General features: G+C 36.3%; 1 protein-coding gene across 1 annotated transcript; it reads right to left on the reverse strand.

Annotated features, from left to right (window-relative positions):
- Positions 1 to 10802: 10802 nt before the first annotated feature.
- HDX (highly divergent homeobox) lies at positions 10803 to 205987 on the reverse strand. The gene is made up of 11 exons (XM_043569679.1): positions 205862 to 205987; positions 173497 to 173643; positions 165531 to 166643; positions 140661 to 140714; positions 85756 to 85902; positions 59024 to 59231; positions 43292 to 43368; positions 39625 to 39708; positions 19727 to 19849; positions 14968 to 15132; positions 10803 to 11880 (listed from the first exon to the last, which is right to left on the reverse strand). The coding sequence occupies exons 2-10, from the start codon at positions 173641 to 173643 to the stop codon at positions 15007 to 15009; spliced, it is 2079 nt and encodes a 692-aa protein (XP_043425614.1). The 5' UTR covers positions 205862 to 205987; the 3' UTR covers positions 10803 to 11880; positions 14968 to 15006.
- Between the last annotated feature and the right edge of the window lie 70024 nt (positions 205988 to 276011).

Consider the following 276011-nt stretch of genomic DNA (forward strand, 5'->3'; position numbering starts at 1 on the left):
AGGTCACAGAAGTTTCTTCCTGCTTTCTCCTCTAGGGTTTTGATGGATTCCTGTCCCACATTCAGGTTCTTCATCCATTTTGAGTTTATTTTTTGGAATGGTGTAAGAAAGTAGCCTAGTTTCAATCTTCTGCATGTTGCTGTCCAGGTCTCCCAACACCATTTGTTAAAGAGACTGTCTTTTTTCCATTGGATATTCTTACCTGCTTTGTCAAAGATAAGTTGGCCATACTTTTGTGGGTCTAATTCTGGAGTTACTATTCTATTCCATTGGTCTCTGTGTCTGTTTTTGTGCCAATACCATGCTGTCGTGATGATTACTGCTTTGAAGTAGAGGCTAAAGTCTGGGATTGTGATGCCTCCCTCTTTGGTCTTCTTCTTCAAAATTACTTTGGCTATTCGGGTCTTTTCTGGTTCCATACAAATTTTAGGATTTCTTGTTCTAGCTTCAAGAAGAGTGCTGGTGCAATTTTGGTTGGGATTTCATTGAATGTGTAGATAGCTTTGGGAAGTATTGACATTTTAACAGTATTTATTCTTCCAATCCATGAGCACGGAATATTTTTTCCATTTCTTTAGATCTTCTTCAATATCCTTCATAAGCTTTCTATAGTTTTCAGCATGCAGATCTTTTACATCTTTGGTCAGGTTTATTCCTAGGTATTTTATGCTTCTTGGTGCAATTGTGAATGGGATCATTTTCTTTGTCTTTCTGTTGCTTCATTATTAGTGTATGAGAATACAACTGATTTTTGTACATTGATTTTTTATCCTACGACGTTGCTGAATTCATGTATTAGTTCTAGCAGACTTTTGGTGGAGTCTCTCGGGGTTTCCATGTATAATATCATGTCATCTGCAAAAAGTGAAAGCTTGACTTCATCTTTGCCAATTTTGATGCCTTTAATTTCCTTATGTTGTCTGATTGCTGATGCTAGCACTTCCAACACTATGCTTAAACAACAGCGGTGAGAGTCGAAATCCCTTTCGTGTTCCTCATCTCAGAGGGAAAGCTCCCAGTTTTTCCCCACTGAGGATGATACTAGTTGTGGGCCTTTCATATATTGCTTTCATGATGTTTAAGTATGTTCCTTCTATCCCGCCTTTTTGAGGGTTTTTATTAAGAAGGAATGCTGAATTTTGTCAAATGCTGTTTCTGCATCGATTGACAGGATCATATGGTTCTTTTCTTTTCTTTTATTAATGTGATGTATCACATTGATTGATTTGTGAATGTTGAACCAGACTTACAGCCCCAGAATGAATTCCACTTGATCATGGTGAATAATTCTTTTTCTTTGCTGTTGAATTTGATTTGCTAGTATCTTGTTGAGAATTTTTGCATCAATATTCATCAGGGATACTGGCCTGTAGTTCTCTCTTTTTGGCTGGGTCTCTGTCTGCTTTGGGAATCAAAGTAATGCTGGGTTCATACAATGAGTCTAGAAGTTTTCCTTCCCTTTCTATTTTTTGGAACAGCTTGAGAAGTTTAGGTATTATCTTTGCTTTAAATGTCTGGTAGAATTCCCCTGGGAAGCCATCTTGTCCTGGACTCTTATTTGTTGGGAGATTTTTGATAACTGGTTCAATTTCTTTGCTGGTTATGGGTCTGTTCAAATTTATATTTCTTTCTGTTTTAGTTTTGGAAATTTGTGGGTGCTTAGAAATTTATACATTTCTTCCAGGTTGTCCACTTTGTTGGCATATAATTTTTCATAGTATTCCCTGATAACTGCTTGTATTTCTGAGGTTTGGTTGTAATAATTCCATTTTCATTCATGATTTTATATATTTTGGTCCTGTCTCCTCTTTTTGAGAAGCTTGGCTATAGGTTTATCAATTTTGTTTATTTTTTCAAAAAAAAAAACAACTCTTGGTTTCATTGATCTGCTCTACAGTTTTTTTTTAGATTCTATATTGTTTATTTATGCTCTGATCTTTATTATTTCTCTTCTTCTGCTGGGTTTGGGGTGTTTTTGATGTTCTGCTTCTAGTTCCTTTAGCTGTGCTGTTAGATTTTGTATTTGGTATTTTTCTTGTTTCTTGACATAGGCCTGGATTGCAATGTATTTTCCTCTCAGGACTGCCTTTGCTGCGTCCCAAAGCGTTTGGATTGTTGTATTTTCATTTTCATATGTTTCCATATATTTCTTAATTTCTTCTCTAATTGCCTGGTTGACCCATTCATTCTTTAGTAGGGTGTTGTTTAACCTCCATGCTTTTGGAGGTTTTCCAGACTTTTTCCTCTGGTTGATCTCAAGCCTCATAGCATTGTGTTCTGAAAGTCAACATGGTATGATCTTAATTCTTTTATACTTACTCAAGGCTGTTTTGTGACCCAGTATGTGATCTATCTTGGAGAATGTTCCATGTGCAGTCAAGAAGAAAGTATATTCTGTTGCTTTGGGATGCAGAGTTCTAAATATATCTGTCAAGTCCATCTGATCCAATGTATCATTCAGGGCCCTTGTTTCTTTATTGATCCTATGTCTAGATTATCTATCCATTGTTGTAAATGGGGCATTAAAGTCCCCTGCAATTACCACATTCTTATCAATAAGGTTGCTTATGTTTGTGATTGTTTTATATATTTGGGGTTCCTGTATTCAGCTCATAGACATTTATAATTGTTAGCTCTTCCTGATGGATAAACCCTGTAATTATTGTATAATGCTGTTTTTCACCTGTTGTTACAGCCTGTAATTTAAAGTCTAGTTTGTCTGATATAAGTATGGCTATTCCAGCTTTCTTTTGACTTCCATTAGCATGATAGATAGTTCTCCATTCCCTCAGTTTCAATCTGAAGGTGTCCTCAGGTCTAAAATGAGTCTCTTGTAGACAGCAAATAGACAGGTCTTGGTTTTTTTGTTTTGTTTTGTTTTGTTTTTTTGTTTTATCTATTCTGATACCCTATGTCTTTTGGTTGGAGCATTTAGTCCATTTACATTCAGTGTTATTATAGAAAGATATGGGTTTAGAGTCATTGTGATGTCTGTAGATTTCATGCTTGTAGTGATATCTCTGGTACTTTGTGGTCCTTGCAACATTTCACTCACAGAATCCCCCTTAGGATCTGTTGTAGGGCTGGTTTAGTGGTGATTAATTCTTTCAGTTTTTGTTTTTTTGGGAAGATCTTTATCTCTCCTTCTATTCTGAATGACAGACTTGCTGGATAAAGGATTCTCAGCTGCATATTTTTTCTGTTCATCACATTGAAGATTTCCTGCCATTCCTTTCTGGCCTGCCAAGTTTCAGTAGTTAGGTCTGCCACTAATCTTATCGGTCTCCCTTGATAGTTTAGGACCTGTTTATCCCGAGCTGCTTTCAAAATTTTCTCTATATCCTTGTATTTTGCCAGGTTCACTATGATATGTCGTGCAGAAGATCTATTCAAGTTACATCTGAAGTGCATTCTCTGTGTCTCTTGGATTTCAATGCCTTTTTCCTTCCCCAGATCAGGGACATTCTTAGCTATGATTTGTTCAAGTACACCTTTAGCCCCTTTCTCTCTCTCTTCCTCTTTTGGAATTATGATACAGATATTGTTCTGTTTCATTGCATCACTTAGTTACCTAATTCTCCCCTCATACTCCTGGATTTTTTTTCTGTCTTTTTCTCAGCTCCTCTTTTTCCATAATTTTATCTTCTAATTCACCTATTCTCTCCTATGCCTCTTCAATCCTAGCTGTGGTCACCTCCATTTTATTTTGCACCTCATTTATAGCATTTTTTAGCTCCTCCTGACTATTTCTCAGTCCCTGATCTCTGTAGCAATAGATTCTCTGCTGTCCTCTATACTCTTTTTCAAGCCTAGCGATTAATTTTATGACTATTATTCTAAATGACTATGACTATAGTCATTTTTTTGACTATTAATTTTTGAGTCATTAATTTTATGACTATTATTCTAAATTATGACTATAATTCTGTTATATTACTTAAATCGTTTTTGATGAATTCATTAGTTGTTGCTACTTCCTGGAGTTTCTTTTGAGAATTCTTCTGTTTTGTCATTTTGGGTATTACCTGGGGTGGCTCCAAACTGCAGGGCACTTCCCCTGTGCTGTCCGGAGTAACTTGTGTTGGTGGGCGGGCCGTAGTCAGACCCAATGTCTGCCCCCAGCCCACCGCTGGGGCCACAGTCAGACTGGTGTGTACCATATCTTCCCCTCTCCTGGTGGCAGGACTCACTCTGGAGTGGTGTGGCCCCTGTCTGGGCTACTTGCACACTGCCAGGCTTGTGGTGCTGCTTTGATGGGATCTGGCTTATTAGCCAGGGTGGATCTGCAAAGTACACAGGGGCGGGAGGGGCTGGCTTAGCTTGCTTTGCAGTTGGTGGTCCCCTGTGGGAGAAGCCCTGCAGCAGTGGGAGGGAGGCAGACCCGTCGGAGGGATGGATCCACAGAAGCACAGTGTTGTGTGTTTGAGTACTGCATGCAAGCTCGGCGACAGGAACTGTTCCCTTTGGAATTTGGGCTGGGGGATGGGAAAGGGAGATGGCACTTGCCAGCACCTTTGTTCCCCTGCGAGCTGAGCTCTGTCTCTCAGGGCTCAACAACTCTCCCTCCCAATGTCCTCTTGCCCTCTCTGCTCTCCAAGAGCAGAGCTGTTGACTTTTAAACTTCTAGATATTAAGTCCCACTGGCTGCCAGAACTCATGCAGTTCAGTCCCTCTGCTTTTGCAAGCCAGACTCAGGGGCTCTGCCTTGCTGAGCGGGCTGCCCGTCCACCCTCCCAGCTCCCTCCCACCAGTCCGGGTGGTGCACACTGCCTCTCTGCCCTTCATACCCTCTTCCGTGGGCCTATTGTCTACACTTGGCTGTGGAGAGTCCGTTGGGCTAGTCTTCTGTCAGTTTCCTAAGTTATTTAGGCAGATATGGGTGGAATCAAAGAGATCAGAAGGAAATGGTGCACCCAGTGTCCTGCTATGCCGCCATCTTCCAGATATCAAATAACTCTTTAAGGAAATACTTTTTCCTTTTCCACAATGAGTTTGGTTCACACAAGATTATAAAACTATACACACACACGCACACACACACACACACAGATAATGGGTCAATAAAAGTGGATATGTTATAGGACATCAATATTTTATTCAATGCAAGATAATATATCTGATTTGTCCCAGTTCCAGTGGCAGCTCTTTGATGTGAGGAAGTGCAATGAGTTTTCTAAGGCAGTAAGAAGACCATTGAGAGCATACCAATAAAATTATGCTCTCCTTTAAATGTGACAAGCCTGCTAATAAGATACTAAATATACTTCAAATTATTTTGAGCTGTGTTTTTATTTCCTTATATGTTTCTTAAAGCCATTTCTGCCTGGGCAAAATTGGTAGGTGGAAATTGTCTTTGGTTTCCTTCAATCTCTTTTTCTGTAAGTAATAATATAGCATTGGCTAACATTTACCAAGAACTTACCATCTGCTTGGCACTGTGCTAAGTACTTTATCATAGGTTGTCATATTCCTCACAATAACACTATGAAATAGGCCCTACCATTATTTATATATATATATATATTTTTTAATTTTTATGATTTATTTATTTTTTATGGTTTTTTTAAAATTTATTGTCAAGTTAGTTAACATACAGTGTAGTTTTGGCTTCAGGAGTAGACTCCTGTGATTCATCACTTACATACAATACCCACTGCTCATCCCAACAAGTGCCTTCCTCAATGCCCATCACACATTTTCCTCACCTCCCCACTCCCACACCCCTATCAACCCTTAGTTTGTTCTCTGTATTGCAGAGTCTCTTATGGTTTGCTTCCCTCTCTGTATCTTATTTTTCCTTCATATTTTGGAAAGAAACTGAAACACAGAGAGTTCAAATAACTTGTCTAAGACCATATACCTGACAACTATTAAAGCACATTTGACCCCATGGCTTTACTACTAGAATATTCTATCCTAACTCCTGCCCTATAGTACTATACACACATTTAACCTTCTAGATTTTAGAATCTTACATTCCTTCTCCCCTTCCCCTGAGCTATTTAGTGCTTTCCATTGTTATTTCTCCCTCAAGATTTCTGGAGGATCTATATTTATCCCTCTTCAGTTTTAATTACTCACCTTCCCAACTATCCTTCTATAAGTGTCCTGCTTTTCACTCAGTGTTGTAAAATAATGCAGCTGATTAAGCAAATGCCACGATGGTATGAATAACTCACAGAATAATTTATCTTTGTCAGGAATTATTGCACTATATACAAAATTATCCCCAATAAATTATTATTAATAAACTTCCAACAGAGTCACATGGGGTGAATAGAAATGGACAGGAAAGCCTTTCCAACATCCATTATTTTATACCATTTAAGCAACATATAAAGTTGACTATATCTAACCACATCTTCCACCTAATCTTCTGTTACAAGTGACAGACTGCAAGACAAGATTAGGAATACAGGTTCATGGTGGCTCTGTAGCAGTTCCCCCCCCCTTTGTATAAAGTAATAAATCTGAATGGAGGTCAAACCTGTGACTTGAATCTCACAACCGTGCCTTATCCAATTGTAACTAATAAACAATTTTGATACCAGTTCCAATGTTATTGAAATAATGCATTGAATGATGTTCTAACAGCTTGAAATAATGAAGAAGACTAAAGATCTCTTAACTAGGGAATTACCCAGGGACTGGAAAATGTTAGTTTTATATGGCTAAGATCACAAAGGAGGTCACTTGATTATAATGGCATTATGTATTAAAATTGAAATATAAATATTGTTTCACAGCAAAATCCAGGATTCACAAAATTTCCAAAACTTCTCAAACTGTTTTAAACAGAACACTATGATTAAAAAAAAAACAGTGTTTATTATTTTTGGCGCAATTTTAAATAGGATTGTTTTCTGGGGCTCCTGGGTGGCTCAGTCAGTTAAGCGCCTGACTTCGGCTCAGGTCATGATCTCGCAGCCTGTGTGTTGGAGCCCCACGTCAGGCCCTGTGTTGACATCTGGGAGCCTGGAGCCTGCTTCAGATTCTGTGTCTCCTTCTCTCTCTGCCCCTCCCCTGCTCATGCTCTGTCTCTGTTGCTCTCAAAAATGAATAAATGTTAAAAAAATAAATGGGATTGTTTTCCTAATCTCTCTTTCTGCTACTTCATTCTTAGTGTATAGAAATGCAGCAGATTTCCGAATATTGATTTTACTGAATCATTTCAGTGACTTTGATGAATTTACTGTGACTTTACTGAATTCATTTATCAATTCTAGTAAGTTTTATTGGTGGAATCTTTAGGGTTTTATATACATAGTATTATGTCATCTACAAATAGTGAAAGTTTTAATACTTTCTTATTGATCTGGATACCATCATTATTTTTGTTCTCTAATTGCTGTGGCTAAGACATCCAGTACTATGTTGAATAAAAGTGGTGAGAATAGACATCCTTGTCTTGTTCCTGATCGTAGAGGAAACCTCTTACTTTTTCAACAGTGAATCTGATGATGTCTGTGGGTTTTTCATATGTGGCCTTTATTATGTTATGTTTCCTCTAAACCTACTTTCTAGGGTTTTTATCATGAATGGATGTTGTACTTTGTCAAATGCTCTTTATGCATCTATTGAATTGATCTATGACTTTTATTCTTTCCCTTGTTGATGCGATGTATCATATTGATAGATTTGGAAATTCTTTGCATCCCAGGAATAAATCCCATTGATCATGATGAATGATTTCTTTAATGTATTGTTGGGTGAAGTTTGTTAATATTTTATTGAGAACTTTTGCATCTGTGTTCATCAGAGGCATTAGCTTATAGTTCTCTTTTTATTGTAGTATCTTTATTTGGTTTTGGTATCAGAGTAATGCTGGCCTCACACAATGAATTTGAATTATTTCTTTCCTTGTTTTGGGGATAGTTTGAGAAGAATAAATATTAACTCTTCTTTAAATGTTTGGTAGAATTCACCTGCGTATCCACCTGGTCCTATACTTGTTTGTTGGTACTTTTTTAATTACTGATTCAATTTCGTTGCCAGTAATTGGTCCGTTTAAATTTTCTTTTTCTTTCTGATTCACTTTTGCAAAGTTGTATGTTTCTAAGAATTTATCCATTTTCTTCTAGGTTGTTCAATTTTTTGGCATATAATTTTTCATAATGTTCTCTTAGAATCTTTGCACTTCTGTGGTGTTGGTTGTTATCCTTCCTCTTCTATTCCTGATTTTATTTAACTCCTCTCTCTCTCTAGTCTGGCTAAAGCTTTATCACTTTTATTGATCTTTTCAAAGAGCCAGCTCCTGGTTTCATTGATCTTTTCTGTTGACTTTTAGTCTCTATTTCATTTTATTATTTATTATTTCCTTCATTCTACTAGATTTGGGCTTTGCTCTTCTTTTTCTAACTCCTTTAGATGTAAGTTTGGGTTGTTCATTTGAGATTTTTTTGCCTCTTGATGTAAGCTTGTATTGCTAAAATCTTTCATCTTAAAATAGATTTTTCTGCCTCCTAGATATTTTGGACTACTGTGTTTTCATTTTAATTTATATTTATGTATTTTTAAATTTCTTCTTTGATTTCTTGATCAACCCATTTATTGTTTGTGTTTATTGCAGCATTATTTACAATAGCTAAGATATGGAAGCAACCCAAGTGTCTACTCATAGATGAATGGATAACGAATAGGTCATATATATATATATATATATATATATAATATGTGTATATATATAATATAAGAATGGGATCTATAATATATTTTATATATATAATTATAATATTGCTCAACCATAAAAAAGAATGAGAACTTGCCATTTGCAACAACATGGATGGACCTAGAGGGTATAATGCTACGTGAAATGTCAGTCAAATAAAGAAAAATAACATTTAATTTCACTCCATAGATGAATGAAGAATAGGTCATATATATATATATATATGTGCACACACACACACACACACACACATATATTACTCAGCCATAAAGAAGAATGAGAACTTGTCATTTGCAACAACATGGATGGATCTAGAGTGTATAATGAATGCTAAGTGAAATGTCAGAGAGAGAAAAATAGCATTTGACTTCACTCATATGTGGAATTTAAGAAACTAAACAAATAAAGAAGAGACAAAAAAAGAGACTCTTAAATGTAGAGAACAAACTGGTGGAATCCAGAGAATAGGTTAGTGGCGAGATAGATGAAATCGGTGAAGGGAATTAAGAGTATACTTTTTATGATGAGCACTGAGTAATGTTCAGAATTGTTAAATATTTATATTGTACACCTGAAATTTATATAACACTATATGCTAATTATACTTGAATTAAAAAATAACAATAAAAACCTTCTTTACAGAAACATTGGAATTGAATTCCAACTTACTTCAAAAATTATTACTCAAGAACATATTTGTTTATGAAATATGAGATCTTTCATACGTAATAATGATTTTTGTTTTATTTTTAAACTTTAGAATAGTTTATACTATAGGTGACAAAAATATTACTTTGTGGAAGTATTGAGAAGTATCTTGCAACTTGCAGCCAAAGTATAACAACTTTATTATTGTGAGGGTAAATAGATAATCTCATTTGTTTTAAATCTATGGTAAGAAGTATAGAGTTTATGTAAAGGAAATACTTATTAATTCTATAGAACAGATATATTTTCATCAGTAGAATTTTTTCTTTTTTCTCATATCAATTTTTAAAAATTCACCATTTAAGTCCAAATGTAATTGAGAGTAAAATACCTTGGTGACAAATGGTTACATGGAAATGTTCTCATACCATTAAGAAAAAAAGTAAGACATATATGCCTATTCAGTATAATCTTAATTTTGATGAATATATGTAATACGCAGAAGAAATGACTGGAATGAAATATACTAAGATTTTAATAATAATTATTATTGGAATTTTGGGACTGCATATGGTTCCATTTTCATTTATGCTATCTACATTTTCTAGAAAGCCTAAAGTGAACATATGTTACTTTTATAATATAATATACACAAGAAATGTAAAAAACTAGTCTCAAAGATTGTGAATAGCATTATTCAATCTTATGGGCATACTCATCCATTGACCATTGACTTGTCTCTTAAACAAATTTATAATAATTCCCATTCATTTTTATAAAATCAAAGGTTTTCACTACCTAAACTCAAAGTTTTTGCAGCTCTCAGAAAGACTTGGGTCATTTGAAATTCATGTTTCTATGTAATTTTTCTCCTTGCAACATTCGTGATAATTTGTCAACTGGGAAAGAAAGCTACTGTTGTGCTATTTGAAACATACCCCCCCCCCCCGCTTTCTCCCATTAGTTAGGTAACATAAAGAGTTTTAATTGGTGTAAGACGTTGACAAAAAAAGGTGTGGGCATATTTCACCCAAATTAGACGCATGCTCTACTGGTGTCAAGAGAGACAGAGTTAGGCACAATACTGCCACATTAAAAAAAATGCTATAAAATTAGCATTCTTTGTTTATACTGTGGTAATTTACTTATTGTTTTTACAATTTAAATATCCTATCATGGACAAACCTGTTGTCTGTTACAAAATACTCACTCTATTACATTGATAGTGGAGTAATTCTTTTTTAAGTAAACTCAATTAAAGATGACATTCTTGCCAGCTTGGAAGACAACAGAATTTCTACGTAAGCATTCCATGTTCTCCCTTCTCTGACCCACAATACCTTATCATTCTCTGTATTCTGGGGGCCTTTTTGTTTTTACAAGAACCTTATTTTGGGGAGGACAAAAATTATCTTTAAAAGGGGAACAATGCTTAAAACACAAAGACTTGGAAAAGTAAACATTAAAAGAAAGAAATAGATGTCTATTAGTTAGAAATCATTTATTGCTTCTATAAAACTTTAAATAAAAACCCTACAAAAGATCACATTACAGTGATGTGGTTTCAAGGTGGTAGTATATTTCAGAGGTAGTATCAGTAAAATGGGATGCAAGATCGCTTAAAGGAACTACTTAACAAGTTAATACAAAATAAAATTCCAATGCAGACCAATATATACTAAGTATAAACTTTAATGGAAAAATCATATTTATTTTCAAGAAAATATTTTATTATCTTTTCCCTCTTAGCAAATCTGCTCTTAAATAATGGTTTGGTTTTGGCAATGGCATGATGACTGCAGTCTCACAAATTAGTAGGCTTCTCCCTCATATTATCGCAGAGCATAGCTTGATATTATGAGTATGATAGTGTTGTCTGCCAAGGATAATGCCAACTTCAAAGATAAACCCATGTACTCATCTTTTAAATATTATAGTACTGATAGCTCCCTTAAAAGGCTAATAAGTCAGAATTTGGCATTTTTAGGACCTGAATGAAAATCTAATATATATTTTTAAAATAGATAATATTCCTGGTACACCATCACTACAATGTGAAGGAAACATTTTCAGAATTTCTCTTAAAAATGACCATAAGTTATCAGGCTAAGATGAGGAAACTATTCCTAGGAAATGAGTGGAATTTCCCCTCTTCCCCCAAAACAGAAGGCAACAAAGTCTAACTTAGAGTCTAAAATTCTTTTAAATTCACTACTTGTGTTTTCTCCTACAAACTTAAAGATGGTGGACTATGAAAGTGCCTTAAAATACATGCTGCTGCCTTTGGAAAAATGGCCTCTTCAACATTTTTGAAGTTTTGGTAGTATACAGAGCACAGGATGTGAGTGGTTTGCAGCATTTTTTTCTCCAACAATGATAATTTTTTTTATTATTATTACAATGGTAGCATAGAAGTCTCAATGTTGATACTTGATCTTACAACAAAACATCCCCATTTTTCATGAAAAGATCAATTTTGTTTGAGGTTGTCCTTGCATATGCTAATTTTTCCATTCTCCAGCATCACTGCAGTTCTCGTTTTCTTGTGACTAACGTTAGCTTGGCTGAAATGAGGAAGGTACCTTCAAGTTATTTTTTAATACATATTTAAGGTAAGTGCCCTTATATATACTTTGTTGCTTAGAAACTGGTTGGTTATCCTAAGCTGAAAGCAGACATCAAAGTGTAGCTGAAGGAAAAACAAGTTTTTTCACCTTGGTATCCGTCTTTGTGAGAGATACTCCAGATAGTATGGTCTGCTTTAATGTGTCAAAGCCCAAAAGAAAGAAACACTAGCTGTTTTTCTCCCCCCAGTCATGAAAATATCACAAAAGCAGTCAAACTGATATGTTTTCTGCTTTAAGATGTCTCAAAAATTCCATCTATATGTGTTAAAGATATATTTTCTTCATAATAGATTTTTAGTACTTGACCTTGGTATCTTTTAAAAAATCTGTAGTGCTTAATTTCATACTGTCAATTATGATTTTTTCTAGATACAGCTATTTCTTTTGGTTCCTGCTACAGAACAACTATATTTTGTTTTTAAAATGTTTAATTTTTTAAATGTTCATATATTTTTGAGAGAGCACAAACAGGGGAGGGGCAGAGAGAGAGAGGGACAGAGGATCTGAAGCAGGCTCTGCACTGCCAGCCCAATGTGGGGCTTGAACTCACAAACTGAGATCATGACCTGAGCACAAGTCAGATGCTCAACCGATTGAGCTACCAAGCTGCCCATAAAATGTTTAATTTTATGAGAGTAAAATAAATAATTATAGTGCTGAAACACAAACGCCAAAACAAAAGGATTCTTAAGTGTACTGCTTCTATTTTAATGGAATTTTAAATAGGGACAAAGGAATCATTTATGTTTGTTCTCAAAATTGTAGATAAGATGTTTTTTCTAGGAATTACACCTAACAGAACCTTTAAATCTATTAAAATTTCTACTTAAATAATTTTTATTAATATTCCTGAAAAAGTGAAAAGACATAATTTGTTTTGAAGTTTGTAGCTTGCAGAGTAGAAATCCAATGTCCCTATAGCAAAAGTTCAATAAGATTTTTTTTACTTGGTGACTAATCGCTGGGGTGTGACAAATGCAAACCATAAAGTTGAAAGATGTAGGAGAGAATGAGCTATCCTTACTTAGTGACAAGAAACAAATAAAAAAGAGTTTAAACTGAAGCAGAAGAAATTAGAGTTTAAAGATAAACTCAATGACTAGGAAGGAGCTCCTAGGAGAGACTTGAAAGCCTGGAATTTGTTCATTTTACCTTAAGAATGTTGTATATAGTAGGGACTCTTTATATCATGGAGGAATTGATGTAACTGCTAAATTTAATCCTAATGTCTGAGGTTCTTTTCAGCATTCTTTTTTGAATGGAATTTTACTTGTCATCCAGAAGTACTAAGCATTATTTACAAAGAACCATATGGCTTCCAGCTAAAATATTTCTAACAAAAGAACCATAGAAGTAACATGGCAACAATAATAAATTACTGACAAAATGAAGGATTATCAATGAACTTTACCTATTTGTGTATGTGGGGAGGGAGCATTTCAAGGTCAAAGACAGTCATGACTTCTTTTCTGTATTCATAAATTAGTATTTGTGAATTTCAATATAAAAATTTGTTTTACTTACAAATTACAAAAATATATGACACAGAAACGTGATGACCAAAGCAGCCATGTAGCTACCTCATTAATCTTTTAGAAATAGACAGTAATTTAACCATGCAACACAAATCCACACAGCCAACTCACAAATACATGATGCTGTGTGGCTCAGGGAGAAACTGGTATTTTCCTTTCTATGTGTCTTGGTAATGCCTTCTGGTACCCCAGAAGGAATGGTCTGCAAATAATCATCTACAGTGTGTAGCAATCTGGTACAACTGTGTAGCATGTCCATTTAAGAGTGTATTCATAGAATGGTATCCAGAAGGGACACATGGATGACCAAGTCAGTTAAGCGTCCAACTCTTGATTTTGGTTCAGGTCATGATCTCAACAGTTGTGAAATCAAGTCCCTTGTCTGGGCTTTGTGGCTGGCCTGGAGCCTGCTTAGGATTCTCTCTCTCTCTCTGTCTGCCACTCACTCCCTTCAAAAGAATAGTATCCAGGAAATTAGAACTGTGATTCATAACCATAGTGTGTATAACTTTTTTGGATATTATCCTTGGCTGATGGCTCTGTAGAAGCTTCACATGAGAATGAGGTAAATTTTGTGGCAAAGCTGAATGACCAGATTAAAAAAGAAATCTCAGTGCCTTACCTTAACTTCCTGTTTCATAAAATGTAACTGAAAAAATATTATAAAGATAGTGATAAATGTGTAATATTTGTGCAACATTTCAACTAACTCAGTTACACAAATTTATTAGTGGAATGTGAATCTTATCAATACTTGCCATTTGCAACAATGAAGAATTCCCATTAAGACTAATTTTTTACAACATTTTGTTTCTGTACACTTAATAATTTATTCGACTTCATGTTGGTGAATTACTTTTCCATAGTGCTTTCCCCCTTCTCCCCAAATGTTTTGGTTAGGAAATGGAGGAATGCCATAAATTTACAATTATATACCAGTTAATCACTTCAATTTTCAATCATTAACTGAAGTCAAATTCTCATAGGAGTTGGAAAATAAATCCCAGGACTCATCCAGGTAAAATCATTTTTAAAGTTTTTGTTTTTTCTTTCAAATTTGAGTCCACTTTCCTGAGTAAAAGTGTATGTGGATATAAGAAAAGGTGAGAGAAGAAAGATGTAATGGCTACAAAACAAAACTAACCAAGCGTTAGTAACTTGATAAGCAATGTTGAAATAACTTTATTTTTGTGTCTCTGGTCAAAACTGTTACTAAAACTAAGATTCTTCTAAAAACCAAACAAATATTTCAGAAATTAGGCATTATGCATTTCATAGCTAAATTCCTAAAATTTAAATACAATTTTCACCAGAGTTTTACCAATTTGGAAAAAAATTCTCAAACACTGCTTTTAAATTTCACATACATTTTTTACACTGTAGCCATTATATCTTGTCCATTCTTCACAGGGCATGTCAGTTTCAACAATATGTTTTTCCAACTGAAGAATTTTGAGGCAACAGAATGCAGTTATCTTGAAATGCACACCTCTTAGCCAAAATACTGTGTCATATATGCCCCCTCAAATTACAAACTGTCTGAGGCATTTTTCTCTGATAAAGAAGACACACTGAATGAGGTATCATCAGGCTCCGGCGAGGCATGGTTGAAATCCATCTCTTCTAATTCAGGAGGTAAATCTGACAGCAGTGCCTGAGTCAGAAAAATCAATTTTTAAAAATTAGTATGAGGACAAGTTTCCCTCCCCCCCGCCAATTTTATGTTAATAGTTTTGGTTCTCTCTTGTTGATTTACCTTCATGAACTTAAAGAATGGAGCATTTCTCTTCAGGACCTTATACAATACTTTATGTAAAAGAAAAACTTCATACAATATATTAAGAAAGTAACAAAATACTAGATCCTGAGAATGTAAATTATGTAGAGTGAAACCCTAGGCAAAAGGGAAATCAAGAGGGAAATGAACAACTATTCTGAACAAAATTCTCTGAAATATTTGAGATAAGTGATTTTCATACTAGTTTTTTTTAAAATATGAAATGTATTGTCAAATTGGTTTCCATACAACACCCAGTGCTCATCCCAACAGGTGCCCTCCTCAATGCCCATCACCCACCCTCCCCTCCCTCCAACCCCCCATCAACCCTCAGTTTATTCTCAGTTTTTAAGAGTCTCTTATGGTTTGCCTCCCTCCCTCTCTAACTTTTTTCCCCTTCCCCTCCCCCATGGTCTTCTGTTAAGTTTCTCAGGATCCACATGAGAGTTAAAACATATGGTATCTGTCTTTCTCTGTATGGCTTATTTCACTTAGCATAACACTCTCCAGTTCCATCCACATTGCTACAAAAGGCCATATTTCATTCTTTCTCATTGCCAAGTAGTATACTAGTCTTAAATGCCCACTGATCAGTGCTAAAGGGCTTTAAAATTATATTCCTTATTAAAATATTCCTGCCTAATTATGTTGTCCTTTAGAGAAAAACTCATTTCAAAAGAGTATTTTGTACTTCAGTGGGAGAAAGAACTTATCAATTAGGAATAAAGCTCAGTTATTCTACTTACTTTTTTACATTTATTTTGAGAGAGAGACAGAGAGAATGAGCAGGGGAGGGGCAGAGAGAAAGGAAAAGGGAGAATCCCAAGCAGACTCTGTAGTTTCAGTGCGGAGCCTGGCTCGAACTCACGAACCATGAGATCATGATCTGAGCCAAAACCAAGAGTTGGGTGCTTAACTCACTGATCCACCCAGGCACCCCTCAGTTATTTTACTTTAGACTAAACATTAACAACTTGAAAATTCCAAGTATTTTTTTTCTTTTCTTAGGCTATGCCCATAGATGGCCAAGCATTCACTAGGGCACAGCTGAGCAATTCACAGCTGTGAAATTATGTATCTAAAGGTCTGCTCATTTCTCTATAAGTAATTAGGATAAGCCAAGAGCCATGAACTAAGCTTTGTCATGGTATAATTGTTTCATCTGGAGTTACAGAACATGCATCCATACTAGAGAAATAAATGATTAATAAAGATTTATGTGGTTGATAGTGCTAATGCCCACTTGATCATAAAAAAAAAAACTGTGAACTAAATGATTGATTTGAAGCTCCCAATACTAAAAATAATGTAGCATATATGGTCAATTTGAGATATAATTACTTGTAGTGTGGGATTTGGATGCAGTAGTAAACAAAGACCAGGGAAATGGGAACATATGCAAATTTGCGACTACTGAATTAAGGAATAGAAAGATAGGGAATGTTGGAGAAGTTATTAAATCCACTGTTGAAATAAGACATATTCTATTCTCTTTATTAAAATAAGTGACATCTATACATTTTGTCTAATAGCAGAGAGACAAGATTAAAAACTTCCTCCTTTTTGTCAATCTACATGAGAAAAGACCAACTCCTATCTGATAGAAAAGTTATTTATTTTATACTATTAAATAGCTCATGAACTTCTTGCTGAAATTTGGAGTATTTACAAAGCAGTCGTCTAATGGTACTATACACTTTCTAAGGTATTAGATTTTAGTAAAAGGACACAGAGACATTGTCTTCTAGAATAGATATTTATCACTATCCCAGTCAAGGTGAAACAAAGCCTTTGCTAACATTAGCTGATCATAGTTTATTAGAAATGCATCACTGGACTTAATTCACTTTGCAACTGTGAAGAAGCCATGTTAAAAAGGGCAAAGTGCTCGAACTAACATTCATTGAACATGTGCTTAGAATATTAAAAAGTTAAGTGAATGAGCAGACTTAATGACATTCTAAATTCTGGTGGGGAGACCTTCAAATCAAAAGAGATTTTTTTTGTGTGATTGCATTCATGTAGCTGACTGAGTATACATAAAGCAGCATAAGACACTTCTAAAGCATGAAGTCCACTTCAAAATTCTTTTTAATATCTTATTGGATTGCAACATTGGCACACTGAACAAATCTATGGATTATGACAATTGCTAGACTTGCCTTTTTTATAGATCCTAAAGTAAATACAATTAAGTTTTTTAACTCTAGGTCCTTCATCTGTCTGTCCTCAGAATCTGACCTAGTGCCACTATTCCCAAAAGATTAAGTTAATTCCCAAATATAGTATCTGTTTTTATAACACGTATTCTAAGCCCTAGGGGTATGAATGCCAATTTTCATAACATTAATAATGCATATTTTCCTTGCAAAGTGGAGAAATTGGAAGTTCAAGGGAAGAAATTGACCTGGCTGGGATCACACAGTTAATCATCATGGGAAGAAAGACTAACTCATGTAGTATAGTGCTGGCAACATTATTTTTAATTAAAAATGGCTGTTAATTAACAAACCATTTGGGTAATCTAGTATTTCAATCAGACAGTGTCATATATTTTTAGAACCCAGTTCCAGTGGGGAAACGTATTCTATGGACCACTTATCTCAGCTTACCAAAAGCAAAACTAATGAAAAAAAAAACAGATTTTAAAAAATGAGAAACAAATGACACAATGGCTTTCTTTTGTTAAGTAGATTATACATTAATTTCTTCCATAAGTAAACCTCTAAGTATCTCAAAACATAAAGATTAGTAACTTAAAAGATCACCATAATAACTTTCATAAACTACTATTGGTGTCTTCTATATTATGAGATTGATTATACCTAATCTCAACTATACAAATTTGTAGTTTCTATTTGGGTGCTGATTATATATGATATAACTTCCAGTACAGGTTTTGTGTGACTTTCTCCTTTTTGATGGCCAATGTTTTGTCATAGTTTTTTTTCATTAGTCTTTTATCAGAGGAAAAGTATAAGAGAAGGAGAAAAGTAAAATACACAATATTTACTTTTCTTATTCGTGAGTATTCTTGGGGAAAGAACCAAGACAAGGATGAGGTTATAATTAGAAAACAAAATGCATTCTGTGCACCATTCCGAGATATCAAGACACCTAGAAGCTAGTTAGCTGGCCTTGTAACTCTGAATTCAAAACCATGCCATAACTTTTGGGACGAGGACCACACTCCAAATTATTTCTCTGATTGAACCTATTTTTTTTACAGTTATTTAAAATTTACAGTACCCTTGGGACCATGATTAAGACTGCCACCTTATTCATTTAAAATCCATAGTTTATATTCCTAAAAAACAGACACACTTTTAATATGCCATAGAATATGATAACTCACATAAAACAATATAAAACAATAACATGCTTACATAAAGATGGTAAAGGTAACCGAAGACTGCTGTCTTGGAATGTCTGTGTGTGTGAGGCATGGGGAGAGCAAAATGTACATATTGGCTTGAATTTCATGAATAAATTCTTCTCTTTAAAAAGAAAAACAGTGGGATGTTAAGACTCTATTATTTTTCCCTGGAGATATCTGAGATGAACTACACATGTCAGTCTTGCTTGTATATAAGGGATGAATTTGTACAGTACTATTGAGATTACTTACTAAATAAAAGCCTACAAGACTGCTTCCAAATCAATGGTTACTTGTGTGACACACTATTCACTGAATGTCTCTGACAAGAAATCAACACCATAGCATACAACTCAGAAGCAAATTTGGTATCATTTAGTATTGAATAGAACATTTAATAACATTCCATAATTTTTAGCAACCTTAATACATTTTATACAAATTTACCATGAAAAATAATGGGACAGAAAGTGTAATTTAGGAGGAATTTGTAAATAAAAATCCATAGTGACAAACAAAAGACATTACATTTCACCTTTGGGGTAAAGGAATCAAACATTCTAGTTAAACTGGGAAAAGTAAATGATGCATTGTGGTCACAAAGAATTTCACAAAGTAATTTCATATTTTTTAGTGATAAGCAACGTATCATGAAATAAAAGATATTCAAACATTTGTGAAATCTAGTGAGGTCTGGAGGGTAACTGAAATCCAGAAGAGAGGCAAATACCCTACCTCTTTTATTCAAGAAAGTTTCCAAAATATGTGCCTCTCCAGTTAGGGTAGCCTGGTCTCTACAAACACTCTGAGAGTTTCTTTAAAACATATTTTTAAAAATTATTTCCCCCTACTTAAATCTAGCCTTAAATTAACAATTATTTTGATTTCTTACTAAAGTATCACACACATATCTGAATATCTATACTTAAAAATATTGTGCTAAATAATAAAAAAAGATTATAAAGTAACAAATCCTTTCTTGATGCCAAGCAGAAATGAAGTAGAAAAATAAAAAAAAAATATTAAGAACTCAAGTGTGACATGTCATTTTTCAACATGATACGTTACAGCTTACTATTCTCTTCTGGCACCTACCTGCTGTTGTTCCTTATCATCAGCTTTCATAGCTATTATCAAGCTTCTAACAAATGTCTGAAGTTTAAAGTATTTTTGCTTTTGAATCTCTAGCTCATTTTCAATGAATCTGACTTCTTCATTCTGAGCGAGAAAACATCAGATAATATCATTACCTTATGAAAACCTAGGATTATATATGTTTGATGCACAGTAAAATTCCAAAAAGCAATCAAATTAGAAGGACAGTAAAGAAAATAACATTTTAGTATAAAGAATATAAAGCACAGAAGGAAATTATCATGTTACTCAAAGACTAACTTTTAAACAAATCAACAAAAGAAAACAATTTGCAAGGTCAAAAATACAATAAAAAATTCCAGTAGAAGAAATCTCAAGAAACAATTTCCTTTTGGAAAGAATACTCCTGTATTAAACCTAATTAGCTTTTTTGTTAGGATTAAGAACAGGCAAAGTCCAATTACCCCAACTAAAGAGCCATAACAGATGTAGTAATACTGAATGTGCCATTCACAAAGCCAAATATTGAGAACTAAAAAGACTATTTTGTACCAAGGGGGGAATAAAATTATTACAGTCTTAAGTAGTTTGTTGAGCTCCCTGACTTTATATAGGAGTCTGTTATTCAGATAATATCTCCAATGTACCACTGTGTACCACTGATTTGACACACAGTCCCTCTTTACTATTTTGTTAGTTTCCTAAGAAAACAATAGACTAGGATTTGAGAGGATTTTAGTGCCAGTTCTACTGATCACTGTGTAAACTTGAGCAGACCAATTAAACTCTCTGTGATTCTATTTGCTCATCAGTGAAATGTATATAATACTAGTAATCTTTGGCAATTCTAGGTTTGAGGGTTGTAAAGCTCAAATAAACTAATGGTCACAAAAGTGTTCTGAATAGATTTATAATTAAAACTACAATAATCAAGAAGTTATGTTATTGCCAAAAGGGTGGACATATCTATCAAGAGAAAACAGTGTAGAAAAATACACACACACACACACACACACACACATATTTTCTTAAAAGGTGCTAAGGTAATTCAATGAACAAAGAAAGTTCAATCTTCCAACAAATACAACAAATAGTGTTTGAACCATTGTAAATCCATATAAAAAAGACTATCAATTCTTACCTTACATCATATACAAAATTCAACAAGAAATGCACAAACCCTAAAACTATAAAACTAGAGAAAAACAGGAGAAAATTTTTGTGTCCTTGGTTTAGGCTGTTTCTCAACGGCACAAAAAGACCTCATCAAAATTAAAGCAAACAAACAAAAACTCTTTGCTCTTCATTTTTAAAAAAATGTTTATTCATTTTTGAGAGAGAGAGAAAGAGAGCAAGCATGGGAGGGACAGAGAGAGGGAGACACAGAGTCTGAAGCAGGCTGTCAGCACAGAGCCCTACATGGGGCTCGAACACACGGACCGCAAAATCATGAACCAAGCCGAAGTTTGACGCTTACCAACTGAGCCACCCGGGTGCTTCACCTTTGCTCTTCAAAATACATTGTTAAGAAAATTAAAATATGAGCTACATATTGGGAATCACAATTTACATATTGTAAATCACACACCTGATAAAAGACTTGTATTCAGAATACATCAAGAATGCTTACAATACAATTATAGGACCATCAACAGAATAAACAGCAGGAAAGATATTTGAACACACACCTCATCAAAATGTGAATGACCATTAAACATGAAAAATGATTGATATAATTTGTCATTAAGGGAATCAAATTAAAACTGCAATGCATACTACAATATCTAAAGTTAACCACCTCACACTGGTCAGAGTGGCTAAAAGGAACAAATCAGGAAACTACAGATGCTGGTGAGGATGTGGAGAAACCGGAACCCTCTTGCACTGTTAGGGGTAATGCAAACTGGTGCAGCCGCTTTGGAAAACAGTGTGGAGGTTCCTCAAAAAATTAAAAATAGAGCTACCCTATGACCCAGCAATAGCACTACTAGGAATTTACCCAAGCGATACAGGAGTGCTGATGTATAGGGGCACATGTACCCCAATGTTTACAGCAGCGCTTTCAACAACAAATTATGGAAAGAGCCTAAATGTCAATCAACTGATGGATAGATAAAGAAGATGTGGTTTATATATTCAATAGAATACTACTTGGCAATGAGAAAGAATGAAATTATTCCATTTGCAGCAATGTGGATGGGACTGGAAGGTATTATGCTGAGTGAAATAAGTCAGTCAGATAAGGACAGATATCATATATTTTCACTCATATGTGGATCTTCAGAAACTGAAGAGAAGACCATGGGGGAAAGGAAGGGGGAAAATAGATACAAACAGAGAGGGAGGGAGGCAAACCACAAGAGACTATTAAATACAGAGAACAAACTAAGGATGGATGGGGGAGCAGGGGAGAGGGAAAATGGGTGATGTGCATTGAGGAGGACACTTGTTGAGATGAGCACTGGGTGTTGTATGTAAGCCAATTTGACAATAAATTATATTCATAAAAAATAAAGTTAAAAAGACTGACAATAGCTAGTGCTCGTGAGAATGTGGAACAATATGTCTCATACATTGTTGGTGGGTTTATAAAACAATACAGACATTTTGGAAAATGTTTTGAGAGTTTCTTATAAAATTACACATTATCTTTCTTTATTACCGTCTGATGTAGCAATTTACTCTTAAGTATTAACCCAAGGTAAATGAATACATGTGTCCACAAGAAGATGAATAGTCATAGCAGCTTTATTCATAATAGCCCAAAACTAATAACAACACAAGTGTTCATCAGCAGATAAATAAACATATTGTGGTTGTGGTTACACAACTGCGCCCACTTGTCAAAACTCATCTAACTGTGTAAAGAGGTGAACTTTATTGTATAGAAATTATATATCAAAAACTTTATTAAAAGTATTAGCTATTCCTCTTGCCAAAAAAAAAAAAAGCTATGAGTGTTTTCTGTAGCTGGAGAACTGGTCCCAAAGAGCACAGCAGGACCATTAACAGTATATGTTCAAAAAGCTGCATAAAAGACATTAAAATTAGTTAACTCTATGGTCATTCTTTTGTTTCAATTGAGAAAATACAGTTATATTAATCGCGTTCAAAACTATGAGCTGCATCAATTATTTTATCAGCAGAGTTTAGAACTTACTGTACCTAATAAAACTACCTCCCTTTCAGATAATTTAATATCAAATGCATCATCTGCAAATGATTATTGAAGCTAAAGTCCCTATTCAAAGGCACCCTACAGCAATCTGAGTTACAAGTAAGCATTCTAATAAAATTCAATAGGCATCTTCTATATTATATTTGACTAATTCTAAACTTATTTTTTTTAGTATTTATTCAAGATCAGTAGTATTACTAAAGTGCTGACCAAGAAGTCTTCATATATAGGAAATGTAGTGTCTCCTTTGTTTTTTAAATTATTTTTAATTTACCTTTAAATTTAAATTTACTTATTTAAATTCAAGTTAGTTACCACACAGTATAGTATTGGTTTCAGGAGTAGAACCCAGTGATTCATCACTTACGTATAAACCCCAGTGCTCATTCCAAGTGCCCTCCTTAATGCCCATCACTCATTTAACCCAATCCCCCACTCACCTCCACTCTAACAACCCCCAGTTTGTTCTCTGTATTTAAAAGTCTCTTATGGTTTCCATCCCTCTCTGCTTTTATCTTATTTTTCCTTCCATTCCACTATCTTCATCTGTTGTATTCCTTAAATTCCGCATATGAGTGAAATCATAATTGTCTTTCTCTGCCTGACCTATTTCGCTTAGCATAATACACTCTAGTTCCATTCGAGTTGTTGCAAATGGCAAGATTTCATTCTTTTTGATCACCGAGTAGTATGTGTGTGTGTGTGTACATATATATATACATATATATATATATATATATATATATATATATAGTGTCCTTTGAATAAATACCCAGTAGTGCAATTGCTGGGTCGTAGGGTAGTTCTATTTTTAATTTTTTGAAGAGCCTCCATACAGTTTTCTAGAGTACCAATTTGCATTCCCAATAGCAATGCAAAAATGTTCCCCTTTCTCCACATCCTTATCAACATCTGTCATTTCCTGAGTTGTTAATTTCAGCCATTCTGACAGGTGTGAGGTGGCATCTCATTGTGGTTTGATTTGTATTTCCCTGATGATGAGTGATGTTGAGAATTTTTTTCATGTGTCTGTTAGCCATCTGGATGCTTGCTTTAGAAAAGTGCCTATTCATGTCTTCTGCCCATTTATTCACTGGATGATTGGTTTGGGGGATGTTGAGTTTGATAAATTCTTTATAGATTTTGGCTACAAACCCTTTATCCAATAAATCATTTGCAAATATGTTCTCCCATTCCATCGGTTGCCTTTTAGTTTTGTTGATTGTTTCCTTTGCTGTACAGAAGCTTTTTTATCTTGATGAGGTCCCAATAGTTCATTTTTGCTTTTGTTTACCTTTCCTCCAGAGACACGTTTAGTAGGAAGCTGCTGAGGTCGAGTTCAAAGAGAGTGTTGCCTCCTTTCTCCTCTAGGATTTTGATGGTTTTCTGTCTCACATTTAGTTCTTCCATCTATTTTTAATTAATTTTTGCATATGGTGTAAGAAAGTGGTCTAGTTTCATTCCTCTGCATGCCACTGTCCAGTTTTCCTGGCACAATTTGCTGAAGATACTGTCTTTTTTTCCACTGGATACTCTTTCCTGCTTTGTCAAAGATTAGTTAGCCATACAATTGTGGGTCCATTTCTGGGCTCTCTATTGTGTCCATTGATCTATATATCTGTTTTTGTGCCAGTACCATACTGTCTTGATGATTATAGCTTTGTAATGCAGCTTGAAGTCTGGAATTGTGATGCCTTCAGCTTTGGTTTCCTTTTTCCACATTACTTTGGCTATTCTGGGTCTTTTGTGGTTACATACAAATTTTAGGATTGTTTGTTCTAGCTCTGTGAAGAATGTTGGTATTATTTTAAAAGCGATTGCATTCAATGTGTAGATTGCCTTGGGTAGTATAGATATTTTAATAATACTTGTTCTTCCAGCAAAGACTACAAAGGATCAGAGAACATCACTAGAAACAACAAATCTACAGATAACACAATGGAAGTAAATTCATATCATTCAATAATCACTCTGAATGTAAATGGACTAAATACTCCAAACACAAGACATAGGGTATCAGAATAGATTAAAAAACAAGATCCATGTATATGTTGCCTACAAGAGACACATTTTAGGTCTAAGGACACTTGAAGATTGAAAATGAGGGGATTAAGAAAATCTGTCATGCTAATGGAGGTCAAAAGAAAGCCAGAGTAGCCATAGTTATATAAAAAACTAAATTTTAAAACAAAGATTGTAATAAGAGTTGAAAAAGGGCATTATATCACAATTAAGGAGTCTATCCACCAAGAAGATCTAACAATTGTAAATATTTATGTCCCCATCTTGGTGATTCCAAATATATAAATCAATTAATGACAAATATAAAGAAATCCATAGATAATAATACCATAATAGGAGACTTTAATACCACACTACAACAATGGCCAGATTATTTAAGCAGAAAATAAAAAAAAGAAACAATATCTTTGAATGAAACAAGATGGACTTAACAGATACATTCAGATAATTCATCCTAAAGCAGCAGAATACACATTCTTCTTGAGTGCACATGGAATATTCTCCAGAATAGATCACATACTGAGTCACAAATCAGCCCTAAACAGGTGTAGTGTCTCCTTTGAATGCATAGTCCTAATGAGCTGCATTCACAGTCCATTAAAAAACATTTTTAAAACATTAATTTACATTTGCAGAAATCAGAAGTCATCTTTGGTATGCAGATCTCTAATTTCTCATGCAAATATTTCTTCTATTCAGTATTTATACAATTTTTGAAAAACAAAAACAGCTTTAAGATAATTTCATTTTACAAACATTTTCTTCTTGGAGCTGCTTTTTGCAGGCCTATGAAACACTTTTTTGATTACAGACAGGAATGTATGTGTACTTTAGAGAATTTCCTAAGTACATGGAGTGTTTGTGAGAGGAACTAGTAAGAAACTATCAGTCACCGAATTGCACAAAAGAAGATCTACCTCAATTTTCTTGTTAACATCTTCCCTACATTTCCAGTAAGCTTTGTCCATTCTTCTCCAAGATGAATGTAGGGAGCACTCAAGCCTTCATGTACACTGGAGATCTGATATCTCAGCAGGCTATCAATGGCTGCCAAAATTGAGGTATTATTTTATGATATATCTACTCATGATTCAGGGACTGAGCTCACCAAGTTGTCTCTTAAGTATTTTAGATTAGTCAGAACTTCTAGTGATGCGGGTTTCTAGCAATATGTATCAATCAAAAAACTCACTATGTACAAACTGAGTATTTCATAGTAATAATTATCAAATGCACATTAAGAAACCATTCTTTCATTTTGTTATACTGAATCTGAAGAATAATGAAAGACTGTTTATTCCAGTGTCGGAAAAAATTATAATGATCCAGCTTCTAATATTAATTGATTGTATATAAATGAGCACTTGCACACCACTATTAAAACTTTTTCCAAGGATTAGTAAACTAACTTATTCACTCAGGAACTATATAATGGATACCTATGTGCTGGAAACTAGGTAACACATAGATGAATAAGATACATCTCTCCTTTCAAGAGCCTTATGATGAATATAATTAAGAAACCAACGAAGTGATTTTGATTCCAAAACAAAGAACAACAGTATGGGTATGCAAAAAGAGAACAAAAATGTTCTCTGCAAAAAGATTGAATTTCAAAACTGATGAGCTGTTTTAAATTGACATCCTGAAGTCAGCAATGAGAACAGCTAAATGAGGTTTTATTTACCTTTACTTTATATTTCATATCATTTTCTGGTAGAAAATAGTTTTCAATTTGACTAATCTACAAATCAATAAGGAAAAGACTTTAACACATTAGAAAACCAGGCACTACTTGGCAATGAGAAAGAATGAAATATGGCCTTTTGTAGCAAAAGGCTCCATCCATCTCCAGTGGATGGAACTGGAGAGCGTTATGCTAAGAGAAAGACAGATACCATATGTTTTCACTCTTATGTGGATCCTGAGAAATTTAACAGAAGTCCATGGGGGAGGGGAAAGGAAAAAAAGAGAGGAAGGGAGGCAAACCGTAAGAGACTCTTAAAAACTGAGAATAAACTGAGGGTTGATGGGGGGGTGGGAGGGAGGAGAGGGTGGGTGAGGAGGGCACCTGTCGGGATGAGCACTGGGTGTTGTATGGAAACCAATTTGGCAATAAATTTCATATTAAAAAAAAGAAAATCAGGCAAAATATGTGAAGAGTTACTTTACAAAGAGATTATACAAAAGGTCAATATTATAATAAAATGTTTAGTTTTATTAATTACAGGTAAATGAAAAGTTAAAACCACAATACAATAATATTTCACATAAACCAGAGGGGCTAAAATGCAAAATTCAGACAGTGCAAAGTATTAATGAGAGTAGTGGAATTCCCATTCACTGATGCTGGAAGCATAAAATTTGGATAATATTCACACATATATATATGTTAGATAATATTACTTTATTCTACAAAATTATTATTGAAGTAAAATTGACATACAATAGTGTATTAGTTTCAGGTATGCAAAATATTGATTTGAAAATGCTCATGACAATAAGTGTGGTCTCAGTCTGTCACATACAATGTTATTACATTATTGAATATATTCCCTATGCTGTACTTTTCTACACTGAAACTTGTTTTATTTATTTATTTATTTATTTATTTATTTATTTATTTATAAAAATAAATCCCTCCCTCTCTAACCTCTTTTTTTTTCTTCCACTACCCCATGGTCTTCTGTTAAGTTTCTCAGGATCCACATAAGAGTGAAAACATATGGTATCTGTCTTTCTCTGTATGACTTATTTCACTTAGCAGAACACTCTCCAGTTCCATCCACATTGCTACAAAAGGCCATATTTCATTCTTGCCACATTGCCACATATTCAATTCTGTATATAACCCCCAATTTCTTTATCCATTCATCAGTTGATGGACATTTAGGCTCTTTCCATAATTTAGCTATTGTTGAAAGTGCTACTATAAACATTGGGGTACATGTGCCCCTATGCATCAGCACTCCTGTATCTTTTGGGTAAATTCCTAGCAGTGCTATTGCTGGGTCATAGGGTAGATCTGTTTTTAATTTTTTGAGGAATCTCCACACTGTTTTACAGAGCAGCTGCACAGTTTGCATTCCCCCCAAAAGTGCAAGAGGGTTCCCGTTTCTCCACATCCTCACATCCTCATCCATAGTCTCCTGATTTGTTCATTTTACCCACTCTGACTGGCGTGAGGTGGTATTGAGTGTGGTTTTCATTTGTATTTCCCTGAGGAGTGGCAACGTTAAGCATCTTTTCATGTGCCTGTTGGCCATCCGGATGTCTTCTCTAGAGAAGTGTCTATTCATGTTTTCTGCTCTTTCTTTACTGGATTATTTGTTTTTCGGGTGTGGAGTTTGGTGAGCACTTTATAGATTTTGGATAGTAGCCCTTTGTCAGATATGTCATTTGAAAATATCTTTTCCCATTCCGTTGGTTGCCTTTTAGTTTTGTTGATTGTTCTCTTTGCAGTGCAGAAGCTTTATAACTTCATGAGGTCCCAATATTTCACTTTTGCTTTTAATTCCCTTGCCTTTTGGGATGTGTCAAGTAAGAAATTGCTGCGGCTGAGGTCACAGAGGTTCTTTCCTGCTTTCCCCTCTAGGGTTTTGATGGTTTCTTGTCTCACATTTAGGTCCTTCATCCATTTTGAGTTTGTTTTTGTGAATGGTGTAAGAAAGTGGTCTAGTTTCATCCTTCTGCATGTTGCTGCCCAGTTTTCCCAGCACCATTTTTTAAAGAGACTGTCTTTTTTTTCTATTGGATATTCTTTCCTGCTTTGTCAAAGATTAGTTGGCCATACTTTTGTGGGTCTAGTTCTGGGGTTTCTATTCTATTCCATTGGTCTATGTGTCTGTTTTTGTACCAATACCATGCTGTCTTGATGATTACAGCTTTGTAGTAGAGGCTAAAGTCTAGGATTGTGGTGCCTCCTGATTTAGTCTTCTCCTTCAATATTACTTTGACTATTTGGGGTCTTTTGTGGTTCCATACAAATTTTAGGATTGCTTGTTCTCACTTTGAGAAGAATGCTGGTGCAATTTTGATTGGTATTGCACTGAATGTGTAGATGGCTTTGGGTAGTATTGATATTTTAATAACATTTATTCTTCCAATCCATGAGCACGAAATGTTTTTCCATTTATTTATATCTTCTTCAATTTCCTTCATAAGCTTTCTATAGTTTTCAGCATACAGATCTTTGACTTCGTTGGTTAGGTTTATGTCTAGGTGTTTTATGATTCTTGATGCAGTTGTGAATGGGATCAGTTTCATTATTTGTGTTTCTGTTGCTTCATTATTTGTGTATAAGAATACAACTGATATGTGTACATTAATTTTGTATCCTGAAACTTTATTGAATATGTGTGTCAGTTCTATCAGACTTTTGGTGGAGTCTTCTGGGTTTTCCATGTTAATATCATGTCATCCGCAAAAAGTGAAAGCTTGACTTCATCTTTGCCAATTTTGATGCCTTTGGTTTCCTTTTATGGTCTGATTTCTGATGCCAGAACTTCCAACTCTGTGTTAAACAGTAGCGGTGAGAGTGGACATCCCTGTCGTGTTCCTGATCACAGGGGGAAAGCTCTCAGTTTTTCCCCATTGAGGATGATATTAGCTGTGGGCTTTTCATAAATGGCTTTTATGATCTTTAACTATGTTTTTCTATCCTGACTTTTTCGAGGGTTTTTATTAAGAAAGGATGCTGAATTTTGTCAAATGGTTTTTCTTCACCAATTGACAGGATCATATGGTTCTTTTGTTTTATTAATGTGATGTATCACATTGATTGAGTTGCACATGTTGAACCAGCCATGCAGCCCAGGAATGAATCCCACTTGATCGTGGTGAATAATTCTTTTTATACGCTGTTTAATTCAATTTGCTAGTATCTTATTGAGAATTTTTGCATCCATATTCATCAGGGATATTGGCCTGTATTTCTCCTTTTTTCCTGGGCCTCTGTCTGGTTTAGGAATCAAAGTAATGCTGGCTTCATAGAAATAGTCTGGAAGTTTTGCTTCCATTTCTATTTTTTGGAACAGCTTGAGAAGAATAGGTATTATCTCTGCTTTAAATGTCTGGTAGAATTTCCCTAGGAAGCCATGTGGTCCTGGACTCTTATTTCTTGGGAGATTTTCTATAATTCATTTAATTTTTTCGGTGTTTATGCATCTGTTCAAGTTTTCTATTTCTTCCTGTTTGAGTTTTGGAAGTGTGTGGGTGCTTAGAAATTTGTCCATTTCTTCCAGGTTGTCCTCTTTGTTGGTATATAATTTTTCATAGTATTCCCTGATAATTGCTTGTATTTCTGAGGGATTGGTTGTAATAATTCCATTTTCATTCATAATTTTATCTATTTGGGTCATCTCCCTTTTCTTTTTGAGAAGCCTGGCTAGAGGTTTATCAATTTCATTTCTTTTTTCAAAAAAACACTTCTTTGTTTCATTGATCTGCTCTACAGTTTTTTTCAAGATTCTTTATTGTTTATTTCTGCTCTGATCTTTATTATTTCTCTACTTCTGCTATGTTTGGGGTGTCTTTGCCGTTCTGCTTCTATTTCCTTTAGGTGTACTGTTAGATTTTGTATTTGGGATTTTTCTTGTTTCTTGAGATAGGCCTGGATTGCAATGTATTTTCCTCTCAGGACTGCCTTCGCTGCATCCCAAAGTGTTTTGATTGTTGTCTTTTCATTTTCATTTGTTTCCACATATTTTTAAATTTCTTTTCTAATTGCCTGGTTGACCCATTCATTCTTTAGTAGGGTGTTCTTTAACCTCCATGATTTTGGAGGTTTTCCAGACTTTTTCCTGTGGTTGATTTCAAGCTTCATAGCATTGTGTTCTGAAAGTGTGCATGGTATGATCTCAATTCTTGTATTCTTATGAAGGGCTGTCTTGTGACCCAGTATGTGATCTATCTTGGAGAATGTTCCATGTGCACACGAGAAGAAAGTATATTCTGTTGCTTTGGGATGCAGAGTTCTAAATATATCTGTCAAGTCCATCTGATCCAATGTCTCATTCAGGGCCCTTGTTTCTTTATTGACCGTGTGTCCTGATGATCTATCCATTTCTGTAAGTGGGGTGTTAAAGTCCCCTGCAATTACCACCTTCTTATCAATAAGGTTGCTTATGTTTGTGATTAATTGTTTTATATATTTAGGGGCTCCTGTATTCGGCGCATAGACATTTATAATTGTTAGCTCTTCCTAATGGGTAGACCCTGTAATTATTATATAATGTCCTTCTTCATCTCTTGTTAAAGCCTTTAATTTAAAGTCTAGTTTGTCTGATAAGGTCAAGTTTGTCTTATATAACTCCAGCTTTCTTTGGACTTCCAGTAGCATGGTAGATAGTTCTCCATCCCCTCACTTTCAATCTGAAGGTGTCCTCAGGTCTAAAATGAGTCTCTTATAGACAGCAAATAGATGGGTCTTGGTTTTTTTAATCTATTCTGATACCCTGTGTCTTTTGGTTGGCGCATTTAGTCCATTTACATTCAGTGTTTTTATACAAAGACATGGGTTTAGAGTCATTGTGATGTCTGTAGGTTTCATGCTTGTAGTGGTGTCTCTGGTACTTTGTGGTCCTTGCATCATTTCACTCACAAAGTCCCCCTTAGGATCTCTTGTATTGCTGGTTTAGTGTTGATGAATTCCTTCATTTTTTGTTTGTTTAAGAAGACCTTTATTTCTCCTTCTACTCTGAATGACAGACTTGCTGGATACAGGATTCTCGGATGCATATTTTTTTTTGTTCATCACGTTGAAGATTTCCTGCCATTCCTTTCTGGCCTGCCAAGTTTCAGTAGAGAGATCCATCACTAGTCTTATAGGTCTCCCTTTATATGTTAGAGTGCATTCATCCCTAGTTGCTTTCAGAATTTTCTCTTTATCCTTGTATTTTACCAGTTTCACTATGACATGTCGTGCAGAAGATCAATTCATGTCACGTCTGAAGGGAGTTCTCTGTGCCTCTTGGATTTCAATGCCTTTTTCATTTCCCATATCAGGGAAGTTCTCAACAATAATTTGTTCAATACACCTTCAGCCCCTTTCTTTCTCTCTTCCTCTTCTGGAATCCCTATTATTTGGATATTTTTGCATTTCATTGCATCACTTAGTTCTCTATTTTTCCCCTCATACCCCTGGATTTTTTTCATCTTTTTCTCAGCTTCCTCTTTTTCCATAATTTTATCTTCTAATTCACCTATTCTCTCCTCTGCCTCTTCAATCCGAGCTGTGGTCACCTCCATTTTATTTTGCACCTCACCTATAGCATTTTTTAGCTCCCTCTGACTATTTCTTAGTCCCTTGATCTCTGTAGAAATAGATTCTCTGCTGTCCTCTATACTTTTCTCAAGCCCAGCGATTAATTTTATGACTATTATATTAAATTCTTGTTCTGTTACATTGCTTAGATCATTTTTGATCAATTCATTAGCTGTCGTTACTCTCTGGAGTTTCTTTTGAGGAGAATTCTTCCATTTAGTCATGTTGGGTAGTCCCTGGAGTGGGGCGGAACTTCAGGGCACTTCCCTTGTGCTGAATGGAGTAACTTGTATTGGTGGGCAGGGCTGCAGTCAGACCGGATGTCTGCCCCCAGCCCACCTCTGGGGCCGCAGTCAGACTGGTGTGTACCATATCATCCCCTCCCCCAGGGGCAGGACTCACCGTGGAGTGGTGTGACCCCTGTCTGGGCTACTTGCACACTGCCAGGCTTGTGGTCCTGCTTCTATGGGATCTGGCGTATTAGCCGGGGTGGATGCGCAAGGTACACAGCGGAGGGAGGGCAGACTTAGTTCGCTTTGTGGTCACTGACCTGCGGGAGGGGTACTGCAGCACCAGATGGGGAGCAGGCAGACCCCTTGGAGGGATGGATCCACAGAAGCAAAGCATTGGGTGTTTGTGCTGTGCAAGCAAGTTCGGTGACAGAAACCGGTTCCCTTTGGGATTTCGGCTGGGGGATGGGAGAGAAAGATGGTGCTGGCCAGAGCCTTTGTTCCCCGCCGAGCTGAACTCTGTCTTCTGGGGCTCAACACCTCTCCCTCCTGATGTTCTCTCGCCCTCCTGCTCTCCAAGCAGAGCTGTTGACTTTTAACATTCTAGATGTTAAGTCCCACTTGCTCTCATAACTCAGGCAGTCTGGCCCCTCTGCTTTTGCAAGCCAGACTCGGGGGCTCTGCCTTGCTCAGTGGGCTGCCTCTCCACTGCCCTGGCTCCCTCCCACTAGTCTGGGTAGTGAGCACCACCTCTTCGTCTTCCTACCCTCTTCCTTGGGCCTCTCGTCTACACTTGGCTCTGGAGAGTCCATTCTGCTGGTCTTCTGGTGGTTTTCTGGGTTATTTAGGCAGATGTGGGTGGAATATAATTGATCAGCAGGACGAGATGAGCCCAGCGTCCTCCTAAGCCGCCATCTTCTCCAGCTATCTCCCTATTTTTGTTTATTTTTGAAAGAGACATAGACAGTCCAAGTGGGGGAACGGAAGGTAGAGAGGGAGAGAGAGAATCCCAAGCAGGCTCCTTGTTGCCAGCACAGACCCTGACCTGGGACTCAAACTCACGAAAGTGTGAGATCATGACCTGAGCCAAAACTAAGTGTCAGAGGCTTAACCGACTCAGCCACTCAGGCATCCCAACTTAATTATTTGATAACTGGAAGTTTGCACCTCTTAATTCCCTTCATCTATTTTGCTCATTCCCCCACCCACCTCCCCTCTGGCAACCACCACTTTGTTCTATGTATTTAAGTGTCTGTTTATTTTGTGTGTTCATTTGTTTCCTTAAATTCCATGTATAAGTGAAATCATATCATATTCACCTTTCACTGTTGAATTTATTTCACTTAGTGTGATACCCTTTATGTACATCCATGTGGTCACAAGTGGCAAAAACTCATTCTTCTTCTATGGCAAAGTAACACATGCACACACACACACACACACACACACCTCTACTTCTTTACCCATTCATGCATCCCTGGACAGTTCTAGAGACTGTATATTTCTAGGAATTTATTCATTTCTCTAGGTTGTCCGATTTAATGTCATATGATATTTCATAATATTTTCTTATATTTCTTTGTATTCTATGGTGTTGGTTGTTATTTCTCTCCCTTCATTTGATGAGTCATCTCTCTTTTTTCTTGATGAGTCTAGATAGAGATTTATCAATTCTGTTTAACTTTTCAAAGAACCAGCAATGGGTATCATTGATATTCTCTATTGTGTTTGTAGTGTCTATTTTACTTATTCCTGTGCTAACATTTATTATTTCCTTCCTTCTACTAGCTGTGGAATTTATTTTTTCTTCTTATGGTTGCTTTAGGTGTGAGGCTTGGTTGCCTATTTGAGATTGTTCTTGTTTCTTGAGGTAGGCCTGTATTGCTATATGAAGTTCACTCTTAGAGCTGCTTTTGTTGCATCCTAAAGATTTTGGATTGCTGTGTTTTCATTTTCATTTGTCTCCATGTATTTTTTAATTGCCTTCGATTTCTTCATTGACCCACTGGAGTTTAGTAGCTTGTTGGTTACCCCGACTGTGTTTGTTTTTTTCAGTTTTTTTCCCTGTAATTGATTTCTAGTTTCATACTGTTGTGGTTAATGTTGTGCTTGATATTATTTTAAGCTTTTCATATTTATTGAGACTTGTTTTGTGGCCTAATATATGATTGGTCCTGGAGAATGTGCCATGTGCACTTGAAAAGACTGTGTGCTCTTCTGATTTTTGATAGAATGTTCTGGAAATAACAATTAGGTCCATCTGGAGTAATGTGCCATTCAAAGCCATAGTTTCCTTGTTGATTTTCTGTCTGGATGATCTATCCATTGATGTAAGTGGGGTCTTAAAGTTCCCTGCTATTGTTGCATCACTGTAAATTTCTCCCCTTATGTCTCTTAATATTTGCTTTATATATTTTGGTGCCTCTATATTGGGTGCATAAATATATACAATCATTCTATTCTCTTCTTGGACTCTCTCCTTTATCATCATGTGGTGTCCTTCTTTGGCTCTTATCAGAGTTTGCTTTAAAGCCTATTTTGTCTGATATAAGTATTACTACCCAGCTTTCTTTTGGCTTCCATTGGCATGGTAAATATTCTTCCATCCCTTCACTTTCAATCTGCATGTGTCTTAGTTTTGAAGTGTCTTATAGGTAGCATATAGATGGGTCTGCATTTTTATGCATTCAGTCACCCTGTGTTTTGATTGGAGCATTTGGCCCATTTACCTTTAAAATAGTTATTAATGGGTATGTACTTACTGCCTTTTTAAAAATTGTTTTCTGGTTGTTCTTATAGTTATTCTCTGTTCTTTTCTTTTCTTGTTTACTTCCCTTGTGTTTTGATGGCTTACTTTAGTGTTATGTTTAGTTTCTGTTCTCTTTATTGTTTTGTATATCTATAGTAATTTATTGATTTGTGGGTACCATTGCATTCATATGTTACATTTTATGTGAATAGCAGTCTACATTAAGTTGATGGTCACTTTAGTTTCAATACATTCTAAAAGCACTACCTTGTTACTCCCGCCTCCATTTTGTGTACATAATGTTATATTTTACATCTTCCTATTTTGTGTATCCCTTTTATAGCCACATTTGATTTTACTACTTTTATGTTTTAACCTCCTTACTGGCTTTATGAAATTTATAAGTGACTAATAGACTAACTTTCACTCTATGTTTGCTTTAACCTGGAAATTATTTCCTTGCTTAATTTCCTCTCTTCAAGTCATTGCCTTTTCTTTCTGCTCAAAAAAAGTCCCTTTATCATTACTTGTGAAGTTGGTTTACTGGCGATGAATTCCTTTAACATTCTTCTTTGTGGGGGGTGGTGTCTGGGAAACTCTTCCTCTTCCCTTCAATTCTGAATGATAACCTTCCTGGGTAGGGTATTCTTTGTTGTAGTTTTTTTTCTCCCTTTTATCTCCTTGAATATATCATGCCAATCCTTTCTGACCTGCAATGTTTCTGCTGAAAAATTACCTGATAGCCCTTTGGGGTTTCCCTTGTTTGTAACTATTTTCTTTTGCTGTTTTTAAATTCTTTCTTCAATATTACATTTTGACAGTTTAATTATTATGTGTCTTGGTGTGGACCTCCTTGGGTTCATCTTGTTAGGGGCTCTACTTACTTCTTGGACCTGGATCTCTGTTTCCTTCCCCAAGTTAGAGAAGTGTCCTGCTATTGTTTTTTGTTTTTTTTTTCAAATAATTTTCATTTCCCTTTCTCTCTCTCTTCTCCTTCTGGGAATTCTATAATGTGAATGTTATGCTTGATGGTGTTGCATAGTTTCTTAACTTATTCCCTTTTTATTATTCTTTTTCTTTTTGCTATTCAGATTAGTCACTTTCCATTACCCTGTCTTCCAGATCACTGATCCATTTTTCTGCATTCTTTAATCTGCTATTGATTCCCTCTACTGTATTTTTCATGTCAGTCATTGAATTCTTCAGCTATGATTCATTCTTGTTTATATTCTCTAATTCTCTGTGGACATTCTCACTGGGTTTATCCACTTTTTTTTCTCATGTCTTTTCAGTATCTTTATGACCATTACTTTGAACTCTTTATCAGGCATATTTCTTATCTTTGCTTCATTTAGCTCTTTACTGTGATTGTCTTGTTCTTTCATTTGGGACATATTCCTCTGACTCCTCATTTCATCCAACTCTGTGTGTGTGTTTCTATGTATTAGGTAGAGCAGCTATATCTTCTGGTCATTCAAGTAGTGGCCTCGTGTATAAGAGGTCCTGTGGTGCCCTATAATTCAATTCTCCCATGTCACCAGAACCAGGTGCCCCAGGGGTATCCCCTGTGTGGGTTGCAGGCACTTCCTGTTGTGGCTGAGCATAGTTGCCTTCATCCCAGATAGCTTCTATGGCCCACTTTGCCTTCTGTGAGCACACCTTTGAGTGTCCTGGTTGAGGCCAAGTAGTACTGGTTGGTGGGCGAGGCCATTACTCATTCTAACAGTGTGCTATTAACCTCTCTGCCAAGACTGCACATACACGGAAGTTCAGGGCTCAGTCCCTTCCTTATACATGCAGCTAAGGGGTCTGGCTACAGTAATTGTGGGTGCCTGGTGTGTTGGTTTGTTACCCCCTCCATATGAGTGGAGTCACTTTGTTTTGGTGCTGGTCTGTGCCAAAGCTGTAAACCAGGTGTAGTTGGTCAGGAACAGCTTTAGAAGCTGTGCCTATCATGGCAGGTGTTTTGGGTGTGGTTGGTCCTCAGAGGAATTACTTGGTGAAGCAGTTGTTGTTGGCAAGGAAGATGGAGAGTGTTAGAAATGGCTCTTATAGGCCTCTGGCTGTTTACTCTGGGAAAAGCCAAGAAATTTTTGACATTGTTGAACTTTCATTCTTGAAGAAATATGAAGATCCCTTTCCTTCCAGTACATGTTCTAAGATTAAACAATAAATGCCTTTCATGTATACTTCAGGCACTTTTAAAACTGCTGTTTTCTGTGCTGTGTCTTGGACCCATTTACTTAGTATACTGTCTCTTTAAGGATAATACTCGGTTTCCTATCAACCTTCAGCTTTCATAGCATTAAGCTTACTGATTTTTAAAGTTCCCAGAGTTAATGCCTGCTGGTTTCCAAAGCCAAACATTATGGGGACTTTTCTTCCCTGTGGTGTCCCCAGTGCCAGCAGTGCCCATTGAGGAGTCTGAGTCACTTCTCCATGACTGTGATGTCCCTCTTGTTTGTATTTACTCACACAGGGAGTTGGTTCCCAACTGCATCTCTGCCCCTTACCCTTTATATGTGGCTTCTTAAGACTAGCTGTGCAACATCTCTTCTGGTAGTGTTTAGTAACAGTTGAATAGATGTATAATATTGCCTAGGTATTTCTGTGGGAATAGGTGAGCTCAGGATTCTTCTAGTCTTCCATCTTCTTTCCTTTCCTAATTTACCCTTGCTTTTGAATTAAGGTAAGAAATCACAAATGAAGTGAAGTATTTCAATAATGGTTATGAAAAGGGGCACCTAGGTGGCTCAGTTGGTTAACCATCCAACGTCAACTCAGGTCATGATTGCATGGTTTGTGAGTTTGAGCCCTGTAGCAGGCTCTGTGCTGACAGCTCAGAGCCTGGAGCCTGCTTCAGGTTCTGTGTCTCCCTTTCTCTCTGCCCTCCCCCACTAGCACTCTGCCTCTCTCTCTCTCTCTCTCTCTCAAAAATAAACCTTAAAAATAAAAAAAAATGATTATGGAAAGATATATTTTCTATATAGGTGTTAATTTTTTAGAGTTAAAGGAAAGACATTTATGTAGGATAGTAATGTGTTGTCAAAGACATTCTTAACAAGATAGTTAAGGACTCCTATTCCCACAGCATTTACCGCAATGGAAAACATTGAGTCATTAAATGTCCTATAGAGTGCAATAAAAATGTAATTAGCATTTCTGGGTAGAACATTCTGCCCTACCCTTGTTTTAGCTCAAAACCTTCTCAAGCGGCACTCCAGAAGGGAAAGGTTCTGGAGAGTATCCTGTTTTGAGTCCAACTCCATTTGACCTGTTTGAGAGTACTAAGTGGAGATTACTTAGCAGCCATGCAATCTGGTCCTCTTTGTAATTTTCATACCTTGTGCCACATGGTACAGAGCTCTTTAAAACTAACTGGGCATTTAGAAATACTTTATTACTATGGAGGAAAGATAAGAATGATCTCTTGTAGTTCAGAAATACAATTTTATAATTTTATTAGTTGGAAATACAGCTTAAATACTGGATTATAGTGTGCATTTTGACCACTTAACAAATAAATTTCAAAAGATAATTGTCTCCTATGTTTATAATGTTCAATATTATAAAGTCTGACATGTTATAAACATTTAGGAAATAATCTGTTGAAGTACATAATTTCAATTATAGTAAAACCAAAAAGACTCTGAGAAAATGAAAAGTATTCTTTTCTGATTATTTTTTTTCTATTAACAGTTTAGGATGATTAATCTCTGCTTTGTCACTTATGATATTTCAAGAAACGAACTTTTGTATATGGATAGAAAGATTGGCCAAAATTTGGAAAGCCACAAAGTTACCTAGTAAGATACAGTATTGATTAACAAAGTGGTAATAATTATATATCTATGCAGAAAACATATTGACATATAGACAGATATCTCATGTCAAAATTTAATAAAATAAAATTATGTATGGCACACTCACAACATAAGCCTTACAGTTTAGGTACAAGTGGTTTTAAGAAAGTGTCATCTCTATTTATATTCATTTGGTATTTGTTCTGCAAATTGTTTTTAAACTTCTCAAACAAGTTTCCTAGAAATGGTCTTCAAAAGTTGAATTCCAAGATAAAATTAGCAAATGCCACTGGAAAAAAACCTCCCCTTTGCCACCATTTAAAAATAAACATTACCTTTTAATCCACTGTCATAAATTAACCAACTAACATAAATTAACCTACACTGTGCACAGCCTCACCTTGGTATACACTATCAACACCTACTCCCACTCAGCAAGCTCTTTGCTTAAAACCACAACCACTAAACTAGCCAGCATTAAAATGGCCAACATCTTGACTGATATCTAAGTGCCTGAGAAAGTCAATGTGGAGCCCCAGTTTAACTTATCAAATGAAAGTAAAAGTGAACTAAACTAGTACATAAGTACTGTAAAAGTCTGCTTCAATTAGTACCTTCTCTTAATGAATTAAGAATTTGAAATTACTTTCACCTTATAATCCAAGAGAGAATTCACTTGTTCAACTTCACAATTACTTATCATGTCACTTTCTTCATCATCAATAATTTCTATTTTCTGTAACAGAAGTAGAGAAGTTTCAATAAATATATATCTGATTATCATCACTACACTCAACAATGTATAGAACATATACATTCAATGTTTACTTTTTATGATGAGATCATCTAGTCTAGATTATCCACAATAAACTGATAACTGACTGGCTCTTCAGTGTTATAACCAGTGTGTGTTTGAGCCACCTTCCACTACCTTTAATTGATGACTGCTTAGTAAATAGAAAATTATTGGGATGCTTGGGTGGCTCAGTTGGTTAAGTGTCTGATTTTGGCTCAGGTCATGATCTCAAGGTTGGTGGGTTCAAGCCCCACGACATGCTCTGTGCTGACAGCTTAAAGCCAGGAGCCTGCTTTGGATTCTATACCCCTGTCTCTCTGCTCCTTCCCCACTCACGCTCTGCCTCTCTCTCCCCCAAAAATAAACATTAATTTTTTTAAGTAAATAGAAAATTATTGTAATACTATTTAAAATAGCAAAACCTCAGGGCCCCTGGGTCGCTCAGTGGGTTAAGTGTCCAACTCAATTTTAGCTCAGGTCATGATCTCACCAGTTCATGAGATCAAACCCTGCCTAAGGCTCTGTACTGGCAGTCCAGAGCCTGCTTGGAATTCTCTCTCTCCCTCTCTCTCTGCCCTTCCCCACCCCTTCAAACTTGCACTCTCTCTCTCTCAAATAAGAAGCTTAAAAAGAAACTTTAAACTTTTCACAATATAAAAGGAAAAAAAAATAAGCACTTGAATTCTGCTTAAACAGAGCCCTACAGTGACAGGAAGTTCACTTCCCATAAGAGTAGTCTAATGCTAACCATACCTACTTTGTTGCAAGGGCTTTTTTTTTAAATTACCATGTGCTTCTTCACAACTAACTTCTAATGTAAAATATCAACATGTGACATGCATTCCAAAGTCAAATACAGTTTTAAAATATTTATTTATTTATTTTTTATTAAAAACTTTTAATGTTTTTATTCTTGAGAGAGAGAGACAGAGCATGAGTGAGGGAGGGGCAGAGAGAGAGTGGGACACAGAATCTGAAGCAGGCTCCAGGCTCTGAGCTGTCAGCACAGAGCCTGACTCAGCGCTCAAAGTCACAAGCGGTGAGATCATGACCTGAGCCGAAGTCGGACGCTCAACCGACTGAGCCACCCAGGCACCCCTAAAAAATTAATTTATTAAATGCACTCCATTAGCTAGACAATTATGATGTGATAATAAAAATAACCTGGCGGTTTTCTTCCTTCACTGGAAAGTAAGGAGAGAGAGAGAGGGAGAGAGAGAGAGAGAGAGAGAGGTTAAACTTCCATTATCTTTAGAATTAAGGTTCAACATAGTCTGTCCAGTATTTTGCACATAGTAGGTACTAATTAAATATCTATTCAAAAGAGTGAACAGCTAACTGCTGATGTGAGTAATGACCAATAAGCTCCAACCATGAGAACAAGGAAAGTTCTCTAATCATGGAACATTATTTTTTTAAATCAAAACCAAAAGACAAGATCAGCTCTAAATTTTTAAGCACCAGGTGTTGTATGGAAGTGTTGATTCACTATAGTGTACACCTGAAACGAATATTTCAGTGTGTGTTAACTAATTGGAAGTTGAATAACAATTTTTAAAAAGTGGAGAACATACCCTGAATGACCATCCTTAATACTTTGCCTATAAGGATATGTAACCATAGCAGGGTTTGTGACCTACTAGTCAGGAGGACAGTTGCAATGAAAACTGCTTTCTGCTGCTGATTAGAGATGACTCTATTTTGTTTTTAATTAAAATAATTATAAACTTGGTGTTTAATCATATCAGTTTTCATCAGACCTTATTTTACACTTTCCAAATTTTTTTTTTTAGATTCTGTATTTGTATTGGTTTGGGGGAAAAGAAGATAAGTAATCCAGGGAAGAAGGCACCAAGAATCACTGGATATATATGTGCATATAAATAAGTCTTATATGTCTTTGTGCTTTGTCAAAATTTATCTCTAAAAATCAATTGTTTTTCAAAAATTAGGTCCCTAAGTGACTTTGGTCATCCCATGCTATTACTTCATTTATTATTTCCAAATGTCTGCTGAGGGGAGATCCAATGCAGAGAAATTCAGACTAAAAATGAACATGTGTTTAGGGAAAAAGGTTTTAATTTGTAAATAATTGTATATAGCTTATACAGTACAACTCAAATATAGAGCAGAGGATATTATTACTTCATGGAATGTATGTTAACATGATTAATATTGTGGAAATAATTATTACTAGCTAAAGAAAACATGGCTTTGCATCAAAATCAAAGCTTGTTTTCCTATAGTCTATTGAGTTGTGTTACTAGGGTCAAACATCAACTTAAATCAGGACTGAGATCAATAAAATGTAATCCTAAACTATATTCTGCACGTGGAAAACACTGTTATATATTGTTGAATTTAACAAAAAAGAGCAAAATTGTATTTTATGTGTCAACTTTTATTAAGGAGATATAGAAGAATCAGAGTGTCATAAATAATTTTTGCAATGGAAGCCTGGGTAAATCATGAAGCTACACCCATTTTGTAACACAAAAATCCATTATAGGGACCATTTTTTTAAAGATTTCAATCAAGCAAAAATTACTAATTCAAAAGAAAAAAACAAAAGCAAAATGGCATTTGCTTTTGGCTTTGACTTTAATATTATCTTGATTTCTGTATTACTTGATGGAGTCAAAATATAAACAGATGCTGCTAAAACAGCTGTTTGGAGAACATTTCTATATATCAATAATGTTTACATTTTCACAAAGCCCAGTTTAATCTGCATACAGTCTGTCTCTGCCTGTTACCCAGTCTTTTAATATCGTCCTTCTCTCATTAGAGCAATTTTTAAGAAGACTAAAAGAGTCTAATACAACTAGAAAGAAGGTAAGTTTCCAAACATAGTAGAGATAGGTGTGGTCTGAACAGACAACTCTGAATCAGGAATCCTTGGATACAAGACCCAGAACTAACAAGGGCTTCCTTCATGGTTTCAGGCTAACTTCAATTTTATTTCTTCCACCTGTTAAATGAGAAGAAATCTGCTTTTTGCTGAATGTGTTAAAGAAAAGTAACATGTATAAAATGTCTATGTGTAGTAAGCATCAGATTTTTATATGTGCAAATATCTTCTTTTTTTTTTAAATTAATGCTTATTTATTTTTGAAGGAGAGACAGAGCACGAGTGTGGGAAATTCAGAGAGAGAGGGAGACACAGAATCTGAAGCAAGCTCCAGGCTCAGAACCATCTGCACAGAGCCCAAAGTGGGGCTTGAACTCACCAACTATGAGATCATGACCTGAGTCAAAGTTGGATGCTTAACCGAGCCACCCAGGCGCCCTACAAATCTCTTCAATCAAAAAATTTGAGGCACAAATGACAGTGCTTTAAGTTTCATTTCTTAAATTCTCAAAGATATATAAATTCATTGGTGACAGCTCTGTTTTGGCTTGTGAAGTGGAGCAAGATTTTATTCTGCTAACACCAGTATCATTACCAAAGGGAAACATATCCTTGAAATCCATCATGTGGGAAAGAATCCATCATGAGGAAAGAATTTGAAAATGTACATACCACATTATCTGCGGATACTGCATGGTGGTCCTCCTCCTTATGAACCCTTGCCTCATTTGGAACTTCATTGGACTCTTCTATAGAAAAAAAAAGGCCACAGTTTCATTTTCATTCCTCAAAATTTTATTGAGAATACCTTTCTCAACATCACTTAAATATTTTTTCTTATTTTAAAAAGGCACAAATGATATATTCACATCATATATGCTGTGATGAGCAACTGTACCTCTAACAATGCATTCTAGGAAACAAGTGTGGATAGATGGCCACTACAGTGTTGTTTATAATTGAAAAATAAATGGAAATAACCTATATGCTTAACAATGAAGGACTCAATAAATCACTTAGGACCTCTTCCTACAATAAATACTATAAAAATGAAGAAGAAGAAGAATTGATAATAAAGAAAATATTCACAAAAAATTGGAAAGTAAATTAAATGAAGGTGACAAAACCTACTATGTAGATACAGTGTGATCTCAATTTTGTAAAAGTAAAAGAAGTGTACCTTTTCATAGAGGAAAAAGAAACAAAAAGAATGATGTTATTTAATACCAAAACACTGGCATTGTTATTTCTGGACGGAATTACAGGAAACTTCTATTTTTCTTCATTTTGTTTAGTTTTACTTATTTTTTTAATGTTTCTTTATTTTTGAGGAAGAGGGAGACAGATAGAGCACAAGCTGAGGAAGGGCAGAGAAAGAGGGAGACACAGAATCTGAAGCAGGCTCTGGGCTCTGAGTCAGCACAGAGCACAATGTGGGGCTTGAACCCATGACCCATGAGATCGTGACCTGAGCCAAAGTTGGATGCTTAACTGACCCAGGCGCCCTTTAATATTTGTTAATTCTTATTTCAATTAGTTTAATCATATTTAAATATTTTTACAATGAATTTGTATTACTTATAATAAGTGAAAGATGATAATTTTTGAATACATGATATAAAACTATAAATACAGAATTTTCTAATTTTGTGAAAAGGCATGTGACGTGAACACACACACACACACACACACACACACACCTGCATATATGCAAAGAAAACACTGGCAAAAATACCCACACACTCCTATTTTAAGAATAGTTATTACTGAAAGGTAGGACTATTCTAATTTTTCATTGTATTTTTTTTATTTTCTATAATAAACATGTATCTCTCATATGATAAAAAATCAATATTCTAAAAATATGAAAAAATAAACAAAGGAAAATAAATTCAGAAAAATAAGTCTATTAAAAAGTCTTCTGTGCTGAGCTAGGGAAAGTGGCTGGTTCACAGCATAGGTGTCTACAAAATATTGTCCTGTCTTAGATTATCCCCACCTCTACTCCTTAGTAAAACAAGACAGTAATATTTCTCCATTTTCTATTTGCACAGTCATGGCATGTAGATTATTTAGATAAACACTAGTGGAAGCTCTCAGCCTTTTGGGAACTGATGCTTTATTTCACCATAGAAAACAGAACAAAAATATTTATCAGTCCTCCCAGAATTTTTCCAGATCCATTCCTTCCCATGGAAAGACGTATAGGAGTGCCCTGTCTGAGCATGGAGGATAAACAGAAAAAAAACATGGCTAATTGGGGAACTCCTATGAGTATATACATCATTAGAGTTTAAGATATACAGAAAAATTTCACCAGAATTTTAATGCAAATTCCACCATAAATTCAATTTGTTTATGTCTTTAGTTATTTTCAAGTTTTTATTTAAGTTCCAGTCAGTAAACAGTGTAATATTACTTTCAGGTGTACAATATAGTAATTCAACACTTCTATACAACACTCAGTGCTTACCACCACAGGTGTACTCCTTAATCCCCATCACCTATTTCACCCATCCCCTACCCACCTCCCTACTGGTAACCATTAGTTTGTTCTCTATAGTTACTTAGTTTGCCTCATTCTCCCATTGTTCATTTGTTTGTTTCATAAATTCCATGTATGATTGATCAGATAGCATTTGTCTTTCCCTGACTTATTTCACTTAGCATGATAATCTCTACCTCCATCCATATCATTGCAAATGGCAACATTTCACTCTATTTTACGGCTCAATAATTATATATATATATATATATATATATAGCCCTTGGGCTACTTCCATAGTTTAGCTATTGTAAATTAGTGCTGCAATAATCATAAGGGTGCATATATCCTATCAAATTAGTGTTTTTGTATTCTTTGGGTAAATACCTAGTAGTGCTATTATTGGATTGTAGGTTAGTTCCGTTTTTAATTTTTTGAGAAACCTCCATACAGTTTTCCACAGTTTGCATTGCCACCTATGGTGCATGATGGCTCATTTTTCTTTACATCCTCCCTAGCACTTGTTTCTTGTGTTTTTGATTTCAGCCATTCTGACAGGTGTGAGGTGATATCTCATTGTAGTTTTGACCTGAATTTCCCTGATGATAAGTGATGCTGAGCATCTTTTCATGTGTCTCTTGGCCATCTGTATGTCTTCTTTGGAAAAATGTCTATTCATGTCTTCTGCCCATTTATGAATTGGATCATTCATTTGGGGGTATTGAGTTTGTTAAGTTCTTTATATATTGGATACTAACCCTTTATTGGATATGTCATTTGCAAATATCTTCTGCCATTCCATAGGTTACCTTTTAGTTTTGTTGTTTCCTTCACTGTGAAGAGGCTTTTTATTATGATGAAGTCCCAATAGTGTATTTTTGGTTTTGTTTCCTTTGCCTCAGGAGACATATCTAGAAAGAAGTTGCTACAACCAATGTCAAAGAAGTTACTTCCTGTGTTAACTTCTAGGATTTTTATGGTTTTGGGTCTCACATGTAGATCTTTAATCCAGTTTGAAATTACTTTTGTGTATGGTGTAAGAAAGTGGTTGAGTTTCTTTTGCATGTAGCTTTCCAGTTTACCAACACCATTTGTTGTGATTGCTTTAAATGTGTAGATTGCTTTGGGTAGTATAGGCATTTTAATAATATTTGTTCTTCCAATCCATGAGCATGTGATGATTTTCCATTTGCTTGTGTCATCTTCAATTTCTTTCTTCCATGGTTTATAGTTTTCAGAGTAAAGATCTTTTACCTCTTTGGTTAGGTTTATTCCTAGGTATATTATGGGTTTTGGTACAATTACAAATGGGATTAATTCCTTGATTTCTCTTTTGCTGCTTCTTTATTGGTGTATAGAAATGCAACAAATTTTTGTGTGCTGATTTTGTGTACTGCAACTTTGCCAAATTTGTGTATCAGTTCTAGCAGTTTTTTAATGGGGCCTTTTGGGTTTTCTATAGAGAGTATCATGTCATTTGCAAATGGTGAAAGTTTGACTTCTTCCTTGACAATTTGGATTCCTTTTATTTCTTTTTGTTTTCTGATTGCTGTGGCTAGGACTTCCAGTATTGTGTGTTAAATTACAATGGTGAGAGTGGACATCCTGTCTTTTTCCTGACCACAGAGGAAAAGATCTCAGTTGTTCCTCACTGAGGATGATGTTAGTTGTGTCCTTTTCATATATGGCATTTATTATGTTGAAGTATGCTTCCTTTATATCTACTTTGTTGATTGTTTTTATCATGAATGGATGGTGCATTTTGTCAAATGCTTTTTCTGCATCTATTGAACACCAAAAATTAAATTTAGTTTTTTTAAGTTTATTTATTTATTTTTAGAGAGAGAGCATGAGCAGGGGAGAGGCAGAGAGAGAGAGAGAGAGAGAGAGAGAGAGTTCCAAGCACACTGCTATCAGTGTGGAGCCCAATGCAGGGCTTAATCCCATGAACTGTGAGATTATGACCTGAAGCAAAACCAGTAGTTGGATGCTTGAGGTTATGATTTCATGGTTCATGAGTTTAAGCCCCACATCAGGCTCTGTGCTGACATTGTGGAGCCTGCTTGGGATTCCCTCTCTCTCTCTCTCTCTCTCTGTTCCTCCCCCACTTATGTGTGCTTGCTCTCCCACTCTCTCTTTTTCTGAAAATAAATAAATAATAAACTAAAAAAAGTCAGATGCTTAACAGACTGAGCCACCCATGTGCCCCTCAATTTCATTTTTTAGTAAAAGAATGATGCTTATATGGAGGAGACTTTATTCATTACTTAGATATTTCATGTCATATGTAATTAGCCACTAAATGAAATGAAGTGGGGGAGTTGTCATCAGGTTTAGCTGCAGAGCTGATATTAGTACTAATGCTGCCAGAATAGAAGTTACAGCAATCATCAGTAAGATCATTATTGGTATCATTCCTTATAGGCTTGCCTTATATTTCGGTTCTTAATTGCTCATAACTTTATACACAGCTTTGCTTTACTGGCAACATATTCATACAAGGTTTGATTATTTTATAAGATGTAAATAAAAACTATTTGGAGGATTTCTAAAATAAAAAGGTATGAAGTGATGCAGCTAATTAAGGCATGTTTTCTATTTTAGAGATAGCTTCCACATTATTGAAAGTTTGAAAGTTAAATACACTTGATGTGACTGCTTATTCCTCAGGAAAAGCAGCTCTGCAAATTGGAAAATAAATAAATAAGCAAAGTTATTAACCAGTGAAAATTCTAGAGGGCATTCTATATATTAGGGATACACTCACACTATGTAATTATGCAGAATTATATTTTATATGCATATACATATAATAGATATAGCTAAGAAGATTTGTTAAAATATTTAACATTATAGATGTTAACCTTTGTCATACTTTAAACAATTTGATTATCAGGATAGTATAAATCTTTAAAATTGCTCAACCATACATATATTTTAGTAGACACAGAACTTTAAGGAGCTGAGTCATCTATTACTTTTTCTAGAGTTTGCAGGTAGCTTTACCACATCTCTTTTCTCTTAACTTCCACACAGGGAAAGAAAAAAAAATGGGAGAGGTGAGGGTGGGAGATAAAAGGTGGAAGCTAGAGGTAAGTCAAAAGCTCTATATCAGGGAAATACCTATTCTCTCAGAAAATAAAAAAAAAATGGAACTGAAACTGCTAAAAGGTCAGCAAGCACTTTTTGGTGATTTTGGCTAAACCTGCCTTTTATTGTGCTTGAAAAATGTAATGATTCTTTTAGCTTGTAGAGTGTTTTCTAGGAAAATTTAACATAATTTTTAATTGATTTTTAACACATAAAATGTAAGCCCTGCTTTTTTTTATATTTCTTTTTTTTATGAAATTTATTGACAAATTGGTTTCCATACAACACCCAGTGCTCATCACAAAAGGTGCCCTCCTCAATACCCATCACCCACCCTCTCCTCCCTCCCACCCCCCATCAACCCTCAGTTTGTTCTCAGTTTTTAACAGTCTCTGATGCTTTGGCTCTCTCCCATTCTAACGTCTTTTTTTTTTCCTTCCCCTCCCCCATGGGTTCCTGTTAAATTTCTCAGGATCCACATAAGAGTGAAACCATATGGTATCTGTCTTTCTCTGGATGGCTTATTTCACTTAGCATCACACTCTCCAGTTCCATCCATGTTGCTACAAAAGGCCATATTTCGTTTTTTCTCATTGCCACGTAATATTCCATTGTGTATATAAACCACAATTTCTTTATCCATTCATCAGTTGATGGACATTTAGGCTCTTTCCATAATTTGGCTATTGTTGAGAGTGCTGCTATGAACATTGGGGTACAAGTGGCCCTATGCATCAGTACTCCTGTATCCCTTGGGTAAATTCCTAGCAGTGCTATTGCTGGGTCATAGGGTAGGTCTATTTTTAATTTTCTGAGGAACCTCCACACTGCTTTCCAGAGCGGCTGCACCAATTTGCATTCCCACCAACAGTGCAAGAGGGTTCCCGTTTCTCCACATCCTCTCCAGCATCTATAGTCTCCTGATTTGTTCATTTTGGCCATTCTGACTGGCGTGAGGTGATACCTGAGTGTGGTTTTGATTTGTATTTCCCTGATGAGGAGCGACGCTGAACATCTTTTCATGTGCCTGTTGGCCATCCGGATGTCTTCTTTAGAGAAGTGTCTATTCATGTTTTCTGCCCATTTCTTCACTGGGTTATTTGTTTTTCGGGTGTGGAGTTTGGTGAGCTCTTTATAGATTTTGGATACTAGCCCTTTGTCCGATATGTCATTTGCGAATATCTTTTCCCATTCCGTTGGTTGCCTTTTAGTTTTGTTGGTTGTTTCCTTTGCTGTGCAGAAGCTTTTGATCTTCATAAGGTCCCAGTAATTCACTTTTGCTTTTAATTCCCTTGCCTTTGGGGATGTGTTGAGTAAGAGATTGCTACGGCTGAGGTCACAGAGGTCTTTTCCTGCTTTCTCCTCTAAGGTTTTGATGGTTTCCTGTCTCACATTTAGGTCCTTTATCCATTTTGAGTTTATTTTTGTGAATGGTGTGAGAAAGTGGTCTACTTTCAACCTTCTGCATGTTGCTGTCCAGTTCTCCCAGCACCATTTGTTAAAGAGGCTGTCTTTTTTCCATTGGATGTTCTTTCCTGCTTTGTCAAAGATGAGTTGGCCATACGTTTGTGGGTCTAGTTCTGGGGTTTCTATTCTATTCCATTGGTCTGTGTGTCTGTGTTTGTGCCAATACCATGCTGTCTTGATGATGACAGCTTTGTAGTAGAGGCTAAAGTCTGGGATTGTGATGCCTCCTGCTTTGGTCTTCTTCTTCAAAATTCCTTTGGCTATTCGGGGCCTTTTGTGGTTCCATATGAATTTTAGGATGGCTTGTTCTAGTTTCGAGAAGAATGCTGGTGCAATTTTGATTGGGATTGCATTGAATGTGTAGATAGCTTTGGCTAGTATTGACATTTTGACAATATTTATTTTTCCAATCCATGAGCAGGGAATGTCTTTCCATTTCTTTAAATCTTCTTCAATTTCCTTCAGAAGCTTTCTATAGTTTTCAGCATACAGATCCTTTACATCTTTGGTTAGATTTATTCCTAGGTATTTTATGCTTCTTGGTGAATGGGATCAGTTTCTTTATTTGTCTTTCTGTTGCTTCATTGTTAGTGTATAAGAATGCAACTGATTTCTGTACATTGATTTTGTATCCTGCAACTTTGCTGAATTCATGTATCAGTTCTAGCAGACTTTTGGTGGAGTCTGTCGGATCTTCCATGTATAATATCATGTCATCTGCAAAAAGCGAAAGCTTGACTTCCTCTTTGCCAATTTTGATGCCTTTGATTTCCTTTTGTTGTCTGATTGCTGATGCTAGAACTTCCAGCACTATGTTAAACAGCAGCGGTGAGAGTGGGCATCCTTGTCGTGTTCCTGATCTCAGGGAAAAAGCTTTCAGTTTTTCCCCGTTGAGGATGATGTTAGCTGTGGGCTTTTCATAAATGGCTTTTATGATCTTTAAGTATGTTCCTTCTATCCCGACTTTCTCAAGGGTTTTTATTAAGAAAGGGTGCTGGATTTTGTCGAAGGCCTTTTCTGCATCGATTGACAGGATCATATGGTTCTTCTCTTTTTTTTTTTTGTTAATGTGATGTATCACGTTGATTGATTTGTGAATGTTGAACCAGCCCTGCATCCCAGGAATGAATCCCACTTGAGCATGGTGAATAATTCTTTTTATATCCCATTGAATTCGATTTGCGAGTATCTTATTGAGAATTTTTTCATCCATATTCATCAGGGATATTGGCCTGTAGTTCTCTTTTTTTACTGGGTCTCTGTCTGGTTTAGGAATCAAAGTAATACTGGCTTCATAGAATGAGTCTGGGAGTTTTCCTTCCCTTTCTATTTCTTGGAATAGCTTGAGAAGGATAGGTATTAACTGTGCTTTAAACGTCTGGTAGAACTCCCCTGGGAAGCCATCTGGTCCTGGACTCTTCTTTGTTGGGAGATTTTTGATAACCGATTCAATTTCTTCGCTGGTTATGGGTCTGTTCAAGCTTTCTGCTTCCTCCTGATTGAGTTTTGGAAGAGTGTGGGTGTTCAGGAATTTGTCCATTTCTTCCAGGTTGTCCAATTTGTTGGCATATAATTTTTCATAGTATTCCCTGATAATTGTTTGTATCTCTGAGGGATTGGTTGTCATAATTCCATTTTCATTCATGATTTTATATATTTGGGTCATCTCCCTTTTCTTTTTGAGAAGCCTGGCTAGAGGTTTGTCAATTTTGTTTATTTTTTCAAAAAACCAACTCTTGGTTTCGTTGATCTGCTCTACAGTTTTTTTAGATTCTATATTGTTTATTTCTGCTCTGATCTTTATTATTTCTCTTCTTCTGCTGGGTTTAGGCTGCCTTTGCTGTTCTGCTTCGAGTTCCTTTAGGTGTGCTGTTAGATTTTGTATTTGGGATTTTTCTTGTTTCTTGAGATAGACCTGGATTGCAATGTATTTTCCTCTCAGGACTGCCTTTGCTGCGTCCCAAAGCGTTTGGATTGTTGTATTTTCATTTTCGTTTGTTTCCATATATTTTTTAATTTCTTCTCTAATTGCCTGGTTGACCCACTCATTCGTTAGTAGGGTGTTCTTTAACCTCCATGCTTTTGGAGGTTTTCCAGACTTTTTTCTGTGGTTGATTTCAAGCTTCATAGCATTGTGGTCTGATAGTAAGCATGGTATAATTTCAATTCTTGCAAACTTATGAAGGGCTGTTTTGTGACCCAGTATATGATCTATCTTGGAGAATGTTCCATGTGCACTCGAGAAGAAAGTCTATTCTGTTGCTTTGGGATGCAGAGTTCTAAATATATCTGTCAAGTCCATCTGATCCAATGTGTCATTCAGGGCCCTTTTTCTTTATTGACCGTGTGTCCTGATGATCTATCCATTTCTGTAAGTGGTGTGTTAAAGTCCCCTGCAATTACCACATTCTTATCAATAAGGTTGCTTATGTTTACGAGTAATTGTTTTATATATTTGGGGGCTCCGGTATTCGGTGCATAGACATTTATAATTGTTAGCTCTTCCTGATGGATAGACCCTGTAACTATTATATAATGTCCTTCTTCATCTCTTGTTAAAGCCTTTAATTTAAAGTCTAGTTTGTCTGATATAAGTATGGCTACTCCAGCTTTCTTTTGGCTTCCAGTCGCATGATAAATAGTTCTCCATCCCCTCACTCTCAATCTGAAGGTGTCCTCAGGTCTAAAATGAGTCTCTTGTAGACAGCAAATAGATGGGTCTTGTTTTTTTATCCATTCTCATACCCTATGTCTTTTGGTTGGCACATTTAATCCATTTACATTCAGTGTTATTATAGAAAGATACGGGTTTAGAGTCATTGTGATGTCTGTATGTTTTTTGCTTGTAGTGATGTCTCTGGGACTTTGTCTCACAGGGTCCCCCTTAGGATCTCTTGTAGGGCTGGTTTAGTGGTGACAAATTCCTTCAGTTTTTGTTTGTTTGGGAAGACCTTTATCTCTCCTTCTATTCTAAATGACAGACTTGCTGGATAAAGGATTCTTGGCTGCATATTTTTTCTGTCTAGCACCCTGAAAATCTCGTGCCAATTCTTTCTGGCCTGCCAAGTTTCAAAAGAGAGATCAGTCACGAGTCTTATAGGTCTCCCTTTATATGTGAGGGCACGTTTACCCCTTGCTGCTTTCAGAATTTTCTCTTTATCCTTGTATTTTGCCAGTTTCACTATGATATGTCATGCAGAAGATCGATTCAAGTTACGTCTGAAGGGAGTTCTCTGTGCCTCTTGGATTTCAATGCCTTTTTCCTTCCCCAGTTCAGGGAAGTTCTCAGCTATTATTTCTTCAAGTACCCCTTCAGCACCTTTCCCTCTGTCTTCCTCCTCTGGGATACCAATTATGCGTATATCATTTCTTTTTAGTGTATCACTTAGTTCTCTAATTTTCCCCTCATACTCCTGGATTTTTTTATCTCGCTTTTTCTCAGCTTCCTCTTTTTCCATAACTTTATCTTCTAGTTCACCTATTCTCTCCTCTGCCTCTTCAAGCGGAGACGTGGTGGTTTCCATTTTGTTATGCATTTCGTTTAAAGCGTTTTTCAGCTCCTCGTGACTGTTCCTTAGTCCCTTGATCTCTGTAGCAAGAGATTCTCTGCTGTCCTGTATACTGTTTTCAAGCCCAGCGATTAATTTTATGACTATTATTCTAAATTCACTTTCTGTTATGTTATTTAAATCCTTTTTGATCAGCTCATTAGCTGTTGTTATTTCCTGGAGATTCTTCTGAGGGGAATTCTTCCGCTTGGTCATTTTGGATAGTCCCTGGCATGGTGAGGACCTGCAGGGCACTCCCCTGTGCTATGGTGTATAACTGGAGTTGGTGGGCAGGGCTGCAGTCACACCTGATGTCTGCCCCCAGCCCACTGCTGGGGCCACAGTCAGACTGGTGTGTGCCTTCTCTTCCCCTCTCCTAGGGGTGGGATTCACTGTGGGGTGGTGTGGCTCGTCTGGGCTACTTGCTCCCTGCCAGGCTTGTGATGCTGGGGATCTGGCGTATTAGCTGGGGTGGGTAGGCAAGGTGCTCGGGGGCAGGAGGGGCAGGCTTAGATCGCTTCTCCTTAGGTGATCCACTTCAGGAGGGGCCCTGTGGCAGCGGGAGGGAGTCAGATCCGCTGCCGGAGGTTTGGCTCCGCAGAAGCGCAGAGTTGGGTGTTTGTGAGGAGCGAGCAATTTCCCTGGCAGGAACCGGTTCCCTTTGGGATTTCGGCTGGGGGATGGGTGTGGGAGATGGCGCTGGCGAGCGCCTTTGTTCCCCACCAAACTGAGCTCTGTTGTCAGGGGGCTCAGCAGCTCTCCCTCCCTTTGTCCTCCAGCCTTCCCCCTTTCTGAGCAGAGCTGTTAACTTATGACCTCCCAGACGCTAAGTCGCGCTTGTTGTGGGAACACAGTCCGTCAGGCCCCTCCGCTTTTGCCAGCCAGACTCGGGGGCTCTGCTTGGCCGGCGAGCCGCCCCTCCGCCCCGGCTCCCTCCCGCCAGTCCGTGGAGCGCGCACCGCCTCGCCGCCCTTCCTACCCTCTTCTGTGGGCCTTTCGTCTGCGTTTGGCTCCGGCGACTCCGTTCTGCTAATCCTCTGGTGGTTTTCTGGGTTATTAAGGCAGGTGTAGATGGAATCTAAGTGATCAGCAGGATGTGCGGTGAGCCCAGCGTCCTCCTAAGCCGCCATCTTGCCCACACCCCTGTAAGCCCTGCTTTAAAGACATTTTTCTTTTTCTTAGACATTTGGAAGACAGAACTCATTGGAAATAGTGAGCAAAAAGGCTCTCTTAGTATTTTAAGACTATTTTCTGCTTTTCTGCTCCAATTTCTGATGAGAATGAAAAGGTTACTATGCATCTGTAAAAAGTAAGCCTCTGAAGGGACTCTAGGTAATATCACTTCCCATCAAGTGTTTTTTGATTCATGCATTAAATTCTTTCTCTCTTCTTTTTCATTAGGCCTTAATTACTATGTCACCTGTCTAGAGAACACACTATTAAATGACAAAGGATGTCAGTGTAGGAGCAGTGGACCATTAGAAACCTTAAAATTAAATCATTTTTCCCATATTAACTACTTATTTTTTTAAAAATTCCCTTTTCGGTGGGGAAGTGGAAGTAGTGGATTGAAACTCCCTTTCAGGGGCTTAGGTAATTTGCTTTTATTAGAATATTTCCCGGGGCGCCTGGTTGGCAGACTTGGTTAAGCATTCGATTTAGGCTCAGCTCATGATCTCATGGTTCCTGAGTTTGAGCCTGGCATTGGGCTCTCTGCTGGCAGCACAGAAGCAGCTTAGGATACCGTTTCCTTCTCTCTCTGCCCTTCCCCTATTTGCATTTTCTCTCTCTCTCTCTCTGTCTCTCTTTCTGTCTCTCTCTCAACAAAAAACATTAAAAAAAAAGAATATTTCCTCATAGTTCTCCCACCCACCCATAGAAACACACAAATCCCCATTATCTTTCAAATAGCTGCCTGTCATCATTCTCTACCCATGGGGGAGGGGAAGGAAAAACAAAACAGGTTAGAGTGGGAGAGAGCCAAAGCATAAGAGACTCTTAAAAACTGAGAACAAACTGAGGGCTGATGGGGGTGGGAGGGCAGGGAGGGTGGGTGATGGGTATTGAGGAGGGCACCTTTTGGGGTGAGCACTGGGTGTTGTATGGAAACCAATGTGACAATAAATTTCATATATTAAAATAAATAAATAAATATCTATTCCTAAATCACTGAAATCATTCAAGTATTACCAGGCACATACAATTTAGTAAAGACTAATAGTCTTTGGTAGCAGACTAATAGAAGTTGGTCCATTTTTGGTTTAATGGACCAACTAGATTATAAATAAGGGACTTGGAAAAGATGCAACATCTTCTCCTTTTTCTTGCTTCACAGTTTTCTGTACACTAAATCCTGTTATCATCTTCATCAAAGCCAACAGTAAATGTTGGTAAAGACACAGAGAGAGAGAAAAGGGGAGGGGAGAGAGAGAGAGAGAGAGAGAGCAGTTGAATATTCACACATCTTTTCAAAGACTTCGTATTAAAATACATGGCCCTGGCAATACCAAGAGCTTTAATACCCCTTTCATTATTCAACCTAATGCAATCTGTTTGCCTACCCCTCGCAACACACATTGCTTTTGAAAGAAGCCCTTAAGCACCCAATTCAATGGTTTCTCATTGTTTCTAAAGTTTATTTTAATATTTCTGCTTTATTAAGGTGTAATTGGTGTACATAAAATGCACATAAAAAATATAAACAATTTGGTGAGTTTGAACATATCAGTACTCATGTTACCATCACCACAATCCAGGTAATGAACATATATATCACCTTCAAAAGTTTTCTTGTGTCCCTCTTTTTTTTGGTAAGAACAACTTAATGATTTACCCTGTTAAGTTTTCTTTTTTTAAGTCTATAGCCCCTTATTGCTAACTATATGCAATATGTTTTTCAACAGTTATACTCCAGTTGTATAACTGTAACTTTATATTCATTGAACAACAACTCCTCATATTCCTCTCCCCATCCTCTGGTACTACCATTATATTGTCCACTTATATACCTTTGACCATTTTAAATGCCTCATATGAGAGGACTTTCTACTCACCTTCCAAAAGATGATTGATATAATGACACTTCTTTCTTCTGAAATCTCTCTCTTTCGTTGGTTTTAATAATATCATAATATCCTGTTTCTCCTATATCTGAATGTTCTTTCATTGCTTCCCTTTCTCCCCTAGCTCCCAAATCTGGATATTTCTTAACATACAGCCCTTGTCTATCTTCCTTTCTTGTCTTCCATTTTCTCACTTAACTAAATCTTCTATTTCTATGGCTAGACTTTTGTTCAGCCTCAATGTGAGTAGCTCCTATATTTCTTTTCATATCTTAACTCTTTTTCTGAGTTTCAGACCCACATTATCCATTGGTCTGCTGGACAGCTCCACATTGATATCCTGACATCATCTAAAACTCAACACATGGAAAACTGTTTCTATCTTTCCACATTTTACTATCCATTTAATTCAGTACCAATAAAAAAGCTTAAATGATATTTGGCAAGAAGGATTGGGGAAAGGTATGATTAAGCAATTCTAAAATTAATCTAGAATAATCTGTGCTGCAAGAACTAAGAAGAGTAATCAGAGTCCTACCAGATATTTAGATATTTTATAAAGCCAAAATCATAAACAATCAGATCAATGTAACAAAGTAGAAAATCCAAAATATATATAGATACATATATGTGTGTATGTGTGTGTGTGTGTGTGTGTGCATGTGTATGTATAAAGCTTGATAAAAAGCTACAAGTAAACTCACTAGTAAAATGCTGGAAACTCACTAGTAAAATGGGCAACTGGTTAACCATTTGGAAAAATAAAATTAGGTATTTTCCTCACAAATATTAAGTAAAAATAAATTCTATGCAGAATAAATATCAAGTTGTAAAAATGAAACCATAAGATATAAGATGATATATAGGGTTATGTTTACATAATTGTGGTACAATGAAGAACTTTGTAATCTTAATACCAAAGTCAGAAATCATAAAGAAAAGGACTGATATATTCGGCAACATAAATATTACAAGCAAAAGTTCTGGCATGAGAAAGTCCATAATCAAATTTAAAAGGCAAAAATTAAACTGGAAACTGTATTGTTAATATTCTGATCCAGTAAAATAGAAACAAACAAAATGGGCCATTGCAAGATTCTCTCTCCCTTTGTTTCTCTCAGATGCAAAAATACTATATATTGTATGATTGCTTTTATGTGAGATACTCAGAAAAGACAAGTTCATATTATCAGAAAGCAGATCTGTGGTTGCCTGGGTTTGGAAGTGGGAATGAGGATTGATTACAAGTGGGCTCAAAGAAATTTTTTGAAGTGGTGAAAATATTCTAAAGTTGGATTTTAGTGATGGTGATAGTTGCATACTCTATATAATTTCCTAAAACTCATTGAATTCTACATCTACAATCAATGAATTTTATGATATGTAAATTAAACCTCAATATAAGTGTTCATTGAAAAAGTACATCCAATTATTTGAATTCTCATTAGGGAAAAACTAAGAAATGTTATAGAAATGACCCAGGCTAATTCCTTTATTTTACAGATGTGTAACTAAAGCCCCATGAATTAAATGTTTTACCTGAAGTCACATAATCAGCTAGTGGAAGATCCAGGACTTATACTGAGGTTGCCTGACTACTACCCTGGTGCATATCATATTATACCATATCCTTTTTTATAATAATACATTTATAACATTCAAAGCTAAATTGGTTAGAGTTTCAATAAAATAAAAACAATCATGTACTTAATTATAATTATGGATTGTTGTAATAAACAATATTTCTAAATGTGAGAGATCGTTATTGTGGTACATAAGTGTTCCTTGTGATGACTCAGTGTGGGAGACTCTTTAGGTGGAGGCATTAAGAATAAAATAAAAAACATAAAAGACAAAGAGTGTTGGTGAGGATATAGAGGAAAGAGAACCTTTGTACATCATTGGTCAGAATGCAAATTGGTATAGTCATTATGGAAAAGAGTATGTAGGTTCATTAAAAACGTAAAAATATAACTACCACATGATCCAGTAATCCCTCTTCTGGATATATAACCGAAATAAATAAAATCAGTATCTCTAAGAGTTATCTTTGCTCCACATTTTTTGCAGCATTACTTATAGTAGTCAAAATATGAAAACAGCCTAATTGTTGACAGATGAATAAATAAAGAAATTGAGATTATATAATATTATATTTAGATTCCCCACATAACTGAGATTTTATATACTGTATATATAATGCATGAAGAATGAACCTGGAGGACATTATGTTAGCTGAAATAAGCCAGGCACAGAAATAAAAATACTGCATGATCTCACTTATACATGGAATCATAAAAAGTCAAATGAAGCAGAGAACAGAATGGTAGTTACCATGGTGGGGAGATCAGGAAAATGGGGGAATTTGGTCAAAGGATACAAATTTGCAATTATGTAGGATGAATAAGTCTAGAGATCTAATTCATATGATTATTACAGTTAACAATTCTATATTGCATTCTAGAAATTTGCTAAGAGTAGATTTCAGGTGTTCTTACCATATACATAAATGGTAGCTATGTGAGGAGATGGATATGTTAATTATTTTGACTGCAGTAATCATTTCATTATGTATATATGTGTATATACATATCAATAAAATAAAAATAAATCAAAATAAATCAATTTATTTTCAAACGTTTGACCAAATGTTTTGAGAACTTTAGATGTGAAATGCAATTAGCTGAAAAGCAAGTTAAAAATCCATCAAAGTTACAAAGGCTATTATTAGGAAGTGCAGCATATAAAATACCTTGAGAGCTTCCTTCAGACAAACAGATGGATACTTGATCATTTCTGTCATTATCCTCCCCTACTTCTGGACCAGCTTCCTCTCCTGATGTGAGTGCAGACAAAGAACCAGACTCAGGCTGCTCAGAAAAATCAGCAGGGCCTCCTCTTGGAGGTGGAACTTCAATCCCCATTAAACGATATTTCCTTCTTCTATTCCCAATCCAAGTCTTATAAGAGAAATACAAAAGGAATTTTTGTAAACATAGAACCTTTAGCAGGTTTGGCCATTACAATAATAAATGGATGCTGCATAAAATATGATTAGAAATAAATAGGTACCTAGAATAAGAAAATTTAATTATTAGTCAATAAGCAAAAATAAAAGTAATTATGCTTTTATTTTAAACATACTATTAGCAGAAAGGTAACATTTATCTAAATATTCAGACATTCAAGAAACATGCAGCCTATTGCAGGACAATTTTTTTAGACTTTATTTTTTTTCATTTTTGAAATTGGTCATTTTACTGATTTTACATACTATAATGTACAAAAATGTCAAATACAATGTTGAATAAAGGGCTAACAAAACATTTATAAGCAGATATTCATGTTTATAAAGAAACATAATTCAAACAGAACAACCTTGAGGGGAAATTAAACAAAATATATTTAATATTTTGATAAATGATAATTAAATATCAATGTTATTTTTTGAGAAAGTACTTATTTAATATAAATGATTATATCTTTTAAAATTAGTGAAAAATTCACAAACTTTTGTTTTTGGTCTTTGAAACAAAACACAAATTAGTTCTTTTCTACAGGGACCAGACAGGTAGTTATAACTATAGTTCATATGCCATTTCCAACCTTGTTCTTCCTTGATGAAAATGTAACTTCTATTAACTTCAGCTCTTTAATGGCTACTTGGGTATTTCAAAATTTGTAAAATTTCATTTCATTGGACTCAGAACCAATTTTTAAAACTTTTTATAGTAAAATATTTTTAGATTCACAGGAAGTGGCAGAGGTAAATTCACTCAGCTTTCTCCAATTTATGTTTAACCTAATTGTATCACAATAATTAAAACATTAAATTGAAATTACACAGTATGTATGTACACTTCTATGTTCCTTTATCACACTATTCTTCTTCTTCTTTTATCCACTATTCCCAACCACTGTCAACCACTAATCTGTCTTCCACATCTTTGTGTCATTTCAAGAATGTTTTATGAATGGAGTCATAGTATGTAATTTTTTGAAGTTGGCTTTTTTCACTCACCATAATTTTCTGAAGACTTTTTCTTTTTTTTTAACTTTCTTAATGCTTATTTATTTTTGAGAGAGATAGAGCGTGAGCAGTGGAGGAGCAGAGAGAGAGGGAGACACAGAATCTAAAGCAGGCCCCAGGCTCGGAGCTGTCAGCACAGAGACCGACACAGGGCTCAAACCCACAAACCGCAAGATCACAACCTGAGCAGAAATCAGAAGCTTAACCGACTGAGCCACCCACGCGCCCTGAAGATTTTTTCAAGTTACATGTATCAATACTCCATTCCTTCTTATTGTTAAGTTGTATTACATGATATTTATGAACTAATTTTTTTCCATTTTATTTGCAATGTTTAATCATTCCCACATCAAAGGACACAAGTTACTTCCAATTAGGGGCCCTTAAAACTTCATGAACAGTCATGAACAGTCACGAACAAGCTTTTGTGCAGATGTTAAGTTTTCATTTCTCCAGGACAAATGCTCAAGAATGCAAATGCTTGGCCATATGGTAATTGCATGTTTAGTTTCATGAAAAACTGTCAAATTGTTTCCAGAAAAGTTGTACCATTTTACATTTCTCCCAGCAATGTATGAAAAACCCAGTTTTTTTGGCATTCTTTCCAGCATCTGGTATTCTTAGTAATGAAAAAGACTATTTTCACTGGTGCATGCAGTGATAGATCCTTGAGTTCTTTTTTTTTTTAACTTTTTTTATGTTTATTTCTGAGACAGAGAGAGACAGAGCATGAATGGGGGGGGGGGCAGGGAGAGAGGGAGACACAGAATCAGAAGCAGGCTCCAGGCTCTGAGCTGTCAGCACAGAGCCCGATGCGGGGCTCAAACTCACAAGCTGTGAGACCATGACCTGAGCCAAAGTCAGACACTCAACCGACTGAGGCACCCAGGTGCCCCAATCCTTGAGTTCTTAATTTGACTTCCCCAATGCCTAGTGATGTTGAAAATCTTTTCATGTGCTTATTTGCTATCCATACACTCTCGTCATTGAAATGATTCTTCATGCATTTTGCTCATTTTCTAATTGACTTTTTTTTTAATGTTGAGTTTTAAGAGTTCTTTATATTTTCTAGGTAGGAGTTCTTATCAGAAATGTGGTTTTGCAATATTTTATCCCAGTCTGTAGCTTTTATTTTCACTATTCTGGTATTTTGATAAAAAAAAGTTTTTTTTTTTATTTTGATGAATTCCAAGCTCTTGTTTGGTTTTTTTTTTTCTTTTCTTTTATGGATTGTGCTTTTAGTGACATTTCTAAGAATACTTCACCAAGCCCTAGGTCCTAAAGATTGCCTCTTATTTTATCTTCTAAAATTTATTTTATAGTTTTATTTTTTACATTTAAATCTGTGATCCATTTTGATTTCATTTTTGTATAAGGTGTGAGGTTTTAGTCAAGGTTCATTTGTGCTTAATATGGATATCAAATTATTTCAGAACCATTTTTTCAAAAGACATTCCCCATTGAATTGCTTTTGCACCTTCGTCAAAAATCAACTATGCTGGCTATACTTGTGCAGGACTATTTCTAATCCTTTTCACTGACCTGCATTTGTATCTTCCTGTGACTACCACACAGTCTTTTCTTTTTAATGTTTATTTTTGAGAGAGAGAGAGAGAGAGAATGAGTGGGGGAGGGGCAGAGAGAATCTGAAGCAGGCTCCATGTTCTGAGCTGTCAGCATAGGCTTGAATCCATGAACAGTGAGATCATGACCTGAGCTGAAGTCGGACACTTACCCAACTGAGCCACTCAGGTGCCCCACAGTCTTGATTACTATAGCTATACAATAAGTCCTGATTTTAGGTAGATGAATTTCTTCCACTTCAGTATTTTTTCCAGAATTATTTTAACTAAATTAACATATTTCCTTTCCATATGAATTTTAGAATTTTCTTGTCTACATCAAAAATATTGCTGAAACTTTTGTAAGAATTATGTTAAACTTTCATATCATTTTGGAGGAATTTACATTTTTACTCTGTTGAGTCTTTCAGTCCATTAACACAGATGTCTTTCCATTTATTTAGAACGTCTTTGATTTCTTTCATCAATGTTTTGTAGTTTTCAGCATAAAAGTCCTATACATGTTTTGTTAGATTTATATTTAAATATTTGATATTTTGATTGATTGAGAATGGTATTATATGCTTAATTTCAGTTTCAATATGTTCACTTTTTCCTATATATGCACACAATTGATTTTTGTATGTTGATCTTGTATCCAGAAACATTGTTAAACTCACTTACTAGCTGTAAGACTGTTTATGTAGATTCTTTCGGATTGTCAATACTGATGATTGATTGTATGTTACTTTTATTTCCTTTTCTTATTTTTTTGCATTAGCTAGAAATTCCAGTACAAATTGAATAAAGGTGGTCAAAGTGTATATTTTGTTTTGTTCCTGATCTCAGGAGGAAAGCATTACATTTTTCACCATTAAGTGTGATGTTAACTGTAAATTTTGCGCACTTGTAGATTTCTTTTGGAGGGAAGTTTTTAATGACAAATTTGATTCTCTTAATAGTTATAGGGCTATTCAAGTAGTCTATTTCATATTGGGTGAGTTGTGATAATTTATACCCTTTGAGGAATCCATTTCATCCAAATTGTCAAATTTGTCCATGTAAAGTTGTTTTAAAAATTCTGTTTATCCTTTTTCTATCTTAAAAGTATGTAGAATTACCCATTTCATTCCTAATATTACTAATTTGTGTCTTTTTTCTTTGCCACTCTGGCTAGATGTTTGTCAATTTCACTGATTTTTTTTCAATGGACTTATATTTTTATTGATTTTCAAATTAATATTTATTTTTATCTTTTTTAAAAGTGTTTATTTAATTTTTTTTAACAAATTTTTTTTCAATCTTTATTTATTTATTTATTTATTTTCAACGTTTATTTATTTTTGGGACAGAGAGAGACAGAGCATGAACGGGGGAGGGGCAGAGAGAGAGGGAGACACAGAATGGGAAACAGGCTCCAGGCTCTGAGCCATCAGCCCAGAGCCCGACGCGGGGCTCGAACTCACGGACCGCGAGATCATGACCTGGCTGAAGTCGGACGCTTAACCAACTGCGCCACCCAGGCGCCCCAAAAAGTGTTTATTTATTTTTGAGAGAGAGAGAGAGAGAGAGAGAGCAAGCGGGTGAGGGGTAGGGAGAGAGACACACACAGAATCAGAATCCAGCTCCAGGCTCTGAGCTGTCAGCACAGAGCCAGGTGCGAGACTTGAACCCATGAACCATGAGATCATGGCCTGAGCTGAAGTCAGATGCTCAACTGGCTGAGGCACACAGGCGCCCCTTATTTGTATCTTTTGACCATCCTGGCACATTTCTTTCATCCCCCAACTCCACACTCCACCCGACCCCGCCACTGATCGGGCAACCATCAATCTGTTTTCTGTATCTATTAATTAAAAAAAAAAAAACAAAAAACAAAATAACAGGCATTAGTATTTGATCAGTTTTAGATTTCTAGGGAAAAAAAGGCAAAAAAAGAGTTGCCATGTACCCTTCACGCACCCAGTCAATTTCCTCTGATTTAACATCATTCTAAAATTCATAAAGTGGATTTGTTACAATTGATGAGCAAATATTGATAAACTATCAAGTGAAATCCAGAATTTCTATTAGGGTTCATTCTTTGTGTTGTACATTCTATAGGTTTTGGTAAATATGTAATGACAGTTTATAACATTAAACTATCGTGCAGCATACTAGTTTTACTGCCCTAAAAATTTCTGTGTTCCACCTATTTATCCTAACTCTCTCTCTCCCCACAAGTCGCTGGAAAACACTGACCTTTGTACTGTCTCTCTAGTGTTTTGCCTTTTCCAGAATATTATATACTTGGAATGATACAGCATTTATGTAGCCTTTTAACATTGGCTTCTTTCACATAGAAATATTCATTTAAGATTTTTCCATTTTTTTCATGGCTTGATATCTTATTTATTTTTACTGCTGAATAATATTCCATTGTCTGAATGTATTTCAGTTTATTTATTCATCTATTGAAGGACATCATGGCTGCTTCTAATTTCTTTTGTAATTAAATAAAGTTGTTATAAATATTTATGTGTGGGTTTTTGTGTGAACATAAGTTTTCAACTCATCAGGGTAAGCACCAGGCAGCAAAACTAATGTATCATATGTTAAGACTATGTTTACTTTTCTTAGAAACTCCCAAAATGTGTTCCAAAGACCATGCAAATGTATCATTTTGCATTTCTATCAGAAATGAGTAAGAGTTTCTGTTGCTTTACATATTCTCCAGCATTTGGTGCTGTTGGGGGTTTGGATTTTGATTATTCTAATAAATGTATGTGGTATTTTATCTTTTTTTAATTTGCAATTCCCTAATGATATATAATACTGTATATATTTTCATATGCTTATTTGTCATCTGATTAAATTCTTTGGTGAGTGTCTGTTCAGATGTTTGTCTATTTTTTAAAAATATAATTTATTGTCAAATTGGCTAACATACAGTGTGTACAGTGTACTCTAGGTTTTGGGGGTAGATTACTGTGGTTCCTCACTTACATACAACACCCGGTGCTCATTCCAACAAGTGCCTTCCTCAATGCTTATCACCCCTTTTCCCCTCTCCCCTACCTCCCCATCAACCCTCAGTTGTTTCTCTGTATTTAAGAGTCTCTTATTGTTTGCCTCCCTCCCTCTCTGTAACCATTTTTTCCTCTTCCATTAGCCCATGGTCTTCTGTTAAGTTTCTCAAGTTCCACATATGAGTGAAAAATATATGATATCTGCTTTCTCTGACTGACTTATTTCACTTAGCAAAATACCCTCCAGTTCCATCCACATTGCTGCAAATGGAATGATTTCATTCTTTCTCATTGCCACGTAGTATTCCATTGTATATATAAACCACATCTTCTTTATCCATTCGTTAGCTGATGGACATTTAGGCTCTTTCCATAATTTGGTTATTGTTGAAAGTGCTGCTATAAGCATGGGGGTACATGTCACCCTATGAATCAGCACTCCTGTATCCTTTGGATAAATTCTCAGTAGTGCTGTGGCTGGGTTGTAGAGAAGTTCTATTTTTAATTTTTTGAGGAACCACCACACTGTTTTCCAGAGTGGCTGCACCAGTTTGCATTCCCACCAACAGTGCAAGAGGGTTCCTGTTTCTCTACATCCTTGTCAGCATTTGTTGTGTCCTGACTTGTTAATTTTAGCCACTCTGACTGATGTGAGGTGGTATCTCAGTGTGGTTTTGATTTGTATTTCCCTGATGATGAGTGATGTTGAGCATCTTTTCATGTGTCTGTTGGCCATCTGGATGTCTTCTTTGGAAAAGTGTCTATCGTGTCTTCTGTCCATTTCTTTCCTGGATTATTTGTTTTTCAGGTGTTGAGTTTGGTAAATTCTTTACAGATTTTGGATACTAACTTTTTTATCCAATATGTCATTTGCAAGTATCTTTTCCCATTCTGTCAGTTGCCTTTTAGTTTTATTGATTGAGATGTTTGTCCATTTTGAATTAGGTTGTTTATTTTCTTATTGTTGGATTTTAAGTGTCCTTTGTACATTTATCATAAAAATGTTTTGAAAAAAATACTTCCAGTTTGTGGCTTGTATTTTCATTCTGGTAAGAATGTCTTTTGCAGATTATAAATTTTCAATTTTAATGAAGTCCAATTTATCAATTTTGTAATCAAACTTGACTTTGGTGTATTTAAAAAGTTATCAACAAATACAAAGTCACCCAGATTTTCTTTTATGTTATCTTTAGGAGTTCCTAAAGATACTTTTAGGTATATCATCCATTTTGAGATAAGTTTTGTGAATAATGAAAGATCCATGTTTAGATTAATTTTTTTCTTTCATGTGAATATTCAGTAGTTCCAGGACAATTAGTTAAAATCGATATCCTTTTGATAGAGGACCGAATAGGAGGACCCTGCACTCACCTCATGCCACAGACACACTGGGATAATACCTGCGTCTTTGCAAATAACTCTCAAAATGACCTAAAGATTTGAAGAACATATATTCCATAGCTAGTCATAAAGAGATTGCTACATCAAAAATGATAGGAGTGGTAAAGATGTGGTTGGGAACCAAACCCCAGAGTAACTAACCACAAACAGAAAAGAATTCGCAAGCAAGGAGAAGTAAGATGAACAAACCACACAATAGGCAGCCTTAGTACTGGGGATCTACAGTGGAAAGAGGAATCTCCATAAATTCTGGCTTTGAAAACTAGCTGGGTTTACACCAAGAGAGTAAAAAACTCAAGGTTGCTCATGACCAGGAAAGCCAGATGGCAGTATAAACTCAATACCTTCTTTTAAAGAGCCATAATAATAAATAACTTCACCAAGAAATAAGAGGTGCAGCTTGAAAAGTTCCTGGGGTATCCATCAAAGAGATGTATTGAATAATCTGAGAACATGTGCTACAGGAAAAGAAAACTACACAAGGATTCTCTAGGAAGAAAAGCACATATGGGTACCACTGTTCTTCAACCTCAACACGGATAAAAGAATGCTTTTGGGACTCAGTTCTAAAACTCTCCTTCTTCTTTGCCAGCACCAAGTGCTTCACCCTGGAATTTCTCTGTTGACAAACCACACCGACCTGCCTGCCACGGCAGGCACAACTTCCAAAGCTGCTCCCAACCACACCTGGTCTGCAGGTTTGGCCCACACCAGCGCCACTACAAAGTGACTCCACTCATGTGGAGGGGGTAACAAACCAACACACCAGGCACCCACAATTACTGTAGCCAGACCCCTTAGCTGCATGTACAAGGAAGTGACTGATCCCTGAACTTCAGTGTATGTGGTCTTGGCAGAGAGGTTAATAGCACACTGATAGAATGAATAATGGCCTCACCCACCACCAGTCCTATCTGGCCTCAGCCAGAACTCTCAAAGGTGTGCTCACAGAGGGCAAAGTGGGTCATAGAAGCTATCTGGGATGAAGGCAACTATGCTTGGCCACAACAGGAAGGTGCATGCAACCCACACAGGGGATACCACTGGGGCACCTGGTTCTGGTGACATGGGAGAATTGAACTATAGGGCACCACAGGACCTCTTCTACACAAGGCCACTACTTGAAAGATCAGAAGATATAGATGTTCTACCTAATACATAGAAACATACACACAGAGTTGGATGAAATGAGGAGTCAGAGGAATATTTCCCAAATGAAAGAACAAGACAATCACAGTAAAGAGCTAAATGAAGCAAAAGAAATATGCCTGATAAAGAGTTCAAAGTAATGGTCATTGATAGAAGGAACATACTTAAAGATCATAAAAGCCATTTATGAAAAGCCCACAGCTAACATCATCCTCAACGGGGAAAAACTGAAAGCTTTTTCCCTGAGATCAGGAACACGACAAGGATGCCCACTCTCACCGCTGCTGTTTAACATAGTGCTGGAAGTTCTAGCATCAGCAATCAGACAACAAAAGGAAATCAAAGGCATCAAAATTGGCAAAGATGAAGTCAAGCTTTCGCTTTTTGCAGATGACATGATCTTATACATGGAAAATCCGAGAGACTCCACCAAAAGTCTGCTAGAACTGATACAGGAATTCAGCAAAGTTGCAGGATACAAAATCAATGTACAGAAATCAGTTGCATTCTTATACACTAACAATGAAGCAACAGAAAGACAAATAAAGAAACTGATCCCATTCACAATTGCACCAAGAAGCATAAAATACCTAGGAATAAATCTAACCAAAGATGTAAAGGATCTGTATGCTGAAAACTATAGAAAGCTTCTGAAGGAAATTGAAGAAGATTTAAAGAAATGGAAAGACATTCCCTGCTCATGGATTGGAAAAATAAATATTGTCAAAATGTCAATACTACCCAAAGCTATCTACACATTCAATGCAATCCCAATCAAAATTGCACCAGCATTCTTCTCGAAACTAGAACAAGCAATCCTAAAATTCATATGGAACCACAAAAGGCCCCGAATAGCCAAAGGAATTTTGAAGAAGAAGACCAAAGCAGGAGGCATCACAATCCCAGACTTTAGCCTCTACTACAAAGCTGTCATCATCAAGACAGCATGGTATTGGCACCAAAACAGACACATAGACCAATGGAATAGAATAGAAACCCCAGAACTAGACCCACAAACGTATGGCCAACTCATCTTTGACAAAGCAGGAAAGAACATCCAATGGAAAAAAGACAGCCACTTTAACAAATGGTGCTGGGAGAACTGGACAGCAACATGCAGAAGGTTGAAACTAGACCACTTTCTCACACCATTCACAAAAATAAACTCAAAATGGATAAAGGACCTAAATGTGAGACAGGAAACCATCAAAACCTTAGAGGAGAAAGCAGGAAAAGACCTCTCTGACCTCAGCCGTAGCAATCTCTTACTCGACACATCCCCAAAGGCAAGGGAATTAAAAGCAAAAGTGAATTACTGGGACCTTATGAAGATAAAAAGCTTCTGCACAGCAAAGGAAACAACCAACAAAACTAAAAGGCAACCAACGGAATGGGAAAAGATATTCACAAATGACATATCGGACAAAGGGCTAGTATCCAAAATCTATAAAGAGCTCACCAAACTCCACACCCGAAAAACAAATAACCCAGTGAAGAAATGGGCAGAAAACATGAATAGACACTTCTCTAAAGAAGACATCCGGATGGCCAACAGGCACATGAAAAGATGTTCAGCGTCGCTCCTTATCAGGGAAATACAAATCAAAACCACACTCAGGTATCACCTCACGCCAGTCAGAGTGGCCAAAATGAACAAATCAGGAGACTATAGATGCTGGAGAGGATGTGGAGAAACGGGAACCCTCTTGCACTGTTGGTGGGAATGCAAATTGGTGCAGCCACTCTGGAAAGCAGTGTGGAGGTTCCTCAGAAAATTAAAAATAGACCTACCCTATGACCCAGCAATAGCACTGCTAGGAATTTATCCAAGGGATACAGGAGCACTGATGCATAGGGCCACTTGTACCCCAATGTTCATAGCAGCACTCTCAACAATAGCCAAATTATGGAAAGAGCCTAAATGTCCATCAACTGATGAATGGATAAAGAAATTGTGGTTTATATACACAATGGAATATTACATGGCAATGAGAAAAAATGAAATATGGCCTTTTGTAGCAACGTGGATGGAACTGGAGAGTGTGATGCTAAGTGAAATAAGCCATACAGAGAAAGACAGATACCATATGGTCTCATTCTTATGTGGATCCTGAGAAACTTAACAGGAACCCATGGGGGAGGGGAAGGAAAAAAAAAAAAAAAGAGGTTAGAATGGGAGAGAGCCAAAGCATAAGAGACTGTTAAAAACTGAGAACAAACTGAGGGTTGATGGGGGGTGGGAGGGAGGAGAGGGTGGGTGATGGGTATTGAGGAGGGCACCTTTTGGGATGAGCACTGGGTGTTGTATGGAAACCAATTTGTCAATAAATTTCAGAAAAAAAAAAAAATAAATAAATTAAAAAAAAAAAAGTAATGGTCATAAAGATACTGAAAAGACTTGAGAAAAAAGAGTGGATAAACCCAGTGAGAATGTCCACAAAGAGTTAGAGAATATAAACAAAAGTGAATCATAACTGAAGAATTCAATGACTGACATGAAAAATACAGTAGAGGGAATCAATAGCAGATTAAAGAATGCAGAAACATGGATCAGCGATCTGGAAGACAGGGTAATGGAAAGCGACTAAATTGAATAGCAAAAAGAAAAAAAGAATAATAAAAGGAGAATAGATTAAGAAAACTATGCAACACCATCAAGCATAATAACATTCACATTATAGAATTCTCAGAAGGAGAAGAGAGAGAGAAAGGGAAAGAAAAAATTATTTGAAAAAAAAATAATACCAGGACACTTCCCTAACCTGGGGAAGGAAACAGAGATCCAGGTCCAAGAAGAGCCCCTAACAAGATGAACCCAAGGAGGTCCACAGCAAGACACATAATAATTAAACTGGAAAAATATAATGATGAGGAAAGAATTTAAAATCACCAAAAAACAAAGCAAAACAAAACAAAACAAGACAAAACAACAACAACAACATCAACAACAACAAACGGTTAAAACAAGGGAAACCCCAAAAGGCTATCAGGTAATTTTTCAGCAGAAACACTGCAGGCCATAAGGGATCGGCATGATATATTCAAAGAGATAAAAGGAAAAAAAAAAAAGCAAAGAAACCTACCCAGGAAAAACAAACAAACAAACAAAAAAAAGAGTACCCAGGAAGGTTATCATTCAGAATTGAAGGGGAGAGAGTTTCCCGGATCCTCCCCCTCAGAAAAAAAAAAGTTAAAGGAATTCATCACCACTAAACCAACTTTATAAGAAATGATAAAGGGATTTTTTTGAGTGGAAAGAAAAGGCCATTAATGGAACACAGAAAATTAAGCAAGGAAATAATTTCACAGGTTAAAGCAAACATATAGTGAAAGGTAGTAGATTAGTCACTTATAAACTTTATAAAGCCAGTATGGAGATTAAACAGGAGTTCTGTTTAATGGTCAGGAGTGCTGATTCATAGGGGCACATGTACGCAAATGTGTATAGTAGTGCTTTCAACAATAGCCAAATTATGCAAAGAGCTGAAATGTCCATCAATTGATGAATGGATAAGGAAGATGTGGTTTATATATACAATGGAATACTATTTGTCAATGAGAAAGAATAATATGTTGTCATTTGCAACAACGTGGATGGAACTGGAGGGTATTATGGTGAGTGAAATAAGTCAGTCAGAGAAAGACAGATATCATATATTTCACTCATATGTGGAACTTGAAGACCATGTGGGAAGTGAAGGGGAAAGAATAGTTTCAAACAGGGAGAGAGGCAAACAATAAGAGACTCTTAAATACAGAGAACAAACTGAGGGCTGATGGGAGGATGGGAGAAAAGGGAGAAAGGGTGATGGGCATTGAGGAGGGCACTTGTTGGAATGAGCATTGGGTGTGGATTATAAGCAATGAATCATGGGAATCTACCTCTGAAACCAAGAGAACACTGTATACACTGTATGTTACCTAACTTTACAATAAATTATATTAAAATAAATTAAAATAATATAAAACAATATGTAAAACTTCTATTTAAGTGTATATTATTATATATTTGTATGGTGGGAATGTTATATGTACAGGGTACACCATTCTGTTAAACATTCATTCCACAAATATTACTGAACATCAAGTATGTACCAAACACAGTTCTAGTTGTGGAGTCTCAGTAGTGAACAACCAGGCATGATATATGTCCTCATGGAACTCAAACTTACAATCTAGTAAAAGTAGAGACAATAGAAATTTTGAGAAGAAAATATAAATCACAAAATCTGATCAAGTATTATAAAAGGAAAGAACCAGCTACAATATTTAACCACAATGACATAGTATAGTGTAGTGAAGTGAACTCCTCCAAATTAACCTGATCCTAATTATTGAGAAAAAGGAAACATACGGATTAGCAGATCCTTTCTAGCAAATCCTGAGAGTAAGACTGGAAAGGAGTAATCTGTATTTTTAAAGAGGTTTTCAAGGTAATTCTTATGATAGGGCATACATTGGTAAAGTGGAAATAGAAACAATATTAGATAATAATAAAAAGATTTGGCTTGTAGTCACTGACTAGCTGTGTGAGATTGATCATGCCATTCTTGACTCCATTTTAAAAATATATTGATGTATAATTGACATAACACATTATGTTAGTTCAAGGTGTAAAATTTATTGATTTGGCATTTGTATGTATTGTGAAATGGTCATCACAAAAAATCTAGATACCATCTTTCAGCTTAGAAAGTTAATACAATAATATTGACTATATCCCTCATGCTGTACATTACTCCCCCATGACTTATTTACTTTATACCTGGAAGTTTGTTTTTAATTCCCTTCAACCATTTTGCTCTGCAAAACCTCCAACCCTTCTGGCAACCAACAATCTGTTCTCCACATGTAAAGATATTTTTTGTTTGTTTGTTTTTTCTTTTTAGTTTCCATATATAAGCAAAATCATGCAGTGTTTGTGTTTCTCTGTCTGACTTATTTAATGTAGCATAATACCCTGAAGGTCCCCCATGTTGTCACAAATGGCAAGATTGTATTATTTTTTTATAGCAGAGTATGTATGTATATAGTTTCAAACAGAGAGGGAGGCAAAGCATAAGAGACTCTTAAATACAGAGAACAAACTAAGGGTTGATGGGGATGTATATATGCAATATACACACCACCATCTTTTATATTTACTGATCCATTCATGGAACTTACGTTGTTTTCCATACCTAGGCTATTATAAGTAATACTGCAATAAACATAGGGGTGCACATGTTTTCTCACACTAGTGTTTTTGTCTTCCTCAGTTAAATAACCAGCAATGGAATTATTGGATACTACGGTAGTTCAATTTTTAAATTCATACTGTTTTCCATTATGGATACACCATTTTACATTCCCATAAACAGTGTACAAGATTTCCCTTTTCTCCACATCCTCATCAACACTTTTTTTCTTGTCTTTCTGATACTAGCCATTCTGACAGGTGAAAAGTGGCATCTCATTGTGTTTTGATTTCCATTACCATGAGTAGGGATGTTCCTCCTGGTCATCTACATGTATTCTTTGGAAAAAAGTCTGTTCAGGTCCTCTGCTCAGTCTTTAATTGGATTGTTTGCTATTTTTTTTCAAGTTTTTGTTTAAATTTAAGTTAGTTAACATACAGTGTAATATTAGATTAAGGTGTACAATTTAGTGATTTAACACTTCCTTACAACACCAAGCACTCATCACAAGTGCACTCCTCAATACCGATCACCTATTTAACCCCTCCCCCAACTAACCCCCCCATAACTATCAGTGTGTTCTCTATAGTTTAGAGTGTGTTTCTTGGTTTGCCTCTCTCTTTTTTTCCCTATGCTCTTTTGTTTTGTTTCTTAAGTTCCAACTATGAGTGAAATCATATAGTACTGTCTTTCTCTGGCTGACTTATTTTACTTAACATAGTACTCTCTAGTTCCACTCATGTCATTGCAAATGGAGATTTCATTACTTTTCATGGCTGAGTAACATTCTATTGTATATATTTACCATTTATTTATCCATTCTTCAGCTGATGGACATTTGAGCTGTTTCCACAATATGGCTATTGTAGAAAATGCAGCTGTAAACACTGGGGTGCATGTATCCCTTTGAATTAGTATTTTTGTATTCTTTTGGTAAATAACTAATAATGCAATTGCTGGATTATAGGGGTAGTTCTATTATAACTTTTTGAGGAACCTCCATATTGTTTTCAAGAGTGGCTATACAGACAGTACAGGAGTGTTCCACTTTCTCCACATCCATGCCAACACCTGTTGTTTCTTGTGTTGTTGATTTTAGCCATTCTTTTTTAAAAAATCTTCTTTTTAATTAATTTTGAGAGAGAGAGAGAGAGAGAGAGAGAGAGAGAGAGAGAACCTTAGCAGGGGAAGGACATAGAAAGAGGAAGAGACAGAATCTCAATCACTCCACATTATCAGTGCAGAGCCTGATGCATGGTTCAATCTGATGAACCATGAGATCATGACCTGAGCTGAAATCAAGAATTGGATGCTTAACCAACTGAGCCACCAGGTGCCCAGATTTCAGCCATTCTGACAGGTGTGAAATGATATTTCATTGTAGTTTTGATTTGTATTTTCCTGATAATCAGTGATATTGAGCTTCTTTTCATGTGTCTGTTCACCACCTGTATGTCTTCTTTGGAAAAATGTCTATTCATATTTTCTGCCAATTTTTGACTTGGACTATTCACTTTTGGGTGTTGAGTTTTTTAAGTACTGTATATATTTTGGACACTAACTTTTTAGCAGATATTTCATTTGAAAAAATCTCCCATTCTTCAGGTTGCCTTTTAATTTTGTTCATTGTGTCCTTCATTGTGTAGAAGTTTTTTGTCTTGAAGAGGTCCAAATTGTCTGCTTTTGCTTGTTTCCTTTGCCTCAGGAGATCTATTCAGTAAGAAGTTACTAGAACTGATGTCAAAGAGGTTGTTGCCTGTGTTCTTCTCTAGGATTTTAGTGGTTTTGTGTCTCACATTTAAGTCTTTCATCCATTTTGAATTTATTTTTGTGTATGGTGTAAGAAAGTGGTCTGTTTTCATGCTTTTGCATGCTGCTGTCCAGTTTTTTTTCCAACATCATGTGTTGAAGAGACTGTCGCTTTCCCATTGGATATTCTTTCCTGCTTTGTCAAAGGTTAATTAACCATATAGTTTTGGGTTCATTTCTGGTGTTTGTTATTTTGTTAATGGCTTGCATATGTTCTTTATTTTCAATATTACCTCTTATTGGATATCTAATTTGCCAATATCCTCTTTCATTTAGTAGGTTGCCTTTTCATTTTTTGATAATTTCTTTTGCTGTGCAGAAACTTTTTAGTTTCATGTAGCCCCAGTTTATTTTGGTTTGTTTCCCTTGCCTTTGGAGACAAATCCAAGACAACATCAGTAAGACCAATGGCAAGGAGTTTGCCACTTACATTTTCTTCCAGAAATTTTGTTTTCAGGACTAATGTTGAAGTCTTTAATCCACCATGAATTAATTTTTGTATGTAGTGTAACATAGTGACCCAATATTACTCTTTTGCATGTAGCTGTCCAGTTTTCCCACCACCATTTATTGAAGAGACTACTCTTTTCCCATTGTATATTTTTGCATCTTTTGCTATAAATTAGTTTGCGGGCTTATTTTTAGGTACTCTAATATGTTCATTTATCTATGTGTCAAGTTTCATGGCAATACTATAGTGTTTTGATTATATCTTTTTATTATAGTTTGATGTCAGGGTGTATGATGCTTCCACATTTGTTCTTTTTTCTCAAGATTGTTTTGGCTATTCAGGATATTTTGTGGATACATAAGAGTTTTAGAATCATTTTTTTTCTAGTTCTGTGAAAAATGACACTGGAATTTTGATAGGAATTTCATTGTGCCTTCTCCAATTTCTTTCCTCAATGTCCTATACCTGTAAATGTAGAGGTATTTCACCTTTTTGGCTAAATTTATTTCTAGGCTTTTTATTCTTCTCAATGTGATTGAAAATGTGATTGTTTCTTGATTTCTCTGATTGTTCTTTATTAGTGTATAGAAACACAAAAATGTTTTTTAATTTGTAATCTGAATTTGCTGGATTTATTTATAATAACATTTTTTTGGCGGGGTGTTTAGACTTTCTATATATAGTATCATGTCATCTACAAATAATGAGTGTTACTTCTGCCTTTCCAATCTATATGTCTTTTCTTTCTTTTTCTTTCCTAATTGCTGTTGCTAGGACTTCCAATACTATGTTGAAAAAAGTGGGGAGATTGAGCATTATTAATTCTCTCCTGATCTTAGAAGAAAAGCTTTCTGCTTTCCACAATTGAGAATGATATTAGCTGTGGGTCTGTCATGTATGGTCTTCATTATGTTGCGGTACATCCCCTCTGTACCTACTCTATTAAGAGATATTTTTAATCATAAATGGATATTGAATTTTGTCAAATGATTCTTGTATCTGTTGAGATGATTTTATGATTTTTATGTTTCATTTTATTAATGGGCCTGTATGATGTTGATTGATTGATATATCTTGTACCATCATTGTATCCCTGGGATAAATCCCACTTGACCAGGATGTAAGGTCTTTTTAATGTATTGTTAAATTCATTAATACATTAATATTTTGTTAAGGATTTTTGCATCTATGTTCATTAGGAATACTGGACTGTAACTTTCTTGTTTTGTAGTGTCCTTATCTGGTTTGGGTATCAAGATATTGTTGGCATCCTAAAATGAGTTTGGATGCTTTTTTCTCACTTCAATTTCTGGAAGATTTTGAGGATAAGTATTAAATCATCTTTGAACGTTTGATAGAATTTACCAGCCACATCATCATGTCCTGAACTTTTCTTTTCAATATATGAAATTTATTGTAAAATTGGTTTCCATACAACACCCAGTACTCATCCCAAAAGGTGCCCTCCTCAGTAAACATCACCCACCCTCCCTTCCCTCCCACCCCCCATCAACCCTCAGTTTGTTCTCAGTTTTTAACAGTCTCTTATGCTTTGGCTCTCTCCCACTCTAACCTCTTTTTTTTCCTTCCCCTCCCCCATGGGTTTCTGCTAAGTTTCTCAGGATCCACATAAGAGGGAAAACATACAGTATCTGTCTTTCTCTGTATGACTTATTTCACTTAGCATCACACTCTCCACTACCATCCACGTTGCTACAAAGGGCCATATTTCATTCTTTCTCATAGCCACATAGTACTCCATTATGTATATAAACCACAATTATCCATTCATCAGTTGATGGACATTTAGGCTCTTTCCATAATTTGGCTATTGTTGAGAGTGCTGCTAAAAACATTGGGGTACAAGTGCTCCTATGCATCAGTACTCCTGTATCCCTTGGGCAAATTCCTAGCAGTGCTATTGCTGGGTCATAGGGTAGGTCTATTTTTAATTTTCTGAGGAACCTCCACACTGTTTTCCAGAGTGGCTGCACCAGTTTGCATTCCCACCAACAGTGCAAGAGGGTTCCCGTTTCTCCACATCCTCTCCAGCATCTATAGTCTCCTGATTTGTTCATTTTGGCCACTCTGACTGGCGTGAGGTGATATCTGAGTGTGGTTTTGATTTGTATTTCCCTGATGAGGAGCGACGTTGAGCATCTTTTCATGTGCCTGTTGGCCATCTGGATGTCTTCTTTAGAGAAGTGTCTATTCATGTTTTCTGCCCATTTCTTCACTGGGTTATTTGTTTTTTGGGTGTGGAGTTTGGTGAGCTCTTTATAGATTTTGGATACTAGCCCTTTGTCTGATATGTCATTTGCAAATATCTTTTCCCATTCCGTTGGTTGCCTTTTAGTTTTGTTGGTTGTTTCCTTTGCTGTGCAGAAGCTTTTTATCTTCATAAGGTCCCAGTAATTCATTTTTGCTTTTAATTCCCTTGCCTTTGGGGATGTGTCAAGTAAGAGATTGCGATGACTGAGGTCAGAGAGGTCTTTTCCTGCTTTCTCCTCTAGGGTTTTGATGGTTTCCTGTCTCACATTCAGGTCCTTTATCCATTTTGAGTTTATTTTTGTGAATGGTGTGAGAAAGTGGTCTAGTTTCAACCTTCTGCATGTTGCTGTCCAGTTCTCCCAGCACCATTTGTTAAAGAGACTGTCTTTTTTCCATTGGATGTTCTTTCCTGCTTTGTCAAAGATGAGTTGGCCATACGTTTGTGGGTCTAGTTCTGGGGTTTCTATTCTATTCCATTGGTCTATGTGTCTGTTTTGGTGCCAATACCATGCTGTCTTGATGATGACAGCTTTGTAGTAGAGGCTAAAGTCTGGGATTGTGATGCCTCCTGCTTTGGTCTTCTTCTTCAAAATTACTTTGGCTATTCGGGGCCTTTTGTGGTTCCATATGAATTTTAGGATTGCTTGTTCTAGTTTCGAGAAGAATGCTGGTGCAATTTTGATTGGGATTGCATTGAATGTGTAGATAGCTTTGGGTAGTATTGACATTTTGACAATATTTATTCTTCCAATCCATGAGCAGGGAATGTCTTTCCATTTCTTTATATCTTCTTCAATATCCTTCATAAGCTTTCTATAGTTTTCAGCATACAGATCCTTTACATCTTTGGTTAGATTTATTCCTAGGTATTTTATGCTTCTTGGTGCAATTGTGAATGGGATCAGTTTCTTTATTTGTCTTTCTGTTGCTTCATTGTTAGTGTATAAGAATGCAACTGATTTCTGTACATTGATTTTGTATCCTGCAACTTTGCTGAATTCATGTATCAGTTCTAGCAGACTTTTGGTGGAGTCTATCGGATTTTCCATGTATAGTATCATGTCATCTGCAAAAAGTGAAAGCTTGACTTCATCTTTGCCAATTTTGATGCCTTTGATTTCCTTTTGTTGTCTGATTGCTGATGCTAGAACTTCCAGCACTATGTTAAACAACAGCGGTGAGAGTGGGCATCCCTGTCGTGTTCCTGATCTCAGGGAAAAAGCTCTCAGTTTTTCCCCATTGAGGATGATGTTAGCTGTGGGCTTTTCATAAATGGCTTTTATGATGTTTAAGTATGTTCCTTCTATCCCGACTTTCTCAAGGGTTTTTATTAAGAAAGGGTGCTGAATTTTGTCAAAGGCCTTTTCTGCATCGATTGACAGGATCATATGCTTCTTTTCTTTTATTAATGTGATGTATCACGTTGATTGATTTGTGAATGTTGAACCAGCCCTGCATCCCAGGAATGAATCCCACTTGATCATGGTGAATAATTCTTTTTATATCCCATTGAATTCGATTTGCTAGTATCTTATTGAGAATTTTTGCATCCATATTCATCAGGGATATTGGCCTGTAGTTCTCTTTTTTTTTACTGGGTCTCTGTCTGGTTTAGGAATCAAAATAATACTGGCTTCATAGAATGAGTCTGGAAGTTTTCCTTCCCTTTCTATTTCTTGGAATGGCTTGTGAAGGATAGGTATTAACTGTGCTTTAAACGTCTGGTAGAACTCCCCTGGGAAGCCATCTGGTCCTGGACTCTTCTTTGTTGGGAGATTTTTGATAACCGATTCAATTTCTTCACTGGTTATGGGTCTGTTCAAGCTTTCTATTTCCTCCTGATTGAGTTTTGGAAGAGTGTGGGTGTTCAGGAATTTGTCCATTTCTTCCAGGTTGTCCAATTTGTTGGCATATAATTTTTCATAGTATTCCCTGATAATTGTTTGTATCTCTGAGGGATTGGTTGTAACTTTGTTTAGAGTTTTTTGATTATTGATTCATTATGCTCATTAATAATAAGTTAACTTATATTTCCTATTTCTTCATGATTCAGTCTTGGAATATTGTGTTTCCAGTAATTTATCAATTTATTCTGGGTTGTCTAATGTGTTGCTCCAGACAATTTATAATAATCTTATGAACCCTTGTATTTCTGTGGTATCAGTTGTAATTTCTCTTTCATTTCTGTTTTTATTTGAGCCTTCTTTTTTCTTGGTGAAACTAGCTAAAGATTTGTGAACTGTGTTTATCTTTTTAAAGAAACAGCCCTTGATTTCATTTATCTTTTCTATTTCACTTTTACTATCTAATTTATTTCCACTCTCATCTTTATTACTTTCTTCTACTATACTACCTTTTTTTTCTTGTTACTTTAGGTCTATAGTTAATTGTTTATTTAAGGTTTCTCTTTTTCATAGCTTGTAGTACTAGGAACTTTCCTTTTAGAACCACTTTTGCTGTATCCCCTAGATTTTGGTAAGTCATTTTTTGTTTGTTTGCTTTCATTTGTTTCTAATAAATCTGTGATGCCAGTTTCTTCTTGTAATTGATTTCTAGTTTCATGCTCTTGTGGTCAGAAAAGATGCTTAATAAAATTTCAGTCATCTTAAATTTATTGAGACCTGTGGCCTAATATGTGATCTGTATTGGAAAATGTTCCACGTGAGCTTGAGAAGAATGTGAATTCTGCTGATTTTGGATGAAATGTTCTGTATATTTTTTTAATGTCCATCTGCTCTACTATGTTGTTTAAGGTCCTTTATTGATTTTCTGGCTGGAAAAACTATCCATTGATGCAAATGGGCTGCTAAAGTCCCCTGCTATTATTCTATTGCTATCAATGTCTCTTTTTTTCTTTCTTTTATTGAAGTAATAATTGACATAGTGTTATATTAGTTTCACATCTACAATATAATGATTCAACAATGACATACATTACTCAGTGTTCATAAATATAAACATACTCTTGATCCCATATATTTTACCCCTCCCTTCAGTTACCTCCCCTCTGGCAATCACCATTTTGTTCTCTGAATTTAAAGGTGTTGTTTTTGATATTTTTCCATTGTTGGTTCATCTGTTTTGTTCCCTAAATTCCACATATGAGTGAAATTATATGAATTCCACATTGAGAATTATAATAGCTGTGGGTTTTTCATATATGACCTTTGTTATGTTGAGTTATGTTCCCTCTAAACCTACTCTATTGATGGTTTTTATCATGAATGGATATTGTCCTTTGTCAAATGCTTTATCTGCATCTATTGAGAGGACCATTTGGTTATTATCCTTTCTTTTATTAATGTGGCATATCACATTGATTTATTTGTAGATATGAAAGCACCCTTGCAACCCAAGAGTAAATCCCACTTAATTATGGTGAATGATTCTTTTAAGTATTATTGGATTTTACTTGCTAGTATTTTATTGAGAATTTTTGCATCTGTTTAAATGGACTAAATGCTCCAATAAAAAAAATATAGGGTGACAGAGTGGATAAAAAGCAATACCCAACTATATGCTGCTAAAGGAGACTCACTGCAGAACTAAAGACACATGCACATAAAAACTGAAAGGGTGGAAAACATTTCCCATACAAATCTAAACAAAAAGAAAGGTGGTGTATCAATACTCGTATCAGAAAAAAATAGACTTTAAAACAAAGATTGTAACAAGAGACAAAGAAAGACACTGCATATGATAAAGAGAATAGTCCAACAAAAGTATATAGCAATTGTAAATATTTATGCACCAACATGAAACCACCTAAATAAAGAAAACAGCTATTAACAGACATAGAAGAAGAAATTGGTAATAATACAATAATAAGAGGGGATTTTGACATCCCACTTACATCAATGGATAGATCATCCAAACATAAAAAAAAAATGAAACACTGTCTTTGAATGACATATTGGACCAGATGGGTCTAACAGATAAATTCAGAATATCCCATCTCAAAACAGCAGAGTACACATTCTCTTCAAGTACACATGGCACATTACCAGGACTGACCATATATTAGGGCATAAAAAAATCTTAACAATTCATGTCACACATCTTTTCCAACCACAACAGTTGAAAGTGGAACTCAATCACAAGAAAATCTGGAAGGAACACAACTACATGGAAGCTAAATAACATGCTACTAAACAATGAATGGATCAATCAAGAAATGAAAAAAAAAAACCATGAAGACAAGTGAAAATGAGAGCTCAATGGTTCAAACTCTATGGGATGCAGCAAACACTGTCTGAAAAGGAAAGATTTTTATATCTTTCATTTTGAGAGAGTATGTTTAGGAATATTCTATCACTGTCTCCTCTCTCTTGCAGAATGGGGTCTCCCCCATGGCAATGAATTTCATGATAACTTACTTCTCCCCCATGGCAATGAATTTCATGATAACTTACTGAAAGTACAGCAAAAAGATAACCACATTGAAAATGGAAATCTCAGGATAACAGCTGTGTTCCAGGTGAAGACCTACCAATTCAGACTGGAACAGATCAGATTTCAGGAAAAATTTCTTCAAGATGATAAAACTGTTAAACTACCAAATGTGTATGAATGTATTGAGAAGAGAGATATGCACCTGGAAAGGGTTTCAGAATAAATTAGTAGTAAGTACCTACAAAATTAAGCAAGCAAAAATGCAAAAAAAACCCAAAAAACTAATAATGAACACAAAACCAAAACAAAACAAAAAAACAAAATAATGTTACACAGAAATAGTATAATATAATATACTACATATATTAATATGTATTATAATAGTATACTACATAAGTCAAATATGTAAAACACTTACTTAGTTATAATAATGTTAACACTGGATAACTAACTAACCAAAATTATGAAATAACCAAACTGGGAGAATAAAAAGAGAAAAAGTATGCATGTAAGTAAAAGGATCGCTGAAGAGATCTTGAAAAAGATTGAGGATAAACCCTCGTATTTCATAGTGGAAAATCAATCAACAATGGCTAGCATTGAAAAATCAAGAAATAGTCATATAAACAGAGAGAAGGGAGACTCTTAGGTATTCTCCCTCTTCCATAATAATAAAAAAATTTAGCTGGGCATATGGCTTCCCAGAGTACAACTGCATTTGCAGCATCCCTTACAGTTAGGTATGACCATGGAACTAATCTTCAGCCAGTGGGTTAGAAGTGAATGTGTCTTGTGACAGTTTCCGGGAATCCTCTTTAAAAGATAGCTGGTACACACCCCTTGCCTCTTCTTTTATCCCCTCTGTCTTGCTTCCTGGACCATAAGTGTCATAATTTTGGACCTTTTGGGCAAGAAGTACATCATAGAGATGGCAGAATTGAAGGTGGAATGTACCAGAGTCTCTGAGGAGTTTATGGGGCAGAACTGCCATGCCAATTTTAAGTTGTATATCCCTGGACTTGTACATGAAATTAAAATATCTTGTCTGAATTACTAGTGAGTGTTTCTGTTACAGCCAAACCTAATCCTAATTAATACAACACATTATTCATAGGTGGAGGTAAAAAGTGCTTGATTCCAGCTATTGGAAAATAGGAGTAGGGAAAGAATAAGGAATGTTGGTTTTATAGCAAGTTTTACAGAACTCGGCTCCTTAAGCTGGGTGCATTTATAACTTATATTAAAAAAAAATGATAAGAACAAAAACACATGTTCTGAAGTTCCTTATTCTTGGCATTTAGGCTTCTCATACCATTATCCCACTCCAATTCTTCTTCAATCATTTGTATTCTTGTGTTATCCTTCTTGCTAGACTCCAAACTACTTAAAAAATAGGAAAAGTGTCTGATGCATTTCTATTTCTTTGTTAGTATACATAACGTAGCATACTCAGTAATTGCAGGATTTAATTTGATTTTTCATTTGGATCCAAAAAAAAACCAAAAAGCAAGCATTGTGAGAATAGCAATTATTTTTCGAAATCTGTGCTCCATGGTTTCTCCCAATATTCCATTTTTCTTCATCTATGTATGTGAAAATACTTTATTTCTTCCTATAGAAGAAATCTGAATTTTGTCATTTGTTCTTTAATAGCACTTCCCTCTTGATTTTCTGGGATGAATCTCCAGTGTAAGCTGAAGCCTACTCATACTTCCTTGAAAAAGCCAACTGTTAGCATCTCTTCTGAATTCCACATTGAATGATCCATGAAATCACCTAGAGTGGGATTCTTTATACCACATAAATCAAGAAATGCTATAAGAGACTGTTAAAAACTGAGAACAAACTGAGGGTTGATGGGGGGTGGGAGGGAGGGGAGGGTGGGTGATGGGTATTGAGGAGGGCACCTTTTGGGATGAGCACTGGGTGTTGTATGGAAACCAATTTGACAATAAATTTCATATATTAAAAGGAAAAAAAATCAAGAAATGCTATAAATCAGGGTTTTTTTTCCTTAGCTAATTGTTAAACACTTATGAGCATACTACTATTACTACTATTTAAATCTTATATCCACATTTTATAAATTGAATGTAAACTACTGTACCCATGACTGATCAATATAATTTTCAATCAAAATTTCATTACATAACATGTGAGGTCTATTTCATATTACCTTATGTAATGTTTCATAATGTAATGTAATGTAATGTAATCACCCAAATTCCGAATATTTTCAGCATGCCAAAAAGAAACCCTATACTCATTTTTCATTCCTCCCTATCTCAATCCCCTGGCAATTACTGATACTACTTTTCATTTCTGTAGACGTTCCTATTCTGGATATTTCATATAAATGGAATCATAAAATATGTGGTCTTTGGTGACTGGTTTCTTTCACTTAGCATAATGTTTTCAAGAATCATCTATTTTGTAGCACGTTTCAGTATTTCATTACTTTATATGTTTATATAATATTCCATTCTATGCTATATCACATTTTCTTTATGCATTCACTTCATGGACATTTGTTTTTTTCCCACTTTTTGGCTATTATGAACAATGCTGCTATGAATATCCATGTATAAGTACTTTTTTTAAGTTTTTATTTAAATTCCAATTAGTTGACATACAACGTATTATTAGTTTCAGGTGTACAATTCAGTGTTTCAACACTTACATACAACACCCTGTGCTCACTGCAAGTGCACTCCTTAATCACCAACACCTATTTATTCCATCCCTCCCAATCACCTCTTCTATCGTAACCATCAATTCATTCTCTATAGTTAAGAGTCTGTTTCTTGGTTTGCCTCTCTCTCTTTTTTTTCTCCTATGCTCATTTGTTTCAATAAAACAAAAAGCTTTGCACAGTGAATTAAATGATCAACAAAACTAAAAGCCAACCTACAGAATGGGAGAAGACACTAGCAAATGACATTCTGATAGAGGATTATTATCCAAAATATATAAAGAACTCATAAAACTCAACACCCAAAAGATGAATAATCCAATTAAGAAATGAACAGAAGACAAGAATAGACATTTTTCCAAAGAAGACATACAGATGGCCAACAGATATATGAAAAGATGCTCACCATCACTGATCATCAGAGAAATACAAATCAAAATTACAATGAGGTATCACCTCACACTTGTCAAAATGGCTAAAATTAACAACACAAGAAACAACAAGTGTTGGTGAAGATGTGAAGAAAGGGGAACCCTCTTGCACTGTCTGTGGAATGTGAATTGGTGCAGCCACTGTGGAAAACAGTATGGAGTTTCCTCAAAAAATTAAAAATAGAACTACCTTACAATCCAGGAATTGTACAACAAGGTATTTACCCATAGAATAAAAAATACTAACTTGAAGGGATACATGCACCTCAATGTTTATAGCAGCATTATCTATAATAGCCAAATTATGGAAACAGACCAAATGTCCATTGACTGCTGAATGGATAAAGAAAAAGTGGTACATATATACAATGGAATATTACCCAGCCATAAAAAAAAAAATTGCAATGTGACCATTTGGAAGAATGTGAATGGATCTGGAGAGTATTATGCTAAGTGAAATAAGTCAGTCAGAGAGCAAGAAATACCATAATATTTCATTAATATGTGGAATTTAAGAAAAAAAATGAGCATGTATAAGTTTTTGAGTATACATACATTTCATTTCTTTTGGGTACATACCTAAGAGTGAAATTGATGGGTCATATGATAACTCTATGTTAAAAATTTAAGAACTGTTTTCCAACGTGGCTAAAACATTTTACATTTACAACAAAAGTGTACAATGGTTCCAATTTATCCACATCCCAGTCAACACTTGTTATTATCTGTCTTTTTTATTATAGTCATCATATAGGCTATTAAGTGGTATCTCATTGTGGTTTTGATTTCCACAATGACAAATGATGTTGAACATTTTTTTGTGTGTTTATTGGCCAGTTGCATATCTTCTTTGGATAAAGTATATTTAAATTCTTTGCCCATTTTCAATTGCATTATTTGCCTTTTTATTATTAATATTTAAGAATTCTTTACATACTCTGAATATAAACTCCTTATCAGATATGTACTTTGAAAATATTTCCCCCCATTCTGTGGATAATCTTTTTCACTTTATTGATGTTCTTGTTTACAGCACCTCATGCAATTTTTATAGAGCTTTCTTTTATGACAATCTTCAATCACAGCATGAAAATTATTGAAAATGTCTTACCCGAACTATTTCACAGTCAACATTTAATTCAGTTGCAACTGCTTCAATTTTCTCTCTACACACAGAACCAAGGCTGGTCATGCCATTGTCCCAGTACTTCTTAAGGGTGGCTAAGTCTCGGTCACTGAACTGAGTGCGGTCTTGTAGCTATAAGACAGATTTAAAATAATTAGAACAATAAAAGGAAAGAATATTATAGACAGGGTCATCTGGGTGATCTATACTAGGCTACTTTCAACACATAACTAAATTAATTTCACAGTTCTTAATAGGTGTTTCCCCATTCTGAAATGGCCCTCTCCATGATATTTCCATAACATGAAAGTGTGTTAGAATAAAACAAGTCAAAAAATTAACTGTTAGCAATTAATTAGTATTTTTAAGTTGTTTTTAGTTTTTATTTTTACCATTTTTTTAAGGTAGACTTCACACCCATTGTGGGGCTTGAACTCACAACCTTGAGATCAAGAGTTGCATGCTCTACCAACTGAGCCAGAAAGGTGCACCAGCAAATAAGCAGTATTGATTTTAAATGATTATAATCACATAAATAATACATTGTATTGTCATTGTAGAAAATAAGGATAAATTTTTTAAGAAAGAATTTAAATTATCCACAATTCAGTAAATAGCACTTGTTAATATTATAATGTCTATTTTTTTCATTTTTCTATGATACACATATTCATATTCACACTAAATATATTTAAAAAATAACGGTTAGGGCGCCTGGGTGGCTCAGTCGGTTGAACGTCCGACTTCAGCTCAGGTCATGATCTCACGGTTCGTGAGTTCGAGCCCAACATCGGGCTCCATACTGACTGCTTGGAGCCTGGAGCCTGCTTCAGATTCTGTGTCTCCTTCTCTCTGCCCCTCCCCTGCTTGCACTGTCTCTCTCTCTCTCTCTCTTTCAAAAATAAATAAACATTAAAAATATTTTAAAAAATAACAGTCAAGATCACATCACTGTGATGTCTTTTGAGAATTTAATCTAGATTGGCCATGTGTGGATCTTGTTTTAATGTTATAATAAATTAAAAGTGAAAATAAGAAAGGCTTAAGAAGATAAGGTAGCTTTTAATAATCATATTTATGGCTTCAGAAAGTTTCATAATAACCCTATCCTTTTTATTTTTAGATTTTTTATTCCAATAAACTATAGACCTTATATGTTATTTTAATTCAATGAATCCTAGAGGCAACTGTAGGAAGTAAATTAGAAGCATGATGGAATAATGACTTTCATTTTACTGATAAGGAGTCAGGAAAAGCAGGGTCAAAGGACACATTTAACAAGGAACAAAATGTCCATCGCAGAGCTAGAAATAGAAATCTGATTTTTTTTTCAAGTAACTTCATCCTTATGAGGTCTCCAATTAGCTAAGGAGGTGGTAAAAAAAAAAATCTAAAAATAAATTTTAATTAAAAATCTATATCCTGGGGCGCCTGGGTGGCGCAGTCGGTTAAGCGTCCGACTTCAGCCAGGTCACGATCTTGCGGTCCGGGAGTTCGAGCCCCGCGTCGGGCTCTGGGCTGATGGCTCAGAGCCTGGAGCCTGTTTCCGATTCTGTGTCTCCCTCTCTCTCTGCCCCTCCCCGTTCATGCTCTGTCTCTCTCTGTCCCAAAAATAAATAAACGTTGAAAAAAAAAAAATTTAAAAATCTATATCCTGCAAAGCCCTTGTATGTGTATGCATGTTTTTGTGATGAGAGAACAAGAATGAGAGAGCAAGAGAGTGAGAAAGAAAGCCTGTGATAGTGAGTTGAGGAGAAATGCTGCAAATCATGGAAGGAGGTATGAGGTTCTGTTGCTGCCTTCTACCTAAAAAGATATGGTCTGGTCTCACAGAGGCTACACCTCAAATCCTTTGTAGAAGTACACTGATTTCAATATTCCCTTTCTTTCTTTTTTTTTAAATTTATTTTTGAGACACAGAGAGACAGAGCATGAGCAGGGGAGGGGCAGAGAGAGAGGGAGACGCAGAATCTGAAACAGGCTCCAGGCTCTGAGCTGTCAGCACAGAGCCGGATGCAGGGTTCGAACTCACGGACTGTGAGATCATGATCTGAGCTGAAGTCGGACGCTTAACCGAGTCACCCAGGTGTCCCTCAACATTCCCTTTCTTTTTTTTTTTTTTTTTTTTTCAAAAGGTGTAGGTGTTAAACTTTTTTTTTTTCAACGTTTATTTATTTTTGGGACAGAGAGAGACAGAGCATGAATGGGGGAGGGGCAGAGAGAGAGGGAGACACAGAATCGGAAACAGGCTCCAGGCTCTGAGCCATCAGCCCAGAGCCCGACGCGGGGCTCGAACTCCCGGACCGCGAGATCGTGACCTGGATGAAGTCGGACGCTTAACCGACTGCGCCACCCAGGCGCCCCAACATTCCCTTTCTTAATGAAATTTAAAATAGAGCCCTCTCCTGAATTGGATTTGAATAACAATATAATGTATACAACATATAAAGCATGACTTAAATGAAAGAGTTATCATAGCTAAAGCTAGTAAAATACTAAAAAACAAGTACAAATATGTTTTAAAGCTACAACCCTTTGAACAAGAATTTTATTTTTTAATTTTTTAATGTTTACTTTTTTTTATTTTTGAGAGAGAGAGAGTGACAAAATGTGAGCAGGGGAGAGACAGAGAGAGAGGGAGACGCAGCATTTGAAGCAGGCTCCAGGCTCTGAACTGTCAGCACAGAGCCATTTCCAGGGACAAACCCACGAACCGTGAGATCATGACCTGAGCCAAAGTTGGTGGCTTAACCAACTGAGCCACACAGGCGGCCCTGAGAAAGAATTTTAAACATCAGGAGGGAAAGCAATATATGAACTTGTGGTTTACTACCAAAATAGTGAAGTTAGATTGTATAATTAATGTGTCTATTCATAGGCAATATAGTACAGTTGTTCTGTGCGTATGTTGATCATTCAACACAGATAAATGATAAATTTGTTTTTCCTCTACTTAAAAAGCCTTGATGAGTAACATTTATTGTAAGTACTAGTACTAAATTACATGTTCCTAAGGAACAAATCAAAATATACCATACAAGAGTTTTTAATCAAGTGGAATAAGCTTCAAGTATTTACAACATAAAAAGCTCATTAGGTTCCCATTGTATATCGATCGTACCATAGTTTTGTAACTAAAATAAAACAGAAAGCAAAATAAATGGTAGTAGGGTTCTAGGTAGATTCAAATAATCCACCATAACAGCCAGCATAAGGGTTTTTATATATTTCCATTGCATCAAGTTCTCCAGTGCAAGCCAGGCTACATTACTGTCAGAATGTAAGGAATAATGACCAGATCGCTGAACACACTCAGCCAATTAATTTGTAATTCATTTAGAGGACACCTGAAGCTGATTCATCCCTTAAATTGAACTAAATAAAACCTGACTTGATTTGTTAGAAATGTGCTGGGGTCCCAACATTAGCAATGTTGAAGGCAAGCTATTATGATAACGCCTATTAAGTAGAAACTTATGGGGGAAGAACAGTTAAAGTTCTTAAAAGCATCTTATCCAAGAAAATAATAAGGTTATAAAAATAATTTATCATTAAAACTGTAAATATTGATTTAGAGAAGAATAAAAAGGTGGACACAAAGGATAACGTACATTCTACCCTCAAGTTACAATCAGTTTTGCTTTTTGATGGGGATCTAAGCCACTTTCACTTTAGAAAGAAACCTACAGCCAAAACCACTGGCTCAAGTGAGAGAGACATATTAAACAATTCTCTTGTTGATTTTGTGAAAAGAATAACATTCTAGTAACCCTGAAACTAGGGTGAAAGCTGAGGTTTGGCCCAAGTGACCAGGTAATTGTATTGATTTTACATGGATTATATTGCAACACAATATTCAGAAACCTTCTGGTCTCTTCACAAACTTCATAACATTTGTAGGAATTTAGTTCTTTGCTTTTCTTTTAAAAATAAAATTAGATGGCAAAACTCTGATGTTGGGGAGTACAGTGTCCTGTTTTAAGTATGGATCTTACTTAAATGTAGAAGTAAACTATTTATATTCAGAGGAAGCCCCTTTAAAATGAGAACTATTAAAAAATTTTAATACAATTAACACTCCTTCAGCTTACTGCTTCAGTGTTCCATATGCTGTGCACCATTCTGCCCTATTTTAATCATCAGTCCAGACGCTAGCCTGTAGTGTTGAGACTTCAAACTTGTTTTGTGAAATTCTATTCATCTTTCTACTTGAAAATCAGCTCATTAGTAGCAGAGATCATACTTTTTTAGTTTTATTTTCATTGTAAAAATGAATAATACACTTGATAAGAAAAATAACCAAATGATCAGAAAGGTATAAAATAAGCTATAGTCTCTTTCCCTTCCTTATTTACAAATTCCTAATCTAAACACCAAGGCAACTTCTGTCAGTAGTTTCCAGAAACTTTCCAAAACAAAAATGCATATACACTTACAAAAAAAGTGATGATACTATAAACTTAAATTCTATTACTTACGTATATCTTGGAGCTATTTCTATACCATCACATTCAGATACACTACCTCAATCTTTTTTTTTCAATATATAAAATTTATTGTCAAATTGGTTTGCATACAACACCCAGTGCTCATCCCAAAAGGTGCCCTCCTCAATACCCATCACCCACCCTTCCCTCCCTCCCACCCCCCATCAACCCTCAGTTTGTTCTCAGTTTTTAAGAGTCTCTTATGCTTTGGCTCTCTCCCACTCTAACCTCTTTTTTTTTCTTCCCCTCCCCCATGGGTTTCTGCTAAGTTTCTCAGGATCCACATAAGAGTGAAACATATGGTATCTGTCTTTCTCTGTATGGCTAATTTCACTTAGCATGACACTCTCCAGTTCCATCCACGTTGCTACAAAGGTCCATATTTCATTCTTTCTCATTGTCACGTAGTACTCCATTGTGTATATAAACCACAATTTCTTTATCCATTCACCAGTTGATGGACAGTTAGGCTCTTTCCATAATTTGGCTATTGTTGAGAGTGCTGCTATAAACATTGGGGTACAAGTGCCCCTATGCATCAGTACTCTTGTATCCTTTGGGTAAATTCCTAGCAGTGCTATTGCTGGGTCATAGGGTAGGTCTATTTTTAATTTTTTTTTCAACGTTTATTTATTTTTGGGACAGAGAGAGACAGAGCATGAACGGGGGAGGGGCAGAGAGAGAGGGAGACACAGAATCGGAAACAGGCTCCAGGCTCCGAGCCATCAGCCCAGAGCCTGACGCGGGGCTCGAACTCACGGACCGCGAGATCGTGACCTAGATGAAGTCGGACGCTTAACCGACTGCGCCACCCAGGCGCCCCGATTTTTAATTTTTTGAGGAACCTCCACAATGTTTTCCAGAGTGGCTGCACCAGTTTGCATTCCCACCAACAATGCAAGAGGGTTCCCGTTTCTCCACATCCTCTCCAGCATCTATAGTCTCCTGATTTGTTCATTTTGGCCACTCCGACGGGCGTGAACTACCTCAATCTTTTTAACTGCTAAATTGTGTTCCATGGACCACATAAAAATATAAAGCTTCTGCACAGCAAAGAAAACAAGCAAAAATAATAAGACAATCTACTGAATGGGCAAAGATATTTGCAAATGACATATCCAATAAAGGCTTAGTATCCAGAATATATAAAGAACTTATACAACTCAACACCAAAAAACTCCCAAATAATCCAGTTTAAAAATGGGCAGAGGACAGGAACAGACATTTCTCCAAAGAAGTCATAGAGATGACTAACAGACACATGAAATGATGCTCAACATCACTCATCAGCAGAGAAATGCAAATCAAAACCACAATGAGATATCACCTCACACCTCTCAAAATGGCTAAAATCAAAAACACAAAAAACAAGTATTGATGAGGATGTGGAAAAAAGGAACCCTCATCACTGTTGGTGGGAATACAAATTGTTACAGTCACTGTGGAAAACAATATGGAGTCTTTTCAAAAAATTAAAAATAAAATTACTGTATGATTTAGTAATTCTACTACTGGGTATTTAACCAAAGAATATAGAAACACTAATCCAAAAAGATATATGCACCCCTGTTTTAATTGCAGCATTATTTACAATGGTCAAATTATGGAACTAATGCTAGTGTCCATTGATAGATGAATGGATAAAGAAGATGTACATATAATGATAAATGGATAAAGAAGATAGGGTGTATATACATATATACGCAATAGACACTTAATGATTTAGAAATATCTAATTGTGAAAACTTAGGTGTTTTTCAGGTTATTGCTATTAAAAACAACGCTTAAATGGATATCCTTGTATATAAATCTTGATTTTTATTTGCAATTATACATTATGCAATTATACAATTTGCAATTATACCATTATACATTATTTGCAAATATACATAATTTTTTTTGTTTTGATCACCTCCACTTCTCATTGGTGATCAAGGGATTCTTGCCCTAGAGTTTTGGGTATAGCCAACAAAAGCTTCCCAACACTAAACAGATAAAATCAACAGTGTATTATTCAGGTATACTCATAGCTTGGAAAAGAACACCATATGCTACAAAGGGACACATGGGAATTCTCTCTGGGAATAGAGTGAACAAACAGAGGCTGTAGTGTAATCCCTGAGAGTGGTGAAACCCCCATTTCCCATAGGAGGATTGGATTTCTCTCAGGAGAATTTCCCACAGGAGGAGGATGTGCTTGGCCTGTTTGAACAGAAACCCACAATTCAGGGATAAGCAGGCACTGCACTTGGTCCCTGCAATGTTATTTGAATATGGTACTTTGTCTACAGGTACAGGATGACAAGGGGAACTTGTGGTTGGCCATTTGAGACTCTCCTTGCTTTCCCCAGATGTCAAAACACATGTAATATGAGGCCTTAATATTAGGTCTTTTTATTTTTTTTTAATTTGAGTATATTTGAAACATAATGTTATGTTAGTATCAGGTGTACAACATAGTGATTTGACTTCTCTATACATTATGTTATGCTCACTACAAGTGTAGCTACCACTCATCATTATATAATGCTATTACATTCTCACTGACTACATTTCTTATGCTGTGCCTTTTATTCCAATGACTTATTCCATAACTGGAAGTCTGTATCTCCTACTCCCCTTCATCAATTGTGTCCATCCCTGTGGCAAATCAAATAGCTATGCCCTGGGTTAGGAGATTATAGGGAATGCATTGGAAAGGAGAACACTGCTTTCTGGCCTTGCTGAAAAGAGCGGGCTGCACTTCCCTTATTTAGTTAATGTATATCTAGGGGTTGGGTTGTTCCTGTGCTCAGGAATTCCTTAGATCATGTTATCTATGGAATAGCTCATCTTGTTTTCCACCCTTTTTTCTGCATATGCTCTTTTGTAGTCTTGACAACACCTTAACTTGTTTTTATGTACACTTTCTATGCTTTCTTATTGGCACTTAGCCCCCTGATGTATTGCATAATGTTTCCCTACATGTATTCTTAAATACAGGAGCTTGAGATCAGCCTGGAAGACTTCCCTTAGCTTTCCTCTTAGCTCTCTTGACTTGCATGAAGCCTTGAGTAATCCTTTCTGCCATCTTAGGCTTTGCTGGACAAAACCAAAAACAGAACACACCCATCCCCAATCCCTCTTCCTCCGGCCTCTATAAATATGCCACAAATTGGGATTAGTAGGCCAAAGAATATGTGCATTTAAGTTTTTATAAACATAGCCAAATTGCACTTGTTTAAGGACCTAGAGGGTATTATGCCAAATGAAATAAGTCAGACTGGGAAAGACCAATGCCATATGATCTCACTCTTATGTAGGAATCTAAAAACCAAAACAAATGAATAAACAAACCAAAAGCAGAATCAGTTCTCTCTCTCTCTCTCTGCCCCTCCCCCACTCATGCACACACACACACACACACACACACATGCACAGAGTCTCTCTCTCTCTCTCAAAATAAATAAAAATAAATAAGCTTAAAAGATAAAGGATCATACTTTTATTTTTTCTTTATTATATTTTTTAAATCCATACACCTCTGTGCTAAACATGTCAGATATCTTTTTGGACATAATTACATTTGTAATCACATTGAACACATTATCTATGATTAGCAATTCACTGTCCTTTCATTTAAAAAAATTTTTTTCTAACTATGAAATTTATTGTCAAATTGGTTTCCATACAACACCCAGTGCTCACCCCAACAGGTGCCCTCCTCAATACCCATCACCCACCCTCTCCTCCCTCCCACCCCCCATCAACCCTCAGTTTGTTCTCAGTTTTTAGGAGTATCTTATCTTTTGGCTCCCTTCCTCTCTAACCTCTTTTTTTTGTTCCCCTCCCCCATGGATTTCTGTTAAGTTTCTCAGGATCCACATAAGAGTGAAAACATACGGTATCTGTCTTTCTCTGTATGACTTACTTCACTTAGCATAACACTCTCCAGTTCCATCCATGTTGCTACAAAGGGCCATATTTAATTCTTTCTCATTGCCACGTAGTACTCCATTATGTATATAAACCACAATTTCCTAATCCATTCATCAGTTGATAGACATTTAAGCTCTTTCCATAATTTGGCTATTGTTGAAAGTGCTGCTATAAACATTGGGGTACAAGTGTCCCTATGCATCAGCACTCCTGTATCCTTTGGGTAAATTCCTAGCAGTGCTATTGCTGGGTCATAGGGTAGATCTATTTTTAATTTTTTGAGAAACCTCCACACTGTTTTCCAGAGCGACTGCACCAGTTTTCATTCCCACCAACAGTGCAAGAGGGTTCCCGTCTCTCCACATCCTTGCCAGCATCTATAGTCTCCTGATTTGTTCATTTTAGCCACTCTGAATGATGTGAGGCAATATCTGAGTGTGGTTTTATTTGTATTTCCCTGATGAAGAGCGACGTTGAGCATCTTTTCATGTTCCTGTTGGACATCTGGATGTCTTCTTTAGAGAAGTGTCTATTCATGTTTTCTGCCCATTTCTTCACTGGATTATTTGTTTTTTGGGTGTGGAGTTTCCCAGACTTTAACCTCTACTATAAAGTTGTAATCATCAGGACAGTATGGTATTGGCACAAAAACAGACACATAGACCAATGGAATAGAATAGAAACTCCAGAATTAGACCCACAAAAAATGGCCAACTAATCTTTGACAACGCAGGAAAGAATATCCAATGGAAAAAAAAGATAGTCTCTTTAACAAATGGTGCTGGGAGAACTGGACAGCAACATGCAGAAGGATGAAACTAGACCACTTTCTTACACAATTCACAAAAACAAACTCAAAATGGATAAAGGACCTGAATGTGAGACAGGAAATCATCAAAACCCTAGAGGAGAAAGCAGGAAAAAACCTCTCTGACTTCAGCTGCAGCAATTTCTTACTTGAAACATCCCCAAACGCAAGGGAATTAAAAGCAAAAATGAACTATTGGGACCTCATGAAGATAAAAATCTGCACTGCAAAGGAAACAATCAACAAAACTAAAAGGCAACCAACAGAATGGGAAAAGATATTTGCAAATGACATATTGGACAAAGGGCTAGTATCCAAAATCTATAAAGAGTGCACTATCCTTTTAAATTATGTATATGACTTTCAGATAATCTTGTGCTCTACAGATATGATTCCATGCAATTTACTTATTGATACATACTCTACCCTTAGTGAAAGAGTTTTCTTATCTGTAAAAGGGTAAATAAGATGTCCTTAAAAGAATCCTTATTTGTAACTTCTGGGTGAAAGTTTAATTTGACTTTTTTTTCAAATTGAGGTAAAATACACATAATGTAAAATGTACCATTTTAAATACTTTTAAGTATACAGTTCAGTAGTAAGTATATCCACATTGTTATGTATCCATGTCCAGAACTTTTTAGTTCCAATTAAACAACAAGTCCCCACTTCCTTCTCTCTCTAGCCACTGGCAAGTACCATTTTGCTTTCTGTTTCTGTGTGTTTTATTACTCTAGATACATCATATAAGTAGATTAATACAGTATTTGTCTTTTTGTAACTAATTATTCCACTGAGAATAATGTCCTCAAGGTTCATCCTTGTTATAGCATGTGTCAAAATTTGTTTTCCTTTTCAAGAATAAATAATATTTCCTTTTATGTAAATAGCATATTTGCAAAATTTTTTATGTTTTATTTGTTTGAGAGAGAGTGAGAGAGAGACAGAGTGAAAGTGGGGGAGGGGCAGAGAGAGAGAGAGACACAGAATCCGAAGCAGCTTCAGGCTCGAAGCTGTCAGTGCAGAGCCCGATGTGTGACTTAAACTCACGAACTGCAAGATCATGACCTGAGCCAAGTCAGATATTTAACCTATTGAGTCACCCAGATGCCCCATATGGCATATTTTTTTAAAAACAATGCATCTGTTGATAGACATTTGGTTTCTTTCCACAGTTTAGTTATTAGGAATAATGCTGCTCTGAACATTGGTGTATAGGTATCTATTTGGCCCCTCCTTTGAATTCCTCAGGGTATAAACCCAGAAGTGGAATTTCTGGATCATATGGTAATTCTATTTTAACTTTTTGAGAAATCATCATACTATTTTTTATAGTGGCTGTATCATTTTATATACTCCCCAACAGGGCACAAGTATTCTAATTTCTCCACATGCTCACCATCACTTGTTAATTTCTGTGTTTTTTAAAATAGTAGCCATCCTAACGAGTTGTGAAGTAATATTACATTCTGATTTTGGTTTGCATTTACGTGATGATCAGTTATGTTGGCATCTTTTTATATGCTTGTTAGCCATTTGTATATATTCTTTGGCATATTTCTACTCAAGGCCTTTGCTCATTTTTTAATTAGGTTGTTTTTTATTGTCATTCAGTTGTAAGAGTTCTTTATATATTTATAATATTAATTCCCTTTTGGATAATGGATTTATCTTTCATATTCTGATAATTTCTAGCCCTTGAGTTTCTGATATATATTACTGTGATGACTAATTTTGGGGGTTAACTTGACTAGGTCATGGAATGCCCAGACATTTGGTCAAACATTATTCTGGGTATGTCATGTGAGGGTGTTTCTAGGTAAGATTAACACTTGAATAAGTAGATTGAATTAATCAAATTGTTCTTCCTAATGTAGATGAGTCTCATCCAATAAATTAAAGACTTGAATAGAGCAAAAAGGCTGAGTAAGAGGGTACTCTGTCTGAGTGATGAGCTAGAATGTTGGTTTTTTCTGGCCTTTGGACTGGGACTGAAACATTGGCTCTTCTTGGGTCTGAAGCCTGCTGCCTTTGGAATGGATCTTGCATTATTGACTGTCCTTGTTCTCAGTCATTTAGACTTGGATTGAAACAACACTTTGGCTCTCCCAGGTCTCTAGCTTACTAACTGCAAATCTTGGGACTTCTCAGCCTCCATAATTGTATGGGCCAATTCCTTATTATAAATCTCTCTTTCTCTCTTTATGCAAATATATACACATCCTGATTCTGTTTATCTGGAGATCCCTCACTAATATAATCTCTTTATAATCCCAATAACACTTACCTTTATTCTTGAGAATGACTTCCCTCAGTTTTACACTATAGTTGTCTAAGCATCGGGTATCATGAATCTTTAGTCCCAGGAGTATTGTCATCCAAATTCCTGATCTAACATCCTTCTAAAGCCACCATATGTGAAAAATTACTGTCATTTTGATTTCATTTCTTAAAAAAAGATTAGCAGTCAATTCTAGAGTTTGAACTGACATTGCCCAGCTAACCTTTTACTTGTCACATGCAGTTTCAATCACAATCCTCTGCTACAAGAATGTCATACAAAAAAACACTATGCAGAAATAGAAAACTTCTATCTACTGACAAGCCGAAGAAAAGCAAAACCCATATTACCATAGGTAAACTTAAAAACATTGGATGTAGATAACATCTTGTTAAGGAATTCTCTGAAGACATTGACTCATCTTCTTTGGAAAGAATTATAAAAGTGTTTTCTCTAAACTTAACCAGCAACAGTCTCACTATAAAATAAAGGAATTGCTGGTAAGCTTCTATGTACAAAAGCAAACTTGCTCAAAACAAAATAACAAATAACTTTCACACAATAAGGCCCATCACTTCAATATGTATACTAAAATTTTATTCTCCAGCAACAAAATTAAAATCCAGAGGCAACAGAAATTCTGATTATGATGGGCACATGGTAGGTAGAGGCTTAGGACTAATGACATAGCAAGCTGCAATTTTCCTTACTGCAAAATAGTGGGAAATAAGTAAATCCTGAATTTAATCTTAGTTCAGTCTCTTCCTAGTTATGAGCAAATAATTTAATCTCTCTCTGATGCTTAGTTTCCTTACCTGAAAATGGGAATAATACTACCTACCTCATAAGATTGCTAAAAGGATTAAAAGCGAAAACCCACATGAAACAAATCATGATCTTAAAGGGATCCAATAAATGTTAGTCATCCTCTGACACTTACCTCCCACACATCCACCCACCTCTCTCCTAAACAGGAAGTACAAAGTACTATTAGGGGGGGACTAATTTATAAAAATCATATATACCTGACAGAGTAACCTATTTTAGAAAGAGCTGCAGTAGCTGGGCATCCTTGGAATTTGCTCCAACTTCTTTGTGAAGGGCATCTAATACTGTCTACTATTTTTTTCTTATAGAAATTATACACGTGCATATATTTAAGACAGAAGATGTAGCTTTTTAAAAATATGTATTTGAGTCATGAGCCCCATGAAACACAGATGTCACTTGCATGATAGCTGGCATGTGAAAAAGGTCTGATTTCCTACCTTGCCAGTATCATCATGTCACCATTCATATTCAGATTCACATTTGGTAGTGCCAGCTACACTGTGCTCCCTGAGGAACCTTCTATGTTGACTAGATTAAATATTGGGGCCCAATAGCCTGAAGCAAAGGCCCAGAACTGAAGGGAAAACTGCTGTAGGCTTCTTCTGCAATATGGCTAGCTGTCTATTTACACTATTTCTACTGCCAACTTCCTAGAGTTCTTATGCACTGGCTGTATTTCTCCATTATTCATTTAGTAATTAGTAAAGTTAGGAAGAATTTAGTTTAAAAATAAATCAAAATTGGATGCCTACACCAAAATGTAATTTGAAAGGAGTCTTACTGTTACAATAGAATGAGGTTTAAAATGTATTGAAATGTCAAGATCTAATAAAACATCAACCATAATACAGAAAGGATAAGAAGGTATCACATGGGTGCCTGGGTGGCTCAGATGGTTAAGCCTCTGACTTCAGCTCAGGTCATGATCTCAGGATTTGTGGGTTTGAGTCCCACGTTGGGCTTTGTGCTGACAGCTCAGAGCCTGAAACCTTTAGATTCTGTGACTCCCTTTCTCTGTCCTTCCCCTGCTCATTTTCTGTCTTTCTCTATCTCTCTCAAAAATAAACATAAAAAAACATATTTAAAGAAAGAAGATGGCATCACAGAATTAGAGACAAAGGAAGTAAGCATACTAACAAATCAGATAGTTAAACACCGAGGAAAACATACATAATTTTTCCTTACATATCTCTTACTACCTCAATCCAACAGCAGAAAGTGTTATTAATTTTTAAATGCTAAGTAAATTTTGGGCATCATATATAAAAATACACATATCCATATTTAATACACAATTTTAAGATACAAAGAATGAAAAGAATGTTTTGCATAACTTTATATGAGGAGAGAAATCAGTAGTAAGTTTTCCACTACATAGGATCTTTTGTTAGCCAATTAACATTATTGGGTCTCTGCTGGGTATGTGGTACATAAGAATACAGCAGTACTGTTTGTAAGTTTACATATGCTGCCCCTAAAACTTCTTAGTGATCAAGGCTTATATAAGTTCAAACCCCAGAAAACTTTTACCTTGTAAATTTGTCTTTTCTTTAATCTCATTTCATTGTACAGGTACTTACTTGTCCTTACAGTAACTTTTAAAAATACTTCTATCTTACTGAAATAAGGTAAAACACAGATCTAAAAATGAGAATTGAGAATTATTCTTGAAAATTTAGTAAACTCCAAAAAGCATGATTTTTAAGACAGTGTTCTTACCTGATAATAGGAAACCTTCTGCAATGAGTATAAGCAACCATAAAATTTAGACATTTGATTTGCAGCATGTGAGAGACAAGGCAATCTAATAAAACATGTACAAAGCAGGATATTATCCTTCCACCCACACTCCTACCCTAAAACCCCCAGGTGAAAGACAAAAAAAATCCATAATTACTCTGACAACTATATTCAAAATATTCACACCTTTAAATAACAGCATTAAGATAGTTAATGTCATGAAATTGCCCCAAATTAGACCTAATTTTGCTTGCATTAAAACTAGGCCATTTAAAAATAAATTATGGGTATATTCATAAAGGCTGAGGTTTTGAAAATGGTTAAAAATAACAAAACACAAGTCCATAAGCATTTTACAAGGAATTAGACCTAATTTATAGAAAAGCCATGCCTTGCCAGCCAGGATGTCCTTAACCTATCCATTGTGAATTAAGAAGAGCTACTCTGAAGAGTAGCACGATAAATTCAAAATCCAAATTCACTTGACTTGGGCATCTTTGATTGAACACAGAAGACATTGCCTTCAAATGGGCTTTGATCCATGTTTGGAAACCCAGGAATCTGGTAATTAATGTGGATTAGCAAGGAGATTTATTTCTGAGTCTTGGCACTTTGAGTATTATGGCAAAAGATTATGGATTTAAAAACCCAAATTACAAAGTGCCTTGAATTATGTAGAAATGTTATGTTGAAAAGAAAAATAATTCTTAAACAGTTCTCAATAACCAAATTAAGTTATGACCATTTTGAAAATTTGAACAATTTATGAAGTTTAGAAGTGATACAAGTGTGCTGCTCGAAAGAACATATGCACCCCGACGTTTATAGCAGCACTATCAACAATAGCCAAAGTATGTAAAGAGCCCAAATGTCCATCAATGGATGAACAGATGAAGAAGCTTCGCAATGAAAAAGAATGAAATCTTGCCATTTGCAACTACATGGATGTAACTGGAGGGTATTGTGCTAAGCGAAATTAGAGAAAGCAAATATATGATGTCACTCATATCAGGACTTTAAGAGACAAAACAGATGAACATGAGGGAAAGGAAACAAAAATAATATAAAAACAGGGAGGGGGACAAAACATAAGGGACACAAATATGGAGAACAAACAGAAGGTTACTGGAGGGGTTATGGGAGGGGAGATGGGCTAAATGTGTAAGGGGCATTAAGGAATCTAGTCCTGAAATCATTGTTGCACTATATGCTAACTAATTTGGATGTAAATTAAAAAAAATAAAATTATGAAAAATAGAAGTGATATACATAAAATAAAGTACAGTGTTCTTCTCAATTCTTGCCCTTCCTAATCTATTTTTATGACCACCAAGACAAGGAAAAATCATTTTGGGAGAGTAAAGTTACACTAGCAAATGTTTAGAATTAAATGAGTGTTTGTGGATGACTCAAATTAAGTGACCTAAAGACACAAAAAGATTATTCCTAGAAGATTTTATAATATCTCACATGAATTTTGAAAACTGATTTCATGGGGCGCCTGGGTGGCGCAGTCGGTTAAGCGTCCGACTTCAGCCAGGTCACGATCTCACGGTCCGTGAGTTCGAGCCCCGCGTCAGGCTCTGGGCTGATGGCTCAGAGCCTGGAGCCTGTTTCCGATTCTGTGTCTCCCTCTCTCTCTGCCCCTCCCCCATTCATGCTCTGTCTCTCTCTGTCCCAAAAATAAATAAAAACGTTGAAAAAAAAATTAAAAAAAAAAAAAAAAAGAAAACTGATTTCATGAAAACATAAACCATAGCTAGAGAAATCTGGGCTCAGTCCACATTCAAAAACAACTCAAAGAATGTGTATTTATTTTATTCTGTAGGTAATATTTTTTAAAAACACTGATTTTCAGTCTATTTTTATTTTATATAAATGTGCATTTTTTGAAGTTTTCACTAATAAAGTTAGTAATAACAACTAAAAATGTTAAAAGGCATCAAGACTATATGTTTGGCTACCTGCTATCACTGTATTGTCTTGTTAATATTGCATTTTTTCCGTAAAAGCATCAACCATCCCAATCTCTATCCACACATGCATATATTTCTAAAGTATACAGTCCCATATATTCTTAGCATCATTATTCCTGATAAGTGTGAAAAGTAATTCTATTTTTTTCCCATGTTTTTCCATGTTAACTAAACATACTATGGTAATAATTTCACAATGTATACATATATCAAATCATTATCCTGCAAACCTTGGAATAATGCCATGTTATATGCCAATCATATCTCAATAAAATTGAAAAAAGTAAAGTTAAAAATAAATATGTCAATAAGACAATAATTTGTACCCAGTTTTACTTTGGACTATGCTAAGTATATTTTATACAAAATTTTTAATACCTAATTTATGTTTCTAATATTGTAGCTTAATAGCCTCTCTTGTGCATGACTAGTTATAGTATAAATATATTTTTTAAGTTTTTATTTAAATTCCAGTTAGTTAACAATACAGTGAAATAAGTTTCAGGTGTAGAATTTAGTGAATCATCACTTACATACAATACACAGTGCTCATCTCAACAACTGCCCTCTGAATACCCAGCACCTATATAAACCATCCCCCCACCTACCTCCTGTCGAGTAACCCTCAGCTTCATCTCCATAGTTAAGAGTAGGTCTCATGGTCTGCATCTCTTTCCCTCCCGCCATGCTCATGTGTAATGTTTTTTTTAATTAAACATATTAGTGAAATCATATGGAGTTTCTCTTTCTCTGACTCACTTAACTTTGATTAGCATAATACTCTCTACCTACATCCACATTCTTGCAAATGACAAGACTTCATCCATTTTTGTGGCTGAGTAATATTCCCTTGTATATACACAGCATATATTGTTTATCCAATCATCAGGCAATGGACATTTGGTATCTCTCTATAGCTTGACTATTCTTGATAATACTGCTGTAAACATCAGGGTGCACATACCCCTTTAAATCGGTATTTTTGTATCCTTTGGGAAAATACCTAATAGTGCAATTGTTGGATCAGAGCTTAGTTCTATTTTCAATGTTTTAGGAAACTCCATACTGTTTTCCACAATGGCTGCACCAGTTTGCATTCCCACCAGCAGTATAAGAGGGTTCCCCTTACTCTGCATCCTTGTCAACACTTATTCTTTTCTGTGTTAATTTTAGCCATTCTCACAGGTGTAAGGTGATATCTCATCATAGTTTTGATTTGTATTTCTGTGATGATGAGCAAAACTGAATATCTTTTCATGTGTCTGCTAATCATCTATCTGTATGTCTTCTTTCAAAAAATGTCTATTCATATCTTGTACATTTTTTACTAGATTATATGTTTTTTGGTTGTTCATTTTTACATATTCTTTATGTAGTTTGGATACTAACCCTTTACCAAATATGTTATTTGATAATATCTTATACCATTCTGTAGGTTGCCTTTTAATTCTGTTGATTGTTTACTTTGCTGTGAAGATTATTATTTTGATAAAGTTCCAATAGTTTATTTTTGCTGTTGTTTCCCTTGCCTCAGGACACATACGTAGTAAGAAGTTGCTACAGCCAATGCCGAAGAGGTTACTGCCTGTGTTCTCCTCTAGGATTTTAATAGTTCCCTATCTCATATTTAGGTCTTTTATCCATTTTGAAATTTTTTGTGTGTGGAAGGTGTAATAAAGTTTACGATTTTCATTCTTTTGCGTGTTGTTATCCAGTTTTTCCAACATCATTTGTTGAAGAGAATTTTTTCCATTGGATATTCTTTCTTGCTTTATCGAAGATTAGTTTATCATATAGCTGTGGTTCATTTCTGAGTTTTCCATTCTATTCTATTAATCTATGTGTCTGCTTTTTTGCCAGTACCATATCTGTCTTGATCACTACAACTTTGTAATATAACTTGAAATCTGGAATTATGATGCCTTCAGCTTTGCTTTCCTTTTTCAAGATTGCTTTGGCTATTCAGGACCATTTGTGGCCCCATAACAATTTTAGGCTTGTTTGTTCGACATCTGTACAAAATGCTGGTGTATTTTATAGGGATTGTATAAAATAAGTACTTTGCTTTGGGGAATATAGTCATTTTAACGATGTTTTTCTTCCAATCCATGAGCATGGAATGTTTTTCCATTTCATTGTGTCCTCTTCAATTTCAATTTATTTCATCAGTGTTTTATAGTTTTCAGTTTATATATATTTTGCCTCTTTGTTTAGGTTTATTCCTAGATATGATTTTTTATTGTAAGGTGTTGTATGGGGTTGATTCCTTGATTCTTCTTTCTGTTGTTTCGTTATTATTGTATAGAAATGCAACAGATTTCTGTACATTGATTTTGTATCCTGTGATTTTGATGAAATCATGTATCAGTTCTGGCAACTTTGAGGAAGAGTCTTTTGGGATTTCTATATAGGGTATCATGTCATTTGCAAATATGAAAAATATCTACGTCCTTGTTAATTTGGATGTCTTTTATTTTTGATTGCTGAGGCTAATACTTCCAGTACTATGCTAAATAACAGTGGTGAGAGTGGACATTCCTGTCTTATTCCTGACTGTAGGGGAAAAGCTCTCAATTTTTCCCAATTTAAGGTGATATTAGCTGTGGGGTTTTTTTTGCATATGACTTTTATGATGTTGAGATATGTTCCCTCTGTCCCTATTTTGTTCATTGATTGCATAAGGAATGGATGTTGTACTTTGTCTAATGTTTTTTTCTGCATCTATTGAAGAGATCATACGGTTTTTATCCTTTCTTTTCTTAATGTTGTGTGTCATGTTGATTGATTTGTGAATACTGAAACACCCTTGCAGCCCAGGAATAAATTTTGCTTGATCTCGCTGAATCATTCTTTTACTGTACTGTTGAATTCAAATTGCTAGTATTTTCTTGAGAATATCTGCATCTATGTTCATAAGGAATATTGGCCTGTAGTTCTCTTTTTTAGTGGAATCTTTATCTGGTTTTGGAATTAGAGTAATGCTGGTCTCATATAATAAATTTGGAAGTTTCCTTCAATTTATCTTTTTTGGAATAGTTTGAGAAGAATAGGTATAACTGTTCTTTAAATGTTTGATAGAATTCCCCTGTGAATCCATCTGGCCCTGGACTTTTGTTTGTTGGGAATTTTTTTAAGTTTTTTTTAATGCTTATTTATTTTTTTAGAGACAGAAAGAGAAAGAACAGGAGCAGGGGAGGGGCAGAGAGGGAGACACAGAATCCGACACAGGATCCAGACTCTGAGCTGTCAGCACAGAGCCCAACATAGGGATTGAGCTCAAGAAATGCGAGATCATGACCTGAGCTGAAGTCAGACACTTAACCAACTGAGCCACCCAGGCACTCCACGTTGGCAGGTTTTTGATTAGTGATTTAACTTCTTTGTTGGTAATTGGTCTGTTCAAGTTTTTTATTTCTTTCCATTTCAGTTTTGTTAGATTATATGATTCTAGGAATTGATGCATTTCTTCCATATTGTCTAATTTGTTGGCATATAATTTTTCATTATATTCTCTTATAATTGTTTGAATTTTGGTCGTGTTGATTGTCATTTCTCCCCTCTCATTTGTTATTTTATTTGGTTCCTTTTCCTTTTCTTTCTGATAAATTTGGTTAGGGGGTTATCAATGTCATTATTTTTTTCAAAGAGCCAGCCTGGTTTCATTGATCTGTTCTGCTATTCTTTGTTTTTATTTTTTAGTGTATCATTTATGCTTTAATTCATATAATTTCCCTGTTTCTGTTGGCTTTAAGGTTTGCTCATTGTTCTTTTTCTACCTCCTTTAGGTGTAAGGTTAGATTTTGTATTTGAGATTTTTCTTGCTTCTTGAAGTAGGCCTGTAGTCATATATATTTCCTACTTATGACAGTTTTTGCTGCATCCCAAAGATTTTGGACTGTCCTGTTTTTATTTTCATTTGTTCCCATGTATTTTTTTTTATTTCTCCTTTGATTTCCTGGCTTGTCCACTCATTCTTTACTAGCATGTTGTTTAATCTCCGTGTATTTGTTGTCTTTACAAATTTTTTCTTGTGGTTGATTTCAAGTTTCATAGCATTGTTGTCAGAAAATAAACATGGTGTGGTCTCAATATTTTTGTACTTGTTGAGGTCAAATTTGTGACCTAGTATGTAATCTATTCTGAAGAATGTCCCGTGTGCATTCAAAAAGAATGTGTATTCTGCTGCTTTGGGATGGAATGTTCTGAAAATATCTGTTAAGTTAATCGGATCCAGGGTGACATTCAAAGCCATCGTTTCCTTGTTGATTTTCTGTTTGATCATCTGTCCATTGACATAAGTGGGGTGTTAATGTCCCCTGATAATACTGTATTATTATCAATGAGCTTCTTTATGTTTATTATTAATTGATTCTTATATTTGGGTGCTTTCATATTGGGGCATAAATATTTATAATTGTTAGATCTTGTTAGATAGTCCCCTTTATTATGATAAATGCCCTTCTTCATTTCTTGTTATAGTCGTTGGTTTAACCTAGCTTGTCTGATATAAATATTGTTACTCTGGCTTTCTTTTCACCCCATTTGCATTATAAATATTTCTCCATCCCCCCAATTTCAATCTGCAGATGTCTTTAGGCCTAAAATGAATCTCTTGTAGGTACAATATATGGTTCTTATTTTTCTTTTTTATCCATTCTGACACCCTGTCTTTTGATTGGAGCACTTAGTCCACTCAGAGTCAGAATAGTTATTGACAAATTTGTATTTATTGCTATTTTATTTTTTGTTGTTTCTGGAAATTTTCTATGTTCATTTCTCATCTTTGTCACTTTTGGTCTTTTTTTCCCAGAGTCCTCCTTAATATTTACTGCAGGGATAGTTCAGCTGTCACAAATTCATTTTGTCTGGGAAACTGTTTATCTCTTCTGTTCTGAATGATAGTCTTTCTGGATAAAGTATTCTTGGCTGCAGATTTTTACCATTCAGCATATTGAATATATCATGCCACTCCCTTCTAGGTTGCCAAGTTTCTGTGGAAAGACCTGCAGCTAGCCTTATGGGTCTTCCCTTGTAAGCTGTAGATTTATTTTTTCTTGCTGCTTTTAAGATTTTTTTCTTTATCATTATATTTTGCAAATTTAATTACAATATGTCTTGGTGTTGGCCTGCTTTTGTTGATTTTACTGGGAGTTCCCTGTATCTCCAGGTTCTGGATGTCTGTTTTCTTCCCAGATTAAGTAAGCTTTCAGTTATTATATCTTCAAATAAACCTTCTACTCCCCTTTCTCTCCTTTTTCTGGGACTCCTATAATACAGATGTTAGTATGTTTAATGGCAGCACTGAGTTCCCCAAGTGTATTCTTGTGATCCATAATTCTTTTTCTCTTTTGTTTAGTGTCATTACTTTCATTAGTCTTATCTTCTGCATCACTTATTCATTCTTCTGCTTCTTCCAGCCTTGTGGTCATTACAGTTTACAGTCTCATTGTATTTTTTTTCATTTCTGACTTTTTTAACTGTTTTATCTCTGTGGTAAGGGTATCCCTGGTGTCTTCTATACTTTTCTCAGGCCCAGCCAATATCCTTGCAATTGTTGCTTTACATTCTCCATCAGGCATATTACTTATATCTGTTTTGATTAGATCTCTTGCCATGACCTTTTCTTGTTCTTTCCTTTGATATGTATTCCTCTCTATTGGCATTTTGTGTAGGCCTCTGTCTTCTCTCAAAAAGTCTGTTATTTTTCCTACTTCAGAGAGTAATGGTTTTATGAAGAAGAGGCCATATACTGTCCAGGGTCTGGCGCTTCAGGAAATGTCTCTGGTGTATGCTGTATGCACACTGCTACAGTGTTTTGGCTGCTCTTTCCTTAAGATCAGTCCTCTGCAGAAGTTTCTCCTTGATTGCAATGGGGAGCGTTTGGATGTTGCCTAGAGTGTGGTGAGTTTTAACTAGGTGTGCTCTGGTCTGCTTGTTAAATGAGACCTGATGCTACTTCCACTAGAACTGAAGTATTTCAAAAGTTTCTGTTCTGGGGATGTGGTGTGTGCAAGTGTTTTGCTGGTCTTCTAGGGAAGGGGCCACTGTGCTGGGTCTTAGGCACACTTACCTGAGAAAAGTAGTACCAACAGAGTGCAGGGGGATGGGACTTGATGGAAACATTTTAGGTAGCCAGTTTGGTGCTGTGCTTTTTACTGAAACTGGCTTATGCTGAAATGGTGGAGGAAGGAAATGGCACCAGCCACCTTCTTTGTCCCTGGACAGGTGTCTCCATGCTTTTTGCTCTCAGGGAAGCACTCCCAGAAGACTGAATAATTTCCCATTGTGCCACCTATGCATTTTTCAAATTACCATTTTCATGCTATCTCCTGTTTGTTTGCTTGTTTGGAGCATCCCTGTGTACTTTGAGCTCTATCCCAGCAAGCTTGCTGTCTTTTAAAACTCCAGACTTTAGGGACATGCTGTGACAAAGGCCTGCACTATCCTGGGTGAGGGTCTTGCCGTGCTGAGACAGATGCAGGTTTGATCAAGAAGGGCAGTCGCTCTGGAGTGCTGGGTCGTGGGACTTGGAGGAAGCATGCTGAATAGACCGTGTCAGGCTGAAAGCCTTTAGCAGGTGTCTCCATGCCTATGCTGAGAGGTGGGAGAGGGAAATGACATCCACTGTCTCTTTTGTCCTCAGAGAAACATCTATGAATATCACCTCTTACAGATGAGCTCTAAGAAGAGCAGTTTCTTCTTTATGTGCCTTAGATGATACTCAGAGCATAGCATCAGCCCCAGGGTTGTTTGCCTGCCTTTCTCTCCAGAAGTAGGGCAGTACTCTCAGGGCTCTTCCTGGCTAAGCCAAGGGATCTTTAAAATTCCAGTCTTTGAGCCCCACTGGTTGCAAAAATTCATGGAAATAAACTCCTATTGTTTTTCCAGCCAATGACCTTGGGGAAATAAAGTGTTCTCCTTGTGTGTTTTCCTGTGCACTTCTCTCTGTCTCTGTCTCTCTCTTCTTCTCTGCAACCAGGGGTCCCCCCACTCTGCAGCACCCTCAATCCATTTCTCTCCCAAATAATGTCTCTGCACTTCCTTCCTCAATGTAGTCTCTTCTCTTCCTCTAGTTGTGGAGTTTGTTCTGCTAGTACTCAGTTCTATTTCTTGGGTATTTAGAATGATTTGATAGTTATGTAGATAGTTACATGTTAAAGGGATGAGGCAAGCCTTTGGTCCTCCAGGTAGGCTGCCATCTTAGTTCCCACTGTTATAGTATAAATATTTAAAAATCATATTACAAAAATTTGCTTAGCTTTTAACTAGAAGCTACAAGGAGGCAGAGATTAGAAGAATCAAGTTCCTTTTGTACTATATTTAGTACATATTGTAGAGCATAATTCTGAGGCGTGTGACTCAGAACCACAGAGAAAGTAGATCTCTAGCAATTCTTCAATCCAGGCTGGACAACTTTAAAATTATCTAAGATAAATGAATATCAAAATTCCTCTATGATCATCCAGTGAACAGAAGGAGAATCTATGCAAGTTACCAGATGATTCTAATTTGTTATAACTTTTCAACTCCATGTACTTAAATTGTAAGTAAAATAAAGGAATTGATTAGATTTTCACATATTCTTTTTCACAAAAAAAACATCTTAAAGAGCTAGTGTCAGAACAAATTAGTACCTTTAACATGATTCACAATAAGGGACTCAAATGGAGACTTTTCCCATTATAAGACATAATGTCTAAAATGTGGACAACTGTTATTGGTTAAAGCAGATAAATGTATAAATTGAGAGTTACTGTACAATCAATTTAATTTGGAAAGGCTAAGATTTTGTGCAATCCATTGCAGGTTTTATGCACATCTGTATAGCCTTCTATTGTAAAATTCTCATGTTTTGTCATATTTATAGTGTAATATGTCCACCGTTATAGTACCATATAGAATATTTTCACCTCCCCCAAAATAGGTGCTGCACCTATTCAACAACTATGCCCCAGTGAATCCCTGGAAACCACTGACCTATTTACCATCTATACAGTTTTGCCTTTTCCAGAATATCATATAAATGGAATCATACAGTATGAAGCCTTTCAAAACAGGTTGCTTCTCTTAGGAAAATGCATTTAAGATTCATCAATGTCTTTGTTGTTGTTGTTGTTGTTGATCTTTTTTGAGAGACAGAGAGAGACAGAGCACAAGCAGGGGAGGGGCAGAGAGAGAGGGAGGCACAGAATCTGAAGAAGGTTCCAGGCTCCGAGCTGTCAGCACAGAGCCTGACACTGGGCTTGAACTCACAAACTGCGAGATCATGACCTGAGCTGAAGTCGGACGCTGAACCGACTGAGCCACCCAGGTTCCCCTCTTTGTTTTTTAGAATTTTTTTTTACCATAGTGAACACATAATGTTACTTCAGTTTCAGGTGTAAAACAGTGATTCAACATATCTATATGTTATGCTGTGCTCACCACAGGTGTAGCTACCATATGACATAATACACTGCTATTACAATATCACTGACTGTATTCCCTATGCTGTGTCTTTTATTCCTGTGACTTATTCATTCCATAACTGGAAGCCTGTATTTTTTATTTCCCTTCACCCATTTTGTCTGTTCTCCTCCCTCCCTCCTTTTTTCTGGCAACCATTAGTTTGTTGCCTGTATTTATATGTTTGATTCTGCTTTCTGTTTGTTTATTCATTTGTCTTATATATAGATTACACATATGAGTGAAATCATATGGAATATGTCTTTCTCAGTAAGCCTTATTTCACTTAGCATGATACCCTCTAGGTCCATTCATGTTGTTTCAAATGGCAAGATCTCATCCTTTTTTATGGCTAATATTTTACTATTTGTTTGTTGTGTATCATGTTTTCCATCTCCAATCATTTATCAATGTACACTTAGGTTGCTTACATATCTTGGCTTTTTTGTGGTTGCATAGTATTTCATTCTCTATATATACTATTTCTTTATCCATTCATCTATTGATGGACACTTAGGTTACTTCCCTATCTTGGCTATTGTAAATAATACTGCAATGAGCATGGGGATGTATGTATGTTTTTAAATTAATGTGTTCTTGTTTCCTTTTGGCAAATATTCAGTTATAGAATTACTGGATCAGGTGGTTGTTCTATTTTTAATTTTTTGAGGACCCTCCATACTGTTTTCCACAGTGGCCATACAAATTTACATTCTCATCAACAGTGTACAAGTGCTCCTTTTTCTCCATATCCTTGCCAACAATGGTAATTTGTTATCTTTTTGATTCTTGCCATTCTGACAGGTGCAAGGTAATATGTCATTGTGGTTTTGATTAGCATTTCCTTGGTGGTTAGTGATGTTGACCATCTCTTCATGCATTTGTTCGAAATCTATGTCTTTGTAAAAATGTCTATTCGGGTCCTGTGCCCATGTTTTAATCTGATTATTATTATTATCATTATTATTATTATTGTTGTTATTATTATTATTATTAGTTGTTGTTGTTGCTGTTGTTTGGTGTTGAGTTGTATATGTTCTTTATATATGTTGGATATTAAATCCTTATCATACTTGTCATTTGCAAATATCTCTCACTCAGTAGGTTGCCTTTTTGTTTTACTGATGGTTCCCTTCACTGTGTAGAAGCTTTTTTTGGATGTAGTCCCAATAGTTATTTTTACTTTTGTTTCCCTTGCCTTATGAGACATTTCTAGAAAAATGTTGCTATGACCAATGTCAAAAAAATTGCTGCCTATATTTCCTTATAGGATTTTTATGGTTCCAGGTCTCACATTTAGGTCTTAATCCATTTTGAGTTCATTTTTGTGTATGCTGCTAAAAAGTGGTCCAGTTTCATTCTTTTTCATGTAGCTATCCAGTTTCCCTGCAACATTTATTGAACAGACTGTCTTTTTTACAATGTATATTCTTGCATTCTTTGTCATAGATTAACTGACTACATGAAGTGTGTTTTTTATTGGGGGGGGGCTCTCTATTCTGTTCCATTCATCTATGCATCTATCTCTGTGACTGTGCCATACTGTTTTGATGACTATGACTTTAGTATATTGTGAAATCCCGGGTTGTAATACTTCCAGCTTTCTTTTTCATTCTTGAGATTGTTTTGGCTATTTGGGGTCTTTTGTGGTTCCATACAAATTTTAATGCTATTCATCTAGCTCTGTGAAAAATGCTGTGTGTATTTTGTGTATTTGTGTGTGTTTTGATATGGATTGCATTGAGTCTGTAGATTGCTCTTGGTAGTATGAACATTTTAACAATATTAATTCTTCCAATCTATGAGCATGGAATATTTTCCCCTTTTTGTTGTCTTCAATTTCTTTCATAAGTTGTTTGTAGTTTTCCAAGTACATATCCTTCACCTCCTTTGTTAAGTTTATTCCTAGTTTGTGTGTGTGTGTTTGTGTGCATGTGTGTAACTGTAAATGGAATTGTTACCCTAATTTCTCTTTCTCCTACTTCATTATTAGCATGTAAAAATGCAACCAATTTGGGGGTATTGATTTTGTATCCTACAACTTCACTGAATTCCATTTTACTTCCAAAAGGCTTTTGGTGAAATCCTTGGAGTTTTCCATGTATAGTGTCATGTCATCTGCAAATAGTGAACATTTAACTTCTTTGCCAGTATGGATGTCTCCTTTTCTATTTTCTGACTGCTGCAGCTAGGACTTCCAGTATGATGTTCAATAAAAGTCATGAGAGTGGCCATCCTTGCTTTCTTCCTGATCTTAGAGGGAAACTCAGTTTTCACCTTGCTTATGATGCTAGCTGTGGGTTTTTCATATATGGTCTTTATGATGTTGAAGTATGTTCTGCCTAAATCCACTTTGTTGAGAGTTTTTATCATGATTGAATGTTGCATTTCGTCAAATGCTTTTTCTGCATCTTTTGAGATAATCATATAATTTTTATTGTTTGTTTTGTTGATATGGTATCTCATTGATTGATTTGAAAATACTGAACCATCTTTTCATCCCTGGAATGAGTCCCACTTGTTTGTGAATGATCTTTTTCATGTATTGCTAAATGTGGTTTGTTAATATTCTGTTGAAAATATTTCTATGTTCATCAGAAATATTGGCCTGTAGTCTTCCTTTCTTCCTTTCTTCCCTTCTTCCTCCCTTCCTTCCTTCCTTATTTCCTTCCTTCCTTCCCCTTCCCTTCTCTTTATGTCATTTTACTCACTTGGGCTGTTCTTTCTCTAGATCTCTTAGTTTTTAGGTTACATTGTTTATTTGAGATTTTTTTTCTAGTTTCTTGTGGTATTCCTGTGTCACTGTAAATTTCCTTTTTACAACTGTTTTCACTGTGTCTCAAGGATTTCAGACTAATGTATTTTCATTTTAATTTGTCTCTATGTATTTTTTATTTCAACTTTGATTGTTTCATTGACTCAATTGTTGTTTAGTTTTTGTTTGGCCTCCATGTGTTTGTGTTTTTACAGTTCTTTTCTTATGATTGATTTCTAGTTTCATATTGTTATGATCAGAAAAAAATCATGATGTGACTTTAGTTTTGTTAAATGTATTGGTACTTGTCTTCTAGCCTAACCTGTGATCTATTCTGTAGAATGTTTCACTTGTACTTGAGATGAATGTGTATTCTGTTTTTGGATAGAATGGTCTGTTTATATCTGGTTGGTACATTTGGTCTAATGTGTCATTCAAAGCCACAGTCTCCTTATTGACTTTTTGCCTAAATGATATATCCATTGATGTAAGTGGGGTGTTAAAATTCCCTACTATTATAGTACTACTATAATTTTCTCCCATTTTACCCATTATTTGTTTTATGTATTTAGGTGCCCTAATGTTAAGTACATAAATATTTACAATTGATACATCTTCTTGTTAAATTGATCTTTATCATCATGTAATGTGCTTGTCTCTTGTTACAGTCTTTGTTTTAAATTATTTTTTGTTTGATATAAATGTGGCCACTCCTTTCTTCTTCACTTCCAGTTATGTGGTAAATATTTTTCTAACTCTTCATTTTCAATTTGGGTATATTTTTAGGTCTGAGGTGAATCTATTATAGGCAGCATACAGATATGTCTTCTTTTTTTTTTAACTATTCAGTCACCTTCTTTTTTGATTGGAACATTTAAGCCATTTACATTTAAAGTCATTATTGACAGGTATGTATGTATTGCCATTTTGTTAGTTTTTAAAAAAATTTTAATGTTTATTTATTTTTGGGGGGGAATGACAGAGACAGATGGAAACAGAATCAGAAGCAGACTCCAGCCTTCGCACTGTCAACACAGAGCCTGACACGGAACTTGAACCCACAAGCCATGAGATCATGACCTGAGCCACAGTTGGACACTCAACCAACTGAGCTGTCCAGGTGCCCCTCCAGTTTTTTTTTTTTTTGTAATTCTCCTCTCTTCCATTCTTCTCTTGCTCTCCTTCTTTGTGATTGATGCATTTCTGTAGTGTTATGTTAGGCTTTATCTCTTTCTCTTTTGTGTATCTATTATATGTTTTAGGTTCATGATTACCATGAGATGCATATATAACTTACAATGTATATAGCAATCTATATGAAGATGATGGTCCTTTCAGTTCAAATGTTCACATTCTTAAAAACCTTATTTTTTACCCCCTCTTCTACATTTAATGTATATGTCATATTTTACATCTTTTTATTCATAATTTTCTTACATGTAGTTATGTCATTGTCTTTTCCACTTAAAGAAGTTGCTTTAATATTTTTTGCAAAGTTTATTTAGGGTAATAAACTCTTTTACTTTTGTTTGATAAACTTTTTATCTTTACTTCAATTCTGAATGATAACATTTCCGGGTAGAGTATTCTTGGTTGTAGGGTCTTTCCTTTCAGTACTTTGAATATATCATGCCATTCCCTCTGGCCTGTAAAATTTCTGCTGAAAAAAATCAGCTGATGGTCTTATATGGTTTCTCTTGTATACAGTTTTTTATTTATTTCTTACTGTTTTTAAATTCTCTCTTATCTTTAACCTTTGACATTTTGATTATTATGTGTCATGGTATGGACCATCCTGGGTTCAAAAAAAATTGTTTTTGGAACTCTCTGTGATTCCTAAACCTGGATATCTATTTCCATCCCTAGGTTAGGAAAATTTTCAGTTATCATTTATTCAAATAAATTTTCTGCCCCTTCCATTTTCTCTTTTTCTTCTGGAACTCTAGAATGCAAATGTTTGTTTGCTTCAGATTGTCCAAGACATCCCTTAACCTATCATAATGTCTTTTATTATTTTCTTTTTGCTGTTCAGCTTATGTGCTTATTACTCTATCTTCCAGATCACTGGTACATTCTTTTATATCTGCTTATTTACTATTGGTTTATTGTCATGTATTTTTTATTTCAGTTATTTTATTCTTCAACTCTGATTACTTTTTTATATTTTTCATCTCTTTCTTTAAAAATGTCCAACATTTTATTTATCTCAAAAAAAAATCTCACAGTTTTTTTCACTTTTTTCTGTAGAACAGTGAGCATCTTTATGATCATTACTTTAAATTCTATATCAGGCATATTGATTATATCCATTTCATTTAGTTCTTTTTCTGAAGCTTTGTCTTATTTCTTTTGGAGCACATTCTTCAGTCTCCCTATTTTGTTTGACTCTCTGTGTTTCTAGAGATTGGGTGGAACAGCTACTTGTTCTAAACTTGAAGGAATTACCTTGTGGTGCATGGACATCCTGTATGTAGACTGTGTGTGGCTGGTGACTTTCTCTTGTTGGCAGGAGCTGTGGCTAGTGTGGGCTATGGGTGCTGGATCTTTCATTGCAGTGGATGCCCTGGAAGACAGGTAAAGCTTAAGTGGGTGCAGGCTGGTGTGGCCCCTGGGCTCTTCATATAGTGGGTGCCCTGGCAAGAGAGTAAAAGCAGAAATGGGTGCATGCCAGAATGTCCTGAGGTTCTACATGCAGAAGGTCCCTTGACAGAGTAGCTGAAGCTGAAGTGGGTATAAGCCAGGGTGCCTTGGGGCTCTCTACAAAACGGTACCCTGGCACAGTGTCTTGAGATGAGATAGTGTGCTGGCTGTATGGTCCTGAGGTTCTCCATGCTGAGGGCACCTTGGCAGGACAGCTGAAGCTAATATTGGTGCAACCTGGAGGTAACCAATGCTCTCCATGCAGAAAACACCTTGTCAAAACAGGTAAAGGTGAAGGTGGATGTAGGCTGAGGTTTCCTGGGGTGCTGCACGCAGGGTATGCCCTGATTATATGGGTTGAGTTGAAGTGGTTTGTTAGCTGGAAGGCTCCTGGGCTCTCCACACAGAGGGCATTCTGGCAGGTGGCTGAAGCTAAAGGGGATGTAAGCCAGGAGTCCCAGGTATTTTCCACAGAGGACACCTTGGGAGGATATAGCTAAACTGAGTGTAAACTGGTTGCTTCAGGGCTCTCAGCAGAGGAGTTACCTGGAGGGGTGGCTCAATCCAAAGCAGGGTACAGGCAGTGGGGATCATGAGGTACTCTGTGCATGGTTTGCTCTGGCTGGGCAGCTAAAATGAAGTGGGTGAGGGCTGGTGTGGCCTTTAAAATCTCTACATAAAGTGTGCCCTGGCCATACAGCTAAAGCTGAGTGCTTGCAAATTAGGAATCTCCACACTGAGGGCACCCTATTGGAACAGCTGAAGCTGAAGTGCGTGCAAGCCACATGTACTGAGGTGCTCAAGACAGGGGGTGCTCTGGCCAGGCAACTGGAGTTGTGGATGGACTGGGGGGGAGTTTTCTAAGGCACTCCATGAAAAGGTGCCCTTATAGATTAGCTGTAACTTAAGCTGGTGGGGACTAAGGGTTCCTGGGGTGCTTTAAATGGGGAACACCTTGGTGGGTTGGCTAGATCCAAAGCAGACATCATCCAGGCTGTTTCAGAGCACTCTGCATTGAGGGTGCCTTAGCAAGCTTCTTGAAGCCTAAGTGGTATAGGCTTAGAATGAATGTTCTTCAGTGCTTTGCGCCTGTGTCACCATGATGTGAAGGCTGGAGCTGTAGTGAACACTAGAGATGTCCAGGTGTGCCCTGCCCTGTAGCTGCCTCAGTTGGAAGGCTGGAGCTGGTGTGGGATAGGGTCCTGCCTGCGGCTCACTGAGGTGGCAGGCCAGTTACAATACCTGGATGATGCACTGGTCTGTGCTTTCAAGGTGGATGGGAAGTGTAAAATTGTGTCTGTCAGGCCCTCCCACCCAGAGAGTTCCAGCAATTTTCTCACCATTTGGGAGAATTCTAGGGCTGACTCATATATTGGTTACTCCTTTAAACCACAGCTTTTTCTTTTTTTCCTGTGCTTCAGCAAATCTGAAGCTGATGTGGACTAGGGGACCTAGGACTCGCAAAAGGGCCAAGCTAGTTATGATCTCGACTCTGTTCCAGTCTGTTCTTTTAAGGTGGAGGGCAAGCATAAACCCTGTCATTCACCAGTCCCTCTGACCCAGAAAAAGCTTTAGTGGCAGAGCTGAAGAGCTAGATCTTTCATAAAGTAGTTCTAGTGTGAACCACAGCTTTTGTTTGTTACCAAGGACAGATCAGTTGCTCCAATTCCCACAGTACAATCTCTCCCCACTGCAATTTACAGTGTGGGAGTTCCTCTCACTACTATGCCTCTGTCTCTCTTGCTGTTCTCTTCTGCCATTCTATATATATATATATTTTTTGTCCAGAAGCTGTTCATGCAGTCCTCAGTTATTTTTCAGGAAGAATTGCTCACAGTTATTTGGGGTATCCTGTGGAAGAGATGAGTTTAACATCTTCCTACATGGCCATCTTGGGCCAGAACCTGTCAAGATTCACTACTATCTTTGTATGGCTTGATGGTTCATTTTTTTTTATTATCACTGAATAGTATTCCATTCTATTTAGTGTGCCAGTTTATCCATTTGTCTACTGAAAGACATTTTGGTTGCTTCCAGTTTTTTTTGTGCTCATTAATTAAGCTGTTATAAACATTTGTATGCAGGATTTGTGTAGACATACATTTTCAATTCAGTTTGGTAAATGCCTAGGAGCATGATCACTGGAGCATATGGTAAGATATCTGAGAAACTTTCAGACTGGTCTTCAAAGTGATTGTACCATTTTACATTCTCACCACCAATAAATGAGAATTTCTTTTTCTTCTCATCAGCAATTGCTATTCTCTGTGTTTTGGATTTAGCCATTCTAATGGGTGTACAGCATTTTGTTGCAAAACATACACAGTCAAAAATGACAGAATTTTCACACTAAGGACATGGTACTTTGCAAAATCACCTTTGCATTAAAGTTTCAGGATTTGTTTGTTTGATTCAGAATAATGTCTAAAATTATAGCTTTATATTTGAGCTTAAACATGTGTTTATGCCAAAATTAACAGTGCTTAGAAAATAGTTTTTAGAGGGAGGGGTCAACATGGCAGAGAAGTAAGGGGATCTGAACTTCCCTCCTCTCTCAAACAAAGAAGTGTTGAAGCCAAAGGACTTTGAACCCCAAGATTCTAGGAGGGAAATAGACATTCTCACTTCCAGGCACCCACCCAAACAACCTGACAGGCCATAGGTGTGTGATTGTGAACTAAGAGAGATAAAATGAATGGAGGGGAGGGTTCTCCTTCTGTGGAGAGACAAAGGGAAGAGAAAGAGAGGCTGGAGAAGCATAAGACTGTATCTGGACAAGAGAAAAACCTCGACCTGGATGGAGAAATATCCAATCTCTAACTGCTGGGCATTCTCTGGACTGGGGCTGGCTGCCTGGATTGCACACCTAGGAATGAGGGGAGTCAGCCCCGGGCTGGGTGGCTAGGTCAACAACACAGTCTGCAGTAGGGGAAAACGATCCCTTCCATGGAGTGCTGTGGGACAGGGCAAAGCCTGCCTGCATCCACCAGCCAGGGACCACATATCAGGTGGCATGGAACAGCAGTTTCCCAGTACTGGGGCAGACGGAGCAGAAGTTTGAATCCCAGCCAAGCTCTAGGCATGGGAGTAGGTGGGGTGAGACAAACCGCCTGGTTTGAGTCCGTGGCACAGTGAGGACAGCTCAGAGTGGTGTGGGACACCAAGTCCATGGAAGAGAGACAGGGAGGTTGCCATTTTTCTCCCATCACCAACAAGGTGGGGCTTCAGGGATCAGAGAGAGGGGCCCACAGTGGAGGCAGAACTCGCCTACACCAAACCACGCCCCTCCCCACCTGGTAACTGTGTATCCACTGGAGCAGGATTAACGCTGATGAAACAGATGGCCCCTACCCTAGATCAGTGCTGTTGCATTGCCTGATTTAATTCTTGGACAGTTCTTATGATATAGATATATTCTTCCTTTTCTCCTTTTTATCACTTCCTTCCTTTAGTTTGGTTGCACTGGTTGTTGGTTTGTTTAAGCAGACAAATATAATCCATTCTCTTCATACATGTTCTACATCTCATTATTTTCTTTTCTCTCTCTCTGGATCAAGCCTATAGTTTCTCTGGTCAATTTTATATTATTTTTTTTCCCTGCCCTTGTCATTTCTCTTTGTATGGGATAAGGTCTCTTCTGTCAGCACCACCTCCACCCTGTTGTTTACTTGTAGCTGGTGTTTCTGTTTTTTTTTTGTGTGTGTGTGTTTGCATACTTTTGTTTTCTCTTTGTCTTTTGTGTGTTTGTATGTTTTCCTTTCTAAGGCCACTTCAACCAACAAATCAAACCACACTTGGTGGAGGGACCAAAACATCACTACCAGTAGGGAGATAAAGTAACCAAGGCACAACAACAAAGAGCAAGTAGCAGTCCAGAAAAAAAAAAACAAAAAAACAAAAAAACAAAAAAACCTTCTGAAGGGCTATGCCCTGGACAATATAGGAGCCCTGTTATATAGGACATAACAAACTTTTAAACACATAATGGACAGAAAACTAGCCAAAAAGACAAAATTGAAGAATTCTTCCCAAAAGAATTTCCAGGAAGAAATGACAGCTAAAGAATTGCTCAAAACAGATAAAAACAATATAACTGAACAAGAATTTAGAATAATAGTAATAAGATTAACTTCTGGGCTTGAAAAAAAAAACATAGAAGACAGCAGAGAATCTATTCCTGCAGTGATCAAGGAACTAAAAAATAGTCATGAAGAATAAGAAAATGTTGTAAATGAGGTGCAAAATAAACTAGAGGTGGTGACAGCATGGATTGAAGAGGCAGAGGGAGAAGAGGTGGAATAGAAGATAAAATTATGGAAAATATGAAGCTGAGAAAAAGATAGATAAAAAGTTTTGGATTATGAAGGAAGAATTAGAGAACTAAGTGATTCAATGAAAAGGAACAATATCCATATCATAGGAGTTCCAGAGAAAGAACAGAGAGAGAAATGGGCCAAAGGTATACTTGAACAAATAATAGCTGAGAAATTCCCCACTCTGAGGAATGGAACAGACATTGAGATCCAGGAGGCACAGAGAACTACCCTCAGACATAACTTGAATCAATGTTCTGTATGATATATCACAGTGAAACTGGCAAAATACAAGGATAAAGAGGGAATTCTGAAAGCAGCTAGGGATAAATGGATCCTAACATACAAAGGTAGATACATAGGGTAGTAGCAGACCTATCTACTGAAACTTGGCAGGTCAGAAAGTAATGGCAGGAAATCTTCAATGTGATGAACAGAAAAAAATATGCAGCCAAGAATCCTTCATCCAGCAAGCCTATCTTTCAGAATGCAAGGAGAGATAAAGGTTTTACCAAACAAAAACTGAAGGAATTCATCACCACTAAATGAGCCCTACAAGAGATACTAAGGGGGACCCTGTGAGTGAAATGATGCAAAGACCACAAAGGACCAGAGACATCACTACAAGCATGAAACCTACAGATAACTCAATGACCCTATAACCATATCTTTCAATAATAACACTGAATGTAAATGGACTAAATGCTCCAATCAAAAACATAAAGTATCACAATGGATTGAAAAAAAAAGACCCATCTATTTGCTGTCTGCAAGAGACCCATTTTAGACCTGAAGACACCTTCAGATTGAAAGTGATGGGATGGAGGGGCGCCTGGATGGCTCAGTTGGTTAAGCGTCCAACTTCGGCTCAGGTCACCATCTCGCAGTCCGTGAGTTCGAGCCCCGTGTCGGGCTCTGTGCTGACAGCTCAGAGCCTGGAGCCTGTTTCAGATTCTGTGTCTCCCTCTCTCTCTGACCCTCCCCCATTCATGCTCTGTCTCTCTCTGTCTCAAAAATAAATAAAGGTTAAAAAAAATTAAAAAAAAGAAAGTGATGGGATGGAGAACCATCTATCATGCTACTGGAAGTCAAAAGGAAGCTGGGGTAGCCATACTTACATTAAACTAGATTTTAAACTAAAGGTTATAACAACAGATGAATAAGGGCATCATATAATTATGCAGTCTGTCCATCAAGAGGAGCTAACAATTATAAATGTTTATGCACCAAATTTGGCAGCACCCAAATATATAAAACAATTAACCACAAATGTAAGCAATCTTATTGGAAAGAATGGGGTAATTGCAGGGGATTTGAATACTCCACTTACAACAATGGTCAGATCATCTAGGCAGAAGATCAATAAAGAAACAGTGCTCCTGAATGATACACTAAACTAGATGGACTTGATGTATATATTTAGAACTTTTCACCCTAAAACAGCAGAATACACATTCTTCTCGAGTGTGCATGGAACATTTCCCAAGATAGATCATATACCAGGTCAAAAAATAGCTCTCAATAAATATAAAAGAATTGAGATCATACAATGTACATTTTCAGATCACGATGCTATGAAACTTGAAATCAACCACAGGAAAAAGTTTGGAAACCCCCCAAAAGCATGGAAGTTAAAGAACATCCTACTAAAGAATGAATGGGTCAACCAGGCACTTAGAGAAAAAATTTAAAAATATAGGGAAACAAATGGAAATGAAAGCACAACAATCCAAACCCTTTGGGATGCAGCAAAGGCATTCCTAAGAAGAAAATACATTGGAATCCAGGACTATCTCAAGAAACAAGAAAAATCCCAAATACAAAATCTAACAGCACACCTTAAGGAACCAGAATCAGGACAACAAAAAAACTCCAAAGCCACCAGAAGAAGAGAAATAAAAAATATCAGAGCATAAATAAACAATATAGAATCCAAAAGAAACCAGAACAGATCAATGAAACCAAGAGTTGGTTTTTTGAAAAATATATAAAACTGATAAACGCCTAGCCAGACTTCTCAAAAAGAAGATAGAGAGGACCCAAATAGATAAAATCATAAATGAAAATGAAATTATTACAACCAATCCCTCAGAAATACAAGAAATTTTCAGGGAATACTATTAAAAATTATATGCCAACAAACTGCACAACCTGGAAGAAATGGACAAATTCCTAGACACCCACACAATACCAAAACTCAAATGAGAAGAAACAGAAAATTTGAACAGACCTATAACTACTGAAGAAATCGAATCACTTATCAAAAATCTCCTAACAAATAAGAGTCCTGGACCAGATGGCTTCTCTGGGGAATACTACCATACATTTAAAGCAGAGATAATATCTATCCTTCTCAAGCTGTTCCAACAAAATAGAAAGGGAAGGAAAACTTCCAGATTCATTCTATGAAGCCAGCATTACTTTGATTCCCAAACAAGACACAGAGTCCACTAAAAAAGAAAATTAAAGACCAATATCCGTGATGAACATGGATGCAAAAAATCTCAAAATGATACTAGCAAATCAAATTCAACAGCATATAAAAAGAATTATTCACCATGATCAAGTGGGATTCATTCCTGAACTGCAGGGCTGGTTCAATATTAGCAAATCAATCAATATGATACATCATTTTAATAAAAGAAAGGATAAGAACCATATGATCCTCTCAATAGATGCAGAAAAAGCATTTGACAAAACAGCAACGTTTCTTGATGAAAACCTTCAAGAAAGTCGGGATAGAAGGAATATGCTTAAACATCATAAAAGCCATATATGAAAAGCCCGCAGCTAATATCATCCTCAATGCAGAAAACTGAGAGCTTTTCAGGAACATGACTGGGATGTCCACTCTCGTCACTGCTGTTTAACATAGTGTTGAAAGTCCTAGCATCAGCAATCAGACAACAAAATGAAATAAAAGGCATCAAACTTGGCAATGAAGAAGTCAACTTTCACTTTTCGCAGATGACATGATACTCTACATGGAAAACCCAAAAGACTGCTAGAACTGGTGCATGACTTCACCAAAGTTGCAGGGTACAAAATCAATTTAGAGAAATCGGTTGCATTTTTATACACCAGTAATGAACAACAGAAAAGGAAATAAAGAAACTGATCCCATTCATAATTGCATCAAGAAACATAAAATGCCTAGGAATAATCCTAACCAAAGATGCAAAAGATCTGCATGCTGAAAACTATAGAAAGCTTATGAAGGAAATTGAAGAAGACATGAGTAAATGAAAAAAAACTTTCCATGCTCATGGATTAGAAGTATAAATATTGTTAAAATGTCAATACCATCCAAAGCAATCTACACATTCAATGCAATACTAATCAAAATTGCACCAGCATTCTTCTTAAAGCTAAAACAAACAATCCTAAAATTTGTATGGAACCACAAAAGTTGCTGCACAGCCAAAGTAATACTGAAAAAGAAAAGCAACGTGGGAGGCATCACAATCCCAGACTTTGCTGTCTACTACAAAGCTATAATTATCAATACAGTATGGTATTGGCACAAACACAGACACATAGACCAAGGGAATAGAATAAAGAACCCAGAATTGGACCCACAAATGTATGGCCAACTCATCTTTGACAAAGCAAGAAAGAGTATCTAATGGAAAAAAGACAGTCTCTTTAAAAATGGTGCTGGGATGGGGCGCCTGGGTGGCGCAGTCGGTTAAGCGTCCGACTTCAGCCAGGTCACGATCTCGCGGTCCGTGAGTTCGAGCCCCGCGTCGGGCTCTGGGCTGATGGCTCAGAGCCTGGAGCCTGTTTCTGATTCTGTGTCTCCCTCTCTCTCTGCCCCTCCCCCGTTCATGTTCTGTCTCTCTCTGTCCCAAAAATGAATAAACTTTGAAAAAAAAATTAAAAAAAAATGGTGCTGGGAGAACTGGACAGCAACATGCAAAAGAATGAAACTAGAGCACTTTCTTACACCATACACAAAAATAACCTCAAAATGGATGAAAGACATGAATGTGAGACAAGAAACCATCAGAACCCTAGAGGAGAAAACAGGAAACAACCCTTTTGACCTCAGCTGCAGCAATTTATTGCTAGACACATCTCCAAAGGCAAGGGAATTAAAAGCAAAAATGAACTATTGGGACCTCATCAAGATAAAAAGCTTCTGCACTGCAAAGGAAACAATCAACAAAACTAAAAGGCAACCAGAGGAATGGGAAAAGATATTTGCAAGTGACATATCGGATAAAGGGCTAGTATCCAAAATCTATAAAGAGCTCACCAAACTCCACACCCAAAAAACAAATAACCTAGTGAAGAAATGGGCAGAAGACATGAATAGAAACTTTTCCAAGGAAGACATCCAGATGGCCAACAGAGATATGAAAAAATGCTCAATGTCACTCCTCATCAGGGAAATACAAATCAAAGCCACACTGAGATATCACCTCACACCAGTCAGAGTGGCTAAAATGAACAAATCAGGAAACTATAGACACTGGTGAAGATGTGGAGAAATGGCAACCCTCTTGTACTGTTGGTGGAAATGCAAACTGGTGCAACCTCTCGGGAAAACAGTGTGGAGGTTCCTCAAAAAATTAAAAATAGAACTACCCTATGACCCAGCAATAGCACTGCTAGGAATTTACCCAAGGGATACAGGAGTGCTGATGCACAGGGGCACATGTACTTCAATGTTCATAGCAGTGCTTTCAACAATAGCCAAATTATGGATAAAGCCTAAATATCCATCAACCAATGAATGGGTAAAGAAGATATGGTTTATATATACAATGGAATACTACTTGAAAATGAGAAAGAATAAAATAGTGCCAATTGCAGCAACGTGTATGGAACTGGGAGGGTATTATGCTAAGTGAAATAGGTCAGTCAGAGAGAGACAGATATCATATATTTTCACTCATATGTGGATGTTGAGAAATGTAACAGAAGACCATAGGGGAAGGGAAAGGGAAAAAAAAGTTACAGAGAGGGAGGATGGCAAACCATAAGAGACTCTTAAATACAGAGAACAAACTGAGGGTTTATGGGGGGTGGGGAAGAGGGGAAAGCGGGTGATGGGCATTCAGGAGGGCATTGGTTGGGATGAGCACTGGGTGTTGTATGTAAGCCAATTTGACAATAAATTATATTTAAAAAAAATTAAAACAACAAAAATAAAAAAATATTAAGAGTTCTCATATCTATACATTAGTTAATAAAGAAGCTTTTCAAAAACAAACAAGGAAAGAAAATATTTTTTAAAAGTCTAGAGCTATCTGCTCCCATATGATTGGGGAAAATTCACAGTAATTACCTCATATTACCAATCATCTCAGAATATAGTGTTTGCATACAACAACAACAACAAAAATAGTGCTTTCTACTTGCATGTAGAAAATGCTAGACTCTGAGCAAAACTTCTAGTAACTTTGAGTTTGAAGCACCAGAATTCCCAATCTAAATAAAAATATTGAGACACATGGATACATAAAAATAAAGATTAAATAGAATGTCTATATAACTAAAAAAAGAAGGGATTTGATGAAGGTCAAAAGGTACAAACTTTCAGATATAACATAAATAATTACTAGGGGTGTAGTGTACAGCATGATAACTGTGGTTAATACTGTTGTATAGTATATTTGAAAGTTGTTGAGAGAACATATCCTAAGAGTTCTTTTCACAAGGAAAAAAACCTTTTTTCTCTTTTTTTGTGTCTAAATGACATGGTGGATACTAACTAAACTTATGGTTGTAATCATTTTACAATGTATGTAAGTCAAGTCATTGTGTTGTATGCCTTGAAGTTATACATTATGGTATATGCCAATTATGTTTCAATAAAACTGGGGGGTGCTAAATTTCCTTTTGATAATATTGAGATTGCCAATTCCAAAACAAAATGGACCAAAAAGCAAATTAAAAAATCCAGAAGAATATATTATAAAATTATCTTTTAGGTGCTATATTGCCACAGTAAAACAAAAATCCATGTCTATATATTAATGATAAAGAGGAATTAATGCTCAAAAGAGATTCATAACTCTAAACATACTGGAATCTGTATAATGTTTTAATACTGATATTAGTTTTTACTATTTTGAATATATTGAAATAGACTTTTACTAATTTGAATATATTGAAATAGACTGGATACCAAGTACCTTCATACAGAAATTTAGTTGTCTAATAGCTTAACCATAAACCACAAAGTATAAGTTTAGTAACCAGACTAAGTAACATTCTGATGGAACATACAGTCAGAGAGCCAATATTTTTCAACATCTATATACACCTATAAACTAAGGTATTCAAACTAAATGTAAACTTCACAATTAAAAAACAAACTAAATTACATGTAGGTAAGAAAGTCAAAATCTATATCATGAAGACACAATATACTAAATTTTCACAAAAGATTTAGATGACATTCAACAGAAGATGGATGTGTTTTTTCAGGTACACAATACTCAGTCAGAAAAAAAAGTACATTAATTTGGGACAGAAGGAAGAGAGAAAGGAAAAGACATTGTGCTTCTTTAAAGTATCTTTAAATAAACTAGACTGGTAGTCACATTTCTAAAAATTCATAATTCTTAATTTTTGGCTAACCTTTCAAAAAGAGGAACTATCTCAATTAACTTAGCTGATAAGTAACTGCTCTAACCATCTAATTCCTGAAAAAAAATGGATTAACCAAGTTAATTTCTTAAATCAAAAAAGTATCTGAATTATAATAACACTTTTATAAATACACACCCTCATGTTGTTAAAACATATATACCTCTTGCAATTCTTATTTTTTACAGTTCTTACTGTTTTCATAATACCATAGCTGTGTCACATATGTAGTATATTTATAAGGAATGGTATGACTCAACAGGTTTAGAAACAACCAGCACAACTTTTGAAGAATCATGAAATTGATTTTTGTCTAATAACTGACTAATCAATGAGGCCAAAACAGCCCATCTAAAGTCTTCAAGTAAAGATATTGTACTGTAATATAGTACCTATTCATTTCAACATGCTTACAAGTAAAGGCTAAGAACTTTATTATTATAAATTACTATAGGTGACAGGAGAGAGACTTGCTTGGGATAAAGAATAAAAAAAAACAGCAATTGCAGGCTGAATGGAACTGAAGCCTGAAATGTATGGTAAAAATTGTAAGCATTATGGAATTTCAGATGGAAAGAGGGCAATATAGGTTACTATGGTGGACTATGAGTTTAGCCTTGAGATATGAGTGAGATTCAGGTAGAGAGAGATAAGAGAGAAAGTGAAAACAGTGAAAGTGAAAGCAAGAAAACCAGAGAACACAATGTATAGACTCAAGTGAACAACAGGAATAACCTCCATTAAAAGATACATTTAAAAAAGCAAGTTGGGACAAGGCAATAATGGGCTCTAATGACAGAAAAAGTTTTATTAGATTCCACAGGAAATGAGGAGCCACAGTAGCTGCATCAAACAGAAGAGGGACATGAAAGAAACTATAGTGGTGCTAAAGAGGAATACAGAAACCAAACTGGGTCACATATTTCAAATATCAGAAGGGAAAAGGAATACAACTGTAAATTCCACTTATCAAGGCAAAGCCTAATATATAAATATTAAATAATGGCCAAAAATTCATATATAAATAATATGCTGTATTGTTCAAAACTCTATAGATTTCATAACAGTGAACTCTAAAGGAATTCCATAGTAGTGTTGCCAGAATCGCAAAGGCAAAAACTTTTGAGTAATAAAACAGTCAAGTGTCAACATGGCACACTGTGGTAAATCTTTCCCTGAAATGAGGCCTATTTAATACTGAAGCCTATTTCCATTTCCATACAACACTCAACAATATAAATGCACTCCTTAATTCCTATCACCTATTTAACCCATTCCCCCCACCCACCTTCCCTCAAGCAAACAACGATCAGTTTGTTCTCCATATTTAAGAGTCTGTTTCTTGGTTTGCTCTTTTTTTTCCCCTATGGTTGTTTTATTTCTTAAATTCCACATATGAGTGAAATATGTTACTTGTCTTTCTCTGACTGACTTATTTCACTTAGCATAATACTCTCTAGCTCCATCCATGTCTTTGCAAATGGCAAGCTTTCATTCTTTTTTATGGCTGAGTTATATTATATATTGCAGGAATATGGGAAAACACACACACACACACACACACACACACACACACATCATATCTCCTTTATCCATTCTTCAGTCGATGGACATTTGGGCTCTTTCCATAATTTGGCTATTATAGAAAATGCTGCTATAAACATTAAGATTATGTATCCCTTTGAATTAGTATTTTTGCATCCTTTAGGCAAATATCTAGTAGTGAAATTGCTGGATCATAGAGTAGTTCTATTTTTAACTTTTTGAGGAAACTCCATACTGTTTTCCAGAGTGGCTGTACCAGTTCACATTCCTACCAAAAGTGCAGGACTGTTCAACGTTTTCTACATCCTTACCAACACCTGTTGTTTACTGTGTTGTTGATTTTACCCATTCTGACAGGTGTGAGATTATCTCTTTGTAGTTTTGATTTGTGTTTCCCTGATGATGAGTGATGTTGAGCATCTTTTCATTTGTCTCTTGGCCACCTGGATTTGTTCTTTGGAAAAATGTCTATTCATGTTCTCTGCCAATTTTTTACTTGGACTATTCACTTTCGGGTGTTGAGCTTTTTAAGTACTTTATTTATTTTGGACACTAATCCTTTAGCAGACCTATCATTTGCAAAAACCTTCTCCCATACTGTAGGTTGCCTTTTAGAAAGTTTCATTCATTATGTTCTTCACTGTGCAGAAGCTGTTTATTTCTATGATGCCCCAACAGTTTATTTTTGCTTTTGTTTCCCCTGCCTCAGGAGACATATCTAGTAAGAAGCTGCTACAGCCAAATTCAAAGTGGTTACTGCCTCTGTTCTTCTCCAGGATTTTAATGGTTTCAGGTCTCACATTTAGCTCTTTAATGCATTTTCTATTTATTTTTGTGTATGATATAAGAAAGTGGTCCACTTTCATTCCTTTGCATGTTGCTGTTCAGTTTTCACATCACCATTTGTTGAAGAGACTGTCTTTTTCCCAATGGATATGCTTTCCTGCTTTGTCAAATATAAATTGACCATAGAGTTGTGGGTTCATTTCCAGATTTTCTATTCTGTCCCATTGGTCTATGTGTCTATTTTTGTGCCAGTACCATACTATTGTGATCACTACAGCTTTGTAATATAACTTGAAGTCAAGAATTGTGATGCCTACAGCTTTGCTCTTGTTTTTTGGTTTCTTTTACTATTCGGGGTCTTTTATGGTTACATAAAAATTTGAGGATTGTTTCTTCTAGCCCTGTGAAAAATAATGCTGGTGTTTTGATAGACATTGCATTAAATGTGTAGATAACTTTGGGTAGTATAGGCTTTTTAACAATATTTTTTCTTCCAATCCATTAGCATGGAATATCTTTCCCTCTCTTTGTGTCATCTCCAATTTCTTTCATCAGTGTTATATAATTTTCATAGTACAGATTGTTCACCTCTTTGGTCAGGTTTATTCTTAGGTATCTTATAGTTTTGTTGCAATTGTAAACAGGAATAATTCTTTAATTTTGCTTTCTGCTGCTTCATTATTGGTGTAAAGAAATGGAGTCAAAATTTGTATGCTGATTTTGTATCCTACGACATTACTGTAGTTGTTTATCAGTTCTAGCAGATTTTTGGTGGAGTCTTTCAGGTTTTCTTTATAGAGTATCACGTCATCTGCAAATAGTGAAAGTTTTACTTTTTCCTTGCTGAGGTGGATGCCCTTTAGTTCTCTTTGTTGTCTAATTGTTGTGGCCAGGGTTGCAGTACTATGTTAAACAACAGTGGTTAAAGTGGACATCCTTGTCTTGTTCCTGACCATAGAGGAAAAGCTCTCAGTTTTTCTCATCCCCATTGAGGATGTTAGTAGATGTTTGTTATATATGGCCTTTATTATGTTGTGGTATGTCCCCTCTGAACCTACTTTGCTAAGGATTTTTATCATGAAATGATGTACTTTGTCAAATGCTTTTTCTGAATCTATTGAAATGACCATATGGTTCATATTCTTTCTCTTATTAATGTGGTGTATCATGCTGATTCATTAGTGAACTTTGACCCACCCTTTCAACCCAGCAATATACCCCACTTGATTGTAGTAAATTATTCTTTCAATGTAATTGTAGGTTCAGTTTGCTAGTATTATTTTATTAAGATTTTTGCATCCATGTTCATCAGGGATATTGGCCTGTGGTGGGAGTCTTAATCTGGTTTTGGTTATCATGGTAATGATGGCATAATAGAATGAATTTGGAAGTTTCCCTTCCTTTTCTCTTTCTTGGAATAATTTGGGAAGAATAGTATTAACTCTTCTTTAAGTGTTTGGCAGAATTTACCTGGAAGCCATCTGCTCCTGGAGTTCGTATATGGGTTGCTTTTTTATACTGATTCAATTTCTTTGCTGGTTATCAGTCTTTTCAAGTTTTCTATTTGTACCTGTTTCAGTTTTGGTAGTTGATATGTTTCTAGGAATTTACCCACTACTTCCAGGCTGTCCATTTTTTGGCATATAGTTTTTCATAATATTATTTTATATTTGTGTGTATTTCTGTGTTGTTGGTTATTTCTCATCATGGCTATGTTTTTCATTCGAGATTTTTCTTGCTTCTTGAGGTAGGGCTGTAGTGCTATATACTTCCCTCTTTGCACAGCTTTGGCTGAATTTCAGAGGCTTTAGACCATTGTGTTTTCATTTTCATTTGTTTCCATGTATTTTTTTATTTCTTCTTTGATATCCTTGTTGACCCATTCATTGTTAGTAGCATGTTGTTTAACCTCCATATACTTATCATCTTTCTAAATTTTTTCTTATGGTTGACTTCAAGTTATATAATGTTGTGGTCTGAAAATATGCATGGTATGATCTGTTCATTTTGTATCTGTTGAGGACTAATTTATGGCCTAATATGTGATCTGTTCTGGAGAAAGTCCCATATGCACTTGAAAAGAATGTGTATTCTGCTACTTTACAATGGGATGTTCTGAATATATCTGTTAAGTCAATTTTGTCCTATTTGTCATTCAAAGCCACTGTCTCCTTGATTTTCTGTTTACATAATCTGTTCATTTATATAAGTGGGGTATTAAAGTCCTCTACTATTATTGCATTACAATCAATGTGTTCCTTAATGTTTGTTTTTAACTGTTTTAGGTATTTGGGTAATTCCATGTTGGGTGCATAAATATTTACAATTGTTAGATCTTGTTGGATTGTCCCCTTTATTATGATATAGTGTCCTTCAACTCTTGTAGCCTTTATTTTAATAATTGTCTTATATAACTAATGCCACTTCAGCTTTCTTTTCACCTCCATTTTCATGATAAATATTTCTCCATCTCCTCACTACCAACCTGCAGGTGCCCTTAGGTCTAAAATTAGTCTCTTGTAGGCATCGTATAGATTGGTCTTATTTTTTTGGTCTGATATCTTGAAAAACTCAAAATTTTAGAGACATTTAAATGTTCATTTCTCAGTTTATAATTATTATCTTATTGTGAAGCTGTGTAGCTTTGTAGCAATTATTATCTAATTGTAGCTTTGTAGTATATTTGGAAAGGTGGAAGTATAAGGACTTCAGATTGGTACTTCTTAAGATTTTTTGGTTACTTGGAGTCCTTTGTGGTTCCACATGATTCCTAGAATTTTTTCCTATTTATGTAAAAAATGTGATTGACATTTTGGTAGGGATTACCCAGAACGTGTAGACTGCTTTGAGTAGTATGCACATTTTAACACTAAGTCTTCCAAACCAGAGAAATGGGATATTTTTCTTTCATTTGTTTGTGTCTTCCTTAATTTCTTAAATTAATGCTTTGTAGTTTTCAGCTTGTTTTATGTCCTTAGTTCAGTTTATTAAGTGTTATTCTTTTTTATGATATTGCAAATGGAATTGTTTTCCTAATTTCTTATTCATATACTTTATTTTTAGTGTATACAGACACCACAAATTTTTGTAACCTGCAAATTTACTTTTATTTATTTAATTATATTATTATAGAATTCATTTATTCTAGAACTGTGTGTGTGTGTGTGTGTGTGTGTGTCAGAGATAGAGAGAGAGAGAGAGAGAGAGAGACTGTGTGTGTATCCTGTAGGGTTTTCTATATATAAGAATATGTCACCTGCAAAGATTATTTGGATGTTTTCTATTTTTGTTTCTTCTATAATTGTTCTGGCTAGGACTTCTAATACCACATTGAATAGAAGTGGTGAGAATGAGCATCCTTGCCTTGTTCCTCATCTTAGAGGAAAAACTTACAGTTTTTCACCATTACATAATAATGTAATAATAACATAATAATTAACAATGTTAACATAAATAATAACATAATAATTAACAATTTAATTATTGGGTTTTCATGTATGGCCTTTATCACATTCAGGTACTATATTTCTATTCCTAATTTGCTGAGGGTATTTATCATGCAACAGTGCTCAATTTTGTTAAATTCTTTCTCTGCATCTATTTAGATAATTGTGTTTTTATTTATTTATTTTTTTATTTTATTCCCATATAGTTAACATACAGTGTTATGTTAGTTTTGGGTTTACAGTGTAATAATTTATCAATTCTATACATTATTCCATGCTCATCATGGGTAAGGACATTAAGGAGGACACTCGTTGGGATAAGCACTGGTTGTTATACGTGAGTGATAAATCACTAAATTCTATTCCTGAAATCATTATTACACTATATGTTAACTAACTTAGATTTAAATTAATATACATATTAATTTTTATAATATATTAATTTTTAAAATTTTCCTTTCTGCTGAAAGTTATGAGAAGATATTTTAAGAAAACTTCAGGGTGAGTAACAGACAATTAAAAAGAATTCAAATGAAATCATAAATAAATCAAGTGGGTTTAATAGACCTATAGTCCTTTGAGGAATAAAAAGGTCACTTAAAAACTTGGCAAGTTTAATTTTCATAATATGGCTCAATTAATGCCAAACAATGGAGTCTGATCAGTATATATATATACCAATGTCTATATCTATATCTATACACACACACACACACACATATATACACACACACACATACGCACACACACACGCACACACACACACACACACACACACACACACATATATATATACACATATATATATTCTTAATTCCCTTCACCTATTTTATCCTAGCTTATCCAAGTTGTTTTCTCTCATTACATTGAGGGTCATGAGATGCCTGGCGTAAGTTAACTTCTGTTGTTAATTGGGACACAAAATACCCTGTAGTCCTTCTGAGTCCTAGAGTTACTAACCAGTTGCCTATTTTCCAACTTTTAGAAATCTGCTTTGGTGGCATCTTGTATTATTTCCATGGTATATAGTTCTACTTTTTGGAAAGGGAAGGGAGAAGAGTCTACACAGTCTTATCCAGTACAAATATCTTCGCTTCAGTTTTATTATCCCTAAACAAACCTACCATAAAGTAATTTGAGTTATCTTTATAAGAGTCTACTCAGGTCTCTTTTATAATTAAAATCCTTTAATAGTTTCCAATCTATTTGACGAGTTACATCAAAATTTCCTGGGATACTTGTTAAAATGCATATTCATAGGTCTTACCCACACCAATTGAATGAGATTCTTTGAAAAAACATAATTTTAATGAATTTTTATATTAATATTACAAAATCATGAGAAAAGGGAAGATGGCGGTATAGGATGATGCTAGGATCACCTCGTCCTGCTGATTACTTAGATTCTGCCCACTTCGGCCTAAATAACCTAGAAAACTGATGGAAGACTAGCAGAATGGATTCTCAGGAGCCACGAATAGACAAGAGGCCCACAGAAGAGGATAGGAAGGGTGGAGAGGAGGTGTGTGCTACATGGACTGGTGGGACAGAGCCAGGGTGGTAGAGGGGCAACCCGCCGGGCAAGGCAGAGCCCCCGAAGTCTTGCTTGCAAAAGTGGAGGGGTCAAACTGCATGAGTTCTGACAGCCAGCGGGACATAACATCTGGAATGTTAAAAGTCAACAGCTTCGCTTTCAGAGATCAGGGAAGGTGAAAGGATGCCAAGAGGGAGAGATGTTGAGCCCCAGAAGGACAGAGCTGGGGGTGGTGAGGAAGAAAGGCAATGGAAAGTGCAATATCCCTCTCCCATCACCCAGCCGAAATTCCAAAGGAAACCAGTTCTTGTCACTGATCTTGCTTGCACCCTGCAAATGCCCAATGTTGTGTTTCTGTGGATCCATCCCTCCCATGGGCCTGCCTCCCTCCCTGTGCTGCAGGGCTCCTCCCACAGGGGACCACCAACAGCAAAGCTAGCTAAGCCGGCCCCTCCCACACCAGTGCACCATGCGGATCCACCCCTCTGATTTTGCCCTTGGCCAGAGCCCATCAAGCAGCTCTACAAGCCTGGCAGTATGCAAGCAGCCCAGACAGGGGCCACACCACTCCACAGTGAGTCCTGCCCCTGGGAGAGGGGAAGATAAGGTACACTACCAGTCTGACTGTGGCCCCAGTGGTGGGCTGGGGGCAGACATCGGGTCAGACTACGGCCCTGCCAACCAAAACAAGTTTCCCCGTACAGCACAAAGGAAGTGCCCCGCAGTTGGGAGCTACCACAAGGACTACCCAACATGACGAAATGGAAGAATTCTCCTCAAAAGAAACTCCAGGAAGTAGCAACATCTAACAAATTGATCAAAAACGATTTAAGAAATAAAACAGAACAAGAATTTAGAATAATAGTCATAAAATTAATCGCTGGCCTTGAAAAAAGCATAGAACATAGCAGAAAATCTATTGCTACAGAGATCAAGGGACTAAGAAATAGTCATGAGGAGCTAAAAAAAGCTATATGAGGTGCAAAATAAAATGGAGGCAGCCATAGCATGGATTGAAGAGGTAGAGGAGAGAATAGGTGAATTAGAAGATAAAATTATGGAAAAAGAGGAAGCTGAGAAAAAGAGAGATTAAAAAAAATCCTGGAGTATGAGGGGAGAATTAGAGAACTAAGTGATGCAATCAAATGGAAGAATATCCGCATCATAGGAATTCCAGAAGAGGAAGAAAGAGAGAAAGGGGCTGAAGGTGTACTTGAACAAATAATAGCTGAGAACGTCCCTGATCTGGGGAAGGCAACAGACACTGAAATCCAGGAGGCACAGAGAACTCCCTTCAGACGTAACTTGAATCGATCTTCTCCTTGACATATCATAGTGGAACTGGAAAAATACAAGGATAAGGAGAAAATTCTGAAAGCAGCTAGGGATAAACAGGCTCTAACTTCCAAAGGGAGACCCATGAGAGTAGTGGCAGACCTATCTACAGAAACTTAGCAGGCCAGAAAGGAATGGCAAGAAATCTTCAATGTGATGAACAGAAAAAACATGTGGCTGAAAATCCTCTATCCAGAGAGTCTGTCATTCAAAATAGAAGGAGAGATAAAGGTTTTCCCAAACAAACAAAAACTGAAGGAATTCATCACCACTAAACCAGCAATACAAGACATCCTAAGGAGGACTTTGTGAGTGAAATGTTGCAAGGACCACAAAGTACCAGAGACATCACTACAAGTATGAAAACTAGAGACATCACAATGACTATAAACCCATATCTTTCTATCATAACACTGAATGTAAATGGACTAAATTCTCCAACCAAGAGACGTAGGGTATCAGAATAGATTAAAAAAAAAAATAAGACCCATCTATTTGCTGTCTACAAGAGACTCATTTTAGATCTGAGGACACCTTCAGGTTGAAAGTGAGGGGATTGAGAACTATCTATCATGCTACTGTAAGTCAAAAGAAAGCTGGAGTAGCCATACTTATATCAGACATTTTTTTTTAATTTTTTTTCAACGTTTATTTATTTTTGGGACAGAGAGAGACAGAGCATGAACGGTCGAGGGGCAGAGAGAGAGGGAAACACAGAAACGGAAACAGGCTCCAGGCTCTGAGCCATCAGCCCAGAGCCTGACGCGGGGCTCGAACTCACGGACCGCGAGATCGTGACCTGGCTGAAGTTGGACGCTTAACCGACTACGCCACCCAGGCGCCCCGTGACAAACTAGATTTTAAAGTAAAGGCTGTAACAAGAGAAAAAGAACGGCATTATATAATAATTGCAAGATCTATCCGTTAGGAAGAGCTAACAATTATAAATGTCTATACACCAAATATGGAAGCCTCCAAATATATAAAACTATCACAAACATAAGCAACCTTATTGATAAGAATGTGGTCATTGCAGGGGACTTTAATACTCCACTTACAACAATGTATAGATCATCTAGACACAGGGTCAATAAGGAAATAAGGGTCCTGAATGATACATTGGATCAGATGGACTTGACAGATATATTTAGAACTCTGCATCCCAAAGCAACAGAATATACTTTCTTCTCGAGGTACACGGAATATTCTCCAAGATAGATCACATACTGGGTCACAAAACAGCCCTTCATAAGTATAAAAGACCTGAGATCATACCATGCACATTTTCAGACAACAATGCTATGAAACTTGAAATCAACCACAGGAAAAAGTCTGGAAAACCTCCAAAAGAAAGGAGATTAAAGAACACCCTACTAAAGAATTAATGGGTCAACCAGGCAATTAGAGAACAAATTAAAAATTCATGGAAACAAATGAAAATGAAAAGACAATAATGCAAACACTTTGGGATGCAGCAAAGTCAGTCCTGAGTGGAAAATACATTGCAATCCAGGCCTATCTCAAGAAACAAGAAAAATCCCAAATACAAAATCTAACAGGACACCTAAAGGAAATAGAAGCAAAACAGCAGAGACAGCCTAAACCCAGCAGAAGAGAAATAATAAAGATCAGAGCAGAAATAATATACAATCTAAAAACAAAACTGTACAGCAGATCAATGAAACCAAGAGTTGGTTTTTTGAAAAAATAAACAAAATTGATAAACCTCTAGCAAGGCTTCTCAATAAGAAAAAGGAGATGACCCAAATATATAAAATCACGAATGAAAATGGATTACACCCAAACCCTCAGAAATACAAGCAATTATCAGGGAATACTATGGAAAATTATATGCCAACAACTGGATGTCCTGGAAGAAATGGACAAATTCCTAAGCAACCACACACTTCCTGAACTCAAACAGAAAGAAATAGAAAACTTGAAGAGACCCATAACCAGTAAAGAAATTGAATCAGTTATCAAAAGTCTCCCAACAAATAAGTGTCCGGGACCAGATGGCTTCCCTGGGGAATTCTACCAGACATTTAAGCAGAGATAATACCTATCCTTCTGAAGCTGTTCCAAAAAATAGAAAGGGAAGGAAAACTTCCAGACTCATTCTCTGAATCCAGCATTACTGTGATTCCCCAAGCAGAATGAGACCCAGCAAAAAAAGAGAATAGGCCAAGATCCCTGATGAATATGGATGCAAATATTCTCAACAAGATACTAGCAATTTGAATTCAACAACATATAAGAATTATTCACATGATCAAGTGGGATTCATTCCTGGGATGCAGGGCTGGTTCAACATTCACAAATCAATCAACGTGATAGATACATCACATTAATAAAAGAAAAGAAAACAACCATATGATCCTGTCAATTGTTGAAGAGAAAGCATTTGACAAAATTCAGCATCCTTTCTTAATAAAAACCCTTGAAAAAGTCGGGATAGAAGGAACATACTTAAAAATCATAAAAGCCATTCACGAAAAGCCCACAGCTAATATTATCCTCAATGGGGAAAAACTGAGAGCTTTCTCCCTGAGATCAGGAACATGACAGGGATATCCACTCTCACCACTGTTGTTTAACATAGTGGTGGAAGTTCTAGCATCAGCAATCAGACAACATAAGGAAATTAAAGGCATCAAAATTGGCAAAGATGAAGTCAAGCTTTCACTTTTTTGCAGATGACATGATATTATACATGGAAAACCTGACAGACTCCACCAAAAGTCTACGAGAACTGATACATGAATTCAGCAAAGTCACAGGATACAAAATTAATGTACAGAAATCAGTTGCATTCTTATACACTAATAATGAAGCAACAGAAAGACAAATAAAGAAACTGATCCCATTCACAATCGCACCAAGAAGCATAAAATACCTAGGAATACACCTAACCAAAGATGTAAAAGATTTGTATTCTGAAGACTATAGAAAGTTTATGAAGGAAATTGAAGAAGATACAAAGAAATGGGAAAACTTTCCATGCTCATGGATTGTAAGAATAAATATTGTTAAAATGTCAATATTACCCAAAGCCATCTACACATTCAATGCAATTCCAATCAAAATTGCACCAGAATTCTTCTCGAAGCTAGAACAAGCAATCCTAAAATTTGTACGGAACGACAAAAGACCCCCAATAGCTGAAGTAATATTGAAGAAGACCAAAGCAGGAGCTGTAATCATCAAGACAGCATGGTATTGGCACAAAACCAGACACATAGACCAATGGAATAGAATAGAGACTCCACAATTGGACCCACAAAAGTATGGCCAACTAATTTTTGACAAAGCAGGAATGAATATCCAAAGGAAAAAAGACAGTCTCTTTAACAAATGGTGTTAGGAGAACTGGACATCAACATGCAGAAGAATGAAACTAGAGCACTTTCTTACACCATTCACAAAAATAAACTAAAAATGGATGAAGGACCTGAATGTGAGACAGGAAACCATCAAAACTCTAGAGGAGAAAGCAGGAAAAAGCCTCTGACCTCAGCCACAGCAATTTCTTACTTGACACATCTCTAAAGGCAAGGGAATTAAAAGCAAAAATGAACTACTGGGACCTCATGAAGATAAAACCTTCTGCATTGCAAAGGAAACAATCAAAACTAAAGGCAATGGATGGAATGGGAAAAGATACTTGCAAATGACATATTGGGTAAAGAGTTAGTATCCAAAATCTGTAAAGAACTTAACAAACTCAACACCCGAAAAACAAACAATCCAGTGAAGAAATGGGCAGAAAACATGAATAGACACTTCTGTAAAGAAGACATCCAGATGGCCAACAGGCACATGAAAAGATGCTGAACGCCCCTCCTCATCAGGGAAATACAAATCAAAACCACACTGAGATATCACCTCACGCCAGAGTGGCCCAAATGAACAAATCAGGAGACTATACCTGCTGGAGAGGATATGGAGAAACGGGAACCCTCTTGCACTGTTGGTGGGAATGCAAATTGGTGCAGCCGCTCTGGAAAACAGTGCGGAGTTTCCTCAAAAAATTAAAAATAGATCTCCCCTATGACCCAGCAATAGCACTGCTAGGAATGTACCCAAGGGATACAGGAGTGCTGATGCATAGGGGCACTTGTTCTCCAATGTTTACAGCAGCACTTTCAACAATAGCCTAATTATGGAAAGAACTTAAATGTCCATCAATTGATGAATGGATAAAGAAGTTGTCGTTTATATATACAATGGAATACTACTTGGCAATGAGAATGAATGAAATATGGCCTTTTGTAGCAACGTGGATGGAACTGGAGACTGTTAAGCTGAGTGAAATAAGTCATACAGAGAAAGACAGAAACCATATGTTTTCACTCTTATGTGGATCCTGAGAAACTTACCAGAAGACCATGGGGGAGGTGAAGGGGGAAGTATAGTTACGGAGAGGGAAGGAGGCAAACCATGAGAAACTCTTAAAAACTGAAAATAAAGTGAGGGTTGATTTGGGGTGGGAAGGAGGGGAAAGTGGGTGATGGGCATTGAGGAGACTACCTGTTGGGATGAGCACTGGGTGTTGCATGGAAACCAATTTAACAGTAAATTTCATATTAAAAAAGTCACAACAGTTGTCACAGAAAGTCAGAAAAACAAAATAAGACTGTTAAAATACTACTTACTCATTACTTCAAAATACTGAAATGCACCAATAACAAATAATAATATAAACTCCTTAATTTTGATTGAAATATTTATATCAATCATGATTCAATTATATGACCAAGTTAACTGGGCTAATTATATGTAAAAACATATTTTATTGATTGTCTTTTTGTTGATTTATAATTAATATAGTGTTATATTAGTTTCAGGTGTGCAATATAATGATTAAAAAATTCTATAATTACTCAAGTGTTCATCATGATAACTGTACCTCTTAATCCACTTTATTTATTTCATCCATCCCATTAATTACCTTTGAGTTTTTTTTAATTTTAATGTATTTATTTATATATTTTTTAATGTGTATTTTTGAGAGAGAGAGACAGAGCACAACTATGGGAGGGGCAGAAAAAGAAAGAGACATAGAATCTGAAACACACTCCAGGCTCTGAGCTGTCAGCACAGAGTTCGATGCAGCACTCAAACCCCCTAACGGAGAGATCATGGCTTGAGCCGAAGTTCGACACGTAACTGGCCGAGCCACCCAGGCGCCCCGTTTGAATGTGGTTTTTTTTTTAACTGAAAAAACCTGCTCAAAGACTAAATGGTGTGTTGATTACTGCATTTTATTTAGGGTTACATTAGTAATATATATAAATATTATGATCTCAAAATATGTCATTTTAGATAATGCAGTCTTTTCGAGGTTCAATTTTGCCAACTTTACAAATATCATGACAATTTTCTCAATGGCATTCTTACTAACAACATAGAAGGGAAACAAACGTTGCTTTAAATGAAGGATTACTTACTGCTCTTTTTCTAGAACACCCTGTAATCCAAGGCACAGTAAGGTTTCCTGAAATCTGTGGAAACAATAAATGGAATTTCAGTAAGGTATGCATTGACACTACTTGGAATGCTGATCAACACCAATGAATTCATACAAGATGTCAACATAGGTCTGCATTCAGAGCATATCCCCCACATAGACTTTGCCATTTCCTTACTGAACACAACAGATTTAAAGGGCTTTCATTTGTAAGAAAATTTTAGAAGCAGTGTAATTTCCCCTGGAAATTCAAGAAAATCCCTAGGCACTGTTGGGGCCTGGAAGTATGGTTTACAAATCTGTGAACAAGAAAATTATTGTAATAAAAATGCAGTACTCTGTGGAATATATGTTATAATAATTAAATTATTAACTATAGTCATCATTCTATGTATTAGTTCTCTAGACTTATCCTACATAACTACAAGCTCCTTTTTAAGCAGAGACTACTAAGATGAATAGGCAGCAACACCTTATTACATCGACATTGGCACACAAGGAGATAGGTACTACTCCAGTAGGATTCCAGGGACTGTTTACAGAGACCAAGGTGGACCTGTGGGCTATAGCACAGAGTAGCCTAGACGTCACCATACATTTTCCTGAAATACACAAGTTTTGGAGGATAACTCCAAATTCTCCACTTGCCTTCTCCTTCCCTCCCACATACCTCCTGAGACAATGACAAGTCAAATCAGGCTTGCCAAATAGTGACGATGAGAATATGGTATTCGAACATTTATTGTTTTTGATAAATTACATTCAGTGATGGCTTGTGAATTAGTATTATGCTTACTGATAAGGAGTGATAATCAAACAGTTAATGCAAATAGTAAAGTAATATCCTTAATTATTCAAAATTTAGGTAAATTATTACTGTCCCTGGCCACTAAACATGAAATTTTATTTTGAGTTCAAAATATAACACTATGCTAGGGATAGGCTAACAAAATTAATGTTATAAACTCCAAATAATACTTTTAAGAAAAAAATTAAAAATAATTTTATTTTAGTCAAAACTCCATTACAGTAATATGGCACTTAAATACAATGTTTGAGGATCATGAAGTTTCAAATAATTGATTTTTAAAGGTAAACTGAGTGATAATGAAAATTTCGATGGAAAAAATTCTTCAAAACTTACACTTTCCTGTCCTCCCATTAATACTTGGAATATAATATAATGTTTACAAAGTAATTTGGCTGCTAGCCTCAATGAAAGAGGTAAGTCTACCAAAATAACCACATAATATACTCTTGAAAAAATAGAGATATCAAAACATTTTGGATTCTCTTTGCACATACTCCCACCTATTAGTGAGGATAATTTCAACCAGTCTATATAAATTTGCTATAGAAAACATTTTAAACCAAATGAACTAGAAAAAACAAAAAACAAAAAACAAAAAACAAAAACAAAAACAAAAACAAAAAACAAACCCAGGAGCGCCTGGGTGGCTCAGTTGGTTAAGCATCCAATTTGTGATTTTGTCTCAGGTCATGATCTCATGGTCTTGAGATTGAGCCCCACATTGGGTGTATGCTGGGTGTGCTACTTGCTTAAAATTCTCTCTCTCCCTCTGCTCCTCTCCCCCACTTGTGCTCTCTCTCCCAAAATAAATTTAAAAATATATATATATAAACCAGTAAGTATTAAAAAGCTACATATGAAATAAAAAATTATGCATATAATATACATGATAAATGAATGGGAATTATACATTTTAAGAATACAAAATGTGGTTTTCTGCTTAGGTCAAGTGTATGTAACCAAGAAAATAGAAAACTACTATAAACACATTAACATACAAATATCAATTCCATGTGAGTTGGGAAGAGATGAAGTTTCACTTTTTTGCTTTATAATTCTGGGGCACCAGTTACATAATATTCAAATGCTATATTAACTACCTTCTTTTGTTTATTTCAATTTTTTTCAGTTCTTTATGTTTCTGGTAAAACTCGGGAACAGCTAAGTATAGCAGCTGAATTTGTACGCTTTTTTGAAGAATAATATGGTATAAACATATTTCTCTCAAAGTTGGGAAGTTTTGTTTGGTCAGTAGTGATGACAAGGTTTTTCCCTCACCGTTCTGGCTACAAAAATAGTATTTCAAATGAGCAGGGTAATATAGTAATCATTTAAATGATATTTAAATTCCAAACACATTTTTCAATACCCTGGTTTGGAAAAATAAAAAAGTAATGGACAAGGAGACAAGACCAACTTAACAAATATATTCGAACTTACACATACAAATGAGTACTATATGTTTCAAAGTAGAAAACAGGAAGTTATACAGTCATTACAATGATGTTGTCATTGTTGAAAACATTTTGGGAACTTTTCTTGGCAGTTCATGACACCCAGAGACTCTGTGTCATTATTTCATATTCTGTTTGTTTTAACTGAAAATATAATAACCCAAATTGAACATCAATATTATTCACTAAATGTGGCTCAGAATAAATTCTAACTATTTTCCAAAGTCAAATTTTACCTCAAATAATGGAGATTTGTCACCAATGAAAGTATTTTTAAAAATCTCACAGGGGGCACCTAGGTGGCTCAGTCAGTTAAGTGTGGACTTTGGCTCAGGTCATGATCTCAGCGTTAGTGGGTTCCAGCACCACATCTGGCTCTGTGCTGACAGTTAAGAGCCTGGAGCCTGCATGGGATTCTGTCTCTCCCTCTCTCTGCCCCTCCCCCACTCATGCTCTGTCTCTGTCTCTGTCTCTCTCTCTCAAAAATAAATAAACATTAAATTTTTTTCCAAAAAAATTCTCACAGGCCCTTAAAGCAATTGTAAAATAATTTCAAAACTTTTTTGACAAATTAAACATGATTGAAATAAGTATAGGTAACTTTCCAAAGTCATGAATTTGAACTTAATTTCTATACTACGTTGCTGTTTTAGGTACTTAGGAAATAAAAAAGATGGGTAAAACATAATTTCCTAGAAGGCAAGAATGTGAGAGGGAAGATGAGGAAGATACATGAATGACTTTAATATAAAGAATACTGGTTAGTGCAGGGAGACTGACGCTCCTGGAGAGGATGAAGCGAAGTCCAGTGATCCAGAACACAAGTAACCTGGATTCATATCATTTGCCAGGTGATATGGACTCAACCATTTGCCAGATTCCATCTACACCTGCCTAAATAACCCAGAAAACCGCCAGAGGATTAGCAGAACGGAGTCGCCGGAGCCAAACGCAGACGAGAGGCCCACGGAAGAGGGTAGGAAGGGCGGCGAGGCGGTGCACGCTCCACGGACTGGCGGGAGGGAGCCAGGGCGGAGGGGCGGGTCCCCGGCCAAGCAGAGCCCCCGAGTCTGGCTTGCAAAAGCGGAGGGGCCTGACGGACTGTGTTCCAACAGCAAGCGCGACTTAGCGTCTGGGAGGTCATAAGTGAACAGCTCTGCTTGGAAAGCGGGAAAGCTGGAGGACAAAGGGAGGGAGAGCTGCTGAGCCCCCTGAGAACAGAGCTAAGTTTGGTGGGGAACAAAGGCGCTCACCAGCGCCATCTCCCCCACCCATCCCCCAGCCGAAATCCCAAAGGGAACTGGTTCCTGCAAGGGAACTTGCTCGCTCCGCGCACCCAACTCTGCGCTTCGGCGGAGCCAAACCTCCGGCAGCAGATCTGACTCCCTCCGCTGCCACAGGGCCCTCCTGAAGTGGATCACCTAAGGAGAAGCGATCTAAGCCTGCCCCTCCTGCCCCCGAGCACCTTGCCTACCCACCCCAGCTAATACGCCAGATCCCCAGCATCACAAGCCTGGCAGGGTGCAAGTAGCCCAGACGAGCCACACCACCCCACAGTGAATCCCGCCCCTAGGAGAGGGGAAGAGAAGTCACACACCAGTCTGACTGTGGCCCCAGCAGTGGGCAGGGGGCAGACATCAGGTCTGACTGCGGTCCCGCCCACCAACTCCAGTTATACACCACAGCACAGGGGAAGTGCCCTGCAGGTCCTCACCACACCAGGGACTGCCCAAAATGACCAAGCGGAAGAATTCCCCTCAGAAGAATCTCCAGGAAATAACAACAGCTAATGAGCTGATCAAAAAGGACTTAAATAACATAACAGAAAGTGAATTTAGAATAATAGTCATAAAATTAATCGCTGGGCTTGAAAACAGTATACAGGACAGCAGAGAATCTCTTGCTACAGAGATCAAGGGACTAAGGAACAGTCACGAGGAGCTGAAAAACGCTTTAAACGAAATGCATAACAAAATGGAAACCACCACGTCTCGGCTTGAAGAGGCAGAGGAGAGAATAGGTGAACTAGAAGATAAAGTTATGGAAAAAGAGGAAGCTGAGAAAAGAGAGAGAAAAAAATCCAGGAGTATGAGGGGAAAATTAGAGAACTAAGTGATACACTAAAAAGAAATAATATACGCATAATTGGTATCCCAGAGGAGGAAGAGAGAGGGAAAGGTGCTGAAGGGGTACTTGAAGAAATAATAGCTGAGAACTTCCCAGAACTGGGGAAGGAAAAAGGCATTGAAATCCAAGAGGCACAGAGAACTCCCTTCAGACGTAACTTGAATTGATCTTCTGCACGACATATCATAGTGAAACTGGCAAAATACAAGGATAAAGAGAAAATTCTGAAAGCAGCAAGGGGTAAACGTGCCCTCACATATAAAGGGAGACCTATAAGACTCGTGACTGATCTCTCTTTTGAAACTTGGCAGGCCAGAAAGAATTGGCACGAGATATTCAGGGTGCTAGACAGAAAAAATATGCAGCCAAGAATCCTTTATCCAGCAAGTCTGTCATTTAGAATAGAAGGAGAGATAAAGGTCTTCCCAAACAAACAAAAACTGAAGGAATTTGTCACCACTAAACCAGCCCTACAAGAGATCCTAAGGGGGACCCTGTGAGACAAAGTCCCAGAGACATCACTACAAGCATAAAACATAGACATCACAATGACTCTAAACCCGTATCTTTCTATAATAACACTGAATGTAAATGGATTAAATGCGCCAACCAAAAGACATAGGGTATCAGAATGGATAAAAAAACAAGACCCATCTATTTGCTGTCTACAAGAGACTCATTTTAGACCTGAGGACACCTTTAGATTGAGAGTGAGGGGATGGAGAACTATTTATCATGCGACTGGAAGCCAAAAGAAAGCTGGAGTAGCCATACTTATATCAGACAAACTAGACTTTAAATTAAAGGCTGTAACAAGAGTTGAAGAAGGACATTATATAATAGTTACAGGGTCTATCCATCAGGAAGAGCTAACAATTATCAATGTCTATGCACCGAATACCGGAGCCCCCAAATATATAAAACAATTACTCATAAACATAAGCAACCCTATTGATAAGAATGTGGTAATTACAGGGGACTTTAATACACCACTTACAGAAATGGATAGATCATCTAGACACACGGTCAATAAAGAAACAAGGGCCCTGAATGACACATTTGATCAGATGGACTTGACAGATATATTTAGAACTCTGCATCCCAAAGCAACAGAATATACTTTCTTCTCGAGTGCACATGGAACATTCTCCAAGATAGATCATATACTGGGTCACAAAACAGCCCTTCATAAGTTTACAAGAATTGAAATTATACCATGCTTACTTTCAGACCACAATGCTATGAAACTTGAAATCAACCACAGAAAAAAGTCTGGAAAACCTCCAAAAGCATGGAGGTTAAAGAACACCCTACTAACGAATGAGTGGGTCAACCAGGCAATTAGAGAAGAAATTAAAAAATATATGGAAACAAACGAAAATGAAAATACAACAATCCAAACGCTTTGGGACGCAGCAAAGGCAGTCCTGAGAGGAAAATACATTGCAATCCAGGCCTATCTCAAGAAACAAGAAAAATCCCAAATACAAAATCTAACAGCACACCTAAAGGAACTAGAAGCAGAACAGCAAAGGCAGCCGAAGCCCAGCAAAAGAAGAGAAATCATAAAGATCAGAGCAGAAATAAACAATATAGAAACTAAAAAAACTATAGAGCAGATCAATGAAACCAAGAGTTGGTTTTTTGAAAAAATAAACAAAATTGACAAACCTCTAGCCAGGCTTCTCAAAAAGAAAAGGGAGATGACCCAAATAGATAAAATCATGAATGAAAATGGAATTATTACAACCAATCCCTCAGAGATACAAACAATTATCAGGGAATACTATGAAAAATTATATGCCAACAAATTGGACAACCTGGAAGAAATGGACAAATTCCTGAACACCCACACTCTTCCAAAACTCAATCAGGAGGAAATAGAAAGCTTGAACAGACCCATAACCAGTGAAGAAATTGAATCGGTTATCAAAAATCTCCCAACAAAGAAGAGTCCAGGACCAGATGGCTTCCCAGGGGAGTTCTACCAGACGTTTAAAGCAGAGATAATACCTATCCTTCTCAAGCTATTCCAAGAAATAGAAAGGGAAGGAAAACTTCCAGACTCATTCTATGAAGCCAGTATTACTTTGATTCCTAAACCAGACAGAGACCCAGAAAAAAAAGAGAGCTACAGGCCAATATCCCTGATGAATATGGATGCAAAAATTCTGAATAAGGTACTAGCAAATCGAATTCAACGGCATATAAAAAGAATGATTCACCATGATCAAGTGGGATTCATTCCTGGGATGCAGGGCTGGTTCAACATTCGCAAATCAATCAACGTGATACATCACATTAACAAAAAAAAGAGAAGAACCATATGATCCTGTCAATCGATGCAGAAAAGGCCTTCGACAAAATCCAGCACCCTTTCTTAATAAAAACCCTTGAGAAAGTCGGGATAGAAGGAACATACTTAAAGATCATAAAAGCCATTTATGAAAAGCCCACAGCTAACATCATCCTCAACGGGGAAAAACTGAGAGCTTTTTCCCTGAGATCAGGAACACGACAAGGATGCCCACTCTCACCGCTGCTGTTTAACATAGTGCTGGAAGTTCTAGCATCAGCAATCAGACAACAAAAGGAAATCAAAGGCATCAAAATTGGCAAAGAGGAAGTCAAGCTTTCGCTTTTTGCAGATGACATGATATTATACATGGAAAATCCGACAGACTCCACCAAAAGTCTGCTAGAACTGATACATGAATTCAGCAAAGTTGCAGGATACAAAATCAATGTACAGAAATCAGTTGCATTCTTATACACTAACAATGAAGCAACAGAAAGACAAATAAAGAAACTGATCCCATTCACAATTGCACCAAGAAGCATAAAATACCTAGGAATAAATCTAACCAAAGATGTAAAGGATCTGTATGCTGAAAACTATAGAAAGCTTATGAAGGTAATTGAAGAAGATTTAAAGAAATGGAAAGACATTCCCTGCTCATGGATTGGAAAAATAAATATTGTCAAAATGTCAATACTACCCAAAGCTATCTACACATTCAATGCAATCCCAATCAAAATTGCACCAGCATTCTTCTCGAAACTAGAACAAGCAATCCTAAAATTCATATGGAACCACAAAAGGCCCCGAATAGCCAAAGGAATTTTGAAGAAGAAGACCAAAGCAGGAGGCATCACAATCCCAGACTTTAGCCTCTACTACAAAGCTGTCATCATCAAGACAGCATGGTATTGGCACAAACACAGACACACAGACCAATGGAATAGAATAGAAACCCCAGAACTAGACCCACAAACGTATGGCCAACTCATCTTTGACAAAGCAGGAAAGAACATCCAATGGAAAAAAGACAGCCTCTTTAACAAATGGTGCTGGGAGAACTGGACAGCAACATGCAGAAGGTTGAAAGTAGACCACTTTCTCACACCATTCACAAAAATAAACTCAAAATGGATAAAGGACCTAAATGTGAGACAGGAAACCATCAAAACCTTAGAGGAGAAAGCAGGAAAAGACCTCTCTGACCTCAGCCGTAGCAATCTCTTACTCGACACATCCCCAAAGGCAAGGGAATTAAAAGCAAAAGTGAATCACTGGGACCTTCTGAAGATAAAAAGCTTCTGCACAGCAAAGGAAACAACCAACAAAACTAAAGGCAACCAACGGAATGGGAAAAGATATTCGCAAATGACATATCGGACAAAGGGCTAGTATCCAAAATCTATAAAGAGCTCACCAAACTCCACACCCGAAAAACAAATAACCCAGTGAAGAAATGGGCAGAAAACATGAATAGACACTTCTCTAAAGAAGACATCCAGATGGCCAACAGGCAGATGAAAAGATGTTCAGCGTCGCTCCTTATCAGGGAAATACAAATCAAAACCACACTCAGGTATCACCTCACGCCAGTCAGAGTGGCCAAAATGAACAAATCAGGAGACTATAGATGCTGGAGAGGATGTGGAGAAACGGGAACCCTCTTGCACTGTTGGTGGGAATGCAAATTGGTGCAGCCGCTCTGGAAAGCAGTGTGGAGGTTCCTCAGAAAATTAAAAATAGACCTACCCTATGACCCAGCAATAGCACTGCTAGGAATTTATCCAAGGGATACAGGAGCACTGATGCATAGGGCCACTTGTACCCCAATGTTCATAGCAGCACTCTCAACAATAGCCAAATTATGGAAAGAGCCTAAATGTCCATCCACTGATGAATGGATAAAGAAATTGTGGTTTATATACACAATGGAATATTACGTGGCAATGAGAAAAAATGAAATATGGCCTTTTGTAGCAACGTGGATGGAACTGGAGAGTGTGATGCTAAGTGAAATAAGCCATACAGAGAAAGACAGATACCATATGGTTTCACTCTTATGTGGATCCTGAGAAACTTAACAGGAACCCATGGGGGAGAGGAAGGAAAAAAAAAAAAGAGGTTAGAATGGGAGAGAGCCAAAGCATAAGAGACTGTTAAAAACTGAGAACAAACTGAGGGTTGATGGGGGGTGGGAGGGAGGAGAGGGTGGGTGATGGGTATTGAGGAGGGCACCTTTTGGGATGAGCACTGGGTGTTGTATGGAAACCAATTTGTCAATAAATTTCATAAAAAAATAAAAAAAATAAATCGATGATCCATTTGGAACTAAAAAAAAATATAAAGAATACTATAAGTGTCATGAGAAGTATAATAAATGAAATGCAATAGAAGGTAAGGTATGGTGAAATTACATCAAATTTGAGGACTTATATCTCAGCTGAACCTTAAAAAATGAATAGAATTTTTATAGAAATAAAAAAGAGCATTCCAGAGAAAAATAATGGCATGAGCACAGTGGAATAAAAGGATAAGATGTGTTGGGGCGCCTGGGGGGCTCAGTCGGTTGAGCGTCGGACTTTAGCACAGGTCATGATCCTGAGGTCTGTGAGTTTGAGCCCCATATTGGGCTCTGTGATGTCAGCTCAGAGCCTGGCGCCTGCTTCGGATTCTGTGTCTCCCTCTGTCTCTGCCCCTCCCCCGCTCATGCTCTGTCTCTCTTCTGTCTCTGTCAAAAATAAATAAACATTAAAAAAATTTTAAAAAAAGGATAGGATGTGTTTGGGAATGGTCAATTCAATTAGAATTAAAAATGGAATTGGGGTTACTTTGTGCAAGCCATGAATACCAAAGTACATTTACATCTAATTCTATGGAAAAAGAGGAGCCATTCAAAGTTTTAAGCAAATGAGTTATATGGTCAGAATGCATTTTTATACATTAAGATGATTAATTTGACTCAATGTGTTCAGTAAATTGAATCAGTATGGAAACTTATAATAGTTTAGGCAAAAGGCAATCCAGACTTGGAACAAAGTTAGGGAGTAGTAATTTAGAGAGAAATATAAAATACACTTCTAAATACAGGTCTTGTGCAGGAGATTAAAGAGGACTAGACAGTGTGGAAATTACTGGAATAGTTTTTTTTATGGCCATCATAAGACTGCCTCTCCAAATGGCTGGTCTGCTCAAACAAATAGAGAGTTGGAGAGTCACAATTTTGAATGTAAATGCAAGGAAGTGCTAATATTGGAAATCTCACAGAAAAATATGGACACACTAAGGGCGCCTGGGTGGCTCAGTCAGTTAAGCATCCAACTCTTGATTTTGGCTCAGGTCATGATCTCACAGTTCATGAGATCAAGCCCTGCATTGGGTTCTATGCTGACAGCACAGAGCCTGCTTAGGATTCTCTCTCTCTTCCTCTCTCTTTGCCTCTCCCCATGATGGCACTCTCTCTCTCTCTCTCTCTTTCTCTCTGTCTCTCAAAATAAACACTAAAAAAATAATAAAATAAAATAAAAGTAGATACACTAAAGGAAGTAATACACTTATATGGATGTAAACTGTAGTCACATCATATGGATAGGTAAGGTTTGTGAATCCATCTATAAAACACTTACCTTTCTCATGGAAAGTTATATTTAAAATAAGTAATATATATCAGAATGTTAATTATACATTATACATAATTACTTTTATAGATGATTTAAAGGATTTTAAAGGAACTTTTACTACATTTCATTTTCATGATTTAGATCTTACATATAACTCTGCTATATTTCTGCTAGACTATGAGATTATTAAGGGCAAGGTATCATGTTTAAAACAATTTAGTCTATTTGTATATAGTCACACAAAGAATATACACAAAAAAGCATTCATTCCGATTTCAAAAATATTTCTGTTAAAAGACAATTCTCCACATATGTGGGACATTCTACTTAATTCGATTAACTGAAACAACCAGACAATAACCATGTCTATCAGAAAAGTTTAGCAGCAACAGATTCATAATAAACTTATATTTTTGCTTTCCATCAGCTGTGTTGATATCAGTTGAACAATAAAAGATATCAATCATTCTGCTTTAATCAGCAGAGCTTCCTAGATCTTTTAAAGTTATAAGGTATAGAACATAGAAGACACTGCTGAGCATTTGGTAGGCAATCAATAAATATATGCTGATTGATTGGTTGATTGAATTAATGTGCACTTTATACACTAGCTTCACTTGCTGAAATTCAACAAAAAGCCAAGAGTGGAAATGTACAAGAGACCATTACATGGGGGTAGGCAGTTGGAGGAGGGAATAACTAGCTTCTGGTAGAAAACAATGTGTTGTGGAGCAAAGAAGAAAAGATATATTGGCTTTTAAAAAAAAAATATGTATTTCCCTTTCGTCTCTAGACCAAGTCTGGAAAAGCTTTGAGAAATAACAAAATAAGCTTTACAAATTGAAATTCAAATACTACAACATTTGGCAAAGCAACTAACATTTTTAAGCATATTAATTTTTCTTCTATTAAGTTAAAAGAAATTTGTATTTAGAAAATCTTACTAGACTGAAAAGTTCTTGCAGTCAAAAACCAAGGTGCTATTTGGGATTTTTCTTTTTACTACATAATTTTAGAAGTTAAATTTCACAATGCACAAGATATTAAAATCAGGAAAACTCAAATTCCAAGATGTTTCAATAAAATTATAAAAAGTACTCAGACATAACATAACTAGCTTGATTTCACCATACTGATTCTAGGGATACTGATTGTGAAAAATAATGGAAAGATATCAGAAAAATAATATAAATTAATATGTGGGATGATTCTCTTCTGAGCCAAAGCCCTGGGGAGTACAGAATTACAAATCTGTAAACCTCAAAATTATAGTCTAACATATTTTAAAATATTATAATTTTACCCATATAAAGGGCAGATCTTTTATAAGTTATAAAAAATAAAAATTCTTTACTAAGTTTAGAAAATAAATTATCATGTGTTAGTTTTAAGTTATAAATATACAACTGAAATGAAATGTTTTCTTAAATGTATATTCAGAGATCAGTCCCTTAAATAATAGGAAAAGATTGATAGCTCTTATCAAGCTACAATCTTTTCAAGACTGGACCAGCATTCTTAATACCTAGCTCCAAGTCTTTGCTTTGCACACATCTCTTTGTTAAACCAAAAGATAGGCATTTGAAAGAAATCAAACACCCTGGATTTTTTTTTTTTTGCAATAACATTATATGAGTTGCTACATTTGCTTTGTCATCTAAAACAACAAACAACAAAGAGATAAAGATAAAGATAAAGCAAGAAAAAGAATTAGACAGCTCCACAGTTTCATGCCCCACAGAAACACTAAAAATAGAGACTGACAAGAATAACATTATGGTAGGTTTAGAAATCAGTCAAAGTTCTACAGCAATCAAGCCATAGACTAATCAAAAAAATTCCACATTGTAAAAGGTAGGAAATTTCATGGAGTTTTTATTAGAAGAAGCAGAAGTGAGACTCTTTGGGAAATTAAGACTTTTAATAGTAGGGTAATCAGTAAAAAGCATGTACATACAACCAGGGGAGACACATGCCCAGAAAAGTCCTGCAAAGCCTTTAAGCTTTTACACCAGGCTAATTAATTAATTAATTGTCTTGAACTGCACAGACCCAGAATGCAAGGAGTGGAAGACAGTTGTTTTTCAAATACTCAATAAAAAAAATCATGATATATACAAAAAGCATTGTCCATTCGAAGGAAAAAATCTCCAGGAAATATCCCTGAAGAAAACCCATATATCAGACTTACTAGACAAATATGTTAAAACAGCTATCTTAAATATGCTCAAAGAGCTAAAGGAAAACATGGACAAAGAACTAAGGGAAATCAGGAAGAAGGTATATGCACAAAAAGAGAATATCATCAAAGAGATAGAAATTATAAAGAGAACCAAAAAGGAATTTTTGGAACTAAAAAGTACAATAACTAAATTGAAAAAGTCACTAAAAGAGTTTGACAGAAGACTGGAATAAGTAGAAGAAAGAATAAGTAAACTTGAACAAACGTAATTTGATATTATCAAGTTTGAGGAGCAAAAAGTAAAAAGAATGAAAAAAAGATAAGCAGGGCCTAAAGAAACTTATGAGACATTAACAAGCAGAGCAATATGTGTATTATTAGAAGCCCCAAAAGGAAAAGTAAAAAGAAAGAGGAAGATAAATTATTTGAATAAATAATATCTGAAAACTTCCCAAAACTGAGGAGTCATTGACATACAAATCCATAAAGCTCAACAAACTGTAACTAGGATAAATTCAAAGACATTCACATGAAGATACATTATAATGAAACTGTCAAAAGACACATACAAGGAATCTTGAAAGCAGCAAAACTGACTCATTACACACAGGGGCTGACACCAACCAGCACTCAGATTTGGCAGACCAAAGTCCTAACTGCAATGCCCAAGTAGTAGTCCCACCCAGTGGATTGGCTTATCTGCAGAGCCAACATGGTTGTGCAGTCTGACCAGGGAATTCAGCAAGGTACAAGTCTGTCTGATTCAGGTCTTTGAATGAAGAGCTTTCTAACCCTACAGTCTGGTTTGTCTCCACCCAGGCAGGGTGGCTGAGTCATAGCCAAACCCACTGCTGAATGTAGCTCCCAGCCATACCTAACCAGAAAAGGTTAGCCAGAACACCTTGAAGCTGCACAACTCAGCAGCACTAGATCAGAGTGTGGCAGGCAAAGCTCATCATCCACAGAGCAAAGCCAGTGGCATTGTTCAGTTAGGGAACTTGGATAGTAAGTCAACTTGAATCAAGACCATGAATAAAGAGCTTTTCCAAGTTTGGAGTCAAGCTGCCCAGGTAGAGGAGCTAATTAATAACCCCTTTCATTGATGAGCATGGCTCCAGACCCTTAGACCAGAGACCCTGACTGGGAATACACAGGAAGCTTCTGGGGGCTGGTCATCCTGTATGCTCAGCAGTGGAGCTACTTCTGACCATGCCTACTGCTAAGTGTAGCTCCCAGTCCCAACTGACAAGAAAGCCTGGCTGAAACACCTGGAGAGCTGCATACCCCAGCAATACTTGAGTGCAGACTCTGGCAGGAAAACCTGATCATCCACAGAGCACAGCCAGTGACCCCATTCAGTCAGGTAGCTGGGTGGTATGGTTTGACTTGAGTCAAGACCAAAACCAAAAAGCCTTTCCAGTCTTGAAAATAACTCTCTTGTTCTACCCACAGAAGCAAATTTGTAGCCCATTCCATGGCTGAATACAGCCTTCACCCTTACCAACCAGGGAACCTAATGAGCACATTGAAAGCTGAACAGTTCATCCAACAACCTTGCTTGAAGTGGCACTTAGAGAGCAGAAGCCCATGGCTTTCCATGCAAAAGTAAAACTGGTAACCTTATCTGGCTAGGGAATTCAGTACCCGCTCTTGCCTGATTTAAATCTACAAACAAGGAGACATGAAGACTCTGGGGTCTATTCTGTTATACTGAACCATTTCAAAGTATCATCTATTACTGAATATAGTACTCAGACTTAACCATCCATACAGCCTGTCCAGGGAACCCAGGCAACTGTGGAACACAACCTACAGCCTTGCTTGTACACAGAATCAAGCCAGCAGTCCTATTCAACTGTTCTCAGCCAGGGGAAGCCCAGCGAACTCAGAGCTCACAGTAACCTTGCCCCAAAATAGATCCTGATAGCAAGCTCCACATTCTCAAGGACATTGCCAACAGGCATATTCAGAAACCGAAAGTGAGCTGACTGGTGAAGAACCGTCTCTGCCAAAGAGAACCTATAAAGTCTGGAAGAGGAGACTGCTTACTCAAATGCACAGGCACCAAATAAACAATCAAGGATCATGAAAATCATTAAACATGACACCACCAAAGAAAACATAATAAAATTTCAAAAACTGGCCCTAAATAAATGGAGATCTATGAACATTCATAAAAAGAATTTAGAACAATCCCTTTAAAGTGAACTAGTGAAGTAAACTACAAGAATACACACACAAAAAAATGAAATTTGGGAAGTAATGCATAAACAAAAAGAGAAGTTCAACAAAGAAATAGAAACCATTGGAAAAACAAAGAAAAACACTAGAAAGCATAGATCTGAAAAAGACAATGACTAAATTGAACAATTCAATGGAGAGCTTCAAAAGCAGACCCAATCATGCAGAAAAAAGAAGAAGAGACCTAGAAGATAGACCATTTGAAATTACATAGTCACAGGATCAAAAAGAAAAAAAGAATAAAAAGGAGGGAAGAAAGTCCATGGAATTTATGGGACACAATTAAAAAACAATATCCACGTTATGAGAATGCCAGAAAGAGAATAGTATAGAAAGTATATTTGAAGCAAAAATGGCTGAAAACCTCCCATACCTGGGGAGTAAAATTAACATGACATATCCATGAGGCCAAAAGGACCCAAAATAGTTTGAACCTGAGTAGGATTATACTAAGATACATTGTAACTAAGCCGTCAAAAGTCAGACAAAGAAAGGTTTTGAAAGCAGCAAGAAAGAAGAAAGAAGTTACATACAAGGGAGCCACTATAAGACTATAAGCAGATATCTCAAAAGAAACTTTTCAGGACAGAAGATAATGGAATTATAGATTCAAAATATTAACAAAAAAACCTGTCAACCAAGAATCTATACCTAGCAAAGCTGTCCTTCAGAAATATTTTCTTGAATAAACAAAAGCTGAGGGAGTTCACCACTACTAGACCTGCCTTACAAGAAATGTTAAAGGGAGTTCTACTAATAATATTAAAAATATGCTAATACCATACAAACATATAAAGGTAGAATAAAACTCACAGGTAATTGTAAATATATGGTAGTAAAACAACCAAATACTATATATAGTAAATATAAATAAAGTTAGACTCTGTAATATGGAAATGGTGGTGCATAACTTGCTTACACCTATACTTTAAAAGTTAAAAGAACAAAGTAAAAAATAACTATAAGTGCCAAAACTTGTGATTGGTTACACAATATAAAAATCATGTAAACTACAGCATCTATAACCTAAAACTTGATGGGAGAAGTAAATGTAAAAGAAACAGATTACCTGAATGGATGGAAAAAAAAACAAACATGAGCCAATAATATGCTGCCTACAAGACACTCGCTTTAGGCTAAAAGACATGCAAAGACTCTATATGAAGACACAGAAAAATATTTCAAGCACATTGTAAAACAAAGCAGAAATCTCTATACTTATATCAGACAAATTAAACTAATCTAAACAGGTGAAAAAGAGACAAAGAAGGACATTATACAATGATAAGGGGGTCAAATCCATCAAGACAATATAACAATTCTAAATGTTTATGTATCCAACATCAGAGGACCTAAATATATAAAGTAAAAACTAAAAGAACTAAAAGACAAAATAAACATAAACATAAACACATTAATAGTTGTGGACTTTATATTTAAGTTTTTATTAAAAATCCAGTTAGTTAACACACAGTATAATATTAGTTTCAAGTGTACAACTTAGTGATTCAACACTTACATAAACACCCAGGGCTCATCACAAGTGCCCTCCTTAATCCCCATCACCTATTTAACCCAATCCCCACCCATCTCCCATCTGGTAATCATCAGTTTGCTCTCTATAGTTAAGAGTCTGTTTCTAGGTATGGTCTCTCCTTTTTCCCCCCTATTACTGTTTGTTTTGTTTCTTAAATTCCACATACCAGTGAAATCACATGGTATTTGTCTTTCTCTGACTGATTTATTTCGCTCAGCATAATACTCTCTAGTTCCATCCAAGTAGGTAAAAATGGAAAAATTTCATTCTTTATTTAAGGCTAACTAATATTTCACTGTATATATACATATCACTTCTTTATCCATTCATCATACAATGGACATTTGGGCTCTTTCCATAATTTGGTTATGGTTGATAATGCTGCTATAAACATTGGGGTACATGTATCACTGAATTGGGTAGAAGTGCAATACCTGGATGATAAGGTAGTTCTATGTTTAATTTTTTAGGAACCTCCATACTGTTTTCCAGAGTGGCTGCACCAGTTTGTGTTCCCACCAACAGTGTAAACAAATGAAAATGAAAACACAAAGGTCAAAAACCTTTGGGATAAAGTAAAAGTGGTCCTCAGTGGGAAGTATATAGCAATAGGCCTACCTCAAGAAGCAAGAAAAATCTCAAATAAACAACCTAATCTTACACCTAGAAGAGCTAGAAAAAGTATAGCGAACAATGTCTACAGGTGGAAAAAGAGGGAAATAATAATGATTAGAGTAGAAATAAATTTTACAAAAACAAACAAACAAAAGAATAGATTGATAAAACCAGGTGCTGGTTCTTTCAAAAAGTTAATAAAATTGATAAACCTCTAGCCAGACTTATCAAAAGGAAATGAGAAAAGACTAAAAAAAATAAATTCACTGATGAGAAAGGAGAAATAACCAACACCACAGAAATGTAAACAATTAAAAGAGAGTATTATGAAAAACTATATGCAAACATATTGCAAAACATGGAAGAAATAAATAAATTCCTAGAAACATATGAACTACAAAACTGAAACAGGAAGAAATAGAAAATTTTAATAGACTGATAACCAGCAAAGAAATTGAATCAGTAACTCCAAATGTCCCAACAAACAAAAGTACAGGGCCAAATAGCTATCACAGGCGAACTCTACCAAACATCTAAAGAAGACTTAACTATTCTTCTCAAATTATTCCAAAAAATGCCTAGGAATTGAAGGAAAAATTCCAAATTCATTCTATGAGGCCAGCATTACCTTGATAACAAAAATATATAAAGACTCCACTAAAAAAGAGAAGAACAGGCCAATATTCCAGATCGACATGTATGGAAAAATTCTCAATAAAATACTAGCAAACCAAATAGAACAATCCATTTAAAAAATAATAAACCACAATCTAGTGGGACTTATTGCTCCACTGAAAGGGTGGCTCAATAATCACAAATCAATCAACATGATACACCACATAAAGAACAGAAAGTATAAGCATCATATGATCATCTCAATAGATGCAGAAAAAGCATTTGACAAAATACAGTATCCGTTTATGATAAAAAATCTCAACAAAGTAGGCTTAGAGAGAACATAATGTAATAAATCTCATATACCACAAACACACAGATAATATCATCCTCAATGGGGGAGAAACTGAGAGCTTTTCCTCTAAAGTCGGGAACAAGACAGGGATGCCCACTTGCACGACTGTTATGTAACATAATACTGGAAGTCCTAGCCACAACAAACAGACAACAAGAAATAAAAGGCATCCAATTGGAAAGGAGGAAGTTAAACTTAACTACTCGGATATGACATGATACTCTATATAGAAAATGTAAAAGACCCCACCAAAATTTTCTAGAAATGATACATGAATTCAGTCATGTCATAGGATACAACATCAACATATAGAAACATATAGAAATCTGTTGCATCTATATATCAATAATGAAGCAGCAGAAACACAAACTCAGGAATTGATCCTATTTACAGCTGCACCCAAAACAAAAGATACCTAGGAATAAGCCTACCTCAATAGTTAAAACATCTGTACTCTGGAAAGTATAAAACAATCCAGAAAGAAATTGAAGATGACACAAAGAAATGGAAAAGGATTCCATGCTCATGGATTGGAAGAACAAATGCTATGAAAATGTCTACACTACCCAAAGCAATCTACACACATAATATAATCCCTACCAAAATAACACTAGCATTTTTCACAGAGCTATAACAAACAATCCTAAAATTTGTATGGAACTAAAAAAGATTTCAAATAGCTAAAGTAAACTTGAAAAAGAAAAGCAAAGCTAAAATCATGACAATGCCAGGACCAATTTATATTACAAAGCTGTAGTGATCAAGACACTATGGTAATGGCACAAAAACAGACATCTAGATCAATAGAACAGAACAGAAAACCCAAAATGAACCCACAGCTAAATGGTCAATTAATATTCAACAAAGCAGGAAAGAATATCCAATGAAAAAAGACATTCTCTTCAACAAATGGTGTTGGGAAAACTTGACAGCAACATGCAAAAGAATGAAACTGGACCACTTTCTTACACTGTACACAATAATAAATTCAAAATAGATGAAAGACCTAAATGTGAGACAGGAAACCATCAAAATCCTAGAGGAGAACACAGGCAGTAACTTCTTTCCCATCAGCAATAGCAACCTCTTACTAGATACATCTCCTGAGTCAAGGGAAACAAAAGAAAACACGAACTATTGAGACTTCATTAGGACAAGAAGCTTCTGCACAGCTAAGGAAACAATCAGCAAAACTAAAAGGCAACCTACAGAATTGGAGAAGATATTTGCAAATGACACATCTGATAAAGGGTTAGTAACCAAAATATATAAAGAATATATAAAAATGAACAACCAAAAACATTTAATCCAGTCAACAATTGACAGAAGACATGAATAGACTTTTTTTTTCAAAGAAGTCATCCATATGGCCAACAGACACATGATCACTCATCATCAGAGAAATAGAAAGCAAAACTACAAGGAGATACCTTCTCACACTTGTCAGAATGGCTAAAATTAACAACTTAGGAAACAACAGGTGTTGGCAAGGATGTGGAGAAAGGGGAACCCTCTTACACTGCTGGTGGCCATGCAAACTGATGCAGGAAGTCTGGAAAGCAGTATGGGAGTTCCTCAAAAAGTTAAAAATAGAATTACTCTAATATCCAGCAATTGCACTATTAGATATTTACCCAAAGGATACAAAAATATGGATTTGAAGGGGTACATTTACCCCATTATTTATAGCAGCATTATCAACAGTAGCCAAATTATGAATAAAGCCCAAATGTCCATTGACTGATGAATGGATAAAGAAGGTGTGGTATATACATACAAGGGAATATTCCTCAACTATAAAAAAGAATGAAATATTGCCATTTGCAATGACATGGATGGAGCTAGAGAACATTATGCTAAGGGAAATAAGTTAGTCAGTGAAGGACAAATAATAGCATATGATTTCACTCATGTGGAATTTAAGAAAAAAAACAAATCAACATGGGGGAAAAAGGAATGAAGGAAACCATAAAATAGTTTCTTAACTATAGAGAATAAACTTAGGGTTGCTGCAGTGGAGGTTGGTGGGGGAATGGGTTAAGTTGCCAATGGGTATTGAGGAGGGCACATGTGGTGGTGGTTATTGGGTGTTGTATATAAATGATCAATCAGTAAGTTCTACAGCTGAAACTAATATTACGCTGTATGTTAACTAACTGGAAGTTAAATTAAAAAATGACTATCATCGATAGTGCTGCTATAAACATTGGGGTGCATGTGTCCCTTCGAAACAGCATACCTGTATCCCATGGATACATACCAAGTAGTGCAATTGCTGGATCATAGGGTAGTTATATTTTTAATTTTTTGAGGACCCTCCATACTGTTTTCCAGAGTGGATGCACCAGCTCGCATTCCCAGCAACAATGCAAAAGAGATCCTCTTTCTCCGCATCCTCGCCAACATCTGTTGTTACCTGAGTTGTTAATGTTAGCCATTCTGACAGGAGTAAGGTGGTATCTCATTGTGGTTTTTATTTGTATTTCCCTAATGATGCACTGTATGCTAACTAATTTGGATGTAAATTTAAAAAATAATATTAAATAAAAACTTGAAACTATCAAAAAATAAGGTTTACATAAAATGAAATAAATTGTCCTCTAAAGAAAAAAAAAACTAAACTATAGTATCCTGATATAGGCACCCCCTGACAGTTTCCTTACTACCACTTCAAATCTTAATATGGCATTCCCAAAAGGTTCCAAAACAGATCTGATTTCAACTTTTCAGCATCCTCTAGGATTCCCTCAGTTTGCTCTCATTCACCTAGATAGCTTGGAACTAGACCTTCTTGCAGGAAGACCTCAGCTTGAAGATACCTGGTGTAACAGGAAGAAGAGGCATATATCTGTTATACAGTCCTAAAGTCAGAAACTAATGAGAATTGCTTGCTTATAGTTTCACAGCTAGGAAGTTGCCAATATGGCCATAGATTCTATTTTTCTAAGTCCTCACCTAACAGTAATATATCTTGGTAAAAGAACTTCTTCTAAATTTTAGAGAATAACTACCATGGACTGAATGCTTGTGTCATAGTTGAATTAATATGTTGAAACCTAATCACCAGTGTGATGGTGTTTGGAGGATGGGCTTTTGAGAGGTGATTAGGTCATGAGAATTGAGCCTTCATAAATGGGATTAATGTCCTTATAATAGAGAACCTAGAGAACTCCCTTGCCCCTTCTTCCATATGTGGACACAGTGAGAAGACAGTCATTTATGACAAAGGGCTGGTCAGCACCTTGATCTTGGGCTTCCTAGCCACCATAACTGTGAGAAATAAATGTTTGTTGTTTAGTCCTCCCAGTCAATCGTATGTTTGTTATAGAAGCCCAAATGGACTAAGACATTTTCATGGACTACACTTCCCCAGGCTGCTTTGATTTCCCCAAATCTCAACTAAGAGAAAGGAGGGGCAAAACAATGCCCCAAGGTTCTCTGCAAACACTCTTTCCCATACAATCTAAGGTCAAGTTGGAGGAAGTGTGGTATAATATTAATAAGTGTACACACATTATGGTAAAGTTGATGGGTAATCTTCAGTCTTCTTTCAGTCAGCACTACAGGTATTTATTCTTCAACTACGCTGTGATAATTGTGGGCTTTTGAAATATTTTATTTGAATATAAAGGAGACCTGGGCTACCAGAGTTTCAATAATTTTCCAACTACAATGTCATATGTATAAGACAGTTTATGTGCCAGGGAATGTAAAAGTAGCTTTGCACTGATTGTGACATAATCATGTCACAGCTTTCCTGTGAAACATATGTTACTAACCACATTATATAAATGAGGAAACTGTTAAACAGAGAAGTTATGCCACTTGCCTGAGTCCTCCCAAGTAGAAAGTGGCAGAACCTAGATTTGAATCCAGGCCTATCAGGCTCTAAGCCGATGCTCTTCATTGTTGTCAGACTGCCTTTCTTTAAAGAGATTACTATTCCAAAAAGTTGCTAAGCTTTTTCCTTTTAAGAGGTTCTTTTATATAAAATAAATTTAATTTTAAGTGTTCTGTCAGGAAAAAATATATAGATTGTAAAAAGGTAAAATATATGGGGCACCTGGGTGGCTCAGTCAGTTAAGTGTCCAACTTCGGCTCAGGTCATGATCTTGTGGTCTGTGAGTTTGAGCCCCGCATCAGGCTCTGTGCTGACAGCTTGGAGCCTGGAGCCTGCTTCAGATTCTGTGTCTCCTTCTCTCTCTGACCCTCCCCCACTCACACTCTCTCTTTCTCTCTCTCTCAAAAATAAATAAACATTAAAAAAGTTTAAGGTATGGAGAGGATGTGGAGAAACGGGAACCCTGTTGCACTGTTGGTGGGAATGCAAATTGGTGCAGCCGCTCTGGAAAGCAGTGTGGAGGTTCCTCAGAAAATTAAAAATAGACCTACCCTATGACCCAGCAATAGCACTGCTAGGAATTTATCCAAGGGATACAGGAGTACTGATGCATAGGAGCACTTGTACCCCAATGTTCATAGCAGCACTCTCAACAATAGCCAAATTGTGGAAAGAGCCTAAATGTCCATCAACTGATGAATGGATAAAGAAATTGTGGTTTATATACACAATGGAATATTACGTGGCAATGAGAAAGAATGAAATATGGCCTTTTGTAGCAACATGGATGGAACTGGAGAGTGTGATGCTAAGTGAAATAAGCCATACAGAGAAAGACAGATACCGTATGGTTTCACTCTTATGTGGATCCTGAGAAACTTAACAGGAACCCATGGGGGAGGGGAAGGAAAAAAAATAAAAAAGAGGTTAGAATGGGAGAGAGCCAAAGCATAAGAGAGTGTTATAAACTGAGAACAAACTGAGGGTTGATGGGGGGTGGGAGGGATGAGAGGGTGGGTGATGGGTATTGAGGAGGGCACCTTTTGGGATGAGCACTGGGTGTTGTATGGAAACCAATTTGTCAATAAATTTCATAAAAAAAATAAACAAATAAAAATAAATTTCAAGATGGAAAAAAAAGTTTAAGGTAAAACATAGGTTAACTTATTTTTAAGGAAGTTGTTGGTTTATGAAAAAATAAAAATTAAACTGCACTTTCAGGCTTCCAAATACTCTACACAGTTGAAATCATTAGGCTGTGTGGTAAAACAGAAAAAAAATAACCACATGATATATTTCTTACTTGGGATCCTGGTTCTGTCATGTACATACTAGCTGTGTGATCCTGGGCAAGTTACCAAAATAGATATAAATTACCTATATGTTCAGAGTGGCCTATATGTCCAGAAGATTCAATGAGATCAGGTATATAAGGTGACTGATGATGCCTGGTATGTGGAAGACGCTCAACAGATGGTAAATGTTATTGTTATGGCTATTATTAAGAACAACACTAATGGGGTAAAGAAGTACAAAAGAGAAGGTAAATTAAAACTGGTTTGTGTGAGGATCTTAATAGTATGATTCATTGTTACTTTAAGCATGTTTTAGGAAAGAACAACACAGAAAAATGTGTAGATTCTCAATAGTAAATGAATACTAATGATGATGACAGAGTCCTCTTCTGTTAGGGCTAGGTGCCAGAGAGATTCTGCCTATACTCTGTTACTGCTTTTCATTTTGAAGCAGGGAGCTATAAGATGGAGGGAGTTAAGAGAATTTGGTTCCTTATATTGGTTGAGAATAGCCTGGAAGCACGTTAAGTCCAGATTTTTTAATTTTTTTGTATTATTTATTTTTGACAGAGAGAGAGAGAAAGAAAGAACACAAATGGGAGAGGGGCAGAGAGAGAGGGAGACAGAGGATCCAAAGCAGGCTCTGTGCTGACAGCAGAAAGCCCAAGGTAGGGCCAAACCCACAAACTTCGAGATCATGACCTGAGCTGAAATCAGAGGCTTAACCAACTGAGCCACCCAGATGCCCCTTAAGTCCAGATTATACTTAAATACTGTGGTTGAAAAAATCAAAGTGTCTAGCTATTTATTAGCAAGGACAAATAGCAAACATCCATGTCCTGCTATTCAAATTCACAGAAACATGTTTTTCAGAGAAATCTTGGTCTTAAGAGATGTTCTGAGGTGGGCTTTCACCTCTCTTTTGAGATTATTTGAAGCATATCTAAACAACTGAATATGTGAAGCAGTGTAGAAATAACACCTATTTTTACACAGGTTTGAAGTTGCTTTACATTTAAATCTGAATGTCTCTTCTTTATAAACATTTTTAAAACTTGATCAATATTCCACTTGATGTTTTAATAAAGTATTTACTTTTAGAAAAAGTAGTTGGCAGAGTTACTGCATACTGTGACTTCTCAGCCATCATCTCTTGGGGAAATGATTGATTTGCTTTGCCAGTTATGCATGGAAACCACCACTCATCTATTGACAGCTTCCAAAACTGCAAGTAAAAACCATCACAGGAATAATCTATGTTCAAGTGGATGAACCTAGTCAATTTAGTCTTATTTTAGTAATGGGAAATGCCATGCTTCCCATAAGACTAATAATTCCTGAACAAAATCATTTTAAATGTCAGGAGAAAGCTTCCATGATTATATTCCATGGGAAAAAAACTAAGCAATTTAAACATGACAAAGACAGCATAACATTCAGCAAATAGTTGACCTCAAACTACCAATTTGAAGCAAAAAATCTCAAATTACTTCAAAGTGTGAGTTAAGTGATGGGGCACCTGGGTGGCTCAGTCAGTTAAGCAGCGGACTTGCTCAGGTCATGATCTTGCAGTTTGTGTTTTCGAGCCCCACATTGGGCTATGCGCTGACAGTTAAGAACCTGGAGCCTGATTTGGATTCTGTTTCTCCCTTTCTCTGCTACTCCCCCACTCTTGCTCTGTCTCTGTCTCTCAAAATTAAATGAACATTAAAAAGAATAAAACAAAGAAACAAAAAAAAAACACAAAAAAACACAGTATGAGTTAAGTGACCCAGGTTTCATGTTTAACTGGATATCAAACACAGGTTTTTACACCAAAAAAAGCTTTTTAAAAATTTTATAAAATGAATGTATACATTACCTGGTAATTGTTTTGGTTTTGTGATAACTTCAATTGGTTTGATGATGCGAAATGTGAAGAAAAATTACTCCGTGATGGATTTGTATTACTGTACATCGTAGTAGCTACTGAATGCAATGAGGTCCGTGGTGTTAAATGGTAGTCTCTGCTTTGATAGAGTACATTGTCTGCCAAGTCTCTAATATTCACCATTTGTGAATTTGGCATATTTCTTCCTGGTCCAGGAAGTACTGTACTTTGGTTCTCTGCTCCAAGGGATCTGCCACTTTCATAAAATCTTGAGTAGCTTGGTATCTGTGCTCCCATCAATGCCAACTCTTCTTCTTTGGCATACTCATCATCAGCATCTCCAGTCTCCATTGCAATGGACAAACAAGTTCCTTCTGCTGAACTAGGCTTCTGTGGGGCATTTCCTCCCAGAATTCTCTGGGGGTAATCACTAACAGCCAATGAAAATACTTCACGGATTTCCAAGTTTTGCGTTCTACAGTAAGGGTCTCTAATAGGTGGCTTTTGCCCACATAAGTTTTGTGATGCTAGACTCATGTGTTCAGGCTTATATGACCTCTGAATTCCAACTGGTTCAATTTTGCAAGGTCGGTGGCACATAGATGGCTTTTGAGGTACCATCATCTCAGAGGCCTGCATTGAAGAGCTTCCATAGTTTTTCTTTGTGTGACTGTATACTGAATTTCCAGCATTTAGCACACTTGTCTGTCTTGACAAGATAATTGTTTTTTCACCTAAGAGCAGAGAAGCATTTTTACAGTGTGCTACTTGTCTTTGAACAGGAATGTGCAACTGAAACTCAGTATCATTTTTACTGGCAGTTTTCTGAATAGGAATTTTATGTGCTTCTGTAATTTGTGTATCTGAATGTTTGGTTGTCCCTTGTCTACTTGATGAACTTGCTGGACTGTATGCATCAGTTACAATGTCATCATTATTGGCAGATGTCCAAGAAGACTGTTGGCTTGACGGTCGAGTGATGTTAACTACATTTCTGACTGTAATGTCCGGAGCTGCCAAAGAGGTACTGGGAAGAGTTCCTGTTGTTGCTCCTGATTCAGAATTCTTACTACTCATTTTTCTTCTCTTATTGCCAACCCACGTCTGTAAGGATAAAAAATGATATTATAGAAATGTTTTTAACAAAAAAAGAAAAAAAAACTTTCAATGTGATAAATTGTGTTCTCATTGTCATAGAAATAAAGCCTATAAATTTTTCAAACAAAAATATGCAATAAAAGAAAAAGTAACTGAAGTATAAGGTCAAAAAAGTAAAAAATAAATAAAGTATGTGGTCAGACATGTTCAAGAACTTGCACTCAATAACTATCTAAGAACTTTGATAATAGAATTATATTACTGCTTCTGTCCTCAAAACCCATTCAATTAACCTGTAGCAAGAACCCTAAAAATGTTTACATCCCTTTTGTAGTAAATCCATTTCTGGGAATTTATCCTAAAAACAATCATATACAAAGTTATATGGAATTATGTCCATCATATATTTATTTATAATAGTGAGACATTGGAAGGATACTAAAGATAGGGTATTTAATGACATTGGAAAATGCTCATAATATTATTAAACAAATATATACTTGTAATCTTCATGTTTAACAATGTTATATGACTATATCACAACTTGGTTAATTTAATATTGCTAGATATTACTGGGTTATTTTTAGAAATATTCACTATTATAAATCATAATGAAGTACATGTCATTGTATATGCATCTTTGTGCTATTGGTCCATTACAATGCTATCCTAGAAGGGAAAGTGTTTGATTTTTTGATATTTTCAAAGTACTGTCCAAGAGTTCCGGTTTCCCCACAACCTCATCAACATTTTACATTATATTTTTGTAGTCTTTACTAGCCTAGGAGTTAATATAAGGTATATAATTGCTATTTTCATTTGAATTTCTATGGTTACTGTATTACATTAATAAAATCACTTACCCATTAACTTTACTCATTTTTATATTGGGATATTTGTCTTTTTAAATTGATACAATGGAATACTGCTTGGCAATGAGAAAGAATGAAATCTGGCCACTTGCAGCAACATGGATGGAACTGGAGGGTGTTATGCTGAGTGAAATAAGCCAGGCAGAGAAAGACAAATACCATATGTTTTCACACATATGTGTATCTTGAGAAACTTAACAGAAGACCATGGAATTGGGGAAGGGGAAAAAAAAAGTTACAGAGAGGGAGGGAGGCAAACCATAAGAGACTCTTAAGGACTGAGAACAAACTAAGGGTAGATGGGGGTGGAGGAGAGGGGAAAATGGGTGATGGGCAGGAAGGAGGGATGTTGGGATGAGCACTGGGTGTTGTATGGAAACCAATCTGACAATAAATTATATTAATAAATAAATAAAATAAAAATAAAAGCAATTTTCTACTAGAAACAGCAACACTTTGTCACAAGTTGCAAATATTTTTCCCACTTTGTCATTAATTCATGGTAATTATTTCCCTCTTTATACTTTACATACCAAATAAGTTTTTTTAGTGTTTATTTATTTTTGAGACAGAGACAGAGCATGAGCAGGGGGTGGGTAGAGAGGGAGACACAGAATCCGAAGCAGGCTTCAGGCTCTGAGCTGTCAGCACAGAGCCCGATGTGGGGCTCAAACCCACCAACCATGAGATCATGACCTGAGCCATAGTCGGACGCTCAACCGACAGAGCCACTCAGGCGCCCCACATATTAAACTTTATATAGTGAGTGTATATTATTTTTATAAACGAAAAAAATATCATTAATAAAAATAATATAAGAGGTTGGCATTTAGTATTTGATTACAAAATATGCACTTTTATATAACTGATTTGTTGTAACAATCTAGTATTATACTGAATTATGATTATGCAATATGTAATAAGAAATATTACATTCTCTAATGTGATCAGCAAACTTTATAATTATTTCAAAATACATACCATACTATAAACTACCAAAACACATTAATCTATTATGAATTAAAGAAAAAATAAGTAAGTGAAAACATTAAATCAACTAGCCTTGCACAAACATGGTGCAGGGTATATTTGGTTAACTTTTAGGTGATTTGTTTTTGAAGACCACAAAAATTACTCAGTTTTTAATGTTTATACAATCTACATTAAAGTTTCTATAATACTATAAATAACATTTTTTTAATTTTTTGTTTATTTTTTGAGAAAGAGCAAGCCAGGGGAGGGAGCAGAGAGAGAGGGAGACAGAAATCCCAAACAGGCTCCATACTGTCAGTGCCAAGCCTGACATGGGGCTTGAACTCACGAACAGTGAGAGCATGACCGAAGTTGAAACCAAGAGTCGGACGCTTAACCAACTGAACCACCCAGGCACCCCTAGAATACCATAAATAAAAGCTAACATGTATTGGATCCTCACTATGTGTTTACATTTTTATTGGCTTCTTTGATTATTTTCCTAATTGTATAAATAAAAACACTGATGTTCAGAAATATTAGGTAGCTTATAGAAGGATATCCTGTCAGCAAGTGGCAGAGCAAGGATTCAAAATAAATTTCACTTGACCTCAAAGCACATTCTCCTTCCACTATGGCAAGAAACTCCCGAAATTTTCATCTTTCTTGGCCATTTTACTTTTATAATTAGTATTTTTCTAACAAGAAAATATTCCAGAGATGTAGATGCTCTACTTTGCTTCACATGAGGCTGTCGGAATTTTAAACTCACTATGATTTAGTTTTACTGAATAGCAGAGGTGTAAACTACAAGCAAAATGACAAATAAATATAAACATCAAAGGAGAATGAAAAGGATTTAAAGAATAGAGTAGAAAAATGAAGGGATTTAAAGTATATACTCAAAAGAAATATTTAAATAGAAATATTTTTGGATAAATATAATTTCAGTGTATGGTTCAAAAAGGTGAATTTTACAAATGTTAAAAATAAGTTACTGTGTTATGGCTTTTTAAGTATGAAAAATGTGCATATGAAGAATTATGCATTTGTTCATAATTTTTACAAAAATTTATAAGAATTACATTTTAAGTCTTTCAGTGGGAAAGCATAGTGAATTTGTAAAATTTGAATTCAAGAACTATTACATCCGGAAAGCAGCTCTGGGCAATATTTCTAAGAAAACAAATAAATGTTCTCATTACTATAAATACCTTAATACAGGAAGTTTAAGAATGATCTTAGTGTATTGCAAATTTATGGCTTATTTTAATAGTTTTACTGTTCATTATATATATTATACATAGAAATATGTACATATACCATATACAGTTGCTTATAGAGTTTATTAGATATTTATATTATGAACCCCTCAAAAAAGTAAAATGTAGTAGAATATCATGTGCATATGAAGATTAGCTAGCTAACAAACTCACTTGTCAAGAACACAGCCAACCATAGATATCACAAGATACATGTACCTTACTAAAAGCACAACCCTTGCCCTTAAAACACACTTTCTCCTATTTTATACATGATTTGACCAAATATAGTATTCTACTCTATAGCAAATTAGAAATAAAAAAAGTAGGCGGAACATTGGTATAGAGATTGCAATTAGAGGCAACTTGATGGCACCAAAACTAAGAATGCCCATGAAATTTTACTCATCAAAAATAAGAAAGGAAGAACATAACAGAATTAATGTGAGAAATAATTAAATGCTTTGGGGTACTTTAGTGAAGAAGAAAATCACCCCATATAGCTTACCATGTAGTGAGCAGTATTATTTTATACCACAGTACAATAATTCATTTCCATAATGAAACTCTGGGTCAAAAGTAAGGTTTCATATTTTCAATATTTTCCATTGAAGTTAAAGTAGGAAAGTGTATACTTAAGAAATATTTTTAAAATTCTGAAAATAAATTTATTGCCTGAGCATTCCCAATAACTAAATTAAATTTTACTTAAAGTTATTCATTTACAGGATACAAAATTTACCAATGCTTATAGGCTATAAATTATTCTCATTCAAAATGACTCATTGGAGAAAGAGAAAATAATGGATCAAACAAAACTGATATGATAAGAATTTGGGAAAACTAACAAAACAATACTACAGAAAGAAAAAAGAATGAAAGAAAGAATGAAAGAAAGAAAGGAAGGAAGGAAGGAAGGTGAAAGAAAGAAAGAAAGAAAGAAAGAAAGAAAGAAAGAAAGAAAAGAAAGAAAGAAAGAAAAAGACATTAGGTCACCAATTCTTGGTGTCCATAAAATTCTCTTTCAGTTCTCTCTTTGAAATTCACGGTCTCCAAACAGGTTTGGTTTTTTTTGTTTTTTCTACATACCTCCTTCTTTGGTTTCCCTGTTCCATTACTCTACTATTTATTTTTGCATGGACTTAATTTTTTAAGTTCATTTTACATTAGGATCAGGTTCTTAGTACCATGGGATTTGAGGGTTTTTTTGAGGAAAACACAACAAATACTATATTAAAAATAATAAAGAAAAGTCTCTTTCAAGTAGAATATTGGAGTAAGATATTGAAGGCAGGGGAGGTCATGAAATGATAAGTCTATAAACAACTCCTTTCTCCTCAGATGGGAAAAAGCAACCAAAATTGTGTTGGAATTTAGATTAGGAAGACTGAATTTCTGTATGATTTACACTCTTCTAGAACAAAAAGAATCTGTTTTACACAATTCCTTAAAACTTAAATAATATTTTACTTGTAAGCTTACAATCTAGGAGTTTACTTCTCTCATTCTCATTGTTTTAGATTCCATACCATTTGGATCATAAATATAAATCTTTGTATTTCAGCACTCTCAATATACAAGTACAATCAAATAAGTTATTAGAGGAAGATTGCAATAACAAATTGGAAATATGAAAGGTAACATAGTCCACAAAGCAGCTGTTTGAGAAGGCTTTTCACTTTAAAGTAATGATAAAATAGAAGGAAAAAAGAAAAAAGTTACTCCAAGAAAAAAAAATGAGTTTATACTTATAAAATGCAATTTCATCAATCTGAAATATTACCCATTTATCCTTTCTAAGGCAATTAAACATTTTTCTCTGAGGTTTACTAAAGGGAAATAAAGATTTGAATTTACTAAAAGGACAACCTTGACCTTAAAACATACTGTCTCTCAGGGTGCCTTGGTGGCTCAGTTGGTTAAGCGTCAGACTTCTGCCTAGGTCATGATCTCATAGTTCCTGAGTTCCAGCCCTGTGTTGTGCTCTCTGCTGACAGCTCAGACCCCAGAGCCTGTTTCAGATTCTGTGTCTGGGTCTCTTTCTCTGCCCCTCCCCCACTCATTCTCTGTCTCTCTCTCAAAAATAAATATTTTTAAAAAATTAATAAAAAAATACTTTCTCTCATTTTATACACAATTTTACCAAATCTGGTACAAAAAACCATTAAATAGTCTGGGTTCTATCATAAAGAAAATCAAGCTGTAAATTCAAGTAGGGAATTCAGAGCTACCAATAGGACTATTTCTAGTTCTTACAAAAATCGGAATAAGATGGTTGATCTCATCAGATAAAAAACAGTTATCATGTGATATTTCCATCCTATAATTTAGGAGTTCAAAGGTGAATACATCTTCTAGTCGTTAAAAAATAGATTTTCCAAATAATTCTGCTTATCAAGAGATTTTTATCTTTAGGGTCTTTTGAAGGGTCCTCCAAAAGAAAAATGGACTTAAAAACAGGTGTGCCTTTTCTTTGCCAAATTAGCTTAATGAATGACAAGAAATGGAAAGCTGCCAATCTTTGAATTCCTAAGGTATCTTTGAATTCCTAAGTGTCTGTAGCATATTCAGACAAACATGAAAGGACCTATAGAATCTGTGACTAGTTCTGTTAGATTTATCTCTTGTCTCCTCTCTATCACCTTCTCATTGCCATTCACAGAAGTTTAGGGGCTCTGATTTATTTTATTTTATTTTATTTTACTTTATTTTATTTTATTTTATTTTAGTTTGTTTTTATTTTATTATAATTTTTTAATATTAAATTTATTGTCAAATTGGTTTCCATACAACACCCAGTGTTCATCCCAACAGGTGCCCTCTTCAATGCCCATCACCCACTTTCCCCTCCCTCCCACCCCCCATCAACCTTCAGTTTATTCTCAGTTTTTAAGTCTCTTATGGTTAGGCTCCCTCCCTCTCTAACTTTTTTTTTCCTTCCCCTCCCCCATGGGTTTCTGTTAAGTTTCTCAGGATCCACATAAGAGTGAAAACATATGGTATCTGTCTTTCTCTGTATGACTTATTTCACTTAGCATAACACTCTCCAGTTCCATCCATGGGGCTCTGATTTTTACAACTGAATAACTATGGTTGTGATAAAGGAAAACTTCCTCCCTGGGATTTCTTGTTCCTTACGCATTAGGTTACCCATTAAAATGCATGTATTTTACTTAGAAAAAAGGGGGCGGTATTCATTAAAAAGGCCAGGTTTTCCTAAAAAGATAAAAATGCTGAAATTAAAAATGCCTGATGACAAACCTTCTCTACTGCGCCACCACAACTGTTATTGTTACGGGCTAACAGCTAGTTAATAAAGCTAAAGTACTGACATTTTCAGCTATGAAAAAAAAGGGCCTGATGAAAAAAATTCAAGTACACGAAGAAAATATGCTAGGTACACTATAGTCCCTTGGTAGATGCCTGTTTTACTGATACCATTTTGGTGGGTTATGTCCAGATTAATTCTGGGTTTAAAGCAGACATAGGATAAACAAGTAATCTTAAATGTATTCATTAGTTCAAAGGACTGGGATTTTTTTAGAGGTATGTTTACAATGCAAAAGTTTTAGTGTTCTCAAGGTGTTTACAGAAACACATACTAAATGATTACTTCTATTTTTTAAAAAAAAAAGTAGTATTTTTACACCAGGAAAATGAAACTGTTTATAAAGTTAATGACTTCACTCTATGAAGCAATTATCACTTACAATAAAAAGCTATAAATTCAAGAGTTAAGACCTCAATACTTACCCTGACTACACTGAAGTCCAGCTTAGTCTCCTGTGCACACTGTAATATGAGCTGAAAGCAATTTTTACTTTGATTTGTCATTCCATTTTCGTAATAACGCTGTAAAATCCTTTGTTGTTCTACAGTAAATACAGAACGCAGATTCATCTAAAAATAAAAGAAGATACTCTGAAAATTGGAATAAAAATTGGGTATACGCAAAATTTGTATGCTTTTTTTTTTTTGATAAAGTTTCAGTGCTTTGAAGCTGCAAGATTCATTTAAGTGAACTAATTCCCAGCAATGGGCAATAATTTGTGTGCTAAAGGGAGACAGGTTATAATGGGAAATTATATATAATGAAAACACTTATTAAATTTGTTCCTCAAAACTAACTTTAAAGACAAAATAAAAGAAAGAGAGAGAGGAAAACCTTTATCTAGTTAGTGTCAGTCCATGGGGAAATAAAGGTTCTTTCAAAGAAATAAATATTTATGTCTAGTAAAGACAGAAATGGTGGCACCCATACATTCATGGTCAATTATCAACAGAAACACTCACTGTTCTTTGTCAAACAAGGCATCTGACACATGTCTTACAACCAGAAACTATGGTGTGAAACAAAGGGGTGCTTTTATTTTTCCTCTTTCTTGAATAAAGGGGTTCATTTTATATATTAAAACAGAACCTCTCTTAAAAAGCTTAAAAATAAACAAAGTGTTGGTGACTATAAATATCTTTGCTTTAGGGAATACTAACAAAAATAATTATTTTTAATCATGATAGCATATAAATCAAAATTCAAAATCATGTGAATTTTACTAAAAACAAACCATGTAAAAACTACATAATTTTAATTAAATTGACACCATCATAATTATACAAGAGAAAGGTTAATAATGCATTTTATCCTTCCTATAAATATGCAATGTGTTTAATATTAAGAGAAAACCTGTAAATCTCACAAATAAAAGGCAGTGCAAACTCTTTTTTTTCTTTTAAAGAGGATGAATTCTAGTAGTGCATTTTATAAAGAAGAACTCTTGTAGTTAGATTAAGGCAACTTCAGGTTCTTATTAAAAGTGGTCACACTGAAATTGTTATTTCTAAAAGTTTACAGAAAGAACATCCTTTCTAAGGAAATTGCCCCTTCAAAATTCGGAAAATAGCAACAACAAAAGCACTATAAGCCAAACCAAACAGAAATCATTCTAGTATACTGGATATGGACACAATTTAGTACATTGACATGTAAATAAAAATAATTTTCTTTCTTCTGGATATGTTGAACAATTAAGGCAGTCTCACAAAGAAATTAAAAAGTCATATAGCCATCTATTGCTATTTGTATACCTGACTTTTTTCCATCTCTATCTAATGTTAAGAAATCTAATTAGATAAAATCAGATGCAGAGAGGACACAGGAAAGATGGAGTAGAGTTTCTCCCTGAAACTTTCAGGAACAACAACTCCACTAACTTTCTGAAGGGGATCTGATTCTGCAATGTAACCAAACTTTCATGGATGTTTGGACCAGAGGGTAGTGATGGTATCCATCAAAGCAACATTTGCTATCATGGCTGTCAGCTTTCAGAGCAATGTGAAATTCCTTCTTCTAAATAATTCAGCTACAGTCAGGAGAGGAACCAGAAGGTAGAGGGAAAATACCTAAAATATGTTAGCTGGTATGGATTTAGAAGGTATTTTGGAATGAGTTCTGAGGAGGGACATAAACTTCAATTCACTAATGCGTAATCAGGGTAATGCCTCTGATCCTTCTCTGAAGTGCTATAACTACAAAAATAAAAATTCCTAGAATGCAAGATATGGGTGATCCTCAAGTGTGATGATAACTGCTGTAAAATTTAGGCATGTTTTCCTATTGGCTGGCTACAACTGTTAAATTTACTCAAGTATGATATAAGCATTAAAAAGCATAGCAGGTTCTTCCTCACTTATACCAATAGCCAAATGTAGATCTGAGAACTAAACAGACTCCTGGAGTCTACAATTCTGACAACAAACAATGCTATGACCCTTCTGGTTTTTCCCTTAAACTCATAGCAATAGCAAGAAGGCCACTTTGATCAGAAGATCTAATGTTTTTCTCCCAAATTATAGGACATTCATTATTTATCACAACAACTAGATAAAGGCTTATCTGCAAAATAACTTGTCATAATCTTTATGTACCCTAGTTATCTTGGTCTATTAAGTGGCAAGATATTGCATGACTGCATAGCCAAAGTTACTAATCATTTACACAAAAATCAGGAAAAGAGTTGTAAAAACCTTCATTTTAAAAGTTGGGTTCTTATTTATGTGCAAATAAAATGGCAAGCAATTGTCTTCGTGGAAATTGAGGTCTGTTGGGTTGAAGTAGGGAGGGTAACTGAATTAAGGGATTAAGTACTGAAATAACAAGTAATTTAGCTTTACCCCAGGATTTCCTAATCTAATACTCTGCAATGTGCCACTCACTCAGCATATGCCAGCCCATAGGAATGAGATGACCTGTCTTCTACATTTAGCTCCACTGTGGACTATTTAAGTAAATCACTTAATTTCTATGAGCCTCTATTACCTAGTTTGTAAAATGCTAGAATATATGACATGTTCTACCTACCAGTCTGGATTTTTACAAATAATTTACAATATGTAAATTCATTTTCTTAAGTTGTAAAACATGTTACAGTTGTAACATATTTATATTTTTAAGTATGAGTGGGCCCTTCAACTTATCTATCATATTCAGGTATGGGGTTTCTCAGGTTGCTCTCAGCTCTATGATTCAGTTGTTTAATGAAGATCCTTAGCCACTGAAAGGATTATGCTCAATACATTCTATTCAAACAAGCAGAGCAATGAGTAAAATGTTTTAAATTTATTGCTTCAGGAGTACTTGAAAAATGAATCTTCTAAGAATGAATTCCCTTTAGCAGTTCCTCATTGCTTAGGCCATATTTTCACATGGAAACATCTCAGATGAACTGCTACATAACATTGTCCTTACATATCTGATTTCATATATAAAGCCAGCTCTAATAATGCCCTAATAATGTCTTAACTGGTTGAAAAGTACTAAAAAATTTTACTGATAAGTAATCATTCTCAGAAAACTGATTCTAAAGATGGATTGAGTCCATAACATCATCACCAAGTCAAATATAACACATTCTTTCCAACATTAAAATTAGAATTTTAGATAAACCACTGATTTTTTTTGTTTGTTTGCAAAGAGTTCCACCTAGGTTAACAAAACACTTTGAATGTCTTTAATTTGGCCAATATGTCTCTATTAGCATTGTTCTTCTTATCCATTATTATTATTCACTTTTAAATTTATATATAGTAAATTTCACTCTTTTTGATATACAGTTTTAAGAGTTAAGACAAACATATGCAGTAATGAAACCACCACCACAACCAAGATACAAAACAGATCCCTCACTCAAAAAAAAAAAAAAGCTCCCTTATACTGCCTCTTTATAAATAATTCTCCAGCCACCCCAGCCCCAGCAGCAACTAATCTGGTTCTATAATATTAACTTTTGAAGAATGCTATATAAATGGAATAATAGAGTATGTATTCCTCTTAGACTAATATCTTCCACTTAGCATAATGCATTTGAGATTTATCTGTGTTGTCTGTATCAGTAGTTTTCTCCTTTTTATTGCAGAGTAGTATTACATTGCATGAAATGTACCACAGTTTATCCATTCATCCACTGGAGGACATTTGAGATATTCCAAGTTCTTGGCTATTATTAATAAAGTCAATAAAAACATTTCTTTGCAGGTTTTTGTCTGCAAACGTCTTTCCATTTCTTTTGAATAAATACCTAGGAGTAGGATTTCATATGATAAGTATATGTTTAACTTTATAAAAACTACTAAACAGTTTTCAAAAGTGACTGTAAAACTTTGCTTTTCACACCAGTATTCTATGTGTTTCAGTTTTTTCACATTCTCACCAGCATTTATTGTCATTAGTTATTTTAAAAATTAAATACAACTGCACTTATGATCCAGCAATTTCGTTACTAGGCATTTACCCAAATAATACAAAAATACTAATGAAGGGATACATACACGCCCATGTTTATAGCAGTATTATCTACAATATCCAAATTATGGATCAGTCCATCGACTGATGAATGGATAAAGAGGTTGTGGTATAAATATTCAATAGAATATTACTCAACCACAAAAAGGAATTAAATCTTGCCATATGCAATGACATAGATGGAGCAAGTGAGTATTATGTTGAGCAAAATAAGTCAGTCAGAGAAACACAAATACCACATGACTTCACTCATATGTGGAACTTAAGAAACAAAATAAATAAGCAAAGGCTAAAAAAAGAGAGAGGGAGGCAAACCAAGAAAGATACTCTTAACTATAGAGAACAAACTGATAGTTAACTGAGAGGAGGTGGGTGGTGGGCTGGGTAAAACAGGTGATGGGGATTAGGAAGTGCACTGGTGGTGAGCACCAGGTGTCATATGAAGTGTTGAATCACTAAATTATACATGTGAGACTAATATTACACTGAAGTTCAACAGGAGTTTAAATAAAAACTTAAAAAATAAGAAATAAATAAAATAAATAAAAATTAGCCATTCTAATAGGTGTATAATCATATGTTATTATTGTGGTTTTAATTTGTATTTCCCTAGTGAGTAATGAATTTAAGCATTTTTAATATGTTTATTTGCCATCTACATATCTACTTTGTAGAACTATACAAATATTTTGCAAATTTTTAATTGGATTTTTTTCTACTTTTTACTGAGTTTTTAGGAATCATTACATATTCTACATACAAGTATTTTGTCAGAAATATGATTTGTAAATATTTTCTCCCTGCTAGTAGCTTGTCCATTTTATTAAAATAAAGTGTGTTTCAAAAAAAAATATTGTGAATTTCACAGTAAAGTTTTTAATCTTGATGAAGCCCAATTTATCACTGTTTTTTTTTTCTTTTACAGATTGTGCTTTTGTTTTTAGTGTTATATCTGATAAACCTTTGTCTAGCACAAGGTCACAGAAATTGTTCCCGTTTTCTTCTAGTAGTTTTATATTTTTCCATTTCACATTTAGGTTTATGGTCCGTTTTGAGATCACCTTTGTAGAGGTGTGAAGTACAGGTCAGTTTTGTGAGCTTTTTTTTCTGGCTATGGATATTTAATTATTCCAGCACCATTATTTGAAGAAACTTTTTATTGAATTGCTTTTTCATCTTTGTCAAAAATCAATGGACTATATATATCTGTGGGTCTATTTTGGGACAATCTTTTCTGTTCCATTGATCTATGTGTCCATTCTTTCATCAAAACCACACTGTCTTAATTATTGAAGCTTTACAGTGACTCTTTTAAGTAGAGCTGATATATTAGTTTCAAGTGTACAATGATTCAACAATTACATACATTATAAAATGCTTACCACAAGAAGTGCAGTGAACATGTGTCATCACACACTTATTACAATATTATTTACTATAATCCCTAAGCAATACTTTTCAGCCACATGACTTATTTATTTTATAACTGGAAGTTTGTACTTACTTCCTTTCACTCATTTTGCCTGTCGCCCATCCTCCTCTCCTCTGGTAACCACTAGTTTGTTCTCAATATTTATGAGTCCTTTCTAATTTTATTGTTGTTGTTTGTTAATTTGTTTTGTTTTTTAGATTCTACATATAAGTGAAATTATGGCAGTCTGTCTCAGTCTGATGTATTTCACTTAACATAATATGTTCTAGGTCCATCCATGTTTTCACAAATGACAAGATTTAATTATTTTTATGGCTGAGTAATATTCCATTGTGTATATATACTACATCTTCTTTATTTATTCATCTACCAATGATACTTGGGTCACTTCCATATCTAGCCACAGCAATGAGGGAAGAAAAAGAAATAAAATCCACAGTGGTAAAGAAGAAGCTAAAATGCCACTATTTGCAGACAGTATAATACTATACATATAAAACTCTAAAGAATCCACAAAAAACTACTGTAAGTAACAAATGAACTCAGTCAAGTTGCAGGATACAAAATTAACATCCATAAATGGACTGCATTTCTATATACTAATAACAAAGTAGCAGAAAGAGAAATTAAGAAAACAATTTCAGGCGCCTGGGTGGCGCAGTCGGTTAAGCGTCTGACTTCAGCCAGGTCACGATCTCGCGGTCTGTGAGTTCGAGCCCTGCGTCAGGCTCTGGGCTGATGGCTCAGAGCCTGGAGCCTGTTTCCGATTCTGAGTCTCCCTCTCTCTCTGCCCCTCTCCTGTTCATGCTCTGTCTCTCTCTGTCCCAAAAATAAATAAACGTTGAAAAAAAAATTAAAAAAAAAAAAGAAAACAATTTCATTTACAATTGCCCCAAAAGAATAAAATACCTAGGAATAAACTTATCCAAGGAAGTGAAGGATCTGCACTCAGAAAACTATAAAACACATATGAAAGAAACTGAAGGGGGAGGCACCTGGGTGGCTCAGTCGGTTAAGCATCCAACTTCAGCTCATGTCATGATCTCACAGTCTGTGAGTTTGAGCCCCACATAGGGCTGTGTGCTGGCAGCTCAGAGCCTGGAGCCTGCTTTGGATCATGTGTCTCCCTTTCCCTCTGCCCCTCCCCACTTGCACTCTGTCTCTTTCTGTCTCTCAAAAATGAATAAATGTTAAAAAATAAATAAAAAGAACCTTAAGGGGACACAAACAAATGGACATATTCCATTCTCACTGATTGGAAGAACTAATATTGCTAAAATGTTTATATTACCCAAAGAAATCTACAGATTCAATAAAATCCCTATCAAAATACCAATAGAGTTTTCTGCAGACCTATAATAAATAGTACTAAAATTTGTATGGAACCTCAGAGACTCTGAGCAGCCAAAGCAACCTTAAGAAATAACAATAATGGTGAAGCTATCACAATTCCAGATTTCAAGGTATAGAACAAAGCTGTAGTCATCAAAATAGTATGGAACAGAAACAGACAAATAAATAAATGAAACAAAATATAGAGCCCCAAAATAAACTCACACTTATGTGGTCTATTAATCTATGATAAAAGAGGAAAGAATATATATTAAGGAAAAGAGAGTCTCTTCAATAAATGGTTATAGGAAATCTGGACAGCTACATGCAAAAGAATAAAACTGGATCACTTTCTTACACTTTACACAAAATAAACTCAAAATAAACTAAAGAACTAAATGGGAGACATGAAACCATAAAAATCCTAGAAGACAACATAGGAAGTAATGTCTTTGACATTGGCAGTGGCAATACTTTTCTAGACATGTTCTCCATGCAAAGGAAACAAAAGGAAAAACATATTACTGGGATCACATAAGAATAAAAGTTTTTGCACAATGAAGGAAAACATCAATAAAACAAAAACGTGCCTTACTGAATGGGAGAAGATATTTGCAAATGATATATCCAATAGGGGGTTAATATCCAAAATACATAAATAACTTATACAACTCAACACTAATAAAACAAATATTCCTCCAGTTGCTTTTAATATTTTATTTTTTCTCTAGTATGTATTCAAGTTGACTAACTTTTTCTTCTGCTGTGGTTAATCTGCTGTCAAAAATATCCAGTGCGTTTGTCATTTTATGTACTTTATTTTGTCTCTAGAATTCAATTTGGATCTTTTAATAAATCATTTTCTTTTGCATCAGGCTTGTGCTTTCCTCTACCTCCTTTTTTTATTTAAATTTTATTTAATATACCATGCAATATTGGTTTCAGGAGTGGAATTCAGTGATTCATCACTTACATACAACACCCAGTGCTCATCACAATTGCCCTCCTTAATACCCAACATGCATCTAGCCCATCCCCTGCCCACATCCCCTCCATCAACCCTCAGTTTGTTCTCTATGGTTTTTACCCTCCTTCCACCCATAGTTTGTTCTCTATCATTAAGGGTCTCATGTGGTTTGTTTTCCTTTCTTCTCTTCCCCCTACATTCCCATATGCTGATTTGTTTTGTTTCTTAAATTCCACATGATTGAAATCATATGGTATTTGTATTTCTCTGATTGACCTATTTCAGTTAGCATAATACATTCTAGCTCAATCCACATCATTGCAAATGGCAAGATTTCACTTTTTGATGGCTGAGTAATATTCCATTGTTTATATATGTGTGTGTGTGTGTGTGTACCATATGTGAATACATGTGGTATACATATATACCACATCTTCACATCTTCTTTATCATTCATTAGTTGGCAGACATTTGTTTAGGCTCTCTCCATAGTTTAGCTATTGTTAATAATGCTGCTATAAACATTGGGGGTGCATGTACCCCTTTCCTGGTTACCTATTTGAACATAGAGAATACAGTTATCACAGATGTTTTAATATTCTTCTTTACTAATTCTATATTATTTTCATTCTGTTTTATAAATGCTTTTTCACCACACTAAACCTCTATTTACTATTGCTTGCCAGGCATAGTAGTTTTTCATTTATTGGTAGATATTGTGCAGTTTCTTATTGGGTACTGGGTGTTTTTGTATTCTTTAAATAATTTTGGGCTTTTTTTCTGGGATATATTAATGTTACTTGAATTTTTTTTATTCTTTTAAGGTTTCATTATGTTAGGCATGTCAAGAATTGCCTATAGTTCAGAGCTAATTTGTCCCATTACTGAGTCAATATCCTTTTTAGGACCTTCCTAGGTGATCCATAAAATATGAGGTTTTCCAGTCTGGCTGTTGGAACATAAACACTTTTGGGTCTTATGTGAGCCCTGAGAATTTTTTGCTTTTTCTTTACTAGTGGTTCTTACCTTGTCTTCAATATTTTCTTAACACACTAGAGTTGATCAGTATTTAGCCAAAGACTTGAGAGGTCCCTGTACAAATCTCCATAACTTTCTCAATGTGCAGTTTTCATCTGTCTGTGAGCTTTCTCCTCTCCATTATTCTGTCCCTTTGTCTTTCCTTAACTTTGTCCCCTTAATTCAGAGAGACTTCCAGCCTGTTTGGCTTCACTTTCCTTTTGTTGTGATCTGGACATTTTCTCCAGGCAGTGAGTTGAGACACTCATAGGCTAGTCTTATTTCCCTTCTCTTAATAATAATGGTCTGGTGCTGTCTTTTGTTGAATAGTTGAAATCCATTGTTTCATATATATTTTTATTTATTTTTTGTTTTAGGTATTTAAGATAAGAGTGTAAATTCTATTCCTGTTACTTCACCATGGGCGTAAGCAGAGATTCAAGTGACCTTTAGGAGTGGTGGAGTGTGAACGCTATGTTATGAATCAGGATATATCTATGTAGTTAACCTCTTGGACTCAGTTTCTTCATCTGGAAAATGGGGTTATAAAACCATTCCTACTCTTCTTCACTCTGCTTGCATTCTGTCTCAAAATGAATAAGTTTCAAAAAATAAAAAATAAAATAAGTTAAAAAATACACTACAAGAAAAAAATTACAGATTAATATCCTTGATGAGCACAGATGCAAAAAATCCTCAACAAAATATTACAAACCAAATTCAGAAATACAATGAAAGGACCATTCACCATAATCAAGTGGCATCTATTCCATGGATGCAAGGATAGTTCATAACAATGTAATACAATACATTAACAAAATGAAGGATAAAAATCATGATAATCTCAACAGTGTAATGCAGAAAAAACCTTTGACCAAATTCAGCATCCATTTATGATAAAAATTCTTAATAAAGTGGGTATGGAAAGAACACACCTCAACATAATGAAGGCCATATATGGAAATTCCACAGCTAACATCATACACAATAGTAAAAAGCTGATAACATCATCCTCAATGGGGAAAAACTGAGAGCTTTTTCCCTGAGATCAGGAACACCACAGGGATGTCCACTCTCACCGCTGTTGTTTAACATAGTGTTGGAAGTTCTAGCATCAGCAATCAGACAACAAAAGGAAATCAAAGGCATCAAAATTGGCAAAGATGAAGTCAAGCTTTTGCTTTTTGCAGATGACATGATATTATACATGGAAAATCTGATAGACTCCACCAAAAGTCTGCTAGAACTGATACATGAATTCAGCAAAGTTGCAGGATGCAAAATCAATGTACAGAAATCAGTTGCATTCTTATACACTAACAATGAAGCAACAGAAAGACAAATAGAGAAACTGATCTCATTCACAATTGCACCAAGAAGCATAAAATACCTGGGAATAAATCTAACCAAAGATGTAAAAGATCTGTATGCTGAAAACTATAGAAAGCTTATGAAGGAAATTGAAGAAGATATAAAGAAATGGAAAGACATTCCCTGCTCATGGATTGGAAGAATAAATATTGTCAAAATGTCAATACTACCCAAAGCTATCTACACATTCAATGCAATCCCATCAAAATTGCACCAGCATTCTTCTCGAAACTAGAACAAGCCATCCTAAAATTCATATGGAACCACAAAAGGCCCCAAATTGCCAAAGTAATTTTGAAGAAGAAGACCAAAGCAGGAGGCATCACAATCCCAGACTTTAGCCTCTACTACAAAGCTGTCATCATCAAGACAGCATGGTATTGGCACAAAAACAGACACATAGACCAATGGAATAGAATAGAAACCCAAGAACTAGACCCACAAACGTATGGCCAACTCATCTTTGACAAAGCAGAAAAGAACACCAATGGAAAAAAGACAGTCTCTTTAACAAATGGTGCTGGGAGAACTGGACAGCAACATGCAGAAGGTTGAAACTAGACCACTTTCTCACACCATTCACAAAAATAAACTCAAAATGGATAAAGGACCTGAATGTGAGACAGGAAACCATCAAAACCCTAGAGGAGAAAGCAGGAAATGACCTCTCTGACCTCAGCCGTAGCAATTTCTTACTTGACATATCCCCAAAGGCAAGGGAATTAAAAGCAAAAATGAATTACTGGGACCTTATGAAGATAAAAAGCTTCTGCACAGCAAAGGAAACAACCAACAAAACTAAAAGGCAACCAACGGAATGGGAAAAGTTATTTGCAAATGACATATCGGACAAACGGCTAGTATCCAAAATCTATAAAGAGCTCACCAAACTCCACACCCAAACAACAAATAACCTAGTGAAGAAATGGGCAGAAAATATGAACAGACACTTCTCTAAAGAGGACATCCAGATGGCCAACAGGCACATGAAAAGATGCTCAACGTCGCTCCTCATCAGGGAAATACAAATCAAAAGCACACTCAGATATCACCTCACGCCAGTCAGAGTGACCAAAATGAACAAATCAGGAGACTATAGATGCTGGAGAGGATGTGGAGAAACGGGAACCCTCTTGCACTGTTGGTGGGAATGCAAATTGGTGCAGCCACTCTGGAAAACAGTGTGGAGGTTCCTCAGAAAATTAAAAATAGACCTACCCTATGACCCAGCAATAGCACTGCTAGGAATTTACCCAAGGGATACAGGAGTGCTGATGCATAGGGCCACTTGTACCCCAATGTTTATAGCAGCACTCTCAACAATAGCCAAATTATGGAAAGAGCCTAAATGTCCATCAACTGATGAATGGATAAAGAAATTGTGGTTATATACACAATGGAGTACTACGTGGCAATGAGAAAGAATGAAATATGGCCTTTTGTAGCAACATGGATGGAACTGGAGAGTGTGATGCTAAGTGAAATAAGCCATACAGAGAAAGACAGATACAATATGGTTTCATGCTTATGTGAATCCTGAGAAACTTAACAGAAACCCATGGGGGAGGGGAAGAAAAAAAAGAGGTTAGAGTGGGAGAGAGCCAAAGCATAAGAGACTCTTAAAAACTGAGAACAAACTGAGGGTTGATGGGGGGTGGGAGGGAGGGCAGAGTGGGTGATGGGTATTGAGGAGGGCACCTTTTGGGATGAGCACTGGGTGTTGTATGGAAACCAATTTGACAATAACCTAAATATACTGAAAAAAAGCTGAAAGCTTTCCTCTTAGATGAGGGACAACACAAGGGTGTCTACTCTTGCCACTTTTATTCAACACAGTACTGGAAGTCCTAGCCACAGTAGTCAAACAAAAAAATGTAATAAAAGGCATCCAAATTGGTAAGAAATAAGTAAAACTGTTACTATTTGTACATGGCATGATACTATACATAGAAATCTCTGAGGATTCCACCAAAAATTATTAGGACTAATAAATGAAGTCAGCGAAGTTGCAAGACACAAAATTCATATACAGAGATATGTTGCATCTGTATACACTAATAGTAGAAAAGAAAATTAAGAAAACAATCCCATTTGCAATTGCATAAAAATATTAAAATGTGTAAATGTAAATTTAACAAGTAGGTAAATGACCTATACTCTAAAAACTATAAAACATGGACAAAAGAAATTGAAGATAACATAAACAAATGGAACAATATAACATACTCATGGAATGGAAGAATTAGCATTATTAAAATGTTCATGTTATCCAAAATAGTCTACAGATTAAATGCAATCCCTAGTAAAAATCACAATAGTATTTTTCACAGTACTGTAACAAAAAATCCTAAAATTTGTATGGAACCACAAGACACCCTGAATAACCAAAGTGATATTGAGGGAGAACAAACCTGGAGGCATCACAGTCCCCGATTTCAAACTATACAACAAAACTACATATAGTAATCAAAACAGTATGGTACTGGCACAAAAACAGACACATAGATCAGTGGAATAGAATTTAAAGCCCACAAATAAACCCATATTTATATGGTCAAATAATCTATGACAAAGAAAGAATGTATTTGGGGGGAAAACAGCCCAATAAATGGCTTTGGGAAACTGGACAGCTACATTCAAAAGAATAAAACTGGGGAAGATCCTTACACCATACACACACACAAAAAAACTCAAAATGAATTAAATATCTAAATGTAATACCTGAAACCACAAAATTTCCAAAAGAAAATATAGGTAGTAAACTCATGGATCTTGACCTTAGCGATATTTTTCTAATATATGTCTCCCCATGCAAGGGAAACAAAAGAAAAATTAAACTACATCAAAGTAAAAAAAATTGCATAGTGAAGGAAACCATAAGAAAATTAAAAGACATCCTACTGAATGGGAGAAGGTATATACTAATGATATATCTGATAAGCAGTCAGAATCCAAAATATATAAAGATCTTAACACTAAAAACAAAATTAATCTGATTAAAAATGGGGAGAGAACATGATTAGACTTTTTTTCTTTTTTTTAAGTTTATTTATTTTGAGCAACACAGAGAGTGCAAGTGGGGGAAGGGAAGAGAGAGGGGGAGAGAGAGGATCCCAAGCATGCTCCATGCTGCCAGTGCAGAGCCCAGTGTGGGGCTTGAACTCACAAAACCCCAAAATTGTGACCTAAATCAAAGCCAAGAGTCAGACGCTTAACATACTGAAGCACCCAGGCACCCCAAGGACTTTTTTTCAAAGACTTACAGATTGTCAACAGACACATGAAAAAATCCTCAATATCATTAATCATCAGAGAAATACAAGTCAAAAACATAATGAGATATCACCTCATACCAGTCAGAATGGCCAGTATCAAAAAGACAAGAAATAACAAGTGTTGGCAAGGATGTGGAGGAAAGAAAATCATCCAAATCTGTTAGTGGGAATGTAATTTGATGCAGCCTCTGAGCACTATGGAGAATTCTCAAAAAACTACAAATGGAAGTATCATATGATGCAGTAATTCCACTATTCTTTTCTGAAGAAAACACAACACACAAACAAACAAAATACTAATTTAAAAAGATAACCGCACCCTTGTGTTTACTGAAACTTATTTACAGTAGCCAAGATATTGAAGCAACCTAAATTTCCATCAGTAAATGAATGTATAAGGAAGATGTGGTTTAATATATATAATGATGTGGTATAATATACATAATGAAATATTACTTGGCTATAAAAAAGAATGAAATCTTGAAATAAGACAGAAAAAGACAAATACCATATAACTTCAGTTACATGTAGAATAAAAACAAATAAATTAACAGAAAAACAACAACAAAATACAGGAGAACTCTTGATTTTGGCTCAGGACATGATGCAGCGTCATGGGATCGAGCTCCATGTCAAGCTCTGCATGGAGTGAGGAGCCTGCTTAACACACTCTCTCTCTCCCTCTGCCCCTGCTTGCACTCTCTCTCAAATAAAAAAAAAGAGTTAAAAAAGTCAGTCAGAAATAAAAATTCAATAACAGATTGAAAACAGACTTGATAAATGAGCATAAAGTTAGAATAAATAGAGAATAAGTGATAGACAAGATAAAATAATGGAGACTAAAAAAGCTGAATAAAAGAGAAAAAAATAATTATGGAACACAAAAAATAGACTCAGATAACTCAGTGATTCCATAAAATATGGTAACATTCATATTATAGGAGTACCAGAAGAAGAAGAGAGAGAAAAGGGAGTGGAAAATTTATTTGAAGAAATAAATAGTTGAAAACTTTCCTAATCTGGGGAAGGAATGAGATATCCATTTCCAGGAGGAACAGAGAACTCCCATCAAAATTTTAAAAAGCTGGCCAACACCAAGATATATTATAATTAAATTTGCAAAATATAATGATAAATTAAAATGTTAAAAACAGGGGCACCTGGGTGGCTCAGTCAGTTGAGCGTCCGGCTTCGGCTCAGGCCATGATCTCCCAGTTCGTGAGTTCGAGCCCCACGTCGGGATCTGAGCTGAAAGCTCAGAGTCTGGAGTTTTCTTCTGATTCTGTGGCTCCCTCTCTCTCTGCTCCTCCCCCACTCGTACTCTGTCTCTGTCTCTCTTTCTCAAAAATAAATAAACATCAAAAAAAAATTTTTTAATGTTAAAAACATCAAGACAAAAGAAATCCCTAACTTATGAGGGAAGACCCATAAAGGTAGCTGCAGATCTCTCAGTAGAAACTTGGCAAGCCAGAAAGGAGGGGCATGATATATTCAATGTGCTGAATGGGAAAAATCTGCAGCCAAGAATAGTCTATCCACCAAGGCTATCATTCAGAATATGAAAGACAAAAAGATTCTGAGACAAACAAAACTTAAAAGGAGTTTGTGGTCACTAAGTGAGCCCTACAAGAAACATTAAAAGAAAGACCAAAATGATAAAGACAAAAAAGGCTCAGAGAAAATACAGAAACAATGACAAAACAAGTAATACAATGTCACTAAATTCGTATCTATTAATAATTACTCTGGGGGTGCTTGGGTGGCTCAATCAGTTAAATACCTGACTCTTGATCATGATCTCACAGTTCATGAGATCAAGCAGCACGTCGGGCTCTGAGGCAGTGCGAAACCTGCCTGGGATTCTCTCTTTCCATCTCTTTCTCTCTCTCATGATAATAAAAAAAAAAATTAAAAATTACTACTCTGAATGTAAATAGACTAAATGACCCAGTCAAAAGATCTGGGATGTCAGAATGGATAAAAATACAAGACCCATCTATATGCTGCCTACATGAGACTCATTTTAGACCTAAGACTCCTGCAGATTGAATGTGAGGAGATGGAGAAACATTTATTCTACAAATAGGTGTCAAAAGAAAGTTGGAGTAGTAATAATGACATCACACAAGATAGACTTTAAGACAAAGACTGTAACAAAAGATGAAGGGCACTGTCTCATAACAATGGGGACTATCCAACAAGAAGATCTAATAATTGTAAATATTTATTCCACAACATGGAAGTACCCAAATACATTAAAAAAATTAATAACAAACATAAAGAAACTCATTGATAATAATACAATAATAGTATGGGACTTTAATAACCCACTTACACCAATGCACAGATCATCTAAACAGAAAACCAACAAGAAAACAATGTTTGAATAAGACACTGGACAAGATGGACTTAACAGATACATTCAGAACATTTCATCCCAAAGCAGCAGAATACACATTCTTTTCAAATGCACAAGGGACATTCTCAGAATAGCTCACATACTAAGTCATAAATCAGGCCTCACCAAGTACAAAAAGACTGAGATCATACCATGCATATTTTCAGAGGACAATGCTATGAAACTTGAAGGCAACTACAAGAAAAATAATGAAAAGACCACAAATACATGGAAGTTGAACAACATGCTACTAAACAATGAATGCATCAACCAGGAAATCAAAGAATAAATCTAAAACTACATCGAAAAAAATGAAAAGGAAAACACGACAGTCCAAAACCTTTGGGATGCAGCAAAAGTGGTCATAAGAGGGAAGTATACAGCAAATACAGTGCTACCTGAAGAAGCAAGAAATATTTCATATAAACAACCTAACTTTACACACAAAGGAGGTAGAAAAAGAACAACAAATGAAACCTAGAACCAAGAGAAGGGAAATAATAAAGGTTACAGCAGAAAAAAAAGATATAGAAACTAAAAAAGGAAAAGAACAGATCAATGAAAACAAGAGCTGGTTCTCTGAAAAAATTAACAAAACAATAAACCCCTAGCAAGAGGTATCAAAAAGAAAAGAGAAAGGGTACAAATACATGTAATCACAAATGACAGAGGAGAAATAACAACAAACACCACAGAAATACAAGCAATTATAAGAGAATGTTATGAAAAACTATATGCCAACATATTGGAAAACTGGAAAGAAATAGATAAATTTCTGGAAACATATAAACTACCAAAACAGAAACAGGAAGAAATAGCAAACTTGAACAGATCCATAACCAGCAAAGAAATTGAATCAGTAATCAAATCTCCCAGCAAACACAAGTCCAGGGCCAGAGGGATTCACAGAGGAATTCTACCAAACATTTAAAGACATAATAGCTATTTTTCTCAAACTATCTCAAAAAAACAGAAATGGAAGGAATCCTTCCAAACTCAATCTATGAGGCCAGCATCACCCTGATACCAAAACCAAATAAAGACTGAACTAAATGCAAAAATTCTCAACAATATACTAGCAAACTGAATCCAACAGTACATTAAATAAGCCATTCACCATGTTCAAGTGGAATTTATTCGTGGGCTGAAAATTGGTTCAGTATTCACAAATCAATCAGCATGATATACCACATTAAGAAAGAAAGGATAAGAACTATATGATCTTTTCAATAGATGCAGAAAAAGCATTTGGCAAAGTACAGCATCCTTTCATGATAAAAACCCTCAACAAAGTAGGGCAAGATGGAAGATACCTCAACATAATAAAGGTCATATATGAAAAACCTACAACTATTATCATCTTCCACGGGAAAAACTAAGAGCTTTCTTCTAAGGTGAGGAAAAAAACATGATGTCCATTCTCACCACTGTTATTTAATATACTACTGGAAGTCCTAGCCACAGCAATCAGACAAAAAAAAAATAAAAGGCACCAAGTCAGAAAGGAGGAAGCCAAATTTTCACTATCTTCAAAGACATGACAATCTATATAGAAAACCCGAAAGACTGCACCCAAAAATTGCTATAATTGAGACACGAATTCAGCAAAGTCTTAGGATACAAAATCAATGTATAGAAATCTGTTGCATTTCTATACACCAATAATGAAGCAGCAGAAAAATAAATCAAGGAATTGGCCCCATTTACAACTGCACCAAAGACCATAAGATACCTAAGAATAAAATTAAACAAAGAGATAAAAGATCTTTACTCTGAAAACTATAAAACGCAGATGAAAGAAATTGAAGATGACACAAAAAAAAAAACTGAAAAAAACATCCCATGCTTATGGATTGTAGGAACAAATATTGTGAAAATGTCCCAAATATTGTGAATATTGCCCAAAGCAATATATATATTTAATGCAATTCCTGTCAGATATCAACAGCAATTTTCACAGAGGTGAACAACCAATCCTAAAATATGTATGAAATCTTGAAAGACCAAATAGCCAAAGCAACCTTGAAAAAGAAAATCAGAGCAGGTGGCATCACAATTCTAGACTTCAAGTTATATGACAAAGCTGTAGCAATCAAAATATTATGGTTACCAAAACAAAAATAGATACATAGACCAATAGAACAGAATAGAAACCCAGAAATCAACCTACAACTATATGGTGAATTAATCTTTGGCAAAGCAGGAAAGAATATCCAATAGGAAAGACAGTCTGTTTAAAAAAAGGGTGTTGGGAAAACTGGACAGCAACATCCAAAAGAAGGAAACTGGACCACTTTCTTACACCATACACAAAAATAAACTCAAAATGGATGAAAGACCTAAATGTGAGACAGGAAACCATTAAAGTCCTAGAAGAGAGCATAAACAGTAACCTCTTTGTCACTGGCCATAGCAACTTCTTACTAGATGTCTCTTGAGTCAAGGGACACAAAAGCAAAAATAAACTATTGGAACTTAATTAAAAATAAATAGCTTCTGCAGAACAAAGGAAACAATCAACAAAACCAGGAGACAACCAATGGAATGGGGGAAGTTACTTGCAAATGACCTGATAAAGGGTTAGTAATTAAAATATACAAAGAACTTACAAAACTCAACACCAGTGAGAAAACAAATAATCCAGTGAAAGAATGGACAGAAGACATGAATAGACATTTTTCCAAAGAAGACATCCAGATGGCCAATATACATATATTGGAATATCACTCAGCCATAAAAAAGAAAGAAATCTTGCCATTTGCAACAACATGGATGGACCTAGAGAGCATTATGCTAAGCAGAATAAGTCAGTCAGGAAAGACTAATACCATATGATTTGAATTATATTTGGAATTTGAAAAACAAAGCAAATAATCATGGGGCATGAAAGACGAAAATCAAGAAAAACTCTTAACTATAGAGAACAAACTGATGGTTACCAGAGGAGAGGCGGGGAGGGGGGTAGGTGAAATAAATGATGGGGATTAAGGAGTGCGGTTGTGATGAGCACAAGGTATGTATGTAAATGCTGTACCACTAAATTCTATACCTAAGACTACTATTACACTGTATGTTAACTATGCAATTTAAATTAAAACTTTAAAAAATGAAATAAATAAGCTACAAAGGTGAAAAGTACAGAGGCGCCTGGGTGGCTCAGTCTGTTAAGCATCTGACTTCGGCTCAGATCATGATCTCATGGTTCATGGGTTCGAGCCCTGCATTGGGTTCTGTGCTGACAACTCAGAGCCTGGAGCCTGCTTCAGATTCTGTCTCTCTCTCTTTCTGCCCCTTCCCCACTCTTGCTGTCTCTTTCTTAAAAGCAAATAAACATTAAAAATTAAAAAAAAATAAAAGTACAGAATACGGAATAAAGTCAATAATAGTGTAAGAACTTTGTATGGTGACAAATGGTTAACTACTTATTGTGATAAGCATTACTTATTGTGCATATTTGTCAAATCACTATGTACTGCGTGTGAAATTAATATATTTATGTCATGTATACTTGAATAATTTTTTAAGTTTTGATTAGATTATCTTAAAAGAAACCGAGAATTAGCCAGTTGTTATGCTAGACCTCATTTTGTTTTATTAATTATAATTACCTATTGGCTTTTAATTACACTTGCTTTATTACAGAGTCTTGATGTTAAATTAATAAAATACATTTAAACTGTAAGTACTTTATTATACACTCAGATATCAAAACTCACATTACAATAAAATACAAAAAGATCAAATTCAAACAGATTATAAGTTGAACAACAGAGGCATAAACAAAGCCTCAATTGGATAACTGATTTCTTGTCCTAACTCTGCTTTGATACAATCCCACATACACTTATTCTGAAGAAATGACTGTCAGTTACCAGAGATATATAGTATCTTATGATGAGCTAAGTAGGGCCACACATACATATTTGTTCCATTCATATTTGTCTACCAAATTGTGCTTTTTTTCTTGCATTTCTAGCCCCAAATTGTGCACATAAATCACTTCTGTCTTCCGCTATTTAATCAAGCTGTTTGCACTGCTTCGAGCATTGACCACTAAAATCTTGCAATTCACATTCTAGGTTAACATCTTTAAAATGTATCTTGCATTTTCAGTTACTTCTTAGAGGAACTCTACAAAACTTCCCACAGCCACACTTTGAAATAGTTATTATAACAAATTATCCATTATACCAAAATAATCTATATATCCCTTATTTTACTCTACTGAAAACCTTTTTTTTTTTTGAGACACAGAGTGTGTGTGCATGTGGGGGAAGAATAGAGGGAGGGAAAGAATCTTAAACTGGCTCCACGCCCAGTGCGGAGCTCGATCTCAGGACACTGAGATCATGACCTGAGCCAAAACCAAGAGTAGTATGCTTAACCAACTGAGCCATCCAGGCGCCCCTACCATAAGCTTATTCTTACTGTAAACTTATTCTTATTAGTTCTTTCTAACCTTTTTTTATTATCCACATAACTCCATCCTACCCTATTCTACATATTCTCTAACACACTCCCAGCAAGAAGTTTTATTGGTAATTAAAATTTGCTTTAAAAAAGGGTAAAGCCATATTCATTTACTTAGACTAGATATTCTTTTAGTGTTTCATGAATAATATTTAAATAGTATATGTTAAGATTTGAGGGCAGTTTCAGGGCGCCTGGGTGACTCAGTAAGTTGAGTCACCCAGCTCAAGTCATGTCACAGCTCGTGAGTTCAAGCCCCGCATCAGGCTCTGAGCTGAGCCTGTTTCAGATTCTGTGCCTCCCTGTCTCTCTGCCCCTCCCCTGGCTCACACTCTGTCTCTCTCAAAAATAAACCCACAAAAAAATTTTTTTTAAAGATTTGCTTCCAGTTTCACCTAGAAGCAAATAGATAAACTATCAGATTCTCTTGTCTTCCATTCTCAATTTTACTAGAAAAACACAGGGGAAAAATTAAACATCCTGCTCTTTTGGGATTAGAGAAAGAGTCCTCAAAGCACACAATCTAGTGGTAAGTATGTAACAGTAATAAGTACATACCTATATATAGTGTGGAAAAATATATGTATACATATTTAATTCATCAAATAGTGGAAGCATAAATTGATTTCCACAAATATTTTGAATAAGCTAAGAAACTGCTTAATAACATAAAAGCCTTATGGAGCACAACCCAAATCATAAAGCCACAGGTAAAGACCCTTCTTTCTTCTTCATTTGAAAGAAGAAACCAAAACCAAAACCAAAATATTTCCTATCCTGCCAAAATCTATCTTTGGATGTCAGTTTGAGGAACTCTGTATTAAGGTACCCAATTAATTCCATCAAATGTCTTTTAACTGTGATTTATGACTCTAAAAGAGAGGTTTTGTTTTTATACCTGGTAGAAAGGCTTTGTGTATGAGTGAATGCATGCTTACTGTGGATTTTTCTTTCAAGATCATCATTTTATTTTTAAGATAAATTATTTCAAGATCAAAGAAAACCCTCAAATTTAAAAATTGCCATAAAACTTGCAGACCTCTGAAGACATTTCCTTGGACCCATAGGGGTCCGCAGACCTTAGTTTGAAAGACATTGTCCTATGTTAAGCCTGTGACATTAAGTTAGAAAACATATGTTACTGTCAAATTATAGGCGTATATATGTTTAAAGTATGGGATTAACATTGACCCATAATGTTTTTGTTGGCACTGCATTTCTCCTGCCTAGTTTTTTTTTCATGTAGATATGAAACACAAAGGCAGAGATTATTACACAACTGTGTTTCTAAATATTTCATTACAATCATATTCCTTGGTGTTAATCAGCAAAGATCTGCACATATGAAATGTACTGTCCAGTGTTTGATCATGACCATACTCAGGAATTGTTATTTTACTGCTAATTAATCCAGGAAACCTGATAAAAATTTGCAAAAATATTCTTAAAGCTACTTAAAGACTACAGCTTCATCTGTGAATTATGAGAACACGTATTACTACAATATACTTTGCAATAATGAGAAATTAGGGCAAAACTGTATCAAAATAACCATTTCCTCTTCATGTCATTGTTCTCAAATTTTTCCAGTATATGAATGTGTCACGTCATATATTTTGACAATTTACTCATCTATTGAAATTTATTTCTTAAGCATCTATTGTGGGCATAGAATCATTAATATACTGTGTCCTGAACATAAGTCTTTTTAAAAACTTTTTAATGTTTATTTATTTTTGAGACAGAGACAGAGCGTGAATAGGGGAGGAGAAGAAAGAGGGAGACACAGAATCCGAAACAGGCCCCAGGCTCTGAGCTGTCAGCAGAGCCCGATGCGGGACTGGAACCCACTAACTGTGAGATCATGACCTGAGCCGAAGTCAGACGCTCAACCGTCTGAGCCTCCCAGGCGCCCCCTAAACATAAGTTTTAAACCAATTTCAAAAGGGTCAAAAGAGTCAAAAGAACAAAGGTGTTTCTCAATGTCTTTATTACTTCTCTTTAAAATTTAAGGAAAGTACAAAAAAGTAAATTCAAAAAGAATGAAGGACCTAAATGTGAGACAGGAAACCATCAAAATCCTAGAGGAGAAAACAGGCAACAACCTCTATGAACTCAGCTGCAGCAATTTCTTACTAGACATGGCTCCATAGGCAAGGGAAACAAAAGCAAAAAATAACTACTGGGACATCATTAAAATAAAAAGCTTCGGCACAGGGAAGGAAACAATCCACAAAACTAAAAGGCAACTGATGGAATGGAAGAAGATATTTGCAAATGACACATTGGATAAAGGGGTAGTATCCAAAAATCTATTTAAAAAAACCTAAACTCAACACCAAAAAATCAAATAATCCAATGAAGAAATGGGCAGAGGACATGAATAGACACTTTTCCAAATAAGACATCCAGATGGGTAACAGACATAAAAAAAAAAAGGCTCAACGTCATTCATTAGCAGGGAAAAACAAATCAAAACCACAATGAGATAACAACTTACACCTGTCAGAATAGCTAAAACTAACAACTCAGGAAACAACAGATGTTGGCAAGAATGTAGAGAAAGAGGAACCCTTTTTCACTGTTGGTGGGAATGGAAACTCATGCAGCCACTCTGGACAACAGTATGGAGGTTCCTTAAAAAGATAAAAATAGAATTATCTTACAACTCAGCAATTGCACTACTAGGTATTTATCCAAAGGATACAAAAATGCTGATTTGAAGGTGCACACACACCCCTATGTTTATAGCAGTGCTATGAACAATAGCCAAATTATGGAAAGTGCCCAAATGTCTATCAACTGATGAATGGAAAAAGAAGAGGTGGTATATACCAGGGAATATTATTCAGCCATCAAAATGAATGAAATTTGGGGTGCTTGGGTGGCTCAGTTGGTTAAGCGTCCAACTTCAGACCAGGTCATGATATCATGGTTCGTGAAGTTGAGCCCCACATTAGGCTCTGTGCTGACAGCTCAGAGCCTGGAGCCTACTTGGGATTCTTTGTTTCCCTCTCTCTCTGCCCCTCCCCCAGGCTCTCTCTCTCTCTCAAAACAAATAAATATTAAATTTTTGTTTTAAATATTAGAAAAAAATGAAATCTTGCCATTTGCAACAACGTGGATGGAACTAAAGGTATTATGCTAAGCGAAATAAGTCAATCAGAGAAAGGCAAATATATGATTTCACTCATGTGGAATTTAAAAAACAAAACAGATGAACACAGGGGAAGGAAAGTAAAAATACAATAAGATAAAAACATGAAGGCAAATCATAAAAGACCCTTAAATATAGAGAACAAACTGAGGGTTGACAGAGGGGAGGTGGCTGGGGGCTGGGGGCTGGGGGCTGGGCATTAAAAGAGGGCACTTGTTCAGAAAAAAAAATTGAAGAAAGTGGGCAATGAATAGCATAGGTGGTAGTTATTAAGATACTGATCCCAAAGAAAAGTTTAACAGTTTGATGGCTTTGCCTGCACTTAATACTTTTTATTAATGTATGGATGTAATAACTTCCTAAAATTTAATTAATAAATAAAATCATGGATTTTAAGTTAGAAATGCTGTTAGATAGTATGAATACTATGCCCTCTTTTCACAGTTGAATAAACAGAGGGTCATAAAGTCATCTATTTCAGAGGTTGCTTTATGAAAATTGTCTAATGTATATCATAAGTTCTTCAATGTCTAATTCACCTCATCCAACATCTAGCACATTATAGAATACAAGCTTACTAAATAAATGCTTTTGAGGATGATGATACTTAGATATCAACTGAAGGACAATCTTGACTTTTCTAGGTCTACTGTAATTGGATGGCATAAACAGAAATTTATTATCTCACAATTATGAAGTCTAGAAGTATGAAATCAAAGTATTGGGAGAGTTTTTCTCTCTGAGGGCAGTGAGGGAAGGCTCTGCTCTCTCCTCGTTTATACATGGACATCTTCATGTTCATATGTCATTCTCTCTCTATGCATACCAGTATCCAGACTTCCCCTTTTATAAAGACACCAGTTACATCTGGTTAAGGGCCTACTTTACTAATCTTAATTTAACTAATTATATCTGTAATGACCCTATTTCAAAATAAATCTACATTCTGAGATACGGAGGGCGGGGGGTAGAACTTCAATGAATTTTGGGGGGTAGGAGACACAGTTCAAACCATACACTAATTGCTTATTCCCATTACAAGATTAGAAGCTGACTTTCCTTATCAGCCGAAAAGGCCATCAATTCCTGTGTCCCTCACACACACCCAGTGATATCTACATCTTCATGCATGAAACCTAAGAATATGTTAAATTCCAACGCAAAAGTGAATTAAGGTTACAGAAAGAATTAAGATTTATAATCAGCTGACCTTAAAATAAAGACCTTATTTTAGATTATCTGAGTGGGCCAGATGTAATCACAAGGATCCTTAAATGTGGAAGATGGAGTCAGAAGAGTGCCAGAGTGATGCGATATGAGAAAGATTTGATTGGCCATTGCTAGCTTTGAAGATGGATGCAGCAACAAGCCAAAGAGGGTAGCCTCTAGAAGCTAAAAAAGGTAATAAAGTAAATTATTTCCTAGAGCCTTTAGGGGAAAAAATCCCTGTTGACACGTTGATTTTAACTCAATGATACCTATTTCAGACTTCAAACCACCAGAACATAATGCATGTGTTATTGTAAGCCTCTATGTTTGTGGTGATTTGTTACAGTAGCAAATGGAAAACTAAGTATAGTTTCTTTTGAAGATATTAGTGACAGTGACCCCAATACGTTCATACTCTTTTGTAACACTCTGTTGACAATTAGGAAAAATATCATTTCAACAGTAAGGCCATTACTACCATCAAAATAATTGGATTCACTCAGGCTCAACAATTTTACCCATCACACAAGAGTAGCTATTCTCCCAATGAGATAGACTCCAAAATGGAGCAAAGCTGATGTATATTAGACAAGTAAGACTTTGATTACATATTTCTTTACACATGTGAAAACTGTATAAAAGAAATTAAGGTATTTTTCTGATTTTCAGCTCTTAAAAGTCTAAGTTGCACAGAAAGTCATATTTCACTTTATATCAGTGCTTCTCAGAGTTTAATGTGCATATGAGTCACTTGGAGATATTAAAATGCAGAATCTGATTCAGTAGGTCTTGGTTGAGGACATAGATTCTGCAATTTCTAAGAAGTTCCCAGCTGATGCTCATGCTTGTACTCCATGTAACACACTTTGAGGAGCAAAAATTTAATAGATATAGATGCATTCAACCCTACCAGAAAAGTACACTGGCTAAACATCACAATCAATAATGAGTTTTTAAAAGTGTCTCTTTACATTAAGCACTAGCAGTTGGGAAAAGAAGAAATAACTGAAACTTACCTTTAGCATCTTTTATTTATTTTTGAGAGAGAGAGACAGGGAGAGACAGAGAGACAGAGCATGAGAAGGGGAGGGGCAGAGAGAGAGGAGATGCAGAATCTGAAGCAGGCTCCAGGTTCCGAGCTGCCAACACAGAGCCCAACACGGGGCTCAAACCCATGAACTGTGAAATCATGACTTGAGCCGAAGTCGGTCGCTTAACTGACTGAGCCACCCAGGTGCCCCAAAACTGACCTTGAGCATCTTTCAAACATTCATTGGTGATAAAAGTTAACCTATAGGTTCTAAATAAAATGTCTGACTATTTTAATAATTTACATACATATTCAAAAATAACTCCATGCTGTCTCAGGATAGCGGGGATAAGTCAAGGCTGAGTATTCTATGACTAATGTAATAGTCCCACTAATGTAGAATATGTTTTTTCTTCCATATTTCATAATGCCCTGGGTCTCTTTCAATTGTTGTTCTATTGAGGAGATTTCAACACACCTGATGGGTCTATGGAAACGTAAAGCTATTTGGAGGATGGGCCTCAGATCATTACTTTCCTAAATGACATAACTACTTCATCCATAAAACACACAATACATAGCCCAAGTCAACCAAGTAAGACAATATGTAAAGAAAGATATTAGTGTATAATGTATATAAACAATGTATATTAGTGTAACAAAACAAAACCCAAAGAAGACATGCTTTTGCCATTGCTTTGTACTTGACAATAGGAAAGAATAGTGTATGGGTCTATATGCCCTCAGCCTCTGAAGCCATTGGAGGCCAACACAATGATCCCTTTCTCTTAAGCCTTGGCCTTTCTATTAAAATTGTTTAGGGGCACCTGGGTGACTCAGTCGGGTAAGCATCCGACTTTGGCTTAGGTCATGAGCTCAAAGTTCCCTAGTTCGAGTCCCATGTCGGGCTCTGTGCTGACAGCTCAGAGCCTGGAGCCTATTTCAGGTTCTGTGTCTCCTTCTCTCCCTCTCTCTCAATGCCCCTCTGCCACTCACACTCTGTTTCTCTCAAAAATAAACATAAAAAAAATTAAAATTATTTGTCTCCACTGACAGAAAAAGGAAAAATGTCATAGACCTAAAGACTCTGAAAGACAGTCTCTTTCTCAGAAAGAGAAATTAGGGGGAAATTACACACACACACATATATACATACATACAAACAGTTTTTAAAAACAATAAATAAAGATGGGCCTCACTCTAGCTCTCTAGTCCATAACCTAGTAAAGAGTGACGCATCTACAATGGCATCTCCTTTAAAGCCCTGGATCTGCCACTTACTGCTTGCATGACCTTGGGCAAGCATCATGCACAAACTGTTGTGTACATGAGAAAATTGCCTACCTGAGACATGTTTGCATTTAAAAATCTTAAAATAAACTGCCACCAACTCCATGGGAAAAACTGCTAAGAAAATGTTTTCCCAAATTTTTGTCACTCTGACAATACATTTTTTGAGTATACCTACACACAATATTATATTAGTTTTAGGTGTACGACTCAGTGATATGACAAGTTTACACATTATGCTATGTTCAAAAGCATAGCTACCATCTGTCCCATTCATAGTGATTACAATATTATTAACTGCATTCCTTATGTTCTGCTTTTTATTCCTTTGACTTAATCATTCCATAACTGAAGGCCTGTATCTCCCTCCCTCCTTTACCCATTTTGTCCAAATCTCCATCCCCCTCCATTTTAAAGCTTCTAAGGATCAACCCAATTCGAACATAACTCTAGTTATAGAACAATAGGAGACCAAGAAGGTAGGACAGCTTCTATTGCAGATTTCTTTATGGATGACAAATGTAAAGTATAGCATTTAATTGATATAATATAATCTCATTTATTTAGTTGCCATGTACCTAGATATCCAATTAATCTAGGAAATCTTGCTACTAGTTGGTATATGGATGACTCCACTTCTGCAGACAGGTTTCAGTCTGTTGTCTTGAAATTTTACATACTAGAAAGGTCTCATAGTGTTAGTTACAGCTTCTGAATATGCTAACCTCTCCAGCTCCCTTCTTATGCAGAATATATCTCTCTAGAATTTTCACTCCTTACTTACAAACCACTATGCCTAGATATAATGTACTCTATACAAGTATATTAAGACAGCACTAATTTCATGTTTAGCTAACTCTACTATAAAATTAAAATCAACAATTCAAGTATTTTTACTGTGTTTGGGGGTAACAATACACAATATATAATTCCTTCTGGAAGTACAATACAATTTTAAAAGCAGAACTAATTAAATATCTTTAAATATATATTTCATACAAAATTTAATGCCATATTTTTCAATCAAGACCAAGAAAGTATGTTTTAGTAAAATACCTAAAAAGAAATGTAGGTATACACCATTTGGTCAGGCTTAGAAATCAGCGACGTTATACAAGTAGTATGTTGTTCATGGAAAACATTATGATATAAAACACACACACACACACACACACACACACACACACACACACAATTAAGCTGGGGCTCCAGATATTCAGATTCTTGCTAAAGCTCTGCCAAAGATTCATTGCATATTACTTTGGTCAAGTATAGTTTGATGATTAAAAGTCAAAACAGGGGCTCCTGGGTGGCTCAGTTGGTTGAGCATCCGACTTCGGCTCAGGTCATGATCTCACAGTTCATGGGTTCAAGCCCTGTGACGGGCTCTGTGCTGACAGCTCAGAGGCTGGAGCCTGCTTCGGATTCTGGTGCTCCCTCTCTCTCTGCCTCTCCCCTGCTAGCACTCTGTGTCTCTCTCTCAAAAATAAACATTTTTTTTAAAAAAGAGTCAAAACAGACCAATGTTTGAACTCTGTGACATTTTATAGTTGTGTGGCCCCAGGGAAGTCAACCACTTTAAGCCACTGTTTTCCCATTTGTAAAATGAGAAATAATACTAGAAACTATCTCATAGGGATGTCGTGAGGTTTAAATATGATAACATATAAAGTTGTTAGCACAGTGCCTGGTATTAAGTGTTTAATAAATATTACCATTTATTAATCCTGCTAAGGTACTACACTTCTCTATACTTCAGCTTCCTCATTTGTAAAATGGGGAGATTGGCTCATCATTATAAAATCTCCTGCAGCTCAAACTAAAACTTAAATGACAACGTCCAATGCCATCCTTTCATTGAGATAGGAATTGTAAAATAAACCTTAAAACACAAATACCACACTTTTATTTTTTTATATGTTTTCTAAAATCAGCAGCATATGATGCATAGGGGCACATGTACCTCCATGTTTATAGCAGCACTTTCAACAATATCCAAATTACTATGGAAAGACCCTAAATGTCAATCAATTGATGAATGGATAAAGAAGATGTGGTTTATACATACAACGGAATACTACTTGGAAATGAAAAAGAAATAAAGTCTTGCCATTTGCAGCAACGCAGATGGAACTGGAGGGTATGATGTTAAATGAAATAAGTCAGTCAGAGGAAGACAGATACCATACATTTTCACTCATATGTGGATCTTGAGAAACTTAACAGAAGAACATGGGGGAGGGGAAGGGGAAAAAAAGTTACAGACAGGGAGGGAGGCAAACCATAAGAGACTCTTAAATACAGAGAACAAACTGAGGGTTGATGGGGGGTTGGGGGAGAAGGGAAAGTGGATGATGGGCATTGAGGAAGGTACTTTTTGGAATGAGCACTGAGTATTGTATGGAACCCAATTTGACAATCAATTATATTTAAAAATAAAATAAAATGAATAAACATTAAAAAATAATAATAATAATAATTGGCAACATATTCCTAAGCATTATATTCTATCTAGAGTGTCCTACCTTTGAACAGTTTAGTCTATTGGTCTATATGTGAATATCTAGGTAAGTCTTATTAATTACTATGAAATGGTTGCAAGCTAAAACACTTTGAGGGAATTTACATAATATAGGTAATAAGAGAAAAAGTCAAGGACAAAGGATTTTCCCTTATAGTAAATAACATTCACAGTTCATTCATAATGATATATGACAAATATTTTTAAATTTATAGGTTATAATACCCTTCTAGAATGATTACTATCCACTTCTAGAATGATTATTATCCATGTTCTTAAGCCACATATGATATTGTTTGGCATGGTGCCTCAAAGTGAAGCAGCAGCCAAAGTGAAATCTGTGGAAAGTCTCTATATTAAACAATGTCTATCAAATAAAACTCAGCTCAATGAAACAATGCACTTTGAAGCCGAAGGGGTAGGAAAGTGGCAAGTGATATGTTATATGATAACAATTATGGTAGCCATCACAATGATTAGCTCTCATTTAACAGAGGTACAAATGAAAACTATTAGTGACAGTCAATGCAAATCAGCAACTGTATGATATATTGCAATAAAACACAGTAACTAACTAGTAGGTTTTAACAGAACATACATGATGTAATGTCATAAAAGAGAAGTACAGAAAATGGGAAATGTCTTAGTATTTTTCAAACTGAGAAAGTTACAGATAGAAACACTTCTGGGTTAATGTCCCCTTGGTCTTTTATGAAGACAGTATATATTTGGAGGCCACCCACTATATAGATATGTCCATATTGCCTTTTCTCTGATTCATGCTCAAGTTTATTCAGTCACTGGAGGGTCCCTTGCCTGAGCAATGATGAATAAATTTTCACATATATACAGTTTTCTCTATAATAATACTTTGTTACCCAAGAAATTGGGATACAAAGACAATATATGGTTACAGATACTTCCAATAATCATCCAGGTGCTGTAGGCAGAAGATAAAGAATTAGATGGCATGGTCCCAACCCTTAAGAGGGGGTTTAACATCCACTTGAAAAGTTTAGTCCCACACACACACATGCACACAACCCAAATAAGACAATAATACAGGCTATAAGAAAGTGACAAATATAAGAACTGATGTAGAAGTTCTAGAAAAGGTGAGCTTAATGATGGTTGGGTTACACTTGGAAGGCACTTAGGGAGAGGTATAAATTGAGTTTTCAAATTCGGTACGATCTGAATGGGCAGAAGAGAAGGCATCCTGGGTGAAGGGAATGGTGGTGAGCAAGGAGCAAAGCTCTGGAGATAGATGGTCCAAAGGACATTAAGAAGAATTATACACTGAAGAATTAAGTAAAATAAGACTCCTATGGTACAATAAAGCCAGATCATGAAGTTTTTGCAATCCAAGTGGAGTTGGGCTTGAAACAATAAAAAAAAAAAAATAGAGCCAAGAATATTTTGGTGAAGAAAATGACTTGGTAAAAGAAGTGCTCACTGACCATTAGTCTGCCAGAATAAATTAGGGATTTGGAGCACAAGTGAAAGCTGGCTAGGAGGTTCCTGGAGTGACTGGATGGGTGGTGAAGATAGCTTATATTGTAGGATAAAGGAAGAATTATAATAGTGACCTTTGAAAAGAAAATTTCCCAGGACTTGACAACCCCTTAACTATAAAAAATAGACGGGAAAAATCAGATTTCTCTATGAAACAGTCGAGAGTTAATAACACTACTGTACAATTTTTCCACCAAGAACAAACAGGCAGGTTTTTCCTCACAATTGCTGAGTAATATTGCCCCTCCCAAAAAGGGAGAGTTAGAAAGGGTGTCTCAAACAGGATTTGACTTTGGTGGTTTTAGCAGAGAAACAGGAAGAAAGAAGAAAATCTTAGCACCAACCTGAAAGGGAGACCGAGGCTTTATAAGAAACCGTTTCAAGAAAGAAAGAAGAAAAAAGAAGACAAGAAAGTTAAATTTCTTACTCTGACTCTCCACAATGGGTCTCCCTCTGAGTCTCTCCAAAGAGTTTAAATTTCAAAATCATTGAATGGTACCTCAAATCAGAGTTAGCACTGAAGATTAAAAGTTGGATTCATTTGAATAATTAGTGGGTTTTTTTTTTCTTCCAAAGGTTTCTCATCTCAGTAATTTCTACTCCACAGATTCCTCTCCGACTTCTTTCAATTATTACAAACCTGGTATATGTAGATTAAGAATCTGCTTTCTTAAATTCATCAAACCCATTTGGGGTGTGGGTATGCCCAATAAGCCAGATTTAAAATAACTGGCACACCGCTCTCCATCAATCAGCACTTGAAATATCACAGGGCCAACTCCCCAGCTCTTTCTATATTCAGCCCAGACAGAGCTCAGCGCCACCTCCTCCAGCGAAACCGAAAAGGCGCCTGCGCAAACTCTACGTCTATTCTTCTCGCCACGAACTCCCCCCTTCCCCTCCCCCACATGTTCTTAATGCGCAAGCGCAGCACTCAGTGAGTTTGAGTAGGGCTGTGAGAAATCGGCTGTCCAGTGAAATCTAGTAGTGGTAGAATTCATCCCCCGCCCCCGCCTCCTTTCTTCAGAGGCAAATGTGCCACTTCCTCCTACTCCGAAGGCAGAAGCGCATCCCCAACGTTGCCCTCTCTAGGAGCAAGATCCTTTGCACTCTGGCAATACCTGCTATATCCCTATCCTCAGCTCTTTTTTAACCTCACGCTGCCGCCAGGCTTTGCTTGGAAACTAGAGACAGTTGGCTCCCCAAAAGCCGCCGCAAATTTGTTGGCAGCCTCTGTAGGCCTCTGAACCTATAAGCTCCCTACTGGGCAAAGCATTAGCTCGGTGTCTTGCTCATCGTCTTTCACCCTTCACACCCACCCAGACTGGGTACTTACCTCGCAGCGTGGTGCGGTCACTGGAAGGATCGGAGGATCCCCAATCAGGCCAGTGCCTAGGCAGGCAGATTCAGCAAGATTTTTCCTGGGTCTTACAGCCTCCTCAGACAATGAAATCAGCGTGTCCGATCATCAATTCTCATCATGATTGTGACGTCACAAAAGACAGCGACCAATGGGAGCCCGAGATCAGCTCGGACAGTCCCAGGCCTCAGCCCAGAACCCAAGAGTGGGGAGGGGGGAGGAATGATAGCTGCCTGCAGTGGGGCTGCCTCTTCCCTGCTATCAGCTGTATCCAAGGCCAGGCCTTTCTGTATCTTTCCCTTCCTGAATAGCTGTGAACACCCAGCATCCCTGTGACTATAATAGTTAATATGCCACCATTTGAGCAGGTGCTGTCTGGTCTTCCAACTTCAGATTCGCTTTCAGCAGAATTGTTGCATGCCAAAATCAAATGATTACATACAGAAATAGTCTTTTGTGGTCAGTATTCAATTGGCATGCATATATTCAGTATTAGTAAAATCAAGAAGGTATCTATCAAGCTTTTGGAATTTGTCAATAAGAGCAAGTGTACTGTTTTATGTGACCAGTTGACTCTGGCAACTAAAACAAATTAAAATTATGACTTCTGTTCACCTAACATCAATCCTGTTCTGCCAGAAGTTAGTTGCATGGTCACAGCTACACCATTGCAAGAAAAATAAAAAACAACTCAAGCCATATGTTACACAGTTAACACCCCCCAAATTTTCTGGGTGCCATAAGAGATGTACAATTTACTGGACCTATGCTATTATAGAACTTATAACATCATTGAGAAGACAAGATTAGCACACATTAAACATTCACAACACTAAAATTAAGTACATTATTGGGTGCTCAGTTATCAACTATGGACAAGATATACATCATTTGATGACTGGAAACAACAGCGAGGTGATGACAGTTGGGGGAGCATTTTATTTTGTAATTGAAACTTGAGATAGTTCTTGAATGGTGGATAAGAGAAAACTTTAAGCACTCTCTTAAAGGGGAAGGAATAGACAAAAATTAAACCCATGATAAAATCAGCCTAGCAAATAGAGGGCATATATGAGGACTTGTGGGGAAATAGGATAGGAAATAGGATAAGTATTTGAAAATAGGCAGAGAATGTTGATTTTATTAAAAGCCACTAAAGATCCTAAGGCAGGGTACCTCAAACCTATACAATCTAGACAGGAGCTTCAATGATTTTTTAAAAGAAAATCAAATCATGCCCAGCTCCAGAATGTCCAATGGTTTACATTCACATATACTATAAAATGAAAATTTCTTACCATAGTCTGAAACTCCTAATTGATCTGGCCTTTGCCATCTTTCTGTCCTCACCTCCTGCCACCCTGCAATTAACGCACTTTCAAATCACACAGGCCTATCCGTTTCTCAAACAAATTAATCTCATGACCACATCAGAACCCTTGCACTATTGTTCCCTTTGATCTTTGCCTGACTTTACTCCCTTATTTGATTCATATCTCTGTTGTCATGTAACTTCATTAAAAGTAATATCTAAAATTTTAAAGAAATTACACTGTAATGCTATTTCAAATTGTGATCTTCTCAACACTTCATCTATCTCCCTATACTCCCTTTCCTCTTTTATTTCTCTTCATAGCACTTACTATCTAACATGCTCTTTATTTTTAGTTATTGCAAATATGAGCTCCATGATGGCAGGATTTTTTTTGTCTGTCTTATTTTTATATCCCTGGCTTCTAGAAGAGTCCTAGATACAAAGAAGACAAATCAGTAAGTTTTTGTTGAATGAATGACTGAAAGCAAATTTTTCAAGTAATTGGTCATCAATTTGCAGCTTGAATCAGATCAGGGATAGTCTGGAAAAAGAAAGATCAGTTAGACAGTTGTAGTGGTAATACAGCTTCTAGATGACTCAGTCCTAGATCAGGGTGTCAAGAGCAGTAATAAAGAGAAATTATTGAATTTCAAAGAAGGAACGATTAGGATGAAAATGGAGGATTCATAGATAGAGGTAATTAAATTCACCCAGTTTCTCAGTCTTCTTTTCCCTTCACACTCTATATCCAAGCCACTCATGAATCCTGTAGGTTTTACCTTCAAAATAAGTCCAAAATCTAAGCACTCCTTACATCTTCCATTACTATTCCAACAAAGTCACTATTGTTTCTAGCTTGAACCACTGCAAAATCATCTTATATGGTTTGCTATTGTCTACTACTACCTTTTTTAATACTTTCTCTTTTTTTTAACTTTTCAACATTTATTTAGTTTTGAGAGACAGAAGACAAAGAGTGCAGTGGCGGAGGGGCAGGGAGAGAGAGAGGGAGACACAGAATCCTAAGCAGGCTCCAGGCTCTGAACTGTTAGCACAGAACCCGATGTGGGACTTGAACTCATGAACCACCAGATCATGACCTGAGCTGAAGCTGGACGCTTAACTGACTTAGCTACCGAGGCACAAGAACACTTTCTGTTAATAGCAGTCAAAATATTCTTTGTAAAGTTGAATAGGATCATATTATTTCCCAGCTTAAAATCCTCAAAATGCTTCCCAACACATTAACAATAAAATCACAAATCATTGTTAGAGTTTGTTTCCTAACACTTCTTTCTGCCCTGGATCATTATGCTACACTGGCATTTTTTTTCACTCTCTCTCCTTCTTTCTGGAAATCCTGTTGTCTTTTTGGAGACTTTTCACCTGCTATGCCTTCTTGGAAAACTCTTCTCCAAGATCTTCACATAGCATACTACTTCACTAAGGTTGCCAGCCAAAATTTACTTCCTCAGATGTGTCTTTATGGACTAATTTATTTAAAATAGCATCCCCGGGCGCTTGGGTGGCTTAGTGGGTTAAGCGGCCAACTTTGGCTCTATATCATGAGCTCACAGTCCGTGAGTTCGAGCGATGCGTCGGGCTCTGTGCTGACAGCTCAGGTCCTGGAGCCTGTTTCGGATTCTGTGTCTCCCTCTTTCTCTGACACTCCCCGTTCATGCTCTGTCTCTCTCTGTCTCAAAAATAAATAAACGTTTAAAAAATTAAAAAAATAAAATAAAATAGCATCCCCAAATCATACTATCTCCTCTATCTTCTGGTTGTGTTTATTCTTCTCAAATCACTATGGGAAATCACAATTTGCTTATTTATTTTGCTTTTCCATAATGGTAGAAATCTTATCTCTCTTATTTACTGTTATATTCCCAGTGCCTAGAACTGTTGGTGGTGTGAAACTCTGTTGAGTGAATGGCTGTGGAAAAGGATAGATGGTGTGGTATAAGCTAAAGTAATTGGTATTCAGAAATCAGAGATATTTCCAGTACCATGTCATAGGTATCCACACCTGTTCTTCATGAATGTATCAATCAAAGCCATGTTTATTGAATTTGCGGTTGAAAACAATCTGGGAGGAATAATGAAAGCATAGATATTAAACAAGATTTCAATGATCTCAAAAAACTCAACATTCAAATGCAGCAAGATCAAATTTGGCAGGGTTTAACAGTTAAATCTTACTTTTAGATTTACAATAATTAACTGCACAAGTACAGGATGGGCAATAAACACTTAAAGTGGGAAAATTTTATTTAAAAATTGTATACATTTAGTATGAGCTGGTGTACCATAGGTGTTAAGCAAAATAATTGAGACTTAAACTACATTAAGAAAAAGTTAGATCTAAAGTAAGAATGTTAAGAGTCTTACAATCCTTGATCCTTATCAGATAAAATCTGCTCTATTCAGCCGATTGTTTCATTTAAAAAAAAAACTTCACAAAAGGCTGCATCTAGAGAAGAGAAATCAGGAATGATGAGGCATCTTAAAAATATGTGATAAGAGGCAAAGCTCCAAGAAGTGAGGATGTTTAGTATAAAGAAGGGAAGATCTGAAGAAAATATAACTACATTTAAATATTTGAAAGACTACTAGGGCAAAGAATGATGGACTTACTGTGTGGTTCTCAAGAAGGCAAAACCAAAGCCAAAAAAGAGAACTGATAGGGAGGCAAGTTTCAGCTTTGTATTCAAGTTTTCAAAAATGATAGGGCTGCTTTATAAATTCAAAAGTCCTCAAAATCATTGGAAATGTTCAAGCATAATGACAATCAATCAGGAATAAAGGCTTATCTTTGTTGAGTGACTGCTAAAATCCATTCCAACATGGACTTTACTAATCTTTGGATCATGTCAGATAGGAATTAGTCCAGAATATGCCTTGAGAGTAGAAGTGGGTTTGGTCTTTTAGGATTTGGTTTGGTGGAGCTGAATGGGAGAGAAGTTCTAGGTTGGGGCACCACTAATAAAAGAAAAAGAATTCACTGCTATCCAATTATTCAGTAAGTGGAATCTAAATAAAACATTTTCACAGTGCATTTTGGGTCAGTGTGGGACTGCATACAACAAAGAAAGTGCTTTAAACTTTCATTTTCCTCTTTAAACTTTTTCCCATTAATAAGCAATTCATTTCCAGTTTATCTTAACCAAGGCAACCACTTGTTAACATATGTGAAACCTGCCTATATAAGTCCAAAACACAACTCTTAACAATATGGCTTGCTAGGATTAAAAAAAAGGTTTTAAAAAACTAACTTTTAAGCTACTGAAAATTGGGTTGATTTCCCTGGTCAAGTTGATTTTCATTAATCAGAAAGTCAATGCTTTGTAGATAATTGAGGCTGTTTACGTCTCTTTCATTTTTTTGCTCTCCAACATTTAGGCATTTTGCCACTTACTGACATCTTCAAAGTTGCACAATAAAAATTAACAAGCAAATTAAAATTAAGTGTTGTCCTTTTAAATGTTCTTGATTCAAAGCATGAAGGAAATAATTTAAAATGAAAATGCAATGTTAAATGTATATGTTCTCAATAGATTTCAATTATCCATGACAACCTTGTTCTTAGTATTCTGACTAGTTAAACAGATGACAGTTGAAGAAATTTCCCTCGCTTTACTGTGGGCCAAGTCAGAGTAAAATCAAGAAGAAAAATACACTCTGCCACAAACTTTTGGTGGAAACCTCTTCAGAATTATTTGCATATTCTCCTCTGCTCTAATTATTCTTTATTTTTAAAATTGTTATTTAAATTCGAGTTAGTTAACATACAATGAAATATTAGTTTCAGGTGTGCAATTTAGTGATTTAACCCTTACATACAACACCCAGTGCTCATCACAAGTGCACTCTCTAATCCCATCACCTATTTCACCCATCCCCCACCCACCTTCTCTCTGGTAACCATCAGTTTGTTCTCTATAGTTAAGAGTCTGTCTCTTGGTTTGCTTCTCTCTTTTTCCCTCCCATGATCATTTGTTTTGTTTCTTAAATTCCACATATGAGTGAAATCATATGGCACTTGTCTTTCTCTGGCTGGCTTAGTTCACTTAGCATAATATACTCTAGCTCCATCCATGTGGTTACAAATGGCAAAATTTTATTTTTTTATGGCTGAGGAATATTCCATTGTATGAATATACCACACCTTCTTTATCCATTCATCAGCAGGTGGACATTTGGGCTCTTTGTATAATTTGGCTATTTTTTATAATACCACTATAAACATTGGGGTACATGATCCCTTCAACTTAATATTCTTTGGGTAAATACCTAGTAATGATTCTGTAAATAACCTATGCAGAACACTATATATCTACATTGCATTTTAGTTATTAAGGGAACTTATTTTATGGAAAATATATTTCATGAAACTAGTTCACTCTAATAAGTTTCAAAAATGAAACTGATTTTGGAGCTGCACTGTGATTTTTGAGATGCAAGGTTATTACTAATATTCTTGGTTTTTTTTCCTACTTAAACCAAGCATTTTTCCCTGGATCAATAGCATCATCATCTGGAAATTTGTTAGAAATGCAGACCTGAGGGCCCCACCTACAGATCCAGAAATTCTGAGAGTAAGACTCGGCAACCACTGTTTCAATAAGCACTCCAGAGAATTCTTGTGTATGATAAAGATTGAGATCCAATGTATTAAGCTGTAAGTATAAAAGGGAATACTGGAGACAACTTCATTCCACAAACTTTCATTTAGTTGCTATTATGTACAGACATATGTAATTTACTAAAACATTATTTTTGTCCTCAAACTATTTATAGTCTAGTACAGCAGTCAAAGAATTAAAGAGAAAATGCAAAATAGTAAGATAGAGATGGAGTGGGGGCAGAGTTTGTAAGTGGATCCAGGAAAACTAAAGCTATGAATATAAGTGATTGTCTTTTGCATAGTGGAGTTCTATTTCTCACTTGTCAGCAGCTATATTTTTGATATGGCTCCGTATGTTTTTCCTTTCAGCCATGCTATTGTTGTCAGGATAAAGCAAGAGACCAGAGCCTTAGATTTTCTAATTTGACAGTTGTGCAATAGCAAACTGTTAAAAAAAATTAAAGAAACATTTTCTATACGTCCAGGAAAAAATCCACTTCTAAATGCCTCCCTTGAGGGCATAACAAAATTGATTTTTGTGTCTCTAATTCATATTGAAATATATTTGTAGAAATTTACTAGATTTTAGGGGCCCTACATATTTACATTTATTGACTTCTGGAAGAAGCTTGAACCCTATTTATAGGAGAAAAAACATATACTACTTTTTCAAGGTTAAACTGCATTTCCTTTAAATTTTAACGTTGTTCTCAACCACTTGGTTGATTGGGGGATCCTTTTGCTAATATGACATAACCATGAATCCTTTCTCCAGAAACACACACACACATTTCCTATAGATCATCATGAACTTGCTGGAGTGGCTATATCCTCAGAAATAACACTTTTGCTATATCATTAAGATGATCCAAAAAATTAACTATTTGCTCATTAGAGTTCTAATAGTAGTCCCTATTAGTCAGTTATTTAGCACTATGAAGTATGGGCCATTCCAGAATGCCTCAAATCAGGATCCTATGCAAGTTTTCACCCCAATCCACACAAATATATCAACCAGGCACCTATAATTTGATCTGAAATCTCATCTGTCTTTAGAGGAACTAAAAGATCTGAGGAGTTAAAAGTACCAGTACTCTTCAGGTCAAATCAAGGGAGGTACATTGAAAATACCTTTGTCCAAATAAGCAAAATGTATCTAAAGAAGCACCCAGGTACATGCTTCATATCTGCATTACCAAAGAAGATAGCAAAATAAAAAATCTAATTATTCTAAATCAATATTGGGCTACAGGGAAGATTGGGAAAGGAAAGAAAAAGAAGAGTTCTTAAAAATTCAGAGTCATTTGACAACTTTTTGAAAAATCGTGCTGCACAAAAAAGGATTTAAGTGGCTATTTTTAAAGATAAATTAAATAAGAAAAAAATATCTAATTTGTTACATCATTTTGCCATCACTTTTTATGGATAAGGAAAATAAAGTAAAAGGAAGTAAAGAAAAAGAAAGAAGCCAAAGACTAAACAAGATAAACTAAGGCCAGGCCAGTTTGACTTATTTAAAAATCAAGAAAGTGAGCAGTCAGGAATCATGGCAAATCAACGAACAGCAGCCATAGAAGCTTAAAGCACAAAGTATGTATAGGTAAAATGATAGATAGATATAGATAAATAGATATAGATTATAGATTTTTAACCATCTTTTTTAATGCTTATTTATTTGAGAAAGAGAGTGGGCATGAGTGGGGGAGGGGAAGAGAGAGAGACAGAGAATCTCAAGAAGGCTGCATCCTGAACAGAGCCTGACGTGGTATTTGATCGCACGAACCTGTGAGATCATACCCTAAACTAAAATCAAGACTTGGACACATAACCTACTGAGCCACCCAGGCTCTCCACCATCATTCTTTTGTTTTTTGTTTTTTTTCATTTTCTTTAAGTTTTTATTTAAATTCCAGTTAGTTAATATATAAAGTGACATTAGTTTCAGGCGTACAACATAGTGATTCAACAATTCCATATATCACTCAGTGCTCATCATGAAACATGCACTCCTTAATCTCCATCACCCATTTCGGCTGTACCCCCGCCCAACTCCCTTCCATTAACCATCAGTTTCTTCTCTATAAGAAGCTGTTTCTTGATTTGTCCCTCTCTCTTTTTTCCTTTTGCACATTTGTTTTATTTCTTAAATTCCACATATGAGTGAAATCATATGGTAGTTGTCTTTCGCTGATTCATTTCACTTAGCATTATACTCTCTAGCTCCACCCAAGTCATTGCAGATGTCAAGATTTCATTATTTTTAATGGCTGAAAAAAATATATATATATTAATAATTATATATATTATAAAATATATATATTAATAATCCATTAATATAGCAGTGCTCACAGGTACAGAGCACATAACAAACTTCTAAAACCCATAAGGGACAGAAAAGTAGCCAAAATGGTGAAACAGAAGAATTCTCCTCAAAAGACATTCCAGGAAGAAGTGACAGCCAAAAAATTGATCAATACAGTTACAAGCAACATAACTGAAAAAATTAAGAATAATAGTCATAAAGTTAATCACTGTGGTTGAAAAAAGGATAGAGGAGATCAGAGAATCTATTGCTACAAAGACCAAGGGACTAAAAAATAGTCATGATGAAATTTTAAAAAATGTTAAAAATGGGGTGCAAAATAAACATGGAGCCAGCTACAGCATAGATTGAAGAGTCAGGGGAGATAATAGGTGATTTAGAAGATAAGATTAGGGAAAAAGAGGAAGCTGAGAAAAAAAGATAAAAAAAATCCAGGATCAGTAGGGGAGAATTAGAGAACTAGGTGATTCAAACAAATGGAACAATATCAATATCATAGGAATTCCAGAAGAAAAAGAAGAGAGAGAAAGGGACTGAAGGTGTACTTGAACAAATCATAGCTGAGAACTTTCCCAATCTGGGGAAGGAAACAGACATTGAAATCCAGGAGCCACAGAGAACTCCATTCAGACGTAACTTGAATTGATCATCTGCATGACATATCATAGTGAAACTGGCAACATAGAAGGATAAAGAGAGAATTCTGAAATCAGCTAGGGATAAACTGGCCTTAACATACAAAGGTAGACACATAAGGGTAATAGTAGTCTTATCTACTGAAACTTGGCAGGCCAGAAAGGAATGGAAGGAAATCTTCAATGTGATGAACAGAAAAAAAAATGCAGTCGAAAATCCTTTATCCAGCAAGCCTGTCATTCAGAATAGAAGGAGAGATAAAGGTTTTCCCAAACAAACAAAAACTGAAGGAATTCATCACCACTAAACCAGCCCTACAAGAGATCCTAAGGGGGATTCTGTGAGTGAAATGTTGCAAGGCCCACAAAGTACCAGAGACATCACTACAAGCATGAAACATACAGACATCACAATGACTCTAAACCCATATCTTTCAATAATAACACTGAATGTAAATGGACTTAATGCTCCAACCAAAAGACACAGGGTATCAGAATGGATAAAACAACAAGACCCATCTATTTGCTGTCTACAAGAGACTCATTTTAGACCTGAGGACACCTTCAGATTGAAAGTGAAGGGATGGAGAACTATATGCTACTTGAAATTAAAAGAAAGCTGAGTAGCCATACTTATATCAGACAAACTAGACTTTAAATTAAAGGCTGAAACAAGAGATGAAGAAAGGCATTATATAATAATTACAGAGTCTATCCATCAGGAAGAGCTAACAACTATAAATGATTATGTGCCAATTATGGGAGCCCCCAAATATATAAAACAGTTAATCACAAACATAAGCTATCTTATTGGAAAGAATGTGGTAATTGCAGGGGACTTACAGCAATGGGTAGATCATCTAGACAGAGAATCAGTAAAGGAACAATGGCCCTGAATGATACATTGGACCAGTTGGGCTTGACAGATATATTTAAAACTCTACATCCAGAAGCAGCAGAGTATACTTTCTTCTCGAGTGCACATGGAACATTCTCTAAGATAGATCACATACTGGGTCACAAAACAGCACTTCATAAGTATAAAAGAATTGAGCTCATACCATGAACACTTTCAGAACACAATGCTACCAAACTTGAAATCAACCACAGGAAAAAGTCTGGAAAACCTCCAAAAGCATAGAGGTTAGAGAACATCCAACTAAAGAATGAATGGGTCAACCAGCAATTATATAAGAGATTAAAAATTATATGGAAACAAATGAAAGTGAAAAGGCAACAATCCAAAAGGTTTGGGATGCAGCAAAGGCAGTCCTGAGAGGAAAATGCATTGCAATCAAGGCCTATCTCAAGAAACAAGGAAAATCCTAAATACAGAATCTAACAGCACACCTAAAGTAAATAGAAGCAGAACAGCAAAGACACCCCAAACCCAGCAGAAGAGGAAAAATAAAGATCAAAGCAGAAATAGACAATATAGAATTAAAAAAAAAACAGTAGAACAGATCAATGAAAACAAGAATTGGTTTCTTGAAAAAATAAGCAAAATTGATAAACCTCTAGCAAGGCTTCTCAAAAAGAAAAGAGGCAAGAACCAAATAGATAAAATCATGAATGAAAATGGAGTTATCACAACCAATCCCTCAGAAATACAAGCAATTATTAGGGAATACTGGGAAAAATTATATGCCAACAAACTGGACAACCTGGAAGAAATGGACAAATTCCTAAACCCTCATGCACTACCAAAACTCAAACAGGAAGACACGGAAAATTTGAAAAAACCCATAACTAGTGAAGAAATTGAATCAGTTATCAAAACTCTCCCAACAAATAAGAGTCCAGGACCAGATGGCTTCCCTGGGGAATTCTACCAGACATTTAAAGCAGAGTTAATACCTATCCTTCTCAAGCTGCTCCAAAAAAGAGAAATGGAAGGAAAATTTCTGGACTCATTCTGTGAAGCCAGCATTACTTTGATTCCCAAAGCAGACAGAGACCCAGCAAAAAAAGAGAACTACAGGCTAATATCGCTGGCGAATATGGATGCAAATATTCCCAACAAGGTACTAGCAAATCGATTCAACAGCATATAAAAAGAATTATTCAAGGGTGCCTGGGTGGCTCAGTTGGTTGAGCGTCCAACTGCAGCTCAGGTCATGATTTCACAGTTCGTGGGTTCGAGCCCTGCATCAGGCTCTGTGCTGACAGCTCAGAGCCTGGAACCTGATTCAGATTCTGTGTCTCCCCCTCTCTCTGCCCCTCCCCTGCTCATGCTCTGTCTCTCAAAAATGAATAACGTTAAAACAATTTTTTAAAAAAGAATTATTCACCATGATCAAGTGGGATTCATTCCTGGGTTGCAGGGCTGGTTCAGTATTTGCAATCAATCAATGTGATACATAATGTTAATAAAAGAAAGGATAAGAATCACACAATCCTCTAAATAGATGCAGAAAAAGCATTTGACAAAATAGAGCATTGTTTCTTAATAAAAACCGTCAATAAAGTTGGGATAGAAGGAACATACTTTATCATCAGAGCCATTTATGAAAAGCCCAGAGCTAATATCACCCTCAATGGGGAAAAACTGAGACCTTTCCCCCTGAGATCAGGAACATGACAGGAATGTCCATTCTCGCCACTGTTGTTTAACATAGTGTTGGAAGTCCTAGCATGGGCAACCAGACAAGAAAATGAAATAAAAGGTATCAAAATTGGCAAAGAAGCCAAACTGTCACCTTTCGCAGACAACATCATACTCTACATGGAAAACCCAACAGACTCCACCAAAAGTCTGCTAGATAGAACCAATACATGAATTCAACTAGCCACAGGGTACAAAATCAATGTACAGAAATCATTTGCATTTTTATATACTACTAATGAAGCAACAGAAAGAGAAATAAGAAACTGATCCAATTTACAATTGCACCAAGAACCATAAAATACCTAGGAATAAACCTAACCAAAGAGGTAAAAGATCTGTATGCTGAAAACTACAGAAAGATTATGAAGGAATTGAAGTAGACACAAAGAAATGGAAAAACATTCCATGCTCATGGATTGGAAGAATAAATATTGTTAAAATGTCAATACTACACAAAACAATCTACACATTCAATGCAATCCCAATCAAAATTGCACCAGCATTCTTCTCAAAGCTAGAACAAAGAATCCTAAAATTTGTATGGAAACACAAAAGACTCCAAATAGCCAAAGTGATAGTGAAGAAGAAAACCAAAGTGGGAGGTTTCACAATCCGAGACTTTAGCCTCTACTACAAAGCTGTAATCATGAAGACAGTATGGTATTGACATAAAAACAGACACATAGACCAATGGAATAGAATAGAGAACCCAGAACTGGACCCACAAGTGTATGGCCAACTAATCTTTGACAAAGCAGGAAAGAGTATCCAATGGAAAAAAACACTCTCTTTAGCAAATGGTGCTGGGAGAACTGGACAGCAACATGCAGAAGAATGAAACTAGACCACTTTCTTACATAATTCACAAAAGTAAACTCAAAATGGATGAAATACATGAATATGAGACAGGAAACCATCAAACCCTAGAGGAGAAAGCAGGAAACAACCTCTTTGACCTCAGCCACAGAAATTTCTTGCTCCACACATCTCCAAAGGCAAAGGAATTAAAAGCAAAAATGAACTATTGGGACCTCATCAAGATAAAAATCTTCTGCACTGCAAAGAAAACAATCAACAAAACTAAAAGGCAACCAACGGAATGGGAAAAGATATTTGCAAATGACATATCAGACAAAGGGCTACTTTCCAAAATCTATAAAGAACTCACCAAACTTCACACCCAAAATACAAATAATCCAGGAAGATATGGGCAGAAGACCTGAATAGACACTTCTCCAAAGAAGATATCCAGATGACCAACAGACACATGAGAAGATGCTCAACGTCACTCCTCATCAGGGAAATACAAATCAAAGGCACACTGAGCTACCACCTCACACCAGTCAGAGTGGCTATAATGAACAAATCAGGAGACTATAGATGCTGGAGAGGATGTGGAGAAACGGGAACCCTCTTGTACTGTTGGTGGGAATGCAAACTGGTGCAGCCGCTCTGGAAAACAGTGTGGAGGTTCCTCACAAAAATAAAAATAGAACTACCCTATAACCAATAACCAGAGTAATCATCCTAGAGAAGGGAAGAGATAAGAAGGAGAAATCGAAAGGAGAATATATCTATATAACAAGAATTGTCCTTGAATTAATCCAGGCAATACAGCAGCGCTTGTCTGGAAGGGGTCTGTCTGGTTCCATAGCCTCTGTCCTGCTCCAGTAGATATGCAGTTACCTGGCATTGAGGGACATGGTTTAGTGTAGGCTGGTCCCTCCTCCACTGTGCGCCCCCAGGACTGATCCCTGAGGCCCAGCCTTGGTGGTGATGGGGAGAAAAACGGAAACCCCCCAGTCTCTTCTCCACGGACCTGGTGTCCCAAATCACTCCTTAGGACTCATTATCTCTGTGCCATGGGTGCAGACAAGGTTGTCTGTCTTGCTCTGCCAACTCCTTTGCCCAGCACTTGGCTGGGAATTAAACTCCTGCTCTCTGTGCCCCAGTACTGGGGAAGCGCCTCCGGATAGTGGTCCCAGCTGGTTTTGTCCTGTGCCATAGACCTTCAAGGAAGGGGACTATTTTTTACTGCTGGGGACTGTGCCCCGTATATACCACTGAACCTGGAGGTGCCTCCCCTTCTCCACAGGTGCCCGAACAGGGCAGCCGACCCCAGTCAGAAGATGGGATCTGTGTTTAGAGACCCTCTAACATGCAGTTAGAGATGATATACATCTCCATCTTGATGTGAGTTTTTTTTCTCTTGTCCAGATATAGTCTTACGCTTCCTCAGCAACTCTTTCTCTTCCCTTTGTCTCTCCGCAGAAGGGGATCCCTCCCTTCCATGCCTACATAGCCCATTTTATCTCCCCCAGTTCGCAATCACCCATCTATGGCCCATCAGGTTGTCCTGGTTTCTCCCTAGTAGACTCAGTCTCTTTTCCTCCAAGACTCTTAGGGTTCAAAGTCCTTTGGCTTCATCCCTTTTTTGTTTGAGAGACGTGGGAAGTATGGATCTCCCTACTTCACCACCATGTTGGTCTCTAAATGTACTTCTTTTAAAATAACTATATACAAATTTAGTGAGTGACTAAAACGTTAAAACACAGAAATTATTCAGTTTTAAAGTTCATAGTTTATAAAAAATGAAGCCATTTTTCATCTAAATTACATCATGTTAGATAGTGACACAACCTTATAAGCTACAACTTTATAAAAGTAATACCAAAAGTTGACAAGTAGAAGGAAGACAAGAAGAACATTATAGGTAATTCAAAATGTGTTCAAGGAATTTCTAGAAATAACAAGTTATCTGAAGTAATAATGTGTTCATTATTTCTTGCCCACCATATCAAATAAAGAAGTTAAATCTCAGACCTAGGAAAGTGCTACAAAGGGAAGAGAAACTAAGAAAGGGGTTCTACAAACTTCTATCAGGCATGCCATTGTTGAAATACTACAAGTGGCCCAAGGGCCATGAAGTTGTCTACCTTCTTCACTGTAGTTAAACTTATTAATATAAATTTTCTAAGCTATAGGACAAGACTCATTTTGGTTACACACTCTCCTTAAAGTAATTAAATGCTTCTGCACTGGCAACACAGAGCCTGGTGGAATTATCTCTCTCTCCCTCTCTTTCTATACCTCCCCAAATCGTGCTGTATCTTTCAAAATAAGTAAATAAACTTTTTAAGAAAATGTTTAATCCTCTTCACCACACTCCTACTACCCATTCACTCCTTGCATTATATTTCCCAGTAAGAAAAATAATGACAATGATTAAGACAAAATAGAATCCTCAAAGACCCACAATTAGGCATACAAATAGTTTCATGTAGCAGGGATTTTATGAAATAAGGAAAGGCAATATAAGTAGTACTAGACTAGTATAAATCTGTGTTCCTTTCAAAGTGGTTGATGCAGTAAGATAGGACTGGAAAACATTGCACCAGGGTAAAGCCAAGGCAAAAGCCAATGCAGGAAGTTTAGAAAATTATGCTACTAAAAAACAACTCAGGTAAAAGGAGGCACAGAGATGGGGCGCCTGGGTGGCGCAGTCGGTTAAGCGTCCGACTTCAGCCAGGTCACGATCTCGCGGTCCGTGAGTTCGAGCCCCGCGTCGGGCTCTGGGCTGATGGCTCAGAGCCTGGAGCCTGTTTCTGATTCTGTGTCTCCCTCTCTCTCTGCCCCTCCCCCGTTCATGCTCTGTCTCTCTCTGTCCCAAAAATAAATAAACGTTGAAAAAAAAAATTTAAAAAAAAAAAAAAAAAAGGAGGCACAGAGCAATTACCTCAGACTTTTCTTTGATCTGAACATTGGGTAGAAAGAGCAAGAGTGGTCTTGAAGCTCACACATACTTTGGCCCAGTGTATTAGAGTGCTTTTATTGTGTATATTCATTAATATAAACTTGGGAGGGTTCTCTTTCATGCATTATGGTCAGAAACATGAAAATCCTCACTGTGGTACACCTAAAATTTCTGGAAAAATAACATCATTTTAAATACATAGGTGAGTTTGCAAAAAGAAAAGGAAGGACTTCCATTTGAGTAATGAGAGGTCACGCTATTTTTACCAACCATTCCTGAGAAAACAAGTTAAAATACTGGCTAAAATATTTATTTTAAAAATATCTTTTTATTTATTTTTTTTTAATTTTTTTTTCAACGTTTATTTATTTTTGGGACAGAGAGAGACAGAGCATGAACAGGGGAGGGGCAGAGAGAGAGGGAGACACAGAATCGGAATCGGGCTCCAGGCTCTGAGCCATCAGCCCAGAGCCTGACGCGGGGCTCGAACTCACGGACCGCGAGATCGGACCGCGAGATCGTGACCTGGCTGAAGTCGGATGCTTAACCGACCACGCCACCCAGGCGCCCCAAAAATATCTTTTTAAAGATATCTTGCTTATGAGCAAGAAAAAAATAAGATAGTTACAAACTACCAGCTAAAATTTGAAGGGAAAGTGAGAATCAGAGAAGTAAGAACACTGAAGCTATTTGGCCCTGAGAGAATTTGGTAATATAGGAAAATTTGAACCTTGTAAGCTGAGTCTTTAAAGTGTAAGCCTCAAAGGTAAAGAAAAATGATAAGTATACTATTTTTTTTCTACACAAATACATATTAACTCGTCCAGAAAACCTCAAGCTCTGAATTTAGTTTAACAAGGTAACAAACTTGTAGTGTCCTTAGGCATCCAGAAGCAAATACAAACTCTCCCTAGATTAAGTCAACTTTATTCTAGGTCTCAAATTATTCCCACAGTTAATTGTTCAAGGTACTGTAAGCAACACACAATGATAATCAAGTATATAAATAACCAAGGTACCAGAAGTGAAAAACAGTGGTAAAACAGCAGATCTTCAGACTTTAGGTAATAAAGTGGTCAGAAATACCTTTAAAACAACTATGCTTACTAAGCTTAAAAAATTAAAAGAGAATATTAATAATTTTAGAGAGAACAAGAAACTAAAAAGTGACTCAGAAGAGTTGAGAAAGCAGATTTGATGACACTTATAAAAGTAAAAATTAAAATAACAAAGATAAAATGGGTGGCTTTTAATAGGAAATTAGACATAACTGAAGAGAGAATTTATGAACTAGAACATAAGTCAGAATAAATTAGCTGTCATGCAATCACATAGACATAAAAAGATTTAAAAGATGTAAAAGAGATAGGAACCATGAAAATAGAATTAGAAGGTCTCACATGTGGTTGATTAGAGTACCAAAATGAGGGAAAAGAAAGGATGGGGTAGAATCAATATTTAAAGAGATATTCACTATGAATTTTACAGCAATGAAAAAAGACACTAAAGATTCAAGAACTTTGGTGAATCCTAAAAAATATACATAAAGAAACTCACACCAGTGACACATCATAATGAAATACCAAAACACCAAAAAGAAAGAAAACTTTAATAACTGTCTAAGAAAAGAGACATCTTCAAAGGAATGGCAGGTTAATTGATATCTTGTTTCTCAATGGTAGCAATAGAAATCAAGGCAGTGGAATAGTATAGCCATTGTTCTCAAATAAACTGCTAACATTCTATATCCAGTAAAAATATATTTCAAGTGAAAATATCTTTCAAATGAAAACATTGCCAGATAAAAATAAACTTAAGGAATTATTTTAAGATAACTATCACAAAGAAAAAGAATGTTCTCTTAAGGAAATAAAAGAGGTCGTTCTAAATAGAAGAAATGAAAACAAAACAAAATGGTAAATACGTGAGCAATTTTAAATGAGCATTTACTGCATGAAACTAATAATAATAACTTGGGGAATTCAATTTTTTTTCTATTTTATTTTTTTTTATTTTTTATTTTTTTATGAAATTTATTGACAAATTGGTTTCCATACAACACCCAGTGCTCATCCCAAAAGGTGCCCTCCTCAATACCCATCACCCACCCTCCCCTCCCTCCCACCCCCCATCAACCCTCAGTTTGTTCTCAGTTTATAACACTCTCTTATGCTTTGGCTCTCTCCCATTCTAACCTCTTTTTTTTTTTCCTTCCCCTCCCCCATGGGTTCCTGTTAAGTTTCTCAGGATCCACATAAGAGTGAAACCATATTGTATCTGTCTTTCTCTGTATGGCTTATTTCACTTAGCATCACACTCTCCAGTTCCATCCACGTTGCTACAAAAGGCCATATTTCATTTTTTCTCATTGCCACGTAATATTCCATTGTGTATATAAACCACAATTTCTTTATCCATTCATCAGTTGATGGACATTTAGGCTCTTTCCATAATTTGGCTATTGTTGAGAGTGCTGCTATGAACATTGGGGTACAAGTGGCCCTATGCATCAGTACTCCTGTATCCCTTGGATAAATTCCTAGCAGTGCTATTGCTGGGTCATAGGGTAGGTCTATATTTAATTTTCTGAGGAACCTCCACACTGCTTTCCAGAGCGGCTGCACCAATTTGCTTGGGGAATTCAATTTTTAAGAAATTATACAATTAAAATACATGACATCAATAACATAAGTTGCCAAAAGGTAAATAGCATTAGAGTGCTGGAAAGTTTCTGAATTATCTGGCAGGAGAATAAATAAATTTGTTGACTTTAGACTTTTATATTTTAAGTGCACATGCTATAATGTATGGAATAAATACTAAGAAATAAAATCTCTAATTTCCAAATATCAGGCAGCAATTTGAATGATTAAAACAAACCAGTGATCAAAAAGGAGATGAGAAGAGAAAAAAATGACAGAAAAAATAGTGCAAAATAAAATGGTAAAACTTAAATGGAATTATTGCTCTATTTCAAAGATAAAGTTTGGAAGGTTGTGGATTTAAAAAATTCAATTATATGCTTTAAAAGAAGAACATATACAGGGGCGCCTGGGTGGCTCAGTCAGTTGGGCATCCAACTTCTGTTCAGGTCATGTTCTCATGGTTCGTGGTTTGAGCCTGTGCCAAGTTCTGTGCTGACAGCTCAGAGCCTGGAGCCTGCCTCAGATTCTCTCTCCCTCTCTCTCTGCCCCTCCCCTGCTTATGCTCTATCTCTCTCTGTCTCTCAAAAATAAAATAAACGTTTAAAAAATGTTTAAAAAAAAAAGAAAAGAAAAAGAATAAAAAAAGTCAGTGGCCTCACAGTTTCTGACTTCAAAACTTACCACAAAGTTACAGTAGTCAAAACAGTGTGTCACTCACATAAAAACAGATGCATAGGCTAATGGAATGGAATAGGTATTAATATAGAATCCCTTGCATACATGGTTAAATGATTTTTAACATGTATGTCAAGACAATTCAATAGAGAAAGGGCAGTCTTTCAACAAATGGTGCTTGGAAACTGGAAAAGAATGCAAAAGAATGAAGTTGGACTCTTACCTTACACTATATACAAAAATTAACTCAAAGTGGATCAAACATATAAACATAAGTGCTAAAACTATAACACTTTTTAAAGAAAACATTGAGCAAAATATTCATAACATTAGGTTTGGTGAGGATTTCTTGAATGTGACATCAAAAGCACAGGCGACAACAAAAAAATAGATAAATTGAACTTCATCAAAATTAAAACAATTTGTGAGTCAAAGGATACTATCAAGAAAGTGAAAAGGTAATCCATGGAATGGGAGAGAATATTTGGAAATCATATGTCTGGTAAGACATTAATTTCCAGAACATATAGAGAACTTCTACAACTCAACAGCAACAAATACAGCTTATTTCAAAAAATGCGCAAAGTACTTGAATAAAAATTTGTCCAGAGAAGATATACAAATGTCCAATAAGCTAATGAAAACATGCTTAATGTCACCAGTTATTAGGGAAATACAAATAAAATACCACAATGAGATGCAATTTCACAACCATTAGTATGGCTATTATCATAAAAGAAGAAAATAACAAGTGTTTGTGTAGGTATGAAGAAATTGGAAACGTTGTGCATTGCCAGTGAGAATGTAAAATGGTGTAGCAGCTATGGAAATCAGTATGGAAGTTTCTAAAAAAATTAAACATAGAATTAACACATGTTCTAGTAATTCCACTTTAAGATATATATTAAAAAGAATTGAAAGCAGGGACTCAGATCATTGGACACCAGTTTTCATAGCAACATTATTTACAATAGCCAAAAGTAAAACTAAAAACCCCTCCAAATGTCCATCAATGGATTAATGAGTAAACAAAATATAATATATATATTTATATCATATATATGCATATGCATATATGTGTACATACACACAAATATAATAATATTATTCAGGCTTGAAAGAGAAGAAAATTCTGACACATGTAAAACATGGATGAATCTTGAGGATATTATGCTAAGTGATAAATATTGCATGATTCCATTTATATGTGATTCCTAGAATGGGCAAATCCATAGAGACAGAAAGTATAATAGAGTTTGCCAGAGACTGGGGATAAGGGAGAATTGGGAGTTATTGTTTAATGAGTACAGGGTTTCTTTTGGAGATGACCAAAAAGTTCTGACAATAACAAATTATGGGAAGAATGTGAGGCAACAAAGACTCTCATAAATATAGAAGTATAAAATAATATAAATATTTATTATTGGTGGGACACCTGGGTGGCTCGGTAGGTTGAGCATCAGACTCTTGATTTCCATTAAAGTCATGATCCCAGGGTCATGGGACTGAGTCCTGAATCTAGAAGATTATCTTTCCCTCTGCCCCTCTCCCCAACTCATGCACTCTCTCTCTTTCCAAAAAAAAAAAAAAAAAAAGAACAAATATTTATTATTGGCAATATGTAACCATGAGGGCTCAAGGATAATGACATAGGGGTGAGAGATTTAAATTGTATGAATGATGACTTTTTCAGTTGAAGAGTCTAAATAAGGTTGTCAATATTATTACTTATGGTTTGTTTATGCCTGAAGTATTTTATTATTTTAAAAAGTTTAAAAAATAAAGTCATTGAAAGGTGGCATGTAAAACTGTGTGTTCTAATGTGACTAAGCTTCAGATATTCAAGCATAATTCCTTTGACAGAATCTCCACAAATCCTCGTAGCAAATTCAGTCATTATAAATAAAGCCAGAAAAAAAAAAAAAAGAAGTAAAGGCAGAACCAGTTTCTGGATCCTGGAAGTATCTCTTATAAATTTTCATGATAACTGCTTTTCTATTTTCATGACAGTTTCATATCGAGCACCTGGACCACTAGGAATATGCTAAGCCTGATGGTAGGTATGCGTCATGAACCCCATTTGAAGAAATCAAGAAATATGCCATTTCCTTAAAACTCTAAATTCCTGGAATGTATAGGTACTTACTGTTCACAGATTCTCCAGATACTAAAGGTTTAACCACTTGCTACATCAAAATTCAAATACTTTGACCAAAGAAATATTTATTTTTTAATTTTCTGGAAAAGCAATTATCATCTTTGCATTACTTTCAACTCTCCAGGTCTTGAATTTTAATTTGTGGCTAAGTTCTCTTGGCCCTTGACCTTTCAAACCCATCTTTAAACCCCTAAGATTCCAACCTTAGCAATAAGAGATGAAGCCTCAGGGCCTGTTCTGTCCTTTTACACTACCACTGAGAAAAAGTCAGATCTGAAATTTCCCCCTACTTGTAATTAACCACTTGCCAAATAAATATTGTAGGAGCCTATTTCTTTCTTTTTTTATCATTGTAGTAAGAACACTTAGTATGAGATTTACCCTCTTAACAAATTTGGAAATGCACAATATGATATTATTTAATATAAGTACAATGTTGTACAACACATCTCTAGAATTCATTCACTTTGTAAAACTGAATCTTTGTATCTGTTGATTGGAACTTCCCATTTTTCCTTTCTCTCAACCCCTGGAAACCAAAATTCTATTGTCTATTTCTATAAGTTTGACCATACCCCTTAATGTAGTGAAATTATGCAGTATCTGTCTCATGGATTGGCTTATTTCATTAGCATAATGCCCACCATGTTCATCCATGTTGTCATATATGGTAGGATTTCCTTATTTTTAATAACATCTATTGTGTGCATATGCCACATTTTCTTTATCCATTCATCCTTTGATGGACATTTAAATTGCTCCCATATTCTGGCTATTGTGAATAATGCTGCAGTGAACATAAGAATGCAGATATCTCTTTGAGATCCTGATTTATATATATCCAGAAATAGAATTGCTGGATCTAATGCTAGGAAAACTGGATATCCACCTGCAAAAGAGTGAAACTGGACCCTTATAACACACCCTACACAAAATCAACTAAAAATGGGTTAAAGATTTAAACTAAGACCTGAAATTGTAAAAATCCCAGGAAAAAACATAGAAGAAAGTGCTTTATGGCATTTGTCTAGGGAATGATTTTTTGGATATAGCACAAAAAAAGCAAAAGTAAAGAAGTGGGACTAAGTTAAACTAAAAAAAAAAAAACTTGCGTATTTAAGGAAATAATCAGCAGAGTGTAAAGGCAACCTATGGAACAAGAAAACATTTACATACCTACATATGATAAAGGCTTAACATCCAGAATATATAAGGAACTCCTACAACTCAATTTTAGAAAATTAACCCAGTTAAAAATGGGCACAGGATTTTAAAAGAGACTGCTATAGGGAAGATATGCAAATAGCCAACAAGTAAACAAAAAGATGCTCAATATCATTAATGAGCTATCACCTCACACCTGTTAGGATGGCCATTACAAACAAAAGCTAGCAAGTGTTGACAAGCATGTGGAGAAATTGGACTCCTTGTACACTGTTGGTGGGAATGTAAAACTGTACAGCCACTATGGAAAACAGTGCAGAGTTTCTTCAAATAAAAATAAAATTAGTATATGATACAGCAACAGTGACCTAAGTCTTTAAATGCTTTTGGTGTACATATTTTCAGTCAGAGAATGAGTTTGAAAACTTTTTTAAAGCTTGTTCATTAAAGCTTAATAACCTGGATACTTAATGAAGAGTCAGGAGTAGCAATTACAAATAATTGCTCCTCCTAAAAAAAGCTCTATTCTGGGGTAGAAGATCATGCCTAGGGTTAAATACCATGTCACTAAGAAGTGTGGGCTGCATCCCCTATCACTAGGACCAGACGAAAGAATAGGAAAGTATCAGTTCATAATTCAGTGGCTAAAATCCAGTCAAAATTAAATGTATAAACATATCAAGCTTTGAAGATAGTAAAATTAAGTATAACATTGTTTGAAAGGTTCAACAGAAATGGGAGTTTGATTATTTCCTGAATTCTGTTGTAGATTGAACTAAAGGCTTTCTTTCTATCCTGGACTGAAAGCTACTTGAGCACAGACACAATAGGCATAGTGTTTACCATTCATTTCCCTAGTACCTTTATTTTTAAATTTTTTTAAAGTAAGCTCCACGCCCAATGTGGGTCTCAGACTCATGCTCTACTGACTAAACCAGCAGGTGACCTTTTCCCTAGTACCTTGTACATTGCTTAATATATAGTAACCACTTAGTAAATATTTGTTGAATAAATGAATCAATATTTCTCCAATGCTGACTACTTCATTCATTCTTTATTACTTAGAGTTATTATGAAAAACGTTCTGGCTTTCAACGTCTAATAACTTAAGCTTCATACTGATGTTCCAATGGGGCTCAGACCATAGTGTTCCATCATGTGATTTTTCAGGGCCCCAGAATTTGCAAAGTTATTGGGGTCATGTCCTATTTTAACTCTTCCTTTAGTGATATTTAAAACAAATGTCATCCCGACATAACAACATGTGCGTGGATCTAATGAAGAAGTTTTGGATTTTGACCCCAGCTTTCCATAACCTAACTGTATTCCTTTAAGTAAACCATCTCAACACTGAACATTTTACTGATAAAATAACGAGATTAGGCTAGAATATCTTTATCTTTTCAGCACATTTAAGTCACTGAAACAGTGACATGTTGTAAGTACAAATAAAGAACTTTAAATATTTCTGCTGAATATCAATGATGAAAATAGTAATAACAGTAATAACTAACATTTACACAGCACTTATTATATGCTAAATGTTTCATATGAATTGTTCTAAAGGTTCTTGTAATTTTTTCACTTTAATATTTATATTTTGATTCAAAACTAAGGGCTTTAAAAATAATATATACTTTTTTCTGATTAACATATGTTCATTTAAAAAATTTTACAAAATACAAAACACCACAAAGCAAAAACTTGATAAATTTTGGTGTGTATCTCTCAAGTATGTGTGCGTATGTGAATTTGTATTTGTATGTAAATAAATTTGAATTACACTGAAATCCTATTTTACAAATATTTACTCAAAAGAAAGTGAACTTTTCCCTACAATATGACTTTAATTACTGCATATTATTAAATTGTATACCTTACCATGATTTAATCAATCCCCATTGCTAAATATGTTGGTTGTCTTCAAATATTGTGATGTTACAATACTGGAATGAATACTTTTATGCATAAAAAGATTATGGACATTTTTAATATGTTTCATACATATTGTAAAATTTCTTTTCAGAAAGATTTTACCAATTTATGATATGGTCAACAGAAGGCATTTCATTTTACCTTTTTTGACATTATCATTATTATTATTATTATTATTATTACTATTATTTACTAAACCTATAAAGGAAAAATGAAATTTTATTTTATCTTGCCTTTCTTAGATTACTGCAATTAAAAATAATCTTTTATAAATTTATTATTTATCTTAGCCCATTTTTTCAAAATCAAGAGTTAGTCATAACTTAATTGGCTTCTAAGAACCCTTTCTTATGGATATTAATTCCATAATACACTTTGCAAATATTTTCTTCCAGTTGATGATTTGCTTCTCTTTCTGGTGTTATTGAATCCATTAATCCTCTTTTACTTTTTTGTTTAATCCCTGGAAATATCTTTATTATTATAGATTGTACAATATATTATTTGTTTATATTTTCTTTGATATTTTAGGTTTAAAAGCTTATATTGGGTCTTAAATTTATTTAAAAGTTATTTTGGTGTATGATGTGAGATAGAAATTAAAATTGTTTTTTTTCAGGAAATTTTCATAACAACTTTTCATGAATAATTTGCCCATCTTTTCCCCATACACGGATAAGAAAACACTATTTAAAATCTATAAGCTGCTTAGAAATTTTCTTTGGGCTTTGTAGTTTTCTTTTGGTGTTTTAATAACTCTGTGAAGTGGGTATTACATTTTTATTTTAATATGTCAGAAGTGAGTTTTAGAATTGTTAATTGACTTGCTTCAGGCCAGATAGCTAATAAGTGGCATACACCAGGTTGGAAAACAAGTAATTTAATTCAGATCCAAATTATCTTTCTTCATCACTACCATTAGAGGATGAGAAATTTCAAACAAGTATTTGGAGAATACTAAGTTTCAGGACATTTGCAGGTTTATAGTTGTAGGGATGGTTTCCACATTTTTTATTATTATTGTTTTTTTTTAACTTATATCTAAGTTAACATATAGTGTAATAGTGATTTCAGGAATAGAATTTAGTGATTCATCACTTACATGTAACACCCAGTACTCATCCCAACAAGTGTCCTCTTTAATGCCCCTTGCCCATTTAGCCCAGGCCCCACCCAAAACCCCTCCAGCAACCCTGTTTGTTCTCTGCTTTTAAGTCTCTTATGGGGGTGCCTGGGTGTCTCGGTCGGTTAAGCGTATGACTTTGGCTCATGTCATGATCTCACAGCTTGTGAGTTTGAGCCCTGCATCAGGCTTTGTGCTGACAGCTCAGAGTCTGGAGCCTGCTTCAGATTATGTGACTCCCTCTCTCTCTGCCACTCCCCTGCTCATACTCTGTCTCTCTCTCAAAAATTAAAATAATGATAATAATAATAATAATAATAATAATAAATAAGAAAACATTGAGTCTCTTATGCTTTGTCTCCCTCTCTGTTTTTATATTATTTCTGCTTCCCTTCCTTTATGTTCATCTCTTTTGTATCTTAAATTCCACATATAAATGAAGTCATACCATATTTATCTTTCTCTGAATTATTTCGCTTAGCATAATACACTTTAGTTCCAATCATGTTATTGCAAATGGCAAGATTTCATTCTTTTTGATTGCCAAGTAATATTCCATTGAATATATATACCATGTCTTCTTTATCCATTAATCAGTCAATGGACATTTGGGCTCTTTGCATACTTTGGCATTGTCAGTAGCTATGGAGTTATTTCTAGAGAGGGTATCATAAGTCCTGGAGGGTAAATGCAGTAATAGTTGAAATGTCAGCAATGTTTTGGTCTCAAGGCTGTCAAGCATTATAGCATTATGAGATACAGAGGCCAATGATCCCCCAAAGGACGGTTTAGATACAACACCTGTTGTAACTCCAGGACATTGCTTGAAACCACACACAATCCCTTCATGCCTTCACATAGCCACCAGCATAGGTCTGGTTAACGTCTAAAGATACTGTGTGCTCTCTTTCCATGCTTTGCTATCCTTTAATAATTGTATCTAATGAAATATGAAATAAAGGCTATGTGCAGACTACTGCTGCTGCTGTTTCTCTCGAAGAGGCAGCCCTGCATGTCTGCTCAGTACAGTGTCTGAGAACTTTTCATCGGTGTGCAGCTACAAGTGGCATCTGAACAGGGATGAGAAAAGTCAACTGGTTCCCAGCAGCGGACCTTGTCTCTCGAGCCTAAGGAAGAGAAGGGTTGTCCACTCATCTATGCAGGAACTAAAGCACTCAATGCCTGCAATGAGACAAGAATAGTATCCCTAATCTTTTCTGTTCAAGTCAAGCATGCAGAATCCTTGGTCTTCTTGTTTCTTTTACTTTCATTTTCATGTTCACTTGTCATGGAGGTTTCACTATCTAAGAGCAGAATATACATAAGGAGCAACTACGTATGCTTTTGCACTTGTCAAGGTGTAAATTTCCAAACATTTAACTCATGCCTCCATTCGGAGACCAGATCTGTTGGAGCTGACAGGCTTTAGGACTGGGAGACTTTTTTCTCTGTCCACTAGGATTTTATCAATCTCCAGCCTTCTTTGCTATACCTCACCTCTTCTGCCTTTCGTTCCCTCCTCCTACTTGTACACCACCTAGGGTGCAACCTACATTATTGACTTCTATACGTTCTTGGTGCCTCTGGTACCATGGGCTTCTCCTCCTCCCCTTGATGTCAAGGAGCAAACAGCAACCCACTAGATGTAAAGCACCCACATCAGATTTCCCCACCAATGTCCCACATAAAAGTTAACAATGGTAAACAAATTGTTTGACTTTTTCTTTTTAATAAAATTTATTGTCAAATTGGTTTCCATAGAACACCCACTGCTCATCCCAACAGGTGCCCTCTTCAATACCCATCACCCAACCACCCCTCCCTTCCAACTCCCATCAAGCCTCAGATTGTTCTCAGTTTTTGAGACTTTCTTATGGTTTGGCTCCCTCCCTCCCTAACATTTTTTTCCTTCCCCTCCCCCATGGTCTTCTGTTAAGTTTCTAAGGATCCAAATAAGAGTGAAAACAAATGGCATTTGTCTTCCTTTGTATGACTTATTTCACTTAGCATAACACTCTCCAGTTCCATCCACGTTGCTACAAAAGGCCATATTTCATTCTTTCTCATTGCCACGTAGTATTCCATTGTATATATAAACCACAATTTCTTTATCCATTCATCAGTTGATGGAAATTTAGGCTCTCTCCATAATTTGATTATTGTTGAAAATGCTGCTATAAACATTGGAGTAAAAGTGCCCCTATGCATAAGCACTCTTGTATCCCCTGGGTAAATTCCTAGCAGTGCTATTGCTGGGTCATAAGGTAGATCTATTTTCAATTTTTTGAGAAACCTCCACACTGTTTTCCAGAGCGGCTGCACCAGTTTGCTTTCCCACTAACAGTGCAAGAGGGTTCCCATTTCTTCACATCCTCTCCAGGATCTATAGTCTCCTGATTTATTCATTTTGACCACTCTGACTGGCGTGAGGTGATATCTGAGTGTGATTTTGATTTGTTTTTCCCTAATGAGGAGTGACGTTGAGCATCTTTAGATAGCCTGATGGCTATCTAAATGTCTTCTTTAGAGAAGTGTCTATTCATTTTTTCTGCCCATTTCTTCACTGGATTATTTGTTTTTCGGGTGTAGAGTCTGGTGAGTTCTTTATAGATTTTGGATACTAGCCCTTTGTCTGATATGTCATTTGGAAACATATTTTCCTATTCCATTTGTTGCTTTTTAGTTTTGTTGATTGTTTCCTTTGTAGTGAAGAAGCTTTTTACCTTCATGAGGTCCCAATAGTTGATTTTTGCTTTTAATTCCTTTGCCTTTGGAGATGTGTGGAGCAAGAAATTCCTGTGGCTGAGGTCAAAGAGGTTGTTTCCTGCTTTCTCTAGTGTTTGATGGTTTCCTGTCTCATATTCATGTCTTTCATCCATTTTGAGTTTATTTTTGTGAATGGTGTGAGAAAGTGGTCTAATTTCATCCTTCTGCATGTTGCTGTCCAGTTCTCCCAGCACCATTTGTTAAAGAGACTGTCTTTTTTCCATTGGATATTCTTTCCTGCCTTGTCAAAGATTAGTTGGCCATACTTTTGTGGGTCTAATTCAGGGGTTTCTATTTTATTCTATTGGTCTCTGTGTCTGTTTTTGTGCCAATACCATGCTGTCTTGATTACAGCTTTGTAGTAGAGGCTAAAGTCTGGGATTGTGATGCCTCCCACCTTGGGTCTTCTTCTTCAATATCACTTTGGCTATTTGGGGCCTTTTGTGGTTCCATACAAATTTTACAATTGCTTGTTCTAGCTTCGAGAAGAATGCTGGTACAATTTTAATTGGGATTTCATTGAATGTGTAGATAGCTTTGGGTACTATTGACAATAACAATATTTATTCTTCCAACTCATGAGTATGGAATGTTTTTCCATTTCTTTGTGTCTTCTTCAATTTCCTTCATAAGCTTTCTATAGTTTTCAGCATACAGGTATTTTGCATCTTTGGTAAGATTTATTCCTAGGTATTTTATGCTTCTTGGGGCAATTGTGAATAGGATCAGTTTCTTTATTTGTCTTTCTGTTGCTTCATTGTTAGTATATAAGAATGCAACTGAATTAGGTACATTAATTTTGAACCCTGTGACTTTGTTGAATTCATGTATCAGTTCTAGCAGACTTTTGGTGGAGTTTATTGGGTTTTCCATGTATAGTATCATGTCATCAGCAAAAAGGGAAAGCTTTACTTCATCTCTGCCAATATTGATGTCTTTAATTTCCTTTTGTTGTCTGATTGCTGATGCTAGAACTTCCAGCACTATGTTAAACAACAGCAGTGAAAATGGACATCCCCGATGTGTTCCTGATCTCAGGGAAAAAGTCCTCAGTTTTTCCCCATTGAGGATGATGTTAGCTGTGGGCTTTTCATAAATGGCTTTTATGATCTTTAAGTATGTTCCTTCTATCCCGACTTTCTCAAGGGTTTTTATTAAGAAATAATGCTGAATTTTGTCACATGCTTTTTATGCATCAATTGACAGGATCATATGGTTGTTTTCTTTTATTTTATTAATGTGATGTATCACATTGATTGATTTATGAATGTTGAACCAGTCTTGCAGCCCAGGAATGAATCCCACTTGATCATGGTGTATAATTATTTTTATATATTGTTGAATTCGATTTGCTAGTATCTTACTGAGAATTTTTGCATCCATATTCATCAGGGATCTTGGTTTGTAGTTCTTTTTTGGCTGGGTCAGTGTCTGGTTTAGGAATCAAATTAATGGTGTCTTCATTGAATGAGTCTGGAAGTTTTATTTCCCTTTCTATTTTTTGGAACAGCTTCAGAAGGATAAGTACTATCTCTGCTTTAAATGTGTGGTAGAGGGGCGCCTGGGTGGCGCAGTCGGTTAAGCGTCCGACTTCAGCCAGGTCACGATCTCGCGGTCCGTGAGTTCGAGCCCCACGTCAGGCTCTGGGCTGATGGCTCGGAGCCTGGAGCCTGTTTCCGATTCTGTGTCTCCCTCTCTCTCTGCCCCTCCCCCATTCATGCTCTGTCTCTCTCTGTCCCAAAAATAAATAAACGTTGAAAAAAAAATTTAAAATAAATAAATAAATAAATAAATAAATGTGTGGTAGAATTCCCTTGGGAAGCCATCTGGTCCCAGACTCTTATTTGTTGGGAGATTTTTGATAATTGATTCAATTTATTTGCTGGTTATGGGTCTGTTCAAGTATTCTATTTATTCCTGTTTGAGTCTTGGAAGGGTGTGGGTGCTTAGAAATTTATCCATTTCTTCCAGGATGGCCAGTTTATTGGCATATAATTTTTCACAGTGTTCCCTGATAATTGCTTGTATTTCTGAAGGATTTGTTGTAATAATTCCATTTTCATTCATCATTTTATCTATTTGGGTCATCTCCCTTTTCTTCTTGAGAAGCCTGGCTAGAGGTTTATCAAGTTTGTTTATTTTTTCAAAAAACCAACTCCTGGTTTTATTGGTCTGCTATACAGGTTTTTTTTTTTAGATTCTATATTGTTTATTTCTGCTCTGAACGTTATTTCTCTTATTCTGCTGGGTTTGGAGTGTCTTTGATGTTCTGCTTCTCTTTTCTTTAAGTGTGCTGTTAGATTTTGTATGTGGCATTTTTCTTGTTTCTTGAGATAGGCCTGGATTGCTAAGTATTTTCTTCTCAGAACTGCCTCCGCTGCATCCTAAGGCGTTTGGATTGTTGTCTTTTCATTTTTATTTGTCTCCATATATTTTATAATTTATTCTCTAATTGCCTGGTTGACCCCTTCATTTTTTAGTAGGGTGTTGTTTAACCTCCATGCTTTTGGAGGTTTTCCAGACTTTTTCCTGTGGTTGATTTCAAGCTTCATAGCATTGTGGTCTGATAGTGTGCATGGTATGATCTCAATTCATGTATACTTATGAAGGGCTGTTTTTTGGCCCAGTATGTGATCTATCTTGGAGAATGTTCCATTTGCACTTGAGAAGAAACTATATTCTGTTGCTTTGGGATGCAGAGTTCTAAATATATCTGTCAAGTCCATCTGATCCAATGTATCATTCAGGGCCCTTATTTCTTTATTGACTCTGTGTCTAGATGATCTATCCATTGTTGTAAGTGGAGTATTAATGCCCCCTGCAATTACCACATTCTTATCAATAAGGTTACTTATGTTAGTGATTGCTTTATATATTTAAGGGCTCCCGTTTTTGGCACATAGACATTTTTAATTGTTAGCTCTCTCTAATGGATAGTCCCTGTAATTATTATATAATGCCCTACTTCATCTCTTGTTACAGCCTTCACTTTATAGTCTAGTTTGTGTGATATAAGTATGGCTACTCCACCTTTCTTTGGACCTCAGTAGCATGATAGATATTTCTCAATCCCCTCACTTTCAACTTCAAGGTGTCCTCAGGTCTAAAATGAGTCTCTTGTAGACAGCAAATAGATGGGTCTTGTTTTTTTATCCATTCTGATATCCTATGTCTTTTGGTTGGAGCATTTAGTCCATTTACATTCAGTGTTATTATAGAAAGATATGGGTTTAGATTCATTGTGATGTCTGTAGGTTTCATGCTTCTAGTGATGTGTCTGGTACTTTGTGGGCCTTGCAACATTTCACCTACAGAATCCCCCTTAGGATCTCTCGTAGGGATGGTTTGTGGTGATGAATTCCTTCAGTTTTTGTTTGTTTGGGAAGACCTTTATCTCTCCTATTCTGAATGACAGACTGCTTGAATAAAGGTTTCTCAGCTGCATATATTTTCTGTTCATCACATTGAAGATTTTGTGCCATTCCTTTCTGGCCTGCCAAGTTTCAGTAGATAGATCTGCCACTACCCTTATGTGTCTACCTTTGTAAGCTAGAGCCTGTTTATCCCTAGCTGCTTTCAGAATTTTCTCTTTATCCTTGTATTTTGCCAGTTTCACTATGATATGTCATGCAGAAAATCGATTCAAGTTACATCTGAAGGGAGTTCTCTGTGCCTCTTGGATTTCAATGCCTTTTTCCTTCAGCCCCTTTCTGTCTCTCTCTTCCTCTTCTGGATTTCCTATTATACTGATATTTTTCCGTGTGATTGCATCACTGATTTCTCTAATTCTTCCCTCATACTCCTGGATTTTTTTTTATCTCTCTTTTCCTCAGCCTCCTATTTGTCCATAATTCTATCTTCTAATTCACCTATTGTCTCCTCTGCCTCTTCAATCTGTGTTATGGTCGCCTCCATTTTATTTGCACCTCATTTATACCATTTTTAGCTCCTCATGACTATTTCTTGGTCCCTTGATCTCTGTAGCAGTAGATTCTCTGCTGTCTTCTATGCTTTTTTCAAGCCCAGCAATTAATTTTATGACTATTATTCTAAATTCTTGTTCCGTTATATTGCTTAAATCATTTTTGATCAATTCGTTAGCTGTCGCTACTTCCTGGAGTTTCTTTTGAGGAGAGTTCTTCTGTTCCTTCATTTTGGGTATTCCCTAGGGTTGCTCCAAACTGCAGGGCACTTCTCCTGTACTGTCCAGAGTAATTTGTGTTGGTGCCTGGGGCCGCAGTCAGACCCGTTTTCTGCCCCCAGCCCATCTCTGGGGCCACAGTCACACTGGTGTGTACCTTATCTTACCCTCTCCCAGGGCAGGACTCACTCTGGTGTGGTGTAGCCCCTTTCTGGGCTACTTGCACACTGCCAGGCTTGTGGTGCTGCTTCAATAGGATCTGGCATAGTAGCCAGGGTGGATCCTCAAGGTGCACAGGGTTGGGAGGGGAAGGCTTAGTTGGCTTTGCCGTGGGTGGCTTTGCCTTCCCCCCTGTGGGAAGGGCCTGCAGCACTGTGAGGGAGCCATACCCATAGGAGGGATGGATCCAGAGAAGCACATTGTTGGGCGTTTGCAATGTGCAAGCAAGTTCGGTGACAGGAACTGGTTCCCTTTGGATTTTCAGCTGGGGGATGGGAGAGGGAGATGGCACTTGCCAGTTACTTTGTACCCCACCTAGCTGTGTTCTGTCCTCCGGGCCTCAGCAACTCTCCCTTTGGTGTCCTCTTGCCCTCCTGGCTCTCCGAGAGCAGATCTGTTGACTTTTAACAATCCAGATGTTAAGTCCTGCTAGCTGTCAGAACTCTCGCAGTCCAGCCCCTTCGCCTTTGCAAGCCAGAATCTGGGGCTCTGCCTTTCAGGGCGGGCTGCTCCTTTACTGCTCAGCTCCCTCCTGCCAGTCCTTGTCTGCACACACCACCTCTCCACCCTTCCTACCCTCTTCTGTGGGCCTCTTGTCTACTCTTGTCTCCAGAAAGTCTGATTTGCTAGTCTTCTGGTGGTTTTCTGGGTTATTTAGGCAGATGTGAGTGGAATCTTAGTCATCAGTAGCATGCCGTGAGCCCTGCGTCCTCCTACGCCCCCATCTTCCCAAGCAAGAAAGCAAATTGCTTCACTTCTTAAGTGGACCCAAATGGAACATGTTTGGTATTTAAACTAATTTAAGATAGACATGTTTTATAGCCAGTGGCATTAAATATATGAAACTTTTTCTCCTACGTTTACCAAAGGTCAAATAACCTCATGTTATCTCTGTTGCAATTTGTTAACAAAAAGACAACTTAAGATGATGACTCATTATATCTCAAACCTTTTCATGGGTAATTGTTAAAATAGCTTTCAAAGTCTTTGGTAACATGAAACTTTAAAGTTTTGCTTGGTTTATAAACTGGATTGAATTCATTGGACATTTAAGCCTTTTCCAATTCTAATGGAATGCTGAAGCATTGATTATTAAACATAGGTCACATAGGTCATACAGTCACAATTGTGACTAAACAATGCCTCTTTTCATTCTTTTTTCACCAGAACACACATTCTCTAACCAAATTTCTATTCCTCTTTCTCAAGCAAAAAATCTCATTCATTCTTGCCCAGAATGTAAACAATTCTCCCCTACCTACTTGCTCCACGGAGTAAATCCTCAGGGCCTAACAGCCAACAAATTACGACAAATGGATATTTTGCCCATATCATCTTTTGGTAAAACTGAATGTATCTATAGACACTTTTCCTGGATACATATGGGCTTCTGCCCAGAAGGAGGAATGCACCTCATATGTTATTTCTCATTTATTGGAATGTTTTACAGTGATGGATGTACCTGAAAAGATTACAACTTTTAATGCCCCAGCTTACACCTCAAAACAATTACAGCTCTTGTTATAATAGAATATGTGCCACTCCACTAAAATTCCTTATAACCCACAAGGTCAAGCCATCAGGGAACATGCAAATGGCCCCATAAAATTATTTTTATTAAAACAAAAGGGTGGAAATGCCACCCCTAGGGCCAGATTAATGAGAGCCTTATTCCATTAAATTATTTACAATTAGAAAATTTCCCTCTGCAATGCTCAAACATTTTCAAATGAAACAATAACTCCCAAAATCCAAGGTATGGCATAGATTGCCCAAAGAGGGGCTAATCTGGGAAGGTCCAATACATCTGTTAACCTGATAGAGAAGTTACGCTGCTGTGTTTTCTCCTCCAAGTCCTGTATGGGTACCTGATCAGTTATTAAAACCACATCATGATGTGACACCAGGGACTCAAGAATCCAATACCAAACTTCAAACTAACAGTGACCCCTCCCAATGGGATGTTGAATCCAAAGAAGAGGAAGACTAATCACTCAGCCAACCAAGATACCTCCTGGAGTGATGTTAAAAAATTAACCTCACAGGCTGAAGAGCCTCTAATCAACACGGGCATGCCTGTGATCCCTGAAAATATGTTCCTTTCTGTCATCTCTTGCCTTACTGTCAACTTAGCTGAGGTAATACTCCTGCTAATGTGCCTGCATTCTTTACCTGTTTCTTCCAGTCACCCACACACTACTTTTACCTACTAGGCTCATCTTCTTAGCCCTCTTATGTTTAATTTAGTCTCTTGAGAAGATTCAGAAATTCTTATCTAATGACTCCTCTATTACTGGAGTCATTAGACTGGGTTCCCATTAATGCTGATGATTCATCTAACTATCCATCCCATAAGCTCCCAATAAATTGGACTTTTTCTCATTTGGGCATCACCTTTGTTCCTATTATAATCTTAATACTTGCAATATTAGTCAAAGTGTCTGTGTCCCTCTGCACAAACAATGGTATATGAATAGCATACTTAAAAAACCAGAAGATGAATCTCGGGTAAGTACTATCAAATGTCAACATTATTTTCCTGAAAACATGAATAATAAGAAACCTAACTTCTTTCCATTATGATACTTTAGCCCCATATGAAATCCTAGGCTTGTGGGTCCAATACTCAGACTCAAATACCCCACTAATACCTATTCCTCTATTAAGACTTCCTCTTGATGATGCATTAACTTACCATTTGTTCAAAAAATTTTAAACAACTTAAAAATCATATTGCAAAAACAATTACAAGAGCCTCAACAAGAAATCCAACAGGCTACAATTAACACTCTTAATGATATATCTCACTGTATAAACCCAAAAAACTGGTTCTCTGCTTTCAATCTACACTCCTGGTTTAGTACTATTATAATATTGCTAATAATCTTGCTTTTTTGTTTCAGTTGTCAAAATGGTGTCCCTTTGCTCCTCTAACAAGTCACCCAAGATGTTCTTCACCAATACCCAAATGCTCACCACTTCCATGATAACTCCTGGTCCTGCTAATAAAAAATAAAAGGGGGGATATGTAGAGTTATTTTTAGACAGTGTATTGTAAGCACTGGAAAAGCCAATGGGGTAATTGCTGAAACATCAGCGATGTTCTGGTTTCAAGGTGTTCAGACACAATAGCACTATGAGATCCAGAGCCCCATAATCTCCCAGGAGCCAGTTAGGAGGCAGACCCACTGTAATTGCCAAGCAGTTCCTGAAATTGCTCATCTTCCCTACATGCTTTCACATGTAACAACAGATATGTATTTGGTTTATGTCTGGAAGCTCTTTGTGTTTTCCTCTCATGCTTTGACATTCTTTGATGTTTATACCTGGTGAGCATGAAATAAAGACTCTTTCCAGTTGGCTATTGCTGCAGCTGCTGCTGCTGTTTTGCTAGCAGAAGCAGCCCTGCCCATCACTCATTCTAAGTGACTGAGAATTTTTTCTTCAGTGTTTGGCTACACAAGGCTGTCATTCAAAAGATAAGGAGAAATAAAGAGTTTCCGTGACAAACAAAAACTAAAGGAGTTTGTGACCACTAAACCAGTCCTGCAAGAAATTTTAAGTGGGACTCTTTGAGTGGAGAAAATATGAAACAAAACAAAAATGACCAAAAGCAACAAAGACTAGAAAGTACTGGAGGACATCACCAGAAACTCCAACTACACAGGCAATACAATGGCACTAAATTTGTATCTTTCAGTATTCACTCTAAATGTCAATGGACTAAAGGCTCCATTCAAAATAAATAGGGTACCAGAATGGATAACAAAACAAGACCTATCTATATGCTGTTTAAAACAGACCCATTTTAGACCTAAATACACCTGCAGATTTGAAGGTAAGGGGATGGAGAGATATCTACCATGCTAATGGTCACCAAAAGAAAGCTGGAATAGCCATACTTCTATAAGACAAACTAGACTTTAAAATAAAGACAGTAAGAAGAGATTAAAAAGGGAACTATATCATAATGAAGGAGTCTAGCCACCAAAAAGATCTAACAATTGTAAATATTTATGTGCCCAACTTGGGAGAACCCGAATATATAAATCAATTAATCACAAACATAAAGAAACTCATTGATAATAATACCATGATAGTAGGGTACTTCAACACCCCACTTACAACAATGGACAGATCATGTAAGCAGAAAATCAACAAGAAAACAATGGCTTTGAATGACACACTGGACTGGATGGACTTAATATATATACTCAGAACATTTCATCTTAAAGCAGGAGAATACACATTCTTCTCAAGTGAACATGGAAACTTCTCCAGAATAGATCACATACTGGGACACAAATCAGCCCTCAACAAGTACAAAAAGATTGAGATCATACCTTGCATATTTTCAGATTACAATGCTATGAAATTTGAAATCAACCACAAGAACAAATTTGGAATGCCCTGAAATATATGGAGGTTAAACAACATACTACTAAAGAATGAATGGGTTAACCAAGAAATTAAAGAGGAAAATAAAAAGTACATGGAAGCTGGGGCGCCTGGGTGGCTCAGTCGGCTAAGTGTCTGACTTCAACTCAGGTCATGATCTCGCGGTCTGTGAGTTCAATCCTCGCGTCGGGCTCTGTGCTGACAGCTCAGAGCCTGGAGCCTGTTTCAGATTCTGTATCTCCTTCCTCTCTGACCCTCCCCCGTTCATGCTCTGTCTCTCTCTGTCTCAAAAATAAATAAAAGTTAAAAAAAATTTTTAAAAAGTACATGGAAGCCAATGAAAATGAAAACACGACAGTCGAAAACCTCTGGGATGCAGCAAAGGTGGATATAAGAGGGAAGCATAGAGCAATCCAGACCTTCCTAAAGAAGGAAGAAAGGTCTCAGATACACAAGTTAACCTTACACCTAAAAGGGCTGGGAAAAGAACAGCAAATAAAGCCCCAAATCAGCAGAAGATGAGAAATAATAGAGAAATCAATGATATCGAAATTAAAAAAAAAACAGTAGAACAGATTAATGAAACCAGGAGGTAGACCGTTGAAATAATTAACAAAATTGATAACACCCTAGCCAGATTGATCAAAAAGAAAAAGGAAAGGTCCTAAATAAATAAAATCACAAATGAAAGAGGAGAGATCACAACCTACACCACAGAAATACACATAATAATAAGAGAATATTACAAGAAATTATATGCCAATAAATTGGGCAATCTGGAAGAAATGGACAAATTCCTAGAAACACACAAACTACCAAAACTGAAACATGAAGAAATAGAAAATGTGAACTGACCCATAACCAGTAAAGAAATTGAATACATAATCATAAGTCTCCCAACAAACAAGAGTCCAGGGCCAAATAGCTTTCCAGGGGAATTCAACCAAACATTTAAAGAAGAGTTAACACTTATTCTTCTGAAGCTGTTCCAAAAAACAGAAATTGAAGGAAAACTTCCAAACTCATTCTATGATACCAGCATTATGTTTATCCCAAAATCAGACAAAGACCACACTAAAAAGGAGAACTACAGACCAATTTCCCTTATGAACATGAATGCAAAAATTCTCAACAATATACTAGAAAACAGGATCCAACAATACGTTAAAAGAATTATTCACCAAGATCAAATGAGATTTATTCCTGGGATGCAACTCTGATTCAATAACCACAAATCAATGTAATACATCATATTAAAAAATGAAAGTATAAGAACCACATGATTCACTCAATGGATGCAGAGAAAGCATTTGACAAAATACAGAATCCTTTATTGATAAAAACCTTCAAGAAAGTAGGGATAGAAGGATCATACCCCAAGACCATAACAGGAAAGGCCCACTACCAATATCATCCTTAGTGGGGAAAATCTGAGAGCTTTTGCCCTAAGGTCAGGAACACAAAAAGGATGTCCACTCTCACCACTGTTATTCAACATAGTGTTGGAAGTCCTAGCGTCAGCAGTCAGGCAACACAAAGAAATAAAAGACATCCAAACTAGCAAGGAACAAGTCAAAATTTCACTCTTTGCAGATGACATGATACTCTATGTGGAAAACCCGAAAGACTCCATCAAAAACCATCTAGAAGTTTTCTGATCTGTTACTATAGAAGACTTATGAAAGAAATTGAAGGCACACACAAAATAGGAAAAACATTCCATGCTCATGGATTGGAAGACCAAATATTGTTAAAATGGCGATACTACCCAAAGAAATCTACATATTCAATGCAATCCCTATCAAAATAACAACAGAATTTTTCACAGAGCTAGAACAAACAATCCTAAAATTTGTATGGAAACAGAAAAGAACCCGAATAGCCAAACTATCCTGAAAAAGAAAACCAAAGCTGGAGGCATCACAATTCCAGACTTCAAGCTGTATTACAAAGCTGTAATCATCAAGATAGTATGGTAATGGTACAAAAACAGACACATAGATTAATGGAACAGAACACAGTACCAGAAATGGGCTTCAAATATATGACCAACTAATCTTCAACAAACTAGGAAAGAATAACCAATGGCAAAAAGACAGTCTTTTGGCAAATGTTGGGGAAACTGCATGGTGACATTAGAAGAATGAAACTGGACCACTTTCATTTTGTGTACACCGTACACAAAAATTAATTCAAAATGGATGAAAGACCTAAATGTGAGACAGAAAGCTATAAAATCCTACAGAAGAAAACAGGCAACCTAGGCCTAGACTGCAGCAACTTCTTTTTTTTAAATTTTTTTTTCAACGTTTATTTATTTTTGGGACAGAGAGAGACAGAGCATGAACGGGGGAGGGGCAGAGAGAGAGGGAGACACAGAATCAGAAACAGGCTCCAGGCTCTGAGCCATCAGCCCAGAACCTGACGCGGGGCTCGAACTCCCGGACCGCGAGATCGTGACCTGGCTGAAGTCAGACGCTTAACCGACTGCACCACCCAGGCGCCCCGAGACTGCAGCAACTTCTTACTTGGCATGTCTGTAGAGGCATGGGAAAAAAAAGGGAAAATGAACTATTGGGGCCTCATTAAGGTAAAAAAAACTTCACAGAGAAGGAAACAATCAGCAAAACTAAAAGGCAACAGATGGAATGGGAGAAGACGTTTGCAAATTAAATATCAGATAAAGGATTAGTATCCAAAATCTATAAAGAACTTATCAAACTCAACACCCAAAAATCAAATAATCAAGTGAAGAAATGGGCAGAGCACATGAATAGACACTTTTCCAAAGAAGACATCCAGATGGCTAACAGACACATGAAAAATGCTCAATATTACTTATCATCAGGGAAATACAAATCAAAACTCTGATGAGATACCACCTCACACCTGTCAGAATGACTAACCTTAACAACTCAGGCAGCAACAGATGTTGGTGAAGGTGCAGAGAAAGAGGAACCCTTTTGGACTGCTGGTGGGAATGAAAATTGGTGCAGCCACTCTGGAAAACAGTATGGAGGTTTCTCAAAAAGTTAAAAATAGAATTAGCCTATGACCCAGCAACTGAACTACTAGGTATTTATCCAAAGGATACAGGAGTGCTGTTTTGAAGGAGCACATGCACGCTAATGTTTATAACAGTGCCATCTGTAGCCGCACATTGAAGAAAGAGTTCTCAGACACAAGACTGATGGACATGCAGGGCTTCCTCTGTGAGAGAAACAGCAGTGGCATTAGTCTGCACATAGTCTTTATTTCACATTTCATTAGGTGTAAGTATCAAAGTATATCAAAGCATGGAAAGACAGCACACAGAATCTTTAAACCTTAGCCAGACCTATGTCTGGTGGCTATGTGAAAGTATGAAGGGAGTGCATGTGGTTTCAAGGAATGTCAGGGAGTTGCAGCAGGTGTTGTATCTAAACTATCCTTTGGGGGATCATGGGGCTCTGTATCTCATAATGCTACATGCTTGACAGCCTTGATGCCAGAACATTGCTGACATTTCAGCTATTACCCCATTCACTCTACAGGACTTACAATACACTCTAGAAATAACTCCACATCTCCCTCACCCCTTTTGTATTTTATTTGCATGACCAGGAGTTGTCACGGAAGTGGTGAGCATCTGGATATTGTTAAAGAACTACTTGGGTGACATGTTAGAGGGGAAAAGAGACATAATCAGCTTGACAACTGCAACAAAAAATAAGATTATTAGCAATATTATAACAGTGTTGAACCAGGAGTATAAACTCAACCCAGAGAGCCAGTTTTTTGGGTTGATACAGTTAGAATTATCGTTGAGAGTGTTAATTGTGGCCTGTTGGCTTTCTTGTTGAAGTTGTTGTAATTGTTTTTGCAACCTGATTTTTCAGTTGTTAATGGAGGTTTTACATTTTTTTATTCATGTTTAAGGGGCAAGTCAAATGCCTGACTTAGATGTTGATGTATTTGATTCCAGTACCCATCGTATGAAGTGGGAGTGATACAGTTGGTTGTGAAACCTGAGTCACATACAAGTTCTGATTGGGTGCACAATGCCTGTTGATTTTCTCCTATCCATACAATAAGAGCTTCTAATGCCTGAAGTTGGGTGACGATTTGTTGGTGAATCGTCACCTGCTTTTCTAAATCTAATGCAGTGCTTTGCATATATTGATTTATTTGTTGTGTGGTCTGTAAAGAGATGTCTATAGAGGCAGCTGCGGTGGCTGTTGTTGTTGCAAGTGCCCTAATGGTCAAAATAGTCTCCAACACAATGTCTAGAAACCTTTTGACTCTCTTTCTGTCTGTCAATGCAGAGGCAAGCTGTTGCAATGAGGACCCCCCCCACTTGCCTAGGCAGACTTAATTCGACTGGCAGCCAAAGTTGTGCCTTTTGTTTGACAATATAGGCAAAAGTCATATGTAAATGTGGTATGTTTGTAGTAAAGAAACAAGGGGTCACCCATGTTTTTTTTTCTAGGAAAATAGTGTGTGTCTCATTAAAATATGGAGCTGCAGATGTAAGTAAGAAAATATATGGTCTTGTAGTTCGTATAAGAGTGCTGTTGATTCCATCAGTATAGGACCAGTTAAATTTGCCATGTATAAATGTAGCAGGACCGTGTATAAATTTTCTTTGGATAAATGGCAAGCCAATCCTCCAAGAGGAAGTTTTAATAGAGGAAGAGGTATTAGTGGAGTATTTAGTGGAGTATTTAGTGGAGTATTAGTGGAGTCAAAAATTGGACCGCAAATCCGGGATTCCATATGGGGTTACAAGTGTCATAATGAAAAGGAAGTGACCAATTGCAGATTCGTGCTTCCCAAGTTCTATTACTTTCCATCACCATCAGTCGTTGGGGTCCCCAATTCTCAAGGAATGTATTGTTAAATAGGGATATTTGGGTAAAATTATAAGAATGGCAGAAGTCCCCTGAGAAGCCATACTAGGACCCTATCTCTAGCCATGGTCTGGTACATACTGGCATTGGAGGTTTTGGTACTCGTTTTACCTCAGTTAGGTTTCTTACTATTCGTATTGTGAGGAAAAAAATGTTGATATTTGGTAGTACTTACCTGAGATTCATCTTCTGGTGTTTTAGGTATGCTATTAATATACCATGTTTTGTGAAGAGGGACACAGAGGCTTCGGTTAGTATTTTGAGTGTTAGGATTATAATAGAAACATAGAGAGATGTCCAAGTGAGAAAGATTCCAATTTATAGAGATCCTATGGGATGGATAGTTAGATGAATCATCAGCGTTCATGGAAACTCAGTGTCTTCCAGTAACAGAGGAGTCATTGGATGATATAGGAATTTCAGGATCTTCCTAGGAGAATAGATCAAACATAAGAGGGCTAAGAAGATGAGTCCAGTAGGTAAAAGCAGAGTGTGGGTGAATATGCAGACATATTAGCAGGAGTATTACCTTGGTTGAGTTGGCAGTAAGGCAAGAGATGATGGATAGAAACATATTTTTAGGAGTCATGGGCATACACGTGTTGCTTAAAACCTCTTCAGCCTTTGAGGTTAATTTTTTAACATCACCCCAGGAGATGTCCCAGTTGGATTAGTGATTGATCTTCCTCTTCTTTTGATTAGAGATCCCACTGGGAGGGGCCACTGCCAACAGTTTGAAGTTTGGTATTGGATTCTTGGGTCCCTCCTGCCAGCTCATGATATGGTTTTATTAACTGAGCAGGTACCTACACAGGACCCTGAGGAGAAAACACATCAGCACAACCTTCCACCAGGTTAACAATTGTATTGGACCCTTCCATATTGGCCCCTCATTGGACAATCTGTACCATACCTTGGGTTTTGGGCGTTCCTGCCCCATTTGAAAATGAGCATTGTGGAATGAAAATTTCTATCTAACTGTAAATGATTTAAGGTGAATAGGGCTCTCATTAGTCTGGCCTTATGGGTGGCATTTCCCCCCTTTTGGCAAAGCATGATTAGAATAACAAAAAGAAAAATAAGTCTAAATAAGAGTTTTTTGATAGTTGATATTTTTTTTGTTTATTTAGTTTTATGTTATTAATTTTTGTTTAGTTTGAATGTAGTTATTTAATTTAGGAAATTTTCACTCATACATTTTATAACCTTAAAGATGTCAAACACCTGCATTTGTCACAAAAGATATTTTTATAAATCTCTTTGAATATTAAACATATTTTGTAAGAGAATCAGTACAAAAAGTATAAATGATAAAACTTAAAAATGGATATGGTTAATAATGCGATATGAGAGTTTATTATGGTGCAATTGACAAGGAAATTTGGTTATTTTTGGAACATGTAACTTTTTGATAATTAGAATATCAAGTGATGACCTTATATGAAAACATATTAAAATTTTAAGAATTATATATAAATTTTTGAATATCTATAGCATTGACCTAAGCAATACAACCTAAGGATTATCATTATTTGTTCGGCAGAGCTTTTTCAGTAACATATTAAATGAAAAGGGCCAATTGGTTAAAAAGATTTATTTACAATTTAAATCTTGGGAAATTTGTTAAAATCTTAGAAAGTTATGAAGCATATCTTAAATAAGATTATATTTCATTATAAATTTTAATTATTTATTTAACCAAGGTGGCAATAAGAGATTTTAAAGGGAAATATGTAGGATTATAGAGTTTTTAGCAAAACCTAGTTCTTAACATTGAGAAGTTTTGACTAAGTAATTAAAGACATGATAAATACAAAACATAAAACTTTGGTGTTTTTTGGTAGACAAAAGAGAAAAGACATTAGTTTACTTTTTTTTTTCAAGAGAAGATCCACAATTCAAGAAAACTGTTTTATGAATAGAGGGAAAGGTAGAATTTTAATGTTGTATTAGTGTATTTTTAAAATCCATTTATTTATTTTTTTATATGAAATTTATTGACAAATTGATTTCCATACAATACCCAGTGCTCATCCCAAAAGGTGCCCTCCTCAATACCCATCACCCACCCTCCCCTCCCTCCCACCCCCCATCAACCCTCAGTTTGTTCTCAGTTTATAACACTCTCTTATGCTTTGGCTCTCTCCCACTCTAACCTCTTTTTTTTTTCCTTCCCCTCCCCCATGGGTTCCTGTTAAGTTTCTCAGGATCCACGTAAGAGTGAAACCATATGGTATCTGTCTTTCTCTGGATGGCTTATTTCACTTAGCATCACACTCTCCAGTTCCATCCACGTTGCTACAAAAGGCCATATTTCATTCTTTCTCATTGCCAAGTAGTATTCCATTGTGTATATAAACCACAATTTCTTTATCCATTCATCAATTGATGGACATTTAGGCTCTTTCCATAATTTGGCTATTGTTGAGAGTGCTGCTATGAACATTGGGGTACAAGTGGCCCTATGCATCAGTACTCCTGTATCCCTTGGATAAATTCCTAGCAGTGCTATTGCTGGGTCATAGGGTAGGTCTATTTTTAATTTTCTGAGGAACCTCCACACTGTTTTCCAGAGCGGCTGCACCAATTTGCATTCCCACCAACAGTGCAAGAGGCTTCTCGTTTCTCCACATCCTCTTCAGCATCTATAGTCTCCTGATTTGTTCATTTTGGCCACTCTGACTGGCGTGAGGTGATACCTGAGTGTGGTTTTGATTTGTATTTCCCTGATAAGGAGCGACGCTGAACATCTTTTCATGTGCCTGTTGGCCATCTGGATGTCTTCTTTAGAGAAGTGTCTATTCATGTTTTCTGCCCATTTCTTCACTGGGTTATTTGTTTTTCGGGTGTGGAGTTTGGTGAGCTCTTTATAGATTTTAGATACTATCCCTTTGTCCGATATGTCATTTGCAAATATCTTTTCCCATTCCGTTGGTTGCCTTTAGTTTTGTTGGTTGTTTCCTTTGCTGTGCAGAAGCTTTTTATCTTCATAAGGTCCCAGTAATTCACTTTTGCTTTTAATTCCCTTGCCTTTGGGGATGTGTCGAGTAAGAGATTGCTACGGCTGAGGTCAGAGAGGTCTTTTCCTGCTTTCTCCTCTAAGGTTTTGATGGTTTCCTGTCTCACATTTAGGTCCTTTATCCATTTTGAGTTTATTTTTGTGAATGGTGTGAGAAAGTGGTCTAGTTTCAACCTTCTGCATGTTGCTGTCCAGTTCTCCCAGCACCATTTGTTAAAGAGGCTGTCTTTTTTCCATTAGATGTTCTTTCCTGCTTTGTCAAAGATGAGTTGGCCATACGTTTGTGGGTCTAGTTCTGGGGTTTCTATTCTATTCCATTGGTCTGTGTGTCTGTGTTTGTGCCAATACCATGCTGTCTTGATGATGACAGCTTTCTGGTGGAGGCTAAAGTCTGGGATTGTGATGCCTCCTGCTTTGGTCTTCATCTTCAAAATTCCTTTGGCTATTCGGGGCCTTTTGTGGTTCCATATGAATTTTAGGATGGCTTGTTCTAGTTTCGAGAAGAATGCTGGTGCAATTTTGATTGGGATTGCATTGAATGTGTAGATAGCTTTGGGTAGTATTGACATTTTGACAATATGTATTCTTCCAGTCCATGTGCACGGAATGTCTTTCCATTTCTTTAAATCTTCTTCAATTATCTTCATAAGCTTTCTATAGTTTTCAGCATACAGATCCTTTACATCTTTGTTTAGATTTATTCCTAGGTATTTTATGCTTCTTGGTGCAATTGTGAATGGGATCAGTTTCTTTATTTGTCTTTCTGTTGCTTCATTGTTAGTGTATAAGAATGCAACTGATTTCTGTACATTGATTTTGTATCCTGCAACTTTGCTGAATTCATGTATCAGTTCTAGCAGACTTTTGGTGGAGTCTATCGGATTTTCCATGTATAGTATCATGTTATCTGCAAAAAGCAAAAGCTTGACTTCATCTTTGCAAATTTTGATGCCTTTGATTTCCTTTTGTTGTCTGATTGCTGATGCTAGAACTTCCAGCACTATGTTAAACAACAGCGGTGAGAGTGGGCATCCCTGTCGTGTTCCTGATCTCAGGGAAAAAGCTCTCAGTTTTTCCCCGTTGAGGATGATGTTAGCTGTGGGCTTTTCATAAATGGCTTTTATGATCTTTAAGTATGTTCCTTCTATCCCGACTTTCTCAAGGGTTTTTATTAAGAAAGGGTGCCGAATTTTGTCAAAGGCCTTTTCTGCATCGATTGACAGGATCATATGGTTCTTCTCTTTTTTTTTGTTAATGTGATGTATCACGTTGATTGATTTGCGAATGTTGAACCAGCCCTGCATCCCAGGAATGAATCCCACTTGATCATGGGGAATCATTCTTTTTATATGGTGTTGAATTCGCTTTGCTAGTATCTTATTGAGAATTTTTGCATCCATATTCATCAGGGATATTGGCCTGCAGTTCTCTTTTTTTACTGGGTCTCTGTCTGGTTTAGGAATCAAAGTAATCCTGGCTTCCTAGAATGAGTCTGGAAGTTTTCCTTCCCTTTCTATTTCTTGGAATAGCTTGAGAAGGATAGGTATTATCTCTGCTTTAAACGTCTGGTAGAACTCCCCTGGGAAGCCATCTGGTCCTGGACTCTTATTTGTTGGGAGATTTTTGATAACCGATTCAATTTCTTCGCTGGTTATGGGTCTGTTCAAGCTTTCTATTTCCTCCTGATTGAGTTTTGGAAGAGTGTGGGTGTTCAGGAATTTGTCCATTTCTTCCAGGTTGTCCAGTTTGTTGGCATATAATTTTTCATAGTATTCCCTGGTAATTGTTTGTATCTCTGAGGCATTGGTTGTAATAATTCCTTTTTCATTCATGATTTTATCTATTTGGGTCATCTCCCTTTTCTTTTTGAGAAGCCTGGCTAGAGGTTTGTCAATTTTGTTTATTTTTTCAAAAAACCAACTCTTGGTTTCGTTGATCTGCTCTACAGTTTTTTTAGATTCTATATTGTTTATTTCTGCTCTGATCTTTATTATTTCTCTTCTTCTGCTGGGTTTAGGCTGCCTTTGCTGTTCTGCTTCTATTTCCTTTAGGTGTGCTGTTAGATTTTGTATTTGGGATTTTTCTTGTTTCTTGAGATAGGCCTGGATGGCAATGTATTTTCATTTTCCTCTCAGGACTGCCTACGCTGCATCCCAAAGCGTTTGGATTGTTGTATTTTCATTTTCATTTGTTTCCATATATTTTTTTAATTTCTTCTCTAATTGCCGGGTTGACCCACTCATTGTTTAGTAGGGTGTTCTTTAACCTCCATGCTTTTGGAGGTTTTCCAGACTTTTTTCTGTGGTTGATTTCAAGCTTCATAGCATTGTGGTCTGAAAGTATGCATGGTATAATTTCAACTCTTGTAAACTTATGAAGGGATGTTTTGTGACCCAGTATATGATCTATCCTGGAGAATTTTCCATGTGCGCTCGAGAAGAAAGTATATTCTGTTGCTTTGGGATGCAGAGTTCTATATAGATCTGTCAAGTCCATCTGATCCAATGTCTCATTCAGGGCCCTTGTTTCTTTATTGACCATGTGTCTAGATGATCTATCCATTTCTGTAAGTGGGGTGTTAAAATCCCCTGCAATTACCACATTCTTATCAATAAGGTTGCTTATGTTTATGAGTAATTGTTTTATATATTTGGGGGCTCTGGTGTTCGGCGCATAGACATTTATAATTGTTAGCTCTTCCTGATGGATAGACCCTGTAACTATTATATAATGTCCTTCTTCATCTCTTGTTACAGCCTTTAATTTAAAGTCTAGTTTGTCTGATATAAGTATGGCTACTCCAGCTTTCTTTTGGCTTCCAGTCGCATGATAAATAGTTCTCCATCCCCTCACTCTCAATCTAAAGGTGTCCTCAGGTCTAAAATGAGTCTCTTGTAGACTGCAAATAGATGGGTCTTGTTTTTTTATCCATTCTGATACCCTATGTCTTTTGGTAGGCGCATTTAATCCATTTACATTCAGTGTTATTATAGAAAGGTATGGGTTTAGAGTCATTGTGATTTCTGTATGTTTTATGCTTGTAGAAATGTCTCTGGTAGTTTGTCTCACAGGGTCCCCCTTAGGATCTCTTGTAGGGCTGGTTTGGTGGTGACAAATTTCTTCAGTTTTTGTTTGTTTCGGAAGACCTTTATCTCTCCTTCTATTCTAAATGACAGACTTGCTGGATAAAGGATTCTTGGCTGCATATTTTTTCTGTCTAGCACACTGAAAATCTCGTGCCAATTCTTTCTGGCCTGCCAAGTTTCAAAAGAGAGATCAGTCACGACTCTTATAGGTCTCCCTTTATATGTGAGGGCACGTTTACCCCTTGCTGCTTTCAGAATTTTCTCTTTATCCTTGTATTTTGCCAGTTTCACTATATGTCGTGCAGAAGATCGATTCAAGTTACGTCTGAAAGGAGTTCTCTGTGCCTCTTGGATTTCAATGCTTTTTTCCTTCCCCAGTTCAGGGAAGTTCTCAGCTATTATTTCTTCAAGTACCCCTTCAGCACCTTTCCCTCTCTCTTCCTCCTCTGGGATACCAATTATGCGTATATTATTTCTTTTTAGTGTATCACTTAGTTCTCTAATTTTCCCCTCATACTCCTGGATTTTTTTATCTCTCTTTTTCTCAGCTTCCTCTTTTTCCATAACTTTATCTTCTAGTTCACCTATTCTCTCCTCTGCCTCTTCCATCCGAGCCCTGGTCATTTCCATTTTGTTTTGCATTTCATTTAAAGCGTTTTTCAGCTCCTCGTGACTGTTCCTTAGTCCCTTGATCTCTGTAGCAAGAGATTCTCTGCTGTCCTGTATACTGTTTTCAAGCCCAGCGATTAATTTTATGACTATTATTCTAAATTCACTTTCTGTTATATTATTTAAATCCTTTTTGATCAGCTCATTAGCTGTTGTTATTTGCTGGAGATTCTTCTGAGGGGAATTCTTCCGCTTGGTCATTTTGGATAGTCCCTGGTGTGGTGAGGACCTGCAGGGCACTTCCCCTGTGCTGGGTTGTATAACTGGAGTTGGTGGGCGGGGCCAGAGTCAGACCTGATATCTGCCCCCTGCCCACCTTGGGCCACAGTCAGACTGGTGTGTGCCTTCTCTTCCCCTCTCCTAGGGGCGGGATTCACTGTGGGGTGGCGTGGCCCGTCTGGGCTACTTGCACACTGCCAGGCTTGTGATGCTGGGGATCTGGCATATTAGCTGGGGTGGGTAGGCAAGGTGCACGGCAGCAGGGGGGGCAGGCTTAGCTCACTTCTCCTTAGGTGATCCACTTCAGGAGGGGCCCTGTGGCAGTGGGAGGGAGGCAGATCCGCTGCCGGAGGTTTGGCTCCGCAGAAGCACAGAGTTGGGTGTTTGCAGGGAGCGAGCAATTTCCCTGGCAGGAACCGGTTCCCTTTGGGATTTTGTCTGGGGGATGGGCGGATAGCCTTCCTGCTTTCTGAGCAGAGCTGTTAACTTATGACCTCCCAGAGGCTAAGTCGCGCTTGTTGTCGGAACACAGTCCATCAGGCCCCTCCGCTTTTGCAAGCCAGACTCAGGGACTCTGCTTGGCCAGCGAGCCGCCCCTCCGCCCCGGCTCCCTCCCGCCAGTCCGTGGAGCGCGCACTGCCTCGCCGCCCTTCCTACCCTCTTCTGTGGGCCTCTCGTCTGTGCTTGGGTCCGGCGACTCTGTTCTGCTAATCCTCTGGCGGTTTTCTGGGTTATTTAGGCAGGTATAGGTGGAATCTAAGTGATCAGCAGGTCGCGCGGTGAGCTCAGCGTCCTCCTATGCCGCCATCTTCAAGAAACAGGAAAATCCATTTATTTTAATCTTAGTCTTTCCTAAGCATACATATAATTTTTTCCAAAGATTTCCCTTTATGTATCTTCTATAACTTACCCTTTGCATTTAGACTTTGTCCCAAGCCATTTTTTCCAAATAACTAGTCTCATTTTGGACAAAATTCCTTTCTTTTACCTTTAACAAAAATGTATTCTCATTACTTATATCTTTCTTATGTATCTCCTATTTTTCTACATACAGAGTTACTTCACTTATTTCCATCAGTCTTAATTACATTTAGCAGAATTTTAGTATATTAGGAAAAACAGCGAGACAGTGTTACACTTCCCTTCATTAGGGATGGCCTGGGTGTTCTCCAGCAGTTAGGTTTTGGAATATATATATATATATATATATATATATATTGATCAGGGTTGTCTGAAAATTTGTTCAGGTCCATTTTTATTTGTTTAAAATCTTGCAAGGAAAATGGAACCTTTATGGCGCCAAAGGTACCATGAGGTATTTTAGTCAATAGATACATTAAATATGCCTTCCTTTTAGGGGGAAGATTTTTTATCCCTGAAAACCCTGGATAAGGAAGGTATGAAGGTCTAACAGGTGGCTTTTCCTGAGAAAAGCCCTCAGAGGGGAAGTCTGCAAGTACTTGCCTTTCTTGGCTGCTTAAAGTGGACAGGAAGTGAGCACCTAATTTACAACTCTTACATAAGTTTGCCTGGTCATGTAAAGCAAACCTGCATATAAGGAACTTCTGACTATTTACCTTCTCTTCTGTAACATAGATCTAACTGTAAGATAGTACTGTTATGGCATCTAGCTCAGGCAGGTCTGGAACATATTTATCTCATCCTCTTTTTTCACAAACACCACCGACATTGCCATTGTTACTTTCTCAGTCTCCAATTTGCAGCTATTTCCTGCCTCTCTGAAGTTCCCTTATGTTTTCCTGCCTAATGTTAGCCTTTTCCCTATATATTTCTCCGCCTGGAATAGGGCCTCTAACTGCCATTAGGGAACAGGAACAATTATATTTCTGTCTTCTTCAAGCTGATAAAAGACGGTGTGGGGGTACAGCAGTCAGAGTCTACCAAAGGGTAGGCTAAGTGGTTCAAAATATTGTTTTATAGGAAGGCTTGCACCCATGAGGTGACGTGAACATTGGTAGACATAAAGAGAAAAACACAAACTAGGGAATTATATTGACCAACAAGATGGCATCTCTAAGATAATGTCCCCAGTTTCCAAACCAGTTAAACAATCCAGGAGAGACCCTGACTTTGTCCAATTGTGCCCGAATGTCAACTATTAGTTGTGAGAATCTGTGAGAATTATTTTAGTTATGTTGAAACAACATATGTGAGGGAATTTCTCATAACCCAGGTGATGGAGGAACATAGAAAACATGATGCCACCAAGAAAGCTGGAGATGGATAAAACCCCAGAAGACAGAGAAAAAAGTTTCCCAGTTTTAAAGCCTATTAGTTTGGATAGATGAGTAGGGGCAGATTTTTTTTCAATTCCTGCCAACTATTTTAATCAAGTTTTTCTTGTAAAGCATGAATAGCAATGTGGCATAAGTTCTAGTTATGTAAATGAGTGATCTTTATTGGTCCAAGAGCATTTTTTTTTAAGTAGCGCCCTATGCACTCCCAAAAGGCCATTTCAAGGGATCCCTCAGTGGGGTACCATTGGCATTGCTGATAAGTTATGGAAAACAATTGGGTTAAATCTTTGGGGCTGTACATCGTGATGAGTGCAAAAGCATATGGAGTTGCTCCTTATGTATATTCTGCTGTTTAGACAGTGAAACTGCCATGACAGGCAGACATGAAAGCAAAAGTAAAAGAGACAAAATAATGAAGGGTTATGCACTCCTGATTGGAAAAGGAAAGATTAGGGATATTTGCTGGTCTCCTTGTGGACACTGAGTGGTAGTAGTTCCTACCTGAATTAGCGGATGTCCTTTTCCCTTTTATGGGTCTGAGAGATGAGGGATGCAGCTAGGAGCCAGTCGATTCTGCTAGTCTCTGTTCAGGCGCCACTTGTAGCCACAAACTGAAGAAAAAATTCTCAGTCACTTAGACTGAGTAGATGTGCAGGGTTGCCTCTGCCAGCAAAACAGCAGCAGCAAACTAGAAATAGTCTTTATTTCATGTTCACCAGGTATAAATATCAAAGAATGTCAAAGCATGGGAGGAAAACACAAAAAGCCTCCAGACATAGAGCAAATACACATCTGGTGTTTATGTGAAAGCATGCAGGGAAGATGTGCAGTTTCAAGGACTGCTAGGCAATTACAGAGGGTTTGTTCCCTAACTAGCTTCTGGGAGATCATGGGGCTCTGGATGTCATAGTGCTATCCCGTTTGAAAGCCTTGAGACCAGAACAATCCTGACGTTTTAGCAATTACCCCATTCACTTTCCCAGGGCATAGGATACAATCTCTGTAAATAACCATATAGCCTGGGCTGGATACAGAATTCTTGGCTGCATAGTGTCCAATTCAGCATGTTGACTATATCTTGCCACTCGTTTCTGGCCTGCTAAGTTTCTGTGGATAGGTCAGCTGTGAACCTGATCTGTCTTCCCTTAAAGGTTAAGGACATTTTTTCCCTTTCTGCTTTCATGATTCTTTCCTTGTCTCTGTATTTTGTGAATTTGACTATGATATGCTTTGGTGATGGTTGGTTTTGGTTGAATCTAATGGGAGTTCTCTGTGCTTCTTGGATTTTGATGTCAGTGTCCTTCCCCAGATTAAGAAAGTTTTCCACTATAATTTGTTCACATACATCTTTGGCCCCTTTTACTCTCTCTTTACCTTCTGGGATTCTGATGATTCAGATGTTATTTCTTTTTAATAACTCACTTAGTTCTCTCGTTCTTGTATCATGCTCTTTTGCCTTAGTTTCTCTCTTTTTTCTGCTTCATATTCTCCATAATTTTATCTTCTATATCACTGATTTACTGCTCTGCTGTGTCCACCCTTGCCACCGTAGCATCCATTCGAGATTGCATCTCAGTTATAGCATTTTTAATTTCATCCTGACTAGATTTTACTTATTTTATTAGAAAGTGATTCTATGCTTTTGCAACCTCAGCTAGTATCCTTATTATTATGGTTCTATATTCCAGTTCACACATTTTGCTTATGTCTTTGTTGATTAAGCTCCTGGCTGTCATTTCTTCCTGTTCTTCTTTTGGGGGTGAATTCCTACATTTTGTCATTTTGGAGGAAAAAACATTAATAAAATATAAAATTAAAAATTAAAAACAACACAAAAAATCAAATAAAGGAAGCTAGATCCTAAGTGTATTTTGATCTGATTGTTGAAAGAAGCTTGATAGAATAGAGAAAAAATGGAAAGAATAATAAAGAAAAGGGAAAAAAAGGTACTAAACACTTAAACATTTTAAAAAATCTATATAGCAAAATAAATAAAATGAAATGAAGAAAGTGAAATAGCATAAAAACTACAAAAAAATGAAAAACATAGTAAAATATTTTTTAACCATTATAAATATGTTTCTTTTATTTTTTATTACATATTTTAAAATTTGAATTTATTGTCAAATTGGCTTCCATACAAAACCCAGTGTTCATCCCAAAAGGTGCCCTCATCAATACCCATCACCCACCATCCCCTACCACCCACCCCCCATCAACCCTCAGTTTGTTCTCAGTTTTTAAGAGTCTCTTATGCTTTGGCTACCTCCCTCTCTAACCTCTTTTTTTTTCTTCCCCTCCCCCATGGACTTCTGATAAGTTTCTCAGGATCCACATAAGAGTGAAACATAAGGTATCTGTCTTTCTCTGTATGGCTTATTTCACTTAGCATGACACTCTCCAGTTCCATCCACGTTGCTACAAAAGGCCATATTTCATTCTTTCTCATTGCCACGTAGTATTCCATTGTATATATAAACCACAATTTTTTAATCCATTCATCAGTTGATGGACATTTAGACTCTCTCCATAATTTGGCTATTGCTGAAAGTGCTGGTATAAACATTGGGAAACAAGTGTCCCTATGCATAAGCACTCCGGTATCCCTTGGGTAAATTCCTAGCAGTGCTATTGCTGGGTCATAAGGTAGATGTATTTTTAATTTTTTGAGGAACATAAGCACTGTTTTCCAGAGTGGCTTCACCTGTTTGCATTCCCACCAACAGTGGAAGAGGGTTCCCGTTTCTCCACATCCTCGCCAGCATCTATAGTCTCCTTATTTGTTCATTTTAGCCACTCTGGCGTGAGGTGATATCTGAGTGTGGTTTTGATTTGTTTTTTCCCTGATGAGAAGCGATGTTGAGCATCTTTTCATGTGCCTGTTGGCCATCTGGATGTCATCTTTAGAGAAGTGTCTATTCATGTTTTCTGCCCATTTCTTCACTGGGTTATTTGTTTTTTGGGTGTGGAGTTTGGTAAGCTCTTTATAGATTTTGGAAAGTAGCCCTTTGTCTGATATGTCATTTGCAAATATCTTTTCCCATTCTGTTGGTTGCCTTTTAGTTTTGTTGACTGTTTCCTTTGCAGTGCAGAAGCTTTTTATCTTCATGAGGTCCCAATAGTTCATTTTTGCTTTTAATTCCCTTGCCTTTGAGAATGTGTCAAGTAAGAAATTGCTGCAGCTGAGGTCAGAGAGGTTTTTTCCTGCTTTCTCCTCTATGGTTTGTATGGTTTCCTGTCTCACATTCAGGTCCTTTATCCATTTTGAGTTTATTTTTGTGACTGGTGTGAGAAAGTGGTATAGTTTCATTCTTCTGCATGTTGCTGTCCAGTTCTCCCAGAACCATTTGTTAAAGAGATTGTCTTTTTTCCATTGGATATCCTTTCCTGCTTTGTCAAAGATTAGTTGGCCATACTTTTGTGGGTCTAATTCTGGGGTTTCTATTCTATTCCATTGGTCTATGTGTCTGTTTTTGTGCCAATACTATGCTGTCTTGATGATTACAGCTTTGTAGTAGAGGCTGAAGTCTGGGATTGTGATGCCTTCTGCTTTGGTCTTCTTCTTCAAAATTACTTTGGCTATTCAGGGCCTTTTGTGGTTCCATACAAATTTTAGGATTGCTTGTTCTAGCTTTGAGAAGAATGCTGGTGCAATTTTGATTGGGATTGCATTGAATGTGTAGATAGTTTTGGGTAGTATTGACATTTTAACAATATTTATTCTTCCAATCCATGAGCACGGAATGTTTTTCCATTTCTTTGTATCTTCTTCAATTTCCTTCATAAGTTTTCCATAGTTTTCAGCATACAGATCTTTTACATCTTTGGTTAGGTTTATTCCTAGGTATTTTATTGTGATGAAGAGAAAAAATATGCAGCTGAGAATCCTTTATCCAGCAAGTCTGTCATTTAGAATTGAAGGAGAGATAAATGCCTTCTAAAACAAACAAAAACTGAAGGAACTCATCACCACTAAACCAGCCCTACAAGAGATCCTAAGGGAGATCCTGTGAGACAAATACCAGAGACATCAGTGCAAGCATGAAACCTACAGACATCACAATGACTCTAAACCCATATCTTTCTATTTTTTAATTAAAAATAGTAAATTTTTTTCTTTCTGTATCCAAGATAAAGAAATGAACGGAAGGGAAAAAAAGAAAGAAAAAACAATTTAAACAAAGACAGAAGGAAAAAAAAATAAATTAAAAAAAAAACAACAATGAATAGATGAACCAGCAAACAGAATGAAACTCGAATGAAGTTACATCCAGTCTTCCCTAGAACTCAAATTATGAAGCACTCTATGCAGTCCATACACCATGCAGGTGGAGAGACTTGTGTTGGCTTCTAGGGGATATGCTTGGATGGTGCAATTGGGCGGGGCTTGGTGTAACGGTTCTGTTTTCCACTAGGTGGAGCTGCTTAGCTTACTGAGTGGATTGGTATAGTTCACATGTGCATGTGCATGTATACACTTGTGCTGGAGAGGTAAAAATGTCTTCACTCAGCTTCCTAGTCTTTGGCACAGGAATTTTGCACTCTCACTGACCCACAGTCCAGCATCCCTCTTTTGTGTCAGGCTTCTGTCTACTCCCTGTGTCTACCCTGTCCATGTCCAAGCTGTCAGCCTGCCAGGTGGCACCTCCCTCCAGAGTTTTATCTCAGATGGGGCTGTGTTTCAAAACCCCTCACTTCAGAGTACCATGTGGCTTGTACCCATGCCAAATCTGTGGGGCAGGGTCTCACTGAAATCTGTGGGGCAGGGTCTCACTGAACAGTGGCAAGGTGCCAGCTGGCCCCAGACAACGTTCATACAATCATGTAGCAGCAGAGTTTCAGAGATTATGTCGAATCACAACAAAAAGCTGGTGCCAGGTTTCACCACACTCCTGCATCTTTGTCCCATTACCAGCAAATGTGGCTGCTCTCCGGGGTCCGCTGGGACCCTTGCCTGTGAGGAGGCCATATGGCCTCTACCAAATGCTTTCCAAACAGGGGAACTGCTTCTCCCTATGTGGCACATGGACCCCTCAGACTCCACTACCTGCTCCAGGGGATTCGCCCTACTTCACCAGAGCACCACCAGGCACTGTGCTCCAGAACTTCAGACTCTGTGCTCCACTATTTATAGAATTTAATGCTGTTGAAACCCTCTGCTTTCTCCCCACCAGTAGATTTTGGGAACAGATTTCTTGTTCAGTCACTTGTGAGTGTTTTCATTCTTTCTCTTTTTCTCTACCTACTTTCAGGGGAGTATTTTTCCGGTACTTTCCTGGTGTGCCACATTCTCCACTTCTTTCTCTGTCCTCTCTCTGCAAAAACATCTCCCTACCCTCCTTGGCTTTCCTCTCCCCCAGTTCACCTCTCCACACTGTGTACCCACTGAGTTCTGTGGCTCCAGTTATGCAGACTGTTATGTTAATCCTTTGACCAATTACCTAGGTGTGCAAAATGGTATGGTGCTGATCTAGCTGCATTTCAGTGATGAGACAAGCTGAGAACTTCCATGCTGCTCGGCCATCTTGCCTAACACCCCTGAGTGACTAATTTCTATTCTCTCTCTGGCCTACTTTGTTTCCACATTTTAATTTGATAGTTTAAATCATGAAAAATGCCTTTTTTCATTTTGGATTCAGTAAGCACACTTACAAAACATATATCACATGATCAATCTTAACAATCAGTCACAATTTTAAAGATACATTTTTGACTTCAGAACTTATTTTTGCCAACTTCACCTTTGTGTAAAAGTGATAGATATTTAAACTGTACATGTAATGAGATGATATGCCATCTGCTGGCAAGATTTCCCATATCTTAAGTGGACACATTTAAATAGCCTCTGTTTTTGATGATGCTAGAAAAAAAGGTGTTGTTTGAATATATGTTATATAGCTCAATGCCACCTGAAATTGCTCTTAGCCATTTTGTAGTTTTGGATTTTTGATATACAATGCAAAATTCATTAAAAAAATTTTATCTTCAAACAAAATATTTTCATTCTGGAGAATGATAATTTTTTGGCCTATGATGCCTGCAGCTGAGGTTTGAGAATCATATAGACTTGACTTTCCTCTAATGATTTTTCTGGGCTGGCTCAAAATAAGATTGCTATTATCACAGAACTTACTGCAGTGGTCATTGCAGATTAAAGATCTGCAGAAGAAAATTTAATTTCCAACTCCTCCCTGCCTTAATAGCAGCATGACACTTTTTCTGATGTTCTCAATTGCACATAGAGACAACAGATATAGACTTAAACTCCCATAAAAAGACACTGAGGTTTTTCTAAGTTACTAAACCTTTCTTTACTAATTCTTCCCCAACCCTTTCAAAAAACATAAAAGCATTTTATTACACCCACAACCACCCACATAACTCTACGAACAGTTTTATTTAACTTAAACCCCCTATAGGGGTTTACATTTCACCTCTGGACACTTCTAAAATTTCAGCTCAGAAGATTTATTCAGAAGTAGAAGAAAAGTTTCTTTTATTTATTTTTATTTTTTGTGTATTTTTTACATTTAAATTCAAGTTAGTTAACCTATAGAATAGTGTTGGTTTTAGGAGTAGAACCCAGTAATTCATCACTTCCATATAACACGCAGTGCTCATCAAGTGTGATTTTCTAACCCTCAATGTCAGTTTGTTGGTGACGACAACATGTAAGGGAAGAGTTACAGATCTGCTGCCAGTCTGCTACAAACCGAGCTGTAATGAAGGTATCACAGATAGGAGAAATTGTTCCATTCCCTTCATCTCCATGCCTTCTTTCATTCATTTGCCTTTCATCCATCCTTCCACCTATTCATTTCACAACTACCTTCAAGGCACTGATCTAAACCAGATAATGTCCATGGAATTTACATGCTGGAGAAGGATATGGGCTACAAAACAGTTATTTTTCAAATTTATTTATTTAAATTCAAGTTAGTAGTATTGGTTTCAGGAGTTTCATCTCTTACATATTGGTTTCATCACTTACATATAACACCCAGTGCTCTTCCCAACAAGTGCCTCCTTAATGCCCATCACTCATTTAACCCATCTCCCCACTCACCACCCCTCCAGCAACCCTGTTTGTTCTCTTTATTTAGGATTCTTTTACAGTTTGCCTCCCTTTTCTGTTTTTAATCTTATTTTTCTTTCACTTACCCTACGTTCATCATTGTGTTTCTTAAATTCCACATGTGAGTGAAATCATGATATTTGTCTTTCTCTGACTGGTTTTGCTTAGCATAATAAACTCGAATTCCATCTACGTTGTTGAAAATGGTAAGATTTCAGAAGAAAAGTTACTTTTAAAGTAAAAAGAGAAATTTACATCTAATAACAGATTGGAATTAAGCATTCAATTTTATAATTCAAGTGAGATCAATTAAAGGCAGTTAAATGAACTGTCTTAGAAACATCTTCCATGGAATATTTATATATCCACTTTAATTTATTACACATGATGTTCTTTTAACCTTTTATCTAATATCTAATTCAGTATTAAGAAACACTAACTTACTTTAAAGCCTTCAGATTTCTTTTCTCAAGTAAGAAATTGTTAGTCTTCCCTGGTCCAAATACTACTGATGCTTACTTATCTGTTAAAGATGGTGGCTATTGTTTCTTATAAACTTTATGCCAAAAGAATATTAATTATTATATACATAATGTTTAGATGATAAGTGTAAAGTCTTCAAATATCTTAGAAATAGCATATTTGAGTTTGGCAGCATATAGACTATTACATTAGTAAATAAAATTATCTCTACTCGCCTCCAGTTTCCTAAAAATGTCCTAAAAAATGTCCACCAAGTGACGTATCATGGTTTAAAAAAATGTTACTACCATTATTGTTAATAATAATTAATCACAAGTGTTTCTTCTATTACCCTTTACATTATTGTTGATAATAATTAATCATAAGTGTTTCTTTCTTCTTTTACCCTGTGGCTTCCTATTTTGATCTACAGATCCATATTTCCAAATGCCTCTGAATTTCTATTGGTACCGTAAATTTAAACCATGATAAATGAAGCTCGTCTTCTTCAAGTTTATATCTCCTGTTGGGTCCCCAAACTCTACTAATGGATTTGCTATCTTCACAAGCATCTAGAGTCACCATATACTCTTTATTTACTTCCTCACATCTAAATTGTGAGACAATTCCTTAAATATGTGAGACAATTATCATAGTCTAGGCTCTCATAATTTCACACCTGGACTATGACAATAGCCACAACTGTTTTCCATGCCATTAATACTTTCCACTTCAATATAGTGTTCACATTGCTGGCAGAAAAAAAAATCTAAAAATGTGCCTCCGCTTTTATTACATGGATACTCACTCAAGGTTCTTTACCTACAGCATAAAGCCCAAACTCTTTACAGTAGTATTGAAGGTCCTCATTAATCTGTTCTTAACCTACCATCTCGTTTCCTGTCTATATACTCTTGTCTGAACTTGCACACATCTTACATTAAAGCTATAACCACACCCTGCAACACACTTAAATAATAGTACATCTTTTGTGAATCCTTAATCACAGAATATCTTCCCTATATTTTATTTCCTATTTATGCTCTTATAGCATATTGTACCTCTGATAAAGTGTTTTTTAGTTTAAGTTGTTTTTGGTAATGAACACTGTGAGCTCAATCACAGTCTAGTTTCTGCAAAATCTTCTTCAGGCTTTTGATATTTGGGATAGTCAAAGGGACACATTAAAGATTCAGTCTTTTAGTATTTATAAACTGTAACATTATACTAAGTTAGAGCCTGAGAAAGGTACTCATCCAGGCCAAAGTAGTTAAATTCCTCAAAAAAAGGTGTTTGCATAACTACATTTTAATATTTTATTGTGAATCCCATAGAAGAAAATAATATGAAGAATGTTTTTACATTTTTAACTGTAGCATTTGTCACCATCAGCTGGATATTATGATACTTTGTGTATATACATATATTTTCACTAGCTCATAAACTGGTATACAGGGACTGTATCTTGCACATCTTATCACATACCACATTGCTCTACATAATGAAAGGTGCTATATAACTATGTCTTCTTGAACTATGAAACAGAATTTTTTTTAGTTTATAAAATAATTTATTTAACAATGATTAACTTGAAACAATATCAGATATGATTTCTCACATATGCACATATTCACAACCAAATTCAAGGAACCCATCTACTCAGTAAAAAAAATGCACACGAGAATGCAATGTTAATCCAAATTGGAATAATGGTTAGATCACTTGTTGCTTTGGATTGTCGAGTCATGCATTACCTTTCATTAACCAAGTTAACAAAAATGAAGGATTTGGAGCCCTTATCTATAGTTGCATCTTATTATTGTCTTATAAAATAACTTTATCCATCATATTTTAAAGTTGCAGGAGAAACCCATACTTTATTCTTCAAGAATAATTAATAAATTGAATATTTTTCCATGACTGTTTTTTTTAAATGTGTCATCATTTTTCTTATCTGTTCTAGAATAATGTATGTTGTGGGAGTTTGGGTTTTTTTAAATATTATAGTGTACCTCATAACACAGACTATTGACATATAACTTGGAAAAGATGATTCATATTCATAGTCTCACATGATAGATTTATAATCTTAAAACAGTCATACTCAGTCTTATCCACATGAATGCATACGCAGTCATACAATGGAAGTGCCACTTTTCTAAAATTTATTTATCCTTATGTCACTCAGTGCTTACTGTTTCCATTAAAATATACTAGTTAAGACTCAGAAGATAAGATGGCAGGGTAATAGGAGGACCCTAGGCTCATCTCTTCCCTCAAACACAACTGGATAACTATCAAATCATTCTGAAGACCCAAAAAATTGACCTGAGAATTGATAGAACAATCTGAACAACTAGTGTGAAAAAGAGACCACATCACAGAAGATGGGAAGTGTGGAGATGTGGTTTGAAAGAGAAACAGATCATATGCTGTGGAAGGGAGGGAGCCGTGACCATGAAGAAAGGCAAGAGCGGAATACACAAGGAGAACACTTTCTCAAAGCCATTGGCTGGGAAAATGAGACGGGTTGACTTTTTTGAGTTTTTTGCAATCACTTGGGCTTGAAGACTAGAGTTTTAAAGGTCTGTGGGCTTAGCTGGGGTAGATCCTTGAGGTGCTGCCCTACTCCTGGAGATAAAGAAGGCAGTTAACCTGGGGACACACTATGCAATCTGAAGAATGCCTGGGGCCCACAGTGGAGAGATGACTTGCTCTTCTTGGAGCTCCTGGGTGAGGAGTGGCATCATGGGTACACCATTCCAGGGACAAAAGAGCCAGTGGGTGACTTTTCCCTCCCCCACCAGGTTACCTTGGCAGAGTAACCTGCCAAGGGGAGCTTAGACCAGAAACTGGCTGCCTAGCTTACTTGCTCCAAGTCAACACCCTTGTGCTCTGGTCCAGATGTCCTCCTCAGTGAAACCTACAATAGTCTCAGTGCTTCAAGTCTCTCCCCTAGAAAACTAGTGCAGGTCCCCACCACACTACATCCCTAAACTTATCTATTAAACATCAGAAGAATTGGTTGGGATATAGGCTGGAGGGCAATGTGTTGCTCCCAGAGAGAAGGCAAGCAAAGAACCCAGATGCAGAAAACGTGAAAACAATTTGAAAAATACCTGGCATGCACAGTGGGGAGAATATTCTGTTTTCTGGGGGTGTTTCCCTGAGAGCAGAAAACACAGAGACTCCTCTCCAGGAACAAAAGAGCTGACCAGTTCCATTTCCACCCCCCACCCTTTAACATAAACACAGAACTACCTTCAGTAAAGACCACAGTGCCAACACTGGCTGCCTAACCTGCTTACACCAACTTTCACACTGCTGCAATCTGCCAGTTCTTCCCTTCTCATTCAAGTATGCCTCAATCTCAGCAGTGTGGGCGCCTTTCCTAGAAGACCAGTAAAAACCCTGCCCACACTGTAACTCCCAAGCAGAAGCTTCTGCAAGGCTTTAGTTCTAGTGGAAGTAGTATCAGGTCTCATTTAACAAGCAGATCAGAGCAAACCTACTTAAAATTCACCACACTTTGACCAAGGTCCAAACCCTGAACTCTGCAGACAAGGAGAGGCTCTACAGATGACTGGCATAAAGGACAGAGCACCCAAAACACCACAGCAGACTGCAAGCAGCACATACCAGAGACACTCCCTGTAACATCAGGCACTGGACACTATATGACCTCTTCTTCATAAACCCATTACTCTCAGCAGAAGGAAACAAAATGGGCTTTTTTAACACATGTAAGACAGAGACTTAGACAACATGCCAAGATGGAAGAATTCATACCAAATGAAACAAGAAGAGAGGGTCACAGCCTGAGATCTAAGCAAAATATGTATAAGAAAGATGATTGATGGGGAATTTAAAGAAAAAATCATGAAGAAACTTGAGAGGTTTCAGAAACGAATGGTAGAGTTCAAGAAGGCCCTAACTGCAGAGATAAAACAGTTACATAAAAAATGCAGTGTCTGAGATTCAAAACAGAATCAATGCAATGAACACAAGGATGGAAGAATCAGAAGAATGAATATGTGATATAGAAGATTAAAATAATGGCAAAGAAAAAAGTTGAACAAAAGAGAGGAAAAAGAATTATATAACACTAGAATAGATTTAGGGAACTCAGTGGCTCCATCAAATATAGTAGCAGTCATACTATAGGAGTACCAGAAGAAGAGAGAGAGAGGAGGCAGAAAATTTATTTAGAAAAAAAAAAGAAAGCAGAAAACTTCCTTAATCTGGGAAAGGAAACAGACAGTCAAACCCAGGAATCACAATTTCCATCAAAATCAACAAAATCAGGCCAACACCAAAACATATCATAATTAAACTTGCAAAATAAAGTGATAAAGAAAAAATCCTAAAAGCAGCAAGACAACAGAAGTCCCTAACCTTAAAAGGAAGACTCATAAGATGAGCTGCAGATTTCTAAACAGAAACTTAACAAGCCTGAAGGGAGTGGCATGATATATTTAAAATGCTGAATGGGAAAAATCTTCAAGCAAGAACATTCTATCCAGCAAGGCTTTCATTCAGAATAGAAGTAGAGATAGTTTCTTAGAAAAACAAAAATGAAAGGAATTAATGACCACTAAACCAGCCCTGTAAGAAATATTAAAGGAGACTCTTTGAGTTGAAAGGAGAGACAAAAAAAATTACAAAGACAACAAAGGAACAGAGAAAATCTCCAGAAAGAATAACAAAACAAGTAATAAAATGGCACTAAATACACATTTATCAATAACTGCTCTGAATGTAAAGGGACTAAATGCTCCAATCAAAAGACATATGATGACACAATGGATAAAAAAACATGACCCATCTATATTCTCCCTGAAAGAAACTCATTTTAGGCATAAATACACTTGAGGATTGAAATTGAGGGTATGGAGAAACATTTACCACGCAAATGGATATCCATTTATCAAAACGGATTAAAAAAAAAACAAAACCCATCTATATGCTCCCTAAAAGAAACTCATTTTAGGCATAAAGACACTTGAGGATTGAAAGTGAGAGGATGGAGAAGCATTTACCATGCAAATGGATATTAAAAGAAAGCTGAAGTAGCCATATTTACATCAGAAAAACTATATTTTAAACCAAAGACTGTAACAAGAGGTGAAGAATGGCATTCTATCATAATAGAGGGTACACTCCAACAAGAAGATATAACAATTGTAAATATTTATGCATCCAAAATGTAGCACCCAAATATACAAAAGAGTTAATACTAAACACAAAGGAACTCATTGATAATAAGTAAGGAACTTTAACACCCCACTTACATCAATGGACAGATCATCTAAGCAGAAAATCAACAAGAAAGCAATGGCTTCGAATGACCAACTAGAGCAGATGGGCATAACATATATTCAGAACTTTCCATCCTAAAGCAGCAGAATACACATTCTTTTTGACTGCTCAGGGGAAATTCTCCAAAATAGATCATACACTAGGTCACACATCAGGCCTCAACAAATACAAAAGTCCAAGAACAGATGGTTACAAAGGCGTTTTCTACTAAATATTGAAAGAAAATTTAGTATCTATTCTTCTCAAGCTGTTACAAAAAAGAGAAATGGAAAGAAAACGTCCAAATTCATTCTATGAGGCCAACATTACCCTGATTCCAAAACCAGAAAAAGAAACCTACAGGCCAATATCCTTGATGAACATGGATGCAAAAATTCTCAACAAGATACTAGGAAACCAAATCTAACAGTACCTTAAAAATAATCATTTACCATGATCAAGTGGGATTTATTACTGGGCTCCAAGGTGGTACAATATTCACAAATCAATCAATATGACATACCACATTGATAAAATAAAGGCTAAGAACCATATTGTCTTTTCAATAGATGCAGAAAAAAAACATTTGACAAAGTACAACATTCATTCATGATAAAAATCTTTAAAAAAGGGGAGCCTGGATGCCTCAGTTGGTTAAGTGTCTGACTTTGGCTCGGGTCACGATCTCATGGTTTATGGGTTTGGGCCCTGCATTGGGCTCTGTGCTGAACACTTGCTCACAGCCTGGAGCCTGCTTCAGATTCTGTGGCTCATTCTCTCTCTGCCCCTCTTCTGCTCACACTCTGTCTCACTCTCTCTCTCAAAAAAAAAATAAATAAATGTAAAAAAAATTTAACTCAAAAAATAAGTGTAGAGGGAACATACCTCAACACATTAAAAAACATATATGAAAAACCCACAGTTAGTGTCATTCTCAACAGAGAAAAACTAAGAGCATTTCATCTACAGTCAGGAACAAGGCATGATATTCACTCCTATCATTATTATTTAACATAGTATTACAAATCCTAGAAACAGTAATCAAACAACAAAAAGAAACAAAAGTTATCCATATCAGCAAGGAACAAGTCAAACTTTCATTGTTTGCAGATGACATGATACTGTATATAGAAAAACCTAAAACTCCACCAAAAACTTGCTAGAACTGTAAAAGAATTCAGTAAAATCTAGGGCACTTGTGTGGATCAGTTGGTTAAACATCCAACTCCTGATTTCAGCTCAAGTCATGATCTCATAGTTTGTGCAATATCAGGGCATAGCTTGTTTGGAATTCTCTCTACCTCTCTCTCTGCACGGAAAGGGTAGAGAGAAAGGAAGGGAGAGAATCCCAAACAGGCTCCACTGTGTCAGCACAGGGCCCAACGTGGGGCTCAAACCCATGAACCATTGAGATCATGACCTGAGCCAAAATCAAGAGTCAGACACTTAACCAACTGAGTCACACAGGTGCCCCAAAATGAATAAATATTAAAAAAAAAGAATTTGGTAAGTTTCAGGACACAAAATCAATGGAGATCTGTTACATTCCTATACACCACTAATGAAGCAGCATAAAGAGAAATCAAGGAATCAATCTCATTTACAGTTGTACCAAAAACAATAAGATACCTAGGAATAAACCTTAACCAAACAAGTAAAAGATCTGTAGCCTGAACACTATAAAACATTGATGAAAAAAATGGAAGAGAGCACAAAGAAATTAAAAGATAATCCATGCTCATGGATTTGAAGAACAAATATAAAATATCTCTTTTACCCATAGCAATCTGAACATTTAATGCAATCCCTATCTAAATAACACCAACATTTTTCTCATAGCTAGAAAAACAAACATTCCTAAAATTTGTATGGAACTACAAAAGACCCCAAATAGCCAAAACAATCATGAAAAAGAAAAATAGTCCTTGGGAGAATATGGCGGCATATGAGGACCCTGGGTTTACCTTGTCCTGCTGATTGCTTAGATTCCACCCATATCTGCCTAAATAACCCAGAAACCCACCAGAAGACTAGCAGAATGGACTCTCCAGAGCCAAGCATAGATAAAAGGCCCACAGAAGAGGGTAGGAAGGGCAAAGAGGTGGTGTATGCTACATGGACTGGCAGGAGGCAGCCAGGGTGGTAAGGGGCAGCCCGCCCAGCAAGGCAGAGTCACTGAAGTCTGGCTTGCAAAAGTGGAGTGGCAGGACTCTGTGAGTTCTGATAGCCAGAGGGACTTAACATCTGGAATGTTAAAAAGGCAACAGCTCTGCTCTCGGAGAGTGGGGAGGCAAAAAGGACAACAGAAGGGAGAGTTGTTGAGCCATGGAAGACAGAGGTCAGCTCGGTGGGGGAACAAATGTTCTGGCAAGCACCATCTCCCTCTTCCATCCCCCAGGCAAAATTCCAAAGGGAACCAGTTCCTGTCACCGAACTTGCTCGGACCTTGCAAATACCCAACACTGTGTTTCTTTGGATCCATCCCTCTGACTGGTCAGCCTCCCTCACGGTGTTGCAGGGCCCTTTCCGCAGGGGACCACCCATCGCAAAGCCAGCTAAGCCTGCCCCTCCCACCCCTGCACACCTTGCAGATCCACCCGGCTAATACTCCAGATTCTACTGAAGCAGCACCACAAGCCTGGCAGTGTGCAAGTAGCCCAGACAGAGGTCACACCACTCCACAGTGAGTCCTGTTCCTGGGAAAGGGGAAGATAAGGTACACACCAATCTGACTGTGGCCACAGAGGTGGGCTGGGGTTAGACAACACATCTGACTGTGGCCCCACCCACCAACACACTTTACTAGGGACAGCACAGGGGAAGTGCTCTGCAGGTTGGAGCCACCACAAGGACTACCCAACATGACGAAATGGAAGAATTTGCCTCAAAAGAAACTTCAGGAAGTAGCCACAGCTAACGAATTGATCAAAACAATTTAAGCAATATAATGGAACAAGAATTTAGAATAATAGTCAAAAAATTAAACGCCAGGTTGAAAAAAGTATAGAGGACAGCAGAGAATCTATTACTACAGAGATCAAGGCACTAAGAAACAGGAGGAGCTAAAAAATGTTATAAATAAATTAGGTGCAAAATAAAATGGAGGCAACCATAACATGGATTGAAGAGGCAGAGGAGAGAATAGGTGAATTAGAAGATAGAATTACGGACAAAGATGAAGCCGAGGAAAAGAGATAAAAAAATCCAGGAGCATGAAGGGAGAATTAGAGAATTAAGTGATGCAATCAAATGGAACAATATCTGTATCATTGGAATTGCAGAAGAAGAGAGAGAGAAAGTGGCTGAAGGTGTACTTGAACAAATCATAGATGAGAACTTCCATGATCTGGAGAAGGAAAAAGGCATTGAAATCCAAGAGGCACAAAGAACTCCCTTCAGATGTAACTTGAATCGATCTTCTGCATGACATATCATAGTGAAACTGGCAAAAACACAAGGATAAAGACAAAATTCTGAAAGCAGCTAGGGATAAATAGGGTCTAGCTTACAAAGGTAGACACATAAGAGTAGTGGCAGATCTATCTATTGAAACTTGGCAACCAGAAAGGAATGACACGATCTTCAATGTGATGAACAAAAAATAAATGCAGCTATGAATCCTTTACCCAGCAAGTCTGTCATTCAGAATACAAGGAGAGATAAAGGTCTTCCCAAACAAACAAAAACTGAAGGAATTCATCACCATTAACCAGTGCTACAAGAGATCCTAAGAGGGATTCTGTGAGTGAAATGTTACAAGGACCACAAAGTACCAGAGATAGCATTGCAAGCATGAACCCTACAGACATCACAATGACTCTAAACCCATATCTTTAACACTGAATGTAAATGGAATAAATGCTCCAACCAAAAGACACAGAGTATCTGAATGGATAAAACAATAAGACCCATCTATTTGCTGTCTAAAAGAGACTCATGTTAGACCTGAGAACACCTTGAGGTTGAAAGTGAGGGGATGGAGAACTATCTATCATGCTACTGGAAGGCAAAAGAAAGCTGGAGTAGCCGTACGTATAGCAGACAAACTAGACATTAAAACAAAGGCTGTAACAAAATTTGAAGAAAGGCATTATATAATAATAACAGGGACTGTTATAATTATTATATAATATTTTTATATTAATATCATATAATAATAATAATATATTAATAATATTAATTATTAATTAATATTAATTATTATTATTTATTGATTAATATTAATAAATAATTAATTATTAATTAATAATATTAATAAAATAATAACAATAATATAATTATTATATAATAATAACAGGGACTGTTATAATTATTCCTTTCATCAGGAAGAGCTAACAATTATAAATGTCTATACACAGAATACAGAAACCCCCAAATATATAAAACAATTAATCACTAACATAAGCAACCTTACTGATAAGAATGTGGTGATTGCAGGGGATTTTGACACTCCACTTACAGCAACGGATAGATCATCTAGACACAGGTTCAATAAAAAAACAAGGGCCCTGAATGGTACACTGGATCAGATGGACTTGACAGATACATTTAGAACTCTGCATCCCGAAGCAACAGAATATACTTTCTTCTCGAGTGCACATGGAACATTCTACAAAATAGATCACATACTGGGTCACAAAACAGCCCTTCATAAGTATACAAGAATTGAGCTCATACCATGCACACTTTCAGACCACAATGCTATGAAACTTGAAATAAACCACAGGAAAAAGTCTGGAAAACCTCCAAAAGCATGGAGGTTAAAGAACACCCTCCTAAAGAATGAATGGGTCAACCAGGCAATTAGAGAATAAATTTAAAAATACATGGAAACAAATCAAAATGAAAAACCAACAATGCAAACGCTTTGGGATGCAGTGAAGTCAGTCCTGAGAGGAAAATACATTGCAATCCAGGCCTACCTCAAGAAACAAGAAAAATCCCAAATACAAAATCTAACAGCGCACGTAAAGGAAATAGAAGCATAACAACAAACACACCCCAAAACCATCAGAAGAAGAGAAATAATAACGTTCAGAGCAGAAATAAACAATATAGAATCAAAAAAATTTAGAGTAGATCAATGCAATCAAGAGATGGTTTCCTGAAAAAATAAACCAAATTGATAAACCTCCAGCCAGGCTTCTCAAGAAGAAAAGGGAGATGACCCAAATAGATAAAATCATGAATGAAAATGGAATTATTACAACCAATCCTTCAGAAATGCAAGCAATTATCAGGGAATACTATGAAAAATTATATGCCAAGAAACTGGACAACCTGAAAGAAATAGACAAATTCCTAACACCCACATACGTCCAAAACGCAATCAGGAAGAAATAGAAAATTTGAACAGACCCATAACCAGCGAAGAAATTGCATCAGTTATCAAAAATCTCCCAACAAATAAGAGACTGGGACCAGATGGCTTCCTAGGGAAATGCTACCAGACATTTAAACTAGAGATAATACCTATCTTTCTCAAGCTATTCCAAAAAATAGAAAGGGAAGCAAAACTTCCAGACTCATTCAATGAAGCCAGCATTACTTTGATTCCTAAACCAGACAGAGACCCAGCAAAAAAAAAAAAAAAAAAGAGAAATATAGGCCAATATCCCTGATGAATATGGATGCAAAAAATGCTCAATAAGACTATCAAATCAAATTCAACAGCATATAAAAAGAATTATTCCCCATGATCAAGTGGGATTCATTCCTGGGCTGCAGGGCTGGTTAAACATTCACAAAGCAATCAATTTGATACATTACATTAATAAAAGAAAAGATAAGAACGATATGATCCTGTCAGTTGATGCAGAAAACGCATTTGACAAAATTCAGTGTCCTTTCTTAATCAAAAACCGTTAAGAAAGTCGGGATAGAAGGAACATACTTAAACATCATAAAAGCCATTTATGAAGAGCCCACAGCTAACATCATCCTCAATCGGGAAAAACAGAGCTTTTTCCCTGAGATCAGGAACACGACAGGGATGTCCACTCTCACCGCTGTTATTTAACAAAATGTTGGAAGTTCTAGCATCAGCAATCAGACAACAAAAGGAAATCAAAGGCATCAAAATTGGCAATGATGAATTTAAGCTTTCAATTTTGCAAATGACATAATATTATACATGGATAATCCGATAGACTCCACGAAAAGTCTGCTAGAATTGATGCACGAATTCAGGAAAGTCACAGGATACAATATCAACATACAGAAATCAGTTGCATTCTTAAACACCAATAATGAAGCAACAAAAAGACAAATAACTGATCCCATTCACAATTGCACCAAGAATCATAAAATACCTAGGAAGAAACCTAACCCAAGATCTAAAAGATCTGTATGCTGAAAACTATAGAAAAGTTATGAAAGAAATTGAAGAAGATACAAATAAATGGAAAAACATTCCATGCTCATGGATTGGAAGAACAAATATTGTTGAAATGTCGATACTACCCAAAGCAATCTACACATTCAGTGCAATACCAACCAAAATCACACCAGCATTCTTCTTGAAGCCAGAACAAGCAATCCTAAAATGTGTATGGAATCACAAAAGACCCCGAATAGCCAAAATAATATTGAAGAAGAAGACCCAAGGCGGGAGGCATCACAAACCCAGACTTTAGCCTCTACTACAAAGCTGTAATCTTCAAGACAGC

This window comes from Prionailurus bengalensis, chromosome X, assembly GCF_016509475.1.
Source record: "Prionailurus bengalensis isolate Pbe53 chromosome X, Fcat_Pben_1.1_paternal_pri, whole genome shotgun sequence".
Classification (NCBI taxonomy): Eukaryota; Metazoa; Chordata; class Mammalia; order Carnivora; family Felidae; genus Prionailurus; species Prionailurus bengalensis.

What these genes read in the sequence shown, in the direction of transcription:
- HDX (XM_043569679.1), bottom strand. Translation starts at nt 173,643, where the DNA reads ATGAATCTGCGTTCTGTATTTACTGTAGAACAACAAAGGATTTTACAG. An exon ending in TGGACTTCAGTGTAGTCAGG is followed by an intron (nt 166,644 to 173,496) that starts GTAAGTATTGAG and finishes TTATCCTTACAG; the next exon opens with ACGTGGGTTGGCAATAAGAG. An exon ending in ATTCTCTCTTGGATTATAAG is followed by an intron (nt 19,850 to 39,624) that starts GTGAAAGTAATT and finishes TTTCTCGCTCAG; the next exon opens with AATGAAGAAGTCAGATTCAT.